Source organism: Mangifera indica, chromosome 11 (assembly GCF_011075055.1).
Source record: "Mangifera indica cultivar Alphonso chromosome 11, CATAS_Mindica_2.1, whole genome shotgun sequence".
In the NCBI taxonomy this organism is placed as follows: Eukaryota; Viridiplantae; Streptophyta; class Magnoliopsida; order Sapindales; family Anacardiaceae; genus Mangifera; species Mangifera indica.
In genome coordinates this window covers 3,385,399-3,621,641 of record NC_058147.1, presented here as the reverse complement: position 1 = coordinate 3,621,641, position 236,243 = coordinate 3,385,399, and the positions used below count along the sequence as shown (strand labels likewise).

At 34.5% G+C, this 236,243-nt stretch overlaps 38 protein-coding genes, 3 long non-coding RNA genes, 1 other non-coding gene and 2 pseudogenes across 84 annotated transcripts; 20 read left to right on the top strand and 24 right to left on the bottom strand.

Moving 5' to 3' along the window:
- Positions 1 to 4,503: 4,503 nt before the first annotated feature.
- Positions 4,504 to 7,152, bottom strand: LOC123228988 (U-box domain-containing protein 30-like). 2 transcript variants are annotated; one of them, XM_044654529.1, is made up of 2 exons: positions 7,038 to 7,152; positions 4,504 to 6,744 (listed from the first exon to the last, which is right to left on the bottom strand). In XM_044654529.1, exon 2 carries the CDS (start codon positions 6,472 to 6,474, stop codon positions 5,143 to 5,145), a length of 1,332 nt encoding a protein of 443 aa, XP_044510464.1. In that variant the 5' UTR covers positions 6,475 to 6,744; positions 7,038 to 7,152; the 3' UTR covers positions 4,504 to 5,142. The 2 variants fall into 2 exon arrangements, with proteins under 2 accessions (XP_044510464.1, XP_044510465.1); XM_044654530.1 differs by having other exon boundaries at positions 4,504 to 6,491; positions 7,038 to 7,149.
- A 1,780-nt stretch (positions 7,153 to 8,932) lies between these two features.
- On the bottom strand, positions 8,933 to 10,965 carry LOC123228987 (protein PHLOEM PROTEIN 2-LIKE A10-like). The gene has a single exon (XM_044654527.1). The coding sequence runs from the start codon at positions 10,625 to 10,627 to the stop codon at positions 9,353 to 9,355; it is 1,275 nt and encodes a 424-aa protein (XP_044510462.1). The 5' UTR covers positions 10,628 to 10,965; the 3' UTR covers positions 8,933 to 9,352.
- A 1,341-nt stretch (positions 10,966 to 12,306) lies between these two features.
- LOC123228986 lies at positions 12,307 to 15,210 on the bottom strand. Its single transcript, XM_044654526.1, has 3 exons — positions 14,473 to 15,210; positions 13,441 to 13,628; positions 12,307 to 13,283 (listed from the first exon to the last, which is right to left on the bottom strand). Exons 1-3 carry the CDS (start codon positions 15,089 to 15,091, stop codon positions 12,792 to 12,794), a joined length of 1,299 nt encoding a protein of 432 aa, XP_044510461.1. The 5' UTR covers positions 15,092 to 15,210; the 3' UTR covers positions 12,307 to 12,791.
- A 194-nt stretch (positions 15,211 to 15,404) lies between these two features.
- Positions 15,405 to 17,953, bottom strand: LOC123228984 (U-box domain-containing protein 30-like). Of its 3 annotated transcripts, none has more exons than XM_044654523.1 (4): positions 17,838 to 17,953; positions 17,712 to 17,747; positions 17,485 to 17,635; positions 15,405 to 17,295 (listed from the first exon to the last, which is right to left on the bottom strand). In XM_044654523.1, the coding sequence occupies exon 4, from the start codon at positions 17,284 to 17,286 to the stop codon at positions 15,955 to 15,957; it is 1,332 nt and encodes a 443-aa protein (XP_044510458.1). In that variant the 5' UTR covers positions 17,287 to 17,295; positions 17,485 to 17,635; positions 17,712 to 17,747; positions 17,838 to 17,953; the 3' UTR covers positions 15,405 to 15,954. The 3 variants fall into 3 exon arrangements, with proteins under 3 accessions (XP_044510458.1, XP_044510459.1, XP_044510460.1); XM_044654524.1 differs by having other exon boundaries at positions 17,712 to 17,766; positions 17,838 to 17,855; XM_044654525.1 differs by lacking the exon at positions 17,712 to 17,747 and having other exon boundaries at positions 17,838 to 17,950.
- Positions 17,954 to 19,600: 1,647 nt separating this feature from the next.
- Positions 19,601 to 21,217, bottom strand: LOC123228983 (lecithin-cholesterol acyltransferase-like 1). Of its 2 annotated transcripts, none has more exons than XM_044654522.1 (2): positions 20,897 to 21,217; positions 19,601 to 20,659 (listed from the first exon to the last, which is right to left on the bottom strand). In XM_044654522.1, the coding sequence occupies exons 1-2, from the start codon at positions 21,100 to 21,102 to the stop codon at positions 19,756 to 19,758; spliced, it is 1,110 nt and encodes a 369-aa protein (XP_044510457.1). In that variant the 5' UTR covers positions 21,103 to 21,217; the 3' UTR covers positions 19,601 to 19,755. The 2 variants fall into 2 exon arrangements, with proteins under 2 accessions (XP_044510457.1, XP_044510456.1); XM_044654521.1 differs by having other exon boundaries at positions 20,723 to 21,212.
- Positions 21,218 to 24,010: 2,793 nt separating this feature from the next.
- Positions 24,011 to 24,869, top strand: LOC123228982. Its single transcript, XM_044654520.1, has one exon. The coding sequence runs from the start codon at positions 24,246 to 24,248 to the stop codon at positions 24,705 to 24,707; it is 462 nt and encodes a 153-aa protein (XP_044510455.1). The 5' UTR covers positions 24,011 to 24,245; the 3' UTR covers positions 24,708 to 24,869.
- Positions 24,870 to 28,150: 3,281 nt separating this feature from the next.
- Positions 28,151 to 43,924, bottom strand: LOC123228573 (calcium-transporting ATPase 3, endoplasmic reticulum-type-like). Of its 5 annotated transcripts, none has more exons than XM_044653974.1 (34): positions 43,773 to 43,924; positions 43,588 to 43,638; positions 43,433 to 43,466; positions 42,570 to 42,587; positions 42,216 to 42,352; positions 42,031 to 42,105; positions 41,726 to 41,771; positions 41,456 to 41,515; positions 41,281 to 41,361; positions 40,279 to 40,364; positions 39,148 to 39,249; positions 38,584 to 38,637; positions 38,054 to 38,155; positions 37,244 to 37,302; positions 36,776 to 36,920; positions 36,422 to 36,529; positions 36,191 to 36,343; positions 35,933 to 36,037; positions 35,425 to 35,621; positions 34,432 to 34,543; positions 33,744 to 33,842; positions 33,499 to 33,644; positions 33,292 to 33,349; positions 32,914 to 33,006; positions 32,538 to 32,588; positions 31,815 to 31,946; positions 31,305 to 31,406; positions 30,723 to 30,777; positions 29,995 to 30,080; positions 29,666 to 29,814; positions 29,490 to 29,595; positions 29,336 to 29,389; positions 28,818 to 28,866; positions 28,151 to 28,566 (listed from the first exon to the last, which is right to left on the bottom strand). In XM_044653974.1, the coding sequence occupies exons 1-34, from the start codon at positions 43,803 to 43,805 to the stop codon at positions 28,499 to 28,501; spliced, it is 3,006 nt and encodes a 1,001-aa protein (XP_044509909.1). In that variant the 5' UTR covers positions 43,806 to 43,924; the 3' UTR covers positions 28,151 to 28,498. The 5 variants fall into 5 exon arrangements, with proteins under 5 accessions (XP_044509909.1, XP_044509911.1, XP_044509913.1 ...); XM_044653976.1 differs by having other exon boundaries at positions 42,570 to 42,576; positions 43,773 to 43,862; XM_044653978.1 differs by lacking the exon at positions 43,433 to 43,466 and having other exon boundaries at positions 43,773 to 43,843.
- A 700-nt stretch (positions 43,925 to 44,624) lies between these two features.
- Positions 44,625 to 50,882, top strand: LOC123228572 (WD repeat-containing protein PCN). Its single transcript, XM_044653973.1, has 11 exons — positions 44,625 to 44,970; positions 45,065 to 45,208; positions 45,690 to 45,999; positions 46,095 to 46,158; positions 46,317 to 46,430; positions 46,562 to 46,724; positions 47,256 to 47,400; positions 47,570 to 48,156; positions 48,747 to 48,928; positions 49,436 to 49,696; positions 50,164 to 50,882. The coding sequence occupies exons 1-11, from the start codon at positions 44,809 to 44,811 to the stop codon at positions 50,474 to 50,476; spliced, it is 2,445 nt and encodes an 814-aa protein (XP_044509908.1). The 5' UTR covers positions 44,625 to 44,808; the 3' UTR covers positions 50,477 to 50,882.
- Positions 50,883 to 52,283: 1,401 nt separating this feature from the next.
- On the bottom strand, positions 52,284 to 53,755 carry LOC123229144 (protein SOB FIVE-LIKE 5-like). Of its 2 annotated transcripts, none has more exons than XM_044654756.1 (4): positions 52,993 to 53,755; positions 52,828 to 52,884; positions 52,669 to 52,744; positions 52,284 to 52,580 (listed from the first exon to the last, which is right to left on the bottom strand). In XM_044654756.1, the coding sequence occupies exons 1-4, from the start codon at positions 53,356 to 53,358 to the stop codon at positions 52,516 to 52,518; spliced, it is 564 nt and encodes a 187-aa protein (XP_044510691.1). In that variant the 5' UTR covers positions 53,359 to 53,755; the 3' UTR covers positions 52,284 to 52,515. The 2 variants fall into 2 exon arrangements, with proteins under 2 accessions (XP_044510691.1, XP_044510690.1); XM_044654755.1 differs by having other exon boundaries at positions 52,828 to 52,887; positions 52,993 to 53,732.
- Positions 53,756 to 55,079: 1,324 nt separating this feature from the next.
- On the top strand, positions 55,080 to 56,297 carry LOC123228525. Its single transcript, XR_006504718.1, has 2 exons — positions 55,080 to 55,357; positions 55,912 to 56,297. It is a non-coding gene; the product is annotated as an uncharacterized LOC123228525 (long non-coding RNA).
- A 432-nt stretch (positions 56,298 to 56,729) lies between these two features.
- Positions 56,730 to 60,297, bottom strand: LOC123229399 (heptahelical transmembrane protein 4-like). 6 transcript variants are annotated; one of them, XM_044655180.1, is made up of 4 exons: positions 60,122 to 60,260; positions 58,813 to 59,090; positions 58,033 to 58,274; positions 56,730 to 57,641 (listed from the first exon to the last, which is right to left on the bottom strand). In XM_044655180.1, exons 2-4 carry the CDS (start codon positions 59,073 to 59,075, stop codon positions 56,983 to 56,985), a joined length of 1,164 nt encoding a protein of 387 aa, XP_044511115.1. In that variant the 5' UTR covers positions 59,076 to 59,090; positions 60,122 to 60,260; the 3' UTR covers positions 56,730 to 56,982. The 6 variants fall into 6 exon arrangements, with proteins under 6 accessions (XP_044511115.1, XP_044511116.1, XP_044511114.1 ...); XM_044655181.1 differs by having other exon boundaries at positions 58,813 to 59,084; positions 60,122 to 60,256; XM_044655179.1 differs by lacking the exon at positions 60,122 to 60,260 and adding an exon at positions 59,668 to 59,741.
- A 2,707-nt stretch (positions 60,298 to 63,004) lies between these two features.
- LOC123229400 lies at positions 63,005 to 64,420 on the top strand. The gene has a single exon (XM_044655186.1). The coding sequence runs from the start codon at positions 63,198 to 63,200 to the stop codon at positions 64,272 to 64,274; it is 1,077 nt and encodes a 358-aa protein (XP_044511121.1). The 5' UTR covers positions 63,005 to 63,197; the 3' UTR covers positions 64,275 to 64,420.
- A 2,378-nt stretch (positions 64,421 to 66,798) lies between these two features.
- Positions 66,799 to 69,381, top strand: LOC123229398 (exocyst complex component EXO70I-like). Its single transcript, XM_044655178.1, has 2 exons — positions 66,799 to 67,774; positions 67,915 to 69,381. The coding sequence occupies exons 1-2, from the start codon at positions 66,998 to 67,000 to the stop codon at positions 69,253 to 69,255; spliced, it is 2,118 nt and encodes a 705-aa protein (XP_044511113.1). The 5' UTR covers positions 66,799 to 66,997; the 3' UTR covers positions 69,256 to 69,381.
- A 934-nt stretch (positions 69,382 to 70,315) lies between these two features.
- LOC123228656 (F-box protein At3g12350) lies at positions 70,316 to 72,661 on the top strand. 2 transcript variants are annotated; one of them, XM_044654114.1, is made up of 2 exons: positions 70,316 to 71,415; positions 72,010 to 72,141. In XM_044654114.1, exons 1-2 carry the CDS (start codon positions 70,543 to 70,545, stop codon positions 72,058 to 72,060), a joined length of 924 nt encoding a protein of 307 aa, XP_044510049.1. In that variant the 5' UTR covers positions 70,316 to 70,542; the 3' UTR covers positions 72,061 to 72,141. The 2 variants fall into 2 exon arrangements, with proteins under 2 accessions (XP_044510049.1, XP_044510048.1); XM_044654113.1 differs by having other exon boundaries at positions 70,329 to 71,415; positions 72,087 to 72,661.
- Positions 72,662 to 73,627: 966 nt separating this feature from the next.
- Positions 73,628 to 75,449, bottom strand: LOC123228612 (LIM domain-containing protein WLIM1-like). Of its 2 annotated transcripts, XM_044654042.1 has the most exons (5): positions 75,095 to 75,444; positions 74,561 to 74,657; positions 74,422 to 74,465; positions 74,251 to 74,340; positions 73,628 to 74,132 (listed from the first exon to the last, which is right to left on the bottom strand). In XM_044654042.1, the coding sequence occupies exons 1-5, from the start codon at positions 75,233 to 75,235 to the stop codon at positions 73,917 to 73,919; spliced, it is 588 nt and encodes a 195-aa protein (XP_044509977.1). In that variant the 5' UTR covers positions 75,236 to 75,444; the 3' UTR covers positions 73,628 to 73,916. The 2 variants fall into 2 exon arrangements, with proteins under 2 accessions (XP_044509977.1, XP_044509976.1); XM_044654041.1 differs by having other exon boundaries at positions 74,251 to 74,465; positions 75,095 to 75,449.
- A 775-nt stretch (positions 75,450 to 76,224) lies between these two features.
- Positions 76,225 to 76,296, top strand: TRNAP-UGG. Its single transcript has one exon. It is a non-coding gene; the product is annotated as a tRNA-Pro (tRNA).
- Positions 76,297 to 79,424: 3,128 nt separating this feature from the next.
- On the top strand, positions 79,425 to 80,099 carry LOC123229633. The gene has a single exon (XM_044655552.1). It carries the CDS (start codon positions 79,425 to 79,427, stop codon positions 80,097 to 80,099), a length of 675 nt encoding a protein of 224 aa, XP_044511487.1.
- Positions 80,100 to 82,923: 2,824 nt separating this feature from the next.
- Positions 82,924 to 84,294, top strand: LOC123229539. 2 transcript variants are annotated; one of them, XR_006504908.1, is made up of 4 exons: positions 82,924 to 83,065; positions 83,418 to 83,560; positions 83,685 to 83,737; positions 84,121 to 84,294. It is a non-coding gene; the product is annotated as an uncharacterized LOC123229539 (long non-coding RNA). The 2 variants fall into 2 exon arrangements; XR_006504909.1 differs by having other exon boundaries at positions 82,931 to 83,065; positions 83,373 to 83,560.
- Positions 84,295 to 84,699: 405 nt separating this feature from the next.
- LOC123229537 (protein NPGR1) lies at positions 84,700 to 88,433 on the bottom strand. 3 transcript variants are annotated; one of them, XM_044655417.1, is made up of 6 exons: positions 88,415 to 88,433; positions 87,673 to 87,944; positions 87,314 to 87,581; positions 85,843 to 87,074; positions 85,372 to 85,519; positions 84,700 to 85,299 (listed from the first exon to the last, which is right to left on the bottom strand). In XM_044655417.1, exons 2-6 carry the CDS (start codon positions 87,865 to 87,867, stop codon positions 84,989 to 84,991), a joined length of 2,154 nt encoding a protein of 717 aa, XP_044511352.1. In that variant the 5' UTR covers positions 87,868 to 87,944; positions 88,415 to 88,433; the 3' UTR covers positions 84,700 to 84,988. The 3 variants fall into 3 exon arrangements, with proteins under 3 accessions (XP_044511352.1, XP_044511353.1, XP_044511351.1); XM_044655418.1 differs by lacking the exon at positions 88,415 to 88,433 and adding an exon at positions 88,290 to 88,306; XM_044655416.1 differs by lacking the exon at positions 88,415 to 88,433 and adding an exon at positions 88,148 to 88,233.
- Positions 88,434 to 93,695: 5,262 nt separating this feature from the next.
- On the top strand, positions 93,696 to 95,087 carry LOC123229143 (F-box/kelch-repeat protein At5g43190-like). Of its 2 annotated transcripts, XM_044654754.1 has the most exons (2): positions 93,798 to 93,930; positions 94,400 to 95,087. In XM_044654754.1, exons 1-2 carry the CDS (start codon positions 93,806 to 93,808, stop codon positions 94,905 to 94,907), a joined length of 633 nt encoding a protein of 210 aa, XP_044510689.1. In that variant the 5' UTR covers positions 93,798 to 93,805; the 3' UTR covers positions 94,908 to 95,087. The 2 variants fall into 2 exon arrangements, with proteins under 2 accessions (XP_044510687.1, XP_044510689.1); XM_044654752.1 differs by having other exon boundaries at positions 93,696 to 95,087.
- Positions 95,088 to 99,028: 3,941 nt separating this feature from the next.
- LOC123229037 (U-box domain-containing protein 4-like) lies at positions 99,029 to 100,646 on the top strand. The gene is made up of 2 exons (XM_044654594.1): positions 99,029 to 100,156; positions 100,393 to 100,646. The coding sequence occupies exons 1-2, from the start codon at positions 99,182 to 99,184 to the stop codon at positions 100,468 to 100,470; spliced, it is 1,053 nt and encodes a 350-aa protein (XP_044510529.1). The 5' UTR covers positions 99,029 to 99,181; the 3' UTR covers positions 100,471 to 100,646.
- A 3,569-nt stretch (positions 100,647 to 104,215) lies between these two features.
- On the bottom strand, positions 104,216 to 105,664 carry LOC123228840 (strigolactone esterase D14-like). The gene is made up of 3 exons (XM_044654308.1): positions 105,147 to 105,664; positions 104,621 to 105,053; positions 104,216 to 104,482 (listed from the first exon to the last, which is right to left on the bottom strand). Exons 1-2 carry the CDS (start codon positions 105,512 to 105,514, stop codon positions 104,621 to 104,623), a joined length of 801 nt encoding a protein of 266 aa, XP_044510243.1. The 5' UTR covers positions 105,515 to 105,664; the 3' UTR covers positions 104,216 to 104,482.
- Positions 105,665 to 106,718: 1,054 nt separating this feature from the next.
- On the bottom strand, positions 106,719 to 108,641 carry LOC123230087. The gene is made up of 2 exons (XR_006505014.1): positions 106,999 to 108,641; positions 106,719 to 106,886 (listed from the first exon to the last, which is right to left on the bottom strand). It is a non-coding gene; the product is annotated as an uncharacterized LOC123230087 (long non-coding RNA).
- Positions 108,642 to 113,394: 4,753 nt separating this feature from the next.
- LOC123229138 lies at positions 113,395 to 118,063 on the top strand (annotated as a pseudogene).
- A 1,356-nt stretch (positions 118,064 to 119,419) lies between these two features.
- LOC123230125 (cyclin-D5-1-like) lies at positions 119,420 to 121,070 on the bottom strand. Its single transcript, XM_044656252.1, has 5 exons — positions 120,579 to 121,070; positions 120,400 to 120,486; positions 120,004 to 120,307; positions 119,768 to 119,901; positions 119,420 to 119,678 (listed from the first exon to the last, which is right to left on the bottom strand). The coding sequence occupies exons 1-5, from the start codon at positions 120,885 to 120,887 to the stop codon at positions 119,469 to 119,471; spliced, it is 1,044 nt and encodes a 347-aa protein (XP_044512187.1). The 5' UTR covers positions 120,888 to 121,070; the 3' UTR covers positions 119,420 to 119,468.
- Positions 121,071 to 126,388: 5,318 nt separating this feature from the next.
- Positions 126,389 to 130,440, top strand: LOC123229573 (interferon-related developmental regulator 1-like). Of its 2 annotated transcripts, XM_044655487.1 has the most exons (13): positions 126,390 to 126,617; positions 126,808 to 126,967; positions 127,152 to 127,232; positions 127,419 to 127,501; positions 127,592 to 127,707; positions 127,845 to 127,955; positions 128,135 to 128,244; positions 128,403 to 128,694; positions 128,807 to 128,884; positions 128,988 to 129,038; positions 129,153 to 129,242; positions 129,591 to 129,668; positions 130,215 to 130,440. In XM_044655487.1, the coding sequence occupies exons 1-13, from the start codon at positions 126,608 to 126,610 to the stop codon at positions 130,263 to 130,265; spliced, it is 1,311 nt and encodes a 436-aa protein (XP_044511422.1). In that variant the 5' UTR covers positions 126,390 to 126,607; the 3' UTR covers positions 130,266 to 130,440. The 2 variants fall into 2 exon arrangements, with proteins under 2 accessions (XP_044511423.1, XP_044511422.1); XM_044655488.1 differs by lacking the exon at positions 127,845 to 127,955 and having other exon boundaries at positions 126,389 to 126,617.
- Positions 130,441 to 130,829: 389 nt separating this feature from the next.
- LOC123229572 (activating signal cointegrator 1 complex subunit 2-like) lies at positions 130,830 to 144,150 on the bottom strand. Of its 6 annotated transcripts, none has more exons than XM_044655482.1 (17): positions 143,783 to 144,150; positions 142,120 to 142,841; positions 139,777 to 141,113; positions 139,090 to 139,277; positions 138,341 to 138,893; positions 138,136 to 138,217; positions 137,389 to 137,436; positions 136,821 to 136,934; positions 135,331 to 135,466; positions 135,069 to 135,228; positions 134,920 to 134,981; positions 134,539 to 134,633; positions 134,293 to 134,406; positions 133,898 to 133,963; positions 133,460 to 133,557; positions 132,703 to 133,118; positions 130,830 to 132,183 (listed from the first exon to the last, which is right to left on the bottom strand). In XM_044655482.1, the coding sequence occupies exons 1-17, from the start codon at positions 144,057 to 144,059 to the stop codon at positions 131,009 to 131,011; spliced, it is 5,643 nt and encodes a 1,880-aa protein (XP_044511417.1). In that variant the 5' UTR covers positions 144,060 to 144,150; the 3' UTR covers positions 130,830 to 131,008. The 6 variants fall into 6 exon arrangements, with proteins under 6 accessions (XP_044511417.1, XP_044511416.1, XP_044511418.1 ...); XM_044655481.1 differs by having other exon boundaries at positions 138,311 to 138,893; positions 143,783 to 144,149; XM_044655483.1 differs by lacking the exons at positions 139,777 to 141,113; positions 142,120 to 142,841; positions 143,783 to 144,150 and adding an exon at positions 139,428 to 139,635 and having other exon boundaries at positions 138,311 to 138,893.
- A 1,400-nt stretch (positions 144,151 to 145,550) lies between these two features.
- LOC123229575 (transcription factor RSL2-like) lies at positions 145,551 to 148,986 on the bottom strand. The gene is made up of 4 exons (XM_044655489.1): positions 146,425 to 148,986; positions 146,079 to 146,330; positions 145,853 to 145,984; positions 145,551 to 145,749 (listed from the first exon to the last, which is right to left on the bottom strand). Exons 1-4 carry the CDS (start codon positions 146,452 to 146,454, stop codon positions 145,657 to 145,659), a joined length of 507 nt encoding a protein of 168 aa, XP_044511424.1. The 5' UTR covers positions 146,455 to 148,986; the 3' UTR covers positions 145,551 to 145,656.
- A 1,847-nt stretch (positions 148,987 to 150,833) lies between these two features.
- Positions 150,834 to 156,169, bottom strand: LOC123229737 (adenine phosphoribosyltransferase 1, chloroplastic-like). Of its 3 annotated transcripts, XM_044655661.1 has the most exons (8): positions 155,396 to 156,141; positions 154,972 to 155,321; positions 154,641 to 154,736; positions 154,370 to 154,480; positions 153,794 to 153,886; positions 152,500 to 152,649; positions 151,883 to 151,941; positions 150,834 to 151,165 (listed from the first exon to the last, which is right to left on the bottom strand). In XM_044655661.1, the coding sequence occupies exons 2-8, from the start codon at positions 155,147 to 155,149 to the stop codon at positions 151,118 to 151,120; spliced, it is 735 nt and encodes a 244-aa protein (XP_044511596.1). In that variant the 5' UTR covers positions 155,150 to 155,321; positions 155,396 to 156,141; the 3' UTR covers positions 150,834 to 151,117. The 3 variants fall into 3 exon arrangements, with proteins under 3 accessions (XP_044511596.1, XP_044511597.1, XP_044511598.1); XM_044655662.1 differs by having other exon boundaries at positions 154,978 to 156,169; XM_044655663.1 differs by lacking the exon at positions 154,972 to 155,321 and having other exon boundaries at positions 155,368 to 156,140.
- A 1,456-nt stretch (positions 156,170 to 157,625) lies between these two features.
- Positions 157,626 to 158,609, top strand: LOC123228623 (zinc finger protein ZAT10-like). The gene has a single exon (XM_044654055.1). The coding sequence runs from the start codon at positions 157,709 to 157,711 to the stop codon at positions 158,426 to 158,428; it is 720 nt and encodes a 239-aa protein (XP_044509990.1). The 5' UTR covers positions 157,626 to 157,708; the 3' UTR covers positions 158,429 to 158,609.
- A 6,782-nt stretch (positions 158,610 to 165,391) lies between these two features.
- Positions 165,392 to 166,381, top strand: LOC123229355 (LOB domain-containing protein 39-like). The gene is made up of 2 exons (XM_044655124.1): positions 165,392 to 165,707; positions 165,800 to 166,381. The coding sequence occupies exons 1-2, from the start codon at positions 165,524 to 165,526 to the stop codon at positions 166,261 to 166,263; spliced, it is 648 nt and encodes a 215-aa protein (XP_044511059.1). The 5' UTR covers positions 165,392 to 165,523; the 3' UTR covers positions 166,264 to 166,381.
- Positions 166,382 to 166,906: 525 nt separating this feature from the next.
- Positions 166,907 to 173,431, bottom strand: LOC123229354 (QWRF motif-containing protein 2-like). The gene is made up of 6 exons (XM_044655123.1): positions 171,672 to 173,431; positions 169,717 to 169,836; positions 169,496 to 169,612; positions 169,318 to 169,407; positions 167,440 to 167,547; positions 166,907 to 167,290 (listed from the first exon to the last, which is right to left on the bottom strand). The coding sequence occupies exons 1-6, from the start codon at positions 173,097 to 173,099 to the stop codon at positions 167,216 to 167,218; spliced, it is 1,938 nt and encodes a 645-aa protein (XP_044511058.1). The 5' UTR covers positions 173,100 to 173,431; the 3' UTR covers positions 166,907 to 167,215.
- A 5,338-nt stretch (positions 173,432 to 178,769) lies between these two features.
- Positions 178,770 to 179,822, bottom strand: LOC123229206 (40S ribosomal protein S29-like). The gene is made up of 3 exons (XM_044654853.1): positions 179,665 to 179,822; positions 179,155 to 179,254; positions 178,770 to 178,947 (listed from the first exon to the last, which is right to left on the bottom strand). Exons 1-3 carry the CDS (start codon positions 179,724 to 179,726, stop codon positions 178,939 to 178,941), a joined length of 171 nt encoding a protein of 56 aa, XP_044510788.1. The 5' UTR covers positions 179,727 to 179,822; the 3' UTR covers positions 178,770 to 178,938.
- A 2,323-nt stretch (positions 179,823 to 182,145) lies between these two features.
- On the bottom strand, positions 182,146 to 186,917 carry LOC123228637 (PXMP2/4 family protein 4-like). Of its 8 annotated transcripts, none has more exons than XM_044654085.1 (7): positions 186,569 to 186,917; positions 186,132 to 186,360; positions 185,356 to 185,418; positions 185,070 to 185,177; positions 183,252 to 184,566; positions 182,951 to 183,113; positions 182,146 to 182,715 (listed from the first exon to the last, which is right to left on the bottom strand). In XM_044654085.1, exons 1-4 carry the CDS (start codon positions 186,881 to 186,883, stop codon positions 185,098 to 185,100), a joined length of 687 nt encoding a protein of 228 aa, XP_044510020.1. In that variant the 5' UTR covers positions 186,884 to 186,917; the 3' UTR covers positions 182,146 to 182,715; positions 182,951 to 183,113; positions 183,252 to 184,566; positions 185,070 to 185,097. The 8 variants fall into 8 exon arrangements, with proteins under 8 accessions (XP_044510020.1, XP_044510019.1, XP_044510016.1 ...); XM_044654084.1 differs by having other exon boundaries at positions 183,252 to 184,557; XM_044654081.1 differs by having other exon boundaries at positions 185,294 to 185,418; positions 186,569 to 186,916.
- A 2,039-nt stretch (positions 186,918 to 188,956) lies between these two features.
- On the top strand, positions 188,957 to 196,623 carry LOC123229922 (transcription initiation factor TFIID subunit 4b). 3 transcript variants are annotated; one of them, XM_044655967.1, is made up of 15 exons: positions 188,957 to 189,090; positions 189,183 to 189,315; positions 189,410 to 189,515; positions 190,076 to 190,641; positions 190,742 to 190,837; positions 190,945 to 191,901; positions 193,131 to 193,255; positions 193,344 to 193,431; positions 193,562 to 193,697; positions 195,040 to 195,095; positions 195,167 to 195,223; positions 195,298 to 195,438; positions 195,632 to 195,697; positions 195,788 to 196,046; positions 196,192 to 196,623. In XM_044655967.1, exons 2-15 carry the CDS (start codon positions 189,277 to 189,279, stop codon positions 196,368 to 196,370), a joined length of 2,871 nt encoding a protein of 956 aa, XP_044511902.1. In that variant the 5' UTR covers positions 188,957 to 189,090; positions 189,183 to 189,276; the 3' UTR covers positions 196,371 to 196,623. The 3 variants fall into 3 exon arrangements, with proteins under 3 accessions (XP_044511902.1, XP_044511903.1, XP_044511901.1); XM_044655968.1 differs by having other exon boundaries at positions 189,053 to 189,315; positions 190,082 to 190,641; XM_044655966.1 differs by having other exon boundaries at positions 189,053 to 189,315.
- A 201-nt stretch (positions 196,624 to 196,824) lies between these two features.
- On the top strand, positions 196,825 to 201,832 carry LOC123229923 (casein kinase II subunit alpha-2-like). The gene is made up of 10 exons (XM_044655969.1): positions 196,825 to 197,134; positions 197,488 to 197,617; positions 198,207 to 198,401; positions 199,218 to 199,375; positions 200,159 to 200,249; positions 200,360 to 200,425; positions 200,559 to 200,641; positions 200,997 to 201,060; positions 201,166 to 201,234; positions 201,524 to 201,832. The coding sequence occupies exons 1-10, from the start codon at positions 197,049 to 197,051 to the stop codon at positions 201,578 to 201,580; spliced, it is 999 nt and encodes a 332-aa protein (XP_044511904.1). The 5' UTR covers positions 196,825 to 197,048; the 3' UTR covers positions 201,581 to 201,832.
- A 4-nt stretch (positions 201,833 to 201,836) lies between these two features.
- LOC123229924 (uncharacterized protein At2g23090) lies at positions 201,837 to 203,180 on the bottom strand. The gene is made up of 3 exons (XM_044655970.1): positions 202,961 to 203,180; positions 202,655 to 202,695; positions 201,837 to 202,160 (listed from the first exon to the last, which is right to left on the bottom strand). The coding sequence occupies exons 1-3, from the start codon at positions 203,034 to 203,036 to the stop codon at positions 202,041 to 202,043; spliced, it is 237 nt and encodes a 78-aa protein (XP_044511905.1). The 5' UTR covers positions 203,037 to 203,180; the 3' UTR covers positions 201,837 to 202,040.
- A 5,548-nt stretch (positions 203,181 to 208,728) lies between these two features.
- On the top strand, positions 208,729 to 212,386 carry LOC123229939 (acyl-CoA-binding domain-containing protein 3-like). 2 transcript variants are annotated; one of them, XM_044655994.1, is made up of 6 exons: positions 208,729 to 208,793; positions 208,894 to 209,801; positions 210,461 to 210,566; positions 210,692 to 210,792; positions 210,918 to 210,984; positions 212,127 to 212,386. In XM_044655994.1, exons 2-6 carry the CDS (start codon positions 208,897 to 208,899, stop codon positions 212,136 to 212,138), a joined length of 1,191 nt encoding a protein of 396 aa, XP_044511929.1. In that variant the 5' UTR covers positions 208,729 to 208,793; positions 208,894 to 208,896; the 3' UTR covers positions 212,139 to 212,386. The 2 variants fall into 2 exon arrangements, 1 of the variants encoding a protein (XP_044511929.1); XR_006504986.1 differs by lacking the exon at positions 208,729 to 208,793 and adding an exon at positions 211,596 to 211,755 and having other exon boundaries at positions 208,800 to 209,801.
- Positions 212,387 to 212,555: 169 nt separating this feature from the next.
- On the bottom strand, positions 212,556 to 213,794 carry LOC123229942 (glycine-rich cell wall structural protein 2). 2 transcript variants are annotated; one of them, XM_044655996.1, is made up of 2 exons: positions 213,351 to 213,794; positions 212,556 to 213,280 (listed from the first exon to the last, which is right to left on the bottom strand). In XM_044655996.1, the coding sequence occupies exon 2, from the start codon at positions 213,218 to 213,220 to the stop codon at positions 212,759 to 212,761; it is 462 nt and encodes a 153-aa protein (XP_044511931.1). In that variant the 5' UTR covers positions 213,221 to 213,280; positions 213,351 to 213,794; the 3' UTR covers positions 212,556 to 212,758. The 2 variants fall into 2 exon arrangements, with proteins under 2 accessions (XP_044511931.1, XP_044511932.1); XM_044655997.1 differs by having other exon boundaries at positions 213,442 to 213,794.
- A 3,405-nt stretch (positions 213,795 to 217,199) lies between these two features.
- On the top strand, positions 217,200 to 219,946 carry LOC123229938 (subtilisin-like protease SBT1.7). Its single transcript, XM_044655993.1, has one exon. The coding sequence runs from the start codon at positions 217,344 to 217,346 to the stop codon at positions 219,651 to 219,653; it is 2,310 nt and encodes a 769-aa protein (XP_044511928.1). The 5' UTR covers positions 217,200 to 217,343; the 3' UTR covers positions 219,654 to 219,946.
- Positions 219,947 to 220,440: 494 nt separating this feature from the next.
- LOC123229941 (protein arginine N-methyltransferase 2) lies at positions 220,441 to 222,796 on the bottom strand. Its single transcript, XM_044655995.1, has 3 exons — positions 222,491 to 222,796; positions 221,752 to 222,147; positions 220,441 to 220,869 (listed from the first exon to the last, which is right to left on the bottom strand). The coding sequence occupies exons 1-3, from the start codon at positions 222,762 to 222,764 to the stop codon at positions 220,556 to 220,558; spliced, it is 984 nt and encodes a 327-aa protein (XP_044511930.1). The 5' UTR covers positions 222,765 to 222,796; the 3' UTR covers positions 220,441 to 220,555.
- A 609-nt stretch (positions 222,797 to 223,405) lies between these two features.
- LOC123229440 lies at positions 223,406 to 226,507 on the top strand. Of its 4 annotated transcripts, XM_044655248.1 has the most exons (6): positions 223,407 to 223,704; positions 224,018 to 224,132; positions 224,268 to 224,903; positions 225,016 to 225,199; positions 225,979 to 226,017; positions 226,133 to 226,507. In XM_044655248.1, exons 1-5 carry the CDS (start codon positions 223,628 to 223,630, stop codon positions 225,996 to 225,998), a joined length of 1,032 nt encoding a protein of 343 aa, XP_044511183.1. In that variant the 5' UTR covers positions 223,407 to 223,627; the 3' UTR covers positions 225,999 to 226,017; positions 226,133 to 226,507. The 4 variants fall into 4 exon arrangements, with proteins under 4 accessions (XP_044511184.1, XP_044511183.1, XP_044511181.1 ...); XM_044655249.1 differs by lacking the exons at positions 225,979 to 226,017; positions 226,133 to 226,507 and adding an exon at positions 225,478 to 225,599 and having other exon boundaries at positions 223,406 to 223,704; positions 223,837 to 224,132; XM_044655246.1 differs by lacking the exons at positions 225,979 to 226,017; positions 226,133 to 226,507 and adding an exon at positions 225,478 to 225,599.
- A 68-nt stretch (positions 226,508 to 226,575) lies between these two features.
- On the bottom strand, positions 226,576 to 227,225 carry LOC123229632 (annotated as a pseudogene).
- Positions 227,226 to 227,496: 271 nt separating this feature from the next.
- LOC123229441 (protein TRIGALACTOSYLDIACYLGLYCEROL 5, chloroplastic) lies at positions 227,497 to 229,754 on the bottom strand. The gene is made up of 5 exons (XM_044655250.1): positions 229,597 to 229,754; positions 229,471 to 229,518; positions 229,347 to 229,391; positions 228,095 to 228,127; positions 227,497 to 227,954 (listed from the first exon to the last, which is right to left on the bottom strand). The coding sequence occupies exons 2-5, from the start codon at positions 229,508 to 229,510 to the stop codon at positions 227,788 to 227,790; spliced, it is 285 nt and encodes a 94-aa protein (XP_044511185.1). The 5' UTR covers positions 229,511 to 229,518; positions 229,597 to 229,754; the 3' UTR covers positions 227,497 to 227,787.
- Between the last annotated feature and the right edge of the window lie 6,489 nt (positions 229,755 to 236,243).

The window sequence follows — 236,243 nt, the reverse complement described above, 5'->3', positions numbered from 1 at the left end:
TTGCGTTTAACAAATAAATAATATTGGAATGCAGGCTTCTTTAGCTCACATCACAGGTTACGGAGGATCCCAATTTCCATTCATCAAATTGCTTCAGTCAATGCTTGAATAAAGGGCGACAATCATTAGTGTGATCTGATGTATGACCTAATACAAAGTAAAACGTCTTGTCCACGACCGTTTATCAAAAGAATAAAACTATGTTAGGGTAGATTGAAGTTGAAATTCAAATTTGGTTTGAATATGTCAAAAATAAATTCAATTTAAGTGTGTTTGAATTTGAAGTTAAGTCTGAAAGTTTAATATTTTCAAACTTGAACTTAAGTTTTAGAGATATTATTCAATTTATCAAATTTATAAATATAAAAAATTTGATATAAAATAATATAATTTTAATAATATATATTAAAACGATATTATTTTAATAATAAAATTGAACTTAGTTTTATACAAATTAAATCAAATTCAAGTTTAAATCTACCCCTATATTATTATATACAAATAAATTATATATATATATAAACAAAAAATAATTTATAATTAGGTGATATAATTATTTATTTTTTCTTTCATTTTAAAATTATTTTTCTATAGTTTTTCCCAACTTATGTTATTAAATGTAATAACATGCATAAAAAGATGTATTTGTTTTGAACTTTCTTTGGTTCCCGCTTGCTAACTTTGGATTCCTTGCACCGAAGGCTTGGAGAAAAGATTAAAACAAAAGTAAAAGAGGCTTTGGCCAACAAACAACATGATGGGAACAGAAAAATGCCGACATCATCCAAAATCATTTACAAAAAGTATTTTTCTTGTTTTTAAAATCTAAAGCACCTTTAGTTCTGCTTTACTTTTTCTTCAAAATTTTAACGTTAAAATATCCGGCAACATGTGAAACAGAATTGGCCACCCGGGCCTGCTGTGCTGAAAAGCCACCCATCAACATGAGTTTCTGGGTAAATATCCAACCAAACAAATGAGATCTAAATTAACCAATTACATCCCACATCCCCAAAAGGCTGATCAAATATTTTGACCATGTATGTTCATCCAGATTAACCAAAAATTTAAACGAATTTTCAGCAAGATTATGCTTCTGCAACAGTTCTGGGATTCATACAAGATCATCTGTTATGCATAAAAGTTGTAGTATTAAGCAAATTAAGAAGCTTCAATATCAACATAAAATGAAATTTGTTTGTTTGCACGATTTATTTCATCATAGTTATCACATATATTCAAGCCAAGTAAACACAACTCTTTCTTTTTAACCTTTCCAATCCTCCAGGACAAACTTCACAACTGAAATAAAACCCCCATAACTTTTTAATTTTTAATGCGCTTACCGAAAGGAGCAGCAAGCTAATCCTGATAGACAAATGCTTCTTCCTTGATCTTCCCTTTCCCTGTCCTTCTCTTGCTGGTGCTGCCTGCAGTGCCAATGCCACCGTCATGCCTCACATTTCCATCGTTATGAATCAACGGCACGTCGTTATCCTCACCATCATCTTCGGTTGCAATTCGGATGCAAGAACATCTTTCTAGAGATGCGAAAAAGGCGGCTGCAACACCGTTGATGAACCACATAGCCACCCCATCGAGCTTCCCGCATGCCGGTGAACCATGGTTCGATGAGGCTCGGATTTTAGACTCAACCGAGTTTGATCGAAAACTGAATAACCCAGAACAACTAGTGAAGGTAGTGGCAGCCATGAATTGAATTGAAGATGCTAGCTAGTAGTGGTTGCCACAAAAGAATAAGAGATCAGAGAGACTTGAAGAAGCTTTATTATGTACTTACGGGAACGGGAGAAGACTAATTTCATTAAGTTTTTTAATTATACCTAATTAAATTTTATTATCACAAGGGGCCACCATGCTTGACAACCAAAATTTATGATTCATATAGCCTCTCGTACAAAGCAAGTAATAGGACTGCCAGACTATTCAGTTTGATTCTTGAAACGGGTGATGAGGGCAAATTTGTCAAGATAGAATATTCACATATATTATGGAACATGCATAGCTAATAATACATGCCAAATGTATAAAAAGGAAAATAATGAAGAAAAAGAAACGCAAAGAAATGTTGAAGAAGAAGATGAGGATGATGATGATGACACCCGAAGGTGAAAGTGGGTCTCATAATAGGCTGCCCACTCGGGTGGCCCAACAATAATACCTATCTAACAAATCGACTCTTGACAAAATATTTCTCTGTACCCTAATTAAATTATATACACAGAACTTGCTTTTTAACACGCATGAAAGAGAGAGATAGACCAAATTATTGTTTCCTTGATCCACAACTATTATTGTCGTTGTGTAGTGACAGAGAAAGAGTATCTTCAACAGTCCTTTTTTAATGAAGAAATGTGGTAACTCTTTCTTACATTTCGAGTAACTCTTTCTTAACAATGGAGTTTCCCTGAAGTCTTATCCTGATATTTGAGAGGTGTTTTTGTTTTGGGCCTGTCGCTACATTAACTGGATTGGGCTTTTTTGGGCGAAACCCAGATTACTGATATCTCTGTCTAATGGGTCACATCAGGAGGCAAATAGCCCATATTTGAGTTGGCAATAAAAATATATGGTTTGACTAGGGATGGTGAGTGATTATAGATATTCCGCCTTAATTTCTACCTCTTGACTTAGTAGTGCTCAATACGAACTGATCCAACTCAAATTTAATTATCACTTTGATCCAAATTTGAAACAAGTAATCATAGCCTGAGTCATGAGTATAAGAAACTACCAAGCTTAAACTCAAGTTCAATTCTCAAAAAACTTATTAAATTCAAATTTAAATTGACTAAAACTTAACTCTCCTGAATCAAACTGAACTCAAATAAGTTTAAGCTTGAAGTGTCCCTGGAATCAAGTTAAGAATGTTCTTATCAAATACCATCCCTATCAAGTAAGTGACGTAGCTAATTCAAAGTAGTGGCAAGTCGAAACATTCCCACTCAAACTCCACAATCGCGCGCAAACCATACTCGCCTCTAACTGCTGAAAAGTTTTGATGTGTGAGATCATCTGTGGAGTTGAGAAATTCCATTCTTCCTTGACCAGCTATGCTTATAAGATAACCAAAAACTTTTCTTATTGGATACCATAACGATTGCAAATCCTATGCACGTGCTTGGGGATGATCCAGGTTGTTGACTACCATAACCAACACTAAGAACTAGATAAAATAGAAATTTCACAAACTTTGCTAAGACCACTACCTCAGAATCACCCCCCTAAAAAGAATTCAGTCACAATTAGCAGTTTCGAGTTGCAAGAAGTACCGGAAAATAATGATGGACAAAGTTGCCGTCACTATTAGAAGTGGATCATTCATTCAACTACCACCCTCGTTTCCATAGCTATAATCAGCATTAGTGTTTTGAATTAAGAACTGATTGAAAATCTCTTAGGAACCTGCAAGACTCAGTAACAACCACCAATATTCTCACACACACAAACAATAAAGATTTCTGGAAATGGCAAAACTGCTGTTTGTTTAATCACAATCAAGCATTACAATGATGAGCTCTAGGCTAGACACACTGCAATTACACAACCCCACTGAAATAAGAGAAGAAAAAGACAAGATATCCTAGCAGTTTCGAGGAGCCAGTCACTCCCACACCACAGTCCCAACTACTGTCCCCACCCCCCAACTCTTCCTCTTTCATGCTTCTTGTATATTCTCTTTGTGCCCCCACTCTTCCGGCTGCCTTTTTTCTCGCTTGCACCAGATAACATACAAAGCATGTGTCACCCCACATCTTTTCCCTTCTTTCCTCATAAAAAAGACACTACAATAGCATATCTATACTTTGTGGAAGGTATTGAATGCAAAGCAACACTCGCTATCCAATTTCTGAATTTTAAGTACAAAGAAATACAACGCCATAAAACCCGTACATCCTCTATAGTTTTCAATACAAATGGTGGTTCCTCAAACTAAAAAGCTCCACAAAGTTCAAATACCATCAATAAGTTTAGGCTAGTGCTACCATATAATCTCTCTCACAAACATTGAGGCACAGCTCTCAGGACTGCTTTATACATTTCACTAAACTGTTATGGCTCTAGCTTTTAGACAACCCTTCTACAGGGAAGGACTAGTGGAAGTGAGGAAAACAAGATGAAGGACATGCAGCATGATCTACAGCTTAATAATGTAGAAGAATGCAGATAGTATCAATAGAGTTCAAACTGACACTATTAATGTAGGAAAGCTATTAGAATATTGAGACTCAGTTAAATTAGTCTATGCCATATGGGGATAACTGACTAGTTTTTCTCTTTATTAGGCTATTCAAAAATACTTTGCAATTTGAAAACACATTCAGCAAGGTCTCTCAATAATCTTTACTTTTTTCTTACCTTGAGATATAAATAGACTTCAAAAACGACATGGTTTCCATATCAGAGGTGCAATCAAAGGCAAATAAGCATGTGTGAAACATATGAATTAGTACAAAGTAGCGAGTTTCAGACTTACAAAGATTTGAGGGAGCAATTCACTAGATGTTAATCATGTCTCATGGAAATAACAAATGGGTGTTCATTGTACATAAGTTTTACATCAGAAGTCCAAAAAGATCTACAAACTCTACACAAATGGAAACTAAAAATCAAATACCTTTTTGAACCCCAAAAATCCCTTTAAAGAAGAGATGAAAAGTGAGGGATCAATATCACAGGGCAACCCAGTGAAAAATAACTACGTTACAAATCAAGACACATGCGTAGAAGTGTACTCTGCCCTGCATTTTCATGCTCAACATCCATTTCGCTCACCACAAAGGCATACACAGTGTTCTTGTTGGTTGGAACAGCTATGCAATAAATGGTTAGATTGAATCACAACCTCACTAAGGGATTATTGGTAAATGTGGGCAAATATGCCAGCTTATAGACAGCGGATTAATTACTTTGCATGTAATCTGCTTTTATGATGCTTCTTCATGTACACTCAATAGTAAAATTGAACTTCTTTAGTATACACAAGATAGACAAGGGTACCTCAAGAACCCCAGTGAGCTCAGTTTCGAACTCTGTTCAATCCCAGAAGCAACTTCGTCCATTGAGAGTGAAGTACAATAAAAAGGAAGCGCTGTGTATATCAACATTTTTCCATTTTCTTCACTGTATAGTTTTTGTAAGCTTACACTTTGAAAGGAATATAGTAGCCGAGTAATTTAGACTACACAATTTCAAGAGCTCAGCAGACCGTTGCTTCAATACAGGACTGCAACCACTCTGTAATACTAAAAGCAGCTTGGCTGCCAATCCTGCATCCACAGCGAGTGAAGCACATTCATCTGGTGCAAGCTTGCAAATTGTCCATAAAATTGACAAGGCATATTGAGTACAACTCTCTGAAACTCTCATCAACAGTTTTACCACATTTGGTATTGTATTAGGACAATCTTTCAAAGCTAATCTTCCCTCAGGAACTGTTGACAAAACCTCTAATACATAAAGTGCAAACTCCAGACACTCATTACTCAAACAGGGCAATATCTGCACCAACTGTGGAACTGCTCCAATGCAGACAAGTGATTTCCTAACTGACTCATGTGAACAAATTGTTTTGAGTAAGCCAAGTCCCGCCAGAACCCCATTTTGGTGCCTCTTATCCTTCACTAATCTCAACAAACCAACCAAAAGACTCAAGCTAGACACTTTTTCAGAACTGAAATCATTGGATTCCATTAAAACTTCAATCAACCTTGTGCAATTGACCTTTGTGTCAATTGTTCCCTCGTTTAACATATCCACTATTAACGATGTTTTAGCTGGCTGCATCAAATTGTTCTTTGATTCCCGATCAAGATCCAAGCTCACCAGAACCCCAACTACTTCTGACCCAACAGCATGAGTAGTGAAAGGTCCCAACAAAAGAGAAATCAAACCAACGCCATTATTAACTACAAACGCCTTTCTAGCTGTAGAATGAACACTCACAAGCTGCCTAAGCTCTTTGAGAGCCTGAACTCTACCTTGGCCTTTAACCCTCTTTAAAGTCTCCATAATTTCCAGAGTCTGTCCTTGAACATCCTCTGATTTCTTCTTCATGATGACATATTTGCGGGAGTACCAGGCGTAAATGAGCTGCTGGAGAGTATTATTAGGAGTGACTGAATCGTCCCAGAGTTCTTGCATTGTAGTAGGGCAAGTGAAATGACCCAGAGAGAACCATTTCAAAATGTTGGATCTTTCATAGGTCTGGCCGGTGCAGAGAGTCACAGGTTCGATCATTGGGTCTAAAGAAATTGGACAGATAAACACAGATGGTACATCAATTGATTCCAGCTCTTGTATCATTTTCTTCAGATCCAGTTTGTCTGCAACACTAGTATAAATTGGACCGCAAGCATCACCGCCTAAAATGCCATCTTTCACGGCTGTTTCTAGATCTAGAACTTGCCCACCACCGCCACCACTAACCTCAAGCTTAGTTGGGCGATACATGAGCAACTTTAGATACCCTACCAGGGCAGTAGAGGAGAAAGAGTTGTGTTTAACGAAGAGTTGTTAATAGATTATGAAGCAAGCAAGAGACATCTACTAATACACTACACTGCAAATGAAGTCTGTTGTAGGAAAGGAAAAGCAAGGAATAAAAAAGGGGATAGCAGGAGATTCTTTCTCTTTCATTGACAATAGGAAACAGCAATGCTAATCAAAGGGGACATTTTTTCTCCCTTCATTGCTTTTTGGCTCTTTACCTGATCTCTTTCTCTGGTCAAAAGAGCAACGTTCATCATCATCATCAACAACAACAAAGATATGATGGAGATGCAATCTTCTCTAATACCAAAGCTCAAAAAAGGATGAAATCATCAACCCCAGATCAGGCAATAAAGGAGAGAGAGCAACCAAAAGAAAAGATAAAATCCACTCATATCATACAATAATAGTAACAAGTAGCAATAACCCACCACCACAAGTCAAATTACCAAATAAAACAAAGATGAGAAATTTAAATTACGAAAGTAAAAGACGTGAAAAAAGGGGAACACTGAGAATATTACCTTGTTACAGTAGACAGAGAGAATGGCAGAAGTAAAGAAGAAAAGCAATGAGCTCTCTACCTTCTGCACAGTCTCCTGTACTGGTCTTCGTTCGGGGCAGATTTTTTTTTCTTTTTTAATTTTATAAAGTTTTAATTTAATTTTTTTTCTTTAGGAAAAAAAGGAGTGACTGGCTATGGCCAGTAATTCAACTCTGACAAATGGGCACCGCACGTGCAATGTCACGAACCTGAACCATCTTAACCCAATTGTAAATCCAATTTTTTAATTTCAACTTATTGAAATTTTGAAAAAAAAAATAATTTTCTCTTTCTCCTCCATTCTCTTGCTCCTCCCAGTCTTCTCTTCATTTTTCTCTTTTTCCTCTGTTCTTTCCTTCTCCGTCTTCTCTCTCTTCTTCTCCCTATTCATTTCTCTAAGTGTCTCCTTTTGGTGGCTCAACAGCAGTGGTGAGTCAAACCGGTCAAACTAAGTCAAAACAGGTTTGACATTAAGAATTTGTTAGTTTTTCTTGCGATTTTGTTCACTATGAGTTATGCTAATTGTCTTGTTGAGGAACTGAGTTTTGGTGGTGATATTAGCTCAGTCTTTCGCTCACAGAAGGGAAGAGTAAAGCCATCGCTGTGTGAAAACAATATACGTACTTAATATTCAACTAAAACCCAACACAAAAATTAGCAGGCGCTTCAATGACTGCTTCCATGAGCAATACATGGGATGGACACTTTGGACCCAGTAAATTATCAAAAGCTCCTCTGATGTGGACCTAACATAAACTGCTCTGCTCAAAATCATGGTAGTATAATTTCTCGTTAAAAGTCCGTTCGTTTCTTACTTTTTACCGAAATTATACATAATCAGGAGGATGAAACTGGAACTGCAAGGCTCGTGTGCCTTTCATAAAGTTCCAGCTAAGCATTGACCAGTCTCCATTTTGACCATTCCAAAGCCACGTTTATTAACAACAGTGACTCTGAGTTACTTAATTACGAAGCTCCCAATCCAATTAAATCCTTCAAAAGTCCAGTTTATATTGAGCAACTATTAGAATAACCAGTATTCATGGTGACATCTAAGGGATTTTGGGGGGGTTCCCAAATATTTTGGAACTGGGCAGTGACCACAGTCTGCTTTCACAGTGCCACCAAGGAGAACAGAGTGCTTGTAAAATTCTACGCTAGTATTGATAATGACAAGGCAGGCAGCTGCTTATAAACCGCTGCGGAATTAAGACACAAAATGCTTTGAGATATTGCAAGGCAGTGTCTTTGATTATAAAATACGAACCACTGCCAAGCAGAAATTAGGGAGATCAATTTTGAGGAACACTTGTTAGATAAGAAAGAAATAATGAGGCATTCAAAATTAGTGCACATCACAATGAAATAATAGAACACAAGTGAAAAAGGAAACTGGTATAAAATAATTAAATAAATTGCCTAAACTTTCAAGCAAACACAGTTGTAACCAACAAACTCTTCAACACATTGAAAGAATGACCTAAAAAGCTAGTACTTGCGTTTGAAAGTGCTTGCAACAACAAAGTTCCAGTAAGATAAGATGTGCCTCAAAGACAAGCTTTCCCAAAAGAGGCCTCCACTATCCAATAGCAGTCAGGTCCACTTCAAAAATCATGAACAAATAAGCAGTGAGTTGTAAGCTAGGAGTGGATCATTCAAATATAAACTCCCCATTCCCACCCATGCTGCACTATCAAATACCACCTTCTATTCTATAAATGTCATCAACATCATGTTTTAGATTGATTTTTGATAAAAAAAATTTTATCTCATACTGAAACACCATTTGGCGGTTAGCTTCTCCAGTAACTCTTTAGGGAGAAGGGGTAGTGGAAGTAAGGACAATAAAAAATAATTATTGAAAGTATAGCATGCTTGACAGGGGAAAACAAACCAGGCAAGGTCTTGATCAATACTAATATTACTGGGCATAAGCCACAGATTTCTGGAAGAAATACATCATGAATACCAGAGTAGTTTAATGGCTGAGCAAATATATGCCTATGGAAGACATTTATCTGAATTTGAATAGCTAGAAAACCTAACATGCAGCTACTCATAACCCAAGTAGCAGGCACGATTTTACAAGATTCAGCCAAAGACTGCACAAACATAGATATATGTGTCTGCACACAATAATCAATAATGTACACTACTAAAAAGGTCAGTAGTACAGAATTCAGCTGCTGATAAATCTTTTAAGTATACTGTTTTGGTTAAAATTTTCCCTAATATCACTGTTGTATTCTCATATCTCCTCCTTGTAAATTGCTTTTTGAGATATGATACACCAATTTAAGCAGGCATGAGAACTCTAGTGCCACCCAGGATGTGTAAATATAAAGCAAGACATATGGTCACAATAACAGAAGATTTTGCATCAACATATCTGATAACTTCCAATCCCCCATCTACAACCTCCTCACGGACTAAATGAAGGCTTCTTTTCAAACCATCTGATAGCTTCCACAACAAGAACCACACAATAGATCTTATAGTCTCAAACGTCACTCTCCCGGTCACATCAAGCACAAACTTCCTATTGCTTGGCACAGCTAAAGTAGATGACACCTTGTCAACCCATCCATTACTTTGAATCCCATCAAACGAGTTTCTCCCTTTCATTTGTTTCAAAGGTGCTTCTTGCTGCAATGCTTTATCTTTAATTTCACTAGGACCATCTGTTTGATCAATAATAGAACAGGTAGAACTAAAACCTGCTTTCAAGTTTCCTTCAGACCTTGTCAAAACCTGGTGAGATGTTTTCACAAGTGTTTCCACAGCACCTTTACAAACATAAACCAAAATGTCCCTCACCTGGTTCTGATGCTTGGGATTGGTCAGCCCAGCAAAAATCTCATCACAGGTATTGATGTCCATTGTCTTGTCAAGATAAACTGCAACAGCTGTGCTCACAAACTTCTGTATGCAATCAGCTATAAGTTCTTTAGACTTTTCATTGCAAACCACATTTACCCATCCTGGCACATCTGATGAACCCTCTCCACAGGGAATGAAACCAGCTCCATCATTTGATTCACCAGTTGAGTAAAACCCTAAAACCAAGTTCCTCGCAAAACTACCAACCACTACTGAAACAAAGCCAGTGCCAGCGGTAGAGAAAATCTTGTCCATTACCCTATCAGTAAGACTTGAACTTACGGACGCAGTCCTTGATTCATTATCAGTTGCTGTCATCTTATACCCTCGCAACATCCCCACAGTCAAGGCCTTAGAAACCTCAACTACAGACTGGGAAAACTCCTCCGATCTTGTAATCTTAGCAAGTTGCTTTAAACTACTTGGAATTTGGTCAGAATCAGATTGCAAGAACTCCTTCAAATCTCTAGAGACAACACTCATCATCTCCGCAGAATCAGCTGCCAAGTCAACCATAGAAACAAAGGCTTCAAAGAGTCTGATCAATCTCTTCCTCTTGTTCACCACAGAAGGCAAATTATAAACCTTGTAAGCCCCATAACTGGAGGCACCAAATAGAGCTAACAAAATAAGCCACCTCTTTCTCCGCTGAGTGAAAGTCATCGCCTTTTTTATCAATTGAAAATCCATCGAACTCTAGAGCCACAAGAATTGAAACCCCAGGGACTTGAAAAGAAAAAAATTAAAACTATATGGAAGAGGTATGACAGAGATTCTTATAGGATCGAGAAATCTAGGGCATTTTTTTACTTTTACTTATGAGTCAGAGTGATTGAAATTGATGATGCAAGATAGGACATGGATGGATGGACGGATGGATGGATGGATAATAGTTTTAATTCAAGGAAGGTGTTATTTTATACAAGAATTGTGGAGATGGCAGAGACGAACCTGGAGGGATTGTTTCTGTAACATGAGAGAACTGATAGTGATTGGCAGAAAATCCTGGACCTTTGGAAATTTGGAGGCCCGATTTTTTTTAAAACTGAAAACGAAACAAGAGGGCGCTATTATTTGCTAAAAAGGGCCCGCCATTTTGTCTTATTACAACTTTCGAATTAAAAGGTCAGTTGGCTGGTGGATTATTATATTAATACCTTGAAAGGGGTAAGAAGGGACAGATTATTGCAGGAATAAACACCATAGAATAGTGATGATATATGATATTTCTTCCACCTTTCAAAGTATCATGCAATATATAATCTGCATCTTCTAATACAATATAATATATATAAAAAATTATATATATCATAAAATATATTAAATTAATATGATATAATAAATATATCATATATTATAATACATATTATTGATATATTTTTTAAAAAATAATGATATAATATAATAAGGTTAAATATAAAAATTTTTTGAAGTGTTTATGATCTTTTTTAAAATAATGACATACAATTATAATTTTTTATTATTTTATTTTTTAAAAGGTGTATTATACAATACAATACAATATAATATATAATACAAAAAATTAGATTTTCGATATATGATATAATACATTATTCAATTACTATATTTAAAATATGATTTATACTAGAGTAAATAACATTTTCTTACCCAAGATTTGATTTGAAAACATTTTTTCATCCCTAATTAAATAAATAATATTTTTCACTCAAAATCAAATTTTGCTTAAAAAATGTAAAGGTAAAATATTAATTTTATTATTTATTAATTTAAAAAAATAGTTTTTTATCATACTTAAATATCTTAAATATAAGAATTTAACTCTTATAAAAATTTAAAAATTCATAAATAAATTTTTAAAATCTTTTCAAACTCTTATATATTTTGAAACTATCAAATGATCTTAATAAATATAATATAACAATTACATCTATAATTTGTTATATTTTATTCAAGTTTTAGAGATGTAATTGTTTTTTTTTTTTTAAATATTAGGGTAAACCAATAATTTAAATTTTTTTAAAAGGCCTTCAAACTTTTTAACAATTTTTGATAACCCTCTAAAAAGTTTCAAATGAACTCCAATATTTTAAAAAACTATATTTACTCCATAATATACAATCATACATTAAACAAACCTCTACATTAGAATAAAGAAAGAAGTGAGAATGATTATTATATAATTTAAATATTTAAAATATTATTTTTATTTTTTGTTAAGTTAGAAATATATAATAATTTTTAAAATAAAATAATAATTTTATTTTTTAATTCGCTTAATTTTAAATAAAAAATATTATTTATATCATCATAAAAAAGTGTTCTAATAACCACGAATGTTAATAAATAAAAATAAATAAACTTACGATTATCTCGCGTGAAATTGCTAATTAGCTAGCGTCCGTCATTCCCCTACCATTTCTTTTTATGTTGCCATGTCACGCCCAACTGCTGATATTGCCAAAAAGGAGCAGCTGAAAGCCACCTTTTACAATCCAAAGACAAATAAAACCAACATAGAGAAAACCGCTTTCCTTGTTTCTATAACTCTATAACTATTGACACTTCTTCAAGGTATGGCTCAAATAATGGTAAAATTTCTCACATTATTCTTTTTTTCTTTCCTTGCCCCTCAATGAATAACTATAAACGTTTTAAGCACAATCTTCACACAATCCACACACTTATGACTCTATTAACACTTGATTTAATCATCCATCATGTAAGAAGAACTCACATGGGCACTAAAAATGTGTAACCAAAACTGGACGTTCAGCAAGTTGCCTAATGCGAATCCATTTTCGCCTCAACCAGCAGAGCTTACGCTCAGTGAAAGCTTAATCATGGGTATTGCTTTCTTAAGTTCCAATGCTCCTTAAACGATCTTTGGTTTTATGGGCACACATTCATCATCCTCAAGATCACTGAATGAAATATCTTCATTCACCACACAAATTGCAGTACCATTGTATCCACCTAAGTCTGAGTCCTCCTCTGGCCAGTCATACTCATCATCTTCATAATTAGGAATTTGAACTTCAAAGGATGGACCAACTGTCAAATTCTTACCCGTGGTCACTGGTTTCTCTGCTATGACTGATTTATCAACAAAATGTATCTCAGTGCTTTCTATTGGGTGCTTCTCAGTCTCATAATCTGTTATCATTGTGGAAGTGCTTAATTCAGAAGCATATGTCCGCGGTGACAAGACATCGGAAGGTGCGTAGTTAGATGAAGTTGGAACAAAGTCTTCCTGCAGTACATTAGTGCTGTCTTTCATATAGGAAGTGCTTCTTCCAAACCAGTCACTTTCTGGCTTTGTTTGCTTTTGTAGCTCTTTCATCCACATTCTTCTGGCTTCCACTACCTGCAAACAGTAGATTTAAGAATTGTAACACATTATTAACTATCCCTGTTGCACAAAATTGCAAACAAATTCAATTTATTAAATATTATTTTTTAATGCATGCCATTTATCCTGCCAAAATAAATGCAGCATTGGACAAGTAAAAATTTCAACTTGCCTGGGGTGTAGACAAAACCTCTGCGTCATGTTTGTTGAGCCTTGAATGTAGTAGAACAAAATAAACTTTCCAAAAGTAATTCTCACTCATATGACAAGGGCAAAGCTCAATTCTCAGAGCAGCTAATCTAGGCGCAAGATGTTGAATAACAAAGGAATGCTCCCTCTGGGCATCAGAAATGTCAAAATCTGGGGAAAAAAAAAAGAGTAAAGGCACATGTTATATGAAGCATTTTAAGCAAGTAGGAACTTGATAAGAGAAATTGAATAAATTGAAACTGCAAACACTGGAAAGACAAGGTAAAAAGATGATCACTCTCGATATTTTACAGAAACAGAAAGTAGAGGATATTACACTGATGTATATACTATTGCCAGTCTTGAGTCAACTCTATCATTTTATACATTGCAAAAATCTTCTAGGAAGAGCGCTCTAAAGGTTGCTCAGATTAAAGCTTCAGATGGATATAGAATTTTAGATGTTACAATTTCAAGCATCCTATTGCATTTGGCTATTAAACAATCAACAATTGAACCATGCAACATCATACAAACCATAACAAAAGTAAGACAGAAATATCTAAATTGCTGCACATAGAATACTAAGACCTAATAGAAATTATCAATGGACACCAGAGAAAATGGCACTTGGGTCTGCCTGCACAACCTCCCTTTATATATTTATGAAGCTGCTATGCATTTTTTTGACAAGAAGCTTGAACAGATTAACGGATTCATAAATGTTTCACTCTCAATAGTCTTCTACTAGAAAACAACCATTTAAAATGGTCATATAATGCGTTTAACGTCATAATCCAGACATTTCTCAATGGATCAGTTGTATGACGGAAAGCATATAATCAGGGCCACTAAGTAAGAATAAGACTATCAGTAAACAATAGTGTAAATATTAAACAACAATTTACAACCGAATGGAAAGAACTATCAGCAGACTCATAGCAAAATAATGAAATAAAACATTAAGAATTAGCCTAAATTAATTGATTAAAAAAAGTTGTGAGTTATCACATACCATCCAGGTCTTCTTCCTCATCCAAAGGAAAATCCAACCAAGTTTCTGGATGATGCGCAATATTCCTTGCAAAGGCCAACACTTCATCTGTAATCCCAACCGCATTCAATTCTTCTTCTTCTTCCTCTTCGTCGTCGTCGTCGTCCTCCTCCTCCACATTGTCCTCCCTATTTTGCTCCTCATTGTCCTCTGATGCAAACGGAAAATAATTCGAAGCCATCTTTGATATCTCCGACACACCGCTTCTAAACCTATCGCTCATCCGTGAAATTTCCGGATCTTCTTCGTTTGATAGATCCGACGGCTCTGATTCGTCCGAATTACGGCTCTGATGATCTTCTGTTGATGGAGGTGGAGCGAAAAAAGAGGCTACCCCCAATAACTGGCGAGTTAGGGTTTGTTTGAATTCCGTCAAGTCTTCTTGAACTCCACGCGACTGTGCCTCATCTTCTACCAACTCTGATGACGAATGAGATTGAGTCTGAGTTTGTTCATCTTTCCCTGCGATTTGATCATGATCGGTGGGTGAGGGGTACAGGTTGGTTTGTTGTGGTATTCCGTCGTTTTCTTCGTCATCAAGACGGAGAGAGCTTGCGAGAGACCCAGCCAACCATGACATTTTCTTTTTCTTTTGAGGGGCCAGAAAGTTACAGATGAAAAACTTTGGGTTTAAAAATGGCTACCGTTGCTGGGTGATGATCACGTAGTTTCGCCGACCGAACCCATTCAAATCAAGACCCTATTAGATAGCGCCACGTAAGCATATTTAAATCAAAATATCAGGATCTCCCAAGCTTATATGAAAAAAAAAATTTCGGCAATCGCTACATACGGCAGTCTCAGACCTTAATCTTTTCTTTATTGATGTTACCAGAGTGGCATCACAAATGAGAGGTGAATTTGAACATGGATAAAATTATACCAAGCACTAGTTTCAGACTTAATAGATTTCAGTGTTCTATTCATGTGAAAAGTACAAGGGTGTTATTGTACAAAAGTTTTACATTCAAATTCCACTTAGTTTTGTCTAGACTCAAAAACACCCCTGTTGAAAAAGAAGGAATGAAAATTTAGGGATCATGGTAAATACAGGGTACCCAGTGAAATTAAGTACAATTACAGATGAAAACATGTGCACAGAGGACTACTCTTCCCTCCATTTTCATGTCCAACCTCTAATCCCCTCAATGGGGACATACTTATACCATTCTCTTGTGGATTGAAACGTCTGCGCTGATGGGCAACATTGAATCACATCCTTGTTTATCATACTGCTTCGTGTGATATCAACTGTAAAAACTGATCTTAGTATACAAAGGAGAAATCAGATTCCTTAAGAACCCGGCAAGATCAGTTTCCAACCCTGTTCATTTCCAGAAGCTCCTTTATCCATAAAGTACAACCCTCATCAATTTCAGAAGCACCTTCCTCCGTTGAGTACATAAAAAAGCGATGTGTATATCAACATTTTGCCAATTGCCGTCACTGTAAGGTTCTCGTAAGCTTACACTTGGAAAGGAATATAGAAGCTGAGTAATTTAGACTACATAATTTCAAGAGCTCAGCTGACTGCTGCTTTAACACAGGACTGCAGCCACTTTGTATTACCAGAAGTAGCTTGGCTGCCAAACCTGCATCCACAGCAAGTGGAGCACATTCATCTGGTGCAAGCTCGCAAACCGCCCATAATATCGACAAGGCAAACTGAGTACTACTCTCAGAAACCCTCATCAACAACTTCACAACATTTGGTATTGTATAAGGACAATCTTTCAAAGCCAATCTTCCCTCACTAACTGTTGACAGAGCATCTAGTACATGAAGTGCTAACTCTAGACACTCATTATTCAAACTAGGCAATATCTTGATTAATTGAGGAACTGCTCCAATGCTTACAAGCGAGTTCCTAATGGCCTCATGCGAACAAATTGTCTTGAGCAAGCCCAGTCCTGCAAGTATCCCATTTTGGTGCCTCTTATCCTTCACTAATCTCAACAAACCAACCAAAAGACTCAAGCTAGACACCTTCTCAGACCCTAATCCGGCTTCCATTAAAATTTTGATTAACTTTGTGCAATTAACCTTCGTCTCAATAGTTCCTTCATTTAGCATATCCACCATTAACGAAATCTTTGCGGGCTGCATCAAATTCTTCTTTGATTCCAAGTCAAGGTCCAAGTTTACCAGAATTCCAATTGCTTCTGACCCAACAGCATGAGTGGTGAAAGGACCCAACAAAAGAGTAATCAAAGCAACACCATTATTACCAAAAACTGCCTTTTTAGCTGTTGGATGAATACTCACGAGCTTCCTAAGCTCTTTAAGAGCTTGAACTCTAGCTTGACCTTTAACCTTCTTTAAAGTCTCCAAAATTTCCACAGACCTCCCATGCACATCCTCCGATTTCTTCTTCATTGCAGCATATTTGCGGGAGAACCAGGAGTAAATGAGCTGCTGAAGAGTCTTGTTAGGAGTGACCGAATCGTCCCACAGTTCCTGCATTGTAGTGGGGCAAATGTAACGGCCGAGAGAGAACCATTTCAGAATGTTGGATCTCTCGTATGTCTGGCCGGTGCAGAGAGTCACGGGCTCCTGCATTGGCTCTAATGAGATTGGACAGATAAACACGGATGGCACATCAATTGATTCCAGCTCTTGAATCATTATATTCAGATCCAGTTTATCTGCAACGCCAGTATAAGCTGGGCCACTGATGTCACCGCCCAAAATGCCATCTTTCACGGCAGTTTCTAGATCTAGAACTTGCACACCACCACCACTCACATCAAGCTTAGTTGACTCATACATGGGCATTTTTTAGTACTGTAGCAATGAAATACAGAAGAGAACTTTCAAGAAGAGTTCTTAATAGAATTCTAAGGAAGCAACAGATATCTACTGAACAATAAGCCGTGGGAAAGGAAAAGAGACAAGGAAAAAGAGATGGGAAGAGCTCTCTTTCTTTATCTTTCATTGGCAAAGGGAAATAACAATGCTTATCAAAGGAGGTACCTTTTCTCCATTCATTGCTTTTTGACTCTTTATATGATCAATTTTTGTGGTCAAAAGAGTAACAATATTCATCATCGTCCTCAACGAAGACACGTTGGAGGTGTAATCTTCTCTAATACCAAAGCGATACTTGATTGGCTTCCTCCTCAAGCTGAAAAAAGGTCGAAATCATCAACCCCAGATCAGGCAATAAAGCGTAGAGAACAAAAAAGATAGACTCCACTCACACATCAACAGTAACACGCGCCCATCTCCCACCACATCTGAATTCACCAAATAAAACTAAAATAATAAAATTAAACTAAGAAAATAAAAGACAACACAGGAAAGAATGGGAAGACAGAGAACCATACCTAGCTATTGACAGAGGAAGAGAGACAGAGAAGTAGAAGAAACGAAAGAAAGCTATCTACTCCTTCAGTCTTATGGAAAAAAAAAAATCTAAACAATATTATCAAGAGTGACTGGCTATAGCCAGTAATTCAACACTAGGCAACTGTGCACCACACGTGCAGTATCGTCTTTATTCACTGTTGTATCCGGTTTTTTATGCTATGAAAACTTGTTTTGTGGGAAAATGCAAGAAAAATAGTCTCTCAAATATCTAGGAGCTCTGGTCCCTCAGATAGATAATCTAGCGACTCAAAAGGGTCAGCAGTCAAAACGGCGAAACGACATCGTCACTCTTTCCTAATATCAATTGAGCTTATGTTGACCGGTCACGGCAAGTGGCTGTATTTTTAAATGTTCGTCTTCCCACAGCACACAAACCAGCGTGCATCCTGCAAAAAATTTCATTTGGAATCTGTCTCAAGTATTCGATTTTCCATGCATTATGCAGAGATTCTCAAAGAGGCGTTCTTCAGTATTACTTTTTAGCGGCGATCTGTGTGCATTTATTGAATATTTTATGATAAATTTGTGTCTTTTAATGGTCTAATACCCACCACAAACACACATCAAGTTGACACAGGAGCTTGAATGCGTACTTCCAGTGGCTTGCATTCCAGCTTCTGCAGAAATCATACAGGTTCCGCAGCTTTTGGAATTTGTTTTGTCCAATAAATCTATTAATTTTAAGGGTAAAATAATTCTTTTATTTATAATATTAAAAATAAATTAAAATTTTATCTTTTTTTTTTTACTCTAAAATTTAAAAACTAATAATTTTTCTTCTAAATTAAGTTTTAAAAAACATCTTTCTCCTTAGAGTTTAGTTTTCAATTCGTTACGACATCTTCGATATCATCACCAATAGCCTCTCTTTATTGATGTTTTCTCTTCTTTTAGTAGTGTCTCTTTTAGCATTTCTTCCTCCTCCGATCGACTATTTAAGCTAATTTGTCTTTTTAACAAAGCTTTTTGTCTTTTTGGTTTGAATAGCTAACTAAAGGAGAGAGAGATGTCGAAAGAGACATCATCAAAGGAAGGGAAAGTGTTAGGAAAAAGAGGTCATTGGTGATAATACTATAGATGTCGCTAAGAATTGAAAAATAAATTCTATAGAGAAAATATTGTTTTTTAAAACTTAACATAATAAAAACATTGTTAATTTTTAGTGTTGATAGATGGAAAAGAAGATAAAATTTAAAATGTTAAAATTTTGTTAATTTTAACTATTTATAAATAGATAAATAAATTTTTTAAAATTAAAAAGTGAAAATTTAGGAAAGTAGCATACTTTCTGTGAGAATAAACCCTGTGGCCGATGCATAATTACGAGAATTAAGGGAACTGGACCGCAAGGCTCGTGTGGTGGGCTCACTCACATTCGGCCTTTCAAAAAGTGCCAGGCCCAGTCTTCGTTTTGACCACTTTGATCCATTGCATTCCATGTCCCCTCTGTTTGTTTGCTTTTTGGCCAGCACAACATGGCACGTGGTGGTGACAACAGTTAAGAGCTGCCACTTCTGCTGTGCTTTCTCTATTCTTTAATCTAATCCCTTTTGTGAATCATATGGTTGAGCATACAGTATATTATCATTAAGAGTCATACGAACTTTGAAGACCCTTTACAGATCCCTCCTTTTAGATTAATATTTTAAAAATTATACGATACTTCAAGATTCAGAGTCTAATCCTGCAGAAGTTTAGAATGTGGGATTCAAGATTCAGAGACCCAAAATGCTAACCATGTTCACTGCCTTTAATTAGCTGTTCATACAACTCATGATACATTCATTTAAATAAGAAATAACACCACAGCCGGACTAAAAAAATAGTTCTTGAGATACTTTTAATGGCGTTTGTGTCCAGCTAGCTACATGTTCTCTACATAACTTTACTCCTAATTTGAGAATTAATTTCAGAAATCTGACCTATTATTCTTTCAAGGGCAATATGATCTTTGAGTATTGATTTATGCGAAACATCATCAATACTAATTACGTTAAGGGATTGATTTTTCTTATCAGCCCACAGCGACTCAAGAGCCAGCAAGCTAACCATATTCACTGTCCCGTCCCCAGCCCCATAAACAACATCAGGCCGCTCATCGAAGCTACTTGTTTTATAGAACAAAGCTTCTGTAGTTCTCACACCACTTCCAATAATGCAGGTCACTGGCACCTCAGGCGCAATTAACTCTTCCATCAAAGGCAAAATACGAGTCTCAAAAGGATGAACCCCCTGAGGAAATCCAATGTCATACAGAAATTTTGGGATATCAGCAGCTGAATAAGTAGCATTTGGGGTGATGACAAGAGGATTTTGACACCCAAATATTTTGGAACTGGGCAAGAGCCAAAGGTTGCTTTCAGAGCTCCTCTGCTCCTGTCTCACTATCAATGGATCAACAAGCGGCACTCCTAGCGTATTCCCAGAGGCAAAAGTGAGCATTTGTTCCACAGTGCCACCCCATGGTGCAGAAAGTGCAACAAAGTGTTGGATAAATTTTTTGCGCCAAGAGAGTGGGTTTCTGTTGAGAAGTTGTAGGACAAAAAGCCCTCCTAAACTGTGGGAGAGAAGTATTACTGGTTTTCCACCATTACAAGTGCTTGCTTTTTCTACCAAAGCTTTTAAATCCTGCAAAAATTTGGAGCCCACATGAGATGGATGACCTTCCGCTGCTAACCCGTAACGAAAATCGTAAGGAGCTCCAAAGAGGCTGTCGCCAGCAACATAACCTATTCCTTCTAAAGATTCCACTAGAGGCGCCATATATGTTGTGACATGCCTGTACATATAACGTTGTAAGCTGAAGCTTAAAAAAGAAATGAAACAGTTCACAAGAATTTACTTGAGATTAGGATCGAGGTAGAGGAGAGACTGAGTGGAACCGAAGTTGGGGGCTCTAGTTTCAACACCCGGTGCATTATAAAAATCATCCAAATCAGGGTGATAGTAAAGCATCATGCGCTCTGCAAAGCACTTAGTGAATGGAGCAAATAAAACACTGGGTTCGAACCATAACCTGAACCAGCCGTTCTTGTCCTTAGAAGTTGGGTACCAACGTTTACAGATGAGGCTTGAAGGCTTGTAGTCACTGGTTAGCCGTGCTTGAATCTGGTTTCCACCATTTCCGGGTACCAAGACCAGAGGATGGAGTTTGCTGGCTGCTTGACACGTGCAAAACATCACAATTATCAATGCGCCTACCTCCAAAACAAATCCATTCATCTCTTATTTTCCTTATCTATTGATCAGGACTGAGAGAAACAGAAAGGACGGATACAATTATATCCCGCCTTCATTGATTGGAACTTTTGAAGCCCTTACAATTACAAAGATTGCGTGGTGGAGATTGGAAAATGTGTTCATTTTCCAGTCTAGTATATTGTTTGACTTGTGAGCTCGCATTGGCATAAAGGCCTAATATAGGTTTAAGATTTAAGAATACAAAATCAGAAGAAGCCCGCACAATTAAAAATCGAAATTGGGCCTGAATAGTACATCCATCAGTAATGAACCATTCCGGCCTAGTTCAGGGGACAATTTTGGCAAGGTATTCGTCACTGACTTAATGACATCTGATGACTATTAATATAATAGGAGATACGCTGCCGTTTGCCTGGAGGTGGGCAAAAACACGGGCCCGGGTTCGGGCTAAGCTTGGACAGATCGTTCAGCTCAGACCGGGCTGAGTCCTCAAAGCCCGAGAACTAGTAGTCCAGGCCTAATAGTAAAAATTAGCCTAAAGGACTTATTTCCACTAGAGGTTGATTAAATTATTAAATTAATACTCGTTAAGTATTAAAAATTTAAATTTTTATTTATGGGTCATTAAAATTAATATAATTAATAATTCGTAAATCATCATTTAACCATTAAAATATTAATGATAATAAAACTTTATCTTATTTCTCATTTAGTTTAAAAAACTAACAATTTTTTTATGATTAAGTTTTGAAAAATTATATTTTCCTTATTAGAGTTTCATTTTTAACCCATCATTTTTTAGCGACCGAAATCTAGTTGTGACTTCCCTCTTTGTTGCCAACAGTCTCCATTCTAGACTCACCATTAACTTCCCTCCAGCGTCTTTGTTTTGTGACAGATCTTTCATGACTCCATTTTGAGTCATCACTTTTGTGACCGCATCTTCGTCCTAGAGATGGGAAGAAGCACCAACAGAAAGGTGATCAGTTAGAGAATGAAAGGGAAGGAATGAAAACCTAGAAGAAAAAAGGTAACTTTTTTAAATTTTCAAATAAAAAAAAATTATTAGTTTTTTAAATTAAAAGAGAAAAATAAAATAAAATTTTATTTTTTAATATTATTAATTAAATAATATTTTTACTCTTATAATTAAAAATAAATTTTAATAGAAATTAGATGATCAACAAATATTTTAGTTTTTTTAAATTTTATGATAGAAATTTTGAAAATACACCAAACATGGGATAAAAATAAGTCTTTGACCTTTTTTAGATCACCTAATTCGAACGTGGGGTTGAAAATAAGTCCTTTGGCCTTTTTTAAATCACCTAATTCTAACGCTATAACACGTATGCATGACTCAGTTAGAACTTATATAAATCATAATAAGTTTTAAAGCTTCAAGAATTGTTTACAATTTATAATTAAAAATTAATATATTTGAAAATATAATAAAATAAGTCTAAGAGACATAAGAGCCGGGCCGGTTTCGGTATCCAAGGGCCCATGTACCCAGCCTACACTTGCCAACCGATTTGCAATAACAACGACTGATACAATGCACGGTGATCAGATTAGCATAACAATTTCCTTTGTCTAGAAGGCTTTTATCTCACCACTCATGCTTACTTTAAAAAGAAAGTTTTTATTTTTTATTTTTTTTAAAATTTGTATATAAGGTGAATAAATATATATTTAATTATTTTAACAATGAAAAAAATCCCTAATTTACCCTTTTTAATAATCCCAACTGTTTAGTACATGCATTCGACTGCAAACATCTTGTTTGAACATGTCACCAGGCAGATGATTGTTGTACCTTTCAAAATTACTCATTCAACAATCAACATTATTGACAATGCGCCAATTGATTTCTTCTAAGCTTATGCATGCTTTGACAATCATTTTTGAAAAAGTCATGCTGTGGTGCTCAAATGTCAACTACTCTTTGAATCGATCTTCATGCTCGGTCAGAGGCATCCAAGGGTCTCAGAATCAATCACCACAAAACTCACAAGATGACTTTAGCAGTAAAATAAAATTATTATAATTTAGTTTTAGATAGGATAAGCTAATGCTATATAAACCCTATCTTATAAATTCATATTTTTTAATATAAAATTTAAATCATATATTTTATATTTGATATCCTAATATATCATCACGTTTTATAGCCCTGATACTCATATAGTCTAGTTGTGCGTTAGCTCTTTACTAGAGCCAGACATATATTGTAAGCTGTCACCACTCGTATCTCATATCTTATACTTAAAATCCTAACATACCCTTATACCTTATATTTGAGATTCTAACATATCACAATGTTTCGTAGCCTCAACACTCATGCAAGCTGGTTGTGCGTTAACTCTTTGCTAGAGCTAGACAAACAATGTAAGTTGTCGTCACTTGTGTCTCATACCTTATATTCAAAATTCTAACATACTCTCATACTTTATATTTGAGATTCTAATATATTACTACACTTTATAACCCTAACACTCACGTGCACTGGTTGTGTGTTAACACTTTGTTAGAGCTAAATAAATACTGTACACTATTATCATCCGTATCACATTATTATAGTTGAAATATATGATAGTGAGTTTGATACAAAATAACATAAACAGTAAAAAATTACACTATAAAAATTTAATTATTAAAATTAGATAATATAAAATCATATAAATTTTATATTAAAAATTTATATTTTTTAATATGAGATTTAAATTTTATATTTTAGGTTCGAGATCCTGACACCTAATCATAAACACTGATTATGATTGTTCCCTGGAATATTGTGGGCTTGTAATTCCTGTGGCTTCAAAGTTAAGTCGTGAAATAATTATTGCAATTTACTTTATAATCTTTATTAGCTTCACATCACAATCATTCACACCGATTTAGCTCCGTCAACATATCCAGTCTTTGAATTTGAGCCTGCCTTTTTATTTTTATATCTACCACAACTACACATGTCGTTCTTATCTCTAACTTCCAAAAGCTTTTCACTTATTTTATTCCTGAGTGCCATCGTTTAAGAAGGCCATAACCCTCCTCCTCCATTTTCATACCTTCTACGCAACAACTTTGCAGCTTTGTTTTCTTTGTATCTCCGCATCTGCAATACGTTTTGTTCTCGTTGTTCAAACAAATAAAAGTGCAATATGAAAGGGAAAACCAAGCAAAGCAAGTTCATCCGGTTCATTCGCCTGCCGTTGACAGTTTTAGTGAAAGCTAGGGATTTTTATGTTCGGAGTTTGACAGAATATGCAGCAAAGGGCAATTACGGCAACGGCATGGCCTCTCAAGGAGGCCAATTCCCTTCACTGCCCAAGAGCTTCAGCGTCGGCGCATCAAGGTCTAACGACAGCGAAGATTACAGAGAGCTCATCAGAGCTGCCTCTGTGAGGAGCTTGGGCCACAGAAACGAAGTGGACTTACTGATACACCAACATTTAACGCAGTCGGCTGTTAATAGATCTAAAGAGTTCCCCAAGAGTAGCAGCGTTGGGATGAGATTCATGGGGAGAATTGAGGAGGAACAATCTTGTGATTTAGAAGACAGTGTCAAAGGGAATAAGACAGATAACAACAAGTTCACACGCAGCAGAACCGTCGCCGTTTGAAACACCACCAAGTCCAGTCCAGGGTTTTAATATTTTTGTAAGAAAAGACAACTGTTTTTACTCATTTGTTCTGTGTCTTTCAAATGTTTGTCATATTTTTCGGGACAAAAATATGTAACATAATTCAATTCAATTAAAAATGGTACTACCTGTTTCATCCCATAAGCGTTCTTCCGATCTCTTCCTCTTTCCCATCCCATCCATACAAAAATCTTAAAATGCTTCAAATTTTGGCCAAATAATTGTCACACCCAAGGCCTGAAGAAATGAAGTTTTCATTCTTTAATATTCAAAAAGACAAATTCTCACTATCATAGACGTAAGTTCTGTTTGATTTTTATTAAAATGATTATTTTAACCATATATTAAAATTGTTAATTTAAAAATTTATTATTCTTGAAAATATTAAAACTCTAAATAATCTTAAAATATTACGTTTTATTTAAATTTTTAATGTATAATTATTATTTTTTTTAAAACTATTAAAAATTTAAAAATTGAAAACACTTTAATTTTTTTTTGAATTTTAAAAACCAATTAAATATTTAATTAAAGCATTAAACATTTTTAAAAATTGTAGTTTACCGCAAATATATGTTATTTTGAAAAGAAAAAATATAATAAAAAATAATAGAATTTGTCAATAAAAATTAAATGATGGATGAAATTTTGATTTTTTAAAATTTAAAGAATGGGAATTTACCATTTTAACCAATATAGATGAGAAATGGACTTCTTGAGTAAAATTTACACTTGAAAAATCTTTGATGGAGTTTCGATAAGGCAATAACAATTAAGAATCTTAATTTAAGAGTAACTATTACTCAGGGGGCAAACCATCTTATAATTTAGGTGCCTGAGTTGATGTTGAGAGCGACTGCCGAACTAATTAATCATTAAACAACTCAATTAACCAAAGGTAAATAACTAATTAGCATTAATCCAATAATATTATTATAATAATGACAGCATTATATTTTAGACTAAGTAAGAATAATATTAATTAAGGTCTTCAAGGGCAAATACTAAGCATGATTCCAATGATGTCAGAAGAATATTAAAAAAAAAAAATGATATTATATTTTGAAGCAAGTAACAAGAATAATAATATAGTAATTACCACTAATCTTTTTGAAAAATAAAATCATAAATAATTAGAAACGGTGCCGGTTTCATTTGTTTAACTTTAGAATCTATATCTATGACGCATTCATTAATTACCAGATGTCAACTGCTTCCAATTAAAATTGAAATTTCGAACATAACGTTATGGCATGGGTTTACCTTTTCTTCCACGACGTGTGTTCATCCTTGCATTATGCCGACCTCTATATATTCAAAGTGATTGAAGAATTATTGACGAAGTGTTTGTTTGTTTTTTTTTTAAATGAGTTAATAGTATTATATATAATTTTATATATAAGTAATAATATATATTTTTAAATTAAAAATAAAATAATATTACTCATATAATAATATATATTGTTTATATTACTGGTTTTATATATTGTTTGAATACATAATTTTATTATTTATTTATTCAAAAAAAATAGAATTATGTTTCAATTATTTTTGGACTTCAAAAATATTTACCTTAAAGTCATGTGTACTCTTTTTTGACTTAATGAATCAGAAGGTTGTTGAAATCAAGTATTGTTTGATTTAAACTCGATTTGATAAAACAAGAGAAAAATTTAATCTCAAATTCATTGAGTTTTGCATTACTGATTAAAGCTCGAGCTTGAGAGAGAAATTTTAAATTTAAGCTTAGAATGAAATATTATTTTGAGCCGAGCTTGAGCTCTACTGTACTGGACTCCAAAATGTTTAGTTCGGCCATAGTTAGGTCCTCTTTGTCCCTCTGTTGAAAGCTTTTCGTTGCGTGAAACATTACACTGAAAATCCCCTTCACATTACCAAGTCATGTAACTTCAGAGAAGTCAAATCCCACGGCAAATTAAACGTGTTGACTAATTTCACTGAAATTGATGCCATCCTAGCTGGAAAATCACATCAAGAAGTTGACAAGCACTAATTCCTACAGACACATAATAAATATTGGCCATTACAAAGGAGGGTCTGTTATAAATATGATAAACAAATATGAAATGAGAAAGACTTGAAAGAAAGACAACATTATTTATTATTTAAGTGAATAATTGATAGGCGAGGAGAGGAAGAGTGTTTGTAAAATCCGGATGAAGAAGCGTGTACAGCCAATTGGAAAAGGGGAGGGTAGGCTCATAGAGTCAAATTCCATTGCCCCACAGCCAATAATGTCAGTCCGCCTCCAAATTTTCATTGCCCACTTCTCCTCTCCATTAAATGCATTCTCACCAAAGTCTCTAATTTAACCGCACGTGGTGGAAAATCCACCAGACATGCAACGGGGTCTACATTGTGTCACAAATTGTAAGAGAAATTAATAGTAGGTATCATTATCTACTCGACTACACATTATGATTAAATAACAAATAGTAAATTACATTTTATCTCTAATTCCTCACTCCTTACAACTCTTGTGAATTGAAAAAGCAAAACACCACGAGGAGGAGGAGGAGGAGGAGGTATATATGAACAGAAGAGGGAACCATTTCCATCAACAGTTGACCCTAGCTACTTGCTGGGAAAAACTTTTGTCGTTACCTTTAGACAACCATTTGCCTACCATAGCGATTCAAATTTCTTGAAAATTAGGTAGTGTTCTTGGTCCCCCATCATCGCAAGTTTTGTTTTATAATGGGGGCCAAGTTTTCATTTGCTCAAACAATTATTAAAATTAACAAATATAATAAAAATCTACTAGTACAAGAAACTAAGGATAGATTCAAAAACAAACTTGTTTAGACTCGAAAGGAGTTTAGCTCGAACAAGCCCGAGACAACGAACATAAACCTGAGCATGAACTGAAAAGTAAAATTAGAAGAAAACCCAAGCTCAAGTCCGAACCCGAACTATAATCGTGCTTAACTCACGAGCCAAACACAACTCGCTTGAACCCTTAGCAAACGATATCGTTTCCAATCCTATTTAAATATAGGACTGAATTCAAAGCAAATTTGTTTGGACTCGAAATGAGCTTAGCTCAAACAAGCCCGAACATGAGCTCGGGACAGCGAACATAAACCCAATCACGAACATGTGAGTGAGCAAGTTCGATGAACATGAATCCAAACCTTAAGCCCTGTTCGGACTCGGTTCGGCTCGTTTCCAGTCCTACAAGAAACACATGTTCTTATCTATTAGGATACTGTATGTTGAACTTCCAAAATAATTCCACTGTTTTGCCAAACTTAATTGATGCTGCAAACCCTAGACAAATCTAGACTTATGCAGATACCAAATGTGAATACGACACCAAATAAATAATGTTTCAACAAAAAAAAAAAAAAACTGGGTGCAGTGTCACTTCACACTTCTCAGGTTATCCTGTCCACACGGAATAAACGTGGAAAGCCCCAATCTGTATCATGTTTCATTCAAGCATGCTTATATTGTATAACGTACAACCTTCATAGAATACAAACTCATCATACAACAAATGAATAAATTGATTTGCAAAAGCCTCCATTTTTGCCCTCAATTAGAACGCCCTTATCAGATAAGATTACTTACAGGTTAAAGCAAAGTTAGTAGTACAAAACTTCCACAGTAAGCCTCTCAGAAAACTCCATCTCTGCAATGAGTAAAATAATCAATGACAGTTCTGTACTTTTTCACCGCGGTTACCGTGGAGTCTACTCCTCTGTAACTAGTTGTGTGGGTAAGTTTTGGACCATATAAGAACTCTTTTACTTTTCGTGCAATTCCTTTTTCGGAAGAATATCATGCCTCCTAAATCTCAATCTGAATCTAAAGCCTGCAATAAAGAAACATATGCGAATATTAAACCATTTCTCTTCTCTGAAGAAGCACGAATCTGTTATCGTTGAGATGGTGATGAGCATATTTCTTGGCCTTGCTGTTAGTTTGTAAGATACAATTTGGGAGCAAAACCTATTGATGCATTTGTTTTAAACACAATATGATGAAGTATAATATTAAATGGAAAACTCAAGCACTGAGTAAAGGGAAAAATAGCAACGAAAGATAAAATATCAAGAGATGTACCATGGGACTTTCTTGAGAATAACTTTAGAACCTCATCGATAAGAATAACCTACAGCCAATACACATGATAAATATTAAAATTATAGGACTTAGAAGAAAAAATGTTTAAGAAACATAAAGACATCAATTAGAAGATAAATGCAAATTTACAGCATTGAGTTATGCATGCCAGTTGAGAATTATTTATAACAAAATCTTAAGTATGCAATGGCCTTCTATTCAGAGTTCAAGAACACTCATTGAAAATTGGTTTACGACAAAATCATTTGAATTCTCTCAGCTTCCTGCTGTTTTCAACATTTATTGAAGGGAATCCAAGCTACTAGAGTACGGATGTTCACAAAGTATTGCAACTGTTTTCCAGCAATATAAAGTAAATTACAACATATTTAATCTTTTATCACATTATGAAAGCAGGATATACAATAGATACAGTACTAAGTATAGAAATCCCACAAAGTATAGCAATAACAGCCAAATTTCTTGAATAGTAAAATGGGCTTAAAGAAAATACGTACAGGAAATGAAAGATATAAAACAACTTTCCACTCAGCCCAAGATAATGGTGTTACCTGGAATACAAAATATTAAATAAAATCAGTTGCTTTGTGAAATGAGAGAAAATTTGAAATTGGCTTAATCATCTGCTGAGCTGGAGAGACAAAGCCTTACAGAGAAAAGAATAGATAGTGGCCTCACATACAAAATTAGTATGTGAAGAAGCATTGTCAAAATAATTGAAGCAACGAGCCATAAATTACTCCAAGGAGGGATGACCCTGAAATACATGCATGGTTTTAAAAGGCGTTGGGTTAATGTAATTCCTCTCATTGAAGAAGGATACTTACAACAAGGACTGATTTTCGCTGAGGTTATTCAGAGCATTAAACATCTCAACAACAACAAGCACTGTCATTGACACAGTTGAAGGATGTCGATCCTCAAATATACTGCACGGGTAAGTTGTTTCCCTTGTTGAGCAAGAGTCAAACTTCATCTGAAAAGAATAGTGAGATTAGAGTTCCAAAAGGAATATTTATGGGCTTGCATAAGCCCGTATGCTAAAAAATAAAGAACTAAAAGTATATTCGGTAATTGCAAATTTTAGAAGATCAGTAGTCTAGTCATGCACCAAGAAGAATTTTACCACTCATTTAAATAAAAAAGAGCTCCATACCAGTTCTGTGTATGGTAGTTTCGGACCACTATCAGAATAAACAAACCACCATATGAACCCCACAACAGTAGCAAGTCCAACATAAGCTGCATCAAATAATAAGCCATCCATGATACACTTATATTGGAATTTTGATGATTGTGCAATATTAAGCTCACAATTAACACAACAAAAATTGGAATAATGTCACATACTTGTCAGAAATTATTTCAGAGAACATGTTATATTAAAACATTATACAATGTTATTTAGATAGGACAGCCTGATACAAAATATATTGTGCGACTGTATTGACATTCTACATACTAAGAAAAATGAGATGAAAAGTTGATATACTTATGTTGTAGTTCATCTTGTTTCTCATATGTTCTTCTTTACTCTGTGTTTCATATAGAGAGCCATTTATTCAGGAAAGAGAGTCCTTCAGTTGCCTAGTATCTTTGGCTTTATGCAGAATAAGATATTCACCCAGAAGGAGCACAGTCAGGAAAAGGTAGGCCACTCTAGAGGACTAAATCAAATGAAGCGAGGTTTAAAATTATAATACAACAAACTACTGAGAGTTCACAAAAAGTCCATTATGTTGTTCCCAACAAAGGAAAAGATCCGTCTTTAGCAACAGTTGCAATTTTGGAAGTCATTGGAAAACCTCTAGTTTACAAAACAAAGCATCCCATATAATTCAGTAAGATAGAGTTCCAAATACTAGTTATGGCATTTGTAGATACCTCCAATTACCAAATAACGGAAGAACAACCATCCGGTAACCACTGCTTCGCTAACCTGTGGACATTTGAGTTGAGTTAAAAAAGTGGCAAAATATAAGAACATGAATTAGTGAAAAAGTGACATAACATGAGAACATGAACTTTCTTTTTGTTCATGTAAGAAAAATATCTAATATATATTTATAATAAGTAGAACATAGAACTAAATTTCACAGCTAACACCAAAAATTTCAGAAATAAGAATTGCGGTGCCAAAAGGATGTGTGCAACATTCTATCACCAAGTGCCAAGAATGCTGTAAACCATTTGCAATCACCAACAGAAGGACAATCATAAAGAAGACTACCATAAGAGGATTAAAAAAATAAAGTTACATCTTGATTATACATTTATCGATTAACAAAAGAGAAAAAGAACTACAAAATTAGCCACAAACATGTCAAGCTCAAATGAAATATTCAGAGTTGCACTCATCCTTGCAGCTTATAAACCACATAGAGGTCAGGGACAATGGAAAAGTAAAGGTTTGAAACTAGTGAAATAAAATGAGCCTTACCACAAATCCGGAAATTAAAGCAATACCTTACGAGGCTTGGCGTTCATGACATCAGAGTCTTGCTTATTAAAACCAATAGCTGTGGCAGGCAAACCATCAGTTACCAAGTTGACCCATAGCAGCTGGACCTGAAAATAGCATTAAAAAAAAGTTATATATTGGTGAGGCTGGAAAAAATCTTTACTAACACAATTTTTTAGGCCAGAAAAGAAATTTTAGGTAAACTGGAAAAAAATAAATTGGGTGATAGCCCTCAAGATGGATAAAATTAGCATCCTTTTACTCGTACAGCAGATCAAACTATTCCTTGCTGCCAGCTATAGAAACAATACACAGGTTATTATGTTAAGCATCTGATCTTGATTTGGATTGTGTTCTGGTTCAGGTTTTGGGAAATATGTTAATATACATGTTGCACTTGTTTATATATTATATTCACTTTAAGACAAATAATAATTGTTCCCCCCCACTACACTTAAAAAAGAATGATGGTCACACATGTTGAAACTCAAACTTTTCAAACTAACTAAACTCACAGGGGCAAGAGTATCAGGTATTCCAAGTACAGCTGCAACAAAAATACAAACTACTTCGCCAATATTAGAAGAAATCATGTATCTGATGAACTGCTTCGTGTTATTGTATATAGCCCTTCCTTCTGCAACAGCCTGCAAAGGAAAAACAGTTCAAGAAGTTAAATGGATATATATATATATATATATATATATATATATATATATATATATATATATATATATATATGTTGTAGTTATTCTTTAGTCAAGATGTCCTGATATATATTTTTGTTGGACAATACATATTCACTATTGGAATCATTTAATTTGGACTGAAATGATATATTACAGCTTAGATCCAATGGTGCATATGCATTGTCCTGATAAATTTATATCAGAATATCCTGACTAGAGAATTATTTTCTCTAGTCAGAATATCCTGACTATATATATATATATAGAGAGAGAGAGAGAGAGAGAGAGAGAGAGAGAGAGAGGGAGATATTTTTAGGTGTGGATGCCTTGATATTTTAAAGTGCAAACTACTGACAATTGGTCGCTAGCTTTATTTTGCATTTTGTTAAGCTAATGATTAGTTGAATGCCCTTGGTTTGCACCTTAAAAGTTTTAGGACATTTGCACCTAAGAATTACCATATATATATATATATATTGAGAGAGAGAGAGAGAGAGAGAAAGAGATATGGAAGCTCCTCCTGATAAAAATGAAGAAAAACTAGCATACCGCAACAATAGTAGCAAAGTTGTCATCAGCTAAAACCATATCTGAAGCACTCTGGAATTCAAAGGATAATGATGTAGTGAAAACCAGACTATTAAATGTGAACAATAAAGTTATCATTATGTTTAAGAATACTATGGGACTACAAAAGGCACTAGGTACTGTGAAAAACTAATGCATCTATAAATTCCAACAAAAAGTTAGAAAACATGTAACCCTGCTATTCATCAAAAGCTTTTCATGATAAAGAAGAGATTAAAACAAAGCCATAGGCTTTCCAGCAAGAGAATAGGAAAGAAGAAAATTGAAAGTGCATAGGGCCAAAAGAGGGTGGGAAAAATAAATTTTTATGACTCAAGCACCATGGTTAATATTTTACCTTTGCAACTGCTGTTCCAGATCCCATGGCAATTCCTATATCTGCTTTTTTCAGAGCAGGTGCATCATTCACACCATCACCAGTCATTGCAACCTAACATATTGATGTTGTGAGTGTTCGTTCAACAATGTCAGTTTACACTTAAAAAAAAGCTTATAGGTAGCTACAAAAGCCAATGCAACTCTTGGCCACATGACTAATTGGTTTATCCAACACCATATCAAGTTAATCTTTCTGTGACAGTTCATTTGAGAACAAATAATTCCATTTCTGGTAGCAACAAAAATATAAAAAAATATAACTCAACTGTATACAAAATCTCAAAACATCAAATTATCCAAATACAGAAATGATTTGATCAGAGAAGCACTGCAATACCACTTCATTCTGGTTCTGTAATGCCTCAACCAGCATTCTTTTATGAGAAGGTTCAACCCTAGAAAATTGTTAAAAAAGGAAAAGAAAAAACACACATCAACTTGATGAATTCAATATAAGCAATCAACTGAAAATTTGAAGTCCAACAAGATAATGGCATAGGATAAAATACAATTCTTAATCTGTTAACACAATTGACAAACATGCCTGCTGAAAAGTGCCATTCGTTGTAATGCCACAGTTTGCTGCATTGATGGAAGTTCTTCAAACTCTGAAGCAGTAAAGGAGTGACCAACATAATCTACTAAGTGATCAAAAGCACCTATCTTGCGACAAATTGATTCAGCTGTGGACTGAAGCAGTTGTTCTCACATTAAAAAGGCAAGAGTGAAGATGCAAAAACTGAAAATTCCCAAGAATCCTGAAAACGATCGACACTACTTTCAAGTTACCTTGTTATCCCCAGTGACGACTATAACACGTATACCAGCAGTCATGCATGAAAGCATAGCTTTTTTCACTTCTTCTCTCGGTGGATCTAGCATTCCAACCTTTAGAAATAAATTAAAGAAAAAATAAAAACAAAAAATTATGACAAATATATTAGCATAATATGAATAACTGAAGGACTAAATATTCCTTGTACACATTAATTCATTTTCTCATGGCATTGCTTTGGCTACTGCTCCAATATTTAACTATTATCAACCATCCAGGAAAAACAACCTAAATTGACACCTATCAGTTCAGTTCAAACTACCTACTAACAATTCACATAGTTATAAATAGTATCATACAGAGTTGACAAATTACAATTAATTTCTACGTTTAGATAAACTCCAAATAGCAGATTCCTCTGTCCTAACATATCTGACTTTCATGCATTTCAGGGAGACGATCAAATTCTATTCAAGTATATACACATATAAAAGAAAAAAGCAATAACAGAGGATGAAAAAGTTAAAGAGTAGTTCTGGGAAGTCATAAAAAATTATGCTTTGACTTTTTGAATGGACAAAAAACTTTTCGACATCCAAACATGCACAAAAATTTTGGGGACAAAAGGAGTCATAAGGGCATGACATAACTAATTTGCGATGCAATAGAATTTAGCATTGCATTTAGAACAAAAATGCATACCAACCCAATAAATGTAAGGTCATTCTCATTGTCATAGGAGAGACTTTGTTGACCGATGGGCATCTGTTTGAAGGCTAGAGCCAGGCACCTCAAAGTTTCTTTTCCTGCAAGACTGACAAATAAACATGCAGGTTCATATGAGATAAAAGAAAAGCCGAAAAATTGAACAAAACCTCACCAGAAGTAAAACTATATAAGATGACATGAAATAATGCACACATCACATTGATTGTCAAGAGTTAGTGTAGTTGCAATTATAAGTAGCAAAAAAATAATTAATAGATAAAATTCTGATGAATATAACAGATTGAAAATTGCACCTCATAAAATCTTAATTTGCTTTTTAGTGGCTGATGTAGGACAACTTTCCTAACAAAATTAGTATAAATAAGGGTGTTTGCTAGCCTAAGAGTTATTCAATAGTTTCCCTTCAAATTTTTAATAAAAGGGTTTATTTTTCACGAAAGCTACATGATAGATTTTCTTTTATCTTTTATCTTTTTTCACATTTCCACTTCATCAGTGGGTATACAGGAAAGTTCTAGATAACTGCTCATTAGCAGCTTCCAGTTGATATGATTCCCATTGAAAGTGGGATGTAAACCATCTTCAAAGCATATTGGGTATAGAACCCCGCCCTCCCCAAAAATGTAAATAAAAATTAAAATTCACCGTTTTTAGTTCTAATACTATGCATGGTTAATGCTTTCACCCCAAGAACCACAATCTACTAAATTGTTATCGATAATAGAACTAATCAATTGTTAATATTGTTTATTTTCAGCACCACTATAACTTTTTGATAGATCCAATTCAAACTCATGCCGTCCCATTAAGATAAAGATAGATTTCCAAGACAGGTTAATTTCTAGTGCAACCAGGCATCTCATGTACAGAATGTTGAAGATATTCAATAAGGAGGGGGGGGGGGGGGGGGTTATATCTGTTAAAAGAAAGTGGTGATGCGAGAAACAGAAAGTGAAGAAATCTAACCTGTTAAACCTAGACTCTAGTTCAGCTCGGATATTAGCAGTCATTGGAACAATGCTGCCATTGTCATTACAGAGGATATTTGTACATCTAGAAATGACACTTTCCGGAGCACCCTTTGAGAACATAATATCTGTCTGCTTATGGCTACAAAGAACACTCATCATTTTGCGATCACGGGAAAATTCCAAAACAGAAACCTGCAAAATAATCATATATTAGAAGTACGTATAGAGACAACAGGCTAGCACCCAAAAAAAAAATGATAAATTACAGATACATTATCCAATATTCAAGGTTCACTTTATGATTTCCTTCAAAATTGAATAAACTTCTTAAAATAAAAAATCAAGTTTGCTACAATCATAGGAGTCTGTTACAGACAAGCAGTAACTATAAACCCTTTTAATCTTCTCCACAGACAATATTGATCCTCAATACAATAATATGTTTACACACAACAAAGAAAAAGAGAAAACTATTCAAGCGACAATTCATTTTCAAAGCAAACCTTTTTAAATCGGTTTTCCCAGTAATGATTACAGTATGATGCACGCTCATGCTTACTAAGCATGTTCAAGGCAGATGGCATAGAATCAAAACCAGGAAGGCCAACCTGTAAAAATAGGAACATAAATAAATCTGAAGCCTAAAGTGAGTTATCAAACTACTAAGAATATTAAGATGGAAAGTAAAAGGAAGGAAAAAAAGAAAAGAAAATGACAGCAGTAATAATTACAACTTAGTATAGTTGAAGCACAGAACCTACCTTCTCTACCAGAACACGGAGAGCCACCTCTGTAGACTCACCAATCTTTTCATAGCTTCCTTTATCTGGATTATACTGTAACACAGACTCATTGCAAAGAGCTGAACACATAGCCATGTGAAGAAGGCAAGGCAACTGAGCAGGAATATCAAGCTGTAAAACAAAGACAATTGACTTAAGGGGCAACGCTCTCTGCAATACTAAGGGATGAAAAATCATTAAAATAAATACCTGCATCCCATTGCTGCCAAAGACAATTCCTTCTGGCGCATATGTAGTTCCGCTCACACCATATTCAGCAATAAGAGGACCTTCTTGTACAGAATGCACCACACATATCTGGGAAGACAAAGTATCAGGAAATAGAAACATCATTACGAAGCAGAGTGCAGTGTAATTATTGTCCAGCACCAAACCAAAAAATAAGGTCCAAGGTACATATTTAAAAATAAATTACCCGTATCTTCTTCTAAGTCCCTCTAAATTTATGGCAACCACCCACCATAATACAATTTCAAACAGTACATCAGATCAATAAGGACAAAACATATTTTAAAAAATATTTCTTTATTCTAAGATTATCACCTTTGAAACAGACATCATATTGGTTGTTAGAGTTCCAGTTTTGTCACTGCAAATTACAGTGGTGCAGCCTAAGGTCTCCACTGATGGCAAAGACCGTACTATAGCATTCAACCGCGCCATACGCTTTGTTCCAAGGGCCAAACACCTACATAAATAGAATGAAACCAAAAAAAAAAAAAACACTATGATGAACCAAAAACATGATAACTTTAAATAGTTCATATCTTCAGTATTTTTATTACATAAAAATAGTACCCAAGTTTACTACTGCAGGTTGGGATTAGAGGCTTCTTTACTAATTCCACAAGTTATCAAAACTACAGGGAAATCATACTCATTTTCACACCTTACATTATTTTCACCCAGAACTCATGTCACTGTCACAGAATTAAATTATGCAGATTCTTTTGGCAGTAAAATGACTACATAATTTTGTCATGTATAACCAGAAAGACTTATAACACTTACGTAGTAACAACAGCAGGAAGCCCTTCAGGAATTGCTGCAACTGCAAGAGCAACTGCAATCTAGGAATGTAAAAAGGGTTACTCTAAATTAATATATAAAAGATCTTAAAGATAAAAAAGAGGAGCTATCTAGATTCTCAACCAGATAGAACATTAAATTTGGAATTGAGGTAAAGCATGTGAAAAAAAAATGATTAATTAATATTAAAATGACCAAAAAGTTTAGACTAGCATGTTGCATCCAGAACATTCTCATTCCCAATAATCATACAAGCATCTCGCCACAGACATGGCCCCAATAAAATTACTTAAGCATGTTTAGAGAGGATCATGAATGCATCATTGCTGCACAATGTCCACAGGACTTACAGGGTTTTTCTAGATTTAACAAAACTAGGCTTTCACCTCATGCTCTTTTTTATTTTGTTGACATATCCAGTATGTACAGCAAAATCAAAGTCCTTGGCATCTTCCAATCATCAACCTTGTTTGTTGAAAAACTAAGGTTCAGAAATCTAAGTTACAAGAGCGTGTTATATTATCTTCAGGTTTAGACCAAGATCCAAACTATTAATCCTTCGTGTCATGTAGTAAAAGAGTCCAATTATTTGGCGAATCTAAACTTAAAGTGGAATTTAAGATATATCTTCTCTACATATATGCAAAAATATTTTTCAAAATACGATAACAAGGAAGCATCTAGCATGATGCTAAGCAAAAAATATTTTAGTAGATAAAAGGAACTTGAAAAGCACGAACTGCTATTATTCCGAAAAATAAAATAAAATAACACCCATCCATAGAACAGTACCTTGAAGTAATGAATTGCCCCACGCAAGAAGCCACCATGAGAAGGGTCACGGAAGTGACCAATGTTTACAATCCATACCAATACACAAATCCCCACAATAACCTGAAAACACAGCATATTCATAAGATGCATCACATAGCGAGATAGAAAGTAACAGCATTTTCCAGAAAAAAAAGTGAGTTTGAAGAATCTAAACACGTTAGGAGTTGGCAAGTAATATGTAGTGCCTCACACTGATGGGAAAACATCAAAAGAGAAAGGGAGAGAAGGGAGGATAAAATAAAATAAATAACACCACAAATCATTAGCCACCTAGAAAAAGTCATGTCAAAGTAATTTGAAGTGCATCAAACTGACAATACAATATTAAGTAATTTCACAAATCATTAACCAACTAAAATTTTATTCCCTTACTTCCACCTTTAAGTTCCAGTGGAATTGAGGACAATCCTTCAGCATGGATTTATAGGCCATGAGCCCACTAACATATCTATGTAAATAAAGGAATAGGACAGACAATTAGCAATTACCTTAGCCAAAAAGGTACCAAACTCATCCAGCTTCTTCTTTAATGGTGTCGCTTCCTGCAACCACCAGTGAATATTAGCATTTAGAATATATAAATAGACAGCAAAGCTCTGATGGAGCTCTTTCTCTTTTTTATGAGTTCTAGACAATTTTTAAACACTATCATGAGAAAAAAATAGATGCTCAAGTAACTGTATCACAGAACAATTACAAAATTGGGAACAGGCCCCTTCCATGCAGTCAAGATAAGGTTTCCTGAAAAAGGGCCTAAGCCACAGTACATATGACCGACACACAACCCATCAAAACTCCAAGTATGCATCTCAAATGTTGGAATGCAATAGAATCAGAGCCATATAAATTTTTCTGATTCAACTATATGTAGAATAAATTTGAAAATTTAGTGGCAATGCTGAATGACAATCAACAGAAAAAAAAAAAATACAGACAAGAAATTTGAAAATTGAAAATGATGGACAATGATCATCAATGAATAATGAATATCTATTGAAAAGAAATTTGCAACAGATAAGATACAAATGAAACTGAAAATTAGTAACGCTTACATCTTCTGTTTGCAACATTGAATCACGTATGCTGCCCATGGCAGTGTTAGCACCAACCCCAACTACAATAGCTCTTGCTCTACCCGCAACCACTACGGTACCCTGGCAGTCAAAAAGACTTAAAATACATTGGAACTTGTTTGATGCTAATTAATACTAAAAGAAGAAAAGTTATATATAAGGCTCTGAAGAAAGAAACAGACAAACAAGGAAAAAGAATTCCCATTTAAGGCATAAAAGTACTTGAAGTCTCACTGTCTGATCTGAGGTCAACAATATAAACTCTTTACTTGAAAAAATTAATTAAAGAATTAAATAATTTTTAATGCATCACCTATATATATGGACAAGAAATGAATTTACAGAGTCATAAAATTAAGATGCCCTAAAATATAAAAATAAGTATACTTTGTCTAACCAAAATATGGACACTGGATTTCCAAGCAGAAAGTTGACAACAGTATCCAATTACTCCAGCTTCCAATGTCAAATGAAATTAACTACTAAGTTAACCGCAGAGAGGCAGGTTGAAATACTTAGTCCAATGGTCCATGCATATCGCATGAAAGGTTTTCATGTCCAAGAATAATTGTAGATCATAGAATTTTCACTTCAATAATAAATGATGTGCTTTCTTAAATTTTTTTAGGGTTTGAAATGCAATATAAAACCACATAGCAAGAGAAGGTGCATCCACTGGAAAAAAGGAATTAGTTCCTTTAGCATGACCCTATGGTGACTCTAATCACATCTATTCTAAGTAAGTAACAAAAATCTTGGGCATTTTTGGTTCATGATTCCCAATCAAGTTTTAAATACTAGGATACATTTCGAAAATGTGGATCATTTTTCTAAGTATTTTCAAATTTAAAAAAATCCTAAACTTGCTTATTAAATCTAGAATTTTATTTATGAAATTCAGAAACTATTTTATAAAGAAGCAAAAATTACTTCTTCTTTCTCTTGATTTTGGGTTCAGGATTGGGTCAATACTCATTTCTGATCAGACCCCGATTAAACCCAATTTCTGATCAAATTTGATTGGCAAAACAAAAATTCACTTAATCCCTTGTATACACAATGATATTATTTAAGTCCAAATATTGACTACAACAGCATAAAAGATTTTACCGAGAAAAGAATATTTGTCTTATCTTGGTACACAGCATTTGTCGCCATGGTGGACTCAAGTTCTTTTTGCACAGAGAAGCTCTCCCCTACCATCAATAAAACATGATTAGGAGTTGAACTAAAATTTTATGTGCTAATTATAATGCACTGATCATAAAAAGTGTAGATGGTGCCTAAATTTAATCCCACATTTTTTCATTCTTTGATTACTATTGATACGAGGGAGACCAACTAGCAAAGTCTTCAGCACACAAAGCTTAAACAAACATTTAGTGCAATAAAATCCCCATGTATAGCACAGATTAAGAATTAATTTAAAAACAAAAGGCAGGTAATAATTACTTTGAATTTTTGCTAACAGATATATAATGCACCACTTTTTTTCACTTACATTCACCAAATAAATTCAGTTATTAAAAGTGTATGCCTATACCTAAACTGTACTGCAATAACTGTTCAAGTTGATAGTAGTTAGTATTTGAGATAGTCATGCTTTGGATACGGCAATGACCCTATTAAATATCGCATATGCCAGTGATTACAAATAAATAATTGCAAGACAATACCTTACAAAGATTCCCCAGTCTTGATATTTATGATAGATATACAAACATATACAGAAACATAAGTTCTGGAAAATGCAGGCAGAGGCAACTCATTTTCACTAGTCCATCAATAAAGCTTATTGTACAACTTGTAATTGAACAATCTGACACATGAATTCAGTAAAGTAACAAAGGTCAAAAAGAGTTCAGTTCCGAATTGACCAAAGTTGAGGAAGCAGAAGGCTTGCACACAAAATGGACCTCAATTGTTGTGTAAACATGATGCATATAACTTTTTATCTAAGATATTCAGCTAGTTAACCCCTAAAAGCCATACTTTCTATCTTTATTAACTTAGTTCAAGTATCGATACCTGATTTTGCAAAGATCAACTCAATACTAAAATTCATCATTGACAAACAAGTCTACTTTTAAGATTTGATAAGAGAAGGCATACCTGTAAGAATTGCTTGATCAACCCGCAATTGATTACTTAGCATTTCAATCATTCTCAAATCAGCTGGAATCTTGCATCCCACTATTAACTCACAAAAGGAGACCTCTTTAAGATCTTTCTGAACAATTTACAAATATTAATAAATTTTTATATAAAAAGCATATCACCAACTTACCATTAACTTCTACAACATCCCCAGGCACCAGCTCTGTTGCTGGAAGAATGGAGAAACAACCTGCGATAATAGTTTACATGTAAACTATGTATAGCTAAAATGACACAAGTTCTCTCATTCAGTTTAGACAAACATTCCTTTTATAGGAAAATGAAATAAATTCTAATAAAAGATAAAAAGATTGAGATCCCCCAGTCCACTGTAAATACTTTATCCAGAATTGGTAAAAATAAATTAATGATTTGATTTTTTTTCAAATTTTTAGTTTACCATTTCGCTGGACAGTTGCAATATCTGCTTGGTAGGCCCGTAATTCCTACACAATGAAATTGAGAAACAACTGTCAAGATAGCTGAAGCTATGTAGACTCACCCTCCATCCATTATAAATGGCATACTTCAACCAAGTCCAGGAAGACTTACATAAACTCAAAGAAAGGCACTTTTTGACATTAGTGAGCAAGCAAAAACTTATATGTAGAAAGCTCAATTAAAGCAGAAAAGATCCACTTGTAGCCTAAACTAGAAATCTGCACAATTTCATGGGAGCCGCCCTCAAAATACTTTAGAACTTACCTCAAGAGCCTTTTCAGCATTAGTTTCTGTAATTACACCAACTGCTGCATTGGCAGCCAATATCAACATGATCACCTGTTAAGGTAACAAATCATAGAGTTAGCCAATACATTTAAAATTTAAATTGAAAATTGTGTATTAAAGAAAAATATGGGGAAAAACAAGCACTGCCAAGCAGATCGTACAGAAGGCTCCAGAAAAGCCGTTAATCCAGTCTCTCCATTAATCAAAGCCAAAACAAAAGAAACAACAGCTGCAGCAATTAATATCTTCACAAGCAAATCATCAAACTGTTTCAACACAAGTTTCCAGAAGGGAGTCCCTGTATTCAAGGGTCAAACACAAAAGGTTCAAACTATAAAATAACCAATTACAGCCAGATTTTGATAGGTTAGAAAGTAGAAACACGTAACTTGTTATTGTTTAAATTTATATATATATATAAAAGAGAAATAGAAGTCTTCACGCACAAACATGTAACGAAACCAATAAAAAGACTATCAAAAAAGGAGTAAGCAAGGTGTATGCCATTTACTTACTTTTTTCCTGAGGCAGCACTGCAGAGCGTAAGAGAAGGATGCAATTAAAGAAGAAAAAGACGTTAGAAGAAATTATTCAGAAAAATACATTAGAAGAACATATTTTGAAATGAGTATCAGATCTCATAACTTAACCTAACTAAGCAATTACAGCAGAACTAACTCACAACAATACTAAGATACATCACCATAACTTTGAATGAGATTTTATTGTCATTTTATAATCACCATTGATAATATCACAAAATGCATGAATATTAACATTTATTTATATAGAATACATAGATTTCTGCATAGACAGATCCTACAAAGTAACTACTGATCACCTGTACAAATCAAGTGGGCCGCTCTATGATTTCCAACTAGAAGATCCAACATCAAAAGAACAAAGATGATAGAAAAAATAAAATAAAAACAAAAACGCACACATGCAATTGCTTGGAGAAATATAGCACATAACCACAGAGTGAATGATTGAAAGCAACAGCATATCAATAACTAACTTGTCAATTTCCATGCTTAAACTTCCCAAATTTGTTGTGGTTCTCGTCAGTTGCTCACAAATCACAATGTAACAAAATTTTCAATGTCAATAAACATATATAGAGAATTGAGTCGAGCAAAGCAAGAAAATAGCTATCGCTTAGGCAGCCTCAAGTATTGAAAAAATTAATATTTATCTTCCCTGGTTTTGGAGAAGCACTACTTACTATAGTTGCTAAGCATCTATGATATATGTCATCAAACACAAGACCAAATAAAACGAAGACACAAAGAAGAAACTGAAAACAGAGTAGAAATGTTTGTGCTCGCGTTTCTTGTTCGTAAACTACTACAGGAAACCAATAACACAGAGCACGCACCATTTTTACCGTAAACTCTGGCATATTGTGCCACCTGCAAAGAAGAAATATTATCTAACGTCTATCGCGACCAGTAGTAGCTAAATTCAAACTAAACCGCAGCTAATAAACAAGCAATTCAGTAAAACGCCAGGTTCGGAAAAATTCGCGCGTACCTGAGAATCGGTGAGTCCTTTAGCAGGGTCCACTCCGAAATAATCCGATACCTAGAAACACAAATAGAGAGTACAAACAATATTAAAAAAATTCAAATGTTAGCCAAAAACAGGAAACAAATGCAAAAGTCAAATATTATTGAAATTAATTTTCAAATGCAAATTTCGAGAGGGAAGTGAATGACCTCAGATACAGATCTGGCGTACGCGTCTTCCATTAGAAATTAAAATTTTGGATCGAAGAAGAAAGATTCTGTTCTAGTAGATTTTCACAGAAGCTACTGGGTTTCCATTCTATTAATCTTCGTTCTAACTATTTAAATTCATGAGATCTATATAAAAACGATAAAACTATGTGTACTTATTTTGGATACACAAATATATATATATTTATATGTGTCATCATATAATTAAATGATTTTGAATTAAAAATAAAATAATAATCAATTATATAATAATACATATAAGTATGTATATATTTATGTACTCAAAATAGATACACATAGTATTATTCAAATAAAAAAACTGTGGGAGTTGTGGCTGTATTGTGGCACCAAAACGTTACACTCAAGCAACGTCACAATGGGCCGCGTTAGAATTTGGGTTTTAAATAGATTTGACGGTCCAAGTTCCACCTGAGCCCATATATATTGGCAACCTCTTACTTTTTTGAATTTTGACAACTGAAAAAATGATATATTTTAATATTATAATTTTGACAGATTTTACTCTTCATCCCACTTTTAATTAATTTTAAAAACTTTTGAATTTAAACTAAATAAAATTGAATTAGTTTGGATAATTAAATTGTTTTGTCACATGTAAAATTTGAGTGGAATGTAATTATATGTAATAATATTTATTTTTTATTTGTTTTAAAGTTATTTAATCACGTGTTATGATATTATGAATAAGTAAATAATAATTATAATAAAAATAAAATTATTTTACTTTGAAAAAATAAAATTATTTTCAAATAATACACTTTGAAAAGCGGGTGGACACAAAACGGTGATCCATACCCGGTTCATACATAGTGACACATATATGATATCATCGCGGCGCTTAAACCCTGAAAAACCTAACTACACTTATTTTGTTTTCACCTCCCTCTCACGTATGCTTTCTCTATCTCCACCGCAGCTAACGTTGCACACGGTTACGTAGCCGTCGAGATCATAACGTTTCGATTTTCATCGGCCTTTGCGCATAGCTGTGGAAATGCGTCAAGCTTACCGGAATAGTTCAATCGACTGGAAGCCTTCACCGGTAGTAGCCCTAGCCTCCAGCGCTGACGACTCTCAGGTTGCGGCAGCTCGCGAAGACGGCTCGCTCGAGATTTGGCGCATATCTCCAGGCACCGTTAGTTGGCACTGTCAGCTGGTAACAGTTAACTAAATCACCTTGATTTGCTTATGACTTAATTTGGAAATACAATTGGTATGATATTTGATTTGATTTGATTTTGTGTATTCAGACAATTCATGGGGACTCTAAGTCGCGAGTTTCATCGCTTGTTTGGTGTAGAGCTGGTAAAAAGGGATTGCCTTGTGGACGGCTGTTTTCTTCAAGTATAGATGGGTCGGTTTCAGAATGGAATCTTTTTGACTTGAAACAGAAGGTGAATTTCCTTGTGATACCGAAACACAAAATGATAACAATTTGCATTACTATCTATTTGTATTTGCTACATGATAGAAATTTAGTAGAATGAAACTGTAGTTGACTAGTTGAATATTTGCTACGTGGCCTTTTGCGCTTCTTAGTCAATTTTAGGTTAAATATTATCTAAAATTGTTATCTATGTATTAGTGATAACTGATAAGAATCACAATCATACAATCTAAAGTTTAATATTACTAAGTCCACAAATTTAGGCTAAATCAATAGGGGATTCTTAAACAAGCAATAGAAATATAATACTATTCCCTCTATACTTGTTGGAAATATTTTGATATCTTCTTGTTTCTGTCTAAGCTTCAATTTTGTTGTGTTGGTAATCAACTTAATCCAAGCAGAAGGATTGATTGTTTAAAGAGAAATGACCCTGTTCATATGTTGCTGTAATTGTATAACATGTTTTGCATTATGTGCATCTGCAGCTTGTGCTAGAGTCAATTGGGTTCTCAATCTGGCAGATGGCTGTTGCCCCCTCTAATAATCAGCTTATTCATGCAGAGGCAAACTCCCAGCATGTTGGAAATGGATATTTAAATGACAAATCTAATTATAGTGATGATTATGAAACTAGTGGAAGTGATCATGATTCTGACTTTGATGGGCTTCATGAAGAATCAGTAATTAATGAGGATAGACATGTAGCAGTTGCTTGTGATGATGGTTGTGTGAGGATATATAGGATCTCTGATTCAGATGAATTGACATATCATAAATCGTTGCCTAGGGTCAGTGGTGAGATATCTTCACCTGGGAGACAATATTTGTCATGTCATTCTTTGTTATCATCATTATTGTTATTTTGTACTTCCTGATCAAATGATTTGCAGGGCGTGTTCTAAGCGTGACATGGAGTGCTGATGCTAATATGCTGTACTCTGGAAGCAGTGACGGGTAAGTTTGTTGTCAAGACTGACATGCATGCATATGTGCTGGGGTGTACTGTACTGTTTGTCTTCTGGTTCTTGTTTTTTCTTGACCTTGCTGTGAACTTACATTTTCATTAGGCTCATAAGTATCAGCTTAACCATGCATGATATGGACTTTTGCAGGTTTATTAGGTGCTGGAATGCAAAATTGGGTATTGAGATCTACAGAATTACAGTTGGGGTTGGAGGTTTGGGTAGTGGACCTGATCTTTGCATTTGGTCGTTGCTTTTCTTGAGGTACAAATAAAAGCTCTTCTATATGTTTTTTTTTTTTTTTTGGGAAATTTTATTTGGTTACTGTCTCTGTTGAACAAGATTACATAGTGGAAATTTGTGTTTCTATTAATGAAGTTATTTTTTTATTTTAGGCATGGGACTCTTGTTAGTGCAGATAGTGCTGGCAGTGTTCAGTTTTGGGACAGTGAACATGGAACTCTTTTGCAGGCACATTCCTTTCACAAAGGTGATGTGAATGCTCTGGCAGCTGCTCCTAGTAATAAGAGTGTGTTCTCTGCTGGTTCTGATGGTCAGGTATGGCTTATCAGTTTTGTACTTGCCTCATTCTTCAATTCGATGCAGTTAAATTAAGCTGTTGTATATGCATTTCTTTTCGTATTACTATCATATGAGGCAAGAGAAAGAAATAATTACAGTGTACTGCTATTTAATACCTCCTAATAAGTGGTATTACGGGGACTTTTTTTTATTTAAGGGCTTTCGAACTGAGGCTGAATGTCATTATTCCCCTTTAGTTTTTACATTCACATGTAGATATATTCAGTTATTTCTCTACCTTTTTGATTTCTCCTGCTAACACACTATTTTTTCTAGGATAAATATAATCTATTTTAAAGTGTTATTAGCATCTCTTTGGGCTTCTGTCACCCAAAAAGAAAAACACAAAATTCAAGACACCTTTTTTTCATCTGAATTGGGTTGGGGCTATCAGTTGATTTTTGGGGTAAATAAATATATTATTTATTTAAATTTGGAGTTACATTGTTGTTTTGGTCTGTTTTATTTGGTGCTATCTAAACTAGGTGAATTCATTTTTGTTTGCAGGTTATTCTTTATAAGTTTTCAAGTGAGGTAATAGGTGACGAGTCTTCATCAGAACTGATGCAAAAATGGGTGTACGTTGGTCATGTAAGAGCTCATACACATGATGTCAGGGCCTTGACAATGGTAGTGCCTAATAGCAAAGAAGGTGTGTCAAGTTTTTAAAAGAAAATTTATGGTTTTGCCTGCCTGTTTTTTCAGCTGTGTCATTGTTTAAAGAAGTTAAAAATTATATAACATAAGTTCATTTATTATTATTTTTTTCTATTGACATTTATTTAAGCTGTAACTGATGTTTGCTCTTTTTTAACTTGTAGATCATCTTCCAGATGAAAAGATAAAAAGAAGCCGCAGTAAGGAGAAGCCCATTGATTTTAGTTACCATAAATGGGCTCAGTCAGGAGTTCCCATGCTTATCTCAGCTGGTGATGACACTAAGCTCTTCGCCTACCCTGCAAAGGAGTTTACCAAGTACTCTCCGCATGATATCTGCCCTGCACCTCAAAGAGTACCCATTCAACTGGTGCATAATACAATATTTGATGACACTTCTTTGCTCCTAGTCCAGTCTTCTTATTGGATTGATATTCTATCAGTTCGTCTAAGGAGCAATAAGAATTCTGGCACATCTGGTGGCCATGCAACAACAGATTTATTGGCCCGGGTTAAGAGTAAGGCATCCCAGAAGATTATATGCAGCACCATTTCTAATTCAGGGTTCCTTTTTGCATATTCTGATCATGTTAAACCGAACCTTTTTGAATTGAAGAGGCCAGAAGTTGGCAAAAGTGCGTGGTCTATCAAGAAAAGGCAACTTCCCCATAAACTACCATTTGCACATTCCATGGTTTTTACTTCTGATTGTTCGCAGTTGATACTTGCAGGGCATGATAGAAAGATATACGTAAGTTTTCCCTTTCTGCATTCATGTGTATTCTGATTTCCATTGGTTGTAAGTTGGTGGCTATCTCTCTCCCTCTCTCTCTGTCTCTCTCTCTCTTTTACGTATTCAACTTGTTTCTCAGACTGGCCACTCGATTTTATTCTTTTATGAAAAAAATATTGTATGTCTTGGCACGTGGATGAATACTATTAAGGTTTATAGCTGGACAAAATCACCTGCAGATAAATACAGAATGGCATAATTTCGCTTGATTGGACTGTTTGACCATCCAGTTGTCTAAGTTTGTAATCTTGGTGTGAATTTCTTGGATTTGTTTAATGTTCAGATGGTATTTCTTGTTGCTGAAGTTATTTTACCTAAGAATTGTTTGGATTCTGAGCCTTGTTTGAGAAGGGTGGAAGAGGCTTAACTTTTCCTCTTTCAAGTCTTGGGTGGTGTCAACGTTTAATTTCTTTATAGTTGACTTGTGGAAGAACGATTTACCATTTGATTATAGCCTGAAAGTTTCACAATATTAATTTGACCAGATCCTGGATCTATTAGCTACCTGGGTTTTTTTTTTAAATTTATTCTTCTTTTTGGTGCTACAGGTTGTCAATGTGGGAAGTTCAGAGCTAGTGCACACTTTCACACCTTGCCGTGAGAAGAATGATGATAAATTACCACCAAAAGAGCCTCCTATAACAAAGATGTTTTCTAGTTATGATGGCCGATGGCTAGCTGCTGTAAACTGTTTTGGCGATGTGTATATATTTAATCTCATGATACAAAGGTTTCTTCAAGTGTCTCTTTACTCACCCTGTGTTCTAGACAACTATAGTGATACACTCATGAATCTATGGCATATTTTTATGCTTATTCTGACACATAAACCAAAGTTACAACTAAATGTTTCTGATGAAATATATATCCTTTAATTCTTGTGACTAGGAAAGTTACAACTAAATGTTTGGACGGTTCAATTTGATCTTTCACAGTGGATGACCTGCTTAGATGACCTCTTTAATTAAGTGAAAACTTGTGAAGCAGTATTAGGTTTTTAATGTTATGCTATATCTTGTTGGACATGATTAATATCTTTTTCACCTAAGTTTTACTGCCGAAAATTTATGTGATTGTGTGAGGGAGCAGTGTGGAAGGAGGCTGAGAAATTCTCGTTTCATTTTTGTCTGTTTGAAGTCGTCAATGAATTTCTAAATTTAGTTGTGCATCATGTGTAGCTTTTTCAATTTTATTTTGATTTCTTGTGTATTCAATTTATTTTGGTTTGGTGGAACAGGCAACACTGGTACATCTCAAGATTGGATGGCGCTTCTGTTGCTGCAGGTGGTTTTTCTCCTCGGAATGACAATTTGCTTATAATTGTAACCTCTTCAAACCAAGTTTATTCATTTGATGTGGAGTTTAAGCAATTGGGAGAATGGTCAATGCGACGTACATTTGTCCTGCCTAAGAGATACCGAGAATGCCCTGGGGAGGTTATTGGGCTCTCATTTTCACCCTCACCAAGTTCATCCTCTTTTATCATTTATAGTGCCAGGTGATACTCTCTCTTTCTTCATTATAGTGAGATTAGAAAGATGTTTTAGAAATTAAGGGACGTTTTCCTAAGGTCTTGAGCAAATTTCTGCTTTATTTAGGTAGTTAGGTAGTTAGGTGTTCTTTGGTTTATTTATTTGTCAATATGCAAAGCTGGGTTTATCAGAAGAACATTAGAAGTTGGATTTGAGTTGTAGGATTCACTTGGTCATTTCTCTATGCTGTTGTTATGGATTTGAGATTATCATTTAAAAGGGCATGCCCTAGATTAAGTTTTGCTCTCGGTATGATATTTACACACATTGTTGGTTTATTACCTCACCCCTTTGGACTTTCCATAAGGATCTTGGTTTTTGAACTGTGGACATAGTAGTGAGACCTAGTATAATATTTAGCCAATTTTCCAGCATTCTGTGACCCTTCTTTTTCACATTTTTCTAATATTTTGAATGTTTGTTTTTGGTTCAGGGCAATGTGCTTGATCGACTTTGGGATGCCAGAAAATCAAGACGAGGACAGTAACCCGGTAAATGATCGGGGGTCTGCTCTGAGAAAGTTGGCTAATACTCCCATTAGTGGGAGACTGAAACGGAAGTTGAGAGATTGTCAAACCGAGGCTAAACTCAACGGTAGAAAGAATTTTGAATTTTTTGCTTTCAGAGATCCTGTTTTCTTTATAGATCACCTTTCGAAAAGTTCCATATTGATCCTAGACAAACCCTGGATGGAAGTAGTTAAAACTTTTGATGCCCCTATTCACAGACATATTTTTGGGACATAATTGTTTTCAGTTAGGGAGAGTTCAATTGCACAAACTTGCAATTGATCACTAATGTGTTGACGGCACGTATAACTTCCACAGATGTTAGAGGGGTAGAGAGGAAAACAGATATAAAGAACAAAAAGAGAATGTGAGGGTGGCTGGGCGGGGTTTTCTGCAGCATATGGTGTATTGTATTCCTAAAGAAAAAAAATTGTTTTGTTAACCTGTGAAAGTAGCATTTTTGTGTTCTTTTATATTTTTTCAAATCGTAGTTTCGTGAATTGATTAACTGGGCAGTAAAATTAATTATTTTTTTACAAGTTTTCAGTTAATGTTCAATAGTTTCATACGAAGAGAGTTGTACTGCGTCTTTTTGTATTCTTGAAATTCGAGTAAAATAGCTGGTACGACTATTTGCTGGTCATTCATTCTTGCAACATTTATGTTCAAAGCTCCGGCGGGTAACTTAGTTGGCAAAAATTGTGAAATCTCTATATATTTTTAAGAGAAAACATTGTGTTGGAGATTCTCTAGTGTTAGAGCATAACGAGACTTTTTGAATTGATTAGTTTGATTAATTAATGTGGGTCCATAATTAGATGATTTTATCTTTTTCGCCTTATTGGTCAAGTCCCAATGTAAATGAATCGATTCGGGTACCTTTTTTTATTATTAAAAAAATATTTATATTCAAAGCTTGTCATATTTTATTTTTTTGTAAAAAGTCTTATTTAAATTAAATTCTTGTTTTGGATCAAATTAATAGTATTAAACAAGTTAAATTTTAGCTATAATAATAGACTTTACTATTATTGTATCGGATAATTAAGGGTCATTTTGAATTCAAATTATATCTTTTAAGAATTTCACATATTTTACTTTTTAAATTATCTTGAAGTCAAAACCCATCTAAATCTTAATCTTATTTACTGTCAATTCTCATTGGTTCTATTTTACCATATATGTGTAAATGTAATGGGACAAGGATCCTGGATCCTGATTAAACGGAGTAGGCCATAGAGATCTGCCTATCTGATCATAGCTTTCAGTACAACTGTCGCTCGTGATGTCTAACAAACAAGACGTGTTCAGTTTCTAACCTACCAATTTCAACATAGGGTGGAAAATCAACAGCCCCTGCAGTGATGAGGTAATCCATATGCTCAATTTTCAAATCAAATTAAGAAACGATTTTCCCCAGTGCTTTTAATTGGCCATGAGAACTGGGAAAGAAAGACCATATTACCGATCTTGATTAGTCATTGGGTAATCATCAACAACTTGGACATTTAGCTTTAAAAAATAATAGATTGCGTTATTGTCCTTTTCGAAGAAATGGGTGCTAATTTTGAGGATGGGAAAGCGTGCTATAAAAGATACTGAAGGAAACAAAATAAATAGTTGCACCAGTAGTTACGTGTGGATCACATTCTTACAAGGTACCTATCAAAGGGTGGTGGTGTTGTGCGGCTTTTGGTGGAAAATGAAGCTTTACCTTTTGGTTTCATCCATCAGGAAAATTGTCTCTTCTGAGTCTACATGCCCATGGACTACCAATTTCACCAACCCCACGTTTTACTCTAGCCTGACAATTACGTATGTGGAAAAAAATAGTCTCTTCCTCTCTGCATTTGGTTTTCAAAGCTGCCTCTTTTTTCTCATTTCTAAATCTGCATTTATCTTATCAACTTTACAGATAAAGATTGATGTCTATTGTTTCTGCAATATAGCATTTTCAAACCAGTTTCGATTGAGTGACAAAAGTTTGAGATTTCAAACAGGTGAGTAAAGTCTCAACACAAATGGAAAATATTTGCATATGTACTGAGACATCAATGATAAATTTATTCAATCTTACTTACCAAAAAAAAAAAGATAAATTTATTTTTCATGTTTCAACATTGACAGTAACACATGAAAAGGAGTAGAATGGAAATAGAAGGAAAAAGGAAGAAGGAAGGTACAAGATCCCTTTGAGATCTAATGTTTTATCTTTTTACATGCTTCCCAAATTCTCTATCTCAGAGCAATTGTAGCAGCAGAGACAAAACAACATTTTATAATTGCCCCTTATCATTTTCCCACTTTCTTTCCTGAAAACTGACTGCCAAGAGGTCATGCACTGCAGTTTTAAGTAATGCAGTCATTTTCAAAACTTCAAAAAACAACTACTACTTGTTATTAAAAAGTGCAGTATTAAAGCTGCTAACCCCTTTTTCCTGAAGCTGGCTTTTCAGCCAAAGGGGACTTGAAGAAATCAAAATGCTCTTTGAATGTTGATTTTCCCTGCAAGTGAAGTTTCATCCCTTCATGATAAGATTGATTACAAGCTATATCGATTAACTAAAAAAAGAAGACTGCTATTGTACCTTGAAATGTGTTGCTGAGAAGCCTTGTGAACCTTCATTCTTGGAAACAGTGATATTCTTCTATACAAATAACATGAAATGACTTTCACTAATTACAATTTATTTGCAATAAAAATACAATGAATACATTAGTAAAAAAATGATTAGTAACTTTTTGGAACTTGCCTTGGGAAACGGGGAGCTAGCAGTATCATCAAGACATGAATGTTGTTGAATTCTACCATGTTGTTTGATCTTGTTTTTCTTTTTGCTCTCCTGGGCGAGTTCAGAAGCTGAAGGAGGAGAATAGGAACAACCATTTTCATCAAAGCAATCTTCATCTTCACAGCAATGACGAAGCACGGAAGATGCATCAGAAACCATGGATAAGTCTTCTTCTTCATCATCATCATGTTCAACTCGTGCTCCTGTTTGAGCAAACACTTCATCAACATTCCCACCAAAACTATAACATTCACGAGAGGATTGATCTAAGTACAAAGTCCAACCAGATTCACACCCACTACTAAACTGTGAAGATGATAGATTCATATTCTCTAACTCACCACTATCTCAAATCAAACAAAAAATCAATGCTACTTAAATCTAAGGTAGATAAAAATGTATATATGAGTTTGCGCGCACACACACACACACACACACACACACACTCTCATGCATGGTCTTGTCTATTTAAGTAGAAAAGGAGTGGAGCAAGAAAAACACAAACGAATCACAGTAAAGTCCTAGACTAGTTTTGTCCTTTGCTCTATCTTTTTGCCCTTTTAATTTATTAATATGTGATCCAACCAAAATCGCCAGTTGGCTTTGTGTGTAATGTAAGCAAGGGAGAGAGACAAAGAAAAAGAGAGAAAACAGTAATAGCCATATATTGGTAACAGGAACACAGGCATGGTTTCATAGTTTTTTCAATATTATTGAAAAGTTTAATTTCAAAATAATTAGGATTTGAATTCTTGCTCTTTTATATTTGCAATCTTTTCCATTGTTAGGACAATAAGTAGTAATCCGCAGCTTGTACTACAGTGAGAGCAGTGTCCTTTCGATGAAAGTTGTGTTTATACTTTCACCATTTCCTCTCATATCGCTTCTGTTTTCAGACTTCTATTCGTTTCTTCCTTCTCTAGTTAGTAGTAGACAATCGAACACTACAGGAATAAAATAGTCCTTCTTATGGTCTTAACTCATCCTTGTCAAACAGCACACACAGTGACAGTGGTAAACTGCAAACCATCGCACTGTTTAGCAATATATATACCTTTTACTCTGAATTTACTATAACTTGGGAAGTCGGTAATGCAAATAAATGAAATGACATATAGCTTTTTCTTTGGTCGTCTTGTGCAGCTGGGTTGAACAGTACAACAATAACCATTAATGGTAGTTGATGGGTCCCTAATTTTAACATAGACATTTTGTAAAGTTGAATTGAAACTGCGAAAGCAGTAAATGATAGTCCCTGCAGCACGACCCCATTTACCACATAAAACTATCTACAGCATAATATCAGAAGCAATCTCTATATGTCTTCTCAGCTACTTGATTCTTAGAAAAATGACTGAAAAAACACAAAATAATTCCAATCTTCAATTTTGACTCTGTTGTTGAATGGTCTTATTCTAGAGACCAGTCTTCAATGGCGTCCATTAAGACAGATCCTTGTGTGGTTGACACTAATGTATTGACTCAAATAATTTAAGCCCCACATACATATATGATTGAATCATATATGTATATATAGTAAATATCAAAGTATGAGTTAGCAGCTTTGCCTGAAAAACGTTAATTTAAAAAACACACACACACACACACACACAAATGATGTATGATGATTATTTAATATGTAGGACTGATAATTTCTGCAATCTGCTCAGACAGAAGCCTTTCCCAATTTAAGACAGATTAATTTCATCCATCCTAGTACATTCACCATAGCTGTTCTAGGGACCTACCAATAATGCTCATTTCTTACTGGCCATTGTTTGCTCTTCAGAAACAGTAAATTCTATTCGAGGCAAATCTCATATCATAAAATATAAAGGAAATGTCATTTTATTTATATATTTTATGTTGATTAAAAATAAAAGAATTTAACTAATTAAATAGTTTATAAATTTTGTTATCAAAAAGTTTTTATGATTATAAAATATAAAATCAAAATTATGGTAAATTATATATCTAAAATAGATGATATTTTACTGTATGCTCATAAGTTATAACTGTTACCGTATGGGGTTTGGCAGCCCGCAAGCTTGAATTTTGCTAACACGGTCCCTCTCGAAAGCAAAGGTCAAGCCAGCCAGATGCCCTTTTTAATTTGATGCTGGAAACACACACAGCCATCTCAAAATACAAAATCCCTCCAGAGATTCTCGAAGAAGCATCTACTTTATTGGCTAAACAAACAAACCCCAAGTCCCTGTCAACATAATATCAAAGTCAAATCTTTCATCTTTGCTTTTGCCTTGCAAAGGAAAAAAAAATCAACATGCTTTCAAACTGGCCGGTGCATTGATTCCTCCACAAAGTGGTATGTCTGTATAACATTAATTTGATTGCTCTCGAGTGATTGCGAAATGAATAAGTTTATTTTTTATCTTTATTTCCTTAGCAATTATTTTACCATTTAATTGTGAAGCTTCTGAACAGTCTCTTAAAGTTACTGCTTCCCAGGAAAAGTGCCGCCATTGTTCATCTGTACTTTGTTAAATCAGTTTTGATCTGCTGACGACCTTCTGATCTTCAATCTATATGTAATCCCATTGATAAGGATCTCCCTACCTGCTTCACCACGTCCACCCAAAAACATGCTACTTCTTCAACCCAGAATGACAGTTTAATTTAATTTAATTACCAGTAATTAACAAAATTAATATCACTTGTGCCGTTGGACATGGATGGCTAAGCATAGTGTTTTATTAACATGAGTTGCTGTCACATTAAACTAAACACTCTCATGCTTCCTCATCAACTATTTTCAGGGCAAGCCTGTTTTGTTATTGTCTTTGCCATATAAATAGATATTATTTTATACCTAATTTAAAATTATCAAATCACAAAATTAAAGTTCTATTATTTTGCAAGGAATGGAATGAATGGATGAATCTCTTTTGCTGGAAAAAGAAAGGCCAACCAAGAGGGCATAAATGCATTCAATTACTATCAGGTCTTTGCAAGCTGGGCTATGCTGACAATTTCTAGAACATTGGAGCTTCATCTCATCCAGGAAAATGCTGCAATGGCAGCTATGAAAGTTAATGGCCCCGTACTCCATTAGACTGTCATGTGGTTGAGATATGTTTAGGGAAAATTGTAGATCAGGGACACCATCTAAAGTTTGGGGCCCTGAGTATCACATCATAATCAAATTTTATGTCTTTTTCTGTGGCTGTAATATTTGACGGAACTTGAACTTGTACGATTGATTATTGAGGGTTTTAATGAGTTGCCCATGACAGCCATTTTCTGCAGGTACACTGGGTTGTGGTCCAGTTTAGTTTGCCAGAGTTCTCTGTTTAAGCCCAGGTTTTACATTTTATCTCATCACCCAACTCCATGTTCCATGTAATTTTAGAAAGATATAAGAACATAATTTCTAGGAGCATTCATTATTGTAAATTTGAAAATAGCGATACTATTCCAAAATTCCTGTAGATAAGAGAACAGAAAAAGGAACTTTGAACTAACCTTAAAATTGTATATTAATTTTTTAGAATGTCATATACAAGCTTTCATGAACTTGGCACAAACCCAAATCTTTCACCAATCCATGTGTTAGTTTGGGACTAGCCACAATTTCAGATCTGTCAAGAGGTCTGAGTGTCATTAACCCTCCTCATTATTATTGTTTTCATTAAAATGAAAATGTTGATGCAAATTAAAGATAAAATAACACTCAATCATATGGTAATACATCATCGTTTATATCAAAATCGATTCTTACAAGGGCAAGTAACAACACAACTTTTTTCTCATTACATTAATTCCTCAGGACCTCACATTCAACCTTATTGCAGTAAAAAGGAAAATATAGAAATTCTAGGTTCAATTATAACATTTGACTTCATACTTTCATTCAAAGTGGTTCACCATTGAGTATGACTCTATACTCAACATATTATTAAGATGATAATTTAAGAAAACACATAAATCAATTTACCGATTACAACCTTCCAAGTCCCGCCACCTGAGGTAGACTAGCCCGGCACGGTAATGTGTATAAGCCCCTGCCACGACCAACACATGAAAGAGTTGGTGACTATGCCCAGCGATATCAAATTTGCCAGGCTTCCATCTCTCTGGAATCCTTGTCACATAAATCAAGGCCCCAAGCCCATAGAAAATTCCCATCAATATCTCATAACCAGAGGTTAGGAGGGCCTCTGATTGACCCCAGAACAATATTAGCTTATGTAGTAGTGGTGCAATCCCTGAAAAGCCCATTCCAAAGAAGAGGGAGACACGGAATCTCCGAAACTTGGGCTCCTGGAACACTGGAAGGAGAGAGATCATAATGGTGGCCAAACAGAACACTGTAATGAAACCCAGATAGAGGTTACAGAAGAAAGGATTGCACAAGAAAGTGTAGTAGATGGGAGGGTAGAAAGAGGTTGAGATGAGAGCAGCAATTCCAGCATAGTCAAGTCTAAGCATTATGTAGGAAAGGCGCTCTGAGTGGCAACAAAGGAGATGGCACACACTGCTGACTAACAAACAGAACATGGCTCCACCCAAGAAGGTGTAAAAGGGCCATCTTGTGATTTCATGAACCATTCCGGGAACTACCATGTTCAACACATCATCTTTTACACATGCTGCAATCAACCAATTGTCAAGCAAAGGTTTTAAGAGTTGATGCTTTCGAAACAACTGTAAATGTCAAACAAGAGAAGTATTCTCAATCCAAAATCACATTCTATGCGCATAGAAAATCTGTAGAATGTGGTTCTACCATGATGATGTGCAAAAAGGTTGAAATTTAAGTAGTTTTCCTTAGAGATACCATCATCCATCCAAATTACTTATTTTGGCTGGGGAATAAATTCTCTACTAAACCAAAGGGGAACAAACAGGCAGAACAACTTTGATTAACTTAATTCCCAGCTGATGATGCGGTAAAACTATGCTGTTAATAGTCACCTATTTAATATATGCAAGGAAAATGCTTAGGTAAGCAGTTGGTGAGAAGTTTTCAGTAATACCAACCTGAGAGTGATTTGATAAAACCCATTGAAGGCAAAGACACCTTGAAGACATCTTTTAATCTACGATGGTCAGGTATGTTGGGCATGGAAGGAAAACAACTCAAGAATTCTTGAATCTTGGGCCAATCAGCTCCTCGAAGCATGTGAGGCAATTGTTGAAGTGCATTTAAATCCACAACCCCTGGGACACTCATTGCTGTGTATATGGTCAGAAAGAGAAAAAGGAAGAATCCTATCAAATGCCTGGAACAAAAGTCAATAATTTCAAAGCAAAAAATTAGACTGGATTATTCTCCATTTATTGTTCTTTCCCTCAAAATGTCAACAATCAAAGATGAAATACTGCATGTCTCACAAAAATGCAGACAAGACAGACGTACATCACATAAAGAGGCAAACTGATCATTTAGAGAGCTTTTGGATGCAAAACAAAAGGACACTATTTCACAATTTTTATGAATAAAATACACCGCTTATTATGAACAACTGAAAATAGAGACAGTTTTAGTAACCAAATTCAGCTGATTCATTTTAGTTGTCCATCTAATGTAGAATCACAGAATCCTAAGGAGTACCAAACACCCGAGGGACATTACAAACTGACTATATACCTGTAATGTATGAAAAATCATCCATGCAACAACATTGCCACTATGCAAAAAGATAATTAAATTTACTCAAAAACCATGTCATTAGTCTTTATCGATAATTATACTTTGAAAAAAAAGGAGAAAAATATTTAGATTAAAAAAATTGAAAGTTATGGAGTTAAAATAATTACGTCCACACATTAAGAGTCTCATTATGGATGGAGAATATGCTGAAGAAGATCTGTTTCAAAGGCCATTCCGCTCGGTAGTAACCCACAATGTACTCGTTGTCCCTCAAATACCCTGGCAAAGAACTGTATTCAACGAGCTGGCATTTCACTTTCTTCAAATCTTTTGCCTTATTTCTCTTTAAACAAACTTCAGTTCCACCCTCGTAGTCCAAGAACTCATCAAATCTTTCTGAAGAATCTACCGCACGACGATTATTGAACATCTTTTAAAGCTGCAACTAAAAAAATAAAAAGCAGGAAGAAAAAGTTTCCTCATGGACAAGATTTGTAGAAAGGACAATAGAAGAAAAAGTTTCCTCATGGACAAGATTGGAGCTCACTTGATATACAGATGATCTCATATGCTTCACGTACTTAAACAAATTGATCAATAATATGTAAAACACTAGCAAAAATGCAAACCATACAGATCTTTTTCAAGGATATCTTATTTAGGGGATAGTTTATGAAACTGAAAAACTTTTATGTCTACAACTATATTCAGACTGTGACACAGAGATATGTTCTTTGCTATATAACACATAAAATAACTTAGAAGTTGTAACGTGAAATAACAAAACTTTGTAACAACAAAAACTGTAACACAGAATTTAGTATCATGGCATGCTATAAGTTAATGCTTCAACGTTATAAAGCTCATATCTCTCAATGTTTAAGCAACAACCTAATAAAACATTGTTATCAAAGGATTGATCTGATGCTTACAGCATCACTGTTATCAGCAACAAAATTTTGTAACATTTAATATCTTATCAGTTAATATTAACCGAATGTATTATATTACATTGTGCATACCAAAAATCATATCGTTAATGATACGAGAACTGCAGTAAGGCCCTGGTTGTCGTTAGCCAAGTAATCCTTCAGGCCTTTTCCCAAGAAAATTAGAAAAAATATCCCATCAAACAATCAAGAAAATTTAAACATGTTTTTTATTCTTTTCCTTTGATTCTAATACAATTAAAAACATACAAGCTCATGCTCCTCCCCAGTCATTTGGCATTCCTTAATAATTTACACCTACAATTGTCCAACGAACAAAATTGTGTGGATGTAGAGAATTTAATTTGCATGTTCGTCCATCAAACACAAAACTTTCAAGGAAATTTTACACGTTTAACCATCAAACCGGCTGGAGTTTAAGGGAGCATTTAAAATTTATAAAACAATTATCAAAAAATATTGAAACATTAAATACAATCAAACAAATAAGAAAAATTTAGAGAACTTGAAATGAGAAGAGACAAACCTGAAAATTTCCCAAAAAAAGGCTCTAACAGGGAGATGATGATGGGTGGGATTGAAAAAGAGGAAGATGGGGAAGAAGATAATATTGTTTGGGCGATTCAAACGAGGTAAAATTGGTTGAATCAGTTGGGCCATTTTAAGCGTTTGACAAATAGCAGTGTAATGTAATGTAAGTTTGATTTGAAGACAAGTACAGTTTGTGTTAAACGTCCGACCACTGATTTACATTTCAATAAAACTATGTGTACCTATTTTGAGTATATAAATATATACATATTTATATGTATCATCATATGATTGGATTATTTTGAATTAAGATTAAAATAATAATCAATCATATAATGACACATATGAGTGTATACATATTTGTGTATCCAAAATAAATACACATAGTATTACTCTTAACATTTTCCCAAACAGGGAATGCATAGATACTTATTTAACCCAATAAAACCATTTAAATTAATCATAGTGATTAATCAAACTAGTTTGTCAATTTTTTAAATTAAATCAAATTTTTAGTTTAAAAAAATTATGAATCAAAATCGAACCAATTTTAAATCAAATCTAAAATATCAATTAATCAAACTAAATTTTTAATTAATCGGTTTTAAACCAAATTTCAAAGAATTATCATATTTTATTATTTTTTCAAATTTTTAAAAATATTTTATTCAATTTTTTAAAAGTTTAGTTAGTTCAGTTAAATGGTTTTAAAAATTAGTTAAACTAATAATCGAATTGAAAATTGATTTTTCTATGTTCTTGAATTGGTATCAAAACCAGTTTTTAAATAATTTATTTTTTGTTTGATTTTTGATTTAAAAATTGATTCAATTCAGTTATCAAATAATTTTGAACACCCTTATAAATTAGGAGTAAATAACAATTTTGCATTCCAAGTTTATCCTAAAAACATTTTTACATTCTTAATTAATATTAATAATATTTTTCCCTTCAAGTTAAATCCAATTTAAAAAAACCAATGACCCGATATAAAATAGTTTATATATATATATATAAATATAAATAAATAAATATATATATATATATTTATATATATATATATATTTATTTATATATACAGAGATAGTTAAAATAGAGAACTTTTTCAATAAATTTTGGAGATTCATAATTATCTAGACCTGTAACTATAAATTAGATAGACTAAAAGTAAATATTATTATGATACTTCATATTAAAATAATTTGAACTCTGAAAATTTAAAAAAAAAAACTTTTAACTCTTTACCACTTCGATCAATCGTACAGTCGGTTAAACCCTATATTCCTTTCTGATAAGAACATACAAATAGACATTGCAACATCTCTATCATGAGCCAACAAAATTCTAAAATGAAGGAAGTTGGGCTCAGAAATACATTCAGAATTATCATATTTTATTTTATTTTTTAATTTTTTGAAAATATTTTATTTAATTTTTTAAAAACCTATTTGGTTTAGTTAACTAGTTTTAAAAATTAAATAAACTGACAACCAAATCAAAAATTAGTTTTTCTATATTCTTGAATTGACATCCAAACCAGTTTTTAAATAACTTATTTTTTAATTCGAAAATCAATTTAATTTGGTTGCTGGATAATTTTGAAACCCCTATAAATTAGGGGAAAATAACAATTTTGCATCCCAAGTTTAGCCTAAAAGCATTTTTACATTTTTAATTAATATTAATAAATTATAGCGTGGTAAACCTTGGACCTGTTACTACGGATTAAATAAATTAAAAATAAATTTTATTATAATACTTTATATTGAGATCATTTAAACCCTGAATATTTATAAAAAAAACCCTTAAATTTTTATCACTTAGGTCAATCCCGAGGTCAGTTAAACCCTGTGTTCCTTTTTGATATGAACGTAAAAATAGGTACTGCATCATCCGTATCAGAAGCCAACAAAATTCTAATACAAAGGCCTATGCTATAGAAGTTGGGCTAAGAATAGCTTAAAAGCACCGGATGTTCGGCCCAGGAAGTCTATTACCTTTCTTTGTTCCATGCATAAACTGTAACAGAGAAAAGCAGTTAAAATTTGGCTGACTAAGCATAATCTGGTGACGTGGGAAACAGCAGAAGCACCGCTGGAAAGCTATTAGGGACACATATTACGAAGCATGCATAGACTTGAATACATTCAGCAAAGCTTAAAAGGCAAGTGCCACGTGTATCAATATTATTTTGTCTAAGTTTAACCTCCGAAGGCCAAGACAAGACTCATCCCCCAATCACATTCTAACTCATCCTTTGCATGCAATGAAAGATGAGGTATTGCCACGTGGAAATCAGCAAAAAATTACCGACGCAAACAAGCGTGGTGGTTTTGCCTTTGTAAAAAATGGAATGTCAAAACTCAAAGTCATAGTATAGCAGAGTTGATTTTATGTATTAAGAGATATAAAATAAAATTCTTTATTGGTGATATTTTAAAATTAAATTTTAAATTTTTTATTTATTAATTTAAAAAAAAATGTTTCAGTTCGGATAAGCATCTAAGTTTAAAAGAAAAAAGAAAATTGAAAGGCTGACCAAGGAACGACCAAACCAATCCTGATAGGTGTATCCACGCATGGCAACCTCAGACACGCGTTATAACAGAGAGGGTTTTTGATTGGTGCGAGGAGCAAACAACAGTCTCTCTTTGCATTCACTGAATACTGGTGGTTTTTAGATTTTTTTCTATCCATTGATATGTGTTAACATGCATGGACCCACTCTCTTACTCAAATCCCACATGTCCTTCTTTCTAATCCTCTTAAACACGTACCCACAACAAACACTTCCAAGTGTCGTTTCATTGTGCCTCTTTTATTCATGTTGCCTTTCTCTTATTGGATGATCGTTACAAATATAAACCACTAACACATTGCCTTCCTCACTTCTCACCTCATTGGCACTGCTACTTTCTTCTTTTTCTTCTGTTGCAGTTACATTAAACCACCCAATTCTCACCTTCACCGGATTCTTCATAGTCTTTCTTTCACTCTCCTTTATGTTTCTCTCATAGTCCCATTTTGGAGAGCTAGGTGGTGTTGTTGTGCTTCTTTCAAAACCAGCAACCATGATTAAGACCTTGAGCCCTTACGCCAATACTGCCAAAACGGCTGAGATTATGTCTAGGTACCGGCCCATAGCTCCCAAACCGGAAGCTCCTGTTAGCCCCATGAGTGAGAACCCGAAGATCAGGGAATCTCCTTACCTGAGGAACTTATGGCCGCAATTGCAGGCCAGGCCCACTAGAACCAGAAAGAGAGGTAGGACGGCCATATCGCCACCCACCATCAAAAGATCAAGGACCAATTTATTTGGGCTTTCTTCGCCCAGCCATGTTACATCCCTTGCGAAAAATCTGTCTCTGCCTGGCTTTGCCCATGGGGTTCCCCTTTCAAATCTGACTGCCCCTAGTGGCAGCTTGGAGAATCCCACCACAGCACCTCCAAACTTGGTAACACTTCCTCTTCTTCCTTGCACACCATCGGTTGCTACTGTACCCAACAAAGCAGCTGTACATGAGCCCAACAACCGTTTGGAATCATTCGGAGGAGTGAAGGTCATAGACTTGAATGTGGTTGCTGAAATCCCAGAAGAGAAGAATCTTCTGTTGCAACTAGAAGGACCTTCCATTAACAATGTTATAGCGCCTCAGCCAGTTCGACCAGTTGCATCAAGCATCAGCGTTGGGTACATTAGCGAAGACTCAAGCTTGACACCTCCTGTGCAAATCCGCAAGAAACCTGAGGAAGTTGAAGAAGCGATGGAGTCGGAGGTCCTCCCAGCAGTCATATCGGATTCAAACAACAAAGTGAGGATGGCGAATTCTGCTTACAAAGAAATGGTGGGTCAACCAGAATGTTCCTGGCTGGATTCAATGATAAACTGTGATGGAAAATTCGCCGGCAGCTCGTGCAACAGAATCTGTGGAGAGGTGATCCTTCATTTTGGCGATTCAGGGGTGCCGATTTCATCAAATGGGTTTTCATGCTGGGTAAGGATAGAATGGGGCAGCCATGGCAAGAAGAACTCAATCAATGCCTTTTGTGATGTAATTAGATTGTCCTGTGAAGCCAAGGACTATCTCTTTACCTGGAGGTTCCACACCCATAACAGGGAGACTTCGCAGTCGAGTTGCAATGCTTGAATATTTTATTTTGTAAACAGGGCTACTTTTATCTCAAACTGCTCCTTAGTTAATAGCTAGCTAGTATGTATACATGAGACGACATATAAGCATAGTTTTTGTTGTCTTTTTATATCTATTAATGTCGAACTTCTACAGAAAACTCACACTTCGTGTTTTGGATGCCCATTTTATTCCTGAAGGACTCATTCTGTAGACTGGAGATGATGAAAGCTAAGAAGAAAAACTAATTTCGTCTTCGTGTAATATGATTAACACTAATTATACAAAGCATAAGTTTATCAAAATTGCAGTTCAATCCTGCATTCTCGTTTTCATGGAATTACACCTACAATCTTAATATCTTACATAAAATTACATCTTGTATCTTATTATTGTTCAAATCTTGCATAAGATTATACATTTGGTTTTACGTATTTTTTGTTAGTTCAAACTTTTGCATCAACAATTTGGCCTTGGAGGAAAGGTGTTGAGGAAGCTCATCTTCACCTTTCACTATAGTCTTGCATTTTGTCAAACTCTTAACAAAATTATCTTTCAATAACCACTCCTAGAAGAAAAATAAAATCAAAGGAAATTACTTTTTTTCATTTTGTCAATCTTTTGATCATCATCATTTTCATGATTCCTTACAAAAGAAGATTAAAGATAATCCTAACAAGTTATACCACCATAGTTAATCAAAACGTTCTTTTTGAAGAACAATACAAATCTAAAATTAAAAATCAACTAAATACAACTAAAAACATCCAATACAATAGTTCAGTTGAAAGATATCATTAATGATATGACTAATATTATATGCACGTTGATCCAACGATTAGATCCTAAGTCGTAACTTCAATCGGATAGTCCACATCAAAAGGACCTCACTACTTGTATAGGAAGCCTTTGAGCTCATCCACTTAGAGTTAGTGGGACAATCTTGGATTTTGTCCATGGTTGAATTTTCAAAAGACATTTGAAAACAAAGAAAAAACTTATTCTTACTTTAACTCAAAGGATCAACTAATGACCAACTACCTACAAATTAAGACAAAAATAAATATCTACAACTTTTGTTAGTGTTAGTAACAACCAAAACCTTAACAACATGTTCCTATCTAGACAAAAACTACTACCAAACCCTAAAGAGCTACCCACTAACCACCAAAAAGTAAACCACTCAAACCAAAGAGGCAAAATATGACATATGAAGTCAAAGAAAACCCACCTTGTGTATAGGTTGTTGAGAATGTTCTAGTACATCTAGGTATAAAAGATATTATGATGCTAATCACTCGAAAAACTATGAAAAGAGTTAAAAGATTTGAGGGTTTAAAAGTATGTTTCTAATCACTTGAAGACTTTGTGAATGCTTCAGGGTTTTTAAAAAAAAATGACGAGAATTCAAAAGATTTGATAATTTTTAGGGTTAAAAGCAAAAACATTTTTATAAACAATATGAGCTTGAATGAATATCAACCCTAGTCACTCAAGTCCAGTTGGTAACATATGTCATCAATCCAATAAGCTACACAAACCATATCTAATAAGAAATTATGGTGATTTGAACTGTCACAGTAAGCATATTGATTGTGAATGCATTCATTGATTTCAAAGTGGAAACATCATTTTCACAACGCGTTACAAGGCAAAGATCTTAATCCTCTATGTGTTATTTATTTGTGTAGAAAGGTGAAAAATTTATGAAACTTTTTTCACATTCCAAAATTAGGGGACAATTATTGTACACTTAGAGTTTTCCTGTGTCAAATGTACAAGCAACATTGAAGAAACGACTAGACATAAGACCAATAACTAAACATGTTATTTACATACAGAATAACCCTAAATGCAAGTAGGTGATTATTTATATCCAAAAACAACATGAAGAGAAAGACAAGATAGTTTCAACTAGTCTCATGATCTATTTAATGTGTCATTTCAATCCTCTGTAGTCATGAGATTACTTTCCATCCTAAGATTGTACTATCATCTCCAATTTTAGTGAGATAACATGATCAATTGTTATTATTTAGATATTTAGATTCATTGTATTAGGAGCTACGTAGCTAATTACGTAATTACATACTTAACCTCTTCTCCTATGAATTCAAAATTGCCCAAAAGTTGAGGGAGGACAATTTATAATCACCACTATTGTTTTGCCAAATTTACATAAAAGAAATCATAATATAACAATGAACATAGATGAGTAGTAGACCGAATTAATCACATAAAAAAAAATTTAATAAAAAATTTCATATAAATTGAACCATTCTTTCGAAATTGAATTAACCTTAAATAAATTAAATATCAGATTTAATCACTAACCCTAAGAATACTAAATCATATAGTTCAAGAAACTTTTGGTCATCTTATTGTCACGTACGGGCAATAAGTACGAAAAAACATATTGAGAAAAACAAAGGAAGATTCCAGCTGTTCCAAGAAAATCGACTGTTTATTCTTAGAATTCCTTGGATGCATTTATTCTTTTAGGATAGGCTAATGCCATTTGTTACTAAAATTCTATCGAGATGATCGAGACTCCATATTGACCTCCCTGTCGTTTTTGTCCTAAGTAGAGATCATCGTTCTTGTCATTGACGAGATACCCTTCAGTTTTCATCCATGGCTCCATTATTTCAGTCATTTTGTAATGCTGTCAACTGATTAAACATCTCCAGGGACCAGGATTTTTTCTTCAGCAGGTGAGACAAGATTAAGACCCACCACCCATGGCACTTGGCGAAGAGGATTCAATGCTCGCGAGGCTCGAATTAGCCTGCACAGACTTGAAAAAACTCCTACTAACCTCGTCCAAGCTCGAAGACGACCTAGCAAACATGCAGAAGAAGTTTGATTCTACAGAAGAGATACTTACGACAGCTGCAAGGAGAGTAGCACCTTTGCATTCTTTGGCTATGACCACAAAGGCCCTCGAAACTAGAATCAACAGAGCCGTATCTCCGGCAATTGAACTCCTTGATGGTTTCAAACTTGCGGAATCTCTCCAACGCAAGCTTCTTAAAGTCTCCTCCAAACTATCCTCTGAGGAGAATCCCAAAAAAAGGCTTAGAAAATTGATAAAATATGTTGATTGTATTGATCGGCTTGACGTGACCACAAACAGTATAAGCCAAGATGGTGAGCCGGTGATTCAAAAACTTCAAGAGGTAGTGGAGTTCTTGAGCAGGACAAAAGCCACTGATCAATATAGGACACAGAGGTTGAGGGAGACTCTGGTGACTCTCAAGGCCTTGTATGAAACTGAGGTTGATGCCATGAGGTTCGACGGGTTGCTTGATGACGCTTTGTTGAATCTGCAGGATGAATTTGATGGTATGCTACAGAAATTAAAGCATCAAAGCATAGGGGAGGCATATGAAGATCAAGAAGCAGAGATGGTGAGTTCAGATCTGGCTACAGACATGGAGGTCCAAGTTCTTAAGCGAATCTCAGAAACCTTGGCTTCCAGTGATTGTTTGGACATATGTATCGATATTTTTGTCAAGGTAAGTTTGCAAATTTGATTGCTCTATGCCAAAATTTCTATTCAAGTTTACACAAACAAACAATTAGTTTTGATTGAATAATATTTTATTTTTAATTCATAATTAATTGGTGGATGACTGTCGTAAATATGTTTTAACAGGCGAGACACAAAAGAGCAGCGAAAGCATTAATGCGTTTAAACCCTGCTTATTTGCGGACACACACTCCTGAAGAAATTGATGAAATAGAGTGGGCGAGCTTGGAGACAGCAGTAACTCTTTGGATTCAACATTTTGAATTTGCAGTGAAAAATATTTTTGTATCAGAAAAGAAACTTTGCATCCAAGTATTTGGAGGAATCTTGGACGGTGTTATTTGGTCAGAATGCTTCGTCAAGATTGCTGACAAATTTATGGCAGTCTTCTTTCGATTTGGAGAAGGGTTTGCAAGGAGTAGAAAAGAGCCACAGAAGTTGTTCAAGCTCTTGGACATGTTCAACTCCTTGGAAAAACTTAAGACCCAGTTCTCAGAGATTTTTGAAGGGGAAGCAGGAAGTGGGATTTGTACTAGATTTAGAAAACTAGAAAAGCTACTCGTCCATTCTTCATGCAAAGTGTTTTGGGAATTTGGCCTCAAAATTGAAGGAAATGCAGATGGTTCTCCTCCAACACAAGATGGCTCAGTTCCAAAAGTTGTAAAATATGCCATTAATTATCTCAAGAACCTTGCAACCGAGACTTACAGCTTACCAATGGCCAAAGTCCTTCAAACAGAACAAATATGGAAAGCTGGGATTTTGCCTAACCCTGAAACAGACGAGAATTTACTCAAGGATGCAATTTTTAATGTAATGGAAGCTCTCCAAAGAAACGTCGAATCAAAACGGTCAAATTACAAGGACAAAGTTCTGCCCCATGTATTTGCCATGAACACTTACTGGTACATTTACATGAAAAGTAGAAACACAGAACTGGGAAAACTATTGGGAGAGCAATACATGAAAAAGAAATACAAGAGTGTGGCTGAGGAATCAGCTTACCTGTATCAAAGGCAAGCTTGGGGACCCCTTGTTAGGCTGTTGGAGGAAGAAGATTTGAAAAGGCAGAGCAACGAGACCAGCCATGTTGGAGTTCTGATAAGAGAAAAAATGGAAGCTTTTTTGAAGAGTTTTGACGAGATTTCACAAAAGCACATTGAATCTTATAATATTCCTGATGGTGATTTGAGAGAGCAAATCAGAGAAGCGACTCTGAAATTTGTTGTTCCTGTTTATACCGACTTCTGGAATTTGTATTCATCCATGTTACAAAACAAATCGTATTTAACTCCTGAGTCGGTCAGGGGACTATTGGATCAAATATTTAACGGCAGTGATAGGGTGGGTGCTGGAAGGTCGAAGCGTCGTGATTCAAGGAATCGGATCGCTGATAAAGCCTCGGCATCTGTTGAGGGTGACATGAGGAAATTTCGACGAACCAGATCATCTACCATTGAGAAATGAATGAAAGTTTCATCTTGTGATCGCGTGTGTAGTTGGGGCGAGGAAGACCTCTTGTATATCTTTTCAATGGTTTTCGTTTCTGTAGAAACTAGAAATGTAATTTAATATTTTCCCCTTCTTGTTGAACCTCTTTTAGTAACGAATCATTCAAAACCGTATACGTATTGCTCAAGCAAAGAGAAGAGGCGCCGTGGGGGAGAGGGTTAAATATTGGCATGTGATAGTTTCAAAGCCTCATAACATACTAAAAACTGACGCATTGAAGTTGTCCGCCGGATGTAAGAATATCCGTAGATAAGGCAACGGGGCAGGTATAGTGAGCCTCTTAATCACGTCTGTCTTTCAAGGAGAAACTTTGTCATATCTCTACCATATTTTCATTTGAGTATGATAGAAAATCTATGTCCCTCCTGCGGGAGAAAATTTTCTTTTCTTTCGCTCCCATCATGGAGAGAATTTTTTATAATTTTCCTTCTTTTATCATAGTTAGAAAAAAATATTAAAAATAATTTAATATATAAAAATTTAGGGGATGTATATTAAAAAAAATAAGTCAAATATATATTTATTTTTATCTTTTTTTTTTAATTTTTATCTTCATATTTATTAAAAAATCTGTTCCCCATTTAAAAAGGATAAATTGAAAATAAGATTTTATGAACTAAATTATTATCTTTTTGTATCATGATAATTGAATTGTATATTAAAAATTTAATTTTTTATCATATATTATATTATATCATATGATATGATTTTAAAAATATATATATAAATAAAATAATAAAAAATTTAATTAACAAATTATTATTTTAAAAAATAACATAAATACATTTACAAATTTAAAATTTCTCATTACATATTTATTATATCATCATTTTCTTTAAAAAATATATCAACATAAAATATATATTATATTATATAATATATTAATTTAATATATTTTATTATACATATAATTTTTGTAATTATATTATTTTATATTAGATCATAAAACACATATAATATTTGATGGTATATCCACATGGCACATGATAAAAATATGCTCTGATTTACGCACTCTGCAGCGCCTTTTCAATCTTACACTCTCGAGATACTGGGGCATCCAAAATCAAAATTACAGTTTTACCCCGATAGCTTTTACCTTTCATCTTTTCTACAGTAATTTAACGGAATCATTCCCTCTTCTCCGAGAATCTGCCAAATCCCAGGAGGACGCAACTCTTTAATCTCTCTTTTCCACCAAAATTTTTCAGAAACACACAACTCTACCGACAGAAATTCGTAAGGATGGCCGAAATGAATTCATTTTCATTCTCTGATTTCCCCGAAGACATTCAACTAATTGTTTTATCGTTTCTTACCCCAAGAGAAATCGCAAACTTCGCTTGCACATCGAAAAGGTTTGTTTCGCTGTGTAAAAGCGATGGCAAGCTCTGGTATACCATTTGCGATAGGAGATGGGGCTCTAAAACTCAAATCAAGAAATGGGGGGATGGCAAGATCTCCTACAAGCTTCTCTACAAAACTCTCAGTGAATGGGAGAATCTCATCGGTTTCTGGCGCAGAAGTGGTCAACCTATGATCAATTTTTCATCCCCGCCGTTAATTTTCTTCGAGTGGGGCCCATCGTATCTCGCTGGCTCTAGGGTGTCGCCCTCGCAAAATGGTACGTACAATGTCTCAAAGTCTCCGTTTTTACGGATGAGTTTGAGTTCCGATGGTGAAATCGTAAACTTTCTCCAGCTTAATGGAGAAATTAAATTACGGGATGATTTTGTAAAATGTTGTCAGTTGGGGTATATTGAGGATTTGGTTTCAGTTAACGTTAATTTTGTGGGGAGTTCTCATATTCTGGTTGAGGAAAATTATGCTAATTATTATCGAGAACTTGGGAAGCCCGTGTTTGGGAGGAGTCCTAGCCTGATGGATTTGAATTCTAGAGGAGACAATAGTGAGGGCAGCAGTTCTGGGGAATTGTCGGTAACGGAAATGTATATGCAATTCGCCAATAGGATATCTCCATTTGGGGATAGAGCGTGGAGGAGACAGAGGAGGAAGGAGAAGGAGAGACTGGGGAAGAGACGGTGGGAGCCCGAGCATTTTGTAAAGATTGTGGATTGCTCACCCACGCCATCTCGGCCTTTGCAGGGATTATGGAAGGTGTTGTGAAAACCTTTCCTATTATTTTGTACATTTCTTTGTTAATCAAATTCTTTTGTCCTTGATATCTGTTTATGGCTATTAGTTCTTAATGATGTTGTAGATATATGTAAAATACTGTTGACTTGACTTGAAAATCATTAATGGTACTAAATTGTGTATTTTTAATATTGTTGTCTTTTTGAAAAGTTTATTTACAATTTTATCTACTGGTACCCACTTTAGTCCAGGTTATGTGTCAAGAGTTTGAGGAAGATGGCCGTAATGAATCATTTTTATTTTTGTATGTGCTTATATTTGCCAATTTATCTCAGAAGCAATGCTTGTTTCTCTGCTGAATTATGGATAATTCAAGGTATTGTGGACAACATCTTGCCTCAAATTAGCTTCTGGAAAATGTTTGTGAAGGAGATTAATTGGTGCTTCTGCAAGCTCTGTATTTCAGTTTACAATTTTATGCTGTGGAAAGTGGTACCCACTTGGCCCAATCTGGGTTAAAAGCATGTTTGATTTGCCGATTTGAAGTTCTACATTGACTCTTGTCAGCATGACTGCCCATTTTACTTTCTTTATTGTTACTTATTTTTTTCGTAGTTTGTTGGAAGATGGATGGCATGCAGGGATTTGTCGTTTCTGCTTGTTTGATGTCTATCTCCGGCTTCGTATTGCAGGGAATATGTGATGACATTAACTTGGATTTTTATCTTGTGGCCTATGATATTGGGGGTATCATCTGCCGAAGGGTTGGTGATTTGTCCTCCTGCTCCGCTGCCCCTGTGTTCTGGACATCAAACGCTACATTAATTGAGTCTCCATTTTCAGTGGAGGAAGAATATATTTATGATAGTCGCATACACCATCATTCACCTGCAGAGGCAAATCACACACATTGCCAAAGTCCCTCATCCATGGTCTCTCACATCATGCACATAAACTCGAGTTATGATCTAGTCATTCGAGATTCAGCAGGGTCTTTTGCAAATCCTCGACAAGGGGAGGGAAGGATCTGGCAGTACCATAATGGGACATTTGGATTTGGGTTTCTCTGGGACAACTTTATCATAGACCTCAAACATATGGTTCTTGATGGTTGTCTTCTTGATGCAGTGGAGGTTTGATGTGGCCATATACATGTTTAGGTTCTTTTGTATACAAAATGGATTTGTTTCTGGATGTTATTTGTTGACTGTACTGTATACCATACTTTGTTGCAGAAATAAATGATGTAATGTTTATGATAAACAAACACCTTGTTTGTTTATTTACTATTCGGTTTTTAGTATCCCTTTTGCATGCACATGGTCCCATTCTCTCAAACAAGCATTAGGAACAAGATTAGTACAGTATAATTCGTTGGTAAGCCATCCTTGGTGGAACCAGTTTGAGGGACTTAGATATCCAGTTCAATTCAAGTTTACAGTATCTTTGCATTGTCTGTCTGTCTGTCTCTCTCTCTCTCTCTCTCTCTCTCTCTCTTTTTTGTTTCCTCTCCTGATGAAAGTGAATCATAAAAATTTTCAAATTTTGTAGTTGAGGGAGAATGCCTATATAATCTGCGGTTGGTTTTGATGACTGCTTCCATGTTATGGATTCTCCGACTGAAGCGTACATAATAGACTTTTTTTAACTGCAGGCTTACAGGGTATTTTTTCAGTCATAGCCCTCTTTGTGTGTTGCCTGTTGGTGTCATCTGTGAATTATTCTGTAGGTTCTAAGCCTGTTATTCAATGATGCAAGTTTATTTCAGCAAATTTGATGGCGTGATCTGGGGTATGCAAATCATTCTTGTAATTGAGGAGTTTGCAGTTGGGAGTTGAGACTAACCTAATGACTCTGAGATACAGTTGTTTTTTATTTTTTTAACAAGGAACTCTTGAGTCGGCCCTATAACCCCTCCACGCAGGTAGAAAATTTGATGCATTCAGGAAGTTTCGAATTCATACTCTTTTTATTGCTTGAATGTTTCACCTTTGTAAAGAAAGTTTCTCATTATAAAACCACTGAGACGGCATAGTTGGGTTATCATAAAGAAAGTTCCTCCTAGTGAAAGATTTGCTTATATGTAAGTTGCTGACAAGTTAATATGCAGATTTGCAATAATTTAATTGCTTGTGCTCCCCTGGTGTCATTAATGAAGGAGTTAACAGCCACTAGAGTGTTGCATTACCAATTCTCAATTGTCCTTCAAAGCCAGTAATCTCATAAAAATGGATTAAAACTAACAGGATGCAATACGAATTCACAAATCACATCAAGACGTCTCACAACAGTATACATTGTAAATCAAAAGGTTCTTGGTGTCTCAACTCAGCATCCACAAGTACACCGAAGTATTTAACATGCCAAACAAAACCACACAGGAATTCAACTTAAATACCAAAAATTTCACGTCTTAGCATATAGCCTTTTGGACTGCAGGGAAAATGATTATGATCACTGGCAGCATGGAGGGCAGAAGAAAATGGGATGACAAAGAGAAAGGACTGAAACATTGCAGCAGATTATGATTTTGCAGCAGCTTCTTTTCCATTCATGGAATCCTTTTCATGCTCACCCTCAAGCTGGCTTAGATTACCTTTTTCCTTGATGAGCTGAATGTGATGGTGTTTGCAATACAGCCGGCCTTCATGAGCAATGTAGTTGGACGGGCTAATTACACAACCTCCATGGGTGCATTTGAAACAACTCTTGTGATAAGGAGTTCCATTGACAGTAACCTTTGAGCAGAGGAAAACTATGATTAGAGTTGATAGTTTATATGGGAATCTAATAAATGTTAAAACTTATAGCCCAGAATATGTGCTTATGCTTGTTTTCTTTGAGTAAAATTTTTACCTTCTCAGTTGGATAAACAGTATTCTTACAGCCGAAACATTTCTCCCTGGTTCCAGCAAACATACTTGAGACTTTAGCTGCATTGGGTTTCTGTACAAAGCATCTCATAATCATTTGTGTTGGAAATACTTGTATGATTAATAAAAAGCATATATAATCCAAGTGAATTACCTCGCCATCAACAGGTTTCTCTTGTCTAACAATCTTTGGTGTCCCTGGAAAGAGAGTTGAAAGGAAACAAGGTAACTATCAGTCATCAAGTAATGTAATAAGATGTTTTGGGTTCTATTGAAATTGCAATATTTGATACCTTCAAAGCTCTTCTCGAGACTGCCTGTTCTCTTGAAAAGTTGATCAAAGTGTGGCCTGCAATAAAGGACACCCTCAAAGGAATTGTAGTTGCCAAGCTGCAAATATATCCATCTGTCAGTTGCCGCTACTTTAGAAGTGTAAAATTTATGGTTCATTGAGTTCGTCTGTGGATTATGATTTGATCTTATTGGGCAGATCTAAAGCTTCATAGACATAGTGCCATACTCCAGGTTCATATTCCAGGATTTTATAGTGATTAAGATGAACTAATAGTGATCACAAAAAGCACAGTTTAAGTTTGAATTTGAATGTGAAAGCTACAACGAAAAGAATTTTCAACAATTTTATACACAATTTGCCAGTCTACTGTTGGTGAATGAATCTAAACCTGAAAATACCACATTTTGTAGCTAGAAATACGCTAGTACAATGAACAAAAGACAAACACTGAAGAAGCTATAGATCATATGCCAGAAGAGGATGTAAGTGAAACTCCATTTCCAAAGAGAAGAAAAGCTCTCTGTACACAAACCTTGAGGGTTCCTTTGCAGTGATGGCATCTGAAGCAAGCTTTGTGGTAGACACGATTGTCGGCAGTTAATTTGTCAACCAAATACACAGTCTTGTCACAAGCCATGCATTTTTGGGTTGTTCCTGCAAATGATGATGCCATGTCTTTCAATTCCAACCTCACCAATACAGCCTACACAATCTCCCTTCTATGAGTTGTTCTTTCTTCAGGATCTAATAGTAAGAAGAAAACAGGAGGAGGTGAAAAGAGAATGAGGGTAAAGCAATGTGGACTGTAGAGGATTGCTGAAACCAAAAGCTGAGTTAAAGATAATTAAAGTTGGGCAATCATTTTGTCCAACTTTGAAGCACCTAACCGCCTTTGTCTCCCGGATATTTGTTTGACATAAATGGACAAAATAAATAACAGTATATTTGAATATTGGCTAGTATAGTTGATAGATAATATAACAGAACAAGATTGTATAGCTGGCTCCTATCTCCACTACCATACAAATCAACATATGAAATATCTTCACTGTCTACAATGGACCACAACATTAGTTGTGTTGCATGGTAAGGGGGACCTTGAAGACTAGTGCCTTTTACTAATTTTATTTTCACTTCTCCTGGATTGTTATTTCAGGTGAATTTCTGATCTCATTATGTTTTAATTTATTCCCTGCATATCAATAATTTGATTAATGATGTTTAATACCAATAATACATATATGGTTATATCATGTATCATTCTACTATGCATGGCAGATGTAAAAAAAGGATTGAATACCAGCCTTTGTTTTCATGTTCAGCTTCTTAGAGTAGAAGAAAGGTCTAAGTCTGGAAAGCTAGAGGAGCCCAAACTGGATGTAAAAGTGAGAGTGATATGTGGGATGCCAGATGAGATGTAGAAGTAGATGAATGATGATTATGATGATGTTCTTCGTGTTGCTTTAACAATTATTCCCATCATCCCATGTGAATATTCCAGTTAAGCATACACTCTGCAATTATACACCTAATCTTCAATCATGTGCCGAACTTATATGGACCACTCACCTAAACCATCACCTTTTCCTCTGTTTCTCCACTTACCACCTTGAATCTTTTGGAAATTTACAAAACAATCTGTGTGGTTGGAGAAACTCAAGTGGGCATTTGGTCTAGTGGTATGATTCTCGCTTTGGGTGCGAGAGGTCCCGAGTTCGATTCTCGGAATGCCCCATGCTGGGATTTTGTAAAGATTTTGGTAATTTGCAGATCACTATCTTCTCTTTGATTTTCCTGACCAAGTTGAACTATTTTGCATTCATTCCAGTGCCGAAAGTGTTATAATGATACTCATAAAAAAGTTGAACCTCATGGTATGTTTAATTCTTACCTTTCCTGGAACTTTGAAAGTTTGAGCTGAATTAAGATTTTGCTCTTTTGATATTGTAATTATTCAAATCTTGAGTCTGTTCCTCATTTCTTGCAGTTGACTGCAGTGCATCTTGTTGACGCCCATCTTTGCAGTGACCCTCGGAAGTATGTTAGTGCATTGCTTTAGTTGTTATGTGCCATGCTACATATGGAACTCCCACAAATCAATGTGTTGTCTAAGATTATCTGACTAAGAACTATGGAAAACTTGGTCTGATAATGACTCTTAACCTTCCCCATTTTGTCTCTAGCATAATTTATCAAAATGAAAATAACCAGCGCCCTGTGCTTTTTTCTTGCCAATTATTGCTTATGGACTTATTGCAGCTGTTAATCTTGATTGCTAGACAGATGTGCAAGATTTATCGTATTCACAATACCGTCTTGATCAAGACCCTCATCCTGCTAAGTACAGGTTTGATTTATAATGGATTAATGACACAAATCATTTTAATTGGATTGTTTAAATATCTATCATAGGTAAAATTCTCATAATTCCTCCTGCAGAAAGCTCACAATGGAGTTGTGTGGTTAGCAAAGGAACCCACAGCTGCTGCAGTGCAGGATAAGTAGTACTTTAAGGATGATGACAAGTTTGATTCGAAGGAGTGATGAACTCAATATTGCTGAAGAAGGGCATTTTCTTATAATCATTTAGCCTTTCTGTGATTTTGTGTGAATTCACCTTCCCAAGAGGCTTCCAAGTTGTGATGTTACTTGTTGCAGGAGCTGTAAAGTTAGGCTTCTGATTGTAACTTACTCATCCTAGGAGCTGTAAAGTTTTATTTGTTACACAAAGCAGCTTAAACAATATCATTAAAGTTAGCAAAACCAGTAAAGCACTAAATTTTTTGAAAAGAAAGTCTAGATTTGAGCCTCTGGATCAAGATGAATTTCAAAATGTTTAACAATAATGTTAAAAAATCTTTTGTTTTTTGGTGGATTGAGTTGGGATAGAATTCTGTCGTATCCCACGAAAGTTAGATAAACATAAACGTCTTCTAGAGAGTCATGGAAAATTTGCGCAGGGATAAAAGTCAAGGAAAGGAAACTTTGAGGAGCATTTTCAAGAGCTGTATGATTCATTAATTAATACAATGCAAGGTTCACGTTTTCTTGAGTATTATTTACCCCGTGATTCATTGAAAGTGACATCCAAATTTACCACCATTCTTTACTTAAAATTCATTTGTACGGATGAATGCTATACATAGACTTGTCTTAATGTCGGAAATACCCTTCACTATTTTAGCAACTTGAAACTTATCTGAGTAAACAACATTTTCCCGTTTAATGTTTGGTTTAAAGATATTTTTTAATCTAAAATTAAGATCGGTTAAAAAAAATTACTATATAAAATTAAAAAATAAGTATTTTTTTTGTATAATTTAAATATTTAAAAATTTTATCTTTTAATTTTTTATTAATTTAAAGTGATAAAATAATTTTAAAAAATAAAATAATAATTTTACCTTTTCATCAATTATTTTATTAAATAAGTTTAATTTTAAATGAAAAATATTATTTATATTAATGAAGGGTAGAAAAATGTCTTAAGCTCAAACTATAGGTGGAAGTAATTCACTTAATTACTTGTTATTTCACTTTTATAGACCATTCTAGCTCCATTAATTTTTTCAATTGCAGTGGAGATCAAGATACCCCTTCCATTATATTTACTTGTTCAGTTTTTATTATATGTATTTATTTTATATATATATATATATATATATATATATATATATAATTATATAATTAAGTATTGTTTTATTTTTAATTTAAAATCATCTAATTATATAATAATATTTATAAGTGTGTATATATTTTTGTATAAAAAATAAGTATATATAGTTTTATTATTTTCAAAAACTCAAATATTTATCATTTTGTTAAAATTCACTGTTAAAGTTTAAAGTAAATATCATTTATCTAAATATATTAAAAAAATTAAAATTTTATTATATTTTTCTCTTAGATTTAAAAATATAATAATTTCTCTTACTAAAAGTTTGAAAAGTAAATATTTCTCTCTAATGTTTTTTTCCAATCACCATTTCTGACATCCATCACCGTCTTCGACCATGTTCTCTCTCTCTCTCAATTTCTCTCTTTTTTCTGAACTTTTTTCTTCTATCATTAACCTATCTAAAGGAAAGTGATCGCTTTTTAAATTTTACATAAGAGAAAATATTAGATTTTTAAACTTAAAAGAAAATTTGATAAAATTTTTAAATATTTTAATTAAATAATATTTTTATCTCTAAATCTAACACAAAATTTTAATAAAATTATGAAAATTTGGATTTTAAAAAATTGACCCATAAGTGGCTGAGATGTTGCCAATCCATGGGCGGGAACAAGTCTTTTGGCCTGCCACAGACTCCCTCCCAAGTTTTGCTTTCAGACATGAAACCGAAGGAACTCCAACGATGTTGATAGTTAATGATGATTAGTTAGCAATTACTCATGTTAAGATTCTATTGATTATTGACATTTATGCATAAAATAAAAGTAATTACGGAATGTAAACTCAATTTGTGAATGGATTTAATTATCCCACGTATTACTGTAATTATATATTGCATTTCACCTTGACTTCTAGCCTTTCAGGTCAACCCAACCAATTTGGTTTGGCCTGAACGCGTCATCTAGACGGAATTTTTTGAAACCGTAACTCCTTTCACCTCTAAAATTTGACCGGCAGCTCCTTCTTCTCCAAGAAAGTCAAACGAACCGAAACATAAATGCGTCGAAGCTTCGATAAATTTTATGAATTTATTTTATTTTATTTTCATTTTTGACAAGTTCGCGTGGATTTGGTCTTATCGGCAGACTTTCTTTTAGTTTTTTCTATATATTATGAGTACTTCTTCGTCTGCGATTAAGCCAGTCCATTTCTTCCATAACCAGCAAACTAAAATCGTTTTCAGATGGAGACTTCGTCGCCGAGGAAAGCAAAAAAAATTAATGGCTTTTTCAGCGGAAGCCGTAACAAGGATAACCCATATTCGAAGCGTGGGTTAGACAAGTTCTCTGCACTTCTAACTGATCTTGAAGCGAAAAAGCAACAGATTTATTCACAAAGGGGCTCAGAAGATATATCTTTAGTTCGTTTCGTCTATAAAGATACAAATGACTGTGTTCCAATCGTGATAAAGGTAAAGAAAGAGAAAACCAAGAGTGTTGATGATATCAAAGAGACGCCTGTACAGCATGAAGCAGAAACCTTAGATAAGTTTGTAGTAGATCAACCAAAAGATGAAGGCAAGCTATCAAGATCTGTGTCAGATGATAAGATTATTACTAAGAAGAAGAAGAATATTTCATGGAATGATATAAAGTTGAAAGATTGGAGGCGACCCTCTTATTACTTGCCGGCAGCTATCATCTTGATTTTGTTGTTTTTAGTATTTTTTGGGCGATCATTTACAATTCTCTGCACCTCCATTGGATGGTACATAGTGCCTGCATTACAGGGAGAGAACTCGACAAATGAAATAAGCCAAGAAAGGAAGAAGAAGATCAAGACAATTTGTAATCAATCTCACTCTGGAACTGTGAAAGATCAATCACGAGGGCTACGTGGTAATCGAAAAAGCTGGTGAAGATGATAATCTGATCCTCTGTTTTTGTTGATTGATGTAAAGTTATACATATTTTGGGTTAGGCTAAAAATTCAGTTTAACGTTTGGCATGTGGATAAATGTAAATTATGATAAGTAAAACAAGAGCAGATCCATTAGGAACAACTCTCTCCTGGTTCGCAAGAAGAAGATCAGAACTTTTACTTCATGTTCTCAATCAGTCAGAATTCAGAAATTCCCATCTTCAAACACGCGTTTTCGTGATAATGAGGGATTGCTCGAGTGAACCATCACGGAATGTACAATTAGTTGACCCGAATTTCCGGGTCAGATCCATTAGGAACTTAAACATTTAATGACAAGACTTACAGCAGTATATTGATTGCCTTTATTAGTTTATTTGGCTTATGCTTCTAACTTTCTCCTATGGCAACCCGCTGATCCGTCCGATTACGTTAAATAGATAAATTTAAAATATAATAATCAAACTCATATTTATTATATCAAATAAATTAAAATTTTATAAATATAACAAAATTAAAAACCTAAATTTTCTTTTTAAAAATTTTAGTATTTTATTAATTTTGATAACCCTTTGATATTGATTTTTAACTCTATTATTTATGTCATTTGCTTACCTAATGTGACTAAAAAATTGAATATTCAAGTTATTAAAAGAGATAGACATATTGAATCTTAATAGCTCAAAGCCTCTTATATATTAGTTTGAATTTAATTTGAATTGATTCAAACTCAATTTATAACTTTGATCTATTTTAAACTTGATCAAAGCACAAGTTATGAGTTAGGCTTCCTTATAAATCAAATTAAACTCGAGTTACATGTAACTCCACTTGTTTTTATTGTCAAGTCCAAACCACATATTTTAATAAAATAAAAATGACATCTTTGTGAATTTTTAATAAATCCAAAACATCGTAGACTCAAAGTGACACATTCCCAGGGTTTTTCGAATCTTCTTTATTTAAATCTCATTTTTCAAAATTTTGTCACAAAATCTTAAACCAATTATCTCAATCTCTTGCTAGATCCAAAACCATTATCTTTAGATTTGATGAAGAATTTACACCATCAATATCCAATAAAAGCCTTCCTTATGAAAACCTGAAAATTTAAAACCTTGTCCAAACTTTCGTTAGATTTTTTTATCACTATAATCTTTTGTTAGGTTTTAGGATATTTGAGTTATGACAAAATTAGGGTTTTAATGAAATCGATTTTCCTTAGTTACTTTCACCATTTTTGGAGTCTTCACATTATATTTGATAAAACTAAGGTATTGACCAAGGAAGATTGATTTAGACATAAGTTTTAAAGAATATGCTTCAGAAATTCAGGTATTTGTTAGTCAGGAGACCATTGAATGGATTCTGTTTAATTTATTCTTAGTAGTCAATTTTTTTTTTTTTGGTTTATTACTTTTAAGTTCTATATACCATGCATAATTTATGTCATCCTCTATGTTATAATATTTGATTAAATATTGGGCCAAAAGATTTATCCTCACCTAAGATTTAGTGCATTTTCAAATTTTTCATCTACAAAGTTTTAAAAAGTTCAAATATTTATCCATTTATTAAATTTTATAGTTAATATCATGAATAAAAATGTAAATTTATTGATTTTATTTAAAAAAAATTATTCACTTTTCCCATTTTAATTTTAAAAACTAAGTATTTCCCTGATTTAATTTTAAAATATTATTTTTTTATTTTTAGGTTTCTATATTTTAGGGTTAGCAGCTTTTCCCCTCAAAATTAAAAACATTTTACTTATATTTTAAAAAAATATATTATTTTTATTCAACAACCATTTTTGTCTGACGATTCATTGCAATACATTATCAAACCCATCACCAACAATCTCTCTTCCCTTCTAATGGTTGTTTGGACACAAAAACCACCTATCATCAGCCCAAATGGCACCTCACTATTTAGAGTTTAATTTTGGCCAAATGACTATTTTCCACCCAAGGTATACTGTAATCTCAAATTTCTACCCTTTAACTATAGAAACACCAAATACCTACCTATGACTAATTAAAAATAACTGTGGTAAGGGTAAAATGGTCATTTTCTCTATAATATTAAAAAATAAACTAAAATATAATCTATTTTTGCTCCCCTAAACTTAAAAAACTAAAATTTTCCCCCAGTTTAGTTTTAAAAAATGACAGTTTCACCTTAGGGTTTCGTTTTGAAATCTCCGATGACATCTCTGGCTCCATTGCCGACGACATCTCTCTCCCGAAGCATCCTCTCTTTTCAGTGATCTCTTTCCTCTCATTTGGACGCTCGATCGATGTTGGAGAATCCTTGGGAGACGAAGAACTTCATCGGGGTTCGTCTCCCAAGGTTTCTCCGACGCCAATTGGACATCCAAATGGGAGAAAAAAGATCGCCGGAAAAAGATGATGCTTTAAGAGGGAGATGTCGTCAGTAATGTCATCGAAGATTTCAGAACGAAACCCTAGGGTGAAACTACCATTTTTTAAAACTTAGGCTAAGGAAAAATTTTAGTTTTTAAGTTTAGGGGGGCAAAAAGAGATAAAATTTTCAGGTATTAGGGTTCTGTTAAATTTAACCGATCATAGGTAAGTGTTTGGTGCTTCCATAATTAAAAGGTAGAAGCTTAAAATTGCAGCATACCTTGGGTGGGAACTAGTCGTTTGGCCTTTAATTTTTATAGCTCCTCAGTATTCAATTCTGAATAAGTCATGGGCCTACACTTTAATCCGAATCAAAATCTATGCATACGTTATTGATTAAAAAAAAGTGAAAAAACCAAAAAATAAATTTGGAGGGGGGGGGGGGGGGGGGGGGGGGGGGGGGGGGGGGGGGGGGGGTTGGGGGGGGGGGCCGCTGCTTTGCTTGCTTCGACGGAGGCAACAACTAGCAGAGAAAAGAACAAGAGAGATTGGCCTCTGCAGAGGCCAGAGCCAAAGCTGCCGAAGCCGCCTGGAAACGGTAACGATTACTTATTATTATTATTTTTTTTGCTGTTCAATTCTTCGAATCACCTTCATGATCCCGGGTTTGACTTATTGAATTGCATGTTAACTTGTTGACAATACTAGTACCCCGTATAAATTTATTGTTAAATAAGGGCTTCTTCAAATGTAACCTCTTTGCAGTTTGTGCATATAATATTCTCATAATCTTCTGTCATAGTTTACTTCAATTTAAAACTGTACAGATTTAGGTAGAATTTAATTTGCGATTTTACAATTGAGTTTGGATTTATAAATTTCATTTCGTTTTGCATTCATCACAGGAATAGATTTGTAAATTTTTTTTTTGCTGTGCTTCTGTGTTGAAGAGGATTCTGCTATTGCTACGAAACGCCATTATTGCAGGCAAGAACAGTTTGAAAAGTCAGCTGCTGGAAAAGCTGCACGTGCACAGATGCAAGGAATGGCAAAACAATCTTCAAATTCTGACACCGGCGATTCAGTTCTTAAGGTTGTCCTTTCCTTCCTTGTCAAAGTTAGAAGCTCTTTTAAGTCTCTAAGATGTTCTTAGACCATTTCTCTTGTTTAACTATATGATGCAAGTTGACAATTTGTTGTTTGTGCTGTTGGTGCAGTGGCAAATGAGTTGAGGTTGTGCCTGTTGCCTGCTTAACTACAACTGTTTATTGTAAGTAAATTTTTTGCATACAAATATTGAATATAGTTGATTTCTTTACCTTCCACTCAAATATTTTAGAATTTAAATGTACATTCTTTTATGATATAATTCTGGGGCATTAATATCTAATGATAGAGGTGAAAAAATATACTGCAGCTGAATTTCTTCGCAAACAAATATATATTCCCTAAGGTTTGCTTCTATTAAGATGTTTACTTATGTCTGAGATTTCTTATTGCGAGAGAAACCTGATGAAGCCAGCAGAATATGAGATTAAATGTGGATGCATACAAGTCTCTGAAAACAAGTTCACTTATTAACACTTGCATTCAGAGTGTTCTTTGATTGAAGAAATTTGTTTCCCTCACTTTTTAGTTGGTGTTTTCTGCCAGGTAAATATTATGATTCGTTCAACCGATATCTCTACTTTGCCATAAGCAAATGTTCAGTAACACAACATCCATTTTACCGTCAGTTAAAAGTTTTCTGTAATTGCTTTCTTTTTTAATTTATTAACTATGGATTCGGAAAATAAAGTTGAAAAGATTTAAATTATTTATCTTTTACTGTTTTAGTCCCTTTTTTTTTTTTTAAGTAGTTTTTACCTCTGTGCAGCCTCTCTATGATCTCTGTGCTGAAAATTTTACCAGCAAATGTTTGACAGACCAACTGATGGACGAACTCTGTTTATTTATTTATGTCACATTGAAAAATTTATGGTTGAGTAAATGATAAAAGAAATTCATGCAAAATACTGGTCTATAATCAGATTATTAGACTTAGCAATTAGACATTGTAAACCATTGATGACAAAATCTTCTGTTAAGTGGCAGTTTAGATGAATTGGTTTAGATAGACTATGCTAGTTAACAAGTCATTTCTGCTTCTTTCTTTGATGCCTCCTTTGATTTTGATTTCTTTCTGCTTTAAATTTCACAATTTTCACATCTGCAAAGTGCAAATACCATATCTTAAAGAAATATACGTTTCATTAATTCACCTGGGCGGTGAAACAATATTACAAGATTTCCACCGGAGATCGAAGCATAAAAAGGTTCTGTGATTCACCGTAAAGCGTATGACCTGTATATTATTAACATTCTGATATTGACAAAGAATAACTCAAAGATACTGAACAATGACAGTTGCTCACTGAGCAACAGTGAGTCAACGAGCCGTAGCCATATGCTATTGGACTCCTTTCTGTGATGCAGCCAATTCAATTGCCGTTGTCTGCTTGAGATTAATGCAAAATTACTATCACACGAAGCTTTGAACAGGAGTTGACTGCTTTAGCTCATATGCAGCTTGAAAATAGTCTGCCGCTTGCTGTAAAGAGCCTTCCATTTTCGAAATCAGTCCAAGGTTCATCCAAGCATCATGATTTGTAGGATCTAACCTTAAGGCGTTCATTAAAAAGCTTCTGGCAATTGGGAGAGATTGGCCACCAAGTTTCATCAGTATTTCAGCCGTTGAAACAATACTGGGTACATAATCTGGTTCTATAGACAGTGAAATTGTGAAGGAAACAAGAGCTTCTTTGTGCAGTGATTGAGCTTCGAGCAGCATGCCTAGAACATGTCATGGGAATTAAATTTCTGAACTTTCATGCCAAACATCAACGTTACAGTTAAGATTATTACCTGTTCTATGCCAACCGCTGGGAGAATAAAATTCAATCGACTTGGCTTTTTCTTGACAAAGTTCAGCGTCAGCCCATGATTCAAGTTTCAAATAAATCGCAGACAAATCCTGCCAAGCTGCAATTTCCAAATTTTTTCCTGTTAATACCTGCAAAAGATAGTAGAAGATATTAATTAATAGGGGAAAATTAAGTCACTTCTCCATTATGGTGGTTGAACACCTGAATTAATATTTGCTGCATATTTATGAACATTCAACAATTAATATCACAATCAGTGCACAAAACACTGGGTATCAAGGTGCAGCCGTATTTGCTTTGCAGACAAAGAGAAGAGGAGCAGCTTCAGAGAGGGATGGCAGTTAATGGCTATATAGTAGCATGCTTAAACCAAGAAGTGAAAGTGAAATCTCCATGATGATTTATGATATATGAGATGTGAATCCATATGCTGTAACCTCAGAGAACACACCTCAGAACCAAAGTACTTTGCTTCATCTAAATTCTTGGAATGAAGCTCTCTTTGTGCTTGAATCATTGCAAGCAACATTCTGTAGGTTTCTATTGCTTGCTTGGGATGCTCCTGAGCAATTTGAAGGACAGCTTTTAATCTAAGAAGTTCTAACTGATCCATTTTCCCAGCCTCATCAAAAGCGAAATCGACGATGGTTTCAGCATCCTTTAGTCGCTGTTTTGCAGATAATATAAGTGCTAATAGCTTCCAGCCTTTCACTGTATTTCCAACTACTGCATCAGAGAACATAAGTGCATTGTCAAAAGCCATATCTAAATTCCTTTGCACTGCATGTTCCAGCCCAAGATAATACATCGTTTCTGGGTCCTCCTTCCCATTCAGAAAAGCACTATTTAGACTGTTCAAAGACTCCTTCTGAAAGAAAACTCTTTCTGAATCTGATGTACACTTTCTTGCTGCATTTCCATAACAAATGCCAAGAAAATTTTGAGCTTGACAAATAAAACGCTCATTTTCATGACTAGTACAATCAATTACTAGACGAGCAAACTTTATCCCTTTGTGAGCATGCTTTGGATCCTGGGAACACAATTTTGCCCCCAACAAAAAAGCGGGGATATGAGGTTTATGCTTTGCTTCAGAATGACCAAAAATCTTCTTTAGCAGGTTCAGAGCTGTTTCATCCTGGCCTGCGGCACTATAACAAAGAGCCAGAAAGTACCATCTCTCGGCTCGATTGTAGACACCTGGAAAAGCCTGCTCCAAATACTCTGCTAACAACTCACACTGTCCAGTAACTGAGAGTGCGTAAGTCAGATGATCCATAATTTCTGCATCCCATTTTATTTCCTTATATGCCACTTTTTCCATGAGTATCAACAGCAATAAGATTGCTTCCTGAATGTTGTTTTTAGGGACCGTTGGACCCCATTCCTGGACTTCAGTGGGAAGGATTGCATCAACACCTCCATAGAGTAACGTAGCAGCTAAGTCTTTCTGCACAATTGCTAACTTCTGGGGATCTAACTTCCAGGGCTTGAGCAAAGCCTGGCGATATGCAATGATAGCTTCTTCAAGAAAGCCTGCCTTTATCCACAGATGTGGGAGCAACTCCATTGTTTTGTGCAAAATCTCCTGCAACTTGCAGTCAACACCAATGCCCTCAGGCATTCCCTTAGGTAGGGCTGATTCAGCTACGTCCAGAATTATTTTGCACTCCTTTGCAGCCTCTGAGTAAAGAAAAATAAAAAAGTATCAGAGGTATTTGTACTTCTGACTTGCAAAAACAACTACTACATACCCCTACTCCTGTGCAGTCCCATTATAGGGGCCACCAAGAAGACCTCACAAGATGGTTATGCAGTATCAAAATTCTGTCATACTAGATCATCCATAACAACATCTTACTTAGATAATTTAGTATAGGCAATGGGCAATTAAGCTGTCACAGGAGGGTGAAAGATAATACCTTTACAATGCCCAAGCTCTTCCAGTGATTTTGCTTTGAGTAAGATAGCTTCCAGAAGTAAGCTCACAGAATGCATTGACATTACCCCAAGAGGCACAACATCACCTTTATCACCCTTGGAACGTGGCTTTCGGGGCCGAGTCCTCTCAACAATAGCTTTGGTCATTTTTGGGATTAAATTTATAATGTCAATACCCTGGAATACCTGGAGTGCAGCATCAAAATTCCCTTTCTGGTACTCAAGTCTCCCCAACAGGGCCCGTGCTTCCTGGAAACGCATTCAAACAAGAACTTAGAAACTGTTAAAAACCGAATAGCTATGAATTAATGAGTCGATCTTGATTAGGGACAAAACCCACTTCATAGTTAAGGGAAAGAGCTTCTTTGAGAGTTGATTCAGCTTCATCCACTTGAATATCCTCAAGTTTAGAGTCCCAATCTCCCGTAGCCCTTGAAGAGAAGCCATTCGCCGAGAAATCTCTCGTAGCCAAAGACTCGGGTGACTGTGGTGCGTCTTCGAATTTGAACTGCTCACCGGAACATGCACACAACATCTTCTCCAAAACAAAATTTGAATGTCCCTATGTAAATGATAACTTCACTCTTCACTTGACCTGTTGCATCTGGGTACCTGAAAATGAGAACGAAAACATGTCTTTTTTTATAAGGAAACTCATTTCGCTAACTATATATTCAAAAATATGAACATATTGAATCTCTACTGTAGACAGATTCGATATAATCAATGAAATTAGAAAAAAATTCATATAAGACTCCAAAAAAGTTTCCCAATAGAATTCCCAAAAAAAAATGTTAAAAAGGTTAGAATACAACAATGGAGATCTGCATAGCAATTAGCAACGGCATAGAATAAACAACAGTAGCAACAAAGCGTAGTTAATAACCTGACCCCAAAATCATCGCATTACAACAAACAAAAAAAGTCATTAACAGCAAGCACAGCGAAGAAACTTACGGGACCAAAAACGAGAGTATAGAAAGCGACTAGCAACAAGAAGACAAGTATAATTACAATAAAAGAAACAAATGGTGAAGAGGTGAAAATAGCTAGACATGAAAAGAAGGCAGCTTCGGGGTTACCAAAAGAAATAACGTGATTCGCAGCAATGGTCGAAGCCATGAAAGCTACTTCTCTATAAATGTATTCTGATAAAGATTCAATTCAAATACATGTGATTAAGCCAACAATGAAATGAAAACAACGCAAATAGAATCATTAAAGCTTTTATTCATCAGACATAAACGTAGAGATCTAAACACAGCATAGGTGTTCGTTATTTTTTTTATCAGTTTTTGGATTTTGTAACTTTGAAAAGTGCGGGTGAGGAGGTATATCGGTGGCCTGAATATGCTCGGAGTTGCCTTAGTTTCGAAAGTCGATTCAGCTCAATTTAACTCGATTCAAATTTATTTGATTCAAACTCAAGCTAAAAAATTTGGCTTGTTTTTTAATTTAAATCAAACTCGAGCTTAAGGGTGTTCAGCTCAATTCGACTTAAATCTAACTCGAATCAATAATTCAAATTCGTAACTAAATTTGGCTAAAATTCAGTAGTTCGAATTTGTGACTAGAATTAAAATTTTTGAAGATTATTTGGATAAAACGTCTTTCTGTCAATACACTACAAATTCAAATTACATAATCAAACCATTAATTCAAATTGAATCGAACTATGAATTTAAATAATTGATTCAAATAATAAAATCGAGTTAAACTCGAATTAAGCTGAACTGAGCCATTTTTTATCCAAATTAGGTTTAATAAACTCAAATTAAACTATTTAGTATTTGAGCTGACCTTGAATAAACGGGTGTTGGGCGGGATGTTGCTATTTCATGAGGAGAAAAAGGTGGTTGCAGTTGCAATAGTCAACAAACCCATTAGGTCATTTCATATTAGAATCTGTCTTAAAATTCTGAACTATGAGCTACAGCTATTGTGTAATTACCAAGGTGCCCTGGTGTTTCCAAATTGTTGCGTTTTACACTTCTCACAAGATTTTGCCATTTCCATTCCCCCCACAAATACAATATACAAAGAAATGAGTTAGCACTCTACAGCAACACTTCTTTTTTTTTTTTTTTTTGTAAAATTTTAAAATTAATTTAAATATTTTTTCAAAAAATTACAGATAAACTATGTTCCAGAAACTGCGGAAATTCATCTTGAATTGGGATGCCATCTGAAAGTACACAAAAATGTAAAAATCGTACATTCGGAATTTAGATGGAAGTTGCCTTGGAGAAAGGACAAATAATAGATTTCCCATCCATGTTTTAAAGATTTTCTTGCGTATTCATTCATTATCATAGTTGAGGGGTATTATTGTAATCGTAAAGCCTAGACGTTGGCACTGGCAGTCGTTGGATGGTCTTGAAAACAAGTATGCTATTTGATAAGGCAAAGGACTATTATGTCCCTTCCCAAGTTTTAGCGTGTTTTCAAAATTATGCATGGGAAATTTGAAAAATTAAAAATTTTATTTATAAATTAATTTATATTCAAAGAAATAAGAGTAAAGTCTTTATTTCATTAATAATATTAAAAAAATATAAAATTTTTTATATTTTTTTTTACAGTTCTAAAAGCTAACAATTTCACCATTATCTAAAGTTCTTTAACTTTCAAAAATAATATTTTCCCTCCCCCAAAACCTAAGATTTATTTTCCAAAGGTTCTCCGATCACCAGAGAAAATGTTTTAACCTATCATCTCATGGGTCACCCTTCATCTCTCTAGAGCTTCCAGATGATGCAACAAAAGACAAGTCTTTGTCGACTCTGTTAATTCTTCTGGAATCGATGTGTTGAGAGTGAAAATCTGATGGTTGAAAATGGTAGATTGAAGTGTTGTCGTCGATGACCGAAAGATGGTGGTCAAAGAACTCTTGGAAAATAATCCCTAAGTTTTTTTTTTTTGGGGGGGGGGGGGGAGGGGAGAAATGCTATTTTTAAAAGTTAAAAAATTTTAGACAGATGTGAAATTGTTAATTTTTAATATTGTAGAAAAAAATATAATGAATTTTATATATTTTTTAATATTATTAATGAAATAACGATTTTATTCTTACCTCTTTTAATATAAATTAACATATGAATAGAATTTTTAGTTTTTCAAACCCTGTGAACATAACTTTGAGAATACACTACAACAATTTTGGGGAGGGGGTGGGAATAGTCCTTTGGCCATTTGATAATTATAAACATAAAATTGTTTGCATCATGCCTTACATAAAATTATAGGTAGGAACACCAAACAGTCAATCACTGTTATATTTATATCAGTTTAAATGCGATGAATGATAACTTATGGGATAGTGATAGAGATTAGAGATCTCTCTTAATAAAGTGAAAAATAAAAAAGTGCCTCATGGTACAGTGAGCATCATTACCAGTAAACTTTTGACTAAATTTATCCAGGTGCAGTGCACAGTACCCCAGGAAAATCCAGGGAGAAGCAAGCGACAATTCAGACGTGACTGGCGGATTGAATTTGCTCATGATCAGCTTAAGCATGTTGATGATGCTTGGATTCAACAGTTGAAATGACAAAATCAAGTACGGGCATGGCTGAAAACTTCTGAATTTTTCACAAGGAAAGCGGAGTGGAAACCGGAAAAGCAGAAGAAAAGAAGAAACAAAAGAGAAACAGAGCACGTGATAAGCATTGCCACATGTAGCAGAAGAATCAGTAATGGTGTTTATTATATCTTTTGTTGCCGTTTTTGTTTATTAGGTCAGGTTATCATGCTCACCCACCACTCATATTATCATTTAATTAATTAAATATTAAATGCTTAAAACACTTTTCCATTTATTTAAGGCCAAAAGGACTTATTTTCTTTTTAAGTTTACACTTTTCTTGATTTTTCATCCATTAATTTTAAAAAATTTAAATATTTATTTTTAAATTATAAAAATTAATAATTTTTTATAATTTTAATTTTTTAAAAAATAATATTTTTTCTCTACAGTTATTTCGATGGCTTTTTTCTCTTAATATGATAATTTTTTTTTCTTTTTATCTCTTTGTCCGATTGATTATCTAAACTTGACAAAAACTTTGTTATCGCTCTAGCCCGTCCACAAAATATGACACCCAATGTTGTCACAAGATTAAAAAGCAAAACAAACACTGTCATGGTGAAAAAAAAATAATAATAATAAATAAAGTGCCCCAATGTCTTCTTCTTCTTAAATTTTCTTTCACCTCATGGTTGCTAAGTGAGTGACCACTTGACTATCTAATTCTTAAAAAAAATAAAGAGAGAGATATGTATTTAGCAAGGAAAAGTAATTTTGGCCCATGATGGGGAAAATACACTAACACTCATTAATATTTGACTAGACACAACCTAACCCCCAACGGACCATCATAATTAAAGGTCTGTGGAAATTGCAGCAACTCTTCTGTCATTATCTCCACGTCTCTGTCGATTACAAAATAATTTTTGAATTACTAAAATGGAAAAAACTATGAGCAACGAACCATTCTGTATATGTAGTTGGGTCAACATCATAATAATTATAATGTATCGAATTCTAAATTTCTATTGCAATCTTGGACAATAGACATGCATATCTGGTTGGACTTGTTCTAGTTTTGGAAATGCTCAAGTAAAATGGGCTAGATGGTCCACTTTATACTACAAACGGCCCAATTACAAAGACATAGTTTCTCAGGATAAAGGCTCTATCATTCTCTTTTTTTTGGGGGGGGGGGGGGGGGGGGGGGCAACTTCTTGTTGGAACTGAAGATGTCCAAGTTTTTTGAGTATCCTTTGAGGTCTTTTTTTTTTTTTTAATTTAATAAAAAGAACACATTTGAATTAGATTATTTCTTTCGAACAAAACCGGTTATATTGACTAAGTCTGATTTTGATATTTCATTTAAATTATTTTTAAAAATCATTTTTTAAAGATAAAATTAATCATATTAAATAAATTTAATTTTAATATATTAAAAAAGAGAACTTCAATCCATACCTTCTTATAAATATAACCTTTCATATTATCAAATCAAATTAATCTTCATAAATATTACAAATTTACAATTGTAGAGATGATTAGCTGGAAAGGTCAATGATGATTACCGTACGTAACTTTTATTCAGAACTCGTTACTAATTAATTAAATAATAATAGAAAATAAAACAATCAATAATTAACCCTGTTTCTCGACAAAATCAATGAAGATGCCACAAATATAGGGCAAAAAATTATCAGGATCTTACCAAAAAAGCATTCCACATATCTGAACTTTGGATGGATACCTTGAGTTGTTATATATATATATATATAATTATATATATTCTGAATAATTTATTTAAGCAAGTGAATTAAAAGGAAAAATACCTAATAAATTATAAGAAACATGTAAGTAATGGTCATAGAGCATAAGTGACATCACCGTAATAACATTTTAATTTTTTTCAAGTTTTTGTTTGGTGGCGGTAGACATGTGAAGGCTTAGGTCAATCTGTGGGTATCTGTCAAAATTGTGAGTAATATAACATCAATCGAACTGTAAAAACATACGAATAACTCTCTTAAGAGTTCACAAGGGTGTAATCCAAAAAATCGTAAGTCATGTCATGGGTTTTGTTATTTTTACATGGCCAAAGGACTATTTCCCACCCAAGTTATGTTGCATTCTCAAATTTTTCTCTATTAACTTTGATAACATCAAATACCCACCCATAAACAGTTAAAATTAATATAACTCTAACCCCTTAAAATTTTATCTATTTTTTCCTCCCTAAACTTTAAAAACTAAAGTTTTTCCTCAATCCAAGTTTTTAAAAACTGCATTTTCCCCCCTAGGGTTTCCAAACCTTCAATCCAATTTTTTCGATGATGATCTGACGATCTCCAAACACCTACTCTCGACGCCTAGGGAGGAAAATATTATTTTTTGTCAAAAACTTGGGTTTAAGAAAAATTATTAATTGTTAGGATTTGAGGATAAAAAATAAATTAAATTTAAGTTTATTTTTAATATTATAAATAAAATGATGATTTTACTTTTAAATTCGTCAATTTGATTTTTTTTTTTAACAGTCTCTACCTAAATTGGTTTTTTAAAGTTAACATGAGAATTTGCAACTTGGGTGGGACATAGTCGTTCGGCCTTTTTACATATTGACATGACTTCTAAAGCTTATTCATTGATGGGCCTAAGCAAAACACAACTGAATTGGGTGACCTTAAACAAGCTGGCCATGGAGTGACGCATGACGAGAAAAGGCGCCCTAATCAAATAACAAATTGTTACAACTTACAATAAAGTCAATGGTTTCCTACGTGCCAATATTAAATATCTATATCTTAATCCCAAAACAGTATCTTTCCAAAGATCATTGGCATAAATTTTCTTCACAACAAATGAAGATATTTAATAAGGAACCTGTTAGTTTATTGTAACAGTTTTTAATACCCACAAGCAAACTAACAGGTTACTTATGGAGGACTAATGAGGTCTCCATTTCCAATCATCAGAAATGGATCCTGCCATATGGAGCCATCTGCCAGAAGAACTTTTGGAGCATGTTCTCTATTTTCTGCCTCTCAGAACGTTCTTGAATTTGAGATCAACATGTAAGCATTTCAAGTCTCTTCTATTTTCACCTTCTTTCATGTCTAAATACTCTTCTTCTTCTTCAAGTTTCCCGTCTTTTATTTTGCTATCTCATCCCCAGTGTTACCTTCACTTCCCTCTTTATGACTCCAACCTTGGAACCTGGCGCTGTTTGTCTCGCTCCCTCTCTGCTTTGCAACCCTGCGCCGCTGGTGCTTCGTCTACTCTTTTATCATCCTCTAATGGCCTCTTTTGCTTTTCTCTTCCTACTTTGTCGTCTTTTCTTGTCTGTAATATATTGACCATGTCTTCGAGAATCATCAAGTTCCCCACTTATCCTTTTGCTTTTGAGTCCCTGACTTTGGTTTCTACGCCTTCTGGTTATAAAATCTTTATGTTCTCCACAAAATTTTCTCCGAATTACTGTTTTGTTTATGATTCAAGGGAACTGTGTTGGAGGATATTTGATGTTTTTGATTCGATGCTCAGTGGCAGTGATCATCAAGAACCTGTATTCTGTAATGGGTCATTGTATTTTACAACTCCAGAGCCGTTTTCAATAGTGAGCTTTGATTTGGAAAGTGGAAAATGGGACAGACTCGATGGTAACTTGCCTACTGAGGTTACATTTGTTAGACTGGTAAGTGATGGTGAAGGGAAGTTGTATTTGATTGGTGGAATTGGAATAAATGGGATTTCAAGTAGCATGAAACTGTGGGAATTGGGCGATGGAGGAACATGGATTGAAGTGGAGAGCTTGCCTGAATTGATGTGTAGAAAATTCATGTCAATTTGTTACCACAATTATGAGCACGTTTATTGCTTTTGGCATCAAGGTATGATCTGTGTTTGCTGCTACACATGGCCAGAGATCTTGTACTTCAAGGTTTCAAGAAGGACTTGGCATTGGCTGCCCAAATGCCCTTTAATTCCAGACAAGTGGAGCTGTGGTTTCAGATGGTTTTCCTTTGTTCCAGAGCTGTACGCTTTGGTTTGACCTACTTATCTTCATATGCCAGATTCTGTGGATCTTTGTTCATTTAAAACCTATTTATAATTTTAACTGCTTGCATATGTAATCCAGTACCTCTTATTGAAAGTTGTGGCCCTTGTGATCGTATTGACCCAGTCTTCTTTCATAAATAAAGTTCTCTGAAATATTTTACTCTTGATTCTACTTCTGCGGCCTTTGTTATATATGATGAATCACAGTAGTGTGACTAATCTGATATATGTCAATTTGGCTGACAAGAACCTTTTTGATTTTGTATGGGCGGCTGGCCTTTTTACTTGGTCAGTTACATGTGAAGAATTTTTCCTTTTAACTCGAGAGACGAAGAACTCCCAATATTTTACACTTCTCCATCTGGTAAGTAAATATTACAGTGTGCACAATTGCTGCCCGGTTAAACTAATAAACTTTTAGGGGGTGATTGGTTTGAGTAATATTTTATTAATAAAATAAAAATTATTTGGAAGATAGATTATTTAGAAAATTATTAGATATAAATTATTATTATGTTTGAAAAAATTTGATAAGTACAAATAATATTTTGTTTAGTTAAAAATAATAAAAAATATTGATAAATTATTTTACTTAAATCTTTTTTAATATAATTATTTTTAAATATTTTTATATTATTTATCGTATTAACTAAAAATTAATTTATTTTTATCAAAAAATAATAAATTATAATATAATTATAATAAAATCAAAATTATTTTAATAATTTTTTAATTTTTAAAATAAAGATAATAATCAGATTATCACATATATTATTTATTATATTAATATTAAATAAAAAATTATAATGTTTTATTATTAATAAAATAAATAATAAACAAAAAAATAAAAAATAAATTATCAAATTACCTTTTAAATATTAAAATTAAACTACCTTTACTGTGGACCAATGTTACAGTAAGAAAATTATAAATGCATCAGTGGGACCGTTGACTTGACATTTACTAATATTTAAAAGATTTTTTGACTTTCCACACCACAAAATATCTAGCGAGTTTGATATTATTACCAAAACTATACCCTTCATTCCGCTGATCTTCATTTATGCTAGCGGGCTTTTCTGCTTGAACATCATTCGGTTACTCGAGGACTACACTAGTGGGCTCGTCTTCCTAGGTGTATAAGTTGATTGAGCCACGAGGTAAAAGTAAATATAAATTAAATCAAATTTAAATATTTATTTATTTAAATTTAATTTAAATAAAAATAATTTAATTCAAATTTATTAAATATTAAAAATGATTTGAATTTTATTCAAATAAAAATAATTTAATTTATCTTTAATTTAAATTTATTATTCAAATTTATAACTAAGATTTATAATTTAAATTCATGATTTTTTAAAAAAATAATATAATTTAATAATTATTTAACATAATTTAAATTGAACCATAAGTTATATTTGAATTGAATCAAACTATTCACTTAATTTGTAAGTCAGATTAAATCGAACTATTTTAAATTTAAATTTAGTTTAATTTTAAAACTGATTGAATCTTTTAATTTAAATTTGAATCAATTTAATTTTTGAAATTTGAGCTAGCTCTATTCAAGTTTTATCCTGTCTAAGATAAGGGGCTTATTGCTCCACTACCACCATCTTGGAAAGACTTAATTTTCCTTGGAGACATTTTGATGGCTTTGTTATAGCACCCTCGCGACTTACATTGCAATCCTTTGTTTGACCATTTCAATCTCGTCTAAAATAAAGAATTTTATAGCCGAGTGGATGTGATTGCCCTTAAACTCTTAAGCAATGGTCATCGAATGACAACATTATAAGTTGATAGACTGTCCATAACCAAGGCATCAATCTCGGCTGGTGGACCCAACATGCATCTACTTATGTGAACTTGATCATTCTAGTCTTGGTGTCCTAAAGCTAACAAACTTTATGTATTGCTTTAATATATCCATAGATGTTCTAAATATAATTAGAATAATTTGCAAATAACAAGATGAAAGATTTATGTAGTTGAGATTGTTTGATAATATCAAAAAAATACGGAAGCTACAAATTAAGAGAGTAAATTTTCTTATTAATAAGAAAAATTAGGTATATTCAAACATGAGAGATGACGGGTATTTATACAAAAATTTTCATCAACACCTTCAAAATATTTACACAATCCCTTAACTTAATCCCATAAAGAACATTAAAAGCTGTTCTTCATTTTTCTATCCCCACGAAGACTTTTTTTCTTCAACACAATAATGTAGCCACCATGACTTAAATGAATTCACATTAAGTAAACTAATTTTGTAGAAAACCCTTTACATACGCAACAATAGAGATTTTTATGTGTCATTATATATGTTCTCTTTATATCCAGTTATATTATTCATTTAACAAACAACCAATTATGTCATAATTATTATATACTAAATTTCAAATTATACGTATTATTTATATACAAGAAAATATGATTTTAAAGTCATGGTCAAATTTATCATATGCAGTCAAGGGAATGAAAAGAGATATTTATAAAATAAGATTTTGATTTACTAGTTAATAAATGTAATTTCATAAAGATATAAGATAGAGAAAGAATAATATTACGAGATTTAGAATAAAGATTGTGGTATGTTGAAGACTTGTGGGAGTAGTTAAGTCTATGAAATCTTACTTTTTCGTTTATGTTTACATAAGATATCTTTTGTCCACATTTTAAATTAATTTATATGTTTATGACATATTTAATTACTTACCATATAACTAATATATATATTTTTTTCAACTATGGCAAGTGTTGCGTTTAAAAAATAACACTAAATTTTCAAGGCAATGATAAGTAATTAAATATGTCATAGGCATATTTACCATAATCTATGTAGTGTTATTTTTACGGTAAATATGCCGAACTCAAAAATGGTGTTCCCTGGAAAATTAAAGCGCAGCTACGTAGATATTGGTTTAATCCAAATCTCCATTGCCAATTACTTGTATATAAAAACATAATACATGTTAAATGGTGACAAAGCAGCAAAAAAAGAAAATAAAAAGTTTTGGTAGAGTTATTAAATAAGGCATTTATTTAATTTAATAATATATGCTAATGGCCACAATCTACCACGAATGTTCCTGCTCATTGGATTTCAACAGCACAATTTCCTTGGACCGCTCTATTTAAAAGTTTAAACTAACAAAAAGACAAATCTAAATGCCCAATTAGAATTTTAACCATTTATAAACATCTAATCAACTAATCTCTGATTTGGTACCTGGATTGGATGCCATGCCATGCCATGCCATGCCATGAAGGTAGGTTACGTCACAACCTGGGTTGCATGGCATTTAGACTTCTCTAATTCTTCTCATCATCCAATGCTGCTCCCCAATTATTTAAATTAATTTTTTTTTTTTACACAATGATTCCTGAAGCTGGCTGCTGCAACCTGTTCTTCTGTTCCTTGAATGATTGGAAGGTGACTTGTAACTAATAAATACGTTGGACAAAATTTACATGTACAAGGAGAATTTCTATATAAAAATGTTTAGATTTAAGATTCGACAACTCTATAATAAAATTAAACTTTTTATTTGTATAATAATTTAATTCAAATAGAGTTTTTCGTCATTAAAAAGTAAATCATTCTTGCCTACACATAATTTGGTTTTAGAAATTAAAATGATTTGGTAGATGTTAACATACACACATCTTTACAAAAAGTAGTGTTAGAAAAATTACTCAATTGAATGTTTGGTAATTGGGCTTCGGCGACGGATGCGAGATGGCCTATATGTACAGTGCCTTCTAATTGGTCAGATCAGCACATGTGCAGCCAACTAGGCACAAAAAGAAGGAACCGAGGCTGGGAATCGGGATACGTGGCACTCGACCATGCAGGCGAGAATACCAAAATGTAGCTGAACGACATAATTAATTACAGACACATCAGTGGGAAGAACACCTTGGTGAAAAGAAGAGAAAGGAGGAAGGAACTTACTTCGAACGAATCCTTCATCGAATAGCGAAACTCCAATGCGTGCGTTTAAACTTTAAAGAGACCTTTCGCACGTGCTCACCCTAACCAGGATTTGGTCTGGTCAAAACATGCACGTGTCTGCCCATCTCTCTGGCCTGTAGGCCGTGGTCCAGGTGTTATATTTCCTGACTCCCTTATATCTTCGCCTCTACACCTTTCTCCCTCTCTATTCACAACCCGAATTCCCTTACTTCCGGGTCCCAATACCCGAATTTGATTTAGATTTGATGCTGTGAAATCAAATTATTAAAATAACGGCAATGGAGAGGGAAAAACCAGTGGATTTCACTAATATGGGAAGGAGCTCTGAAAGTGTGAACGATGATTCGTCTGCTTTTAGTGATTGTAATAGCGACAGATCGGGAGAGTTTCCAACGGCGTCTTCCGAAAGCCGGAGACTGTTAATGACGTGCGTTTCGGAGAATTCAGATGATCTGATTCGGCAGCTGGTTGCGGATCTTGAGTCCTGTTCGATTGACGAGCAAAAGCAAGCCGCCATGGAAATTAGACTATTGGCTAAGGATAAGTCAGAGAATCGTATAAAAATCGCAAAAGCAGGTGCGATTAGGCCTCTAATTTCACTAATCTCATCTTCTGATTTTCAGCTTCAAGAGTACGGAGTTACAGCCATATTGAATCTGTCTTTATGTGACGAAAACAAAGAATTGATAGCATTGTCAGGAGCGATAAAGCCACTTGTTAGAGCTCTAAAAACAGGTACATCAACAGCTAAAGAAAACGCCGCTTGTGCTCTACTTCGTTTATCTCAAATCGAAGAGAACAAAATTGCAATCGGAAGATCGGGAGCGATTCCACATCTAGTTAATCTTCTCGAAAACGGAGGTTTTCGCGGGAAAAAAGACGCATTAACAGCTTTATATTCTCTCTGCTCGGTTAAGGAAAACAAAATCAAAGCCGTTCAAGCGGGGATCATGAAACCGCTGGTGGAGTTAATGGCTGATTTCGCGTCAAACATGGTTGACAAGTCAGCATGCGTTATGAGCTTGTTAGTATCCTCAAATGAAGCGAAAGCGTCGGTGGTTGAGGAAGGTGGAATTCCGGTTTTGGTTGAGATCATAGAGGTTGGGTCACAGAGGCAGAAGGAGATCGCGGTGGCAATATTATTACAGCTTTGTGAAGAAAGTGTAGTGTACCGTACTATGGTGGGCCGCGAGGGAGCGATTCCCCCCTTGGTCGCTCTGTCTCAGTCCGGCACAAATCGCGCCAAGCAAAAGGTAACAATTCCGATACTTAGGCGTTTTGAAATAATTTCCCTCAATTACTGAAACAGAACTGTGTTATGCCACGTCAGCTAACTTAGCTCCATTTAACTTTTTCTTTTCTAAAATAATGTCCCAGTACTTTAGGATTTCGGCAGTTGATAAGTAACGGTAGTTTAGATTTTAATTTTACTTTTGGTATCTACTTATAACACTTACAGGGATAAAAAAGTCATTTTGTTTATGTACAGGTGGAGACACTGATAGAGCTTCTACGGCAACCGAGATCCGGCAACGTCGCTGCAAGAACGTCGGATTTGTCAGTGTAAAGTGCGCCTCACCGTATGCTTCATGTAATCGAGAACATTCGAACGGTTAAATAGTTTTTTGAAACTATGTAAAATTGTACATATCTTGTGTAGCGGAGCTTGTAAAATTTGTGATTATGGTATGAGTTTGGTTTGCTTTTTGAAACTAGAAAATAATAATTTTTGTGGTGATTCAACGCAACGCTTTTTAATTTCTTTGATGAAGATGGCTTAACTTCAAAATTATATTTTATAATTTTTATTTATTAAATAATAATATGATTGAAGAGAAGAAAGCATTTAGAAAAGTACGTAATACTGGCCACGGAATGATACATCAATAAATTAAGGAGAAGACTATGGAGAGTAGTCCAGAAGAATCGGCCGTTTGGTAGCGCTAATAGTTTGCCCTTTTCTTTGGGCAATGGACCATTCACTTTAAAAACACGCTTAAGAAGGCGTTTTAAAAATTCAATTAGTTATTTATTGGATAAATTTTATTAAATTTTTTAATTATAAATAAAAATAAAATTATCATTTTATTATTAAATTTTAAAAGTTAATATTATTTTTTTATATATTTTAAAAACTAACATTTTATCGTTATTTTGAAAATTTAAATAGTTAACATTTTATTTTAAAATTTATTTTCCTTTTTTGACCATTATCATCTTCTATCAATTTTCTAGATCTGGTTGTGAAACATGATTACCCACCATTACAACGGAGGACAAATTATTGTCTTTTGTTATTCAGAGGATGACAAAGAAGGTCATTAGAGAGAGAGAAAAATACCAAAGAAGGAGGTTATCATTCGTTAGATAGTTAGTCAGATTTGTTTTTCAAACTTTTAAGAGGGAAAAATAAAATTTTTAAAATTAATCTTAAGAAGAAATTATTAATTTCTTAAATTAATAGAAAAAATAATATATAATTTTATTTATTTTAATATTATTGATAAAATAAAAATTTTATTTTTTTAACTAATATTTTGATTAAATTTAATAATTTATTGATTGATTTTTAAAATTTTAAAACATTGTAAAAATATTTTGAAAAATAAATTAAAATTTAGGTACAAGATAGTCGTTTGGCCTTTTCTGTTAACAAAGAAGTCGTACTCGTGACCAACTTTTCAAATATTAGCCGATGATTTTCTTTTCTTCTTATGAATTTTCTGACGTTGAAACAATTTGTTTGCCACATGGCTTAGTTTAGCTAACTATAAAACGGTTAGTCGTTTGTCACATCAGCTTTCATCGCGATCTGGGCTCCAGCTTTGACGGCTTAATGGATGGAGGCAAAAGTCTTATAAATGAAATTTGCTAAAACAAAAAGTGACCTTTGATCCTAGAGCAAGAAAAAGAGGTGAATAATTATATATCTTTGATAAACAAATATGGGGTTATTGACATTCCAACAACTTCTGTAGGAAAAGACTGGGTCAATGACTTGAACGGATAAGCTTATATATAGATTTTAAGCCTTTGATTTTATATATATATATATATATATATATATATATATATATAAATGGTTGCCGGTTCAAGTAATTGACTGAGTACCAAAGTGGATGCCTGTTTGTGGAAATTTGCACTATATCTGGTGGGAAGAGGTAATCTGACATTGACACCCATCGCCATTTTCCACCTCTGGGTTCTCGATCACTCAGAATATGTTATCATTTGCAAAGGGTGGAACTGTTAGGTAAAATTGCCCCAATGAACTTAGTTCAAACCTCTAATTGTTTTTTTGTTATAGTCCGCAGTGTGGACTCTTGAACTTGCAATTTTTATTTATTTTTTTCATAATGAATAATCTCATCCGATTTGGATCGTGTGAGCCATTATATCCCAATGTTTCTTGTGTGTGTTTATGGATGTCAGCAATTTGTTCCCCTTTCACACGGTATAGTTGCTTAGGTTTCCGGCAAAATTATGAATTAAGAAACAAAAGCCATCATTGACCAACCCACTAAGAAAATTTCCCCCATATTAGGCTTCTTAATTGACCTGATAATAATGCACGTTTATGTTAACCCCCATTGATAATGCGCACACAAAGGGAGGCGGCTACAAACATACAAGGTAGGCAGATAGCTGCCATTCGATTAAGTAACTCAAAATGTTCAAACCAAAATCGAAAAAGAAGTTATTTTCTTTCGGCCCACAAATCAAGATAAGACGCAATTAGACACATAATTCCATATTTTACATTTGTTTTTGGGCTTTTCTTTGTGAAATAATACTTGGTAATCACTGATGAATAGTAGGCAATATGCATTGTATATGGCATTAATTGGATTTGTATGGTTCCTTGAAGGATTTTAAATTCTCAGTAGTGGGTTTAAACATTAGTGTTTCAGTTTATATATATAAACAAAATGGTTTGAATTCGATAGACTGGTTATCATACAGAGGGGTGAACATTACTCATACAGCCCTTCGTGGGTAGTGTACCCTATTTTTCGCCCAATAAACGAGCCCACAACACAACTTCAAGGAAAGTTATAGGAATTTCGTTTTTGGGGTTTTATTTGAAAATTCCAATCAAATACTCACGGCCTAGAACTCTCCTGAGATTTTAATTGAGAAAAAAGAAGTTAGAGATAAAATTACATGTGTTATGGGAAGAAGACTTCGATGGTAAAAGAAAATGAAACTAGCTATCTTTATGCATCTCAGGCTGTGTCTATTGACATGGGCCAAGAGTTGTATTAATGGCTTGCGCGATCCCATGACTTGGCCCTTGAGCAACTAAACTTATACATACGTTATGCATTTGCTTGAGATCCAATTGTTTTGTTCAGTGAAGCGACTAACTCCCTAATTATTTGTACAGAGATGTCATTCTTCATCATCATCTATGAAGCTTGGTCATGCACTTCCCTTTCATGGAGTATCTCTCTCTTCTAAAAGTCTTACCAAGCTTTGCCAATGTGACAGGATGAAACATATCTCACATCTTAGTTGTCACACTTAACTTGAATGCTTCATGAAACCACGCAACCTTGTATGTTCTTCGTATTATTAAGTGTGGAAAATAGACAGGGCATCTAAATTTGAATTAGTTCAGATAAAAAGGTACTCTCATTCCTTTTTCATTTTTCCTTTTTAAACTGAATAGAAGACAACACAGCATACGGTTAAATTCTTCAGTGATTGCTAATTAGTTTGCTTAAATAATATCATGATAAACTTGGTTAAAATAATTAACAATTGCCACTCCTGAAACATGTTAGCACAATAGCACAAGCATCATAATCATTCGGTACGCATATTTCGAGCTGCTTTATCAGGAATCAAGCCTGCTGGACAGGTTTGTTCCTGCAACTATTCAAGCAAGATTACTGGAATTACTTGCTAGACAACATGCATCTTTCACGGTATAAGTTAATTTCTGGTCAAGTTTACAGAAAAGTATGATATCTCCCACTAGACAATGGGTTCTATACTTCCCTCTTTACTACAAGTCTCCTGGAAATTTTTCACTCACTTTCAATAGGGTTAAAAGTAAATTTCCATTTATTTTCCTCAGAAAAAATTATGCAGAAAAATGTTAAGACATAATGGATGGCTCTGAAAATCCGATGAAGCAGAGCCAGAGATAGAGAATCTCAGGCCATGCCTGGGTGGGTCGCACATTTTTGGATCTTCCTAGCAAGAAGACACAAGAATGAAGATTCTTTGAGCCAGATAATAAAGATGTATGCGGCCTCTTGTAGTGATGAAGAGTTTTGCAAAACTAGAAAACAGAGTACCCAAAGTACAAACACTAATAACATTTCTCCATAGATTTCCAATTCATGTCCAAATAAAGATGAAAGTAACAAAAACAGATCAAAGAAAGGAAAACCAAAAAGATGGGCAAGTCATCACGTGCTGGTCACGTGGGTATCTCTTATCCTCTTATTGACATCGTATAATCCAAATCCATGGACTAGTGTTCACAAATTCTTGTAAATGTTGACACCTCCAGCCTTACTACAATTTTCTTCTGGACCCACTTCATAGCTCAATCCAAATAGCTCCCACTACACACGAAAAGCCAAAATCAAACATAAATATGGTTGATTTTCTTTGCCAATTTTAGATAAATATATTTTGGTTCCTTCTAGTTATCCACAGTTTCATCCATCATTAATCTTGCTGATAAAAATGATCATTTTTACCTAATTTCTTGATAGTGCTCGGCGGATAACTGGACCCAGTAAGGCAGGGGCACTCAAATGAGGCAAATGGCCTTCTGTATTCAAAATCTCCACCGTAGTACGGCCACCGAGATGTTTCCGGAGATATTCAGCTACTGATGTGGGGACTGAGACATCCTTGGCCGTTTGAATTATGCAACAAGGCACCTTTACAAGGCCAAGGAATCCCCTAAGATCACTGTTAAACACAGTTCTGCAGACAAATAACGATATGTCCGGCCTCATATTGAATAGGGTCCGGCTAAATTCTCTAACAGCTGCCGGCACGTCTGCCCCCACTGATAGCGGCGCAAACCCATAAACCCATGCCTCATAATTGGCCTCCATTGCTGAAAACACTTTCTCAATTTCACTCTCCTCAAATCCCCCATGATAATCGTTGTCATTCAAAAATCTGAATGTATAGATCTAAATTTTACTCAGATTTTTGAGAAATAAAAGAAACCCAATTCTTACTGGATAAAAAATTGACTTTTTAAATGTTTACCTCGGAGAAGCACCGATGAGAATGAGCTTGGTGAAGACCTCAGGGCGGCGAATGGAAGCCAAGATTCCAATCATAGCGGATACAGAGTGACCAACATAGGCACAGCGATCAACGCCGAGGGCGTCGAGAATGTTAAGCAAGTCATCAACATAAGCATCAAGAGTTGTGTACCTACTGAAATCAAAATAATCAGGATTCACACTGCCGGCACAAACGAGGTCATAGAGAATTACACGATAATGGGTGAAATACGGAAGAATGCGTTGCCAAGCGGACTGGTCAGTGCCAAATCCATGGGCAAGTACCAGAAACTTTTCTCCAGTACCTACTACACGAACATGGAGAGCTTCCAGGAGGATGTTGCCCATGAATTTTGGCCTTCTGGGAAACTTCGATTAAAAGGTTGTTGAGAGTGGTCTGTAAAATAACATACGCAGGTAAGGAAAGGCGTGAAGGTTTTTGGGCTGGTGTACGCCATGGGACTTTTGGCACTTCTATTTATACAGTTAGATTCAAGGGCATCTTTATCTTCCCACACCTGCTTTCTTATTGGACTGTGTAAGTGCTACAGTGCATTGTCTGCTTACTCTGTAAATAATCATAATCTATGAAAGATAAGTTATTTGTTTGGACTGTCTTTGTCTGGAGTGATGGTCTCCCGTAAAACTAGCTACACTCTTAATTTTCTTTTTGGTTTGGTTCATAATAGCAACAGAACCACTTACTTCGAACTGAACCGCAGTAACTTCTACAGAGGCAGTCGCAGTCAGTCTGGACTCTGGCATGGCTCCTGTTTGTGGAAACTCAAATTTAATTATTTCACATTTTTCCCATGTGTCAAATTTCCTCGGTGCTGTATATTGTAATTTGTATGGTCTCAAATGGAAAGTGCAAAAAAAAAAAAAAAAAGAATTCGTAAATTGTATGATAATAAAATTTTATATATAAATAATATATAATTTTATATACCATTAATAATATATTATTATATAATGATTTATTATTTTATTTTTAATTTAAAATTATTAAATTATATAATGATTTATTATTATTTATACATATAATACTATTTTTTATACAATCTAAAATTTGTAAAAATATATGAGTTTAAATACTTTTTAATAATATTTTAAAATTAAAATTAAAATTTATTTATAATAATTATATATTTAATTATTATATTTAATATAATTAATTTTATTTTAAAAAATCGATATAATCCAAAAGAGATTCATTGTTAAAAAAGGAAAATGAATTTTCCAAATTATCTTTTATGATTGTCCGAGAATAAGAGATGAAAGCAATCCTTTCTCACTAAACAAATAAAAGATAAAAAGTAAAAAAAAATGACCTCTTATGTTGTTCACCCCCCATGTACCGACAGAGAAAAATAAAAAATTTCTCAAGTTTCTGTCTAACTTAAATTTCACTCCCTTAAGGTTCAATGGCGACATCCCTGAAAGTGATTGAATTTGTCAATTTTGTTCCTTATCTTTTCTCAAGTTCAAAGTGGAGAAAAGTAAAGCATAATTGAAATTAGTTTCTAGAATAATTGACACTCGGGACCCAATGGCCATCACGAAAAATTGGTGGTAGCTACTGTTATTAATTTTGAGAGCAGAAAATGCATAAAAACAAACTAAAATGGTGGGAAAATAAGACCTGAAGCCCTTCCTTCCAGCTGTCTGTCTGATTTAGCAAGAGCCAATAATTTTCTCCTTTTGGAGAACATTTATGGAACTGATGTAAGATTATACAGCACATGCAACAGTGAGGTGACGTTAGTAATGATGATAAAAGATGACACATTGAAGCATGCAAATACAGATTGCTTTGATTAGTGATTACTGACCAGTGACCACCCACTAGAATAAGCAATGTACTTAATGGCTAAAGCAATGGCTGTATGCTGGTGAGAGAGAGAGTGTATGTTTCTCTCAGAATCTCCAACGCCTGTTAGATGAGATACAGAAGAGCACGATATTGGAATCTGATTCAATGGAGGTAGCCTTCACTTAAAAAATTATACTGGTTACATTGAATATGGTCCATCTTCTTCTTGTTGCCGCATCCATCTCATTGGCTGCAAAATTGACCTCTCCACTCTTCTCCTCTCCAACCACTTTTCCAAAGGTAAAAGCAAAAGCTAGAAGAAGCAGACTCGTGTTGCCTTACTATGTGATCTTATCCACTTGTGTGATTAAATGATGAGAAAATTTAGGAACAAAAGCCTGACATGGGGCCATTGGATTCTGCCAGAACAACTACGAGGAGATGGGGGAAGACAAGGTAAACATCAAAGCCACGTGAAGCTAATTAATTGTTTGTTAGGTAGGCCAAGGAATTCAAAGGAAATAGCTGGGTGTAGGCGCTGGCTTAATTTCCATCAAGGAAAACTGGCATGTGAAGAGATGAATGAGGCTAAAAAAAGTTGCAGATAAGTCATGGAGTCTGGGTCCACCAATTGACATTAATAATGTGCAGTGGCTCTCTACACAGTGCGTACAAACGTTGTGGAGTAAAGTCTTCATTGATTTGATGGGTCATTGGGCTTATCTTATCCACATATGCTTTTTCATTCCTCTTTCCTTGCTTTTGTTATTTAGCATCTACATTTATTCGATTTTGTCTGGTTAGAATACATGGGATTCGTGAGTAACATTGATAAAGAAGAATGAGAAGCAAAAGGATGAAGAAGACGAAAGACTTTCAACTTTCTTTTTGTTTTTAATGTAAAAAGATAAAAAAACAATGGGATACCCAAAAAAGGGACTCGGAACATATTAAGTTCGGCCTAATAAAAAAAGGGTCAGTAAAAAACTACACAGAGACAGCTTGCAAAAAACAAAAATTCACAAAAATTCTGATTATCTTCTCTCGTTGACCTATCACAGAATCTACTATGATAGGTTTGAAGAAGAGACATACGACTAACCTATTCAAACTTGTCTTAACAAGAATTTGAGAATGCAGGCCTGACCACCAATCAAAAAACACACAGAATTTACCGTCCATACAATAAAACCCAGCAACCAACAGAGGCTTTGGTAAATGTCTTTATAGTAAGACAGAGAGCAGACCTGGGCACCAGCAGAAGAAAGGCAAGCAGAATTGCAAACTCTCAATCTGGTTCTAAAGCTAAAGGAGCTCCAGGAAGAAGCAGAAATCTGCAGAAAGAGAGCATCCAGCCTGCAGAAAACCTTAAACCAGAAAAATAGGCGCCATATTTTGGGAATTCCACAATCCAAAAACCAAAAATTCTGGGCAAGATTCCAAATCATCACAAAAGAGCTGCAACATAAAGGACTCTCACAGTCCAGTAAATTCCCTTGACAGGAAACAGACCACAAGCCAAAACTGCAAACTTGGAGGAAATCCTTAGCCAAGATTTTTAACTTTCTTACAGTTACGCATATGCAATATATAAGGATTAGGGAAATTGAAATTTTTAGCTTTATTTTAATCTGTGTATACATATATACTACTCATTTTAAAACTTAAATAAATATACCACAACAGTAATCTATTTTTCCAAAATACTCATCTTTAAATAATTCATGTAGAGATTCTTTTTTTTTCTAGAAATTTGTTTCCTTCTTTCTCAACCTTCAAGTGAGGACTCATGCAAAGAAATCCTCTCTCTTTTTCTCTATAACCTTAAAACTATACTGTGATAAGTAAAAAAAATTATTTAGTAGAATTTAGCTGAAAAAAATAAAAAGTTAATGTTTAACTGAAAAAAAATAATTACTAAAAATTTTTTTTAAAAAATTAACGCTCTAATTAAAAAGGGGTTGGCGTTGGCTAACCCTCCAATTAAAAAGGGGTTGGCATGACCCATCGTTTCATAAAATAAAAGGATTCAAGTAAGGGTTGATGTTATATTTTATAAAATAAAAGGGTTGGCTTCCTTTTTATAAAATATAACGCCAACCCTTACTCGCTAAAAGGGTTGGCGTTTCTTAAAACTAAAAAGGGTTGGTGTCGCCCACCTTTGGCGTCAACTCTTTTATTTTATTGTTATGATTTTTTAGAGTTTTTTTTATGTGATAGGTCATATAAGTTAAAATATTATTTTCATAAAAGAGAATCTAAAAATTTTTAAATACAATGGGCCTCACTATATGAAAGAGAATCTGGAAATCTTTAAATTCAATGAGCCCACTGTATGATTGTTGACGTGAATTGAATCTTCCATATAGTGAACTAAATTTAAAAAAAACATAAGTCAGTGGGTGTTGGTGTTAACACCAAGGGGTTGGCGACGTTAACCTGTTCTTTGTCTAAAAATTTTTCAAATTTAAAATTTTGTATTTTATAACTATTAATATAATATTATAACAACTTTAAACAATAAAAACAATATTAAATAACAATATTAAATAATCTAACAACATAAAATCACAACAAAATTAAATTTCACATGAACTTATGAACATGAATCTATCATATATTATTTGATTTTCAATTGTTCATAAAGAAAACATATAACATATAAGTTTTATTGTTCAATCATATATTTTCTTTGTTGAAATTTTTTTTTCCGTACTACAGATATTTCTTTCTCACTAGAAAACTGAAGAAAAAAAGAGATGATATTCTCTCTTTCTGTATAAGTTACATCAATAGGGGTATTTTAGAAAAATATTATACTGTTGTGATAATTTTGTTTAAATTTTAAAATGAGTAATATATATGTATACACAGTAAAAAAAAAAAGTAAAAATTTTAATTTCCCTAAGGATTAAACTACCTATATTTCTATCGTGCTAAAGATATAACTTGAATGATCCAGTATGATATCCTAAATAGTTATAAAAGAGTTTGAGTTCCAGATTCACATATATTATTTTAAATTTAAATACTTAAATTTTTGAATGCAGTGATTCAAGCTAATAAATAGACCCAAAATTTTATCTATGTTATAAACAGTCCAACATATATTGTCAGTTTTGGGATTCAGACCCTCACGATTTTAAAACGTGTCTATTGAGTTAAGAGCTTTTGATCCCTACTTATATACAAACTCAGTAGACAGAACGTGAGTGATGTGAGACTTCAGGTCACAACACACTCCCCCATCACTATCGTACTGATAATGTGTTATAAATAGTCTAACAGATATTATCCGCTTTAGATTTCAGACCTTTACGACTTTAAAACACATCTACTGAGTTAAGGGCTTCTGACTTTTACTTATATACAAACTCAATAAATAAAATAGAAGCGATGCAAGAGTTCATGTCACAACAATCTATACCTCTTTGTAAAATAAAATCACTTCCACGGAGTATATTACATAAATAAATGCCCTTATAGTAAGACAAAACTTAAAAGGAAAGAGAAAGTTTTATCCCTGATCAGGGTTTGACTTGGAACTTGGGACTTGGGAGTTGAGAGCCAGAAGGAATATTATATATATATATATATATATATATATATATATATATATATATATATATATATATATATATATTTGTATGGTATATATAAATTTATGTATATATAATAATATATTATTATAAAATTAAATAATTTTAAATAAAAAATAATATTTAATTATTTATTAATATTATTTATACACAAAATTTTATTAACAAGAGAAAGTGTAGGGTGGTCGTGGGGCAGTGTAATTGGACAAACAAAAAGTAGGTATTTATTGCTTTTCAATATGCAAATACAAAGCAGAATAGCTGGATAGAGAAAATGTGTCCCTTTGTCCCAGAAAAAGAAAAACTTAGGGTCACGCCTACCTTGGAAAAAATGCATTAGACATGAATTAGATAAGTGATATCACTTAGTTTTGCCTCCTTTGGACATATTTGTTGCCTGGATGGCGACACAAATGTAGGAATTAGAAGACAGAGACCTCCGGAAAACTCTTTTTTTGAGCAAACACTTTCTTCTGAGCTTCATCAAAACACTTTTTCCATAACTCCTTGTGGAAGAAAATCAAAGAATATTATTGAAGTCAATCACAATGTTTCTCTCATAAAACAACTTAAAATGAGAACCAATTTACCCCAATAATTAAAGAATAACTAGTAGCATTTAATGTGGAAGAATAATTGAATAATGTCATTAAGTGTTTTGTCAATATAATCAACGTTTTGATCTAGCAAATAGATCATGTTGTCCCGATAATATTGTTAGGGACCCAAATCCCTTTCTAACAGCCAACCATTACAAGGTTACAATTGTTTTATAAAAGGCTTGCATTAAAGGAAGATCAAACAATAATATATACAGGAAGATTATGAAACAAAGCAAAACACAGAGTAAAACTAAGCATCAAAAAGAGGTCTGTGAAGTGGGTAAAACTACCAAGGTGAAGAGAGGAGATGCAAAAGAGAAGGAGGGAATGGAGAAGAAAAAATTGGAGGAACGGTGGAGAAAGAGGGGATGAAAAACGGAATTTTTTATTGAGTTCAGTTTATGCCTGAATATTTGCCTAAAGCTTGAAACTTCTGTATAAACCAAGCTTGAACACAAACAAATAAAACCCGAACCCGAACACGTTTGTGTCATTGTCCCTTGTGCAATTGATAATGATAATTTAAGGTCTAAAGTCTTATTCCCACCAAAAGGTTTAGTGCAAAGATAAATTTACATTTATTGGGTTTAAAAACTTAAATATTCATTTAACATAAAATTTTTTATTAAAATTTGTTATTAACTATAAGGGTAAATTATTATTAAATAACAATATTAAAAAAATAAAATTTTATCTTATTCTTTTTCTCAAAATTTAAAAAAATTAATATTTTTTTTACCTAAAAATTTGAGAAGTTACCTTTTCACTCTTAAGGTTTCATTTATTTTTTTCCTTTTTTGTCAACATTCTTCGACAAACCACCCATCTGGCAATGCTCCCTCGCACAGTTTGGATGAAGATGTGGCCACAAAGGGGACAGAGTATTGTGTGTTGTCCAAATTTGATGCACAACGAACACATTTGTGGTTGCATCTTTGTTGAGTTTATGGTCGAAGAACAAGTCTTCGTCTAAATCGACGAAAAAATATGACAAATTCTCATTGTATGAAGTTGATTTAATGAAGTCTTTTTATCTTCGAGCTTCATCATCATCAAGGCTTCGTTAGCCTTCGTTTAGTGTTGTCAATAGTAGTAGAGAGAGATGCACAAAAAGTTAGCTGACATCAGAATCGATTGGCCCTTACTATCACCTCGTCAGAGTTTGCAACAAACTCTAGTGATTTAGGGGTGAAAAAATTACTTTTCAAAGTTAAGATTGAGAGGTGAAATGCAAATTTTTAAAACTTAAGAATAAAAATGAGATAAAATCATATATTTTTTTAATATTATTGATAAAATAATAATTTTATCCTTAGTCATAATAGAAAATTTATGAATGATTGAGTTTTTAAAAAGTCCTTTGGCCTAAATTAAAACTGGAACTTAAAGATGACAATTTCACTATGAATTTTGGGGCCTTTACTCTCTTTAACCTTAACAGGAAAAAGATTTTTCGATAGAAACAGAAAAGGAGAAGAAAACAGGGATGAGGATTAAAAAAATCTTCTCAATCGGGGATGAGCCGAGGACAAGGATATATGTGTCCACTTCTCACCCCATTTTCATCTTCATCATTTTATATTAATGTATTTACTTAAAATATTAACATATTTTTATAGTTTTAAATTATTTATGTTTTTTTATTTATTTAGGTTTTTATTGTGTATATTAAAATGATTAATATATGATATTTAAAATAATAAATTGGTTTTAATTTTATTATTTAATATATTTGTAATGTATTTATAAAATAACGAGAAAAAGAATTTTTCTGATAAATATAAAGAGAAAATATTTTTTTGTGAGCAGGAAACGAGAAATATTTATCAATCTCTGTAAGGAAAACAAACCGAAACATGGATCGATGTTCTCTCTAGGATGAGAATGGGGATGGGGATGGGGATGGGATTATCCCTCCGACCCCTCTCTGTCGCCAACCCTACTGGAACCCACGCAAACTAGAATTTACACTGTCATACTTTAAGTGTTAACGTCGTTCACATGGCTTAACGAGCTAACACGTGTCCTTCCAATTACAGACTCAGCGGCTCAAAAAACCGTACATCTTCTTGTCCCAAACCCCGCTTTTGAGTCAATAAATATGACGTTCACTTTCAAGCTGGAAATAAAGATTGAATGAATTAGACGCCAAACCAGCTTACTGTGGCAATGACTACCTATTGTTTTTGTAAAATCAATGCACAGGTACAATACAACAGAACAAAGAACGTGTCTTAGGAACGGAAAAAAATATCTTCCTACTCGAATTTTTCGCTTTAATGTTATCCACTTTCTTGCTAATCTTCCTTTTCACCTTTGGCACTTGAGTTTTATTTTATTTTGTTTTAGACTGAGTTTGATTTGCGTGTGAAGATAAATAACAGTTATGGAGAGCTACTTGAACGAGAACTTGGGAGATGTGAAGGCGAAGAACTCATCAGAAGAGGCGCTACAGAGATGGAGGAAGCTCTTTGGATTTGTGAGAAATGGGAAACGAAGGTTCCATTTCACTGCCAATCTTTCCAAGAGATTTGAGGCTGAAGCTATCCGTCGCTTAAATCAGGTTTCAGTCCTCTTACTATTTTATTTATTTATTTACAGCACTTGGGCTTTCCTGTTTTGGTAAAATATTTTGTTTGTGACGAACCGTAGAGACAGTGACAGAAATAAGTTAACATATCCTTAGATCGTATCTCTTCTCCTTTTCTTTATTTTTCCTTATGAAACTGGCCAACTCAAATATTTCTAGTTGCTTTGATATCCTTGAGGATGGAATGTTGAGCTTTATCTTCGGCAAAATTTTAAATAGATCTCCTTAGGCTGTGAAATAGAAGTTTGTTGAGTGGAAATGCTGGTCGTGTTTTTGTGCAGCTCTATGTGGAGAATTGATATAAAAGAGTTGTGTTATCCAGAAGCAGTCAGTTGACCATTTCAAAGTGAGGCTTGGATAGCCTGTTCTGGTAATGGTCAGGAGGTTTTGCTATAAATATTTCTTTGCATGGAAGTTGTTTTATTAGAACTTATAAGCAAAATTGATGCTTCTCAATGAATAACAAAATCAGGGGGGGTATATTGGGGTTTCTGGATTCTGTTTTAGCCTCTTAAATTACTAGACAATGATAATGAGATGGTTAGCATGATATATATTAATTGGAAATATAGCTTTGATAAAGAATAAAAAAAAAGAATATGTGAAACTTAAATGAAATGTGATTTTTTTCATGTTCTCACTTTTTAATGTTCTTTCCTAACCTTCATCATATTAGGAGAAGTTTAGAGTTGCAGTTTTGGTTTCCCAAGCTGCACTTCAGTTTATCAGTGGTATGAATCTTCAAAACTGGTCAAACTTAAAGGTTGGGATGTTCTGAGTTTTTTCCCCTCATTGTTTTGTGTAATGCCCCAATGCCGACAGTTCTGAATTTGTTCAGTGAATACACTCTGCCTGAGGAAGTAGAGGCAGTAGGCTTTCAAATATGCCCTGATGAGTTGGGATCCATTGTAGAAGGCCATGAAATCAAGAAGTTCACAATTCATGTTGGAGTCAAGGGTATTGCAGAGAAGCTCTCCACATCAGTCTCCGACGGCATTTCCACTTCTGAGCAATTGTTGATTAAGAGGAAAGAAATTTATGGAGTTAATATATTCACTGAACGCCCAGTTCAGGGATTTTGGCTTTTTATATGGAAAGCCCTCCTAGATGTGACCCTCATGATACTTTTGTGCGCTTGTCTCACTGGTTGTTGGCATAATAGAGGGATGGCCTAGGGGTGCCCATGATGGGCTTGGGATTGTTGCAAGCATTTTGTTAGTGGTGTTTGTTACTGCCACAAGTGATTATAAGCAATCTCTGCAGTTCAAAGATTTGGACAAGGAGAAGCAAAAAATAACCGTGCAGGCCACCAGAAATGGGTTCAGGCAGAAGATCTCAATAAATGATTTGCTTCCTGGAGACATTGTTCATCTTTCCATCGGAGACCAAGTCCCTGCTGATGGGCCTTTTGTTTCAGGGTTTTCTGTGCTGGTTAATGAATCCAGTTTAACAGGTGAGAGTGAACCAGTTAATGTGAATGCATTAAATCCATTTCTCCTCTCTGGAACCAAAGTTCAGGATGGTTCATGCAAGATGCTTGTTTCTACGGTTGGGATGAGAACCCAATGGGGTAAACTGATGGCTACTCTTAGTGAAGGAGGAGATGATGAGACCCCATTGCAGGTCAAACTTAATGGGGTGGCAATCATCAGTGGGAAAATTGGCCTCTTTTTTGCTGTTGTAACTTTTGCCTTTTTGGTGCAAGGATTATTTAGCCACAAGCTGCAAGAAGGAACCTGCTGGACGTGGTCAGGAGATGATGTGATGGCAATTTTGGAATATTTTGCTGTTGCTGTTCCTGAGGGGCTCCCATTGGCTGTCACATTGAGCCTTGCTTTTGCCATGAAAAAGATGATGAATGATAAGGCTCTTGTCTGTCATTTGGCTGCTTGTGAGACAATGGGATCAGCTACAAGTATCTGTCGCAACAAGACTGGTATGCTTACGACTAACTACATGGCTGTTGTGAAAGCATGCATTTGTGGGGAAATCAAGGAGGTAGGCAATTCTACTTCAATCAATATTTAACAACACTGGTGGAGAAGTTGTTAAAGGAGAAGGCAACAAAACTGAGATACTGGGGACTCCCACATAAACTGCTCTTTTGGCATTTGGCTTGTTGCTTGGTGGAGATTCCCAAGCAGAACGACAAGCATCAAAAATTGTGAAAGTTGAACCTTTCAACTCTGTGAAAAAGCGAATGGGAGTGGTCATAGAGCTTCCTGAAGGAGGATACAGAGCACATTGTAAGGGCGCTTCTGAAATAATATTAACTGTATGTGACAAGATTTTAAACTGTAATGGTGAGATTGCACTGCTAGATGAAGCAGCTTTCAATTATCTAAAGAATACTATTGACCAATTTGCTAATGAAGCTCTGCGAACTCTATGCCTTGCTTTCATGGAAATTGCAGATGAATTCTCTGCTGAAGATCCTATTCCCACTAATTGTTACACTTATATTGGTGTTGTGGGTATCAAAGATCCTGTGCGCCCTGGTGTCAAGAAATCTGTTGCAATCTGTAGGTCAGCTGGCATTACTGTTCGGATGGTCACAGGAGACAACATAAATACTGCAAAGGCTATTGCTAGGGAATGTGGAATTTTAACTGATAACGGAATTGCAATTGAAGGCCTAGAATTCTGGGAGAAAAATGATGAGGAATTGAGTGCGCCTATTCCAAAACTCCAGGTGCATTTATAACTTCTGTTACGCATTTTAGCAGCATTTTTTTTTTTAATATAAAACTAGATGGAACATGATTAGTTTTTTCATTGCCACCATTTTAGTACACTTCTTCTTAATGTGATACTTTATGCTGTGTATTACTGTGAAAAACACTAGCATAGCATATCAGGTATCCGTTACTACAAAAACAACCTATCTAACCAGGGTCTGACATATAGAAATATGTTTAGCAATGAATACTAGTTTCTTCATTTTCGTGTCCTGGCCCGGTCTTCACCCATGGACAAGCATACCCTCGTGAAACACCTAAAAACCTCTTTAAAAGAAGTTGTTGCAGTGACTGGTGATGGTACAAATGATGCTCCTGCATTTCATGAGGCAGATATTGGGCTAGCAATGGGCATTACTGGAACAGAGGTATATCTTGAACGCTGCTTCTCTAGTTTTTTATGTGAAAGAGTTGTATAATGAAGCTGTGATATTTTGGAAACTCATTTTTTCCTACAATGTTAAATTTTCCTAATTAATGGTTAAAACATTTTTGTTCATCTGCAGGTGGCAAAAGAGAGTGCTGATGTCATAATATTGGATGATAACTTCTCTACAATTGTGACTGTGGCCAAATGGGGGCGTTCAGTTTATATTAACATTCAGAAGTTTGTTCAGTTTCAGTTGACAGTCAATGTGGTTGCCCTAATTGTGAACTTCTCTTCTGCCTGTTTGACAGGTAAGTAGACCCTGATCTTGTATCTTTCCAGCAGATTTATAACTTTTGCATATCACTTGTCATGAATCTAATATTATTCTCTTATATTTTTCTGTCGGATATATTTTCAGGGGATGCTCCCCTTACGGCTGTTCAGCTTCTATCGTTCAACCTGATCATGGATACTCTGGGAGCGCTGGCTTTGGCTACAGAGCCTCCTAATGATGCCCTGATGAAGAGATCACCAGTTGGTAGGAAAGGGAACTTCATCAGTAATATAATGTGAAGAAATATTTTGCGGCAGTCTTTATACCAATTTTTGGTGGTATGGTATCTCCAGTCAAGAGGAGAAGCAGTTTTTCATCTTGATGGCCCTTATTCAAGGTTGACATTAAACACATTTATTTTCAACACTTTTGTTTTTTGTCAGGCAAGTTCTTGTTTGAGTTAAATTGAGACCAATAACCATATCCAGTGCCTTAAGAAAGTAAATCCAGAATTATTACATGAGGGACTCACACAAAACTTTATCTTCAGGTTTTCAACGAGATCAACTCCAGAGACATGGAAAAGATAAATGTCTTCAAAGGCATATTGAAGAACTATGTACTTGTAGCAGTTCTCACTTGCACTGTGCTCTTTCAAATAGTAATTATCGAGTTCTTGGGTACGTTTGCCAAAACATATCCTCTCAATTTGAAGCTGTGGTTTGTTAGTGTGCTTCTTGGATTTCTTGGAATGCCGATTCCAGCTGTTTTGAAGTTGATCCCCATGGGTTCGAACTGAGATAATACAAACCAACAGGTGTACTATTCCAATTAGTTTGTTGACATTCTCATTTGTGAAATATATTTCTTTTATTCCCACTAAAAGAAATGAGAACATTTATCTTCTCTTATCTTCCTTCACCCGATGATACAGTAGTATTGCTGGGGCTGACACAGGTTTTTACAAGATAAAGTTTAAACTTGCTCCGAAACTTCTGACCAGTGAGCTTTGTAAAAATTGTTTCAGTTTGGCTTTCGAGCCTTCTGTTTGGTCATAGAATCCGTCCCTGGATATTTCCCTAATATTATAAAAGAGATTCTACCTCAATCATTGCAAATCTGTCGATGCCTAAATTTGAGTAGGAGAAAGAAAACATTCTCAACGGGGTTCGTTACTGTATGCCATTTTGTTTGCATTGGGAACTTTCCTTTGTATGAACATTGGAACACGTACTATGGACAGAATCACATGCCATGATTGGTACTTGCCACCATTTGCTGAAAAGACAGAGGCTTGAGATGAAAAAGCAGTAAGTTGTGACGTTAGCTACAATCAAGTTAGGCATTTCCGGCCAGCTAATCAGAGTACTAGTGCCAGAAAAGTATTCATTGCTAGTTTGACAGCAGAGCTAGAGCTGTAATCGGTAAGAAATCAAGAGAATAATAATTTGTCCCTCTGGGCAGTTCAGAGGACGGGATGTAACTTTCTTTTCCATATTGCTTATTTTATTATTTCAAACAAAGAGATAGCCTTGTAGTCATTTCAAATAATATGAAGTTGGCCAAGGCAAAGAAGAGATATTAACACTAGCAAGCATATTTTATCCAACAATTCAGTGATCCTGAAAGACTTTTTGGATACTTAAATGTGTGTTTGTGTATGGTTAGCGGTTATAGAGCTAAGATAATATATCATGGGTAGGAGTCATTATGTTTTGCATTATCAAGTTACGAGCAGAAATGCCCTGGAAAAATGCAGGTGCAGTAGACGGTATAAATTATAATCATCATAGAAATTCCTTTTGATTCCAGAAACAATGTCTTGGGTTTCATGATCCCTCAAACCTAAACACTTGACAGGGAAGAAAGAGCAGGGCCCGCCCATAAAGGCATCCCCAAACATTCAAACAAATCCAATCAACCATCCTTCCGATACTTTTCTGATGGCCAACATGCAACATGGATGCATCAAATTGCACAAGCAGAGTTCCTCTTTCCCAGTTATTCCACGTTGCTTATTTTCAGCCTTTCAAAGACACAAGAAAGCATCCCATCTAAAGGTAGAATTGCAAGAGGCATCTTGATAAAGTAACCAAGAAAGGAAACACTTAATATACAGAGAATAAAAAAACGAGAAAAAGAATTGACTGCTTTACCAGCAGCCATTGAAGACGTGTCTTCTGGCCTATTTTGTAGCTTGTATAAAAAAATGATGTAATAACAATTAACAAGCTTTCATATTATACGTAGCCTTCCTTTTTCTTTTCTTTAATCTCTCTTTCTTCTGTCTCTGGTTGTTGTTGTAAAGACATTCACTCAAGAGAATCGCTTCTCGTTTGGTATATCACAACTTTGATCGCTCTCATTGAAAGTAAGCCTTTTTCTCTTAGTGCCAACAGCCGAAGAAACTGAGGAACCATCTAAAACATTGGTTATGATCAATGGGTTTGGTGATTGACCGGGTGATTTTACTGAATTTTGCATCTCCAATTTCTGTATTATACTGTAGCACGCCATCACATCTTCCTGTGACAGACTCTTGGATCATACTATTGTAGCAGACTGATTCATCTAATCGTTAGAAAATGACTGAAATTAATGAAAAAATTACTCACAATTTCAAGAAATCCACCGGAAGATATGGAATTCATTTTCCACTCCAATGTTTTTCTTGTGGGTCTTTCATCCAATGCAACCAAGGTGGCAGCTGCGGCTATTGTAGACGGTCGATAATCCATTAAATTGATTTCTGCATTTGGGAAAAAAGCATAGAGAAATATAAATTCGATGAAATCCCACGGTGATTGAATACCAAATACAAGATGAAGCAAATTTTATATTTTCAAGAAACCTCTCATTATAGCTAATACAAGTGTCGCAGTCCTGGATATAATATCGTTTGGTGGATCCTGGCACAATTTCGTGATGAAATAAGGAAGAAAAGTAAAGGGGGTAATTGATCCCATTCTCCAATCCAGTGTTGTCAACACCAAAAGTTCCATTTTCAGAATCACTCTGCTCTCAAAATTGTATTCTTCCATCTGAAACTCTGATAGTGCTGGAACCTTTGTCTCCTCCATCTTAGCAGCCAGAGAAAGGCATGCTACTGATAATAACTTGATTGCCCATGATTTTTCACTCTGTACCGACATCATCTACGCAACTCAAAAACAATAATGACTGATAAAGAGCATTGCTTTTCAATCAAAGTCATATAGCCTTAGGCATTGTCAAGAATTAAACTTACATCAATGAAGAGCTTGGAAAGGAATCGATCGAAGTATGTAACTGATAAACAAGCTGTTTGGAAGTGAAATCCAAAGACTGCTCTGGTCTGCATTAAATATAAAAACGATCATTAGTAAAAAATTCACAAAAATGAACGTAGCTCAATCAAAGATAAAGAAATGGGCTGTTGAAACTAACTTTAAGAATCCATTCAATAGCTTCCAATCGGGCACATCTAATTTCTTCATTATGGACCAAAGATTTATCCTTTTTGAACCCAAAACTGACCTCTTTATCATCCAACAATTTCATATACTCATCATCTAAAACACTGTAATCCTTTAAGTTATAAAAGTTGCCGTCCACTAATTCTTCATTCAGAGAAGTTTCAGTTTCTTGACAAAGAAGCTCGGAGAAAGAGTCATCATCCATGTCTTTTTCTCTATGTATCCAAACAGATAGAAAAAAGAATATATAAAATCTAACAAACAGAATTAGATGATACATTATTAAACATAATTTGGAAAGAGAAAATGAGTCTGAACATCATGATTGAAAGATTGAACAGAGAGACAGAAAGATATGAGGACGAAGATGGATAGCTAAAAAATCCAGCCCAAATGGGTTGATGTTTAAAAGGTTGTAGATTGAAGACAAGAGTTTGTTTGAGTTATATGCTTCTGCAATTGTCTTCAACCTCCTCAGGCTGAGATATTCATATGGCAGTATAAAGCAAATTCTCTTTTTTAATTTTAAGGGACTTTGGGATGACCGAGTTTTGACTGAAAGTATGAGTTGTTTCAGTTTCATGTGGACGTGACAGTATAGAGCGTGTAATACACTGTCCAATGACAAGTGAGTGAAGAAGGCTTGCTAAGTGGGTACCGTACGTGGGGTAGTACGTGAAGGAAGACGCAGTTTTTTGTTGTCTGCTTAGATTGCTGACCAGTCAAACATGGCCATGTCATTCCATCAGTTAAGATTTGAGACAAGATATAATTAAGGTTAACATTACAATAATCAAACGAAGAGCTTTTTATATGTTTGTATCCATCAAGAAATGAGATTGATCAATAATAATTAATTCATATTATATTGTAAGATGACACAAGATCCAAAAGCCAAGTACACTGTAAGATCAAATTCTGGTTCGAGCTCTATCAATAATATATTAGGGTCAAAATTTTGGCCCATTTGTTATAATAATTATAAATTGGATTAGACCCTAAACGAATTTATTTGAATTTAAAATAAATTTTATTTGGATAAACTTAAATATAAATACGAGTTAAATAAATTCAAATGTAAATATGAGTTAAAGATAATAGTAAAAATAAATTCGAGTTTAACTCTAAACAAAAATCATGCTTAATTTATGAGTCAAATATGACCTGTATTTTAAAAAAAAAATTAAAAAAAACGAAGTTGTTTAGAAGAATTGAGTTGAATATCTTATACAAATCTGAGCTAAGTTTGATCTCAAGCAAAATGTGAGTTAATCAAAAACTCTTAAATCATGAAATGAGTTACAAATAAATTAGTATTTTTTTCATACTTGGTGAGCCTGAATTAAAAATAATCTTAGTCTATTTGAAAACAAACTTCACTTTATTTATATTTAATTCGATTCGAATTTAACCGTAGTTATAAGGCGGTAACTAGACCTGGTATTTCACTTTGAAGAAACGGTCCCACTCAATCAAGGTGTGAGCTCATCCTGCATTATGTTAATTCTTAAGTCCATTTATTTATGACCCCCTCTCATTAATATTCTTTTGAATTATTACTGGCACTGCCCACATTTATATTAGTTTGGTCGTTTCTTATCTTCTCCTTTAGGTCAATGGGCTTATTCCCATTTAAAGTTTGTTATTATTCCAAGTATTTTTTGGTTAACTTTAAAAATCTTATTTACTTACTTAAGAGCAATTAAATTTATTAGTTTTAAGAGTAAAATTATCATTTTATATTTAATATTAAAAATAAACTTAAATTTGATTTTATTTTTTCTCTTAAACTCTAAAAACTAATAAATTTTTCCCAATTCAAAATTTCAAAATTAGCATTTTTCCCCTACGGTTTCCAAACTTTCAGATTCAATTTTTTTTGGCAATGAAGAGGCTTCTTCAACGATCTCCAGACAAAGTCTCTTCCTCTTCAGTGTGTCCTCATTCCGATACGGTGTGACACCATCTTTGTCTCTAACGAAGATGAGGTCTTTATTGACGATAAAGACTCTTTGTCAATGAAGAGATTTCGTTATTGATGAAGACTTCATCTTTATCTTTGGATGAAGATGAGTTGTCTTCGTTCTCTGACGATAACGACACTACACAATATTAGAAGGAGAATGCATCGAAAAAAAAGAGATATTGTCTGAAGATTATCGGAGAAGTCTCTTCGTCACGAAAAAAATTGAATCTGAAAGTTTGAAAATGCTAGAGGGAAAATATTGTTTTTAAAAAATTGAGTTGGAGGAAAAATTATTAGTTTTTAGAGTTTAGAGGAAAAAATAATATAACTAATGGATTTAATTAATTTTAATTGTTCATAAATAAATAAATAAAATTTTTAAAATTAACAGAGAGAAGAGTGAAAAAACATTCTTGACATTTTTGGATCATTTTAAATGACCGCTAAGAATAGCTTACAAAATCGGTTAAATTACAAGGACGTCCAGGCCTCTACATATATATATATATATATATATATATATATAAAATCTGTTCAACCAAAAAAAATTGCACTAATTGATTACTCACGAAAAAAGTAAAATTATAAGTAATTTCATCTTAATGATTAGTCAAATATGTCATTTGACCAGGGCGCAGGGCATGGGGCATAAATTTGCTCTCCTCCTCTCCCGTTACACTTATATTAAATAATCTTTTTTAAAAAATATTATGTATAATTATGTTTTTAATATAATTTATATGTTTGGAGAGCTTTAGTATCTTTAATTCATACGAAATATGTAAAGTATGCTTTATTGCAAAATATGGTCCGATTTGAAAATATTTTAAATGGTAATGTGTAAATTGTTTTTTTTTTTTTAAATTTAAATCACATCAAATCACAAATTTTAAATCGTTGGAAGCACATACCTGATGCGTACGGATCGCCACCGTGAGGACCTTGTTCATGGTAATTAGTCTTCTATACTCTTCTTCTTCTTAAGTGACTTGTAATTAGGATTAATTAATCATTTATTTGTGTAAATTAAACATGATTACTTATCGGAAAATCAGCACATCACATCAAAGATCATTTAGGACTGGATATAATTAATGTAATCAAACTAACACAAAAATAAATATCTAATCCTATACTAATAATTCTATCATGCCATTATTGGTTGGAAAGGTATTTGTCTGGAGAAATTGGGTACTGCGGGAAATAATAGTAGGCCATGTTTAATTTACAGGGATTGTTTAAAGATACATGTACTCTTTTTGTTTCAACTGTGGCTAAGTGCCCATACCAAAGAGCTCAAGGGGCTCCAAAATCATCAAAAATCAAAAGCAAGAAGCAAAGGTCCGTGCTTCAGGTGGAATGGTAGGTGGTCCGTGTTTCAGCTAGAACCGCCAGCACCCCCGGCCTTGTACTTCAGGCTGTGTGGAGTCCATAGATAGAGGACCCATGCAAACCATAAAAGCTCAGCTACAATAATAGCTATACAAGTTTACCAATGAAAACATCAGAGTAATTGAAAAACTGGAGAACACTGGCATCATATACGTTGTCGTATGTCTCCTGCTTAAACCTACATGAAGGTAATGTAAACTCTTCTCAGCAGATATTAATTTGATAGGGTCACCTTCATCTCTGCATCCCAAATTACTCGAAGGGATCTGGCAAGACTCCATGTCCATCAGTTGTTCAATAAGAGTGAGTCACAGTATGGTCTTGATACACTTTTTCGCCATATGTAACTTTAGTCCATCTAAAACCTAACACCATCCATGGAAAATAAATTAAATTACAATACTATCCTTAATTATATTACTTTAAAATTACCATATCATCTTGAATTAACAAAATTTAAAAATAGTTTTTTATATCAAATTTGTCACCGACACTCTTTTCTTTCTCTCTCACTCATGTGAGTTTGGGTTTAGATGGCTAGTGGCTTTGATGGGATTGGGTGAGGGACGGTTGTAGGTGAACGACTAATGTGGGTTGGACAAACACTTGTGAGAATAAGATGGTGGGTATATTGCAAGTATTTGATGTGAAATTGATTAATTTATAATGGAACACACTTGTAATAGTGATTTTCTCTTCCTTTTAATTGCAATGTAGATGTTGATGGCCACCTATCTTTAATCAAAATCATGGTGGACATGTCAAAGTCTTTCAAACATACCTACTCTTTTATGCAAAATGTCATTTATAAGTAAAAAGAAGCATGACTAGCCCCTAATAGTTGCAAGTTTGAGTATCCCTTTTTTGTCCAATTAGGTCAATATCATTTGAGTCGCAATCTAACCAATCATAACTTAGTGCGTCAATTAGGTCATGATTTGAATAATCACAACTAGGTTAGCATTGTTTAGACATAGACAATCTCTAAAGTAAATTTAAGCTTGTAATGTTTAAAAAAGAGGATAGTTGTGAGGGAAGGAGAAGGTAAAATGAGAAAAAAGGTGACAAAGAGGAGGAGGAAAGATTTTATTAGGAGGGTAATATGATCATTATTGTCCTTGTAATATTTCAAAACCCAATTTTTGTCAACCTATTTAGATTTTGGTGGAATAAAAGTGATTAACCTTGGTGGGAACATATAATTCACTCTCCTTTGCATGGTTGTGGTTGATGCCATATAAATTTCTGACACATAAGGCCTTAAACCCCACACACAAACAAAGACACTAACCCTCATGGCAGTGCTAGCTAAATCTTACCTTGTATTTCATACGAGTCAGATGTGTATATGAATTGGGATTCCCAATGTTTTGACTGCAGTTCAAACCTCCTAGCCCCAGAACTCCCTCTTGGCAGTGTGCTCACATGGGTCTTCCTCTCCCTTCATGGCATCTTTCGTTATGAGTTGAGGGCTAGACATTAGAGCGGGCAATCCTCCTAACACATGGGACTATCTTAAGTACTAAGTGAGCCTTTTTTGGTCCAATCCTGACACATGTTTTTTGCTTTTTTCTGTTGCTGTTGAGTTTCCAACCAGTTTTTGTCATGGACATGAATCTTTTAGCACTGGAGTGTAGAGATAAGAGAAGACTCGCCTGCTCTCCATGCTTTTATTATTCTGTTATCATGGACCCTAGCCATTCTGATTCTTTGTCAGCATGCTTTGAACATCTATTGCGTATTGCTGGTGCCTGGCTGTAAGGTTTAATCAATCTCGTCTGGTTTAGTCTTGACATGAGATACAGTCTTAGAAAAAGAAAATATATATATATATTAAATGATGGGTCGAGGCTGAGCGCCTTACATTTTTTAAGGCTAAGAGGGCTGAGGGTCATGCATAAGTGAGTTAAAAAGATAAAAATTATTTATTCAAATAAACCAAGAATCTTGATCTTGATATATCATAAACACTTAAACTCATGTTTTTTTTTTTTTTTTAATGTTCAAATTACCTGTGAGGGGTATTCCAGGTAGCATTTACTCACACGGAAGATCTGTTCCACAATTACAAGGCAAGTAAGTCCCGAATAAACTCTTGAATTCACCGAAATTCTCCACAAGTTTGTCAAAGTTGTTCTTTTTGATTTATTAATTCAACTCTAGCCTTAAACTGCGTCACCCATCACGTCACGCTTCTCCATTTCTACGGCTCTCCTAAATTCCAGCGGAATTACACTTGTCCACGTGCTCCTTTTTCCTATGCCTCCTGGCTCCTATCAAATCAAATCAAAGCACCACATAATCAACGGACCCAAGGCCTCCACGTATAGAGAACACTATTACTTTCCTGTACGTTGCCACACGTCCCCCGAATATTCCATGCCATTCAATATGAATAATTCTTTTTCTTCCTCGTGTTTTTAAGTCTCCCTATTCTTTTATTACGCCTTTCTTTCTTTGATCAGTTAATCCTTCTACATTTTAATGGCTGCATCGTCATTCGATTCTCATTTATTGTGTTCTTCGATTTCAATTAATCTTGGTTCTGTCTTGTTTTCGAAAATAGTTCATTCGCAGTTTATCAGTCAACCTTGTAACTTTTTCTGACAACAAAATTAACAAGGGACTAAGCAGCCGCCACCATGGGAAAGCGTAAGTTTTTTTTTTTTTTTTTAATTTTGAATTAGTTCCTTAATTTTTAGGTGAAATTAGGGTTTCATTTTATATTACATGCTTAAATCTCATATATAATTAATTAATTGATTGATTGATTTTCTTAAAGATGTAGAATTATTTTTGGGTTATTTTGAGGTGAGTTATGTTAATCGGGATAATATTGCAGGTAATTCGCAACGTAAAAGTGCAGCGATGTTAGACAGCGACGATGATAATAGTAGTGTGAGTTCGACGTCAACGATGAGGTCTGATTCCGGCACTGAAGAAGTTCAGATTGAGAAAGATACTTTGTTGGGTGAAGCTTTAGATGATTTATATGAAAAAAGGTCTTCACTCTCTTGATTTTTCTATGTTGTTCTTGCGAGCAAATTAAGATAATTAACTTGGTTTTAATTAGCCAATAATTGCGGTTATTGCATCTTTTGATGTGTTAGTTTTTAAATATTAATCTTATATTTTTTTTTCCCGAGTTTAATTTTGTTTTATCGTTTTTACTTTTTGTGAATGAAGGGGCTCTACAAGAGAGAAAGCTTTGGCCTCCATTATTGAGTCTTTCAGTAACAACTTGCAGCATCAGTTTGTTGAAAAGAAGTAAGTAGTCAGTGCCATTTATTAGCAGCAGGAAAAACTCAAATTTCTTGTAAACCTTGTTAATTAAAAAGTTGAGTAATGTGGTCTTACATTGAATGCGTTTCTATTTCTTTCCAAGTGTATTAGTTTAATAAATTATGATTTATCAGGCAATTCCTTTCTCATATTTTGTTTTAACTTGTTTAGATTCGCTACCTTACTGCATCAGTGCCTGGGTTCTATGAAAAAGGGCTCTAGCAGGGAAATAGCTTTGGCATCTCAGGCCATTGGTTAGCCTTCGATCTCTCTTATTGACCTATTTTTTTCATTTTTTCTCTGAATTTATTTAATGTTTGATACTGTGATTGTTTATTTTGCAGGTTTGTTGGCTTTGACTGTTGGCTTTGGGGACAATGCACGGGAAATATTGGAAGAATCAGTCACTCCGATTTCACAGGCTCTAAAGGCAAGGCCTGAATCCTTGAAGACAGCAGCGGTATGTATGATATTGAACATTTCAGTAGGCTTGGAATTCAGTTGTTTGCCAACTTTTAGTTGTCATAGCTTTCACATTTTTTGTTCGTAATGATCATCAGCAGTTGTTCTTATGCATAATGTGGTCTGTCATTGTAGCTTCTGGAGTGTTTGGCTATCATAACATTTGTTGGTGGAAATGATCCAGAAGAAACAGAAAGATCAATGGATATTATGTGGCAACTTGTTCATCCAAAGCTGGGTTCTAATGTACTTATCTGTGCTTGCTATGTTAAGTTTGATCTCGTGGCATAACTTACATGTGAATTCTAATGGCCATCATGCATTACATATCTAACGTGACTATTGTTGCTTTGAGCTTGTAAATTAAAGCTATGATTCATTATTTTGTTAATTTCATATTTGTTAACTACACTATTCATTCATAGGTTGTTGTAGTCAAACCTTCAGAAACTGTTATAACAGCAATGGTGTCTGCTTGGTCATTTCTTCTTGCAACATTGGATCGCTGGAGACTTGATCCTAAACACTGGCAGCAGTAAGTAAACTGGGTAGATTGACTTTTCAGGATATGGAACATGAATGAATGCCTAGATACAGTAGCCCCAAAAGTTGGATCTTTATGGTTGGAAGTTTGTTTATGCTTTAAAAAAAAGAAAAGAATTTTTTTTTTATGGTTTTCAGTAAATCATGCAGGTCCATTTCATATTTTTCTAGCCTTCTTGACAAAAATGAACGATCTGTACGCATTGCTGCTGGTGAGGCACTGGCATTAATTTTTGAGATTGGAAATCTGGAGAAGTTCTCTGCTGAAGCTGATGGCACCAATGATGGCTCTCGGGAAGGATATACTCATGTGCAAGGATTGGAAGGAAAAATCCTCAATCAGGTCAGAAACCTTTCTATGGAAGCAGGCGGTAAAGGTTCTGCCAAGAAAGATCTTAACAACCAGCGGAACTTGTTCAAGGATATTTTAGAGTTTCTTGAGGTGTCACCTTCTCTTCTTCCTATAATTATTCCTTTTCAGTTATTTAGCTTGTATGGACTATGTAAGTCTGATTTTTGCTGGCTTCCTTGGTGATCCTACTTTCATAATTTAGGTTGGATATTGTCCTGAAACTTCAGTGAAAATTGGTGGCGAATCACTTAAGACAACGACCTGGTCTGAACTGATACAGGTTTTTCTTCTTTCTTCTCTCTTTATTTGTACCATCATTTTTTAAGTCTCATTGTGGATGATAGCAAAATTTGCAGTCTTGTCTGATTTCAGTTTTTTGACAGTTAAACTTTTTAAAGCACTTTCTTGGAGGTGGCTTTGTTAAGCACATGCAGGTTTGATTTCTTAACTAAGTGTTGGCTTATTCAATTCCTGTGTGGTGTTGATCCCTCTGATTCTTTTGGCTATAGAAGATTTAATAAAAGAAAATATATATATTGAACAAGCAGGAAAATGAATTTCTTCATGGTGTCTTTGGATTCACTCCTAAGCGAAAGAATCTTTTAAGTGCTGAGCACCATATATCTAGTACTGAAAAGGTTTGTCTTCTTTTCCCATGTGTTTTGTTGTCCTTTACTTACTGTGTAAATTATGTTCATAGCAATGCTGTCTGTTGGTAATTCCTTTTTTTTTAATTATTATTATCTGATTTTTCCATAACCGACCTTTCTCTCAAATTTTAATTTTTTTTATTATTTAGTATTATTATTATCATTATTATTTTACTTGATACTTCAAATCTGTTAATTAGTAAAACAGTTGGTCTCTTCGTATGTTTAACTGTGAGGAGTAGTTAAGAAATCTGATCAGATAAATGCAGGAACCATTTTAATTATTCATGATACACAACATCCAATGAGGGTCATTGATTTGCCTCTTATATGCAGAGGATGTATAGGTCACCAAATTCAGTAGTTAACAAAGCAAGGACACAGTTACTGAACAAGCAGCGAATGCTTTCTGAGGTGAATTTATTCCCAATTAATATTGTGCTTCCTCTCTTACTATGGATGCTTTTGCATATGGTCATTTGTCATGATGGTGTTTAACAATGCTTACAAGAACATTCTCTGCTTGGTTCTTTTATTGTCTTGGTATGAAAGATAATGCTAGTTGTGTTACTCTGCATTCTAAACTTTATCATTTAGGAGGCGAATTGACCCTTAACTGGCTACTTGTATGGGTGCTACAGAGTCTACTTCACCGCCCCAGTAAGGTTTTCTTATTCTGGATACGTGGAAGCTTAGAGTCAATTATGTACACTATCCATGGGGTTGTGACATAAGTAGATGCAGTAGCGGGCTGTGTCAGGCTGAATTTGGCATGGCCCGCTGTATAGTGCCTAAGCCCATTGTACCATACTTAGGCCTGTAAGCACAGCAAGGCTTGTGGCACAGCCTAGGGTCCCTTAGATTGTGCCTTCACGGGCCTTTAACCACAGGCCGCACACCAAGGCCCTTCCTTCTCCAATTTTGTTCAGTTTAATGACCCTTTTCTGTCTATTTTTTCAGGATAGGAATGTAGGACACTATGCCATCAATATGGGCGATGAAGAGATGTAGGGTCTTACCCTCTTGCAATCATAGAACACATTATGTGATCTGATACATACAATGATCGATAATACGTTGTAATTCCTTACCTTTATAGTTCTCTTCATTGTGTTAATTAGAAGGATCAATTATAGAAATTTGAAAAGTCCAGCAAGAATGTGGGGACTGGAAAATAATTTCTTTATCCTCAAAATGTTATAATCTCAGTTTTCCACAGCTTAGAAGGGCAAAAACCTTAAACAATGAAACATACAGACTACTAAAATTGCTAGGAGTGCCAAAACGTAAAACCAGCTACCGTTGCAGCTTATTCTTTTATGTCAGGTGTCCTGGGACACTTCAAATTCAGTTTCTAAGGGCGAACCTGCTTCTCAGTCACTCCATTAAGACCTTCATAATCTCTTTAAATCTTCACTAATCAAGTAATTATCTTACGTTTTGCATTGCAGTACCGGTCACCAAATGCGTTGGGCCTGAATCCATTAATATTTTTACCAAACACGTACAAGAGGTTGCATGTTTCTTGATTCACTAACAGCAAGTCGTTCTATGTGATGTACCATGAGCTACATATGAAACAAACTCCAAAAATATATAAACAGCTTGTCAATGTCAAACAGACTAATACTCTGGATGACCTCAAACGAAACAAACTCTACAATTTTTTGTTGCCCTCGACAAAACTTCTCTACTGTCTTGAAACATATATGACAAAGAACAGTGACTCCATTTTCTTTATATTTAAATGGTTTCTAGCGACCACTCACTCCAGTAAAGTGTTTATTCATAGCCCGGTCCTTCCTGTAATGGTTTCTTCCACCCCTCCTTCCCCCGCCCTTATGATTTCCCATGTCCCCTCTCCCTCCCATATCGGAACCATCGGGCTTGATATCTTTTTCCTCATTGGCATCTCTTGACTTTCCTCCCGTCCTGCCCCGGCCCCGAGAATTTCTCATATCCTCTCTAACTTCCATCTCCAAAACATCAGACTGCTTATCCTGTCCCTCAAGCTCCATTAGCTTCTTTACAGCACCCAGAGGAAGATTGCCACCGAGTCCAAGGCCATATATTAATTCTGTCTGAGCTTGAGTGACTAATGATGCTTCATTAGCATTTGCAACAGCTACCGAGCCTGCAACCTTGTAACTATAATTCTTACCGTCTTTAACATAATATTGGGGCTTTTTCCTAGATCCCCATTTTGAACTAAGAGTTACCTGAGCAGAGCTAGCAGTCTGTGTACCCCAAGAGTTACCCGATGCAGAACTGATTCTGTCACCCAATATCTCATTTTCCTCAAATCCAGACTCTGGTACACTCTGTCCCAGGTCATCAAAAGAATCGTCGTACTCATCTTCATACTCATACTGTGAAATCATAGCACTAGTTCTTGCATTATCATCTTCATCTCTGGTATCAAGGGTAACATTATCAGGTAAGTCAGCTCTAGACTTCCTAATGTACCTTCCCACTGTAGATGAGGATGAAAATGAGGGCCTTTCAGTTTGTTGCTCCCAAACATTGGCCACAGGTGTAGCAGAATTTGGCGTTGTAGGTTCAACTAGTTTTCCTTTCCCTTTATCATTCTTGCTTACAATCAAAGTAGACTTGGGAATTGGCATCCTCTCTAAAGATGTATCCAACAACTGCAGATCTTCATGGAGAGTATTCTCAAGGATCCTCTGGATAACCTCTTCTGGATTATGGTTGTAAACTTCAAGACATGCAGCAAGAAACCCTTTACCATAACCAGGAAACAGGTCCTTCACTTGACTTATTTTAGACTCCATGATTGCAGTATCTTCATCCATACGCATTTTGTTGCTCGTCACATGAGGAGGTACAGGGGGCTGCTTAGAAAGGTCTTTTGAAGGACACATGATCCTAGATAAATATTGAAATTGTTCATCCTCCATGAATAACCATCCTGCATGAAGAAGTTACTAAAGATTGTTCTATACATGATAGACAGGGTCTGAAATGAATAAACACTCCCGATAACAAGCACAAGTTGATTCAGGATTTCAACACAAAACTTACTTTAAATTAGCTATAAAACCAATAGCTGAATATTGATTATTTATTACAAGACCTAATAGATATCTCAAGAAAATAGCCAACATAATTAGACCTCTTCTGCTGAGCAAGTGCACCTCAACATAACATTGGTGAATAACATATATAGTGTGTGTTCAGGCACAGGTGGGCTGGGGTATTTGAGCAAAAATTAAAATAAAAATGACCAAGCATGCCCTCAAATAAGAAACATAATTACGCCAGACTAGCAACATATAGACACCCTAATAACCACCAAAGATACTATATAAAGGTCAAAATAAGAATAATCCAATGGTTTATAGCTTTTTGATATATAATGGACATGCCTACAAAGCAGAACAATTAACAAGAGTGCTATAGAGAAATGTAGTTTGTCAATGGAACTCACCAGTATTCTGTAGATCCTCAAGTCTTTGAAGTAAATTGTAATTCCTTTCAACTTTCTTGAGAAATGTTTCCCTGTTTTGGTCCTGAACTTGTAGAGAAAATCCATTGATCTCCCTTAAAGTTTGAAGTACAATATCTGCCCTAACGAAGGGATCCTCCACTTTAGCAGGAAACATTTTTTTGATACCTGGAATGGGAAGATCATCTTCAAACACCTCACTGCTTAGATAGCAAACATCTAATAATTTCCAACCACATTTGACTATTCTCATAGATAACATCTTCAAACTAATAGAAATGTTGGTTATCATTTCATCTTCTCCAGCAGTAAAAATGATTCGAAACCCACACTGAAAAGATGGTATCAATGAATCATGCAACTGGGCAAGAGTGCTGAGCAATTCCTCATTCCCAAAACTGCATAGAGAGAAATTTTGATATTAGAATAGAAACAAGACTTCCTAAGAGAATCTGCAAGGAACAGAAGACATATTGAGAACTGTCATTTCAAACATACCCTTTCCATATAACCAAATAAGAATTAAGAGAACGCATGCTGATGATAGTACCATGATACAAAGGATCAAGTTTCAGTCACAAGCAAAATCCCTCCAACAGATGGGTTGGACTCAATAGTAAGTCCAACACATCAAATTAATTAAATCTCCCAAACTCCATTTAACACATACCATGAGGCAATACTGAGAAAACAACAAAGAAAAACAAAGTCTTTAGATATTGAGTAGTCAGAAAGGAACCTCATCTCAACAGGGCACAAAAAGATCAGAGCTGCTGGTTTGTATGCAGTAACAAAAGCATCCATGGATACAATTGCATCATTTATAAAGTCCATCACCTGAAAAAGAAAGACAATTGTTCATAAACAGAACTAATGCACATCTTGCTTACAAATTTGTCAAGTAATACGAACATATACATTATATCCCTTCCTTGTTCCACAGTAAATCAATATCAGGAAAAAGGTTTTCATTGCAGGAAAAAAACAGGGCATTTGTTGGTTTCACTCATTCACACAACAAACAAACAAGATTAATTCTATAATTAATTTACATATCTACACACAAATGATTAAAAGGTTCCCATTCCAAAGAAAAGAACAAATGGAGCAGTGTAAGAGAACTGAGGGACAATCATCAAAACATTATGTTCATAAAAGAATAAAGAAAGCAACTCACCTCCAAAAGATCAGCATGAAGCCGACTTAATTCTCTGTCTTCTTGAAGCCCAGACGAAAATAGTGCCTGCTCATCAAATCATAAGTAAAACTAAAAGAAACACTTTCTTAAAAATATAAATCAGTTGTAAACACTAGCAATTAAATTAAAATCAAGATTGTCATCAAGACCCCCACAAGATAAGCACCGACCATGTTTTCATTACTATGTCCAACTAATTTAATTATGATAAGAGTAAAAGCAGGTTGTACACAATGGACCATATTGGTAATGACTTTCTGTACCATAAGGCACATTGCATATACTCTTATTCAGTGAATAAAGTAAATAAATCTCACAATAGTGCAATTTTTTCAGAAGAAACCTTCTATGAGTGCGAATATTATATATTGTACCTCTAAAGATAAGCTGCAACGTTGATGCATTGTGTGGACAATACCCAAGAATTGAGACAATACTCCAATAAAATTGTCATGAATCCCAGGCTGTGCTTTCAAAGCATTACTGACCTATAAAAAAAGGTACAGAATAGAGAAAAATAAGTAATTCAGTAATACATATAAAACAATACAAGTAAGCAACTCTCAATAAAAGCTAATTCTTCTAGAGATAGAGCAATCATTGTGAATGTTATTCCTTACCAGCAATCTGGTCAAATCTTCATTTTCATGACCATATATAGCACAAATATCCAAAAGCTTAGGCAAGTCAAGCAACTTCTTTTCCTGCAAAAGGACTATATGCAAAGTTAGTGAACAAATGTGTATTTCAAAATAATATAACCACAAATACAGCATTCATTCCTCAACATACACCAGACTAAATTCAAGCTGTGAAACAAGGTAAGAAAGATATTATTAGCCAAAAACAATATTTTATCACTTGAGGCATGGATAAATTATTATACAAAGCCTGTAGAAAAGCAATATATTACATGGTAACAAGGTATATGCAAACAAGACACGTAAAATAACTCAACAAACAAAAAGCCTTAATAAATTCCTTTACCAACTAGAACCCACCTCCATGGTCTTTAGAACTAAGGGTATCAGCAGCACTGGCACCAGGATCCTTATTAGAAGATCTGCATTACATACAGAAAGAGGAAAAAAAAAAAAAGTGATCCGATATTGAATTAATGGACAACAAACATAAAAAACAGATGACTTACATTCGATAAAATAACATAAAAACACGGCGGCTTAGTTCGAGGTCCCCAACAATGACCTCTGCAACTATTCCCTTGACTCCACGATACGGAAAATCATACCATCTGCTTCTGAACTTTAAGAAACTATTCAAAAATTCATGCAACGAAGCGTCACCAGCCACTGACCATAACAGAAGAAGTAATAATAATAATAATAATAATAATAATAATAATCCAGGTTAACTAATAATTTCAATAATATTAAAAAAATAAAACTAAATACCTTCTCTCCAGAAATCTCTAGGGTTTAATTTTAGCAACCTAGACAATTCCCTGTTCAACAGATCAACAACCCTCTGCGATTCAACCGGATCCAATGCTCCTTCATCAGGGCTGAGCCCAGCAGCGACGGCTTCATCCTGAGGCAAGTAATTAACGAAATTACCGGACTGAATATGAGCTGAAGCTGCTGCATAACGGCTCGATGCCGTGTTGCCGGATGAAATGGCGCTACTGGATGTTGGCACATGGGAAAATTGTCTAAGGGAATTTGAGAGAGTGGTGGCTTTGGTTTTTGGGATAAAATTTCTTTTGTTTCTGGGCACATATTTGTTGTTATTTGTGCTATTGTTGAAGTCTTGTTTGTTGTTGTTATAGCGTTTCGACATGTTTAAGGATGAATGGGTTACTAGAGAGGGTTGATCAGAAGAAATTTAGGGGAGAAAAAATTGTTCAGTGGAATCTTCCATTCCCACCAAAGAAGATAAGTGGCAGGGTTCGTTTTAATTCCTCTCTTTGGTAGAGGTTATTAAAGCCTATTTATTATAAAGGAACTTGGCCGACCTCTCGCGCCACGACACGACTGTTTTTGACCCTTGGAGAGCAAGTAATACTATTTAAATCTCCGAGTCCAACTCCTCCACTTTCTAAACAACGTTGCTATTATTCATCAAAGAATTCCATTTTATGAGTTTCTCTAATGCTTGTCAAACCGTATGAATATTAAAACTTCAGTTCGTCTTTAACCATGCTGTAAATTGAATTAAACCCCTTTACAATGATCAATTAGGAGACAGGAGACTTTTAGGAGGGATGCAAATGACTTTGGAGAGTCTCTGAAGAACGAATGCAAATAAACTTTAGATTTTAAAGAGAAAAATATTATTTTTTAAAATTAAAAATCTTTACATAAGAGTAAAATTATTAATTTTTAAAATCTAAAAGATAAAATAAAATAAATTTTATATTTTTTAATATTAATAGTAAAATTATAATTTTACTTTTATCTTTAATAAAAAAATTTAATAACAATTGAATTATAAATGAGCATTTGAGTTTTTAAATTATCGTGTATATATTTTTACGATTAGAATAAAACTTGAGTGGAAAATAGTGCTTTGGCCAACCTTATTTCTTTTTAAGTCTACAAAAAACTTATGTACCATGCAGAGTGTATGTAAATTATAAAAATCAGCAACCCTTGATTCCTCTAAAATCTAATCGAACATTAGATCCATTAATTTTTGCCTAGTCAGATCAGCAGTGACTCTGCTCTCTTACAGCACCAATATAACCTTCTTCTAACATAAGTGATATGTTTCCAATACAAATCACGATATCATTATGGAAGTGCCAAAATATAGATATCATAGAGCAGAACAAGCATTGTCTACTCAGTGAAGATCATACCCATTCAAAGTTTGTTTCTTTGGGCAAAACCAAAGCAATGAGACAGTCAGATGGATCAGGTGCAACTGAAAGCATGGAGCATACCTCATGCGAGCGAGGAAGTATAAAGATAAGCCTCGCCCAAATGGATTTTAAGGCTGGAATCTTTATTACTCCAGCGCAGTCTCTCCGCTTCAGGTATGATATAAAATCCTGAAGCTGCAAAACAATGAGTGCAGAGAAATTTTAAAATATTAAGACCAATGGTTCCACTTTCTAACAATGCTTCGGATGGTTACACTCACATTTACTATAAATCCTCTTGATAATCAGATGTTAAAGTTGATTTCATGCTTAATAGAGTGGAAATGAGATATCTATCAATTCTCACCAACTAGATTACAATTAAAACTTGATTCACATTTTCAGGCTTCCACAGATAACATATCCTTCCCTTTCTACAGTGAGATCTTTCAGTGTGTTCTAGCAAATTTAAGCTTCGGTGGTAAGTTTGCAAAGCAACAATAATAGTCTATATTTTTCTAAGAAGTATTTTTGGAAATATTTAGTGTGTTCTGAGAGATTTAAAGACAAAAATAACCTTACAAAAGTAATAGTACATCATACCAGGTTGGAACCGTGAAACAAAAAAGAAAGTAATGAGAAAACTTACTCCTTTATGGTCGTTGGAAGAAGAGGGAATCAGCCGACAGACCTCCCTCTGCAACACACATTAAATACCACAAAGTATGAAGACTAAAGATATTTATACAAATCCAGAATATATCATAAATCAAATAAAGCAAGTTCATTAAACAGCTAACAGTCAGTTATTGAACTAGCACAATAAGTTAACCGCACAGCAAAAGCATGCAAAAAAATGAGAAGCAGCAGCTCAAAATCTGCGTCTTACACTCCCTAGAATATTGTACTAGGGGCCCAACTAATAAGATACATTTCAAAAAATTTTCTTAAGCATTTCAACAGAAAATCCACCAGCAAAAGGAGTAGAAGCACAAAGCATCTTAAAAATTCCTTGCAGCATAAATGAGGGTTCATTATCTGAAAGCCAAAATTATGCTCAGATACTGAAGAATTTATGTAAGATGTTCAAAAATTTGCATCTAGCAGAAGAAAAGGAAACATTAATCAATAGTTCTACATGCAACTGACTTGTTAAGCTAGATGGAAGTTTAAAACCATTACTTTAAACTACAAATTGAGAAAATACTTCCGCATATAAAACGATCTCTAGAAAACTCATGTTTAAAGATCCCGTATTTTGAAGCAATAAAATTTAGAAAGCCTGATTAAAAGGTACATCAGAAAAAATGTTAATTGAAGACAGAATTGTAACCGGGTATCAAGTTATGAGGGGGCAGAGAGAGAGAGAGAAGCACAGAAATACTAGTGGACTCACTTTATGTGGTGGGGTACTAGTAAATGTTGACTTCACATGCTGGAAATCTGTTCGTTTCGTCATATCTAATTTAGCAGGCCATCTGCACCAAGTATTAACCATGGAAACCATTACTAAATTAGTTCCAAGAAATTACAACCAGATCAGAAATAACAAAATGAGACAAATTTCTCACTCAGCAGGTTCAGAAATGTCATTCCAATACTTGCAAATATCTGAATCCTCTCTTCGAGCATAGATTGTGCAGTAGTGAACACCACTCTTGCATAGCATTCCCTGCCACTGGAACTGGACTAATTGTCCAGAACTTTCCTTTTCGGTTGACTCTGCAGCAGGTGGAGGTGGAGGTGGAGGGGGAGAACTAGGTGGAGGAGGAACCAGAGGGGGCTGTGACTGAGGCAAAGGTGGTGGGGATGGAGGCAACGGAGGAGGTTCTTCAAGCTGCGGAGGTGGTATGGATGATAAAGGTAGTGGTACAACATGATGACTAAACACCTGATCATAACTCTGCATTGATGCTCCCTGTATCTGCGCAAGTGGAGTCACCGAAGGGGGTATAAAAGGAGCGGTAACCACATTCCCATGAAATGTATGGGGCACAACACTGGGCGAGATTGGGTTTAAAGAGTAATGATGATTTGAACCCCTAGAATTCCAGGAACTGGTTGGAGGAGGGTAAACAGGTCGCACAAATGGGGATGGCCAGATTTGTGGTGGTACAGTTCCCTGTGTTGTGATAGGTAAGCATGCCATGTTACCTGAAACAGAATGCAACTCAAATTTAGATTTCTCATTCATCCACATTTCTTCTGTGGTCCTAATGTAACCACTTAAAAAATAATCAGTCAGATATACAACTAGAAGGAAGGGGGAAAATGGACAAGCAATATTAAATTTCAATAGATAAATTAGCACCTCCTTGTAAAGGATTAAGCATAATGATATGGTCATTACCATCAATTTTTCTAACCCCAGCTTCAGGAATCTCTGCACAAGTAGAAACAGACCAATTGGATTGAAATGAGTGTCCACCTTGTACTCCAGTTCCATGATTCTCAGATATTACTCTGGGGGATACAAGCTCCATCAAGTTGCCCTCATGTCTTACAGTGTATGGTGAAGCATGGTGCTTTCCTGGTTGACTGCTCAAACAGAGGAAAGAATTCATTTTTAGCTAGAGATAGTAGTGATAAATGTATTATTACTAGACTTTGCACAACTTCAAACACTAATATATATACAACATCCAAGTAAAAAAAAAAAAAAATAGTTTTTTGTCATAGAGGAAGTACAAAGTAAATGAATAGAAGAGGAAGCTTCTGCCCCTCTCCCTTCTTTTGAGTCTAGGCACTTCAGCTTAGCATGTCGTTCATGAGCTTTCAGCCAGTGCCCAGTTTAATTGATCTTCTCATAGGTGGAACACACTGCCTGTAATTAGCAATTTTCATGCAATGTCCCAGGTTGTTCAACAATTTCAATAACCTCATCCTTTGAAAACCAGATCCATTACTTAATCAATCTTTTTAACTGTCATTCATGTAAAGAACTCAATAAAAAAATTTCAAAAAGGATAACTCTGAAAGAGGACCAAACAAAACATGCATCTTAGTTCATCGCTTTAGAGATTAGAACTGTAAAGACCTTGCACTGTGGAAAGCCGTGTGAGGTGATCCAAAAGCACTAGTAGACATGTTGCCCATATGACTGCTTCTGATGTCAGCATGGACAGGGGCAGCAGGTACAGGCCTTGCAACTTCCATATGGGATATTGCAAGATTAGCTGGCCCAGCATTTAAAGGCGGTATATAGTTACTTCTATCCTTACGAAGCTGTCTAAGATAAGCCATTGCAGTGGCAGCTTCTTCAGGAGTTTCAAATTCCATTAGTAATGCACCTTCACAACTAAGATCAGTCACCATGATAGGACCCTTGTAAACAACTTTACTTGATTCATGCAGAATTTCATCCCTTGCCCACTGGCTGGTAACATGTCCAATATAAACATGAGAACTTGAACCAACGACAACACCATTTATGGCACCCCTAGTTCCCAGTCCTATATCCATGAACTTTACGTGCCAAGGAAAGTTTCCATGGATATAATCCCGAGCTCTTATGGCATCAATTATGTTTCTGTATTCAACCAAAGCAAATCCTTTGATTGGGAAGAAAAAGAAATGGTCTAATGGACCAAACCTCTCAAGATGAAACCTTATATGACCTTCAGATACATCAGGTCCAAAAGAACTCAACCACAATTGCTTAGAAGCAGAAAAAATATCCACAGCAGCAAGATCCCCATCAAAACACCAAACAGTTTGAGATGTTGCAGAAGCATATGGCACTGTTGACTGGTGATTAGGAGATACCAAAGCATTGCTAGTGCCTCCATCTGAGGATCTCAATGCAGGATATTGATTTCTTCCCTCAAATGAATTACTCCGGGATTCTAATGGTGTTCTAGCAACAGGTGAAAGCATATGGTGGTTGGATAAGTCTCTGGGCATGGAAGACCTGCCACATGAGTAGTCTCCATGGTCACAAGTCTCAAAGTCCATTGACCTTGTGCCAGCACTATCATGACTAGAACCTGCATTTGAGTGGAGATCAGTTTCAAGAGGGCCAACTGAGCTGCGAGGTTTTGGATTTTGTCCAGAAAATTTGTCACTAATACTATCATCACAGGAGCCATCATGAACTCTTGAATTACCATCTTTTCCTGATGGCCCCCTGGAGGTTTCATGTTGATTAGAGATCTTAGGCACAATGTACTTCTGATTAACACACTTTGATGCAGCAGAATCATCCTCATCATTGTCTACATCGCTGGCTTCCACTTTGGCCACTTCAGGAAATGCCTCAAAGATAACGTCAAAAGCAGATGCAATTTCTGATACTGCAATTGAAGAATATGACTTACATAACTTCTTATACCTTGAAAACATCCAACTTCTCAGAGATGAACTTTTATCAAGGACCTGCATAGAACATGTTCCGGTACAAGGCATCATTGAGGAGAAAGCAAAAGGGTACGGAGACAAGCATACCACCAGCATTAGATGAACAAAAAAATATCATTTTATATTATCTTCAAAACTTAATGGCATATAGCCGGTGTTTGGCACAGGAAAGCTCAACAGAATTGAAGATAATAACAGTGAGATTTTACAAACTTTTGAGGGTGTAAGCACATCACAAGCACATATGGAAACACCCTCTCATGATTTGTGATAACAAAACAGCCACATAATTTTGAAAACAATCTACATGAAGGAAAGAAAAATTATAAAGCAATCAAGCAGCCACTAGCAAAGCAGGAAAGAAGTCTGACAGACTATCGCCATGAGGATAGAAAATGATCTAAACTTGCAGCAATTACTTTGGGTTCTGTGCTAGATGAAGAAAAATATACACTTAGATACTAGTAAGCGGTTTTAAACTATGACTGCACAAGTTTAGACATCTAAGGGAACATAAGAAGTTTTTAATTTTCACTTTAATCTAACACATAAAAAGAGTTTTGAATAAACTGAATCAGCCAAAAAAATTGCATCAGATATATCACTCAGGAACCAAAAAATTGCAGAACAGGCAACATGCATATTAGTTAGGTTATTACAGATTCAAGCTACTGCAATTTTTTAAGAAAATGGTCAATAAACCTATGATGATATTGAACAAATCCTGAAGGCCTTTATAATTGTAAAATTTTCATGTCCATACTCTTCACCAGTATTTTTAGAGTATAAGGAAGAACTGAGATTCTATTAACACAATATTTGCCATTAGAAGAAATTTGAACTTTCAATAAAGATGCTAGACTTTTTAACTATTACCCCTACTTATTTATTCCACATCAATTATTCAAAAGATACACCCAAAAATAATAGAAAAAACTTTTCCAGTGCAGTATACAGAACTAACATAATGTATTATATATAGTTCAGCATCTACATGAGATGCAGAGAAATTATCAAGTAATACCAGTCCCAACAAGCAATTCTTTGGATCAGAAGATGTATCTATTGAAACTTGGTTGCCACCAGATATTGGTTCATCATTACAAGCCTCCTTGCTTTCAGCAGATTTAGGAGGTCCATCACCTCTTATATCTAAAGGGCAAGCCACAGTGTCATCATCAAACCTGCTTGTTATAAGACTGAAAAAGAATTTTCCTCTATGAGCTCCCTCTGATGCAGTAGGGTTGAAAAGTTCAAACCATGCAGCAAGCAGATTCTTAGGGCTAGAGAAGAAGATCTGAAGCAGACTTAGTACACGAAACTTGGATAACTTAATCAATGAAGACTCATCCTCTTTGGAATACTTTTCCTTCAGTTCAAGAAAAATCGCACTGGATGTTTGCATCTTCAACATCTCCTTATCAACATTATGAATAATATCTTTTCCAGCGAAGGATGATAAGAAGAAGACCAGTGCATTATGAAAAACTGCAGAGCAGATGCCTTGGATGACAGATGATGTCAGTGCTTCTGAAGAAGCAGTACAACAAATATCAAGTAGGCCAAAAATGCATGCTTTAGCAGTTTGAAATGCGACACCATCAGAATTGCCTCCTCTATTGATCACTCCCAAACTCCAATTATGCATGTTTATGACAACTTTAGTAGCAGCTTCTAGAGCAGTTGGACAATATGATGCATATCGAGGAACAAGATCAGCTACAATACGTTGCACACTTGCACAGCCTGCAAGGTTGGCAGCAATTACAAATATAAGAAATCTCTGCCTGTCAAGATATTAAAGGTGAAAAATATTTTATTATCTTTCTAACAACACCAGCACACCCTTCCAAATCATATGAGGAACCTCTAATGTGATACACACAATGGTTGACCCCTAAATTTCTTAGTTAAGGAAGATTTCTCTGAAAAAAAAACACAAACAAAAACTTTCCAATTGTCTCATTTGACCATTATTATCAAAATACCAAATAGGAAGACAAACAATAAATCTCAGCAGGTTATAATTGACCAATGACGTGGCCTTCCCACCACTAGTCATTAAGAAAATTATCATGCAACCAATATCATCCTATGCGATACAATCTAGTTAAGCAAGAATCTTCAAGGCTTTTATTCTTACAGTAACAAATTAGATGGCAACCATATCAGCTCAAAGTATTGTATATAGCAGGTTGATCCACATATCCGTTCATTCTAGTAATATGCCACTTGGCTATATTGGCGAAATTAGATAGCCTAAAGGAATGACATTCCTCCAGAATCACAACAATACGTTTGTTCTGAAGCATTTGGACACATGTATAGTAACTAGTCCAACCAAATTAAACTCGTCTATTTGCTAATCATTTGTGAACACAAACACAAAATAAATTTCGCACCATTTGGGATTACGCGTCATGTTGGCTTCCAATCATCTTAATCCGAGGTCCAGACTTGAATTTGGACAACTTTTGAAATTCATGATAGAAGTAATAACCTTTACGCTGGAGATACAAATAAATTCCATTGTACTTTGTTCTCCCGGTAAATAAACAAGTGAAAATTGAAAGACCGAAATCCTAAAAAGTCAAATACTTCACAAATTTAAAAGGAAAATCCACCAAAACCTTAGCAATATTAAAACAAAACGCAAAAGAGTGAAAGGAAATTAAAAGAAATAAAACCTTGAGAAGCGCTTATGAGAGAGAGATAAGCTTGTTCAAGCTCAGGCACGTGACGACCATCCTGTTGAGCAATACAAGCTTTAAGTCTTTTATAGCACTCGTACACGCTTCGAATCTCGTCTTTATTTCTCCGCCTTGCCTGAATTTCATCTTGAGAAAGCGGTGGCGGCGTTTGTGGAGGAACCACGAAGCTTTCTGTCTTGGCGAGGGTTGGTGGTGGTTCCGGTGGCAGCTCGTACAATTTTCGCTTCTTAAGAGGCTGCTCCGCCGAAGACATGGCTGAGAACTCCCTCGCGTTTCACCGAAGAGTGAGATCATATTAGTTTTTAGGCCAAAAGAGTTACTGCCACCTAAGGTGTGGTGTATCCCCAACGTACATGAAATGTAGAACTCTTACTCCTACAGTGTTATTATTAATAAAATTATAGTATCATTTAATTATTAATATTAAAAAATATAAAAATTTATATTTTTTTTTAATTTAAAATATTACTAATTTTTTATAATTAAACCTTAAAAATATCTATTTTTCTTTTAAAGTTTTATTTTTAATTCATCCTACTTTAATTATTAAAATCCAACTGTAACCTTTTTTTTTTTAGTTATCAATAATTCTTTTTAGTATAAATTTTATTTATATAATTAACTGATTCTATTAATTTTAATAACTTATATATATGAGTATTTAATATTTTAATATTTAAAATAAGCAAGTTTAGGATTTAAACAAACATTGGGTGGGAATAAATCCTTTGGCGTAGTTTTCATTTTAATAAAATTACGCCCATACCCCAACAGGGTCTGCACGAGAGAAAGTGTGGCTTCTTTACAAGCGTGGGATTAATTCCAACAAAATTTCTGTTGATTATTTATCTATTGTTTTCATAATATTAATTAATTTCCTTTTCCTGAGATTTATATCAGTTAAAAAAACTTTAAAATTTTGCTCATAAATAAATCGATTTTTCTTTTTGTTAATCTAGGGATGGCCAAGGCCAAAGATCACCTAGATTTATAATCACCGACTGGATAATTCATCATGTCGAAGTCATTCAAACTTTAAATATTTGTAAATAATATTTTACTCTTCATCACTAAGGGTAATCTTTAAGGTTATAAATGATTAACAATAATAATTTCATTTTAAATTTAAATTTTTTTATCTTTTTTTCATTCTAATAAAGAGTAAATTTTATAATAAAAATAAAACAAAACAGAGATAAAAAATATCTTTACAATTAAGATAAAGATATATATGTTTCTTCTCCCTTCCGTTGTCGCATCTTTTTTTTCATATTAATCTATTTGTTTAAAATATTAATATATTTATAATTTTAGATTATTTATATTTATTATGTATATTAAGATAGATAACATATTTTTTGTGATATTTAAAATAAGTTAGTTTTAATTTAATTAATTTTATTATTTAATATATTTATATTATGATTAAAGGATGCAAAAACAAGATTTTTTCTGCAGTATAGAAATGGGGAGAGAATTTTTTTTTCGAAAGTAAGAGATGGGAAAAAAAATATTTTCGCGAGAAATCATTATTATCCCTATGACAGGAACAATCTAAAGATAGAAATTAAAATCTCCTGTGGAGAAGGAGGTGGGGAGTAGGATATTTGGCCCTATCCTCTCCCGTAACCATCCCTATGAATGGTCACATGTACGGATTTGGGCCGACTAATCGGCCTACAATATTTACAAATGCAAGAAACATAACAGAGGCCATAATAGAGGCAAGGGTGGTTCCTCGTTATAAAAAATATATATGTATATTTCATTAGGGGTGGCTTATTACCAGGTAGCAGACAAATTTGTCTGAATAAAAATAACATTAGAAAATCCAGCAACTCCATCCAATATCATAGAAGGGGAGAAATTCTCTGGTTGAGACAGACATCGAACCCGTTGTAAGCAAGGGGAGCATACATCCATAGATCATCAGAGCTTAGAAGCTACAACAATGACCAATAAAGGAACAAAGTTAGAAATTAAGACTTAAAAACTTTTTCTTTTTCTTTTTAAATTCTGAAGTTTATTATCCATTTGTTCCCCTACCTTGATCTGGAGCTGCAGAAATTTAACATAATGGACTGCCTCTTCAAGCATTGTGCTAATATCAACCTTTGTTCCATTAGGGACAAGATTCTGCAGTATCTTCAATCGCTCGTTTATTCTTTCCCTTCTTTTCTGCAAAATTTAATGGAAAGGATTGAATAAACTAAGCCACATAATTGTTCAAGCAAGTTGGAAATGTGGTAGCTAGTTGAACATATATAGTTACCCTTGCATAGAGGCTCTGGGGATCAGTTGCTGTTCCTCTACTGGCTCTTGCCTTTCCATTCAAGTTGAGAGATAGAGATGCTTTAGACTCTGATGTTGCTCCTCCATTTGTCTCCTGAGAACCATTATCATCCTCTGAGCTGTAGCTAGTGGAGCTTTGACCGTCCGATCCACCGTTGCTCTCTTCTCCGTCATTGCCTTTTGGACTCAGATTCTGGTTCTTCCACTGTACTTTCTTCTTAGTTCTTTGTAACTGCATTTGCAATTAGTAAGCAGCATTATTAAAAACTTTGAAACAAAAGAATGACCCACTTGCATATCCATTGTTTCAAATTAGTAATACTTACATCTCCTGAAACACGATGCTTTTTCTTCATGTTCTCAGATGCATTAACATTGATTTTTCCGTAAGAAGAGTGCCTGGCTGATAAATAACTCACTTCTTGGTCTTCGACCCCCCCCAGGCACTATGAACGCCCCTTCTCCTCCTGTGTGGAATACTGGAACATCGAACTTTCTTTTAAGCTGCAATTCTGTGGCAGGAAGAACACCAGACGCAGATTGGCAATTGTCTAAACAGTCAACTTTCTTCTCATCTATGGACATTGATGCTACATTTGTCACTGGGATATGGTGAGAATCACAAAAGAAGCGATTTGTTTTAAGTGTTGGGGTGGGAATGAACACACTACTGCTACAATTGCTACCACAAAACAAAGTACTCTTTTTGACCCCAACCATACTCGCATAGGCTTCAGAAGTGGGGCAAAAAGCCGAAGTGGTTATAAAATGCAGCCCATCACCATGCTGGAGACCTGAAAAGTGTGGATTGAGGAAATCAAACTCTTCACTGGGGAACATTTTGCCAAGGGATTCCCATTCACCATCGGCAAAAACTCCGAGAGGCTCCATCTTTCCTCTAATTGCGCTTGAGACAAACAAAAGCTGCAAGACATATATAAACTCGACCCCGAAGAGAATGTTAGAAAGGATTGACTTACATTACTTAATTGAATTAGAATTGTTTATAGCTAATGATTAACTGGTGCTGGTCCCAATTCTTTGTAACAAACCTCAGGAGTCCAATGTAGGGACAATACCAGGCAAAGTACAACTCAGGAGGGCCAAATTCATGTACAGATAAATTAAAATACATCAATTTTCTTTCAATGGCCCAATGGCCTGCAAACAGCTGATTAGAGTGGTTAAAAGAGCAATTAAAATGATAAAAAGGTTCTAACAACAATCACTAAGAGGTAAACAACTTAATTAATTAAATCTCTAAATTGAAATATGGAGTAATTAGGCTGAGAGCAAGCGTAGAGAATGTAGTTTTGTGTGCATCTGTGAAATGGTCTGAACGTGGGGAGTGTTTTTAAATAAAATAAACAGTGGAATTCCGTTGGCAGAATAAACAAAAGAAAAACGCTGGCAGAAGGGTGGCCACATCTTGGGAGATGACTCTTGGCATTGTTTTAAGTACAATAAAGTATCCCTTGTCCTGGATGGTAGAAACCTAACAAGTGTTTCTGACCCTGGCAATCCCATTGACCGTTTACGCCTCACAGGGCATGTTTATTTACACTGCCAAACTCCCAGCAATAATAGAATTCTGGCTCGAAGGGCTCGAAGGGGTAATCTAAATCCTCTTTAACAAAAATTCAGAATTAAACTAAATTTTCAAGCCCGTTATTGATTTCGATGCAAAGAATTTAAACACATGTAATGAGAAACATGTCAAGTACTTCAAAACCACAACACATGCTAAAATTGCTGGGAATGTTTAAAAAAGAAAGATCAATCTTTAGTTGGATTTGATAACAGTTAACCTTGCCAGTAAACTGAAACTGGTTCAAAAATATTAGACAAACTAAGATTCTAAAAACGTTGCTCGGTAAACCATCAACATCTAGTGCAAACACAATCCTAGCTGTGATGTCGTATTTAAAGAATAACAAAGCCATAAAACACATGCACAAGAAGATAACTGTCCTTCTGGGTTTGGCTCCTTAGATTCCGCCGATCCGCCCGCTTTAATTCCACGCGGTCGATAGAGACATTTTTTTTTATATTATTAATTTTGTGTTGTTCAGAGAGAGTTCGATAAGTTCTTTGTTATAGTGTTCAATTCATTAGGAAACTGCATCGGCCATTGCACGACTTTAATGGCCAAAAAATGAAACCAAAAAGGATGACAAAACGCCAGTGGAATAAATAAAATCTAGAAAGAGTAAACATTGTTGAGCGTCGAAACCTCAAAATCTGATTTTATCCTCTGGTTAATTCTCTCGACGGCTCCTTAGCACGAACTTTGTTTAGGGTTTTGTCCCGTTTTACCTTGGTCCGACTTAAATAAAACCTAAAACAAATGACAACTAATTTGCTGGTGATTTATAGGCCTATTGTTGTTAGATATAGAGTAAAATAGTGATTTTAATAATAATTTAAAAAAATATATAATTTTATCTTTTTTTTTTTCAAATTTTTTAAATTAATATTTCACTCCAAACCTCAATTTTGAAAAGTGACTTTTTCCCCCTCCCCCCTAAATCCATAGGTTTTCTTCTCTCTGATAACGATGACAGTCACTATCTCCTTCTGCCACCGTCGACAACTCCGATGACAGGTGAAGAAGCACTAACCAATGACAAATCAAATTGAAGATGAAGAATTAGCTCTGATGATAGATCCGTCGGGTTTTCATCGAATCAATTGCAATCTATAACATTTTCATTGCCTTTTGTCGTTGGTTTGCCCATGGTTCCAGACGTGATCGTCGATTCTAATCGACAGCCTCATTGATTCATCTTTGTCCAGACGAATACCCATCTTCTCTAGTGAAGATGAGTCTAAAAAAAGGGAGAGAGATGGTCGGACAATGTCGATTGCTAGAGAGGGAGCGGTTTTACCTGAAAATTGAAACCATACGGAGAATAGTAAATTTTTCAAAACTTAATCCTCGAAAAATTATTTATTTTCCAAACAAGAATAAAAAATGAAATATAATTTTATTTATTTTAATATTACTAATAAAATAATGATTTTATTTTTAACCTTAATAGAGAATTTTTTAGTGTGTGAAAATGAACTAAATTTTGAATGAGTACTTGAGTTTTTAAACTCTCATAGGTATGTTTTTGTCATCTCACCAAACCTTGGGTGGGAAATGGTTCTTTGATCTGATTTAAAATTAGTGGTAGTAATTAGGTCAGAATTGAATTGTGTGGCATATTACTCTGTTCTAACTTGAATTATTATAAAAGGGTTTGCACAATTAATTAATTTAATTATTGTACCTAAACATTCCAATTCCAGGACTTCGGTGAACTAATTATTATTATTAATGACTAATCACATTGAAAAAATAATAATGAATGTGAAAGGGTAAGCGCATAGACTAGCAATTGCATGTTGGCGACCATTGAGCATCAGCAAAAGCTTAAATGAAAGATGGCCTGTCTTTATCAACTAATAATACTTTAATCGTCTTCTTTCACCAGCACTAGCCTGGCGTTCCATCGGTCCAAATGATTTTGCATAGCTTAAATATCAGAGTAAACTCCAATTTGTAGAGTGACTTGGGTTAAAATGAATAACTCTTATGATAGCCAAATCGTTTATCATATCACGTATTAAAATAAAATTTTTCATATCATATATTGTATCATATAATATAATTTGTCTTTTAAAAAATAAATTATTAATAAAAAAATGTAATTGATACATTATTATTTTATAAAATATTATAAACATCTTTAAAATTTTAAAATTTTTATATATACTTCTATTACATCATCATTTTTCTCTAAAAAGATATATCGATCTGTATCAGTAATATATATCGTATTGTATTAATTCAATACACTTTATAATACGTATCATTTTTTACTATATCGTATCGTATTGTATCATAGAATATTAATAACTATAATAACTACAAAAACAATAATTCACTGATTGACATTTTTTTCATATCACACACAATGGAAAGAAATAACTTCTCATCTAACATTTTCCCTTCACCTTGTAAAAAAATAATTCATGGGAAATAGGAGGAAGAGTGGAAAACTTAAACAGCAAATCAGATATACAACTCCGTAAAGATTACTTCCAACATTTAGGATGATCAAATCTAAGCAAGGAGACTCTTATAGAACTCCAACCACACCACTGTCTCCGGATCTTGATTCAAATTTAAGTTCTTCTTAGGATACCTCTTCGTAATCTTTGTTTTCCCATTTTATTGCAACATTTTTTTAGAGTTATCAATCACATAACTATAGATATAAGTGCTTAAATAGCTAACCAAATCATATCGAAAATTTATGTGTTTAATTGAATTAAAAACTCTTTTAAATCATTAACACCGGTAACAAAATAACTAAATATACTTCATACTTGTATTAATTCAAGTTTCTTATTTGATTTCATAATTTTAGAATGAATAATTGATAATGAGATTTAAGTGACATGGTAGAGAGTGTAAAGGTTTTAGAAGTGTTTAAAGGTTTGGAATAAGCACAATCCTATCATTATTTGAGATATTTTCCTATATTTATATACACCTAAATGGTTGGACAAAATCATATTCACTCTATCAAACAGGACAAAATCATAACTGTGACAGAGATGTGAATCCAAAGCTTTTACTTAAAAGTTCTAATACTTTACTAATTTTACTAACTCATATACTGTCTGACGAACATTTAGGAAATGATTTGATAAGAAGGAAACCAGATAATATTTCCCACACAACTTAAACTGAAATAGAAAATGCCTACATCCATTGCAACTTGAAAGCACCATATATATTTCTCAAAACACTAAAAATAAATGCTTAATTCTTAAATTCGAATCAGTCTCCCCACAGTTATTCCCCGGCCTCTTACCTAAAACACAAGAAAAAAGGGCCAATGACAATGCTCCGAAACAAAGCCTATTCCCTCAACGAAATATCTTAGAGGCCTGAGCAGGGCAGGGCATTAATTTCCAAACATCTAGCCCAGAAGCATGCACTTTTACCCCAAACCGACATCAAGTTTAGCTTACAAGAACAAATAGAGGTTTATCTCCCAACCGTTTCCGGCCCTGTAACATAAACCAAAATTGACCGGTGCAGTTGTCTTAGTTATGAAAAAGAAAAAAATCAAGAAACAAGGCAATGAACGAACATCAGTAAATAGCACCATTATCTATAGAACTTTGAGGCATCAGTAAAATCTTACACAACATTCTCAGAACAAGTAGACGGCAGTTAACTCTGATCAGGTTTTAGACTCCTGTGTTTATATTTTTGTTTGACCAACGAAATTATGAGAGTAGTTTCATTTCCATGTTTGTGGTTTTTTTAATACAATGAAATCACATCTAATAAACAACAAATGACTAAAAATTTGTCCAGAGATTTATGAATTTTATGATGCATATCAAATGTTTACAATTCCATGACACATTTATTGTGGACATTGCTTCACATCTACTAAATTTTAACTGAAAACTACCCAGATACAAGTGCATGTTATTTAGCTGTGACAGAATCATATCTCATCAATAAGTCTTCACCTTCTGAGCCATTTAAATAACTTAATTCAATAACACCATGGGACTACCCAACTACACATTCTGAGACATTTAAATAATCCCATGTAATAGTTTCTTGGTTCAAACTAAGGTAGCTTCACAAGAGATTAATCTACAAAATGCTTAGCACCAAACTTAAGACAAACTAGACTATAACTGAAAACATGTAAGCTTAAAGGTAATTTGCAATTAGGAAAACTGATTAGTATTTGGTTTACAACAAACCTGTAGCTCTGGCAATTCAATGACACAAGCACACTCAACCACTTGCACCCCAACTCGCTCTGCAACAAATATTGATATGATGTGAGAACACATACTCTGATAGCATAAATAAGAAGATTAATATACCTGAAGCCAATGATGACATGACACATCAGCTACACATAATTCCTTTGGTGATCCACTTAGAGAGATAGTATTTGACTAAAGGTCCTTTGAAATATATTTTAAAAACAGAGTAGAAACCCCAAACAGAAGAGAGAACTGTAGGTTTTCTCCTTAAACAGTCTCATTTTAGTCTAATTCTTGATTTGCAAATTCTCTGAAGACAATTTATACAGGTTTTTATCACTATATACATCAAGAAGATACAATTAAGCTGATTGGTACCCTAACCAAGAAGTTATGATGTAAATTGATTAGGAACACCTCCATTCCTTCCCTCTTTACATATAGATGAAAATTATTCTACAGAACACATGGACCACAACTTGCAGAAAAGTAATTATAATTGATCAAAACCCTACCTAAGCTTACAAGGAGAAGAAAATGTGAAATATGAGCAGCTAGACATCATTTATCTGTAAAGTAATTCAAACTTTTAAAGTCAACCGCATTACCAAGAAGCCTGATTGCAGCACACAAGGTTCCACCAGTTGCAATAAGATCATCTACAACCAAAGCACATTCACCTGCTTCTACAGCACCAACATGCATCTCCATTACATCTGTTCCATACTCCAAAGCATATTCCTCAGAGATAACCTTCCCTGATCATCACAAAAATTCTACCTTAGTGAAATGAAAAAAATTCCATCTACCCAAAAAAAAAAAAGGAAAAAAATTCCAATAAATTACTAAAGGTAAGATTCCAGGATAAATATTCATTCATAAACAGAATAAAGCATTTAGCAAGAAATCAACTCATCAATGATATGGAAGAACCACACACTTCATGGTTAACTCTACTTTTGATGTCAACATAACTATTTCCAAGATACTTCTCTTTGAGTTTTTAATTTTTAGAAAACACTAATTTGTAGCCCGAATAACTTCCATCCCACACATACAAAATTATAAAAAAGTAAATAAAAACAATAGCATGAAGTTTTGCAGAGGTTGTACTGTCTGAATATTAATGTGCATAAATTCCTACCAGAAAAAAGAAAGAAAAAGCAAAGTGTGTATGACCGTAAAAATCTCAGCATCATGTCTATTGAGTCATTCAAGAAGCATTTAGTGATAAAAAATGTGAACTAGTGACACCTAAAACATGATGCACTGGTGCAACTTGATATATGGCAGGAACAAAAACTAAAGAATGTGAATATGTGATACTCCTTAGAGGGCGTTTGGTTCCAGTTTTTTAATATTACCTTAGTAATCTATCTTTTATTCCCTTGTTTGGTTTGTTAGTAATAAAAGATTATAGTAATCTTCTATTACCAATACTAACGTGACAGGTAATATAAGTGGTAATCAAATTACCACTTTCATCTTAAGTATTTAAAGATTATCAAAGTAATCTTGATTTTATTATAATTATATTATTATTTATTAATTTTTTGAGACAAAAAAAAATTATTTTTAATTAATATGATAAATAATATAAAAAATATATAAAAAGAATTATATTCAAGGGCATTTAAGTAAAATAATTTATTAGTAATCTTTTATTATCTTTAACCAAACACAATAATTATTTATACCTATCAAATTTTATCAAACATAGTAATCATTTATACCCAGTAATCTTTTAAATAATCTATCTTCAAAGTAATCTTTTTATTTTGGTAATAAAACATTACCTAAATCAAACACCTCCTTAAATTAATCCAGGATACTTGTCCACCAAGAACTTCTCATGAAGCCAAAGACCTAAACAGTATATCAAAAGATATAACAAAAACATACCAGGAAGCTTATTTGGTTTCCTCATAGGAACAAATTTTGCCCCAATAGCCAATGCAATGGGAGGTCCAAATATAAAACCCCTCGCTTCAATCCCTGCACAAAGAATTAGATATAGGTAAAGCCACATATTTGATATTTAGGTTTTCATTAATTACCATTTAACCAAGTTGGTAAAGTCATAATGTATACAAATTTGATTTAAGATTTGCAAAGAACTTCTGACATTTATCATCAATTCATAGACTGTGTGCAATTACTTAATGTAAAAGCACATATTTATTAACTAGCGTATGCAACTGAAACTCTAAAATTCAGTCAGAAATGGCAAAAAGCACTACTAAAGATACAAATCATGATTCATTTAGAACAATTTAGGCACAGAAAACAAAGTATCGGATCACTATAGCTACGAAAAGAATGATAGTAACATATAATGGAAATAGATTTTTCTCAGACCAAGTCTAAACAAGGAAGTAAACAAAGAAAGAAATCACGTCGTAATTAATTATACAATAAACTGGAGATTAAGAGCAGTATGAAAATGCAAAAGGGAAAAAGAATAAAATAATAAATTACCTGCAACAACGGATATGTTTTTGTCCTTATACCTCTCAACAAATAGATCAATAGTATCCCTGAAAGCCTTTGTATCAAGAAGCAACGTCGTTATATCTTGAAATAAAATCCCTGACATCATACAAACAAAAAAGAGTTCATAAAATAAAATAACCCACCAACTAGTTGAAAAAGTGGCCTACCCATGTAGAAGCATTAGATCATTAGACCAAAACTATCTTGAACCCACCATATAAAGTAAAAGACTAACAACATACTTAAACAGCAATACCAGGTTTTGGGAAGTCTGGGATGACACGAATAGCGGAGGAAATCCGACCAATCCGAGGGTCATGTCCATCATCAGAAGCCATTTTTTGATGTTGCACTGAAACGCAATAAGAAACCGGTTAGATTGTTTGAGACCCGCTTGTCAGCTGCTCTCTGTTGACTGTTGCCCAGTAGAGTCTACGAATGCACCCATTTTACAAAAATATTTTATTCCAAAATTGCCCACTAACACTAAACGTAAAACATCGGTCTTTTAACTAAAATACCCTTTCAACCCCGTGATTCACAATTTAAAAATTTTGCATAAATGTTTAGTTAGGACAAAAGTTTACCGGTACCACTGCACGACACAGGAGGAACCGAGATTCGGAAGCTTTGAGAGTGATTTCGGTGCGAGTGAACGCTGATAGGAGCGGCGGCAACGGCTATTGAGGGACAGAGTCGTCCACGAAACGGAGCTCCGAAGCGAGGAGAGAGGTTTGAAAAGTTAAGTGAAATAGATCGCATCATTTTGTTGGTGCGTGGTTGGTGGACTGTCTCTCTGTCTATCTAATCCCCTTGGGGGGTTTATTGGAAGTGTGAATTAATTTGGGAGTAAAGTTAGGGCAATTTAGTCCTACAAGAGCAGCAGAATCTCTAGCTACGGCCAACAAAGTCTTACAATTAAACCTAAAGGCGCAGCCTGCATGGATAATAGATAAGTGAAAATTTTCAGTCAAGACACTTGCCTAATTGGAGACGGCAAAAGCTGATAACTTTTATTTATCGCTTCCTTTCCTCTGAACTCAACTTCCATCTTCAATCCAACAAATGAAAAGGCAGAATCTGATGCTAAATTCCAACTTCCAAGCCATGAATTTGTATTCTCTTTCACATAACATAAAAGCAACAACCAGACACAAGCTGATTCGCTAAACTACAAGAGAGATTTAATAATATTCGTCCAAAGGGTTCATGAAGAATGGTGTATTTTTCTTCTAAGTTGTTTATTATACATGATTCTCATCTCGATCTGCAAGTCTGATCTCATCTATGCCAAGTTTGCAAGAGTCTTGCTAGACTCCGAAATCTAAACTTGTATATTAAAATCTCCGTCGGTTTTGGCTGCAATTAAGTTTTGTTGCTAAAGACAATCTCAATCTTACTGTGGGTATGCGTAGTGTAGGAAATTGCAGACAAAGTCTAGAACGTTGTCTCATGGCCTCTGATTACGGAATTAAACTTTCACCTTTATGAAATTGATGGCTGATCAAAGATAGGCCAAAAAACAAACTTTGTATAAAAGGATCACAATCACAGAAAGGTGGATGAAAGTCTTTTGCTGTGCATTTCTAAGGCACTCAGCAAGCCGCCCATAGAATCTGATGCTGATAATTTGAAACAAGAAAATTGTGACAGCTGAACTAGATTTTGAACACATCCATACCACATCATTTCTGAGTAGTGTTCTTTGAATTTGGACGGTTATTTTCAAATTTAGATAAGGGACCGCTGGGGACCCCTAGATAGTCGCAGCCCGTATGGCTTCCTGGATGCTTCCAGTATCTTCTTTCTGTGCCTTTCCAGATATGAGAACTAAGCGGTGAACGGTGATGCTATTATTGTAGTTAATTGATTAAATATTCAATCAATTTTGGTATATTTGGATTCTTAAAGGCATTTATACATACGATAAACGATGAAAATAAATACACTGACCAATCAAGTTTTGAGTTTTGGGCATTAGTAACATGTGCGCTTGAAAGTTGCGAGTCCCTCCGTCTAATTCAATCCTTATTATTCACGTGAGTTAAAATTTTACACAGCATCCTCGTGGTGACGCTCAAAAACAAGGTCAATTCTGGAAACTACGAGAAAATCCTTGTTGGGCATATTTTAAAAAAAATTAAAGGCGAAAAGACTTGTTCCCACCTAAGCTTTGATGCAATTTTAAACTTTTATCCATCAATTTTTTAAAATTTAAAATCTTATTTATAATCTATTAAAGTAAAAAAAAATTAGAATAGTTTTAAAAATAAAATTATTATTTAACCAATAATTTTTAAAAAATATAAAAATTTATATTATTCATCCTTTAGGGTTTCAAATTTTCAGATACAAACTTTTAAAGAATAGTCCACTTCTCCGATGTTTTCTATCCCACCTGACGATATCTCTTACTCTCTGACAACCTCTTGACATGATTGATCATCGACGAAGACTCTAAAATTGATGAAGATAAGTCTTTGTTGATGACTAATCATATTGGAGAGACGAAGATCTCTTGGTCAAAGAGACAGAGATGGTTTAAGGTGAAAAATGAAGGTCGTTAAAAACAGAGATGGTAGCATAGAGGTGAAGAAGAAAAAAAATCTAAGTTTGGGGGAAGGAGAGAGATTGTAACTTTTCAAAATTAAAAAAATATAATAAATTATATATATTAATAATATTATTAAAAAATGATTTTATTTTTATATTTAATTGAGAATTTTAATATAAATTAGTTTATAAATAAGATTTTAAGTTTTCAAAAATTAGAATATAAAGGTTTGAAAATTACATCAAACCTTGGTTGGGAACAAATCTTGTGGCCATAATTAAATTTTGTACCAAATTATTCTTTATAATTAAACTTTGGAAATTCATTTTTGTGGAACGTAACATCAAATTCCCAATAAAAGTTAATGGTAGTAGAAGCTCCTTATAATAACACCGCGTTTGTTTGGAATTCTTCCCATTAGATTTTGACTTGGAAGATGTCCGGATTCTTCACTTGATTGATAGACAGACAGAAGGCCCCATTAGTAAACTAATACAATTGTAACTATTACTCTTAGTTTGACCGACTCGGCTTAGTCGCCCTTTTTGGCCTTAGCCACCAAGAAAAGTCCATCCAATTACTAAACGTGCTCTTCTTAATATTTTATCAACTTCTTGCACACCGTCTCTTACTTTCGGACCACTTGTCACGCAACTTCCCCCTCCTCACTTCCTTTAAAACCTGTCTCACACTTCACTCAACACACAACTTATCTTTCTAAATCTCCATATTCTCTCCTTTGCTTCAATTTTAAAACCGCCGATTTACAGATGGCACTAGAAGCTCTAAACTCTCCCACCACAGCAACGCCGCCCTTTCAGTTTGAAGAAGTGAATCTTCACTGTATTGAGCCATGGACTAAACGCAAGCGCTCTAAGCGTCCTCACAACCATCCAACCGAAGAGGAGTATCTGGCTCTCTGCCTCCTCATGCTTGCTCGTGGAACCACCTCCGCCGCCTCCATAGGCACCACTAGCACCGCCTCGCAGCGACACAAGTCTCCTTCTCAAGCTCCATCTGTTGCTACAACGTCCTCTGACCAGAAGCTTGTCTTCAAGTGCAGTGTTTGCAACAAGGCCTTTTCTTCTTACCAAGCTCTGGGTGGACACAAGGCCAGTCACCGTAAAGGATCTGGCGGCGACGAGCAGTCAACCTCCACCACCACCACCACCACCACCACCACACCCAACAACACCACTGGTAGGACTCACGAGTGTTCCATCTGCCATAAGTCCTTTCCCTCTGGTCAAGCCTTAGGTGGACATAAACGCTGTCACTACGAAGGCGGCGAAAAAAGCGGAGTGACGTCATCCGAAGGTGTGGGTTCTAGTACTACACACAGCCAAGTCAGTCACCGTGACTTTGACCTCAACCTGCCGGTATTACCTGAATTCTCCCCTGCCTTCTTCGTCTCCGGCGATGACGAAGTGGAAAGTCCTCACCCAGCTAAAAAGTCTCGCCTCTTCTTGCCACCCAAGATTGAAGTCTAGCAGATCGAATTACGACTTTTTCTTTTTCATTTTTAGGATATTTATTAATTTAGAAAATATTTTAATGTACGTCTGTCTTTCTGGTAACCAATTAATTTCAGTGATAATTTTTTTTATGTACATAGCACTTGAGATTTCCTCACTTGCTTACTCATGATTCAACTAATTTATTTTTCTCCAATACAAGTGTTCCATTATTATCAATTTTTATTTCCGCGATTGTTGAATTTTCATACATCAGATTCTAAAATGAGCCCCGTTGACATTACGTGTGCTTAAGATACGCACCAGACCAGGTAAATGGCCATAAATGATGTCGTTGAACAACACATCTGAAACGCGTGAGTGGCGAGCCATAGAGTGGATAGGCAGAGTTTGTTGAGCGTTCAGTTGAGGCCACTTATTGGACGCATGACTCGGAACAAATACTGTGAGACTGACGCGTATGATGAGGATAACGCCCACGCGCATGTACCGTATACTAGTTTTGGTGATGAAATTTTTTAAATATTTTATTAATGAAAGGGATGGATGAGAATTAAGAATTGAAGGTGTGGGATTTGGCACACTGGTTTTTTTTTTTTTTTAATGGAAGTGATTAGGATGACAGGTGGCCTTGATTAATTAAGCTAATTTCTTATTATGGTCTTAACATCACTAGCCTGCGACCTGTGCGGATGCCTTGTACATGTCAAACTAAACTCGAATTCATCTACGCAACTGATTTGAATTATATGAATTTGCGGTAAAAATATTGAGTTTGGAGAAAGTTATAACAAGAAATAAATAAATGTGTATAAAGGGTATAATAACAAGGGTGTTACAGTTCAACTTCTCTACTCAACGTGAAATTTTGTTAGATGAGACTCTGGCTGTTTTGCGTTGAAACATGCGAGCTTTCACGTTTGCCTTGCCCCGCCTCACAGAGTGTACAATTATTACGCGTAATATTGCGTAAGGGGTTACATATGACTGGGCTAAAAGGACTTATTCCCACGCAAAGGTTTTTACATTTTTAAATTGGTATTTGTTAATTATTAAAAATTTATATATTAATTTATAAGTTATTAAAATTAACCAAATTAATTAAATTTTATAAATAAAATTGGTATTTCTTTAATAGTTTTTCATATTCTTATAAATTTATATATTAATTTGTAAATAAATAAATTTTTAAATTTTTTTAAATTAATAAATATCAACTTAAAAATATATCGAACATTAGGTCAGAATAAGTCTTTTCGACTGACATGATTATCATTCAACTGGGTATTTAACTAAGGAGAAGAGAAGCATATGAATATGATACACGAACAGATGGGTCTATAAAAGCTAGTCTCCTTATGCTATATTCTTCCGGTAATATGTCATTAATGCTTCCTCCTGATTGTGATTTTGGTGCGCACTTTCGGTGTGTCTACAGCTAAGACGCTAACTACTATCCAAGACTCTTGAAAATTAAAGGACATTATAAAGAAATAGCGCTGTATTTGGTTGGCAAACTCTTCTCCAAAGCTCATCCACGCGAAACCATCTACCCTAAGTTCTCACTTTCAACAAAATTATATATTTATATTTTAAATACATAAATAAATATATATATTTAAATATATTATTATATTATTAAATAATTTTAAATTAAAAATAAAATAGATATATATAATTTTATTATTTGTAAAAATACAATAATTACAAATGTAATTATGGTTATTGGAGTGCCAAAATCAAACTGGGGAGGTGTGATTCTACCTGACACAACCATACTTGGTTAATGTATTTTCAATCGATATTATAAATTTTCATATATAATTCTATCGTAATCTTTTTATTTCAAAGTGTGATTTTATTAAAATTGCATTAAGAGGGGTGTGATCATTTAGAATCACACTTGTCTAGTACAATTCCGATTAAATAACACTTTTTATAATGTGATGCCGATTTTTTTAATTTTCTTATTTCAAAATTTTGGAGTATGAAATGACATTTTTTATCTTCTACCACTAATTATTTCTTATAAAATGAAGTGTTGGGTAGTATTTTTTAGGTTTTGACAGTAATTTACTCCAAATTATAATATTGCAACAAAAAGTATATAAAAAATTTGTACAAAATTATTACACCAAAGGAAAAATAAATAAATAAATAATAAAATTATACATATAAATAATAAATATATATAAATAATAATATATTATTATATAATTAGATAATTTTTAAATTAAAAATAAAATAATATCTAATCATATCATAATATATTATTATTCGAGCAAAAATTTATACTTTCTCAGTTTTTCCCATGCTACAACTTGTGAATAAATAAGTCAACTGCTTTGTAAGGGCAAATTCTGAAGCCGCGTTGAATTGGAAAAGGTCGGGCCACCCAGTGAGATAATAAGAAATGGCAATTGAAGGTGAAAAATATTAGCCAGACAGATCACACCATCTCAATTAATTGGGCATACAGGATATTATACCTGTCAACTAACTCTATCTGCCCCTCAACTTGATGGCTGCAACACCGGCTTCTTACTGGTTGTTTCTCTTGTATTATTTAACTAATTAACAATATTGATCAATGATTAATTAGGTGGTCGGCTGATTGACTTTAGATCAGAAAGTGGGATCACAAAGTCTCCACAAATCATCATCGAAAAGTTAATAAAACTGGTAAAATATTAAAAAAATTTAAATTTAAACCGATGTTATATTTATAAAATTTAGAGTTGAATTAAATCATGATAAATACTAAACACATTGACATCTTTATATATGTTTTAATTCATCAAGTACAGTTATGCTAAATAAACAAAAACTGTATTTGTTACATTAAATTATCTTACATTAAACAATTTCATGTATTAAAATAACTGTAGTTATACTATATTAATCTAATAAAAATTATCATTTAATCTTACTTTGTCAAGACTTAGTAAGTTTGATCATACTTATTGGGTAAATCATATTTACTATAAGACTTTATCGATTTTCATATCAAATCTTTTTTTATCTATAAAAAATATAGTGTAATCTAAATTATTTTTTACACACACAGAGAAAAAAAGCACAATATCGGTGAACTAAATTTGTTATCTATACATGTAAAATTCATGGCTAAACTCTAAAAAGACAACCAATTAACACTTTCTATTAAGCCTGCGATCCAATCAGAACAAAATTCTGTTTGCAAATTGGTGATTTTTTGTTTGGAAATTGGAATTTCTTTGTGTTCGTAAGATTTTCAAATATAATACGAGTCATCTTGTTGCAAAAACTCTATTATTTGAGTCGAACTAAATTTAGATTTACGCTCATCAAACTTGTTTCAAATAAGCTTGAGTTTAACTCATTTTAAAAGAGGCAAGTTTGAATTTGGTTTGAAGTCAAACTCAAATTGAACTTACAGTTCGTTCGCTATTAAAATGATATTGTTTTAATATATATTAGTCAAAATGATATAATTTTATATTAAAAATTTTAAATTAACGAGTTTGACAAATTGAACACTCTAAAACTCGAGCTCAAATTTAAGCTAAAAAATATTAAATTTTCGGGCTCGAGTTCGAACTTGAACAAACTTAGTTCTAATCTAACTCTATATAAGAGTAAATCTTCTACTCTAGTTTTATAGCATAATCCCTAAAATATAAGCTATAGTAAGTTAGACCCTTTAAATGAGGTTAATTTATAATTTATATGTGTTTGATTTAGAGAATGTTTTATTATTTAAATTAAAAAATTATTTTGAAGATTATTATGTATAAATTATTATTATTATTATTATATTTAATAAAATTAGATAAATATAATTAATTATTATATTTAATTAAAGGTAATAAAAAATATTAATATATTATTTTAAGATATTTTTAATATTATTTATTGTATTAATTGAAAATAAGATTATTTTTTAAAAAAATTAATAAATAAAAATATAGTTATAATAAAATTAAAATTATATTGATAATTTTTAAAATAATAATTAAATTATTTTTATATTATCTAATATATTTATTTTATTGACAACGGCTCGTGATTGTTAAAGTTGCTGGACGAGATCGGATTCCTTCCCAAATATATTTCAGAATAAATCCGTACACGGCTTGTCAAATTTCTGAGAGGCAAGCAGTTTAATTTCTTACCGAACATCACATCTTCATAGGAACCTTCTCTTCCTCCAAGTTCTTTGCATCATATGACCAAGACGGCGTTCTAGATTGGTGGGCAGAGTAATAAATTAAAGAAATAAAAGTCAAACATTGAATCTATAGATGAACTCCTTTTACCAAGACAAAGTAGCTGAATGAAAAAAAATCACAAAAACACCCCTGATTTATTCAAATTGATTTCTTAGTCTAGATTGTTTTGCTATTTCATCTGAAATCCTTCCGTTTAGAAAAGCCAAAAAAATAATATCTTGATTTTAATAAGTTTAAACTATAATTTAAACTAAATTAAAGTATATTTTCTCAATTTAATTTGATTCAATTTAAAATTTTCTTAAACTATTTTTTAGTTTAGTTTGATAAAATTTTTAAATTGCATCAAATTGAATTGTACATACCCGTAATGTTTTATGCAAATGCTTTTGGGTTCGTTCAAGGGTACAGATGAGATGCCTGTCAAACTCTGGACTTGTAACACTAGGCCTTCATTCTTGTAGATATTTTGAGCAATGACAATGTTGTCCTGATTGATATGGTTCTGGACCCACAACTTCAAAACTGTAAGAGATCTCAAGAGAATAATTTTACCCTTTTACCTTACTTGGTCTACCCACCAAAAATTGTTGATTAGTAAATCACATATTTGTGAAGCTAAAGGAATTACTAAAGGATAGTGAGAAACCTTGGGAATAAAGTTGTTGTCTCTACATATTAAAATTATTGGATTTGGGACCATAAACAAAAGCCTTTCGGTGGAAATGGAAATAATTCTTGTTTCTTTTGCCGATAGCGTGTGAAGTGAAATTCTCTTTTTTAATTATTATTACCAAAGGCCCAAATTGGACCACGTAATGGGAAGCCCAATTTGGCCGAAAAAGAAGTTCCTGTGGGCAGTTCTCTCTACCTTTTTTCCCTTTTCCCAGGTGCCATCGGAGACCCGTCAACTTACCATTTTATACCACTTTTTGTCTGCAGAATTTGGTAGTAAATTACTAATTACTGCTTCTTCCAAGGAGTACAATTCATCAGTCTTTCTGTGTTATAATATTATCTAGACGACTTATCGTATTGCAGCAGAAAATGCAAACGATTTATCAGCTACCGATTTCAATTAGGGGGCAGCAGGTGGACCTGTTGTTCAAGGGTGCTTTTGGGTTGCTAGATTGTAATCTCTGAACGCAAAATTATTGCAACATTACGCACTTCTAAAGATATTCCTGTTACAAATCACATGATGTCAAAGCTCATCTCTGTGTCTCTGACGCTGCAGGCCCCTGAGTCTTGTTTTATATGCACTTCAGTCACTGTTTGGGACTTATCCAGTTCGTCTCTAATTGTTTTTCATTTTTCGAGAACTGCTCCACCTCTCAGCCAATTTGTGCAAAAATGGCTTAGTCCCGCTGTGAAGATGATAAAAACTGATATCATGTCTGCATGACCATAGATTGGGAATCTAGCACAGTGGAAAAGAGAGGGAGACTGTTTGACAGATGTTGACATATATAGCTTTTAAGTTCGTTCTTGTGATGATTATTCCTTTTTCTCATGTTCATCATCAAGTACGAGCAAAGACCATTCGACTAAATTCCAAAAACAGTGCCAAAGCTTTACACAAATACGTCAAAAGCATGATGCCCATCAAACAGATAAAAGGAAAAAAAAAAGATCTTTCACGAAAAGAATTCGATAACTTTTCCACACCTGTCCCATGCCATGCCCTTATTTCGTGGCTTCATGTATCCTATCTTCTGTTCACTGTTATATCAGCTCTCTGTCCTTAATTCTATGCAACTTCGGTTGCGGGCAACAGCAAATAGTAGACTGAATGGATAAGAATTAGATGTTATTTTTGGCTTTCATCACTTGAGCTAATCAATTCATAATCTTAACAATAAAGCTGTCGCAATTCCATTTGTTGCAGAATGGAAAAAGGAGCTGATAGAGTTGGTGGGTTTTGGAGTTTGTTTTGAAATGATTTCCTTTTCATCAGATTCCCAGTTGATTGAGTAGACAGAAATGTTCATGCATTAACACGAGAAACTTACATAAAAATATTCTTCTCTCAGATTTAGTAAGCTGCGAACTGTTAAATTAAGGATGGCTTGAGCAGGTAATATGGGGAGGGGCATATGTGATGTGATGGGATAGCGCAAGAGGAAGACTTTCTTTCCAAAAGGCTAGTTTGACTAGCCAAAAAGGGAGCTTTAGATCATATCAATTCAAGTCTTTTTTGATATTTTATAATTAAATTATTAATTTATTAAATTTAATAATTATAAAATAATTATTATATTTAAAGTTTTATTTAATTAATATAATTAATTTTACCTCTTTAATTTATCTGATTCAATAATTATAGAGATATTCGTTATATCCAAAATTTTACATATTCAAAGTGATTGGCGTCATGCCTCCTGCTCCAATGAGTTTTTCTGTTTATAAAAAGAAAAAAATGTCCTCTTATTTATTTATTTATTTATTAGTCTTATTAAACGTTACGTAACTATTATTAATCTTAGAGATTGAAGCAGAAAAAGGAGTGGAGGAAACATATCCAACCGTCAACATCAATCAGACACTGAAAATCCAACGGTCCAGCTTGAAGAAAAAAGAGAAGCGGAAACACGGAGCCGCTCGTGCCCAGAGTTTGGAAGATATTCCCTCGATCCACGCCCACATCGTACACCCAAAGACCCCACCGTCAAAAACCCCACAGTGAAAAATCAACTTGGCTCAACCACAGTTACTTTAACTCAACCCATAGTTAATCATTTTATATTTCTTCCCAGCTCTCCTGCTCTTAAACTCTTACTTAGCACCTACTCTCTCTCAGTCCTCCCTGCTTTTCTTAGTTTTGGACTTGTAAAACTTACTTCAAGTGAAAGAAATTTTGGTCTATAAATCGGACGGTAGTGATTAAGGGTGAGAAATCATGAGCTGCAACGGGTGCAGAGTTCTGCGAAAGGGGTGCAGCGAGACATGCATATTGAGAACATGTTTGCAGTGGATAGACTCCCCAGAAGCCCAAGGCAACGCCACCTTGTTCCTCGCTAAGTTTTTTGGCCGCAGCGATTTATTGTCCTTCATCGCCGCCGTTCCTGAAACTCAAAGACCAGGTTACACATATTTACATATTAAGATACTTTATTTTTGCTTGTATATTTAATTTCAACTCCTTTTAACTTTTTTTGTCTCTCTTTTTTTTCAGCTTTGTTTCAGTCTTTATTGTTTGAAGCGTGTGGGAGAACAGTCAATCCGGTGAACGGAGCTGTGGGTTTACTGTCAAGTGGTAACTGGCACTTGTGCCAGGCGGCGGTGGAGACCGTGCTGGCTGGAGGAACTCTGAGACCGATATCGGGACATAATGGAGTTTTGAGGCCAAACTGTGATGAATCTTCTGGAAGTTATTATACGGATGCATTCATGGTGAAGAGCTTCCACGCCCAATCAAGGCCGTTGATTATACATGACGGAAAGGATAATAACCGGATTCCAGACGTTGATCTGTCTCAGACACCCAGGTTCGGTGGCAGCGGGGTGAAACGAGGCAGAGGAAAGGGTTGGCAGAGAGCACACACGATGTCGTTTTACTCTGAAGAATCTGTGATGACGAGTCTCCAGAGTGAGGTAACAGGGAAACAAGAGAGGAAGCTTTTGAATCTGTTTGTTTGAATTAATAATATAACTGAAATAGAGTTTCTTATGCTTAAGAAACGACGGCTTTTGTAGAAGTATAAAGAGGAAATTAAATAAGATAATAAATGGATGCCCACGTAATTTTGATTGGCTACTCCGGTGAAATGAATTTTCCGGCGAGTTTTTAGGTTAACGTACTCCCGATGTTCGTTGATAAAAAGTGATGTGTTAATTATTGTCAGCTTCCATGGCGATTTCACCAAAGATCATACACAGAAAGAAACAAATATATCATATGAATTGTCTTCCAAGTACATAAATAACAAAAGAATTGGATAATTGAGTCAATGGAAAGATTAAAATAGTTTCTTTAAAAGAGGTGAGATTCCAAATGAATGAGGTTATAATAATAATAATAATGAATAAATATGGAGAAAGAAAGAAACAAGGAAGAAAGCAAGTGGGGATTGATGGAATCAGAGGTGGAGAGTGGGACCCATAATGGTGCGGTGCACGTCAGCCTCCACTAGAAGTGGGTTCCACAGCATCAACCACAACACGACCTTTTTTCTTTTTTTATCTTTTTTCTTTCTTTTAAACAAAAGGCAAAGTCCTATTTCAATCCATTTGCTTCGCCTCGCCGCGTCTAAAAGCATATGCTGTGGATCCCAATCCCATGTTTATGCATTGACAATAACCATTGAATAATAGAAAATTAGTGGAAATCATTACACATATTTACATATACTTTCTCCTGTGGCCTATAGAAAAAAGGTAAAATGTATACAAATTTTGACTATGAGAAAGACCGCAACCTATGCAAACAAAATATACCTAATATAGTTAACCTTTGAAGTGTGAGAACAAAGGTCAGATAAGCACTCTTCTGCTTTTTAAAAGCCACAACAATCACTCAATACCTTATTGGCTCCGGATCCGTAATTCCAAGGACAAATGGGGGTTTTTAAGTCACGTTAGTATGTAAGCTTTACAATTTGGTTGTCAGGCTTGAAGGTATACGTTCCAGTTGTAAGATATGTGTTCTCATACTACATTCCTTCACCTGGTAATTGAAACATTCATTTTTCAGATAGAGGCAAAAGAATTTCAAGACCGTTTAACTCGAAGCAAATACCCTATAGATGAAAAGTTTAATGCCGATCCACTAAGAGTAAATCCTTTCAAATCATAAATCAGATAAAGATAATTAACCTGCATGGCTGCAATTGCTGACAAGAGATCTTTGCAGTGACTAAGCAAAGCATGTTCTTTTGCACTTACACTGGCAAGTTCAGTCACCAAAGAATTAACTTCCCCGGCCTATCAATGACAAACAAATCTGGGCGTCAGATACAGAATGATAAAGGGTGCAATAATTTTGACATACATGATGATTGATTTAACCCTTGTCTGCCAATATATCAGTCACAAAGATGCAAATAGCAGATAAAGAAGAAAAAGTAAGCCCAGCTATTATACACAATAGCAGGTTAGAATGTGGTGGATAAGTCTGAACAATCTGAATTGACAGGCAGTAATACAATTATTTTTCTCGTTTGCAATTACACGGAGGTGGGAAATAAATTAGCAAACATGCAACTAGAAGACCATTGGGTGGATACTCTACACTTTTCTTCGGCCCATCCAATGGTCCTAAATAACCCAGTATGTTGCCAACCCAGTATCATAAAATCCAACTGACCTAGAAGACCATTGGAGGTATCATATTCGTATCCAAGTCATGATATTTCTATCTCTCTCGATTTTCTCTGCCCATACTATTGCCAAACACCTACACAACAACCCTAAGTCTAGACACACAAGCACTCAAATTCTTTACAAGTACCATTTTACATGAATTCTATCTTCCATTGAACAACAAGGTACGATCGACTTTCACTTTACTCCCAACCTTTAATCTTCCAAGCATTAGAAGTCCCTCTTTCAATCATTTTACATAAAACTTGTAGACAAGAACCAAAATTTCGACAAATCTTAGAGGCTTGGTATTCTAAACAAAGAAAAAAATTAATTTGATTGTATCCTAAAATGAGAGTTGTTAATTTTCTTGGATTGGAGAGGTTTCTAGGTGAATTTGGAATTCGTGATGTAGAGTATGCACGGGTATTTTCAGTTGCAAAGAATGTGAAAAAGATCTTTTTCCTGCAGTGTGAGAAGTTGAATAAGGAAGTTCAATATCAAATAGAAAAAGAATGGGTTTCATGTTTAATGGATTACATCGACAAAACAAAATAAAAAATGATAGTACATGTTCCTATAGAAAAACAAAGTCAGTGAAGCAATAGCTCCTAGCATGCCTCTGTCAGTTATACACCCAGTTTTCCAATTTTTTTAGCTAGTGTTATCTAACAGAACGACATGGTGGTTAACAGTGCTTGTTGGCCACATCTGATGGTTTAAAATGGTCAAGTAAACTTACAGGGCCAGTGACAAAGAGTTGTCCCTAATTAAATTCTTGAACGAGGAACCTAGATAATTTAAACAGGATATATTCATGCTCTCAAATAAGAAAAGCATATTACCACATCCAAAATTCTTGTTGCTCCCTCATTTAATGGCATAAACCACCATATGTTATTTAAAATATTCAAATTTTTGAACCCAGAAGAAGAGTAAACATGAAATTGTTTTCATCAATACGAAATTATTTAAAGCAACTCTAAAGAGTCTAAGGCATGAGCAGTTACTAGGGTGGTAATATTACCTTCTCAGTAACTTAGCTAATCCTTGGAAAGACTTGTAAGGAAGATAAATAATAGAAACTTTTCAAAGTACATGGGTACTGTATAGTAGAAACCTGAGTCAGATGCCACATGACACCAAAGACTATACAAAGCCAAATCCATTATAATTTGGAAAATGGAATGATTTTGAACCAAAGAATTGGGTTCCACGTTCAAGAGTAGAAAATCATCATTGCAAATTTTTAAAGTCTTGATGGTTCATTTAAAAAAGTAACAAGTTTTTCAACAGTCCCCGTGGAAAGTAACAGTATTTGAAAAAAAGCTTTACAGTTCATGACAATCATTGGTAAAGTAGACAACAAACAAAAAGAAAGAAAATGATTACCTTTGATAACAATAAGCATATTGAGGAAGCCATTGCCTGCATCACATCAACTGCTGAGGAAATAGCATCCTTCACGTTTTGGACATCAGCCTGTATATGTGGAGTCAAATATATATGTGGGTGCAGCACTGAAGAATCCAAAGTTTAAAGAAGAAATGAGAAATCAAGAAATGCATACTCTTGCCCCTCCAACAACAGGAAGGCGAAGTGTACTAGCCCTCAAAGCTTCAATAGCCCCCAACAAAGAACCGGAGTAATCCCGTTCCATAAGCGATGATTCTTCCAAATACATCATCTGCAATTGGTCACATAGGACAAGTAAACAGCCAAAGTAAAAATACACTAGCAGTATCAACTTAAACTCCTCGATAAACATAAACTGAACACAGCTAATGTTACCTGTCCCTTGAGGATGGATGCTAGCTTCAAATTTTGCCGTAGCAACTGCAACTCGATTCTTTTGGCTCTAACAGATTCGCGCAGCTTTGACATACTTATCCATGCATTGTAAAGGCTTTTCTGAGAAAAAAGGCAAATTTAAGGAAAAAGAATCCTCTTAAGCACAGGTAAGATTATCATAAAGATTAATTCTAAATACATAAAACCTGTTCATGCATATAGCAGGATCAATAAATAAATAAAATCTGTTTGTGCAAGTGTTCAATTAGTGTGGGGACAGTGCATGAAGGTTTGCATTTTTTGAAGAAAAAAGGTAACAGAAACACAGAATATGACGTCCATAGACAACGCAGGTATAATTCTATACAGAAATCTCAGGTTAGCATCTAATAGCAGGGAACATGCACATAGTAGCAAAGTGAAAAGGTAGCAGCCTGCTAATAGGTCTCATTTTTCCCAAAGATGGAAACGCAATAAGAATCTTCAATGAGAAATTGGGTGTCGATGAACAGGTAAGTTTGCTCCTGTAAGGAAAAGAACCAAAAATTTACCACAACCCTAACAACCACCAATCCTTATTTTCTACTTAGATATTCAGCATGGACAACACATAAACACGGCAGCCCACTTCTCACTTTCTCCCAAGTTGCTCTTCACCCTGATAACACCACTAAAAAATTCAATTTAATACCCTGTCTACCTGCCGCAATAACAGTAAGACTACTGTTTTCAGCATATATCCTTCAATTTAAAGAGCTTACACAAACAATCCCCAAAAAGCCATAACAGCAACTACTCATGCATTCATCACCAATATAAAAATGACCAATATCCCAAAATATCACATCTAACTTATTAAACCAGCACTCAATTATAAATTATCATCTTTATGTATTCAAAATGGTCATAAATCTCTTTTACTTAGCAGCAACTGTTTTGGATCAGTTACTCTTATTGGCCACTTTTCAAATTAGCACACAAGTTCACTCTCTCTTTATACAAGTATAATTTTTTCATGGTTTGCTTCTGTTGTGGTTCAACTTTCAGATTTCTCTCTTTTCTACTCTTTTTTGCTCCCACTTCCTCGTTAAAAAACCACCCCCAGTCAATTTTTTAATTTGACAACATATAATCAGTCCATATGTCTCCCGAAAGAATATTCTTACAGCAAGGTATTTAAAATGTCATTATTTTCCACCAACTAATGCAAAACTATCAACAACTTTAATCATGCCATATAACCAGGAAACATGACTGTGGCTAATTTCATATTCTATCCCTTAGTAAAATCCTTGATCAAGCATTTTTTCTGCAAAAAAAAAAAACCTTGACCGTCAAGAAGCTCAGCTGTTTTGACCACCAGCACAACTCTTTCCCATCTCTCCTCAGATACCCACCCTCTTCTTTTACAAAACAAAGTTCCCAAATTTTAAACATTGGGTTCAAAACTGAGGAATAATGTAAAGCACCAAAAGGTTTCGTAATCAGGAAACTGATTAGATAAGAGGTTGCGAGAGAATTCCAAAACTCTAAACTTTAGGCAGAAAACCAAGACCAATTTGGTCTCATAAAAAAAAAAAATGATAATTATAATTTTACTACTTTTTATCCCTATCACCACTACTAACACAAAAACACAGATATGGTAATGTTTTGCAGGTAAAGATGAGCAAAATGTTCCTTTCAATGACTACATTGCACTTTGTAGCCAGAAGTAATACCTACAGTGACCAACTTAAAAACAAAAGAAGCAATAGAGAGCAGAAATTACCAAAAAATAAAACAGGGAGTAAAGAGAAGAAAATCAAATGATAAAACAAAATAATGAGACGTGGATCAAGTGATAACACTCTTCAAACTGAACATTACAATTAATTCGGTATAAAAACTCATTATACATAACAAGTAATTCAATAAAAAACTCAAAACAAGTTGTTTAGAGCTCAGGAATATACCTCTGCGTTCCAACTTTGGGCAGACAGAGCAGTATCAGCTCTGGCATTTGCAAACCGCCATTGCAACAACCGATTATAAAATAACCTCAGCAAATGTGCATCAACAACCCGATTTTCCCCAATCTTCCCCCTCCTCACATCAGCAGCAAAACTCAAAATAGAAGGTGTGTTATTCACATTGCTCAAATTACTACTCACTCCAACCGCCGCCAGATTCCTTATTCTGGAAGGGCTCGCTCCCCGCATAGGAGAAGAAGTGGCAGAAGTTGCTACCTTACTTGGCGAGGCAGGCCTAATTGCACCTCTAAGAGGCGATACCTGTCCTCTGGTGTTAAGAACGCCTTTGGGGGACAACACAGGATTATCAATACCAAACTTCTTGGTCGCAACAAGCTTTGGTGTAGAAGAGCTTTTGAGTCCATTATTCTTAGATACAGGAGAAACAGGGTCAGTCTGGCGCCGCAATCTGTTATTAGTCTCATGCCAGAACCTGGCTGGCACTACAATCCCACGTGGACCACGCTGCCCTTGAGTAGCAACACCGTTACTTTCATGAGATTCGGAATTGGTACCAGAAGACACACTCTCGGTGTCAGAAGCTACAAGATCAAACCGAACATCAGATCCGTTAAGGACGTCGTCTTTCTTCTTCTGCATTTGTATCCTCTCCAGCAAGGCATTTGCCGAATCAGTGCTCAATCTCGTTTCAAATAAGGTCCTGTTGTTATTATCAACCATAGAATTCTGTAATGCCCTAACTACATTGCCTCCAGATCCACCACTCAATTGCTTTCTCTCGTCTGTAAAATCCACGCTTCTACTCATGGAATTTGGCAGCCTTAATCTCCCAGGCCAGCGCTCTGGTTTTGAATTCTCCGTATGATCCACGGTTCCTCTCGCTGGCGTAACCGCTTTCCTTCTCTCCGGCGTGCCTTTCCTTACGGTAATAATTGGCGATGGAGACGGTGCTGGTTTAGCTTTACTTACCTGAAGCGAAAACGACTCCCCTTGAAAAGACACCGACAAACTCCTCGTCGAAGTGAACAACATTTTTTGCGCCGCGGATATTTCGCCAGTTCTCAAATCTAGAGAAGGATTATTACTATTTGGACGAGGAGTTACCGGCCGCCTCCGCTCTACTGATTGGGACCGTTTGATTGTAGAGTGAGATGAGGGAATTGGAGTCATCATGGCCGTCGATGAAGCTGCTCTTGAAACTAACGGTGATGGGCAACGTCTCGATGTTGTACATGAAGTGGAAGAGGACGAAGACGAGGAGGAAGAAAGATAGCGAGAAGTGACTTCTCGCGATTTTGGCCGTCGATTTGCAAGAGCATTGTCGGAGTCTGAAGGTAAGAGAGGTGGCCTGGCACGATTTTGGCTAGTTGGCTTGGAATTGTTAATTGTAGTTGATACTGCAGCTACCATTGCTTACACAAAAATTCCAGTTGACAACATTTCATTCTTCCAAGTCACTTCAGAAACCCTAATTCTCAGAATGCTCCACCATAATAAACTCGTGCTTAAACCTCAAAATTATAGTTTATGCTAAAGCAAAGCGAAGTTGAGTTGGCGAAAGCGTTGATTTAGCACAGCAACTTGCAATTGAAACCAATTATTCGGTTTTAATACAAGTTTCGACGAGAGAAAGTGACCGGGGAAGTGACCGTTATGGAATTCCGGCGACACAGTTTAGGCGAGATTTGAGAGCATAACTGTCGTGCTAGACTTGGTGTTTGGACCGGAAAAAGTTTTAACGAAATTAATTTATATTTCAAAATTCTAAATTACTTTCCTACTCGCGCGCTTCTTATATAAGTCGGAACTCGCGTGTTATGGAGGTAAGGTGCGTAGTTAAGGAGGGTAGTTTTGGAAGTTTACGAAGAGAGAGTTAGGCAGGTCACACGTGGAAGCGAGTTTGTGGGTTTGAATTGCACGGTAATAGTGAAGTGGAATGGATTTTTGAATAGTGTGAATCTTCGGAGAGACGTTACGCAAACGACACTCAATTTAAAATTTTCAATTGCAATTACTTATACGAGAAAAATAAGGCTAAATCACTTTTTCCCACCCAAAGTTTACTTTTAACCCTTTTTATCCATTATCTTTTACAATTCAACAAATTTAACTAAATTTATTAGTTTTAGATCATTTAATTAAATTAGTGATATTAAAAAAAATAATAAAACTTTCTTTTTCTTTCTCTTCTAAATTTTAAAAATTAATTATTTTTTCAAATTTAAGTTTTACAAAGTTATATTTTTCTCCAAAAGTTTAAGATTTTTTTTCACTTTTTCAACCATAGGAACGATTTTTGACCACTTCTTTAGCCTAATCTTTTTTTCCCTAAGGTTTCAGCACTCTCTCTCACTCTTGATTTGGCATCGATTTCATCCAAAACATTCATCATCCAAATGGACAACCTCTCTTCATTCACGAATTGTCTTTGTCATCGTCTAAATGAATCGTTCATCATCTAGTTAAATGACATAACACCAAAGAGATGACCAAAAAGGAAAGATAATACTAAAGAGGGAGAGACATTGTTGGGAGAGCACCTAAAAAGAATATGGTCAATGAAATTTGTCACTAAAAAATTGAAACTTTAAAGAGAGAAAATATAACTTTTTAAAACTTCGTTTAGGGAAAATTTTTTTTTTAAGGTTTACAGAAAAATAAATAAAATTTTAAAATTAATAAATTTTGTTAAATTTCTCCACCTATAAATAAATATTTTAATTTTTAAAAGATACTGGATAAAAATGGGAATAAAAAAGTTTTGGATGGGAATAAGTCCTCTGGCCAGAAAAATAATAGCCGTTCTAATTTTTGGATACATAACTTTGACTCTCCCCATGAAGCTGGATGAATAATTTTCTGATAAATAAAATCATTTAATATTATTTTCATAAAATCATACCTCCTGTCCTTAAGTCGCATAAACATAATGACATTGTAATAATGGTGTTCAAATTTAATCATCCCGACCTTAAAAGGGAAGATCAAAGATGATGATTAAATTAAGTATAAGAAAAATAATAATTCACAACTAAATAAATCTTAATTCATGATTATTATAAGTAAAATTTATTGTTTAATCACAAAGTCATAATTTTTTTTTATATAATAAAAAATTTTATTTGAATTAAATTATTATTTTTAAAATAAAATCAACTATATTAAATAGAATAAATTTTATACCGTAACCAATCCTGCAACCCCAGATCTAGGAAGCAAGGGATACAAAGAAAATTTTTAAAGTAATAGTAATGTAAAAGTGAAAGAAAGTGACAGTCATTCTCCTTTGAGTTAAAGTTAATGTTAAGTCATTCTTTGTTGATTGCTTTAATTTATGATTTATGAATGCTAACCACAACACTCATCTCTACTTTTCTTTGTCTTTTTTTTTTTTCAAAAAGACTTTTGGTACCAACAAGTGATCCATATAGAGGTTGATATCAATCAAGTCTAATCCTATTATACTTCAAATTGAATTTAGTTTGAATAAAAATAATTTAATTTTAGTTTAATTTAAGTTTGTTAAGTTAAAATTAATGATAGTTCAAATTTAGTTTAAATCATTTTGTCAATTAGCTATAAACTTGAACTACAAATTCAAATCGCATATTCAAATTGAATTCAAGTCAAGAGATATTCAGTTCAGTTAGGTTTAAATTCACAAGTCAAGAGTATTTTTTTTTGGTAATCAAGAAATCCTATATGGTTTGATTAGATGGATAAATCTTAGAGTACAGTAATTAAACCAATAATTACTTCACCAAGTAAATTAAGAGTTTACAAATGTGATAGAAGTTCGACTATAGACTTTCTCTTTAAAAGTTCTAAAGTTAAGAGTAATTTTGATATCTCTTTTATTTAATCACTTTCTATACTCGATAAGTCAAGAATAATTTTAATATAACTTAAATGTTCTTCTATCTACACGAATTTACTTTTATCACTCAAACTATTTGTAAACCACATTCATTTTCTTTTAAACATATTACGTATGACACAGTCTTATAAGATAATGATGCTTCCACGGTAAAAGCTAACATCATCCATCTTATTTACAAGACAGTATAACCGTTGGAAAATACTATATGTACAAAAAACAAACAAAAATTTATACACAAATAATATCATATCAATATATAATTTGATGTTGTTTTATTTTTAATTTAAAATTATTTAATTAAATAATAATTTGTTATTGTTTATGCACAAAATTACGATTATTATTTATATATATAATTTTACCCATATCTATTTTATTCTCTTTTCAATCATATACAAACTTTTTACTGTTATCATCATCAGTTTCGTGCTTACTCTGATTTTATTATTATTAACGAACTCTTTAAATCAGAAAATTAGTGATTAAATGAGAGATTAAAAAAAGGATGAGGGACAGCGTGCACAATCATTTTCTTCAAATAATAATGAGACAGCGTGGATTATAATTCACTAATATTTACTTCATACTGCCCAATTGGCAATTACTGTTTTATTCAAATCGCAGACAGCAAAGCTTAAGCCCCTACTTCTCAACATAAAGCGAAACAGAAGCTAATTTGCAACTGCAAGGTACGCTTAACCATCTGTTTTGACGATGCTTCGGCCCATACTCTGTCTGCCTCTGCCTCTGTGACTCTGTCCCCGCCTGTTCCTTTCTATCCTCCTGTTGCTTTATAAAGGGGTCCCAGTTCACATTTAGACATCCACTGCACTGATGAAAAAGTCTTCTGACTTTTCCCTTTCAGTCCTTGCAGTTGATGGTCATAAAAGTGGCTTAAATGTGGGTTGTTTAGGCTCTAAAGGTTAAATATGATTTAAAGTTCCTGGTTTAAGATACAAGTTTCTTTCTTAAACTTTCCCAGTGACCAAACTAGAAAAGTAGATAAGGACATCATATGAGTCATAGCAGACACCTGCAATTGAAGCTTCAACAAATTTGCAAATAGCTTAAAAAAGATGACAAGCAGTTAAATAATGTCTTTGTTAACAAATGATGAATATTAGGAGTTGGAAAGCTTCATGTCTTGAGCAATACTTCATATAATATTTGGTCTTAAAGTAACTAATTCTTGTTAATTAATGTTTACAGACTTAAGCATGATACCCACATTGAAAATGATTCTAAGCCTGTGATAAATAATTTCTTGGGCGGTCCCATTGCTTTTGTGACTCTGATAATTTTTTGCATTTGCAAAACCAGGAAAATAAAAAAAAAGAAGACCATGATAGGAGGTACTAAAAGAAGTCTTATCATGGTCCAAGTTGTATGGCTTTTATTGAGAGAATTGGTTAAAGGAAATGTGTTTGGTGGCGGTTCTGAAACGATAGTTTGAGTAACAAAAGAATATAATTTTAAGTATTAGAGTAAAGATTTAAAATCCTTACAATGATATTTTAAAATTAAATTTTTGATTTATTATAATAATTATAAAATCAAACACTAAACTTAAGATTGTATGTGTTTAGTATGATTAATTCAATTTTAAAATGATAATTTGATTCAAATAAGGTTTTCTATGTTATTAAAAAAAAGTGCTGGGTGAGAAATTGATGGATGGGTCAACTACTCCCAGCACTGTTGTTGTCGATGGTAAAGTAATGGGCTGATATATGATAAAGCACCAAATAGAAATGGGTGGTAATGAAATTTGCTTGAAGAAGAAGAGACTTGTTTGGATCTAGTCAACCAAAACCACCTGGGTTGGTGCTACAGAGAAATCCACTTTCTTTGGCTTTCTGTGTTTCGTTGTGAGTAGGTGACCCTCAAGATATTTTAACAGAAATCAACACCCTGAATTTGCACTCTATGCAATAGCATTGGTCCGAGATGGGTGACATCATGATTATTGTTCTCCCCATGTCGTTTGCCTGTTTTCTGGTAGTTGACCAGTTGGTGACCTTCACAAATATTATAGTAAGTCTAAGCATATCGCTAGTCATATATTGCAGAAAGAAGAAGCAATTGAATCACGTACATACACATGCAGCATACAGAGATCAAGGAGGTGGCTGCAATTTTACAGGACAAAAGGAAATTTTGATCATAAGATTTTAATTACCAATCTTCTGATGTTGGCACCAACAATTCCCATGTACTTTCTCTTAAAAACATGAAAAGGTGAAGAAACAATTAACTTTAAAAGCAAACAAGTGCCTTCGATCTTCAAACTGATTAGTCTTTCAGGTTATCATCTCAATGTTCAAAGCAATACGTAGCCTAAATCTTGAGAGTTGAAGTGACAAAGCCTTCGCACCCCAACTAACCAGAACAAACAGAATATATTTCCAGAGATTAGAGTAAACCAAACCCAGCAGAACTTTATAGAACGTCACTGCTAATTTATATATGATCAAAGAGAATTATGTACATGTCAATTGGACCTAATGAACCAGGTTTAGCTTGTCCATGCCAAATGATCATTTTATCCAATGACGGATAGACATACATCCATGAAGAAGTTACAGAAGACCACAGCTACTGTAAAAAATTTGAAAGCCACAGCTAATGTAAAAAATGTGGAAAGATTGTTTTCAAACTAAACTAAATTCGAGTACTACTAAACTCAAGCTCGGCTCAACTTAAGTAGAGTCAAGCTTGAGTTTGCTAAACTCGTCTCAAAATTGTTCAAACTTAACTCGCTTGAGGAAGACTAAACTCGAATTGAACTTTGAACTCAATTCGATAATGTAACAGAGCAAAAACAATTAAAATGATGTCTTTCTAATAAGTATTAGTTAAAACAATATCATTTTAATTAATTTATAGAGCTCAACACACTTCATACTCAAATTTGAAAATTTTTAACTTTCATACTCGAGTTTGGGTTCACTTGAGTCAAACTCGTTCAAATCTATCTCGTTTTTTATCTCAAACAAAGTCAATTCGTATCTAACCCTAGACAATCATATCGAAAATTTGTAAGACTTTCCCAATAGATACTTCAAAACAAGCACAAAACAGCCATGTCAATGACTAGCTTCAATACTTCAACGGCACAGTCTCAGTCCATAAGACAGTCAAACCATTCCATCATACACATATTGCATATAAAAAATTATTAAGAAATTAAGAAAATTATATGTCCAACTATAACTTCATTTGTTTAATTGTCAGCCAAAAAGAGGAAATTACAAATTCAAAATAAAGAAAACTACATGTTGATGAACAAATTTAAGAGAAAATCAAAAGAACTCTGAGCTATCCTTCTAACAAAACTTTCCTTGCAGCTGATCAGGAAGCTCTGAGAATTCAGCGGTACTGCAGATAATATAGAGACAAGAATAAGTTCCAAGCTCCAAACATAAAATAAAATTGGAGCATGCACATATATATGTGAAGGAAAACAAAAGTAAAATAATGGAACACAGCCTACGCAGGCAAGTAGAGACTGTGGAGGGTTAGTAACAAGCACAAATGGGGGTAACACATCTATAATACAAAATTTAAAAAAAAAAAAGCTAATACCTTGATGAAGCCAATTTCCTTGGCATTGCTGCGGAAGCACTGTCTACAGCACATCAACCCATACTTCCGGATTATCCCATGTGGGTTTCCACAAACTCGGCTGCCAAAGGAAAAATGATCCCAAAATTAGGAAATACTTAGGAGCGTGTCAAACACTAATTAAAAACTACAAAAGAGGGTGATTCAAACCAAATATTTCGCTACTATATTAAATACCATACTCCACACAGTCAAGTATGATTTACTCTTCAGCTAAGGCAACATCATCGAATTAAATATACTTCTAAAGAGGGTAAATATGATGCTAAGAATGCTCTAGCTTAACCCAAACAAAATTCAACGATTTCCAATGCCAATAAAAATTACTAAATTGGTACGGTACTAGAAAATGCCCCAATGATATAACACAACGCAAACTCGATATCAAACCTAGGCAAGGATGAACACCCCACAGCAATAAGCACAACAGCGGCACAGAAAAGGAGATGAGTTACAGAGTCAAGTACATACCAGGTGCGAGAGCCTGGCCCGTAGTTCTTAGGATGTGAGTTCCATACATTCGAGTGACCCATATTTCTTCAGGTGTCTATAATTGTTGAAAACCCTAGCTCTCAACAGAAGATAAAAAACCCTAGTTTGAGTGCTTAACTCGATCACATTTTCTTATATAGATATGAGGACTGGCACGTGACGCGCATGTTCAACCGACGCTGGTCTTCTTAACCGACTCGTATCAAACGTGGCCGTTTCATAGCTTGACATTTCTTCACATCTCTCTTTATTTCTTTCCCAGGATTTATAGTAGAGGGCTAAGGCCCAAGACCCAAGTGGCTGACCTGAGGTATCTTTTGACATCAATGGTGTTTTTGAAGATTGTGCTGGGGAAGTTGGAATTAGGTTTTCCCCAAAAAATTAAAATAAAATCTATTCTTACAGAGCAGATACAAAAATAATCAACAATTTAAGGGTTATATCATAGTAGCCAACTAGCGTCATCAATTATAAGATTATCCTCATATTTAGCCCATTTTCATTATCGTTTATTTCATCATTTTCGTCATTGTGGTTCCTTTTAGCATTAGATGAGGTCATCATTGTTCACATTGGTAGCTATCGTAAATCTTATAAGCAATTTTACTGTAGATCTTTAAGATTTGAAATGATTTTACAATCCAAAATGGGAAAAAAAAATAGGGCAAATTATTTATTGCATACATGATATAAATCTAATGAAAACGTTGTGTTAATCAAGACATAGTGAAACCGAAGGTTATATGTAATTTTAATTTAGCACGATGGTTGTCTTACTAAGTGCACTCAAGGTTATATGTAATATTCACAAAACCTTATAAAGTAAGGAGGTAAATAAAAATTTACTATACATAGTAGGGATTACATGTAATTAATATAATGGGGTATAATAGATATTTCACTTTATCTTGAAGAGGTCAATGATAGTTGCCACAACATAGTGGATTTGATTGTGTGTCCACTATGTTAAATGAAAAATATCAATAACCCCCTAAATCACGTTTAGTAAATCTTACATATAACCCTCTTATGCTTAGTACAATAACAATTATGCAGCCTAATGGGTAACAATTGGTGAAAATTACAAATCCCACTATACTTTGTAAATTTTAAATTTCCCCTTGGTTGAATTTTAATAAAGTCACGCTAAGTGAAAATTACATAAAATCCCCCATTTTTACCGGTCTCCTACAATTAGCAGGATAAACTCATTAGGTGAAATACGGTAATTGTCAAAAAAAAAAAAAAAATTCCCAATTCATCTTACATTCGATTTCCATCCTTGTCAATCTCAATTTCATTCACATATAACAAACAACATATAACCAGTTCCATCAAAATGCAGAATAAACTCTAAAAGCCCAACTTCATTAAAATTTATAGAAACAAAGATCTATTAATATAGGATTTTCTTTAAGTTGGTACAATATATACAAAATTCTTTTTTTTTTTGTTATTATTATTATTTTCATTTTGAGAATTGAAAATAACCTCAAATCTCCAAGATTCAATAAATTTAAGTAACAGTTTTTATTAAAAAAATTTATTAATAAAATTAATAAAGTATTTAAAAAATAAGAAAAGACTTGGGATTGAATCTTATTGATCCAGTTATTATACCTTCGTCCAACCAACATGGACGGAAAAAAAGTCACAATTACGATTATAATGAATTTTCTTAATAGATGCGAATGACCCAAAAAAAAATGTAGCATTCATTCATTTGCTACTTGTTTTTTTAACAACAGAGAAAGCCAATGATTTCACAGTGTTATATACATACTTTATAATGCTGTCGCTCAATGTCACATTGCAAATCTTGACTATCAGCAAAAATGAATCAATTTCAATAGTATGATGTGAACTATCCACCGTCCATCTGATATCAAAACAAAAATCACTTCAATCATTTCCATAATTACTTAGTCACTCTGTTAGTTTGTGAGTAACATCAACCAACGACAGCACTGATTCTTCCAAGGCCATTTTTCTTATTTTGATTTCAACGTAATTTATGCTCAATTTGAATTATATTAAATAATTGTTAAATAACATCATTTTTTTAATATGTTATAAATTTAAATTATGAATAAGAGTCACATATTCGAATTATAAATTTAAACTATAAATTTAAATCAAACTTAAAATAGATTTAAATTGAATCATTTTTATTTAAACTGAACTTAAATCACTCTTACTATTGACTCTACAAACTTGAGTCAAACTATTTTTTATTTAAATCAAACTCGAACAAGGGAGTATTCAAGCTTGCTAGATTCATATTCACCCCCAATTTATTGTTTCTCAAAAGTTGTTATACGCTATGTGACTTATGAGGTTCATTTAAACTAGAGTGCTTATAAATCTATTTCGAATAGACTAAAAATATACTTTTAAATAAGTTATACAAATTGTATAAACCAAACAATTGTTTATAATTGTTTAATTTTTTCTTCAAAATTAGTCAATCAAACGACACCTTAGTTTATATATATAAGTATGTACAATTTGTTTGTACAAATAATATTACTTATACAAATATTCCCTGCACATCCTAACAATCAAAGCATAGAAACAAACCCAAAATACAGAAAAGCCAAAACATCCATGGAAGAATCACTCATACAAACAGCAAGATTAAGAACACATATATGAACATTACTTGTTCATAAGTAACAAAAGATGGAGTGAAGGAGAAAGGATAACATCCTCTTGGTAGGCAGCTGATGAATGCAAACTGGTTGATGGGGAGAAACAACTATTGCATATTAACCGCAGCTCTGATTCTTATTTCTGAACAAATGATTTCTGAATCAGCCCATTTCTAATGAAGGAGAGTTTTATGATCCAAGAAGTTTCGTAAATGAGATTATGGACATCTAGCCCAACCAAAGAAATTCCAATAGGATCTCTTTCTGCTTCTTCTAGGTGATCGAGTTAGCATTGATTCTTGTTTCTCTAGCATTTCCCACATCACTTGCACATCCCTGTACTCACAACTTCTCACATCTCGTCGCAGCCTCAGTAGCCCTGCTTGTTTCCCAAACACGATTTTAGTTAATTACAGAAATATGATTTTCCATTTCAGTTTATCTTCTCTAAACTTTGATTAGAGTATAGAATTATCAATTTTACTTCAGGCGTTCTGATAAATCAACAACTTATTCACAAAACTGAGATGCAAAAAAACCATAGCCATTGCAATTTCACATGGACAGAGGGTGTAGCTAATGATAAAAAAATCATCGAAAGGCAGGAGACTCACCCGTTTTGCGAATCCCCAGACGCAAAGCGACGCCGTGCCAGACTCTTCGTATGGGAAACATAGCGTTGTGCCACCACCTCCCCATCCACCAAGTTTTCTTTTCTTCGCCTCAGGGAAAGAGCGAGAGAAAAACGAACACTTGAATATTGATTGAACAGAATTCCTGCATACCAGAATAAATTTATTTATAGAACAGAAACAACAATAAGAACAACATATTAAATTATTTACAAACAGAATAATATCAACAGGATAAAAACATTTCACAAAAATTCGAAAGGAATAGAACATATCAACTAACCTGTCAAATCTTCTCGCTCCTTCGCTCTCCCTCTCTCTCTTTGGCCTAACTATTTTCTGAATTAATCGGTAGCTGCTATACACGGGGTGACGCGACCCTCTATTAAAATGCGACACGTGTCGGAAAAACCGTTGGGGCCGTGTCCGGATCCAATGCGTTAGCAATATGCTTAGATTGATTGCGACTGACATTTATCAAAATAAACGGGCGGGTGGGATGTGTTTTGTCTATCCACGTGGAGAGGTTATATTGGGAGTTAGGTTTTGATATCCTACTTTCCATGTGAAGATATTATGATCCGTGGGTCTCACGTGATAAAGTATTTTTCTAAAGAGTCGAAGGCCCACGTGTTAAAGCAGAGCTCACACAACATACTTTTGCTTTAGCGCGTGTTTTTAGAGATTGAGAATAAACAGGTAAGCGTGTGCGTTGGACGCGCCACCCAAATAATGGAATAATAATGGTAGAGTAGAGAAGAATATTCTCCTGCGGTCACGTCATTACCTTATTTGGCCAAGAGAGAGCTACGTGGCTTTCGAAGACGGGCTTGTGGACCTAATTACATCACCAACGAACGAAAACATGTTTTCTGATTCGGTAAAAAAGTGCTTTTGATGCCGAACGCACAACCTAATTCCGTAATTTCACTTGCCCAGAGTAAAATAAAATTCTTGTTTAACCCTTCTCGTTAATAGGGCTGGATTCGAGCTAGCTTGAGTTCCAGTTCAGCTCAGTTTGTATATAGCAGAACTCATGAAAATTTAATTTGAATTAGACTCAAATTCGGTTCAACTAATTTCAAACTCGAATTTTTAACTATTTTGTTATTAAAACGACGTCGTTTTAATATATATTAGTCAAAACGATGTCGTTTTATATCAAAATTTTTTATTAAAAATTTTGACTAATAGCTCGAGTTTGATCGAACCTATATAAAATTAGCTCATTTCGGACTCGTTTGAGCTAAGCTAGAGTTCAAACTTGAATAGACTCGGTTTGAATTCAGCCTTACTCGTTAATAAAGTGCATAAATTCCTCAACACTGTCCATAAATGCATACCGAGTATACTTGGGCTATTTCATGACAAGAAGTTTTTACTACATCAAACATATAGAAAATTTAGTCCAAAAAAAATTGGCAATCTCTCCGATTATCACAACACTTCATATCTCCAGCTTTCCGCGTAGCTCTCATACAACAGAACTTATCTCTCCAGCTTCAGAACTGCCCTGAATCTTGTTCGTACTTTAGGCTGTGCACGCTGTTGTATTCGAGGCTTGTTCCTTTTTAGGGAAGAAAGAGGTGCTGTGTAAACTAAAACGATTTATTAACCTGCAAGTTTGTTTCAGTTTCAAGAGCTCTCACTATGGTAGACTATTGAAACATCAGAATTGAATAGGAAAACCAAAACTCAAAAACTTATACGACTCAATAATGCCAGCTATTTTTTGGCCTTGAAAATATCAACTGCAACTAGCCAGGCTAATATGCGAGTTTCAAGATAAAATGGCAAGTTTTATCCAACTCATCAAATTGATCGTTCATGGGGAATTACTGATTTCACACTAAGTAATAACAACCCACTAGTCATATAAACAAGATCTCACAACCTGCATTCACTTTTCTTCCAATAATCAAAATTGTAGAAACAAAAATTCATTGTAAAGTATTAGACTAGTTTCCTTTCGATAAGTCAATCTCCTCTAAAATTAAGATTTGATAACACAACTGTGATTCTTAACTAATACTTAGACTACTGCAAATACGATACTAACAATTGATTTCAAATTGAATCTGAAAATGGAAAAAGCTCTTACCTGAATTGAGTTGACATGCCACCACTAATCATAGCTCACTTTTTTTAAGCTTGCCATGTATGTTAGATAAATTGTCCAAATGAATGCACATGAACTGTTCACTAATGGCTGCAAACAAAATTCAAAGGAAATATTAGTTCAACCAATTGAGCATAAGCTTGAGAATTGGGATCTAAACTAAATCCAACCTAATAGAAAAATTAGTTGGAAACTTCTCTCAGCACCTGTAGATGAACTGGTACAAATCTATATGTAATGAAATCACAGATTGGCCAGTACAATAGACCTGTTGCTAATGTTGGAAGAAGGTCACGTTTCAATCTTGCGATAATCTCACCACCACTTTCACCTAAGTTGGACAGAAAGTAACAACTTAACAACCCAAGCACAAGCAAAATATGTTTAATGACTAGAGAACTAGAACTTCAATGGAACAAATAAGAGAGAGGAACTTTGTCTTTATCCTGATTTCCATGTTGCAACACTGAAAAACCAGGAGATCCTAGTGTTGAAGCTAGACCAAGCTAGTTAATTTAAGTACAAGATCAATGAACTACAAGACTCCAAAGACAAACAGCTCCCCATAGAGCATGCCGGCAGCCAATGACAGTCAAGTATTGTCCCGTTACACACAAATGTGGCCCAAAGGTGACTATGATGTTCAAACAATGACCGATTGGTAGGTGATGCAATAAACAGATTCAAAAAAAAAAAGAGGGTTAGAAATCAGTTATAGGCCTGGAAACAATCTATGACTAAGTTAAACTGTAGTGTTGTTAGTAATGACAAACTGTTTTGAAGTCTTTATGAATGTACATAATAGGTCCACTTACATGGAAAAAATTGAAAAATTAGCCTCTATAGAATGTCTCAAACTCTCAATGTTATAGTAAATGAGCAATATTATGTATAACTACTTTGGATTACACATATTATATGTTATCATATAATTGGGTATTATTTTATATTTAATTCAAATATAAAAAATATCCTTATTTGTATTATGTAATCAAAAAGGGTTCGCACAGTTTTCTTGACAACAAATATATATGAAAAAATTACCTTGTAAAGAGGCATTATAAGAGAAGAAAACAGCAGTAATAGAAGGCCCAAATACACCCTGCCCCAAGGAAAGCTTCTTCAAGGTTGATACTATATCGCGCTTTGGGAAAACTTTTGACATGTAATTGAACCAAAAATGCTGTGATGGCCCTAAAATTAGCATCCCATATGATGCCATGCGCAATGTTCTTATTGAGTCAAAAGAACTGGAAGACGGCAAGGAAATCCTCTGTATATAAATAATACAGAGTAAATACACAAATCTTGACATATTCAAAATTTATCCAGTTTAAAAGGATACCTTCGAATAAACAGAAACGAAGTATCAGTTAACCAAACATCACATTGTCAAATAGTTACTATCACTCTAAAAAAAAATTAAACGCACATTCAGCACAATATAGCAAAATAGATTCATAAATTATACACGCACGCACCTGACATGTTAAATCAGCTGCCGCGAAAATAAGTGAGGCTGTTATGCTTTTGGTCATGAGTGGATGAGACTCCAGCTTGCCCAAATACCATCGCAAAAATCCAATCTTTGACTCAGTAGACTGCTTTTGTAATGTTGAAAACAGTAGAGAATGAGATGGAATTTTGCTAGAGGGATAAACTTTGACGTATCCCATTTTCCTGAGTCGCTGCGGAAGCCAAGAATAGTAGGATCTCCATTGTAGGGATTGCTTATCTGAGCAATGATCAAGGCAGCGCTCGCGTAAGTGCTTTATTGATTTGCATTTGCTGCCCATATCTCTAACTTCAAAAATTGAAACTCTGTTATCTGTTCCTCGTATTTGTACCAGGTGGCTCCGCGAGGATTCAGGTGAGAGACCAGAACTGTTCAATGTCTCATGGTCACACGGCCCCATAGCGAGTCCAACTTAAAAAATGGGTTTGCAAGGAAAGAAGCCCGATATGGACCAGAGTTGGGCTTGTATTTTTGGTCCAGAACTCATTAAAATCTTGCGGCGTGCATTCAATTTCATACAAAAATAACTATTAAAATGATGCAAGATTATTTTTATTTATATAATAAAATTTTATTTATAAATATTGAGATATTATTATATAATTAAATATTATTTTATTTTAAATTTAAAATTATCTATTCATATAAGAATTGATATGATCTGGGTTAAATACCAATTCTATTTTACAAGGGAATTGGGAATTAACCAAAATATTTAAAAGTTAAATAATATTGATAAATAAATTATGTAAATTAGTTTATACAAACTGAAAGATCATGTTCTAATTAAGTGAAATAATTATTTATAATTTTTCTCGTTTCAATATTATTCATTTAAATGCTGTCAATTGTATTAATATGTTTGTTCATCTGGCATCGCTGAACCCACCCATTTGTCTACGCAACATAAAACATCGCTGCGAACCTTTTTTTTTTTTTTTGCCAAAACACTTTTTCCCACCCAAAGTTTTGTTTACTATCAATTATATCTACTAATTTTAAAAAATTGAAATACCTACCTGTTACCAAAATCTCTTTATTTTTTCTGATAGTTTAATTTAAAATTCTTAATTTACCCTTTTAATATTCCCAACTGTTCAGGTCACCACACAAGCTTTTCTCCCTCTCCTTCTCTGCCTCCGTCTCTCTGAAATGTATTAGAGACTTAAAAAAAGAAAAAAATTTCACATTTAATAAAAATTAGATAAGTAAATGATATATAAATGTGATAGATTAAACTTTAACATAAATCAATTAATTTGTTATAATACAAGTTTCAATCTTCATACTTATAGAATCAATATATTTTCGACATAATAGAACACTAATCAAACAACAGGCTTAAGAGTTTAAAATATTTTTAAATACAAGTAACAACGCACCTATCCAAAACAGACTTAGCCAAACGATAGCGGACTAACAACCTGAAATATTCTTAGATATAAGTGACAATATATTTATACGGTACTCTAATAATATATAGTAATTACACTTAAAGGAGAGTATTAGAGAATAAAAAAAAATCTCAAATCTAATTAAAGTGAGTAGTATGAACTTTAACATAAATTAAATTAATTTTATGTAATACGAATTTTAATTTTTATATTTATAAACTCAATATATTTCTAACAGTTTACTTAAAAACCTTTTGACTAAAAATGATGATCAAGTCTTCGACCAAATAGTCATTTGGATTTCAAATCACATCCATCAAGTTTTCTTAGACAACACCTTCACTTCCGTCGGTGTTACATTGCAAACTTGCCGCTTTTAATCACCCATTCATTAACTCTCTCTTACCATCATTCTCTCACTAGTTATCGTCCACGTCTTCCTCTATGTCTCCCTCTCCTTCCCTCTCCCCCACTCCCACTTGTGAACCTTAGCAACTGTGACTGTGCCACCGACCAAACAAGAAGGAGGATACGAGGGCATTGGGGATGCATGGTAGGATCAGAACACTTGCTAACCTCAATAGGGCTCCTCCTGGTGGCTTTGATAGTGACAATGATGAGCCATAACAGTATTATATTGACAGTGAAAAGAGGAATGTTGAACACTCAGGTTTTAATTGGCTTTAATTTTATCAAAAATTTTTATTCTTTTTATTTTTGGAGAAATTGAGAATTGCTTGTTTATGCTTGTGGCTGAGATGATCTATGTGGTTTGCCATCAATATTCATCTTGCTTCCAATTGTTATTTCAGAAAGAGTGAGAATTGACTGATGTACGGTCAATATGGGAGTTGAATATGAAGAGTAAATCAGCAAAAAGGGTAAATCAGTAAATTTACAGTTAAACTAACGGATGCGTTGGGTGGGAATAAGTCTTCTGGTCTTTTTTAATTAAAACTTCAGGGTAGTATGGTGATTATGAAAAAAAAAACTAAACAATTAAAATTCGTTGTAATCGTGTGTTAGCCTGTTAGGGTATAAAAGCCAAAGCCTTTGCCTGATTTTGCTCGTCTGGTTCTCGCTCGCGATCACTGTAATGTCCAGATCATTTTTATTTTATGTTTAATTTTTGGTGGAATGATGCACACTTTCACTTCGCTCTCTAAATCATATTAGAGTTTTCAGATTCCTACGGTATCTGCGACCTGGTCACGGAAATTCTCCAGTTACCCGGTGGTGAGACGGCGCAGCTACAGGCGGAGGTGCACAAAAGCATACAATGGACCCCTCCATAATGAAGCTCCTCGAAGAAGATGAGGTTGTCTCTAATTATATTTCTTCACGAATTATCGTGGATCTTTAATAATTTTGAGTTTTATAATTTGTATTTTGGGATGTTCCAACGAACTCAGGACGAGTCTATGCATTCGGGGGCAGAGGTGGACGCGTTCCAGGCTGCATTAAATCGAGATATAGGAGGCGATGCGTCGACCTCTCGGCCGTCTGATTCAGATTCTGGTATAAGATTGAACTTTTTGCTTCCGCTTTTTCTTTTAAAAATTTTTGTCTATTCAGTTTTTTTCACTTCCAGGTAGTATTTAAATGCCGTTAGCAAGGTTTAAAGTTATATTACTGGCTTTAAGAGTGGCTACATATAGAAAGTTTTCAAGTAATGCGTAGACTGAGAGTGAAATTGGATATTTATTGTGAATCTTCGAAAGTCAGTTAATACTTTGTCAATTCAGTGATTTTAGAGTTCGTAGATTGCATGAACTCGGGTCTTCACTAATCTGACACTTATAATCTGACTATGATTATAAGTGTTAGAATGGGAAAGTGATTTAAGATTAGTTGTCATTTTGAAGCTCTCGTTATTCTTGGCTTACAGATGGTTTTTAGCTCTCTGGCCTTTCTGATACTAGTTAATAGGGTAAAATTTGGAACTTGTTATATACTATGACCTAAATATAAAAATAAATGGCTGGTTTTCTGATTTGGTGGAAGTTTCCCTTGAATTTCTGAAATTTGTTAAAAAAATTCCCCTAATTTCTTTTTGTCATGATGTCCTCAACCGAAAGTTACAGCAGCTTTGTCTCAAGGAAAAGAAAGCAATCATGCCTCTGTTCAGCCAATTGTGCAGTGGCAAAATGTGAGCCAAGATGATAATAAGCAGTTCCAGTATCAACAGGGTCTAGAAAGTGTACAGCAGCAAGAGCGGCCTTCATCAGAGGTGGAGCTAAAGCAACTTGGATCTATTACCGAGAATCAGCAGCCACAGAAAGACAACTCTGTCTCAGAGGAATGCGACCATCTTCTTCTACAGCAGAAACAATCCCAAAATGATTCTCCACAAGCACCGGCAGAACAAACTCCCACTCAGGTTCCTCAAGCAATTTCAATGCAGATTTCTGAAAAAAATCCTATCCCTGCTCATGAACCTGAGAAAACACACAATCAAGATGGTGAATCTCAATTTTCAAAAATACAGAAGATGGGCAATCAACAGGCAGTGGCCACAGAGCAGGTGGTTAACCCTATGAATCGTGGCAAACAAGTACCATTTGGTTTGTTGCTTCCTACCTTACTACCGCATCTTGATAAAGACAGAGCCATGCAGCTTCATACTCTTTACAGTAAACTTAAGGTTGGTCTCTGACATGAATTTATTCATCAACTATTCTGTTTCTCTTGCATGTGATGGTCTAGGTTTCTCAGATTTTTTTCCTGATTTCTCTGTTGCATAGAAAAATGAAATTCCTAAAGATGTTTTTGTCCGACTTATGAGGGATATTGTTGGGGACCAGATGCTTAGATTGGCAGTAAGTAAGATGCAATCACAGGTAACTAAAGAATGAGCTTAAGTTAATTTTGATGAAGATAGGACACTTTTGGTCAATTGAATGTTATTGTCATGATCAAGTTAAAACAGTCTATCTCATAATCACAGATGGATTCCAGTCAGTTCCAAGCTTCTGCACGCCAACAACAGTTAAAGATGCCATCTCCTAGTGCTGGTGCCACACAATTCTCTGATTCCCATTCATTTTCACAACTTCATCATAAGGGTTCCAACTCTACTGCAGACCCAGCTCACATTCCAGACTCATCAGTTCAAATGCAGGTTAGTTCAACTTATGCGATCAAAGAAAACAATGCTCAAAAACCTAGAGAGCTGGAACGTCTGCCTGGTTCTCATGGAATACATGCAAGCCAAATGGCTTCCTCCAGTCCGAGCACTGTCAATCAAGAGAGGGAACGCTCCGCTGTTCTTGTACAAGGACTTAACAAGCAGCAACAGCAACATTTACACTTTCCACAAACTTCCTATCCCATGTATGGAAGTAGTGGTGCAAATTATCACCCATATTCTGCAACAAATGTCAATCCTCCTGGATCATCTCTGAAGCCACATCCTCATGACTCACAAATGAGGCAGATTAGTCATCATCAGAACATGGGATCAGCTTCATCAGGAGGGGCAAGCCAAGCCATGAATACAATGAATTTGCCTAAGTTTGAGAGGCAAAACTCTGTTAATGAGCTGAGTAAAGTGCAGGGTGGTTCTATCTCTCACTTTACAAACAGTTCAACATCGCAACAGAATATAGTTCCTTGGCAACCATCACCAAATAAAGAGCATAATCCGAGCTCTTTGTCATCAATGGCATATGTAAAGCCAGAACCAGTTGATCAGGTTATTGATCAGCAGCACAAATCCCTTCCATCTACCCCACAAGGGCTGTCTGTTGCACCTGTTGAACAGGGAAATGCAATTCCAGGAACAATGAAGGATGAGGATTTTGAAAAGCAATCTCCCAGAATTGGTTTCTCAACATCTACAAGCAGGCTGCCCTCAAATTCAGTGTCTCCTTCCACAACAACACAGCAGGATTCAAATGTGCCGGTAATATTATATCATTTATCTAGTTCTCCTTGCATTCAGTGTCACATGGTCTTGACAGGCAATTCCCCCAGTTATTACTGTGTTTCATTCTCCAAGAAAAATTGCTTTGTGATATATTTATATATAATAAACTTTTTCTCTATTTGTGGAGTGCTTTTGTTCAATTGTATAAAGCAATTCTTTTTATTCAAGTGATAATATATATAAAAACATGTTCCATTTACTTTCTAGCTCAAGTAAGTGTGGAGATTTTGTAGTCTGCATAGAGATATATATTTAAAGGTTTACAATGATTCTGCAGGTTGCTGCAATATTTCAAAACTGACATGTGATATCGCATACTTGAAATTCTGATAATTTTTCCAAATGATGATGATGTTAACTTTTTAAGCACATTGGCTCAAAAGTGTAGATTATACAAATGAGGTCTATCACTTATATAGTAATTGCTATGAGATTTATTGAAACCAAGATTTGCTTCAAATGATGTTGCTTTTAAGAAACTGGAATGCTGAAGATTATAAAAAAAATTATTTTAAAGATAGAAATCTTGAGGAGGAATTCGGCTAGGTTGTTGATCTATGCATAGTTATAAATGACCATCTAAAGATTTGATCCTGATTGATTTTGTTAGGAGCTTCTTTTCTGGTTGTCTTTCAAGATAGAAGGTCCTTGGATTACATTTTAAAGGTTTTATTGTCTATGTTGATCTCCTAGCGTTAGTGGAAAAATACTTAGTTTCTCCTTACTACTCTATTGCTCTTATATGCTGATATCAATATCGGCATATTGATAAGTTGCTTAAGATCAGAATTATTGAACCTTCCCTATGTCGACTAAAAAATATTCATTTTGTAGATGTCTTCTTTCAGTGTAATAGTTGTCTAATGTGCTTGGAAATCAGCATTTTAGTTCATTTATGGTCTTTGCGTTCCTATCCTGTAGCTCATTGGAAATTCGCATTCTATGGGTCTTCCAGGTGATGTGATAGAGCAGCAAGAAACAGAATATGTGCTTTTTATATACCTCCATTGCTTTGTTTTTCCATTTGCTGTATTCATCCCCACTTTTATGTAGAACCTCATATGTTGGTGTTGCTTGAATATTGGATTTACTTTCTCTCTGGTTGTGCCAGTTTACATTCCTATGTAAAAAAGTTGGTGAAGAATGACTATGACTTGTTCTTATATCTTGACGGCAAATTTTCCTTGTTGCTTTTCTATTATCAGTTGAGTTCTCGGATGCCTTCTGTGACATCTTCAGCTGGAATTAATGCAAGGACACCTCCAAAAAAGCCTTCTATTGGCCAAAAAAAACCTCTTGAAGCACCCTGTTCCTCTCCACCTTTGCCAAGGTAAATTAATTCTTTTGTTGTATTATTTGAATTTGGTTGAACACATTTAGCATCACTTTCCGCAAATAACCTGTGGATATTCATACAGTAAGAAGCAAAAGGTATCTGGGGCCTTTTTGGATCAAAGCATTGAACAACTCAATGATGTTACTGCCGTCAGTGGAGTTAATCTCAGAGTATGATTTTTTCTGATCATCACCTTGCCCTTAAAGCCAAATTATTAGCAAGTTAAAGAAGTTGACCATGCAAACCTTTTAGTTTTAATTGAGAATTTCTTAATTAATATGATTTTCTGCTTTTATATAGGAGGAGGAAGAACAATTATTTTCTGGGCCCAAGGAGGAAAGTCGAGTTTCTGAAGCGTCCCGAAAGGTTGTGCAGGAAGAAGAAGAAAGGCTGATTTTGCAGAAAAATCCCTTGCAGAAGAAATTGGCTGAGATCAGTTAGTACTGTATACCCTCTCTTAAATTAGGGATGTCAAAATTGCCTGGCCCTGGTTTAGTATAATATAAGTCTAAAATTTGAGGTCTATATAATTATGCATAGAAATTAAAAAATTCTAAACTCCCCACCCTAATCTCCAAACAAGACCTAAGATAATAGAAATCCTAAAATTCCATTCTAGTGCCTCCTCATGACACTAACTGACAACACTCACTGTCACTTACTTTTCCCTATGTTCTCTCCCACAGTATCATGCAGTAATGTGGAAATGCTACAGTAATTTCACTGAGAATAAATTTCTATATATCTGCAGTTTTGTCATACATTAATTAATCATTGACACAACCAGCTAATCTACAAACCACCCAAAAACAACCAAAAAAAAAAAAAAAAATTTAAACCTTTAAAACTGGATAAATTATTAATTTAAATTTCTTCAATAATATGTCAGTCAATCTGAAAGTTTCTAGTCTAACTTGTCTTTTTAAACATCCTGAAATCTTTTATCTGTTCATCCTCCTTCATATACCAATTCCTCATTATTTAAAAATTAAAATTATAGAGAATATAAATCTCATAAAAGTTTTTTGTTTTTTATTTCTCTCTTTGATGGTCTGTCTTGAGAATACCACAAACAAATTCTGAAATTCTTTAAATTCATGTGCAATTGTGCCAGTAGTTTCCCATGCTAATGTAATGGTAGCTCCAGGGCATTCACAGATAAAGCATAATGATGTTTGATCTTAAATTCAGTTCACCAAAAATAACTTTCGGCAGCTTGATGAGAGTAGGATTCTTCCTGTATAAAATGCGTAATATATTAGCTTTCTAGATTCTCTAAAAATGTGGTTTTCTGAATTATTTTCTCAAATATCACTCTCCTTTTGCATCATACAAATTCTAACCACCGATTTCTTCACCTCTTTTAGATAAAATATATGACTTTATTGTGAGTAAAATGTGGTTTACTGAATTTTTTCTCTCAAATATCACTCTCCTTTTACATCAAACAAATCCTAACCACCAATTTCTCAACCTCTTTTACATAAAATATATGAATTGTAGAAAGTCTTTTTTACATGTGAAATTTTTGTGCCATTGAGATTTGAGAATTTCCTACCTGGGCATTTTCACATACATAGGCCCAGCTAGGGACTGAGTAGACCTGTCAGGGTGATAAAAACCGGGGTTTTTTCTGGGACCAGGCCTAACCCAGGCAAGCCCAGGATATTGACATATCTAGTTAAGTAGATGTTCTGTAATTCAATATATGCATAGATTTTGTGTTCACATAGGCATCCTTGTTTTATGGTTTGATATTTTGTATCCATGAATGGCAGTGGCCAAATGCGGCTTGAAGAATATAAGTAATGATGTGGAACGATGCTTGTCTTTGGTAAGATGCTAGCTCCTTGTTATTTTTGTAATGCATAGATTACATGTATACTAATGTAACTGAATCTCTAGTGTGTTGAGGAAAGAATGCGTGGACTCTTATGTAACATGATCAGATTGTCAAAACAGGTTAGTCTTTTGTTTTTAGTTTCATGGCTTGTATTAACTGCCACTATGTTCTGATTCAATTGGATTTTTTGTAGCGGGTTGATCCTGAGAAAACTAGACACCGTACTATTATCACCTCAGATATTCGACAACAAATTATGATAATGAACCGCCAAGCTAGGGAAGAATGGGATAAGAAGCAAGCTGAAGCAGAAAAGCTTCGGAAACTAAATGAAGTTAGTACCGTCTGCATTTTATATATGATGAATGCAGTACATAAACTTTCCATTATGCACAAATTTAAAAATGCTGCATTCAGAAATATACCTGCACGCATGGACTTGTACTCACATCCATGCCTTTTTTTTTTTGGGGGTATATCCTTCATTTTGTTGAAGTTCTATGTATGTAAATGTATCTGTAATACAGCCTGAGGGTGATGGTGCGGTTGGTGGCGATAAGGAAAAGGATGAAGTTCGTTCAAAATCAGTTAAGGTATTAAAGATTATTTGTTTCCAAGCATCGTGTATATCAGCCACTCATAAAGGAAGTCTTGTCTTATATAACTTACTGATATGTTTGCAGGCAAACAAGGAAGAGGATGACAAAATGAGAACCACAGCTGCAAATGTTGCTGCTCGTGCTGCTGTTGGGGGAGATGATATGCTGTCAAAATGGCAACTTATGGCTGAGCAGGCTCGCCAGAAACGTGAGGGGGGTATGGATGTGGCATCTGGTTCTCAGGGTGGAAAAGATGTCAGTCGCAGATCTCTATCAACATCTGGAAGGAATTCAAAGGATAATCAAGAAACAGAAAACAGAGGCCCTGGAGCTCCATTTGCTGGTAAGTGGGATATTAAATTGATTATTAGCCATTCTATTTTGGATAGTCTTAGTTGATCATACGGCATCTTCGAAAAAAACTTTTGTATTTCTTACTGTATTATGATGTTGCGGTTTTTGTTTTTCACCTTACTTTCTTTGTACAGGTACTGCTAGAAAGTTGGGAAGGAACCAAGGTGTGGTGCCTCAAACTGGGGTTGCCCGAACTATCTCTGTTAAAGATGTGATTGCAGTTTTGGAAAGAGAACCCCAGATGTCCAAGTCGAGTCTGATTTATCGGTTGTATGAGAAAATCAAACCGGGTTCTGATGCTGCAACTGAATGAAGAATAATGATGCAGGGTTTTCCTTAAATGTGGTGGCTTGTAGCTTGTAGCCTGTAGCCTGAAGTTCAGCATCTCTAGGACAAGAGAGTCAGCATCAATTCTCCAGCTTGAGCTAAGTTAATTCACAGTGGGATTGAAACATTTCTCCATGGTTCTCTCCTTGTTCATTGTCCCATAAGGAACAATGTTGATTTGTACCGAATGGTTCAATTCCAGATGTAAAGTTTTGAGCTTATCAAAATATTTTTATGTTCGTCTGTTTTGAATTTTACCCATCAATACTTCTATATCTACTGGCTTTTGATATTAAAAATTAAAATTAAAGCGGATCAAATTCAACTGAATTAATGGTTTGTTTCGGAAGCAATAGAAAATAATTTTTTTAAATTTTTAATTTTTTTAACTTATTATATTTTTTAATTTAAGGATACTTTTTTTTTATAAATTAGTAAATTACATTATTATTCTCATCCACGAAAGAAAATAGAAATATGTCTCATAATGTATATTTAATCGAAAAGGGAGGACTTTGCGTTTCGTAGAATTAAGGGAGAGTATTATATTACCAAACAAGTGGTGACTGAACCGGTGTTAGTTATCGCGATAACCTCCGTCAACCACAGTAACGCTAAAGGTCGAATTCCTGAACCTCTGCCATTATTTCATTAGAGACTAGGCATGTCGAAAGCTCGTGTCTACGCAGACGTCAACGTTCACCGTCCCAGAGATTACTGGGATTACGAGTCTCTTGCCGTTCAATGGGGGTAATATTTTCTGATAACTAACCCTAATTCTATGATTAGTTTGTTACTTCATATGAGAATACCTGTTGGAACGATTTAGTGTTACTTAAAGCTGTGTAGGTTGCATTTTAAGCGATCATGAGTTGTGTGTCTGTTTATGCATTGAAGTTTAATGGTTTAGGTACTTTGTGTAGTAATTCTACCAATTTTAAATCCATCTGGAATTTAATAGCTTCTGGTAGTTGAAAATTGGCTTTGTTTTTGTTAAATTGAGTTCCATAGTAACTAAATAAACACTTCTCTGGAAGTTTTTTCTCTGGAATGAGTTGTTGAAAAATTATGCATCCCTTTTTAATATTGACTTCTTTTCTCAGCGAGCAAGATGACTATGAGGTTGTTCGAAAAGTTGGAAGGGGGAAATATAGTGAGGTTTTTGAAGGTATAAATGTCACCAACAATGAAAAGTGCATAATTAAGATCCTCAAACCTGTCAAGAAAAAGAAGGTGATTTCTTACCCCCTTGTTTTTCTCTTTTCTTACCCTTTTATACCATCAGTGTTCATTTCAATGGCAGAAGGAATGATGCTGTGAGTTTTGAAACTGATCCAGTCATTTGTATAGTTTTACTAGGCTTCTTGCTTGACTAAATGTTGTATACTGGTTTTTGTAATCATATTCTGCTTTTGACTCCTAGAATTCAAGCCTTCCATGATTTAGAATTTTACATTACCCTTTCTAAATGTTTTTTTCCTCAAAATGAGATACCAATTTTTTAGTTTTCAACTTTTAGTAGCACTGTATAATAATGTTTTATTGCTTTGAGAATTTAATGGAAATTGAAGTAACTATGAAAGCATGTGAGCATAGAATCTGATCCTATGTGAGGTCATAGACCTCACCTAGAGCAAGAATTATGGTGTTGGTAGCTAAGGTGCAAGTAGAGCTCTCCTCTAGTCAGATTTTGTATGTTTGGATTGTAGAGTTGTTCAGAAACTCTTTGTCAGATTATTGATGAATGTCTGAGAGAGTGACTGTTTAGGATACTTATATTGCACGAGCTTGCATATACTAATATGTACTTGTGCTGATGCAGATAAAAAGGGAGATAAAGATACTTCAAAATCTTTGTGGAGGCCCTAATATTGTGAAGCTGCTTGACATTGTCCGAGATCAGCACTCAAAGACTCCTAGTTTGATTTTTGAATATGTGAATAGTACGGATTTTAAAGTTCTGTACCCCACATTGACAGCCAACGACATTCGCTACTATATATACGAGCTTCTCAAGGTTATTTCATCTGAGCTTGTTAAAGCATTTCAATATTTGAGACTGCCTTTTCTTGTTATTGTTTTTGCTGTTACCTTTCCCTTTGAATTATATAGAATATGCTATTTATTTACCAAGGAAATTTTTTATACATCAATGGTTTTGAATTAAAAATTTTATTTTACTAGGCATACGAAAATTTAGCTGAGTTCTCTGCTTTGAATGCCCAAATGAACATTTTATTCACTTTGTCAATATCTAAGTCTCTTCATTGTATTAGTACGTTAGAAAGCCCCCTGTCACTGATTTATGGTTTACCCCATGTAGTAATATGGATTGTTTGCTCTGTATTATTTTCCCACATGAATGACCTCTCAAGGAGCATCATGTTACATAATGGAGACATGAAAGATTGCAAACAAGCAGTTTGGGTAAATTTATGATAAGGTACCCTCTGTGTTGTGTGTGTAGGCGGGTGGAAGTATATTTGTTTGTTCTTATGAACCTTACAAAAAATTTATGTGGTTTTGATGCCATTGTTTTCAAAAGATTGGTGCAATAATGGGGTGCTTTTGTGTACTTATTGTAATTTTGGATAATTTGAACCAATTCTCTCAAGATATTTGATGATGAATCTCCCATTTATATATCTGATTTTTTTTATATTTTCTTTTTCCTTATTTGGGAAAAGATGGCTTGACATCACTAACTCCTTGCGTGTATCTATGTGTTATAGAATATGTATTCAGACTGTTGATTATAGTATGAAAGGAAGGGATTCTTTAGTACTATGTAGTATGTCGCGTGCTTAACTAATCTTGGCCTTTATAATTTCAGGCACTAGATTACTGCCATTCTCAAGGCATAATGCATAGAGATGTCAAGCCTCACAATGTGATGGTTGACCATGAGCAACAGAAGCTTCGCTTGATTGATTGGGGTCTTGCAGAATTCTATCATCCTTGCAAAGAATACAATGTTCGAGTAGCTTCAAGGTATTCGTAATTTCCAAAGCTTTTAATTAAATTGTATATTTTTTGTTTTAATTCTAATTTCATTCTAAAGATTATATTTTATGGTATTTTTGTGCATTTATTTAGGCTTTGGCCTTTCCTGTTGAAACTAGTGGAAAAATGATGTGTTCCTAGGCCTTATTTGTGAGAAGAATTTATTGAGATACTAGGATCTTGAGACTGAACTAACTGAACCCATTGGGATCTAGGACAATTTTGTGCTATATTGTATAGTAGTTTTGACGACGCTCTCATAGAACTCTAATAAAAATAATTTTTAAAGAAAATTATTCTGATAAAAGTTTTATAGGAAACTTGGTTCCCTTGTTTATCTAACCTCACAAAAATAGAGAAATTAAAATTGAACATACTATACCGCAAATTGAACTTCTCATACCGGCCTGTACAAAATCACAAACTAATATACAAGTAATAGCAGCAGGCCATAGCCCCACCACCAGGTCTCAGATTGCCGTAAGCATGCGATCAACTGTCTATCTCATCAGACAGGTATACCAATATGCAGTGCTACCATTTAGATGTACCAAAAATGCCTGAAAAACATGTATGCTTATTATTTTGAACATCAAAATAATAGTCCTGAAAATTTTTCCAGTGACCAACCTCAAGATTTTGAGAGAGTGAACTGCATAATGTCTGGAGTTACTTGGGGAGATAGATGGCCTTTTACAATGGACTGTTGTGCATATTCTTCTTTCATTTTGTTGATTGGTTTTGTCCTTAAAATTATGGCTGGTTTTCTAGGTACTTTAAGGGCCCTGAACTTCTTGTTGATTTGCAAGACTATGATTATTCGTTGGATATATGGAGTCTTGGCTGTATGTTTGCAGGAATGGTGAGCCATAAGTTGCCTATTCCCTTTATTGTATTTACGTTAGAAGTACAATACATTGCTTATTTATCCTTACATCATCAAACAATTGTGGTGTTTTATCTCCCTTGCAGATTTTTCGGAAGGAGCCATTCTTTTATGGTCACGACAATCATGATCAACTAGTCAAAATTGCAAAGGTTCTTATATTTGATGGTTTTTAAAATTCTCTAATCATTTCCAAGCAAACCATCACACCCTTTGCAATACAGACCTATCTTAAGTGCCTGTTTTATTATTGGTTGTAACCAATGTTGGATAAACTCTTTTCAGGTTCTTGGAACTGATGAATTAAATGCATATTTGAACAAATATCATTTAGAGCTTGATCCTCAGCTTGAAGCTTTAGTTGGAAGGTACACCACACTCAATTATAGTTCATGTCTCCTTGACTGAATCCAATTCTTGATGGTTTAATTTGATTCAGAACTTCAACAAAGGATTAGGAGCTAGGTATGAATCTCTCGCTATAGAAGGGTAATGAAGGCCATTGTAAGGGTGAAATATAATGTTGGGTTCAGATGCTATTTGCTGATCCAAAAACAGGGGTTGGACTACATCCATAACTTAAAGATGCATGCCAGAAACTTTGTTATCATTTTAATCCTGCCATTTCTCCGTCTTGCTTTCTTCAAGCAACTAATGGATGTTTAAGGTCAATTTTCTGCTGTAGGACACTTGCTTATCCTATCTACCTAATTAATGTTGCAGGCACAGCAGGAAGCCATGGTCCAGATTTATGAATGCAGATAATCAGCATCTAGTTTCCCCAGAGGTCATCTACATTTTTCTTCTTCATTTCTAGGAAATTGATTAAATTATGATTTGTCTTATTCATTTTGCGGGATTGTTCACTTGGACATTATTTGCATGAAATCAGGCCATCGATTTTCTGGACAAGCTTCTTCGCTATGATCACCAGGACAGGCTTACAGCGAGGGAGGCCATGGTAATTTTTCTGGATTTCGAACCAGTGATGGACGCCCAAATTTCTTATAATTAAGTTATAACTTTTTTCAAGCAAGAGGACACGAACATGAAGATAAGACCACAAAATTTATTTATATATTTGAAAATGTATAGCTATACACTTCAATAAAATAGAGAAATTTAGAATGTTAAGAGAAACTCTCCCTCCCTTCTCTCTACTCCGTTTAGCTATTCTTTTGGCTTTCAATAGATCGTCTGTTTTGCATAGTTAATTATTCTGATTCATCCTTTCTCTATACTCATTTCAGGCTCATCCTTACTTCTACCAACTGAGAACTGCAGAAAATAACAGAATGCGGAGTTAGTAAAACCGTACTACTTGCTACTTGGTCAGCCGTATTCAAGCCTACTGCAAACTTCCATGATTTTCTCTTGTAATCTTGCATACTCCAATATGTAGGCATCATGTTTGGTAAACTTTAAAGCTCATAATTCTGCTATACTTTTCCAAAGCTTACCAGTTATTACATTATTTATCTACACTGCTCATGCCCAATTGGCTCCTTGTATAACCATTCGACCATTTGCAATAGATTCCTACTGCTCAGTGAAAAGTATCGATTTGCTTGTCAAAAATAAACACATCTATTAGGCATGCAAATAAAGGTAACTGGGTAAAGAAACGATTACATGATATAGTCCACAGACTTGATCAATTTGACATAAAAGAGTCTACAAGGATGACTATATAATCACGATTAAGATATTAGAGGAGACAGAGAGGGGCTTGGAGCCCTTGTTTGTATTTCTTTTCTCGCTACTGCCTCATTTCTTAAGATGGGGGAAACATGTGTATAAATCAGATTTGGGGTGTTTGGCTTCCGCGTGTTCCTTGCATTTCACCTCCGAAGTGGTACAAATGAACGTCTGCATGCACACTTTGCACTGCAATCAACATTTTCAACATCCGTAAGTAAACCAAAACTGAAATTCTAGGCAACTATATAATCACTCCTCCAACATTTTAATCAAAGATCATGTCATGTCCGCTAATATTTCATCCACCTGATGAGCTTGGGAAACTCAACACGATACCAGAAGTGCATTCCTTTACAAATGCTAGAATGTTATTCTCATCCATCAGGGTATTAACACTCAAGTAGGCAACAATCAAACTACCAAGAATCACAAGATTGGATGGAATCGAGAATGAGAATTGCTATATGATTGATGCAGAAAAAAGTGAGATATTCATATTCTCATTGTCTTTGTCATCTGAATCATAATATCCCATTTCTATCAAGCACACAAACCCTTAGAAGCAATTTACGGTCTCAAGCCATCACAGAGACCTATTTAATTTGAAGTTAATTAACTCAGTTTTCATTTAACGTGACGATGGAATGGAAAATAAGCACAAGCAAGGCTAATAGCAGTACCTGGATGCTCATGGCTTTCTTGTTTGACTCAAGCTGACTTCCTGTGCAAATATCAATCCGATCATCAATCGTTGAATCAAGATATATAGAGGAACCAGCAGATCTCAGAGGATACACAAATAATAATATTATATAAATTTAAAAAAAAACTTGTAATCTATTGTTTCATTGTTTGGCCTGTAGCGACTCAAGACTCACTTAAATCGACGACTTGACTCAAATTTTCTATTATTTTGGAAAGTAAAATCACAAAGAAAACGATATCCACAAGTGTTTCTAGGACACCAAACGAACAGAGAAGTTTACCCTTAGCGGCGGCTTTTTGCTTCTCCATGTTCCTCTCACGAGCCATCCTTGACTTCTGGCCGTTGCCGCCTCCCATTTTTTTTTTCTTGTTGATGTCAGGCTAGGGCTCAGGCGAGAGACACGGAACGAAAGCACCAAAAGAGAGATCAAATTGCAACGCCAATAGCTTTCAAAGATGAAGACTTAAATAGGGAATCCAATTTGGTAGACCAGACTACTGCTTTAATTCTCCTCAAATAAATCAAGGGTTTTTAATTTATCAAAATTACCCCTGGAGTTTTTGCTAATACCTTGGGTGATAATCATACCCAAAATCCTCCAAAAAAAACTATCCAGACGTTAACTAACTTCCGTCATGTTTAACAGACGAGGGCCATAATAGTAATTTTCCTGTTTTTAGTCTTTCATCACTTAAAATAAAGTGAAACATTTGTGGTTGGAAAGCAAGACTTTGCTTGGTTTAAAGATAGAATTTTATGAATGCGTTACTTGTGTTTACTGTCTTAGATCTGAATGCGCAAAATAAAGGTAAATTTGTAATTCAAAACTTGCGTCTATTTGCAACTTAACTGCGTTAACGGTGGCGTTTGATGAACATAATATAATAAAGTTAGCATGGAAATACAATTAGGAAAAGTTGAGGGTAGTTTTGTATTTTACGGGTAATTTCCCTGACGCGTGTAGTGTCAGGTTTGTCGTTGAAGAGGGCTGGGAAGGGAAGACTTCTCTGACCCAATAAATAAAATTACTGTGGAAAGAAAATCAAATTACAATATCCAAATGGCTCACATTCAACACCTTGAAGTTGAAGATTGCATGAATTAATAAATAAATTTAGAAAGAAATAATTGCCGTGCCCGTGAGTAGTGCTTGAAGAAGCATACAGCTGGAGCTCACTAGTCACTGGCGGTGGAATACGAGTGGCAGTGGTGGGGTGGAGTGGAGTGGACCTATTTTTAACCTATGACTAGTTTTATTCATACATGCTTCTTTTCAACCTTCATCATCATTATTAATGTCATATTGTTATAATTTATTAAAATTCATGTCGGTTTCTGATTTAAATATTATTATATAATATTATGCCTATGAATAATATTTTATATATAATTAAATATTATTTTATTTTTAATTTAAAATATTTAATTATATATAATATATTATTTATATACTTAAATATTATATATATATATTAAAAAAAATCTCTCAAGCAAAGCCCTAGAGGATGAACAGATTCCTACTAACGTCAAGCCGAAACAATCCAAAATCTTTAACGTGGTTGGATGGGCTGGCCCAAACGATAGCCTTTAACGCACAGTGAACAATTGAGGCCTCATTGATACTGGGTTGAGGCCCTTGGGCTTGACTAAACTATGACACAATTTTCCATTAAAAACAATACTAAGGGAGTGTTTGATTTGGGTAATATTTTATTACCAAAATAAAAATATTACCTTAAAGATAGATTAATTAAAATATTACTGGGTATAAATGATTACTATGTTTGATAAAATTTAATAGGAATAAATAATTATTATGTTTGATTAAAGGTAATAAAAGATTACTAGTAAATTATTTTACTTAAATGCCCTTGAATATAATTATTTTTAAATATTTTTTATATTATTTATCATATTAATTAAAAATAAATTTATTTTTATCTCAAAAAATTAATAAATAATAATTTTTCTATAATAAACTCAAGATTACCCTAGTAATCTTTAAATACCAAAGGTGAAGGTTGTAATCAGATTACCACCTATATTACCTGTCACGTCAGCATTGATAATAGAAGATTACTGTAATCTTTTATTACTGACAAACCAAACAAGGGAATAAAAGATAGATTACCAAGGTAATCTTAAAAACCCTCAACCAAACGCACCCTAAAGATTATAATTTCTATCCGAATTTAAGGTTTTTAATCATAACAAATAGAAGATTATTTAATAGAAATGGAAACAAAAAAAAACAAAAAAATATCTCTATAATTGGGGACAAAGATATTTATGTCCCCGCCCTGCCTTATTCTCGCCTTCATCCTTATCTTTATTTCTATTCACGTCTTTTTATATTAATATATTTATTTAAAATATTAACTTATCTTTATAGTTTTAAATTATTTATGTCTTTTAAATTTATTTATATTTTAGTTGTGTATATTAAGTTGAATAATATATAATATTTGTGATATTTGAAATAACTGATTAGTTTTAATTTTGTTATTTAATATATAGACAAAAGGATTATTTTCCACCCAAGGTTTACCCTAATCTTAAAATCATACCCACGATATATAGAAACCCAAACATTCATTAATGGACTAATTGTCATCAACATTTTCAGTTAGAGGCATGGGTAAAATTGTCATTTTATCCCTAAACCTTAAAACCTTAAAATTGATATTATTTCCCCTTAAGTTTTAAAAACTAACATTTCACTGCATTTTCAAAATTTGAAAAGTTTAAATTTCACCCCTAAGGTTTGTTTCCCTTCTCCAGTTACCACCATTCCATCTGACTTTGACGCTTTTCATCTATCTTCCAAATTTGACCATAAAGGACAGCCACCCACCATTATGAAGGACAATATTTCATCGTCCTTTATCGCATCGTCCAAACACAACAATGAAAGATAACTCTTTATTGTTCTTACTTGTGTCGTCCAAACAATGAAAGACAACGTTTCGCCATCCTTTGTAGTCGCTTCTTCTCGATCTAGACAACACTTTGTTTTTTAGATTTGAAAGAACAAAAGGTCATCCTTCATTGAATATGACCGTAACTTCTTCCTGATCATCGGTCAAATTTCTAAGCCATTGGAGATGAAACCTAAAAAGGGGAAAAAATTTTCAAAGTGTAATCATGGGGGCAAATTGTTAATTTTTTAAAATAAAAGAGAAAATGATATAAATTTTTAAGGTTTTAGGGTTAAAATGATAATTTTACTTCTATTTCTAATTGAAAATTTTAATAGCAGTTAGTCTATGGGTGGGTGTTTCGGGTTTTTTATGTGTTTATAGTTGTGCTTTTGAGATTATACTAAAACTTAGGTGAAAAATTGTCTTTAGCCGTTAATATATTTATATTATGTTTAGAAGGTAAAAAAAGAGGTTTTTCCTTGTAGGGATGGGGATACGGAGGAGATTTTTTTTATAAGGAAGGGACGAGGAATCGTTATTATCACTGTAATGGGAAAAGGGATTGAGATCCCCTCCTCACCCCTCATTATTGTCATCCCTAAACAATACTATGTACACATATTTTTTATACATAATTTAGATATATAGATTAAACATCATTACGTGATTGATTATTACTTTTTATTTAAATTAAACTCATTCACTCATATAATAACATATAATTTGTATATAAATATATATATATATATATATATATATATATATATATATATATATATATATATATATATAGTTTTATTGTTCTATTAAAATGGAAAAAAAGAAATTATTTCTTTTAATTAGATCAAATTATTATTTATTTGTATGATTAAGAGTACAGATAAAAGAGGAATATTATGTATACTTATTTTTTGTATATAATTTTTGTACATAAATAATATGCCATCATACGATTAAGTATTATTTTATATTTAATTTAAAATTATTCAATCACATGGTGACACATTAATTGTATACACGAATTGTATATAAAAAATAAATACACATAATTTAATTGAAGTTAAAAAGTGAAAAAATTCATAAAAATTTATTATATTTCTTTTACTGTTGATACTGAAAAAGTCATATCACACCCCAATTTAAAATTACTTTTCAGATCATTTTCAAATGTATAATTAATATTAATTTGTTATTAGCAATGAAGTATGATGGATTGATTAAATATTATTTTATGTTATTATTAATATATAAATTAATACTGATTATCATATTTAATGACAGAAGTTACACGTGTACGCTAAAAAATGCATTATTTATTTTTAATGAGTTTATTCATATAAAAGCTTCACCCTTCACTTTGCTTAAACATTCCTTCACCTCATTTCCTTTGCTTCTTCAAATCCTTATTCCCTTGGTAATGTATTTGCTCAACCACCTTATTAAAAAATTAATAAAATTATATATACTTATTTTAAATATATAAATAAATATATATTTGATATATTTAATTAAATAATAAAGTTATTTTAAATTAAAGATAACATAACACTCAATTATATGATAACACGCTATATGTATATTCATTTGTATACATAAAAATAGATACGTATAATATTACTCTCAAAAAAAATATTTTTAACAATAAATAAAATGATTATGCACTTTATATTAATTAAAATAACTAATTTTATATCCAAAGAAACACAACTATAACTCTACACTAATGTAATTAATTAACTTAATTCGATATAAATTTACCCTTACACTTAACAATCTACGGGAGTCTTAAACTAAATTTTCAACCTTTTTAATTCAGGCGTTACGGGAAACCCCACATACTCACTCGACAATCAATCGCATGCTAGAACATGTGTGATAAGATCAAATTTACTAAAATATTTTGAGTAAGACACTATCCAATAAACTAGACAATTTGCGGAACAAGTTGGAATTTTGAAACACCAATATATTATTTATCATTAGTACCCGATTGACAAAGAAATGTGAACAAGGGGGTTGAGTAATTTTATAACATTTTATGTTATTTGAGTGATTTACAAGTTTTGACTTTAGTTGGCATAAGAAACGATGCTAATTGGAAATTAAAAATTTGTTTTAGTATCGATTGTATCTTTTTTTTTTTTAAGTAATTAATTAGAGAATTTATAAATATAATAGAAGTTCGAATTCAAAACTTTTCTTTAAAAATTCTCATACTCTATCAGTTTTGTTAATTTTTCTATAAAGATTATATTTATTGATTTTATCTTTGTTTGTTTCTTGTTGTCCCGTCTTTGACAAAACAAGCTTAGATTGTAATCGTGTCTTTCTTATGGGTTTACAAGTTTTCTCTTCTTAATATATTTGTGCATAAAAAAAAAAAATTTGTTTTAATTTGAACAATATATATAGCACCGATTGGCAAAATAAAAACAAAATTTATTAAAGTCAATAAACCTAAAAATAGAACTTTACATTCAAACTAGTATTTATGTACAAATTAACACAATGGATTATAAAAAACAAACATGTAGATTTAACCTTTTTCCACATTTTATAAACTCAAAGCACATTAAACATGTGACTAAACAAGGTCCAATAAAGAACAATGAACCCGGACCAAGAACAATGAACTAGGACCAACAACAATGAATAAAAAAATCTTTGAATTACTTTATAAATCTTCAAACCAAAAAGTTAAAAATTAGAAATTATTTGATTTTTTTAAAATCCAAATGGTAGAGATTTTATAAACCCAAGTGATGGATGACAAAAGAAAATTAAATTTATATATAAAAAAAAAAAGACTAATGATTATTGAAGTGAAAAAAGAAAAAGATTAATTATTTTTATATATACCCTTATTAATATTATAAATAATAACTTTGTGATAAATATTAAAAAAAGCCGCGTATAATGAGACACGCGCTATGATAGCGACTCAGTGGTACAAACGACGATGACAGGTCGCTACCGGGTTAATGTGACCCGTCGCCGAGTCAGCTTCACTTTTATTTAATTAGAGAGTTCCGTGGCTAAACCACCGTTAACCCAGAAAGTGGGACCCGCAATGCTCCACAATTTAGGAAAAGCGATCCAAAGGTAGAGAAGAATATGCTTTGCTCTGCTCTACAAATATCCTTTCCCTCTTAGTCGCTTTGCTTTTATTTATTTATTTTATAATTTAATCATGTATATAACTTTCTACGCTTGTCGTCTCTGTTTCATCTTCTTCGTTCTTCTCTCCTTGTAAATTGTAATTTCTAATTTTATCTTGTTTGTTTGTTGTCAGAGAATGGAGCTTCTTCATGAGTTGGTTTTAACTGTTTTTATCGCCGCCTTGTTTTCTTATTTTGTTGCTAAGCTGGTTTCGCTTGCCATGCCTGCTGGTGCTGCTCATGATTCTAACTCTGCCGCCACCGAGCTCAAAGACGTTGATGAGGATGATATTATGGAGGAATTGCAGTATGGAGAGAACTTGAATGTTGGAGTACTCGAAGGAGAAGATAGAGTTCAATTAGTCGAAGAAACTGTGGAAAAAGTGGAGAAATTTCAAGGAGGGGTTCAACATGCCGAAGAAATCGCGGAGTCAGTGTCACATGGCGAAGAAATCGAATCCGAACGCTTCCAGTCACCGGAAAAATTGATGGAGGTTCGTGGACCGTGCAAAGAATCATCGGAGGAGGAAATTGTGGAGAAAGAAGCGAACACGGAGGAGAATTTGGTCGAAGAAACATTTGAAAATGAAGAAATGGCTGTAAATAATGATGTGATTATTCCAGAGTCGGCTGTAAACAATAATGTTGATATTGAAGAATCGGCTGTCAACGATAGTGTTATTATCAAGGAATCGGGTGTCAATGATAATGTTATTATGGAAGAATTGGGTGTAAATGATAATAGTAATATTATTATTGAAGAATCTGTTGTAAATAATCATGTTATTATTGAAAAATCGGGAGAGATCGGTGAGTCAATGGATGGTTTGGTAACAGAGGAGGATGATGAGTGGGAGGGGATAGAAAGGAGTGAATTGGAGAAAGTTTTTGGAGAGGCTGCCAAGTATTTGGGGTCTGGAGATAAGGATGATTTGGTTAGCGACGTAAAAATGGAGTTGTATGGTCTTCACAAGATTGCTACTGAGGGACCTTGCCGTGAGCCACAGCCAATTCCTCTTATGGTCTCTGCTCGTGCCAAGTGGTACCAAACTTTCCGATACTTTTTATGCTTCTTTGATATCTGTTTTTGTTTGTTTTGATGTCCGTGAGTGTGATTGTGTGATCGGGATGGTAAACTAGAATTGCATAAACACTAGAAACCTAGACTAATTAAATTAAGAATTTTGCAAAATTCTTGAATTGAAGGTTGTATCATAACCAAATCTTAGGTGAAATTAATCAGGCAATATATGGAGTAATGCAACTTTACCCCAGATAAAATACTTAGAAAATTTTTCTATAACAATTTTCTGTAGCATTTTAGCAATTGGCAACTGAGATAGAAGTAACTTATATACTTATATTTATGATTATTGCCTAAGTTGGTGTACTTGGAAAGAGGTAGTTAAGAATGCACCTTAGCTTCAGATGCAGTTGTTTAGATAAGTATACATCGACCTTTTTTAAGTCAACATCCAGGTGAGTTTTAGTTGTCCATGCCTTTACCAAAACTAAGATTGGTTTGAGCCGACAATTTATTACTGGAGGCATTTGTCAAACTTAGGAAGAGTTGAAAAATCCAAGACGCCTTAGGGCCCACCCTTTAAGAAGTTGCACGGTATAGCTTGATTGCTAGTTATAATAACAGGGTTGAGAGCTGCAATGTGTGAGTGATGGACGGCCCTGCTTACGTTGTGCAAGGAATGCTTGGCAAAGGCTGGGGAACATGAATCCAGAGGAGGCAATGGAGCAGTATGTCAAACTTCTTTCGGATAGAGTTCCTGGGTGGATGGAGGAACATTGTTGTGTAAGTCTTTTCTTTCTTTCTTTCTCTTTTTTTTTTTTGGATGCATTGAGAAATTATGGTTTTTTTGTTGACTTTTACTGCTTATATTGTTTGGATATGTTATTAGAGTGCCATTCTCTGTGCAGGGAGATAGCAAATTGGGATCTCATGAAGCAGGAAAACATGATGCTGCTGCTCCTGCATTAGGGTCATTTCCAGGCCATCAAGTAGATTGTGCACATGAAAGGTTGTTTGCTGAAGTGGATTGATTTTTTTTTTCAATTAATCAACAACAGCTTCCAGATTTCAATTTGGTTTTGTGCTCTGTTAATCACGTTTAGCTGTTCTTAATCCCTCTTTAATACCCTGCAGGAACCTGGAAATGAACTGCGATAGTGAGGCAGGTGGTCTAACTGGTGGACCATGCCTGAAGATCAAGGTTTGGTCATAAATATTTCCATCTTGCATTTCTGCCTTTGTGTTCTGATTTGTGTCCCCGATAATAGGAAAATTAGTAGAATACTCTAATAAATAAGTCATGTTTGTCGGTATGTGATACGCATCTGGAGACCTCCTTCCACTACAGCACTAACTCCTCTTCTGTCCAACCCAGAAAACCTCCCCTGCAATTCCTTTCTCTCAACCAACACTCAAGCAACCCATATAGCAGTCAAGTAATAGTTAATTTCCCCGATATAGGTGCAACAGATTGTCAAGCAAACTCAATGATTTTCATTGATCCACTCCAGTTCACAATATTCTGATTAGTTTGCATCACAATAAAATCAAAAAAATTGCATGGCATTTGAGAGGCCAGCTTTCTCCTTCTATTCCTCTACTCTTGATTCTGACTCCTTGATTCTTCTTGATTTGTTTCCAGCTTTTGTTTCTTCTCCATAATCGTCACCCTTTCTCTCATCTTGCCATGTACCAGCTTCTTGCTTTTGTGGTCCTGCCTTCCTTCTTTTGCACTTGCTGGCATCTGTCATCTCAATTCTTCTTCCAACTGTTTCCTCTTGATTGCTTTGCATTTGGTGTCTCAATTTGCAGGGGATGTAAACATGGGTCCTAACAGAATGCTAAAAGTGCTCAACTCAATTTTCATGCTTTGCTAGAACTTAAAAAGTTTGTCTTGCCATTGAGTCAACAGACGTTGAAGCATTCAGCTAGTTGATTCCTATGCCAATTATTGATCAGGGTGTACATTTGGGTAGGATCATTTCCCAACTGCAATGGATTTTTTCTGTTTGTATGCCCTTGGTGCTCTCATCATCTCAACCTCGTCAAGTTTCTTTTTTTTTTTTTTGGGGACAGGGTGTTTCATTTGCTGGTTTTTAGTCTTCAATTCTGTGTGAAATAGGCCTCCTTACGCCTTGTTTACTTTAATATGTGACAATTTAGGCATATATCTCGTTTACTTTGCACAGTATTCAGTGAACATTGATCTCAGACACTGTTGTTTAAAATTTTCTGGACACTTAATTCCTGTTCTTTGTATTACTGCTTCATGTTTAGTCTTTTTAATTATCTGGGTCTGGTTAATAGGCACTTTTTAACTGAATTTAGTGTGAATATTTTCAGGCTACAGAATGAATGCTTAGCTGCTTCAGCTTCATAACCGCAGGGGCCATTCTCCTGGGTTTGCTTGACCCGAAACAGGGCTATTAATTATCTTGAAGCATGCATATACTTCTGTGTGCAAGGTTCTTGTGCTATTTATGTTATCAATTGTGTCCTAATATTATAATTATGCTATGTGGATAAAGTAACCATTGACATTGTGCATATGTGCGTGTGTGTATATATATATATATATATCCAAAATAATGTCCTTCCCATAATTTATCACCTGGGTGGTTGTGACTATTGAAGCATATAGTGATGCCTGTTTTAACTTAAAAAATTTGGTGGCTGATTTCCATTTTCGTTTCCTACTTTTACACGATTGCTGCTTTTAAATTTTAGGCATCTTTGACCGGTGAAGAGATAGGATTGCGTGAAGTAATTATCTTTCTGTGAATGCAATCAAAATTACCATTTTTTCAGAGTTGCTTTATTTGTCATCGAAGACGTTCCAAACTAAATACATATGACAAGCCAAGAATAATAAGAGAGGGCGACAAATTATGTCGTTATTCTTCTTCCATTCTTCCCTTGCAACAACACAGCAGATAATTCTTTCTGGGGTACCTCCACCCTCCTCATACCCGGTCTTATCCAGAGCCTGAACCATAGCCTCCCCCGCCGCCGCCACCACCACCACCACCACCATATCCTGAACCTGAGCCTCCGCCATAGCCGCTTCCTCCGCCGTTACTTCCCCAACCATAGCCGGAGCCATGTCCACTGTCCCCTCCACCTGAACCCAAACCACCTCCAGAACCCATGCCGCCTCCAGAGCCAAAGCCCCCACCAGAACCATAGCCATTACCTACTCCACCCCCGATCCCAACCCCAAAACCACCACCAATACCAGCACCATAGCTGCTGCCTTCGTAAAAACTAGTAGTAGGCCGCACTCGATGGCCAGAACCTGCCACTTTGGTAGGGCTAGTTTCCTTTCCAAACCCCATTTCACTTGGAAGCCTCCCTCTGATAGCTTCTACTAGAACACTACTAATGAGCCCCAAACACAAGAAAGTAAAGCTCCATAAAACCACACCATTCCTTTCCATATTTTCACAAAACCAAATACACCCCTACCCTCTCACAACGATCACTTACTTATACACCACCTGCACGTTAAACCACAGTTGAGAATATGAAATATAACGCAATGTAAAGGAAAAAAAAAAAAAAACTTACCCCAGCCCAACCAGTTTTTTTTTTGGAAACAAGAATGCTAAGGTTATGGACCAAGTGGTTAGTCAAAGAATATATAGAGGGTGAATGTCACCTGCTGGTGGACTGTGTGATCTGGTTTTGGTGAAGCTGGCGAATTGCATGATCACCATTAGCTTCGCATGTTTCTCCGGCGAGAGATGCCAAACGGGTCGGTTAGCTCTATCTGGGTCCAAAACGAATCCTGATTGTGAGCTGGGTCGGCTACGTCAATGTCAGTGAGTTTAATGGGCTTGGCATATTAAAATTAGACAAGAGTGAGAAAGAAATATAGTGGACTTGCAAAAGATCACTGAGTTGAACCCTTTTCAACACCAAATAGAACTTTGGCAGGCTTTAACAACAAATGAACGGGCCAATTTACAAGTTTGCATGTTGCAACCGGCTGGCTGCCATATATATATATATATATATTCACGGTAGACTACCGGTCAAGCTGAAGTAGAAGAACAATATTCTTTATTTAGCAAGCCCCGTTTTCAAGGTCGGCCATTGTTTTCAACAGGAACATGTCATGTGGCAAAAGTAGTTTGTTAATTTTCAAGTGGGCCGAATAACCATCTCACCCAAAATTTGACGAAAATAACAACTTTCTCCCTTTAAGTTTAATAACTCTATGTTTCGCCATCTATCAAAATTATTAATGAAATCTGTTGATTTTACAAAGTTGGTGAAAGGATAAAAATGTAACATATCGTTATTGAAACTAAATAATGATTTATCTCTAAAAATTTATACAATTTTAATCCACTATTAATTAATAATTATAAAAACTAAAAATGATAAAATTTTATAGATGAGATTTTTTTCTTTCGATGTTGTCACCTTTGTGTATCATCAACCAATCTTATATCGATGTCACCTTTATGTTTTGTCAATTAGTCATTGATGGAATCTCTCACCTTAATAAGAAGCTTTGTTTTCGTTGAATCTTGCAATTTTCATTAACATAAGGATGTCTCACCACCTAAAAGAGCTTTAAGCTTATCTATACATTTAATATTTGTACGATTATAGGAGAATGTGGAACATCTATCTCCCTCTTTGAACTAAGAAACCCAAGATTTCTCGGGTATGTTGACATTGAAGAGCTTTCATTAGGTATTATTTGATTTTTTCATTGTTGAAAAGGAAATCTAAAAGCCCCTCTACCAATGTTAATTTTTTTTAGATCTACCAGCCCATCTATATCAGGAAAAAAACACATGAGATCTCATTTTGTTGGGGAGTGATTTAAACACTCAGTATTGTCAATTCTTTGAACAAGGTAACTGAACCTTTATTGACCAGAGCAAACAGATAACATGGCCTGCGTGCTTTGACAAATTTGGCTACATCATACAGTCACCACTAGCTGAGATTAGCTCTTGTCTAATCGGGGACACTGCAAAAACAATACAAGGGGCTAGTTATCACCTTCAACCCTCAATAATTAAGGCTGACAGATATCCTTAACTATCTGCCAACACTGTTCGATAAATGTCATTTTTATACTGAATGGACCACTGAGAAAGCCATCCATTCAAATAGAAAACCCTATTTTTGGCTGGTGTTTCAATTATTTACGCCGACGTTGCATGGGAAAGTGACCTCTTAGCAACTCTGGATGGATTTTTGTCATAAAGAAATTATAGAAGTTTAGCTTAATCTCGAGTGAGAGAGAAGGAGAAGGCAATAATGTTAGAAAATAATTATGATTTAACAAAATCACGCATAGCATATGAAATACCAAATTATATGTTAATCCAAATATATAATTAAGATTATGAATATAGAAAAACTTGTTTGAGTTATGTTTCTGAATTCAAAGAACCTTAGGAATTAACACGTTATCACAGGGTTATGCTCTAGAAAACTTTCTACGACAATTTTGAATGGCTAAAACAGTATATTTCAAGTGTAGGCCTAACCAATTTATATAAGAGAGTATTTGAATCTTCCTATCAAAAGTCTAATAACTTAAAAGACCACACTATACTGTCTACTCAAATCAATAAAATTTAAGTGTATTATACTTATTTACTAAATTTTTATCTATAAATTGATATTAAAATATTTAAATATCTGATTTTATGAAATCAAAACAAAATTAATATTAGCCTACATCGAAAATTCCTAACAAATACTTGCTAACAAACTCACCATTAAAGGAAAACCAAGCAATAAGACTACATCCACTGGCCCATATGGATGCTAATGGATTCTGAATCCAAAGCCAACCACACATTATTTAATTTTGCTCTGCTTCTCCAACTAGATGATTTCGATGACTGAAATGACAGATGCCACTTTAATAAAGATATATATATCTTTTTAACTGCATATGATTCCATTTTCGAAACCTTTCCCTGGATTCATTCATCAAGTACTGCTAATATGAATCAGTTTCTGCAATTACAGAACAAGCATAGTAAAAAGAAACAGAGAAGTGTGCAATTATTGAGATAGAGGAGGGCCCTCTTCCAGCTAATTCCAGGACGATATTAGTTGAGAAAGATTAAAGTTGGTTATGATTAAATATTGCATTAGTTGATTATAATCTAATCAAAACGACCTTTATCTGTAAGCCTTACTTTTATGATAATAATGATGCTCGGCAGTGGGCCTTTTACACGATCCTTTATGTTTATGTAACTGTTTCTTCAACTCTTGAAATTTTGTTAAAACTATTGTGTACGGCTCCTCGATGTTAACTTAGTACTAAACTCTACTTTCCTCTTAAAAACTAATCCTAATAGATTATCTGGAAAGGTATCTAAAAGCTTACATACCATAAGAGTACTATTAAAATCAAGACTATCTTTATGACATGCCTCAAATGCCCTGAATATCTCTTGCTCGACATCTTTCTGCTCTTTAACACTGACAAGCAAAAAGCAGTATACACGTAGAATATGCATAAAGCTTGTTAGTGTCAAACATTGCCTTCTCAGCATTATTAAGATTAACAATTAATAATGCTGCCAAGAAAGAGTGCTTCTGTTATGATGTCAGGGTCACCTTCAATCACAAATATATCCCAATTTCAACCTGTAATAAATTTTTTTAATTATTTAGGTTGTGGAAAGCGACATTGCATAGGATCCGAAGCCATGAGTCAATAATCTTTCTTAGCATCTTAACAAATAATTTCATTAGTGGTCTTACTCCTTCCACTAAGCTTTGTGGATCCAGGTTTATCAGTGGGCTTGGGATATTCTTATCTCATCACTACACCAACATATTTTAACAATCTTTCTTCCTTCAGTTAGGCAATTGTAAATCATTATTAATAATGAATTGAGAGCAGAATAGACTCCTGTTTAATCAATTTCAGATCTGATTAACAAGAAGAGACCACTTTATGTCCCTGAGGTTAGGTTTTTGCTATGTCAGTATTACTTTGGCCCCGAACCCATATAACATCTGGCCTTCTGAGTTCAATGATAAACAAACCTGTAGCGAATTGCTCATATGGACGTTGTCTTGTAAAGTAAGTATTGTGGCAGGCCTGGGAAGTGGCAAAGTTTATTTGCCCACCAGACTCCAGACTCCACTAACTGGGACTTGTAAAATGATTGGTCGACCCTTTATGTGGGCGTCTGCCTGGAGACGTGACTGATCATACTTGTACCTAAAATATATTTGCAGTAAGATTCTATGCTCTGAATTCTGATGGGTTAAAAGGCAAAGCCTAATACAATAAAAATCACTCAAAGTTGTACACGGTACACCCGATAGAATAAAAATTCCCTGGTAGGCCCCTATATATTTTTTTTAACTCGAACTTCCTCGCATCTTATTATTATATAAGCCCATGCCCATTAGAATCGATTAAATATAGCAAAGGCCAAAGGGTAGAGAATCTTCTTTGCCTATAGCATTTTTGTCTTCAGCTCTCAGTGACGTCCTGAAGCTAAAACACCTAAAAATTTCACTGAAGTGCTTGAAACCTCCAACTAATAATAGAGTGAGAAGATGAAGATATTGAAGTTTAGGCTTCTACAAATATTTCTAATTCTGATTTTCTGCTATGTGGCAGCAGAAGCAGAAGAGAAGAACCAGAAACTCAGAAAGACTTATGTAATTCATGTGGACAAGTCCAGTATGCCGGCAAGTTTTGATGATCATTTTCAATGGTATACTTCAACTTTACAATCAGTATCAGATACTGTAGACATGCTCTACATCTACGACAATGTGATTCATGGCTTCTCCACAAGTTTAACCGCCGAAGAAGCTGAGTCGCTTGAAAACAGACCAGGAATCATCTCAGTCCTGCCTGAAGTTAGATATGAACTACACACAACTCGAACACCAGAATTCCTTGGATTGGGAAAGAGTGAAGCTCTCCTTCCTGCATCTGAAGCTGAGAGTGAGGTCATTATTGGAGTCTTAGACACTGGAGTATGGCCAGAGCTGAAAAGCTTCGATGACACGGGGCTTGCAACTGTCCCAGGTGGTTGGAGAGGAGAGTGCGAGGTGGGCAAGAATTTCAACACATCAAGCTGTAATCGGAAACTAATTGGTGCCAGGTATTTCTCAAAAGGGTATGAAGCAGCACTCGGGCCTATTGATGAAACCATGGAATCAAAATCACCGAGAGATGACGACGGTCATGGATCTCACACATCAACTACAGCTGCTGGTTCAGCAGTCTCCGGAGCCAGCCTATTTGGTTTTGCTTCTGGTACAGCGCGCGGTATGGCAACAAAAGCCCGGGTTGCAACATACAAGGTATGTTGGCTTGGTGGGTGTTTCGGTAGCGACATCGTAGCCGGCATGGATAAAGCTGTGGCAGATGGAGTAAATATTATATCTATGTCAATTGGGGGAGGTCTGTCAGAGTACTACAGAGATACTGTCGCAATCGGAGCTTTCACTGCAATGACACAGGGAATTCTTGTATCCTGTTCAGCTGGAAACGGTGGACCATATTCGGGCAGCCTATTCAACGTTGCACCTTGGATAACCACTGTAGGTGCTGGAACTTTGGACCGCGATTTTCCGGCCTATGTTACCCTTGGAAATGGAAAGAATTTCACTGGTGTATCTCTGTATGGTGGAAAACCATTATCCAGTTCCTCGGTGTCACTAGTTTCCGCTGCTAATGCAAGCAATTCATCAGGCGGCAATCTTTGCTTGATCGGAAGTTTGATTCCCGCAAAAGTTGCAGGGAAAATTGTGATATGTGACCGAGGGTCCAGTGCAAGGGTGCAAAAGGGTGTTGTGGTGAAAGATGCAGGCGGTGTTGGGATGATCTTAACAAACACTGCATCTTATGGGGAAGAGCTAGTTGCAGACGCACAGCTTTTGCCTTCAGCAACGGTAGGCCAAAAAGCTGGTGATGAAATTAAGAAATATGCTTCTTCAGATCCCAATGCAATGGCCACGATCACTCCTGGAGGCACACAATTGGGTGTCAAACCATCACCAGTTGTGGCAGCGTTCAGCTCCAGAGGGCCAAATCCAATCACTCCAGAATTGCTCAAACCAGACCTTATAGCGCCAGGGGTCAATATCCTGGCTGGCTGGACCGGTGCCACTGGTCCAACCGGGCTACAAAATGACAACAGACGTGTGAGTTTCAATGTCATTTCAGGCACATCGATGTCATGTCCCCATGTAAGTGGGTTAGCCGCACTTCTCAAGGCTGCCCACCCAGAATGGAGTCCTGCAGCCATTAAGTCTGCTCTCATGACCACAGCCTACTCAACATACAGCAATGGAGAAACCATTTTAGATGTTGCCACTGGACAACCCTCAACTCCGTTTGATTACGGTGCCGGACACGTGGATCCTGTAGCAGCTCTCGATCCTGGCCTTGTCTATGATGCCAACGTTGTGGACTACCTTGGCTTCCTCTGTGCCTTAAACTATACCACAGCCCAGATTAAGCAAGCCACAAACAAAGACTTCACTTGCGAGTCCAGCAAAATTTACAGCCTGGGGGACTTTAACTACCCATCTTTTTCTGTTCCTTTGCAAACTGCATCAGAGAAAGTTGGTGGCACTGGTGGTGCGACCAGCACTCTGAAATACGCTAGGACTCTTACAAATGTGGGCACTCCTGCAACGTACAAGGTATCAGTATCTCCACAGATTCCATCAGTGAAGATTTTGGTTGAGCCAGAATCACTGAGTTTCAGTGAACAAAACGAGAAAAAGAGCTACACAGTGACGTTTACTGCTAGTTCTATGCCATCTGGTACAACCAGCTTTGCTAGTCTCCGGTGGTCAGATGGGAAACATGTTGTTAGTAGTCCAATAGCATTAAGCTGGACATAATCAACCACTTTCAGGAATTGGCCAATTACTAAATCATGGACAAAGATATGCCTCCAAGCACAATGAAATCTCACTCTATGTTACATAAACGGTATATGAGGATTAGCCTCACACCATTCTATTATGTTTCAGCAGCTGAACTAAGCTGGAAGTTGCATTTGTAATTGCTCTCCACACAGGACAGGGGATTAAGAAAAGAAGGGGACAGATAATTGTACATAAAAATCATGCGTATGATTGTTGTTGAATGTATTTTAATAATATCTCACTAATGAGGTGATGGTTTGTGAATATATAGATTCTCCAAACTTTTGTTCACAGCAGGTACAATTAATAAGAAGCAAACTTTCAGAGAACTGAAATATACTTGATTAAAATGTTCTTCATTAACTCCTCAAAGAATTAAATTAGAATAAAACATGGTAAATAAATAGTAATATTCTGGTAATTGTTCCTAGCAACCATTGCTACCCGGTGATTAACCAAATTCTTGGGAAAATTCTCAAGTAAAAACTGTTCTGATCTCCAAAGATGGCCTCACCTCTGATTGTACATTCCTTTTAATACTTTGTGAAAGCTTTTGGACATAAGATGGTTGAGCTGATTTTTAAAATGTCTTGTTTACAAACAATGAACAAGCACAACAAACTTCTTGTTGGTACATTTTTCTGTATCTAGAAGGTGGCCCAGCATTTTTGACTCAAAATCATTACCTTTATCACTGCCTTTAATCAACAACATATGATGCCATAAGCAATCCAGTAAGAGAGATAATGTAAGAATCATCTGATCAATAGCATCCTACCAATCCTTAAATGAAGAGGGATGAAAACATTGAAACACACTAGTTAAATATTTCAGAGCTTACATTAAACAGGAAAAAAAGGGTACAAATTCAAGAATCATTCAGAATCTTGTATAGGTTGACAAACTGGAAGATAATATGTATCTAGCTGCCAATATTTTTGACGCACACCTTCCCAGACCTCTTCCCCCAGACAATTCTTAACAGGCAAAGGAATCAACTGTGTGGAGTAGCCCAAGTTCTCGAGTTCTAAAGAGACTAAATGACAGTAAACAACATGAAAAAATGCATTACCTCCACAAAGACCATTAAAAAACGAGTAGATTCCACCAGGTTTCAACAATTTAGGAAGATGTTGGTGAAACTCTCTCATGTCTTCATAATACTCTCCATAGGTGTCAAAGAATATGCCTGAAAGTTTTAGCCAAAAGAATCAGTGAGTTAATAACTTGATATAGTGGTTAATACTGTTGTGTCACACAAAACATCTAACATATAGATGACCTTCTTTTTTGTCCCAAAAGAGGTGAGAAAAGATAATCGATGAAAGAAGGGCACTTAAAAATTGTATCTCCCTTTATTTTTCAATCTTTTGTTTGTCTGAACAAGTTCCCATGTTTTCACTAGTAGCAAGATAAAAATTCAAACTTACGTCTACTCTTGTGAAGAAAAATTAAAAAAGGAAACAAATATGAATATTCACTCCAGTTTTGGTATTTAGTTGAATTCAAATTTAAAAAACACCCAATTTTATGTGTTCTAGAAATAAACTCCATTTCAGCTTTCACTTAATCAATTTCGAACATATGTTTTACATTAGCACATCTGTACTAAACCTTCCCATTCAGAAATATGACATGCTTTAATAATAAACTACGTGAGTAAACAAATCAGCAAATGCTCGAGGACCTCATTGTTGGCTAGAAGTGTATGTGTAATGTCACAAGACGGTTGTAGCACTATGAACAGAACCAGAATACTGCATATGACAGTTTTCATTAAGGAATCAACTCTTATATCAGCTAATATAAATAATATATAAGTCAACCTCATAGGACCTTCATATAGTAATAGGGCAAGAAATAAATTTTAAAGGGTACATATATAATTGGGATAGCAATAGTACATATATTTTACTTGTGGGAAAAAATATTCATGAACTCCAAATTGTTTAAATAAGTCCACACTAATGAAAATCCCACAAAAAAGGTACGTAAAACTACCCATATGTTACTTGTAGCTTATAAATTCACAAATTTTTTGGCTACACCAAGAAGGGAAAACATGACTTACCATCATAGGATTCAAGCTCAGAAAGAACATCTTGCCAACGACCAAATTTTATCTTCACATTATCCTTCTCACCCCAACCAGTTTGAAGCATACGCTTGTAAACCTCCAGGTGAGCCTCGACAATTGTGTGTGTAACAGGAGCATATTGTTGAATTGCTGTATCTACAAGCCCCATTCCAAAGCCAATGTTTAATATATGACCACCTCCTGAGCAAACAGCTTTTGCATGAGCCTCCATCAGTGGTTTCTCCCACGCCATCATAACAGCTTTGCTATTGGAGTCCATCAGCTTGTCTTCACTAAAGCTAACCCTGTCAACCAAGTAATCGCCCGTAGAATCACCGTTTATTTTTGCTGACCTCGCTATAGTTCCCAGTATCAACTCAGCCTGAATTCCTGCTCAATTAATGAAATTTATTCAAAAAATTCTCATTTCTCATGCCCAACTAGTGTGCGGGTAATCTAAGAATCAACCAATCATCAGCAAGACCTGATATAAAAAGTAGAGGGATGGTGCACATCCAAATGCCTATCAAATTGTTGCAGCTTATTTAAATATGAAAGCTGAGTCAGTTATCAACATCTAAGTGCAAAATCAACGAAAGATAAAAATCATAATTTGAAATTGTATATACACAACTCAATTACAGCGAACCTGCTTTCGCAATGAAACATAAATGAATGAATGAATAAATAAATAAATAAATATATATATATATAGGTACAGTTAAGTAATAACCAGCATTAAGGAGAACTTCAAAAGTTTCCTGGTGGCCAGAATCCATGGCGAAATCTCCGGCGGAGAGGTTCGAAGGAGACAGGGCATTCCAGGGGGCGCCATCTTCGAGAAGTATCCTGACGACGTTGGTGTGGCCAAGCTTGGCCGCATGCATGAGTGGTGTCAGACCATCGCCGTCGAAGTAGGACACATCAGCTCCTGAGTCTATCAAAGCTTTCACCTTGTCTGCGTCTCCGTTCCTCGCCGCCTCGCATAGTTGCTCTCCTTTCTCCATGGTTGCTTTGACTTTTGTTCACTCACTAATAAGTTTGATTCTAATCGACACATGCCTCCACCAAGCTCCTTCGTAATCACACATTGGTCACCTTTTTTTTTCTAATTATGCTAAAGCCCAATCCTCTGCCCTTGTAACGCCTGGTGAGAAGTGTTGAAAGCGGGGTTGTTTTTGCAATTATGAAAATAATAGTACACTTTAAAAGTTTGATAAGAAATATAAAAAATATTAATTTATACAAACAACTGAGATCAATAAAAAATTTGAAAAATATTAATTTATCCAATAACATAAAATATCAATTTAACCTCTGTGCACATAAATATTAAACAATAATATATAATATAATGTCTATTTAACCCTTTAATAGTAAATATATAATAATTCTAAGTTATAAAAAACTATTTATATTTTGACTTAAATTCAAATTAAATATTATGAAAATACATGGTAAAGGGGAAAGGTAATTTTGATATTACGGATTTGGTTATACTATTTAACGAAAATGGGAAAGATTGATTTTGTTTTGGTCCATGAAATATGGTGAATTATTTTTGGGATATTACTACATACAAAACGGTACCGTTCGAACGCTATATGCGTAGACCCCGCTATATTTATTTAATCAGGTGGCTATCGTGAACCGTTGTTTTCACGAGACATTATCACTCCTGCTGCAACCAAAAAGCCCGTCTTTTACGCTTTTTCTCGTCTATCGTTATCCTTCAAATGCTAGATTACCACAATCTAATTATATATTTGTCTGCTGTATCGATTAATACGTAGATTCCATTCGCGAGATTTTCTTTCGGGTAAATTGATAAATGATTGTTAATTAATCTAGTGGAGCGAGAGTTTTGGAAATGGCTTCGAGTTTTAACCGGTGGGAGAAGGATCCATTTTTTTCTGCGGCCGAGGAAGTTCAGGAATCGGCTGACAGGTAGCAAGTTTTGTCTTGTCTTGTTTGATTTATCTATCTACTTACAATGTATTATGTAATTTTATATCTCAACGATCCATGTGTTTCGCCTTGTAATTTTGACGAGCAATTTGGATTGGCTTTCAATCCCAGAGAATTAGGTTATTTGAAGATGCTGCCTGTTGGATGCGGCAGGGTTTCCTCGAATAATGGAATATTTAAGATTCAGATACATTGTTAACTTTGTTTTTAGGGTTTTGATGTTCAATATGGTTCAAATTGGTATCTATGGGTTAACATAGTTTTTTTTAAATTTTATTTTAACTGTGTGAAGGATGGAGTCGATGTTTAGAACATGGATTCACGCAAATAAAGTTGCTTCTAGCGGGTGGGATTCTAAGGAACTCCGTAGGGACTTATGTACTTCCCTCGGTACAACAAAATGGCAGGTCGTTTCTGTCTCCACAATTTGTTATATATGTGTAGTGATGAGCTGTTTGTTAACCATTTGTAAGATGTCAATTAATTATGGTTTTGGCTATATCAATTCAGTCAATATTAATTGATTTTGGGTGCAAGTGTAGTTAGAGGAGTTTGCAAGGGCTGTCAAATCAAATTATATCAAAAGCTCGATTGATGATGCAAGAGATAGGCATAAACAATTCATTATTGCAATTGAGGACCAAATTTTAAAAATTGAGATGTCGTTAGAGGATTCAGCTCGTACAGAGGGCAAGGCATCCCTGCCGTGGGTGTGCCTGGATGAAGGTGAGTGTAATGAACTTGCGTTGTTTTTGTCGGGGCCATCCATGTCTGATGACAAAGCTCTTGTCAAAGGCCAAGCGAAGGAAAATGAAGTACCACTAGTTACAGTTAAAGAGCCAACACTTGATTATTTAACAAATTCTAGTCAATCTGTTCAGTGGGATTCCTTGGAGGCTATGGATGAGAAGCCATATGGGCATAGGAGAACAGCCAGTGCTTGTGCTGACGTTGGTACTTGGAATATAGCAATTAGTGATGATGGTTGCCAACAAAATTCTTCCAAAGAGAAGCCCACTTTGCCCCCACGAAAGATACCTAGTGTTTCTGGGTTCCTTAATTCCATGGAATCTGTGGCCAAGTTGAAGTTGTCAAAGAATGGAATTAGGAAGTGGAAATCAGTAGATCGTTTCCAGGAAGCTGATACTGCATTATTGAAAGCTTCTCAGTTGACTAGAGTGAGTATGCAATATCCTGCTATTGCATTGTAATCTTCATAAAATTTTACTTCATTATCAGACTCTCTTTTGTGCCATTCATGATTGCAACTTATCTCAAATTTTCTGATAGGGTATAAATGCATGTTATGAAAAGAGCAAGAGTTGCCTAGACAGTTGTGACGATTGCTATGATAAGCAACTTTATGGCTGGTATGGATCTATTCACAGACTGCTTCAGAGGTCTCAATACCAAATGCAATATTGTCGGCCTGTTCAAGTGGCATTGTGGATTGTTCTTCTCCTTTGCTTGATTGGTGAGCTTGCCTAAAGCTTGTATAGTTTTGTTTGTTTATTGAAAGTTCAAAATGGCTTACTATACAAATGGGATTTTTATCTATATTTTTTAAGCAAAGTGTTAATGAAGATGCACCATTTGGATATAAAGATTTTTTGTCTAGACTGATTGTGTTTTTTATTGTCGGAGAAGCTTGAATTTTTGAAGTTTTGTTGTAATGAACCAAATAGATGTCAATTTGTATCTTTGTACACCTTCAGTGGTAGCTAACATGCAAATCTCTGATGGCCGATGTAGAATTGGGGGCTCCACAGAGCTGTTGGGCAGCACCATGCCTACAGCAGCCTTGTCTACATGTTTTGGAATAGAAAGTATTCCTCAAAAGAATATTGCATTAATGCACCTTCAGCATTTTGATTTGTGGATTTCTTATGGATTTCACGAGCACTGGGAAGGTTTGCCATGTGTCTTGGCATTTCTTTATACCATTTTGTCATTTACTTTTCCCTTAAACCTACATGATCTGCAAATGGCTTTTTGGTTTATTTTCCCCAGAACATAAGCACACTTTAGTATCTACGTGACTGTGTATTATTCTAAGACTATGTACTTGAAAGTTAAAACTGACACAACTCAAGGTGGTTAAAGGTTAAATTGTAAAGCTTGGAAATTAGCTGGAAGATTTTATGGTTCTTGGTTCTTTTCTTGGAAAATGATTGTATTAACTTTTGAAGTGTTTAGACAAATATCAAGTGGATCTGGAGTCATAATTAATTTGGCTCCAAATTTTATTTATAGGCCTCTGGTGGTTAATCTGATTTCTTGTCTGTAAAGTAGGTAAGTATTAACCCTATTTTTGTTGTATCCACAAGTTGGGCATCTTGGTTCAATTAAGTTGTCTTCTAAACTGAATTTCATTGAAGGCTTACATGTTTATTCTTTGTTTCTGCAGTTATATTTGCGATCTGTTTTTGAAAAGGAAAGGTAGAATCTTCATCTGGCATTCTATATTTGAAGCAGTGTGTGGGTGTGTGAAGAATACCGGTGCACATTGATACTAGCCGGATATTGAGGGGTAGGTATTTTCTTCGAAAAGAGTCACCAATGACCAAACCCAAACACTAACACCCTTGAAACACTTCCTCATCCCCATCATATTTTTTTTTCTTTAAATCACCAAATGATTTCTTTTTCTTCCAAGTCTGATTTTCTGTTGCATTGTTCTAACAGCCGGGATAATGGCTGAGAATGTGGAACCACAGTTTTAGTCAAAGATCTGTAACTTCGTTCTTTGTTCCTGTAATATAATCTGAGCTGTTTCTTTTTTTTTTTTGGTTTCTTTGTAACCATAATCCATTTAGCATTTGAAGTTTCTCAGCACTTTGTTACTAGAAATTACACCCCGAAATAGCAACTGATATTATTTAACTAGGAAAATTACAATACATGATGAAAATAAACACGATTATTGGTCTGGTATCTGGTCTGCCAAGAAATCTGTAAGGGAAATAGGGGCCAGCAACCAGAAGTGGCATGAAGAACTCAGGAAAAGCGGTGCATTTAGGCTTGCCTTGGTCCTCAAATGACATAAGCTTCCATTTCTTTCTTTTTAGAAAGGCAGGAGTGTATTTAACAGTGAAACCTTGGAGAACACCCACCTGATATTTGAGGAACATCATCTGAGCAGCCTTGCTGTGTCCGATATCATTGAATTGCTTTGTTGTATCTTTCCTTACTGACTTAACAGCACCTCCTCTCCGCCTGGGTGTTCTGCCAGGAACCTTGTCACGTTCAGTACCTGTTTAACAGATTTCCATCCATGTTATTTAATCATCCATCCAAGACCCAATAAAAACCCAGAACGAGAGATAGAGAATTACTCTGCCATTGATGACAAGCCAGCAATCTTTCTTTGAATTGTGCTGGGCAACCTGTAAAAGCGTGAATATTCTGTTTTCTGCCAAGTTTTCTTTGGAATTAGCTGGGACTTCGTGCTTGTGTTTGTGCAAATTTAAGGGTTGGGTGCTGAAAAGCTGGTTGGGTTTTCACGTTTCAGCACCCCAACTGCCACACCATTCTCTAGTGAGTTAGAGAAAGGTGAGGCCGTGAGGACCAACTCCTCTTTCTTTGAGGTTGCCTTTTGGTTGAAGCTGAATGATGACCATATTATGCTGCTCTCACAATTTTAAAAGTGCTTTTGATGTCAACTTTGCTAATGCGGCTGGCTAAACACAACCAAGTGTAAACAGACATGCGACATCAGGACACAACTTCCTAGAACAAACCACCTTCAGTTTGTCAAACATAAAAACAAAATTCAGGATCAAATAGTAAAATATATTGTTATCAACCAAAGGTTCAACATGACTCCAAAGACATTAATAGCTATTGTTCCACCTCAAGGCTGATTTTTTTATAAATTTTACCAAAAAGGCATCCAATAGTATGCACCATAGACATACAAAAGTCAATAAGTGTATAGTCTTCTTTCCACAAGCAAGACTGGGTTACAAACTGAAGCCCCAAATGCTCAAAATTATGCTTTTGCGTCTCTCCAACTAGAACTCTCTGCTTCCTTTATGAAGCATCCTTCATAAGATTCAAAAGTTATTGTGAATTACATACTTTCTGGTTGCTTTCTGAAACATCTTTAAATTCCTTTCCATCACTCCCAAATTCCAAGCCCTGGAATGTGACCCTCGATGATCGATACTGACTCCCAAAAGCAGTGCCAAAACCCCAACCAAGACCTAAGCCAACACCACAGCCCCCACCTTTGAAACCAAATTGTAATGTTACTGACTTGTCCAACAAGATAGATTATATACAGAAATTATAATATCAATTAAACAAAGATAAGCGCCATAAATTGACTGGACATTTTCGCAAAATAAAAAATAAGTTCATATAATACCTGCACCAAGGCCCAAAATATTTAATGGCATGCCTGTGAAAGGAAGCATGATATATTAGCAAATGTGATGCTTGGAAGCAAAACATGAAGTATTGTAATTAGAAACACAATAATTTTTAAGAAAGAACAGCCATCAAATACATTCTATAACATAAAAGTATGAAAACTAAGAGAACACCAAAGAATCTGTAATACATAATTTTCATGAATTTATTGAATCACAAGATAGGAAGTAAAACGTTGTTCATGTTTCGTGTACTCACTGGACAAGAACGATGGGTTTCTACGAATTACATAACTACAAGATTATAGAATTGTGCCAAAGTAAAACATGAAATGCCCAACAACAGAAGCACTTTCCAAGTGAAATATAATAAACTTTTTCCCTATAAAAGAAAATTGTTAAATTTAAACTCCTGGCTTGTTATTGGCACACTTAGATAAGTGGTGGGAAAGAATTCAGTTATGGGTTTTTACATGTACCAAAATTCTGGCATGCTACTAATCTTCACAAAACAAACTACAGGGTTAGATGCCTTCAATAGACAGATTCATATATTAATCATCAGAACTTTTGTATATTAGATGGCAAAGTAATCAATTTCCAAGGAGGCAACATTGTTTCAATTAGGTTTTGTGTTGCACACTTTGCTGTGTGAAAAAATGACCACATACAATATTCTACAACTGTTTAAGCACAAACCTTTTAGAGTCATTTATACCATCACAGCTATTCCTTATCTTAACAAGTAGAAAGTGAATTAATTGGATCATAAAGAATCATTTCATGGTTTACCCATATCCTACATAACAATGACCAATATAAGTAGATATATAAAACTTCAACATATCATTATATAGCAATTAAATTAGCAATATAATCACTTCTCTTTCCTTCTCTCAAAGAATACCAAAAGTTAAAAAGTGAGAATCATCTTCTTTTATCCTTCCTTCCAAGTTCCAACCTATTGACCTAACAGACGGGCAAATGATAATCACAGTGTTCTCTCTACTTTCCATATGATCAAATAAACAAGAAAGAACGAATTCCATTTGCTTATTTCCATTTCACTTCTCCTTAATCTAAAGGCACTCAAACGCACACAATATTCTTCTCAAATTCGAGGTTGTTAACCCTAAAAATGACCGAAATATTACAAAAAGACAGGAGCATACAACAAATTGCAAATCGATATATGAAGAAACCGTAAAAAACATCACGAATTAACAGTTAAATTGATATGAAACAGACCTCCGAAACCCCAGCCTACACCGAACCCGCAACCCACTCCAAAACCTGAAAAATAAGCACACTCGATAGATTGTTTCTACATAGTTTTACGATTATTGTTTACAATAAATCCTAATAAGCATACCGAATCCAACACCAACTCCATCGAAGTTTGTAAGCACCATTATTATTACTGCCAAAGAAATTACTCAAATAAACTACCAAGTTGGGAAAAAAAACAGATAAACTAGCAGATATTAGTGATACTTACGAGTCTGCAAGAGGGGGAAAAGAAAACTGAATTACAAGCTATGCAATTTCGCCTTGCAACAAAGCTACAGAGGAAGAATGAAAAGAAATCTGGTTGTTAGCTTTCTCGGTTCGACTATTTCAATCACCAGTATCCTTTTACTTAACGGAGGATTTAGGATTCCGTTTTCTAATGCATAATACTGAATGTAAAGACAAAAACACCCTTATGCGACTAGTCAGGTGTAATGCTCACAACAGTTCGCTGAAATTAGAGTTGAAAGCTAGTCAATCCTTCTAAGAAACATAAAGAGAGGCAAAAAATAGAGATTAGCAAAACTTGCAGTATATAGAATTTTTCATTATTATATTATTATTATTATTTTATAATGTATTTCGGGAAAACAATTACAAAAAGTTTTAAAACAATTATTATTATTTTATAATATATTATAAAAAGGTTTTTGCCGACATAAATGACATGCATTTTCATAATAGTCGGAGAGTCGTGTTATCATTTTATATTTAATATGATATAGATTATCAAATCTTTATAGTGACAATTTTTTTTTGATATGTGTTTTTTTATCGCTTGCACCTCATTCAATAAAGGACACATGCGTTAATCGAACAGTTAAACTTTCTTTTTATTTTAAATACAATATAAATAAATGGTATATAAACATAACAAGTTAAATTTTAACACAAATCAATTAATTTTGTATAATATAAATATCGATTTTTATATTTATAAGTCTAATATATTTTTAATATGGTATCAAAATACGAGTTAAACAATAGATTTAATAACGTAAAATGTTAAACAAACTTAGTTAAACAGTGAGTCTAACAACTTTTATTGGTTACACTTAAGAGAAAGTGTTAAAAATTAAAGTTTTATATCTAATAAATATAATATAAATTGGTAGTATATAAGTATGAGAAGTTAAGTCTTAATACAAATCAATTAATTTTGTATAATATAAATTTTAATCTTCGTATTTATAAATCTAATATATTTTTTATATGAAACGGATTTATTTTACTTACTATACATTAATCAAAATATGCTCATTTTTACTTTAAAATAACATATATATATATATATAATAATAATAATAATTCTAATAATACTGATCATTTAATCGGATCTCTATCATTTAGTGGTAAGAAACTATCCACGACATCATTCTCAATGGGTAGAGATGTCAATTGGGCCGGGTCGAATGGAGGTCTGGCCCGAAACACGAAAAAAAGATCGGACACGATTAGGCCCGGCCTGGTACTGTAGCGTGCCGGGCCAAGCCCATGGAGTTATCAGGCCGGGCCTTGGACTTTAATATTAAACCCATGGGCTGATCCGGCCCGACCCGGTACTGTGCATATATATATATATATATATATATATATATATATATATATATATATATATATATATATTTTTTAAATTTTTTCTGCGCCTTCTGCTGTTGCCTTGCGGCAGAAGCAAGGATTTGCTTCTGCCACCGCAAGGATTTGGTTCTGCCATTTGGCAGAAACTGCTTCTGCCTGGGCAGAAGCCCTGGCAGAACGGCTTCTGCCTGGCAGAAGCCGTTGGCTAGCTTCTGCCACAAGGCAGAAGCTAGCCAATAGGCAGAAGCCGTTGGATAGCTTCTGCCTTGTGGCAGAAGCCCAACGGCTTCTGCCTTGGCAACGGCTACTGGGCCCAGTAGCCGTTGCCAAACATTTTAAAAAATTTTTTTTTTAATTAATTTATTTTTCCTATAAAAACCTATTCAATTTTTCATTTTCATTTTCAATTACAATTACAAATTTCTCAACCTCTCAATCTCTCAAACTCTCAATCTCTCAATCTCAATTATTTATTATATTTTTAATCTCATTTTATTTTAATTTTATCATTACAAAATATTACAAATGGATCCAATATCAAATGAATTCAATCCATTTGAATATTATCATGCTGACGCTGATAATATTATTGATAATGCACAAGGTGGAATAGGTGGAGCACCAACAGGTGAAAGTGGTACAGGTACAAATTCACATTATTCGACAGACAGAAAAAGAAAACAAACGTCAATGGTATGTGAATACTTTGATAGAATAGAGGAAACAATAGAGGGAAAATTAATTCGTCGAGCAGTATGCAAACATTGCGGTGCTTGTTTAACATGTGCAAGTACAAGTGGGACGAGACATCTTCGCCGACATGTTACTGATTACTGTAAAAAAATTCCACATGAACTTAGAGGACAAAAACAAATTGCATTCACCAGGTCACGATCTGTTGGTCCAGGTGCTACTTCAGCAGGAGGTCCGAGCGGTTCTGGACATATGGGAGAAATGTCGACTTTTACGTACTATCAAATGAAGGTACGAGATTACATGGCAGGTATGTCGTTGCTTCTGATCAACCTTTTAGTTATGCAGAAGATGAAATTTTAGAATGGATGATGCAAAATAGTATTCAACCAGCATTTAGAAGAATTTCTAGGTCAACTCTTAGGTCAGATATATTGAGAAATTATGAATTAATGAAAATAAAAATTATTGGAGAATTAAGTAATTTTAATGGTGTTATTTCAATAACTTCTGATTTATGGATTGCTACAAATCAACGTATAGGGTATCTTTGTGCAACTGCTCATTATATTAATTCTGATTGGCAATTATGCAAAAAAGTTATTGCATTTAGAAATTTAGAATATCCACATAATGGTCTTGTAATTTATCGTTCATTAGCAAATATTTTTGATGAATATAAAATTAATAATTCTATTTTTTCAATTACTTTAGATAATGCTAAAAATAATAATAAAGTTACTGAATATATGTATAATCATTTATCTCCTCCATTTAATGGAAAATTATTTCATGTTAGGTGTGCATGTCATATTATTAATTTAATCGCTCAAGATGGCTTGAGTTTGGCAAAAAAACATTTAGAAGTAATTAGACACGTTATTGCATATATTTCATCATCCCCATCACGGGTACAAGCATATCATCAATTATGTAGATCAATGGGGTTAAGAAGGAAAAAATTAAAAATAGATATTAGCACTAGGTGGAATTCAACATATCTCATGTTGAAAGCATGCGAAGGGTATGAAGTTCCTATAACACGATACTTCAATACCCAACCAATGGATTCGGAAGATCCTATTTTTTTGACAGATCATGATTGGGAAATAGCTATGGCTTTAATGAACTTGTTAGAGCCATTGAAAACAACCACAGATCATTGCTCAGGTGTGTATTATCCAATAACTTGTTCTATAATATATAGTATGATAGAAATAAGTGATATTTTTAAAGAACATAGGTATCGTCACTCTCATAATACTTTTCAAAATATATGTATGCAGATGGAATAAAAATTTAAAAAATATTGGAGTGAAATTCCTTTACTTTATTCTGCAGCTACTATTTTAGATCTTAGGGCAAAAACTAATAGATTACAAAATTTATTTGATGTTATTAATGAAAATTTGTCAATTAATAGTAATGTAAATTCTGTTGAATATGTTCAAGAATTTTTATTTGATATGTATAGTATTTATGAACAAAAATATGGAAACACGGGACAAAGTTCTGCACTAGAGGTAAGTTCTGGTAGTTCAGGTAAAAAAAAGTCACGCATATGGTCTTTATTGCGCAAAGGTAAACAAACTGTTAGTCAAAGTACAAATTATAGTCAATTTTACAATTATATAAATATTGACCATTATCCTGAAATTATTCAAAGATATAATGCTGAAAAATTAGATGTTTTAGCATGGTGGAAAGACAAGGCAGAAACTTTTCCTGTGCTTGCAGCCATGGCTCGAGATTTACTAACACCTCCGGTGTCAACTGTAGCATCGGAATCCGCTTTTAGTGCAGGGGGATGCGTGCTGGATGATAGACGATCCAATTTACATCAAAATATAGTCGAAGCGATAATGTGCATGAAAGATTGGATCAAAGCTTATTTTAAATTACAGAATCGTGTGACAGAAGATGTCTTTGAAGAATTCAAAGATTTGGATGTAGAAGATGAATAGATAAATTTTATTTATGTTTTGTAATTTATACAATATGCAAATTAATTTATTTGTATTTTATTAACAATTTATAATATTTTTTATCATGTAACCACGGTATTCCTCCGCCATAAGTGAGGGATTATAAATAAAATATTCGAGGTATTGTCCTCGATTTTAATAATTGAAAAATAATGTTATTTAAAAATTTTAATTAAAAATTTTTTTAATTATTTAATAAGGCCTGACCCATTAAATAAGATCTGGCCCGGCCCATTTAATGAGACCCGGCCCAGCCCATTTAATGAGGCCCGGCCCGACCCATTTGAAACCCGTTAATATATGGGTCGGGCTTTGGGCCTTCATATTTTAAAGGGTCGGCCCGACCCGAAGACCCATTACTGTTTGGGCCTCAGGCCCTGCCGGCCCATTAACCCAACGGGCCGAGTTGGAGTCGCCCGGCCCATTGACGTCTCTATCAATGGGTAAGTTTACCCAAGTAATAGTAACATGTTTAAGAGAAGAAGAGAGACTTGAGAATAAAAGGTAGGGACTTGCGAATAGATGGAAACCTGGAAATTTTGCGATTTATTAATTAGTGGTGGCAGCCTTGCTACTTCTGCGGCGGCGCTTGGGTGGCGAAGAATTGTTAGGTTTGAGTCAATGAAGTACTTAAAAGGACACAAATGCCCTTTCTGTGTTAGCAAGGCTCTAACGTCTGATTACCGTAAGGACAACACTTAGTCTTTATAAATTGGAGTTTAGTTGCCAATTTATTTTTCATTGCTTATATGATTTTATTTAATTTATAAGTAATTAAAAATTATGATATTTATTTTATTATTAATGATGATATAATAAATAATATAAAAAATAATTTTAATATCACCTTTGTCATAATTATTAAAATATTATAAAGATAATTTTAATTTTATTATAATATTATTTTTATTTAATAATTTTTTAAGATAAAAATAATTTTATTTTCAATACAATAACTAACATAAAATTATTTTAGAATAATTATACTTTATAACATTTAAATGAAATAATATATTAGTATATCAAATTTTATCAAACATAATACTCATTTATATTTAGTAATCTTCTGGATAATATATCTTAAAAATAATATTTCACCTTTAGTAATAAACAACTCCCAAATCAAATGCCCTCTAAAAGTTATCCTCCTCGATTATAAGTATATGAAATCCTAAATTAACATGATGAAACATTCGCACTCGCAGTCAGTTTTCAAGAAATCACGTTTTTGCTTTCTATTCGGATCTGATATCAAAACTTGTTTTATTTTTACTAATACAATAGATATTTACTGTTTAAACAATTAATGTAATTGATAACTAAACAAATAAATAAAATCAAACATCTTTCAGAAATCAACATTTAAACTTAAAAAATCAGTATTCAAAGTTTTAAACTTTTCTCTGTAGAAGTTTCCATAATATATTTTCAATGAAAATTTGGTTTTATTATGATATAAATTATTAGACTATTTTATATTTAATATAATGATATACTATTAAAATATATCATTTTTAATTGTGTCAAAAAAGAATATGTTTGAAAAAAATGGGATATTAATTAAAATAGACAAATTTTTTTTCGCTTAAACTTTTTTAAGCAAGCGTACAGTAGTTTTACTTTTATATGTAAATTTTTTTGTAACTCTAAAAATACCCTCCCAGCTCTGTAGGTGTTGGCTTTAGAAGGAAGGTGTGGTGCGCGTGGTGCTTGCGGTGCGCGTAGTGCGTACAGAGTGCTCGCACCCTCATATAATATATATAAACAACTGCGCGCACCCTTCCTTATATATATATATATAAAATAATATAATATAATATTTAAAAATATAATAAATAAATAAATATATATTAAATATTATAATATTATATATAATATATATTTAAAAAAAATATTATTATTATTATTTATGTATATTATATTAAATATTATAATATAATATATATATATATATATAAAAGAAAAGGTGCACGCACCCTCGCACTCTGTTTATATATATATATGAGGGTGTGTACACTCTGTATGCACCGCGTGTACTCTATACACACTGCACGCACTCTACACGCACCGCGCGCACTACACATTCCTTTCAGCGCCTACACCTATAGGGCTGAAAGGGTATTTTTGGAGTTACAAAAAAATTTACTTATAAAAGTAAAACTACTGTGCGTTTGCTTAAAAACATTTACGCGAAAAAGTTTTTGCCTATTTTAATTAATATCCCGAAAAAAATTATATTAAAAAATATTATAAAAATAAATAATAAATTTACTTAAAAAAATAAGTGCATCAAATATTTGTCTAACAATATTTAAACAAAAATTTTATTATCTATTTTAATTAATATTTTTTTAACAACTCCAAAATTTCAAAAGTTAATAGCAGGGACTACCAAAAATGATTTTTTTTTCAAATGTTTGTAATTGTATCTAAAAAGACTAGGGCTGGATTCGAACCGAGCTTTTAGGGCTGGATTCGAGCCGAGCTGAGCTCGGCTCGCAGCCAGCTCGGGTTCGGCTCAGCTTTTTAATGGCCGGCTCGAGATCGATTGGAGCCGAATTCGGCTCGGCTCGAGTTTGGCTCGTTTTCAGCTTGGCTC

Coding starts and splice junctions, on each gene's coding strand:
- LOC123228988 (XM_044654529.1), bottom strand. CDS start 6,474: ATGTATCGCCCAACTAAGCTTGAGGTTAGTGGTGGCGGTGGTGGGCAA.
- LOC123228987 (XM_044654527.1), bottom strand. CDS start 10,627: ATGGATTTTCAATTGATAAAAAAGGCGATGACTTTCACTCAGCGGAGA.
- LOC123228986 (XM_044654526.1), bottom strand. CDS start 15,091: ATGTCATGGTTGGCTGGGTCTCTCGCAAGCTCTCTCCGTCTTGATGAC. Junction 13,629..14,472: donor TGAGGAAGAAGACCTGGATG/GTATGTGATAAC, acceptor TTTTTTCCCCAG/ATTTTGACATTTCTGATGCC. Junction 13,284..13,440: donor AGGTTTTGTCTACACCCCAG/GCAAGTTGAAAT, acceptor TACTGTTTGCAG/GTAGTGGAAGCCAGAAGAAT.
- LOC123228984 (XM_044654523.1), bottom strand. CDS start 17,286: ATGCCCATGTATGAGTCAACTAAGCTTGATGTGAGTGGTGGTGGTGTG.
- LOC123228983 (XM_044654521.1), bottom strand. CDS start 21,102: ATGAATGGATTTGTTTTGGAGGTAGGCGCATTGATAATTGTGATGTTT. Junction 20,660..20,722: donor TACCTCGATCCTAATCTCAA/GTAAATTCTTGT, acceptor TTATATGTACAG/GCATGTCACAACATATATGG.
- LOC123228982 (XM_044654520.1), top strand. CDS start 24,246: ATGAAAGGGAAAACCAAGCAAAGCAAGTTCATCCGGTTCATTCGCCTG.
- LOC123228573 (XM_044653974.1), bottom strand. CDS start 43,805: ATGGAAGACGCGTACGCCAGATCTGTATCTGAG. Junction 29,815..29,994: donor AACTACCATACACAGAACTG/GTATGGAGCTCT, acceptor TATTCTTTTCAG/ATGAAGTTTGACTCTTGCTC. Junction 29,390..29,489: donor CACTATCTATTCTTTTCTCT/GTAAGGCTTTGT, acceptor TTTGTATTCCAG/GTAACACCATTATCTTGGGC.
- LOC123228572 (XM_044653973.1), top strand. CDS start 44,809: ATGCGTCAAGCTTACCGGAATAGTTCAATCGACTGGAAGCCTTCACCG. Junction 44,971..45,064: donor TTAGTTGGCACTGTCAGCTG/GTAACAGTTAAC, acceptor TTGTGTATTCAG/ACAATTCATGGGGACTCTAA. Junction 48,929..49,435: donor TTTAATCTCATGATACAAAG/GTTTCTTCAAGT, acceptor TTGGTGGAACAG/GCAACACTGGTACATCTCAA.
- LOC123229144 (XM_044654755.1), bottom strand. CDS start 53,358: ATGAATCTATCATCTTCACAGTTTAGTAGTGGGTGTGAATCTGGTTGG. Junction 52,888..52,992: donor CTAGCTCCCCGTTTCCCAAG/GCAAGTTCCAAA, acceptor TTATTTGTATAG/AAGAATATCACTGTTTCCAA. Junction 52,745..52,827: donor TCTCAGCAACACATTTCAAG/GTACAATAGCAG, acceptor CTTCACTTGCAG/GGAAAATCAACATTCAAAGA.
- LOC123229399 (XM_044655180.1), bottom strand. CDS start 59,075: ATGTTCAATAATCGTCGTGCGGTAGATTCTTCAGAAAGATTTGATGAG. Junction 58,275..58,812: donor GAGACTCTTAATGTGTGGAC/GTAATTATTTTA, acceptor CTTTTGTTCCAG/GCATTTGATAGGATTCTTCC. Junction 57,642..58,032: donor TTTTATCAAATCACTCTCAG/GTTGGTATTACT, acceptor GGTTGATTGCAG/CATGTGTAAAAGATGATGTG.
- LOC123229400 (XM_044655186.1), top strand. CDS start 63,198: ATGATTAAGACCTTGAGCCCTTACGCCAATACTGCCAAAACGGCTGAG.
- LOC123229398 (XM_044655178.1), top strand. CDS start 66,998: ATGGCACTTGGCGAAGAGGATTCAATGCTCGCGAGGCTCGAATTAGCC. Junction 67,775..67,914: donor GTATCGATATTTTTGTCAAG/GTAAGTTTGCAA, acceptor ATGTTTTAACAG/GCGAGACACAAAAGAGCAGC.
- LOC123228656 (XM_044654113.1), top strand. CDS start 70,543: ATGGCCGAAATGAATTCATTTTCATTCTCTGATTTCCCCGAAGACATT. Junction 71,416..72,086: donor CTTTGCAGGGATTATGGAAG/GTGTTGTGAAAA, acceptor TTCGTATTGCAG/GGAATATGTGATGACATTAA.
- LOC123228612 (XM_044654041.1), bottom strand. CDS start 75,235: ATGGCATCATCATTTGCAGGAACAACCCAAAAATGCATGGCTTGTGAC. Junction 74,466..74,560: donor TCTCGAGAAGAGCTTTGAAG/GTATCAAATATT, acceptor CTCTCTTTCCAG/GGACACCAAAGATTGTTAGA. Junction 74,133..74,250: donor CTGTTTATCCAACTGAGAAG/GTAAAAATTTTA, acceptor CTCTGCTCAAAG/GTTACTGTCAATGGAACTCC.
- LOC123229633 (XM_044655552.1), top strand. CDS start 79,425: ATGGAGACTTCGTCGCCGAGGAAAGCAAAAAAAATTAATGGCTTTTTC.
- LOC123229537 (XM_044655417.1), bottom strand. CDS start 87,867: ATGTTGTGTGCATGTTCCGGTGAGCAGTTCAAATTCGAAGACGCACCA. Junction 87,582..87,672: donor CTCTTTCCCTTAACTATGAA/GTGGGTTTTGTC, acceptor ATGCGTTTCCAG/GAAGCACGGGCCCTGTTGGG. Junction 87,075..87,313: donor AGAGCTTGGGCATTGTAAAG/GTATTATCTTTC, acceptor TTCTTTACTCAG/AGGCTGCAAAGGAGTGCAAA.
- LOC123229143 (XM_044654752.1), top strand. CDS start 93,834: ATGGATCCTGCCATATGGAGCCATCTGCCAGAAGAACTTTTGGAGCAT.
- LOC123229037 (XM_044654594.1), top strand. CDS start 99,182: ATGGAGAGGGAAAAACCAGTGGATTTCACTAATATGGGAAGGAGCTCT. Junction 100,157..100,392: donor CAAATCGCGCCAAGCAAAAG/GTAACAATTCCG, acceptor GTTTATGTACAG/GTGGAGACACTGATAGAGCT.
- LOC123228840 (XM_044654308.1), bottom strand. CDS start 105,514: ATGGGCAACATCCTCCTGGAAGCTCTCCATGTTCGTGTAGTAGGTACT. Junction 105,054..105,146: donor CTCATCGGTGCTTCTCCGAG/GTAAACATTTAA, acceptor CTATACATTCAG/ATTTTTGAATGACAACGATT.
- LOC123230125 (XM_044656252.1), bottom strand. CDS start 120,887: ATGTATCATCTAATTCTGTTTGTTAGATTTTATATATTCTTTTTTCTA. Junction 120,487..120,578: donor CTATTGAATGGATTCTTAAA/GTTAGTTTCAAC, acceptor TATTTAATGCAG/ACCAGAGCAGTCTTTGGATT. Junction 120,308..120,399: donor TTTCCAAGCTCTTCATTGAT/GTAAGTTTAATT, acceptor TGAGTTGCGTAG/ATGATGTCGGTACAGAGTGA.
- LOC123229573 (XM_044655487.1), top strand. Junction 127,502..127,591: donor TTTGGCATCTCAGGCCATTG/GTTAGCCTTCGA, acceptor TTTATTTTGCAG/GTTTGTTGGCTTTGACTGTT. Junction 129,243..129,590: donor ATATATCTAGTACTGAAAAG/GTTTGTCTTCTT, acceptor TCTTATATGCAG/AGGATGTATAGGTCACCAAA.
- LOC123229572 (XM_044655481.1), bottom strand. CDS start 144,059: ATGTCTTCGGCGGAGCAGCCTCTTAAGAAGCGAAAATTGTACGAGCTG. Junction 134,407..134,538: donor AAGATTTGACCAGATTGCTG/GTAAGGAATAAC, acceptor CTTTTTTTATAG/GTCAGTAATGCTTTGAAAGC. Junction 133,119..133,459: donor TTGTGCCCTGTTGAGATGAG/GTTCCTTTCTGA, acceptor CTCTCTATGCAG/TTTTGGGAATGAGGAATTGC.
- LOC123229575 (XM_044655489.1), bottom strand. CDS start 146,454: ATGAAGAAAAAGCATCGTGTTTCAGGAGAT. Junction 146,331..146,424: donor AGCATCGTGTTTCAGGAGAT/GTAAGTATTACT, acceptor TTGCAAATGCAG/TTACAAAGAACTAAGAAGAA. Junction 145,750..145,852: donor TTCTGCAGCTCCAGATCAAG/GTAGGGGAACAA, acceptor TCATTGTTGTAG/CTTCTAAGCTCTGATGATCT.
- LOC123229737 (XM_044655661.1), bottom strand. CDS start 155,149: ATGATGCGATCTATTTCACTTAACTTTTCAAACCTCTCTCCTCGCTTC. Junction 154,481..154,640: donor CCCAGACTTCCCAAAACCTG/GTATTGCTGTTT, acceptor GTATGATGTCAG/GGATTTTATTTCAAGATATA. Junction 151,942..152,499: donor TGCTGCAATCAGGCTTCTTG/GTAATGCGGTTG, acceptor TATTTGTTGCAG/AGCGAGTTGGGGTGCAAGTG.
- LOC123228623 (XM_044654055.1), top strand. CDS start 157,709: ATGGCACTAGAAGCTCTAAACTCTCCCACCACAGCAACGCCGCCCTTT.
- LOC123229355 (XM_044655124.1), top strand. CDS start 165,524: ATGAGCTGCAACGGGTGCAGAGTTCTGCGAAAGGGGTGCAGCGAGACA. Junction 165,708..165,799: donor TCCTGAAACTCAAAGACCAG/GTTACACATATT, acceptor CTTTTTTTTCAG/CTTTGTTTCAGTCTTTATTG.
- LOC123229354 (XM_044655123.1), bottom strand. CDS start 173,099: ATGGTAGCTGCAGTATCAACTACAATTAACAATTCCAAGCCAACTAGC. Junction 169,408..169,495: donor CTGTTGTTGGAGGGGCAAGA/GTATGCATTTCT, acceptor CCACATATACAG/GCTGATGTCCAAAACGTGAA. Junction 167,291..167,439: donor CAGCAATTGCAGCCATGCAG/GTTAATTATCTT, acceptor TTCAATTACCAG/GTGAAGGAATGTAGTATGAG.
- LOC123229206 (XM_044654853.1), bottom strand. CDS start 179,726: ATGGGTCACTCGAATGTATGGAACTCACATCCTAAGAACTACGGGCCA. Junction 179,255..179,664: donor GGGCCAGGCTCTCGCACCTG/GTATGTACTTGA, acceptor TTCCTTTGGCAG/CCGAGTTTGTGGAAACCCAC.
- LOC123228637 (XM_044654081.1), bottom strand. CDS start 186,883: ATGGGCAGCAAATGCAAATCAATAAAGCACTTACGCGAGCGCTGCCTT. Junction 186,361..186,568: donor CAGCTGATTTAACATGTCAG/GTGCGTGCGTGT, acceptor ATTTATATACAG/AGGATTTCCTTGCCGTCTTC. Junction 185,178..185,293: donor TTGTACCAGTTCATCTACAG/GTGCTGAGAGAA, acceptor TTTTGTTTGCAG/CCATTAGTGAACAGTTCATG.
- LOC123229922 (XM_044655967.1), top strand. CDS start 189,277: ATGGACCCCTCCATAATGAAGCTCCTCGAAGAAGATGAG. Junction 190,642..190,741: donor CTCTTTACAGTAAACTTAAG/GTTGGTCTCTGA, acceptor TCTGTTGCATAG/AAAAATGAAATTCCTAAAGA. Junction 195,439..195,631: donor AGCTTCGGAAACTAAATGAA/GTTAGTACCGTC, acceptor TCTGTAATACAG/CCTGAGGGTGATGGTGCGGT.
- LOC123229923 (XM_044655969.1), top strand. CDS start 197,049: ATGTCGAAAGCTCGTGTCTACGCAGACGTCAACGTTCACCGTCCCAGA. Junction 197,135..197,487: donor TCTCTTGCCGTTCAATGGGG/GTAATATTTTCT, acceptor TTCTTTTCTCAG/CGAGCAAGATGACTATGAGG. Junction 201,061..201,165: donor AGCATCTAGTTTCCCCAGAG/GTCATCTACATT, acceptor GCATGAAATCAG/GCCATCGATTTTCTGGACAA.
- LOC123229924 (XM_044655970.1), bottom strand. CDS start 203,036: ATGGGAGGCGGCAACGGCCAGAAGTCAAGGATGGCTCGTGAGAGGAAC. Junction 202,696..202,960: donor GCAAAAAGCCGCCGCTAAGG/GTAAACTTCTCT, acceptor ATATTTGCACAG/GAAGTCAGCTTGAGTCAAAC. Junction 202,161..202,654: donor AGAAAGCCATGAGCATCCAG/GTACTGCTATTA, acceptor TGTTGATTGCAG/TGCAAAGTGTGCATGCAGAC.
- LOC123229939 (XM_044655994.1), top strand. CDS start 208,897: ATGGAGCTTCTTCATGAGTTGGTTTTAACTGTTTTTATCGCCGCCTTG. Junction 209,802..210,460: donor GTCTCTGCTCGTGCCAAGTG/GTACCAAACTTT, acceptor ACGTTGTGCAAG/GAATGCTTGGCAAAGGCTGG. Junction 210,793..210,917: donor GTAGATTGTGCACATGAAAG/GTTGTTTGCTGA, acceptor AATACCCTGCAG/GAACCTGGAAATGAACTGCG.
- LOC123229942 (XM_044655996.1), bottom strand. CDS start 213,220: ATGGAAAGGAATGGTGTGGTTTTATGGAGCTTTACTTTCTTGTGTTTG.
- LOC123229938 (XM_044655993.1), top strand. CDS start 217,344: ATGAAGATATTGAAGTTTAGGCTTCTACAAATATTTCTAATTCTGATT.
- LOC123229941 (XM_044655995.1), bottom strand. CDS start 222,764: ATGGAGAAAGGAGAGCAACTATGCGAGGCGGCGAGGAACGGAGACGCA. Junction 222,148..222,490: donor TGAAGTTCTCCTTAATGCTG/GTTATTACTTAA, acceptor TTAATTGAGCAG/GAATTCAGGCTGAGTTGATA. Junction 220,870..221,751: donor TGAGCTTGAATCCTATGATG/GTAAGTCATGTT, acceptor TAAAACTTTCAG/GCATATTCTTTGACACCTAT.
- LOC123229440 (XM_044655246.1), top strand. CDS start 223,628: ATGGCTTCGAGTTTTAACCGGTGGGAGAAGGATCCATTTTTTTCTGCG. Junction 224,133..224,267: donor TCGGTACAACAAAATGGCAG/GTCGTTTCTGTC, acceptor GTGCAAGTGTAG/TTAGAGGAGTTTGCAAGGGC. Junction 225,200..225,477: donor TCTTCTCCTTTGCTTGATTG/GTGAGCTTGCCT, acceptor TGGCCGATGTAG/AATTGGGGGCTCCACAGAGC.
- LOC123229441 (XM_044655250.1), bottom strand. CDS start 229,510: ATGGTGCTTACAAACTTCGATGGAGTTGGTGTTGGATTCG. Junction 229,392..229,470: donor TGGAGTTGGTGTTGGATTCG/GTATGCTTATTA, acceptor CTTATTTTTCAG/GTTTTGGAGTGGGTTGCGGG. Junction 227,955..228,094: donor TATTTTGGGCCTTGGTGCAG/GTATTATATGAA, acceptor TTGGTTTCAAAG/GTGGGGGCTGTGGTGTTGGC.